Raw genomic sequence first — 276,933 nt, forward strand, 5'->3', positions numbered from 1 at the left:
TCTGACGCCATGAATACATAATCCCAAGTGCGTCTGCAGAGCTGGTAATTAGCGGGATAATTTGTAAAATAGCGCGCTATTTTGCAATTAATCCCAAGTTGACTTGGGATTGCAATCTCGAGATTAATCCTACAAATTAGAGCGATAATTGCGTCTCCATAACAAATAACCTCGAGATTGTTCAGATCAGGATAATTTGCCAGATCAGAAATAGCGCGCTTATTTGAAAACTCGGGCTGGTAAAGACAGCCCTATTGTGTTCAACATGGCTAGATCCCCTACTGCCTGCAACACCAGTAAATTCATAACATCATTCATGATAACTAATGATCCAGTAAATAAATAATATACAAATAACATTCGGAATACTTTTGTTTTATGATAAAAACAGGGAACCATGTCAAAATTTGACCTTCAATATTTTTCAATTTTTGTCCTCATTGACAACTAGTGTATATATATTTCAAATGATTCCATAACTTGATACAATGTGCATTTCAAGTAAGAATGACAACCAATATCTGTATAGTCTAACTAAAAGCTAATGAAAATTAGTGATTCAGAACCCCATTTTGGCTTTCCATACTCCAGTCGATTGTAATATCATTTGCAACTTTACAAAGTATTTATTTTGATACAAAATTTCTAATTTAACACACAAAATAGGAGGGAAAAGAACCAAATGTTTGACTTAATAAAGAGATAGCAATACGATATTGTGCGTGTAACAAGGAAAACATGATTTTGTCAGAATGATTATTCAATATTCAAAATTTACACAATCAACATTAACTCTAAAAGGACTGGGGGGCATGATCCCCCCCCCCCCCAGTCCTCGATAGATCTCAAATAGCCCAGTCCTTTTAGGGTTATTAACAATCCAACTATACATTACACTCATGATGAAATGAATAATCTAAACAAATTAAGCATGTTGTCAGATATATGTATGTAAACGTGCCTGATATTTCTGAATACTTCATAGTTGAAAGCATTTTCATACTACTACTAATAACAATGAAAGTTCTATATAAACATGATCTGGTGAGCAAGACAAGAGAAAGAAAATAATTTTCCTCCATCAGAACGGGTTAGCTGCATGTATACGAATGTTATGAAATTACACAAGGTGTTTTCTTTTTCTTTTGATTTATGTTTGATTTTGTCTCTAATTGTTTTAATCACTCATTACTGTTTGTATATACATACCATGATTTTGTTGATTCAATAAGTAAATGAAAAATGATATTCCACTTTATATAGTGCTTAATATATCGGTACGTCTCTGGTTTACAGATATCATCTGGCAATCGGAGCGTATAGCTTACCCGCGAACATAGCATGCCCTTTCTCCACTCCCTTTGAGTGGGGATTGGCACTGGGTTAGTGATTGGTAGTCAGGCGGCCCTCTATGTTAGCATTGGGAAAGAGAGCTTCCATATGTCAAAGTCAAATCTGGACTTTGCCATATAGCTGTGGTGAGATTCAAACACACAACCCTCTGATTAAGAGGCGAGAGTCAGAACCGCTACACCACAACACTTACACGGTTCTAATCAAAATAGGAACCAAGTGGGTTACCACCTCTCTCTGATCGCATGATTGAGACAAAAATTGGCAAGTATATCACCCATGATGTAATTTCCAATATTGGATAATTAATAGTACCAAATCATTCAAATTTATGTTTTATCAATCATCCTAATCAGAGCATAAATCATAATTTGGCCTTAAATCTTTCAATATAGCTCCAAAACTGATCAATTTTGGTCTGGACACACTTTGTAGGATACTTAGTAAATATATATTGAAATAAAGTTGTTCTTTTTTTTTCTTAGGTATTTTAGAATTTGTTCAATTTCTTATATATTTCTTTGTTATTTTGCTTAGTTTTTTTTGTGTTTTTAACGGATATTGTTAGCAACACCATTTCAGTGGTACATAACATGAAATAAATTACAATTAGTAAAAAGTAAAAATAATGATGGATCTATGAACTTTGGCTACATAAACAATTTGCAATGGATTTGTACAACAAATCACATTTTTTAGCAATTTGGGATCTGACTTCTGAATCACATACCCAGACATCGCGAATTTGATCTTAAAAATTGTGCGAGACTTGAACAGAAAAAAAATAATGAAATATCGTGACATGATATTTTTCACATCAAAGATTTATTTTTTAAAATGTTGAAGGTGGGGGGGACTAGAAAAGCAACATGTACAAGAATATGATAGTGTTATCAAACATTGGCAGCTTTTATTATTTAGATGAAAAGATCCTGACATCCTACTTTGTCTTCTGCTCATCTTTAAGCAACTCAGCTAGTCGTCGTATACCCTAAGGGAGACAGAATAAAAAATAATGAAATAGAATTGAAATTAAATTGAGACAAAAGACAAACAATTGATTGTCATAAATGTGTAAAACAGTAAATGATAATTCATGGAATTTGTAAAGCAATATTGCTATGGTTCAAATTGTAATAAAATAAATACTGACAAAAAGAATCAGAATTTACATTATGAGAGTAATGTCTCATTCAGAAACCCTTCTAATAATTTTTTAGTAGTGAAGCAATGGTGTTCAAGTCGGTAACATATTTTCCTTTAACCTTATCTGGGGGGGGGGCCTCGTTGAGGGGTCGAAGGCCAAGATTTCAAGGGAGCCTGGGAGCCCCCCCCCGGCCACATGAACTCCCAAAATACCCCAGCCTAATAATAATAATAGCCAATTTTTATAAAGCGCTTTTCCCAGAATGGCCCAAAGCGCGTTACAGCATATTATTACCCCGGTCATTGGATTCATTTCAATCAAGCACGAAAAGCCTAGATAGGGTTAATGTGGTGTAGCATGATCAGTCTTACGGGGGGAGGGGGGTTCTCATTAGTGAGTTTTTGCAGTCACGACAGAGACAGATTCTACAACATAGAAATCTATAGTCCAAAGCCCTTCATGACAAGGTAGTCTTTGTCAAAACTCAGTGAATCAAATCAGCAGTGTCGTCCTAGACTCTGGACAAATGACAATTTTTCTTCAGCTCAAAATCTTACAAGGATCAGCTGTCCCGGTTCACCTATTGTCAACAAAGAACTCTCAGCTGTTCGTGTATATTGTCAAACCATTTTTAAACTCTGAACTTAAACCTAAAAGTAATCATAAACTACCATATTCTTTTGAAATCCCATGTTATAACATAATGTAATTGTCACTGACCAAATATCCGGGGAGCGTTTCCTGAAGAAAATCAGTCATTGATTTTTCACTAACAAATGTTATCAAGCTACTGAAATCCTTGCATCTGATTGGCTGAGGGTTCAGTAAAAAAAATTAACATCAACATTTTAACTTTGCTCTTCAACCGACTTTAGTCAGTGAAAATCTCTCACTAAAGTCTTCATGAAATACTTTCCAGGGCCCCGTAACACAAAGATTAGTGAGTAATTGCTAATTTGAAAGAACAATTCTGATTGGTTCTTAGACATTCTGCTGAGCAAAATGTGCATGCAACAATGATCTTGATAGGCCATTTCCGGGCCCCAGCTAGGTCAGCTCAAGTTGATCCCTTTCTCTTACCTCTTCCATGTTATCATCAGAACAGACAGAGAAACATGCCCTGATGAATGGAGATGGTTTGGTCTTATCAGGATAGAAGGCTATACCAGGGACAAACAAGACTTCTTTCTCCATGGCTTTCTTAGAGATGAGGTCATAGGAATCATTGACACCAATCAGTTCCATCCAAACAAACATCCCCCCATTCGGAACATTCCACTTGGCAAGACCTAAGAGATCATTCAATGAGTAAACATGCTGCAATTTTAGCCCGTGTGTCAAAACAGCTCAGTAAGAGTTTTACTATTCATAAACAGTAAGGCAAATTGAACTCTTTTGTTCATAAATGAGCTTTGATCACATGTATATGCATCAACTTTCAATCATTTCAAGTTCTGGATACAAGCAAATTTCAATTCAATCTCATTTATTCTACAAATCAGAACTTGACCCTACAATAATAGCACAAATCAATCCCCCAAACAATGAATGAAAAATGAATCAACAGACATACTCAACAAAGTACAGAATATCAACAAAATTACTACACATTGATAAAAAAAAGAAAAAGGGACCAAGGCCCAAGGCCTATTAATTGTTTGTCCTTTTTTATAGGTCCATAGCTGTTTGCAAACAGGTGGTAAAATATGCTTCCTGGCACTGCAAACTTTAATTTAAAAATTTTTAGTCCAAATTCAACAATCGTGTTTTAAAGAAAAGTCTTTGAATGGCTGACTTGTATTTTGAAAAGTCCTTCTCTTTAATTCTTTTTGTCCTATTCCCAAACCTGAAATCTGTTTTTTGATTTTTCATTAAAATTTTGAAAATCATACCAAAAATCATCATCCCTACAAGTTTCAAAAAATCCTATTTCTAGGACAAAAAAACTTTTTTCAGTGTCATTTCCCCCTTTCAAAATCCTATTAAATCAGGATAATATCCTTCTAATTGGCTTACTCCAATCAATCACACAGTAGACAGTGGTTTATTTGGTTTCATTCATGTTCAATATTTCATACAATGCACAGCCCCATCTAGTGACTTCACTCAACTTCAAGGGGAAGTAAAAGAATAAATAAATAAAATAACAAGGAAATGAAAACTCAGAGAAGCAGACAGTTGAAACTTTGAACAAAATCTAAATCTGTATGAGGGTTTCATATTGAGTGCTATTGTAATGTTCCACTCTTCTATTTGCTCCAATTCAGGAAATGACTAAAGTTTCATTATTTTCCAAAGTTTTACTAATTCAATTATATTCAATCAAAAAATGGTCTTTATTGATGATCAAACATGTTAGTAACAATCACACATGAAAAAACAGCCAAGCTGGAAAATTCACGTTTACAAGTTTGTGCTGGCACAATAAATTACATAGTTAGTAAAATGCATTTAAAAGGGTATACATTTAAAAAGCTAATGCAATTTAGATAAAGCATAAAAGGCAATTAATGAAAGCAATATGATAATGGCTGACTATAAGGAGAGGAGACTGGCAATTTATTTTAATGACAAAAGTGACTGTATGGTGGGGTGGGGGTGACCACTGTCCATTTCCTTTCCTAGTTGACACAATCATCTTTTGTTGAGGACATGGACTATTTTTAAATCTTGTTCTTATTTGAAATTGTTGATTTTATTGTTGTTTTTATGATGAAAAGATATGTTTGTATGTTTTTTCGAGGTAGCCATGTCTTACACAGAGGATGAATTAAAAGTGATTTTGCACACTTTACAGTGCCAGTCTTCTCTCCTCAAGTGTTGGTAAATTTACAACTCATATTTTGCTTTTATGAGGACATATAAGAGTAGTATGGGACAATCTATTTTTATAATTTTGCCCTGTGAATAAGTGCTCTTGACAGAAAATGGTGAATTCCTGACAATTAAGAGAAAGTTGTCCTTACCACAATTCACAGTCTACTCAACAGATTACTAATTTGATATTTACAAAAGTACTTTCAGATATACCACAAATAGATTTAACTTTCTTATTTTTATATGATTTAGTTCAAAAAGTCATTAATAGGATTCTCTTATTTTCTCCTTTCACACAAGTCATTTCATTACCAAGGTTGGACCCTTAGTGATGCCACTGACCATGAATTATTCATTCAACTAAACCATAAATGATTCATGAGCTTTCCCAGAACTAAACCATGAATTAGTCATCAGCTTTCCCAGATCTAAAGACAAATTATTCATCAGTTTTCTCAGAAATAAACCGTGAATTTTTCATCAGTTTTCTCCAGAACTCAACCATGAATTGTTCATCAGCTTTCCCAGAACTAAAGATGAATTATTCATCAGCTTTCCCAGAACTAAAGATGAATTATTCATCAGTTTTCCCAGAAATAAACCATGAATTATTTGTCAGCTTTCCCAGAACTATACCATGCATTATTCATCAGCTTCATCAAACTAGAACATCAATAGGTGGTTTCAAACCGCCTCGATCACAAGAATCCCTGTTAAATTACGAGAACTTTTTAAGGCTAAAAAATACCCGTTAATTATTCCTGCATTCACACCGCCCCGAAGCACATCCTTCGGGATAAGTTCCCGAAGTTACGAGCATGCGCAGTGTGGTCTGATAAGCAGGCAAGGCGGGAGATTCAAAATCACTAGCCCAGCAGCCACCCACGCCGCCGCGCCCAACGACACGCTGGGATAAAAGTTCCCGTAATTTGCTTTCACATTGCCAAAATACCTGCGACCTTGGAAAAATCCCCACGAAAGTTCTCGTAATTTCGCCAAGTACCTACTATTTAGCGAGTATTTTCTTTCGGGGAAATTACGCGTAGTTTGCTTTCACATTACCAAAATACCTGGTATTTTCTGATCGGGTAAATTTCCCGATCAGAGAATACCTGGAACTGGCGAACTTCGAGGCGGTCTGAAACCGCCTATTTATTCCTCATGTAGAATTTAAACCAACAAACCTTTCAAGTGCTTGTCCATTGCTGCAAGTAGGATATCTCTTCTCTCTTTGTAGAAGGCTACTACTTTCCCTACATGGCTTAATAGTCCATCAATACCCCAGTGATTCAATAACTTATACAAGGTGAGCTGTATAAACGAGAGAGAGAGAGAGAGATTGATTTACATCTTGGTCAATTATGGGATGTCAAGTTAGGTGTTGATATGGTGGCTCAGTGGTAGAGCACCAGCCTCATAAATGGGAGGTCATTGGTTCAATCCCCAGCCAAGTCATACTAAAGACTGAGAAAATGGGACCTTCTGCCTTCTTGTCAGGCGCTTCACAAATTAGAATGGAGAAGGATAATTATAACATTATAGTATAGAGGGCCAGCTGGGAGAACTTTTAAAAAAGCTGAAGTAGCTACCTACACTGGGCAAATACAAATAATTATCATAATAGGTAGTGTAGGCTAACTTTTGACCCCATTCAGGGCAAAAAATTGAACTAAATACCGTGTTTACACACGACTCTGCTCGAGTGTCGAAACCTTAAGCAGGGTTGAACGCTGCAAAGAGGGCAACTGTGATCGCATTTATACTGAAACAAAAAAGGTGAGTTTGACACGTCCCGTGTATCACGGATGGATGTAGTATAGACGTCACAAATATATGCCGTGTTTGACCTAGGCCATGCGGGTTCGACACAGCTTTCTGTTTATATACACACACAAAAAAGTCTGACTTTGCTCGCGGGTTGAAAACAACGATTTAGGCGGATCAAAAAAGCCATGTTCAACACGGCTCACAGACCACACTGATCATGTTTACACGGCATAAAATTTGTGTGTCAAACTCCCAAGCCGAGTCACTGTGTAAACTCGGTGTGAGTGGGCTTGGCACCAATATCATCATAATATCCAAGTCCTTTGGAAGCGCATAGGGACATTATGACATAATGTGATATGTGCTATACAAGAACTGCAAGAGAATTATTATTAGGTGTTAAGATATTGTGATTGGATTCATTGGGTGCTATTTTGTAAACCCATATTATTTGGTGCTGGACCAAGGTTTCCAATCATTAAACTAAAACTAAACTAGACATCATCCACTATGTTAATAACGATAGATAATTGCATGATGCAAAAATAAATATATCTAAAGACTGATGTTAATGATAGCGAATGAGATATGATGAACTTGAACATACTTGTAATAATATGCTTAAGTGCACTTGTAAAATGAAAACAAAGAACAAGATTTTATAAAAGCCTCTCAAACCAAACATACATACAGATCGTGGAAACAAAAATATATAGGTATGCGTTATTCTGAATTGCAGATATTTTGTTTAAAATCCCATGCTATTGAATAAGTTGTGATGTGATCCAATGGTTCCATGACATTTTCTCTGGCGACAATTGCACTACTGAAAAATCCATACACTAATTAAACGTCCAATTTCAACCCCGGATTAAAACTATACCTTTTACTAAACCTAACATTAAAACCCTATTTCACCCCCAACCCTTTCCCTATATCTTAGTCGAAATAAAGCACAGAGCAATTGTCGCCAAAGCAAATGCCATGTCACCAATCCAATAACTCCAGGAAATCCAGGATAAAGGTTTGTGACCTTTATAGATCATAAAGAATAGTTTTGCTCACCAATTAAGTCTATGGAGTCACAATGCATCAATAAATATTTTGAGGGCAAGTGTAACAATTGTTTGTTGACAATAAAACCGGCAGTCAAATTGACCTTTTGCAAAAGGTTATATGTAAATAAACAATAAAGTGATCATTAGAATACAAATACTCACAAAACAATTGTTTGTATCTAACTTTGGAGCTCAAGCAGGCCATTTTTCTGAAATTTGCTCTCAATACCCCCCCTCTTTTTTGAGAAATTTCATTCCTTTATCTGTGATAATCTTAAATATTCAGCCCTTTTTCTTGTTGATAGGGCAAGAATGTAGTTCAAGAGACCTGTAAGCTATGAAAAGGAAAATGAGGATAGATAAAATCACAGATACGAACTATCAATGCTCCATTTCGAAATTTGGGAGACTTAACTCTATATGAATTAAACCAAATGTTCACTGGAAAATGGCTAGTTTTATATTCACCATCAGCCTTTCTTACACTTGCATATTGAAATCATGTGTTCCCTCTAAAAGGAGCACTCAACCTGCTTGACTGATTATATGCCATAACACATGTTGTCCATCAATGTGCATACTCTGTCTCTAATGGGTTAAAATTTACTCTCTGCACGACTATTTGAAGGACATATCAAAAAAGAAATGAGATTCCATTATATCCAAATGTACAATAAATTCATCTGTATCAGACTCTGAGCTTCAAAGAAGTACTTGTAGATATGCTGACAGTGCACTACATATAGTTACTTTATCACATTCATGTGCACTCATAGCAACTAAGTAAACAAATTATCTTGAACTCACTAGATCTTGTACCAGATGATGTACACATACCACAAGTGGCTACTGTGTACATTAACATATGTTCATTTCAAATCCAAACAGCATTAACAATGATAGTGTTTATACTGGCAAAGTTTAAAAATCAACTAATGTATAATGATGATGATAATACGCAATAGATATGCTGCTGGACAGCTGCTCTTTAAAACACAAGCATTAATTCATCTCACATTAAGTTATACATCAACAGATGAAGTTTATTATTGAATGAATGAATGAATGAATAAATCAATTATAAATGAATATTTGACCAAATGGAACATTAAATAAATCAATAAATGAATGAAAACAAATAAGTTAAATAAACAATAATTAATGAAGGAGAAACTGAGTAAAAAGTTAATAAATAATTCCCAGCTTAAGCAAACTATACATAAATAATGAACTAAACTGTACAAAGAAAGCCCCCCCCCCCCTCCCTTGATGATCGCTAATATTTGTTCAACCACTTTGAGTTGAAAAGTCACACTACTAAATGTGTGCACTGAAACTTCTCAGCATTCTTTTTTTCTGTGAAAATGTTGAATATAAGCCATATCATGCTTCTATGAGCACAGTGAATATGCAAAGTATTCAAACTTGCATGACTAAGGTAACTTCAACTAATTGAAGATTGAACAAATCTGGATTTCCAGATTTCACCCCCAACCGGTGAAACAAATATCATCTTTGTCATGGAGGGGAGATTTTTTGTGTGCAAGGTTTATAACAAATATTGTATTTGACTTACTTGAGTAAGTACACTAGTATGAAGGACAGAAGCCTGCATATGCATGATGATACGTGTTACTATCGCCTGAGGACCAGTACATACACCTACACGAAGACTGTCATAATAAGAACAAAAGTTTAGTTTTATTATTATACATATTAAAGAAGACATTTATTCCCACATGATAAACACATTTACTAACTCTGAAGGCTTATTCATAGGGGCTCTATCAAAACCAGCATTTTATATTTACATGTAAAGACAGTGCATTATCTTTGAAATCTATGATGAATATTTTATAATAATGAAAATAATTATAATAATAATAACAGTATATTTACCCAGGGTAGCCACTTCAGTTCCGAAAACTGTTCTCCCAGCAGGCCCTGCTATTATTATTACTCGGCTAAGCTAGGCTACCAATTCAGGTGCACACAGCTTTTTGAGGAGTTATTTTTATAATCTTATCACTCTACTGAGTAATACATTTTACATTTAATCATGTATTCATATTCATTTTTATTTCAATATTTGAATCATTAAAACAGTTATTGGTATTTGATGTTATACATTATACTTTACACTTATACAGGGTGGGTTATCTCAACAAACCTAATGACATCATATCTTGTATCTCTTACATAACATCACACCTTTGCATCAGGGGTTTTGTTAACCTTATTTCAATATATTACTAAACTTGTGTCAAAGAAAAAAATCTGCTGACCTCGTGTTTCCTTAACCCTATCTAGGCCGGGGTATTTTGGGAGTTCATATGGCCGGGGGGAGGGGGGGGCCTAAGATCTCGGCCGTCAACCGCACAATCGCGCCGAAAATTGGCACGCGGGTTGCCTGGGACATAATCTACAAGATTGTATAGTAATTTATTTCATGCAAATCACTATTAAGTGATTATGCTAATTTATGCATAATTAGTGTGCGAAATCATACTTTTTCCTCTAATTCCCTAAATAAAGCTCCAAATGTACTAATTTTTGGTATAGAAACTTTTTGTGGTGTTCTTAGCAAGTGTACATGAAAAAAATTGCGATATCAAATCATTTTCTTATGTATTATATTGTTTTTTGCAATTTCTTATGTATTTCTATGTTTTTTTACCTTTGGTTTTCCACTGTTTCTTCAATGAAATTTGTTTGGGACTCTTCTGTGATCATAAAAAGCATCAAATAAATACATTTAGACCAGCAAAACTAAAAATAATCATACATTTATGAATTTTGGTTGAAAACACAATTTGCATTGACTTTGTACACGAAATCACGTTTTTGAGCAATTTTTGGTCTGACATGCACTTACATAATGTTGCATAATTTCGGAACCATGTACCCAGGTGACGCAAAATTGGTCTCAAAAGTTGTGCAAGACTTGAAAGTAAAAAGTCAGCGAGCAGCGGGGTCAGAAAATTTTGCGCAGCAAAAATATCGAACGATTCGTTGAGGGGGGCCTCAGAGACCCCCCCCGGCCTAGATAGGGTTAATATTAGAACAGGTAACCTTACCCTTAGCAGCTTTATCACCATGAAAACTTTCAGTAACCATGCTAATTTCAATGCAAAGCAGCCATTAGATAATGTGCAGCTATGATGAGATTAAGTTCCCAAATTATGAATCAATAACTCATTTATTAAGAAGCATATTGAGCTTAAAAACATGTGGCAAAACATAACAAAAGATTGATTATTTCACATATGTATGCTTATTGATTTGAGTTTTCTAATCCAATCTTCAGCTGGTTTAAAGAGTTACCTGGGGCATCACTTCATGAAGCTTGTCGGTACTGACAAATAAATATTCTCTGCCAGTTACCATGGTAACAATGAGAGACCATTCAGACCAAAGATTTAGCATCACAATAAAGGTCCTTTAAACTCACCCTGCAGAAATGATTTTGGCAAAAGAATCAAATCTTAGAACCCTCCCGTCATCGTCCATGGAAAGAAAACTTGGACTCCTCTCCTGCCAAGAGAAGAGTAAGACAGGAGTAGTTTGAATGCAGTGGAGTTGCTGTGGTTCAGTGGGAAAGACACCTGACCAGACTCCTGAAAGTCCGGGGTTCGATCCCTGGCCAAGTCCCCTTTACCCATTCGCAAGGAGTTTAATTGTCATTGCTCTTTTATCCTACATTCAAGTAAATGAATATTGCTAAGGCGAGCACATAGTAGAACCGTACCGCCTGCAACACAGAAAATTGAGTTACTGGTCAAGCAAGAAAAGTGGAAGGTGGCGACTTCATCTTTGATTTTTTGACCTCAAAATCAATAGAGTTCCTGGGATCAATGCTAGTACCATACACACCAAATTATATAAGCCTAGGTTAAGTTAAACTGAAGTTATCACATTTACAAGGACTGCAGAAGGATAAGATGAAAATATGTCACTGTATCCTTGACCTTTTGACCTCAAAATCAATAGGCTTCCTGGGGCCCATTTCTCAACACCATCATAAGTTTAGCTTCTTGACTAAATCGGAGATAGTGAGCTACTTGTCCACAAACCGTTTCGCAAAGCCCTCTTTGCCAAGCTCGGGTACAACAACCTCAATAAATATTTATGACAACTCCGAACCTGTCATAACTTCTTTCTTAAGGACGTAGTGGCATCACGTGGGTAGACTATGACATGCAAAAGTGCCTAAAATTTGAAAATTACAATCTTACGTAATCAATCATAGAGTTTGAAATTACATCAGAAAAAAGTGGGATAATGCATTCAATAATTGCAATACAAAGAAACTATAAAACTGTTGGTAAAACGCCACAAAACCATTCATTTTGAAATAGTAAAATAATCTGATAAAGATTCTACCACGTCAGGCCATCCATAACTCCTGTTTGTCGTTTTCAGACCCCTATTAACATTTGGATAAATTCTGTCTCTAATTTATGCATAGTTTTTTTTTAATTTGGTATCAAAGATTCAAAAAGTTTATGTTAAACTGTATTTTAATGACTTTTGGACTAAAAAAAGACCGCATAGTTATCATTATTTTACAAAGAAAACTGTTCTGGTTTACTTTCGTAAACTATTCAAATTGGATATCCCGGGGTACCCATTTCAATGTCCACATGTGATTTTTCAGTCATGAAATGAACTATTCATAATTTAATTTTCTCAGCAATTAAATGCTCCAGTCTCATGGTCTAAGTATGAATGATGCATTATTTACCTGTGCTATTATTTTGAAAAGATTCATTTCCCAATTCATCACAATATTTGCAAATTTGTCATAATTTTCTTTTTGAAAACTATGCCATTTTGTGACTAAGGCTACGTCTCATCTGCTCATTTTACCGATAATATCGATATCAAGGTTTTCTAGTTAGAAAGCCTTTCATGAAACAGGTTTTATAAGATTTGAACTTACACCATGGTTGGTGGATAAAGATATGACTAACTTGTCCAGGTGTTGAGAAACGGGCTCCTGGGATACATGCTAGTATCATACACACCAAATTATATGAGCCTAGGATAAGTTAAACTAAAGTTATCGCATTTACAAGGACTTCAGAAGGGTAAATTGAAAGCATGTCACTCTGACTTTGACTTTTGACCTTTTGACCTCAAAATCAATAGGCTTCCTGGGGTCCATAATAGTACCATATATATCAAATTATAGAAGCCTAGATTAAGTCAAACTGAAGTTATTGCATTTACAAGTAGAGATAATGGACAGACAGACTGACGGACGGACAACGATACCATAATATGTCCCATAGAATATAGGGCATAAAAAAAATGATGCAAGGGAAACAAATATTGGATGATTTCAAGTACGGTGTTGAAATCTGGTGGTGGTGTTGTGAGAACACTAACACCAGCAACAACACCTTACTTGAAACCATGATGGTGTTGGGATTGACCTCGGAAAATATTATTTATTTCCGGCAGTTTGTGTTGAGCGCTGGTGTTGAATTTCGTCTGCTGAACCGAGCATCACAGCTTAGGGATTGGAAAAATTGTGATTTCAAGTTTGGTGTTGGTGATGGTGTTGTTGATTTAAAGTCCAAGAACAGATGGTGAACAAGATGAAATATGCCCTTAAAATTTGATTTTTACAGTTAAGATTGGTGTAAATCATTAAAGCCTTCAACAATTTAATGGAAAATAATGTTTACTCTTTCGAATTCTTAAAAGTTATTTTAGCCTTTGCATTCTGTACAATGAGTTTTTACTGTAATACCTCCTGACTTCACTTTCGTCATTGAAAAAAAATCTTGCGTAAAGTTGAGATAATCAGCAGCGCAGCACAGAGGCGCAACTTCATAGGCTATCGGTAACATGATCGATATCATTCCTCTGAACCCAGCTTGGTTCAGCAGCTTTTTCACACTCTCAACACCAACACTGAATCACCCTTCGTGATGTTTACAGACAGGTAGTCATTCCTTACAGCCACAGGTGATCAATATAAAAGCAGGGCCCATTGCACAAATTTACTATTTTAGTAACTTTGCCATCCAATGGTAATCCTGAAATCGTTGAATTGGCTGTTGAGCATTATCATCAAGGTAGTTACCATTGAATGGCAAAATAACTTTGATTTAATTTACTGTAAATATAATCTGGATGATATGATGTACAAACGCCTGGTGTGGTTATCCTGTACATTTTTGGCAGCAATGACATACGTACCTCCCCAAATTGCAAGAAATAGTAGGCATCATCTTCAAGGATTAGTAGATCATACTTTCTGGCCAGCTCATAAATTCTTTTTCTCCTTTCCAGTGTGACACAGCTACCAGTGGGATTGTCTCCATTAGGAACCAAATAAAGCACCCTTGGTATATCGGACCTAACATCAGGAGATGAGGTAGAAACATTTGGTGTTACAAAAGCAGACACATACAGACACAGTGTTTTTATTTACACTCCACATAGGATGAAACCAATTTTATTTTATGGCATGCATAAAAGTATAAAGTAAATGTCATCTTTTTCAAAAGTCACACTAACAATTTTATTTTTCTTTTGTGAGGACACATGACAATTTGACATCTATGTCACATTTTAATCGGTTGGAAACTCAGCCTGCATATAAATATGGGCTGGACTGTATATGGAAAACATGTGCTATAACAAGATCGTTCAGTCTCCAATGGATTTATTATACCCCTGAGTGTAAAGGCTCTTAGGAGAAAACTGGTAGACTCTGATGTGCATGACATATGGTAGATTTGTCTGTAACTTGTCACCATCTACTGACCAGCTGCCAATTTAAGATGGAAATATCAAGTGATCCCATCTTTCAAACAGCCATTACTTTCTCCTCCCTTGTTAAATTATTGTTTATTCTTTTAAACTTTAACAACTATGTTTTCATTATTTACCTTCTTTCACAAATATGATTTAATTACAGACGTTAGTTTCCCTTAATAAAGGGGCGGTTACACCAAGTAGGTGTTTCATAAAGCTGTTCGTAAGTTACAAACGACTTAAAGCACGACTAGTGATCCTTTCTTGTGCTACGTGATATATCCCTATGTAGCTGACTTATGTATAAGAACATGTTCCAGTCGTTCTTAAAGTTGTGTGTAACTTTACGAACAGCTTTATAAAACACCCACCTGAATGTTTTAGCAAGCATATGCCAACACATGCAGGCCATGGCAAGCAACTTTCTCTTAACATACCATTTCTTGACTTGGTATCAAGAATTGCCTTTTTTTTAACACAAATGATTCTTCATATAAAGTATATGAATTATTGATATTTTGTGTTGTTCACAAAATGCAATATTTATGATATAAAGAATGGAATGATTAATATCAAGAAAGGGGATTAAAGGAGAAACATGGTGGTTATACAATCTGTCTGCACAAGATGGCCGCAAATCCAGGTATGATGGCCCCAGAAGTTTAATTTACTAATGTTTGTTCAACCATTTTATACGCCCTCTGTCAAAAATAACTTAAAGAAAGAATCTAAAACCTAATACCAAATCATGATCACACAGGTTAAATAAGTTCAAATAATGACTGATCTTTGAACATCTATAGGTAAACTTGATTCCGATTTGTTGCTGCATGGTTTGAGCCCTATATTGATGACATGAAACAGAAGACTTGTTTATTCAAAACTGTTGCTCATTTATGCTTGAAATCGTAGCATTGTATGTCTAGTAGTAAGGGCAGTGGGTTCATGATTGTGGGATTGAGTTTGAATCCCAGCTCAGCCATTATCTCCACTGTTAGAAAATTTATCCTTAAAATAAAAGAAGTTCCTGCAGCAGAGTCTCGAGAACACCAGAAATCTTAGCGAATTGCGTAATCTTACAGGAAATTGGTATTTGGTGTATGGAAACTTACAAATTTCCTTGAATAAAACACCCTTTTTCCCCTTTTTAAACAGACCTGTTCTGTTGAATTGCAGAAAAGTTCCTGTTTAATGAATTTACAGAATGATTCTGTTATTGCTTTCTGCATAATCTTCTGTTTATTTTCTGTAAAATCACATTTTTTTTAACAGTGCATTATCTCCACTTTTAACCAAATAGGCCAAAAAGTAATGTCTGCCATCTAGGTCAGCCACTAAAACTTATTAACTTAGATGTACATGTAAAATATTTCCTATGTACCAAAACAATTTATAGATATGCGTTAACACGGCAGAAAGTTTCACTGCTGAGTTCTTATGAGAGTTATTTCAACAGAAACAGAAAAAAGCAACAAGCCTTAATTAATCACCATCTTAAAAAAAATCATTATTTAACTATCTCTTATACAAATATGCTAAAATTTATTATTACTAACTTGGTTTTAGTGTCAAGCCAGTTTAATGACCGATTCTGTAGAAAATCTTTGTCATCAATGCTCACATACAGAAAAAAAAGACATAAATTAAAAGATCTCTAGAATATCATTTCATTTTCCTTAATCAGTATCATATTACATAATTACACCAATAACCTCCAACAAACTAACCTTGCCATAGAAACTGGATATTCTTTTCTCAGAAGTACATATTTCCTCATTGCTACAAATTAATTATCAATCTGAAATATGACAACCTAGCTCTCAGATTACCTACCAGTACATAAAATTCTCATTATCATGATTTTTGTAAAATATTAATGTATCTCTCAGAATTCTTATTATAGTGATTTGATGACATATATTAATACCTCTGTAGTTTCTATCAGCACTTCATAACACAGTAACCTCAACTTGAACAATGAAAACAATCACATGATACCGAGTCAAAAAGTTTTACTTTTTTTACAGAATGAATATTGGTATGACACTGATTCTTTGTCTGTTCTTAATTTTTGTTAATATATAATTTTTTCTTTGTTCTGATGAGCTATATTCACATCTTAGCTTTGTAGATTAAGTGTAGTGGATGAGCGGAGAAGTATGATTTGACATTGGACGTTGAGCTCCGATATTTGAATTCCACTGCTCATGGTACAAATACAACATTGACAGTGACATCTTTTGGCAAGACATTTTTCTTCAATTGCCACTCTCCATCCAGGACTCAATGAGTACCTGACGTGGTTGAGTATTGGTCATTTTCATAGCATGACTTTGACAAGGGTAATATCGAAGTGCTACGAGTTTCATAATGTGATGAATGCAAAGATGGGTTATTACTTTCATTCATTATATATTACCGTACTTCATATTTTCTAGTTTCATGTAAAGAATTATGAATCACGAGTGAAATCCAAATAGTCGTAGCTATTGAAAATATTGATGAAGCTGGTTACACTTCGTAATTCCGAAGGTTCGTAATTCCGAAACACGGAAATTGCCTATACCTCAATGCTCTAATCCGAAAACGTAAAAGGGTTCGTTAATCCGAACATTTGTGGTATTATTCCAAAGGTTCAATAATCCGAAAACGAAATAAGGTTCGATGTTCTGAAGGTTCGTTAATCCGAAAATGAAATAAGGTTCGTTAGTCCGAAAACGAAATAAGGTTCGTTGTTCAGAAGGTTCGTTAGTCCGAAAACTAAATAAGGTTAGCTAATCATTTAGTTTTCAGACTAGCGAACCTTCGAAATTACGAACCTCATTTCGTTTTCGGACTAACAAAACTTCGGAATTACGAACCTTCGAAATATGAACCTTCGGAATATACGAACCTTCGGAATAACGAAGCTTCGGAATTACGAATGTATGCGGATGAAGCTTGCTTTGGCCGATATGATATTGATTTGACAGTCCCATTTATTTTCTCCTTTCTTCACTGCTATGTTTCTTAAACTACCCCTCCACCCCCCCCCCCCCCATTTTCAACCATTTTCAAACATTTCTCATCTAATCTGCAATTTTCGTGTTTTACTAAATAATTTATTCCCCTCTTTCTCTCTGTTTTCTTACCCCTCTTTCTTGCTATCTTCTGGATCCCATCTTGATAGAAGCTGTTCTAGATGATCTGGATTCAAACCTTCACCGTCTACATTAACAGGGATAATGTCTGCCCCAAGTGGTTCCATCTGCATTTGAACACAACACGTGAAATAATTATGTGAATGTTATCTTCTCTTCTTCTTAGAATATGAATTGAGGGTTTTATTAGTTGTAGTTTGATCAATTACCATTTGTGAAAAAAAATTATAATAGGTAGTATGGTCCAACAACTTCTAATGCACAACCTATGCACATATCTAAGCATTTTGCAGATTCTGCACGTACTGTGCCCTATATCATGGTATTTAATAGTGACTTTTGCTTATATATTTTTTGACAAAAAAGAGAAATTATGCAATCACTGAAATCATTAAATTGGAAATATGAAAGAAATAACAAATTCATTGATTTTCATGTAAATAATGAATTTTGAACTTTGAAACATGATCTCTTCCAATCTCTCATTATTCCAAATACACAAACTTTAAAAGAAGAAAAGGGAAACAATGACAAAATATACTCTGTTGCAATTTTCAAGAATAATAACACCTGATCAAATATACAATTAGTATACTTAAAAAAAATCAATTGGCATGGTGGGATAAGAAACTAAAAAAAAATCACCTTTTATAGACTGTTAGTAATTAAATGGTAACCAAAATGTATAACTCTCAAGATTTGGCCTAAAACATAGTAAGCTTTCATAGTAGACAGAGGCACATTTAAAAAAAGTTGCAATAAAAAAACAAATATAAAAATTAATTGCAACCTGATTTTCAACATATTAATAACAATTATTTGGGACTTGTGATTGACTAGTTGAATTGAAAGCAACTCTTGATGCAAAGGGCCGAAGAAGAAGTGCATCACAAGGTATCACTATATAAATGTAAAATTGCAGTACGTTTACAATCTGTAGAAATCTACAAGTATGGATGCAAAAGTAGACTTGTTTGTATATTTTCACTTTCATTTTTTTTATATCAAGATCACAGACATAACATATTCCAATCCAATCCAACATGAATTTGATAAGAAAATCACTGGATATCTGATTCCATGCCATCTCAAAAACAAATTAGATCAAAAGCCGTCAAAGACAAGACAAAGACAAGAGCAATCACTCATCTTCTTTCCATTTCTCTATCCTAAGTGGTGACCACAATGTCCTTAAACTCTCAAGTCTAATTATAACATTAATCAAAACACTTATGAGCTTTCACATGCAACAGAAATGCATTACAATGGCCAATTAGCCAATCCAGAGGGTGGCACGACATAATGCTCCTGCGACATTTGGTCTGGTCTTAATATCTCAGAGGGCATGGGATTAGAGCTGGGATTGTAATAGTGTTTTTGGTTCATAATAAAAGTTTTGGAGGCTTAGTTTACGCTTTGGATTAATGTACAGATTATCTATCAGAGCAATCGTCACCGGAGCTTATGTCATGGAACTGTCTAGATCTATACATTCTGAGCATGGATATATGGTCATTTGTATTGCTCCCTCCTGATATAGCCATTGTGTGTAAGCATGTAAAGCTAGCATGGGGCCAGTTTTATAACTGATTCACACCTATTGTAACTTTGCCAATATTGTAATGTATCAGCAGCCAATCACAATCAAAGTTTCAATGATAGTTTACAACAATAGCAAAGTTACAATAGTTACAAGTCTTTGAGAAACAAGACCCTGCATATTGGAAACATCCACAAGGGTAATATCATTACAAACAATTTTGAAATTCAAACATTAACTTTGATAGGTCAAAACTCACTTTGTCTATAAAAATATCAGCTGGTCTAAAACCACTTTGTCTATAAACCCACTCTGTTTATTACCACTTGGTCTAAACCCATTTTGTATGAAGTATTACTTGGTCTAAATATAATATGTCTAATCACCACTTTGTCTAATCCAACTTCATCTAAATTACCATTTGATCTCATCCGGTTAGCTGCACATGTATGACTAGATCAGTGTAATAAATTCAAACTATCTTTATAGTTTAAATTGAAAGCGTGCTTCACATACCGTCATTCAAATAACATCATACAGACTTAATTTTCCAAATATTGTTAAAGAGTCTCGTCTGAACAGACTCATTAGAAACCATCAAAGTTGTTACACTTGGCAAGATCTTCATTGACAAGAGAGGCATTAACCACAAATAATGTTAAAATATAAGCTTACCTTCCTTGACAAAATGATAAAATCAAATAACAGGCAGTGAAACTGAGCAGTTTCTCTTTCAGTAGAAATACATATGCATCCAGGCAATAAATATTTTATTACTCCAATTTATCAATTAAAACAACTTATAGTATATTTTACATAAATACAATACATAGTATTACCCAATGTTTAAGATTTAATTTAATTAATTCAAAGCAGAAAATGAAATATGAGGATACGTCTTATGAATATGTTGGAAGCATGGCATCAAATATAGAATTTGTATCCTACTCAATGATATTTCATTACTCCAATTCTTCATAAAGACAGAAATAAATATAAATACTTTAGAAAGAACAGTATATTTGATATAAACATAAAGTCAATGATTCCTTACCGGTATTTCTTTTTAACCTCTATTTCCAGGATATTCAATGTTGTACTTTAATGATGCTTTCATGTGTACCAATCAAAGTTGAATTTCATGGTAGTTGGATTCTAAGATTCAAGCATAGACTGTACAATAACATTTATAAATTATTTGTTAGCTTGCACAGTACAGATATATTTTTGGCTTGATTTACAACTACAATTACATCAACTACATGTACTATGTCTTAGTCGTCTACTTCAACTAGTACTAGTAATAATAATAAATAATAATATTCCGCATGTATATACCGCTTAACACATCGGAACGATGTCTCTAAGCACTTTACAGATATATCATTACCCCAGTCATCGGATCCTTGCATGCCCGCATACAATGTTCACACCTTCTCCACTCCCTTTTGAGCATTCCAACAAGAGTTCCAAAACTCAATTGCTAGGCATACTACATAGGCTTTCGCATCCTACCTGGTACCCATTTAACACCTGGGTGGAGAGAGGCAAATTGTGGATTGACGTCTAGGACGCTAGGCCATGGTAGGATTCGAACACACGACCCTCCGATTACAAAGCGAGAGTCAGAACCGCTACACCACGGCGCTTAGTAGTAGTAGTAGTAGTACTACTACTACTGCTATTACTACTAATACTACTACTACTACTTCTACTACTACTACTACTACTACTACTTCTACTACTACTACTACTACTACTACTACTACTACTACTACTACTACTACTACTACTACTTCTACTACTACTTCTACTACTACTACTACTACTACTACTACTACTACTACTACTACTACTACTACTAACTACTACTGCTGCTGCTACTACTACTACTACTAATACTACGACTACTACTACTACTACTACTACTGCTACTATTGCTACTACTGCTACTACTTCTACTACTGCAACAACTTTCCTATACCACTACTTCTAACAATAGCTACAACTACTCAGGCCTTAGCTCATATATTTCCAGAGCAAGTTAGGTAAGTTTTTTTATTACAGCACAAATAGAAAAAGAAAAGACAAAAAAAAAATACCCAAGAGGCATTGAGAACAGTCACTCATAAAAGGCATCCATGGCCATGAATTTTAATTGTCTCTAATTAATTCAAGCTCTGACTATTACTTCTACTAAATCATATCAAATGCTTACCATTGCTATAGCACCAGAATACAAAGGTACACCAGCCAACACCTTATCCCCTCTTGATATAAGTGCTTCACATGCCTGTATATAAAGAAAATATACATGTATTACAGTCACTCAGAAATTAATGGCTTGGCTCTAATTAACCACTTATCTTCTAAACATTTCTTTATACTCTTTTCAGCATTTTTAAAAGAAGAAATTATTTATCTCTACAGCAGGACTGCTCTATAGCAATACAGGGTTTCTCAGAATACTCAACCGTCATAAAACCGTATCACAATTTACAGCATTATAAACAATAATGAACTTTTGTATGTGAATTATTACTTTGTGTACATCTTTGCAAAATGATCAAAAAGGACCAAAAAAAGCAAGAAGGAAGAAGAAACAATAAAGAATAACGGGTGAATTCCTTTATACCATTCAGCACAAATAACTCTTAATTGCACAATAACCTTTTAAATGCACTTCTTTCAACAATTAACGTCACAAAAGAAAAATAAAGTACAGTAAATCTATTAAAGGTGATTGTCAGCAGGGGCAAAACACCGAGTATGTGTCTCATTATGACATCACATGACTGTGAAATTACAAGTGTTTATGGAATTTTAAGTACACATTTTATGGCATGAGTGTGATCTTACCGAAGACTGTTTCATGAAGCATATTGTCAGTGATTTTTCACTGACAAATTACCATTGAGCCAATCAGGTGCAAGGAATTCAGTAGCTTATAACAATTTAGTCAGTGAAAATTAATGACCATTCATTTCATGACAGGCTTCCCAGGGGCCTCTTACATAACATTTATTATAATAAGAAATTTGCATTAACAGTTTAAATGTACTGTAATACTTCGATCTGATTGGTTGATCGTAGATTTGTTACAAATATTGATACAATACGCTATTCATGAAACAGGATCCAGATGTTTTAAGCCCAGCTCTCATACAAGTTGATATACGTGTACATACCATACAGAGCCCATGTTGGCTTCCTGCTGTAATAGCCATTTCAAGTTTACTGCCATCTGTTCTACTTTGTGTTGGAGGATTGTGCATTTTAACTTGGAGGGCCATCAGCCAGTCACGGAGGTCACCATAGCTGTATTAATGAATATTCATCATATATTAAGTTTATTACATTCATCTTCTGGTTTCAACTGTTAACATTACAATAATAATTTAGGGGCTACACTCACTCACTCACTCAATCACTCACTCATAGTAGACCGGCCAAAATGATTTTTTATACTTTGGAAGGCAAAATTTGTTAATGCTTGCTAATGCTTGGCATTCCAGCTAAAATCGCACTTTTGAGTGAAAGTGTCATTTTTAGCGTAAATTCTGAATGTAAAAAATCACGCATTTTGATATTTTGACGGATTATTATATTTTTAATTATCTTTGATATGTAATTCTTTTTATTTAGAGTTTCAAATTATAAGTCTCATAAATATGCATTTTAAATTTGAATATTACACACATACACAGTGAAACATAAAACTGCAATTTCCTCAAAATAAAACTATTAATAGTTTGAGGTTTTTTACGCAACTTAAATTCTTTGATTTAAATTCGTTTACCCATCGAATGTATAGTAAATGTCCTAATGCCACAAATATTAAAAGAATTTTCATGTAAGATGGAAGATATCTCATTTTATGTTATCCGAAAGTAGACAATATACATTTTACCAGGCGCGCATTTTGAAAAAGAAAAAGAGAAGAAAAAAATTATACTTCATCTTAATTCAAACCAATGACTGGTCTAAAGTATGATTAAATTAAGATCATAGTGTATATGCTCAACACTCGTCTAGATTAAACCTACTTTATGAACATTATCATTATTATTACTACTATTATCTTCATTATTATTATTATAAAGTGTATATGCTAGATGTAGTAAGCCACAACACTTGTCTAGATCAAACCTACTTTGTGAATTCTATCCTAATAACCTTTTCATTAAAAATGAAAAGATTAATATCATGTAGTCAGAAAGAACATCACAAAAGGAATGGAATGTTGTATTTATCACAACTCAAGTAAAAGGCAGTAATTTACTATTAACTATTAATTAACTGTTGCCAGTTTCAGTTGTATACTTTTATTTCATGTTTCTTTTTATATTCTTATACTGACCTGGATGGAGGTAAAGGGGTGTGGGAAGGAAGACCTGTGGGTCATGGTAATTCAGTTAACTTTTTCCAAACCCATGCAGCCCCTTCATCTCTATTCCAAGCCATTTGTATTATGTCACATAATTTATGATCCATTGTTTATGTAATTTGAATTGTATAATTCATGTATTTTGAAATGCCGAATAAATAATAAAAAATAATGACTGTATTTTAATATTAATCAATCCCAACATAATAAAACAGAAACAGAAAGTGTCACTCAATCATACCTCAAGTTATTTTTTTCATTTACCAAGAATATATTGTAATTATTCATCAGGTAAATAATAAATGATTTTAAAGATATGAAACCAACCTACCCTGAAGTGACACCATACTGTTGTGCTACTTTCATTTCTTCAGATGACATTTGAAGTTCAGTACCATCCCTAAAAGAGAGTATGAAAGGCAAGTAACCAATCAGCAAGTATCAATAATAGGTTTTTTTCTGTTAATCTCAATATTTTAAAGCCATTGACTACACATGTAGAATCCTCTAATTCACATAGACTTTGTACACGGGCCACTTTTTTAATTGTATTTGAATCACTGACAATAATTACCCAGATTCTAGACACAAACCAAGAGAATGCTGATACTGTATTACTTAAATTGGAATAGTATACCAAAAGACGATACCCACCACACTCCTTTAAGGGAATAAATAATAAAATAAACAAAGACTTTGATATCTTTTCACTTTGGATAACAAGTACATCTGTACCAAAACACATTGAGAATGTAGTTCAATACAATTTTGAAAGTATGTGATACAGTGTAAATTCAGATGTTTATTAAAAGAAGAGAAACAGAGCAAGCATTCAAAATGGTGAAAGTGTGTTATGTCCAGAATTGATTATCATTTATTTCAAGTGCATATTGTTAGTAGATAAAATTATTTAGTAATTATACATCTGTTGTTTGAGTTGGGGTTTTGATCACTTCATGAAAAGCCTTCTTTGATTCTTTTTTTTTTTGAACGTCAGTCTGATATCTTAAAAATATCTCTAATAAACTATTTCTAATAACTTCTAGAAGTAAAGTAAAAAGTTGAAAAACTGATTTTTTATTTTGGAATAGAATTTTCCTATTTCTCGATTCACATAATCACTGCATATCATAATCTTAGAAATTATATCAAATGAAAAAGATGATAACTAACTTAAGTGTAATGCTTGACTTCTCAAAGGGAAACATGTCCACGTTAGGTATACCTGCTGCAAGCGAGATCAAGGTAGGAGGCCCCGTCATCAACAATTCAGCTGCATCAGCAAGCAGGAAGAAAAGGTGTAAATTGATTAAAGCTTTATGTTATACTTGACAAAAGTTAAATGTCTGGATGTAGAAGTTTTAGGATACACCATGCAGGAAAAATAGTCAAGAAAGGACTGCTTTTTAATATTTTGTTGAAGATTGGCATAAGTTCTGAATAAGAAATTTCATTAAAGCGATTCTTCTATGGACATATCAAACAGTTATTTTCAGAACTTTTACCCAAAGATAACTAACAATCCTCTTCAGGGACACCTTGCCTACATGCTGCGTCCATTCTTCTTCATCCAGTTTTTCCAGCATGCAAACCTATGAAGCCCGTGAAATAATTACGTCAATTTCATTTTATATACTACTGCACATCCATTGCCAGCTGGTCTACAACCCCTTTGTCTATAGTTCTTTCCCTTAGGTCTCATCCCATGTACATGGTCTCATGTTTGTCTATAAATCATTTGGTCCAATTGCCACTTACCGGTAACCCATTAACCAATTCATCATTTACCAATCATTTACCAATCATTTACATCAATTAGTCTACAGATGAACTGTATATAAATCTAATTTTTATTTGACAAAGCACCTGAAATAGATGAAGAGGAAATAAGACCATCAGGGTATCAGACCAAATGACTTATACCACATACATGTATAAGACCAAGTGGTTGTTGAACCAAATGGATTACTGGTACACCTAATTGATGGCAGACTATTAGCAATGACAATCTGGGAATTAGACCATTTGCTATTAGCCCAAGCGATACAAATCCATACATTTATACTCAGAAAACTGCTCTTTATTCAGAATGCATTTTGTATATAAAGTTATAGAGCGCAGAAACTATTCTATAATGTATTCTATTGCGATTAAAACTCCCGGCGTTTTGAAATGACGTTTGAAAATGCAGATTCTGTCTACGCAATGGAAGCATAAACACACCCTAATTCTTACTAACACCCATGCTGATGTGTATTATTATGTTGGATTGGAATTGACTATAATACTTATGCAGATCTTGTGTTTTACTAATATTCATGGGCCTTTTCACAAATGAATCTTGAATCATCATTGTCATGCTGATTGCAATCCGTCTTTAGGATCATCGGACCTTTCACATGCTTGTACTCGAAAACTGTGATTTGAATTCAAATTTTTGCATTTTTCTCCTTTATGCTGTGATTGAGTTCCTATCTTAAATCATTTATAATTGAATACTCCTATCTACTTATTGTTATGTTTGTAATCAAGTCTGACCTGGCTTTAGGATCTAACTAACCTTTGATATAATTCCAACCAAGCAACTCCCCAAAAGAATGTTTAAAATATAACAAGGCAAACAAAAAGTTTATCACTCACACTTATCATGACTCAAAATTAGTGGCGAGGTAAAATTGAAATGGGGGGGGCACAGGGAAAAAGAGGTGATTTCCAAACTATCTTGACCCTTTCTATATTACCAGTAATCACATTCATGATTATACTTGTGTACTTACTCAAGACATGAATTGGAGAAGGCTTTCGCGATCCAGCGATTGGGTTCAAAAATCTTTCAAAATCCTTGGTAGCAGACATTTTCATAAAAATTAGGTCTATTACAACAGAGCATAAACAGTGCCTTCTAGTGTTCAATCCAATCTGATCTATTTTTTACATTTTGTTTTCGAATTGGACCCTTTCAGTTGTGAAAGAGTTCTATAAGGACATGAAAAAAAAACTCCTGTAGACAATAGAAAAATATTTGCATTTCAGGGTACAAAGTCAAATTGATTCCATTAAAGGGTGTTGCAATTCAATGATCATTATTAAAGGTCTTATTACAATACAGGTATTTCATTAATACAATACAGGGTATTAATATGAGAATTTTTTTTCACTGGTCAGGTAGTCAATGGCTGCAGTCAATGATTATGGTCTTGATGTAACCAGGGACGGATCCAGGATTTTCAAAAGGGAAGGCACATTTTCCCAAGAAGAAAAAAAAGAAAGTAAAAGGTTTTCAACAAAAAAAATAAGAACATTTCTCCCACAATTTTTTTTTTTTAAATAGGGGTCTTCTCTTTCAAAAGGGGGGGGGTAGGGCTGACTCCCCCCCCCCCTGGATCCGCCAGTGGATGTAACCATTGACCATGAAAGCTGGTTTGTTTTCAGGCTTATTCATTGAAAGGGGCCTAATTAAGGCAAGAAAATTGTTTGCTTATCTATTTATTTTTCATTTTTATTATTTTGGGGGGCTACTTTTCACAAATGAATGAACCTAATTACTGGTAAGCATTGTCTATATCTGCTATATTGGATAAAGTTTTAACATTGCAGTGAATTTACAGGACTCTTTTTCAATATACATGTTTTGTTTTTTGCATATTTGGGGGGCATTATTGCCCTGAACCCACCCATCCCCCCCCCCCTCCCATATTATTTTACCCTGGTCCTGACAAAAGAAGTCTTGTCTGCTGTAAATAATTGAGAGCAAATTTTACTCATTGGTGAAGACCACTTTTTGTGCAGAGTGCAGACCAGAAATGAAAGAATTAATCAGGACCAATTATGGTCCTGATGTAACCAGGCAGTTACCATGTCAATTGGCACTCTTTAGGACCCATTGATTTAAAGGGTACATACAAAATATTTGTAGTCTGATGTGAATTACTGAAAGTAAATTTTACTATTAGATGTGGGCTATTTTAAGTGAGAACTATAGTGCGTATCAAAAAAAAGTTTACACTTAGAAAAAATCCTGTAAAATTATACATTTGTAATAAACTGAAATTTTTTCTATATTTTTACTTTGGTATAATTCCATTTAAGCAAATGATGATATAACTGTCGAAAAATATTTCCGCTTGAGTGAGCACCACTTACTTTTGAAAAGTTAGTGAAAAATGATTTGCGCAGAACTTGGAAATAGTTATGCGAATAAAACTAGACTTTAATCATGAAGAACAGGTGGAATTTAGCTAGTAAAATTGATTTGATGATATCTTTTACCTTTTTTAACTTGTTTCCTTGCCCAAAACACTTCGAAGAGTGCATTGCGCCCCACCCCACTCCCCCACACACCGAGGCCATCGTGACGATATTTGCTTTACACTGAGCTGTGATTTACATGAAATGGCTTAGGTTTGATTTTCATTTTGTTAATCATTGTCAAGCTTGGAAAAAGTGTGGAGAAACAAGTTCTAAATTAAAAATGAAATGTAAACCCACTTTAATGACACAAACTTAGTGAAAAAATGCTGGAGATGTCTGATATAAACTTTTGTTCAGATTCAGTTATGTCCTCAGATCCAGCTGTCACAATAAAGGGTAAAGGTTGTGCTTACTAAGTGTTGAAATTTCAATTTGGGTGGCAAAATTGCTACAAAATGCTTGAATGTATCCGTTTTATATCAATTTACCAAAAGTGCAAGGGAAATGTGGGAGAAATGTTTCGCAGGGTAAGTTTGATTTCGTCCTTTCCCCTTGACGCAGCGTGAAAACGAGCATTTCTGCGCAAACAGATTTCTGCGAGCTTTACAAAAATGGACAGTGCTCACTCAAGTGTAACATTCTGTCAAAACTTTTACTTTCATTAGATAGATGAGACCCAAACCCAGATTATATGTGAAAAAATTACCCACATGTTGTATATTTTTTAATTCCCAGGACTTTTTCAAAGTGTAAACTTTTTTTTGATACGCACTGTATAGTTACAATAATTACCGGTAATGAAAAATGTGTATATCACTATATGGCACTGAAAAAGAAAACCACAATCTTGGTTAGGAGTACTTGACTCGTATGATGCTGGTCGTTCACTTCTCTCCATTATTTTTCTCTATATCCTAATTGCATGTTGAAAGTTGCTTGTAAATACATGTAACACACACTAAAGATACTAGTATGCAGCAAAATTATATGTAGCATGTTTATTTCTCATAACAGAATTGCTTCACCATATAGTCTACTACCAAATGTTTCGTTAATTCTGATTTATATCTAAAATTATCTCATAAGTTTTACACATTGTAATATAAGAGCAATGGAAGAAACACAAATACTCAAGCACGACCCAATGTCTTGTCAAAATATTTATTTGAATATCTAATATTATTTAATTCTCATGGTGAATGTATATATACTTACATAATTTATTTTATATCTTATAGGATATTCATGTCCTTATTTAGTTTCCATCATCATTGAGATTACTTTGTCTTTTTCTATGTTCTTCATATCACTCTCCTCTTCTTCACCCCTGTCTCTTTTTTTTCTACCTCACTCAATTTTTTCTTCTATTTTTGTAGTTCTTTCCCCCTTTCTCTCTCTCCATCTCTCCCTCTTCCCCTGTGCTTATCCCCTGTGCTCTCTTCCCCAATCTTCCATTTAAGTGATACTGTCATTATATCTTATAAATAGACATAAGTTTTAAAATACTGTATAATTACATTTTTGTTTATTTGCCTTGTTATATCATACTTCATATTTTTTTTGTAAACTGACCCATCCATGTGCTGCTGGTCAATTTTAATGGGCAGTATTACATGTATACCAATAAATAAAAAAAATACTAAATTCAAGTGATGTCCTGTCAAAATCCCAGATCTTTATCTTGAGAAAATAAAACAATTACATGTATGCCGTCAAAGAGAAGACCTTTTTCGCTGCTGGATACAGTGTTATGGTAGCCAACTGTGTCTTCTTTTTAAATATTTCTCTTTATTGAATGTAATGCTTTGTTGCCCTAACTCTTTTTTTTTTTGGGGGGGGGGCAAGAACAGGATTTCTAGCAATGTTGAATGTTCAGTGATTGTAATTGACTGTGGCACCTGTACTGCATATCTCAATATTTGTAAAGTCACAATCTTGCATAAATGATTGTATTTTTACATGACTGTTAAGTAAGGTATGTACTAGGCTGAGCCTAGCATTGAAAGGGGAGAGCTGAAACCAGCCCCTGACCCCACTACAACCACCATCATTTTGAAGAAGAGGATGAGTTAGATAACCTTGCTTCTTTCTTTCAGGCTTATTGGAGGAGACCTATCATGCTTGCTGGAAACAAATCTTTATCTCTGGACACATAGTTCCCTGTGATGAGAAAGCTGCTCTAATATGGACTTTCTCCAATCTGCATACACAATCATGAGGTACGAATCTATTCATTACAATATAAAACAATTTTTCTTCAGAAAGTTCTAGAGTATGTTTACTATTAGCCAAACAAAAGAGCACAGATACAAGCTGCTTCCCTGAATGTGTACCAGTGTGTTGGCTCAGTTGGTAGAGCGTCTTTCTCATAACGGGTAACCCGGCTGCATCAGAACAAAAGACAATAAAAGATGGGAGTTGCTGCTACCCTGTTTGGCGTTCAACAATACACGGGATGGACCCTTGTTGATCTGGCGCTGCACATCGGCTGACAGGCCAACGATCAATTGAGCAAAGAAAATTTTCTGAGTATTTCATATCACATCTGCTTTGAAGAAAACTCGAACCTGCAACCACATGAAGCATGGTGCATTGTGGCCCAGTGGATTAGTCTTGGGACTTTGAAACAGAGGGTTGTGGGTTCAAAACCCAGCCATGGCTTAATTTCCTTCAACAAGATATTTATCCACAATGCACCCAGATTAGATAAATGGGTACCAGCAGGAAGTTATTCCTCAAAAAATGTGTGGACTGGAATTGGTAGCTCACCGAGCTTAGCCGGGGTAATGAAGGAGCGCCTTGAGCACCTACATGTATCAAGGTGGATACGTTTCCTTTAATACAAATAACCTATATCTATGAACGTGAAATGTTGGGGTAGAAAAGAAGAAAAATAAAACAAATTTGAAGGTCTTTTAGAATATAGATTTCTTTGACAAAATCTTCAGTCTCTGTACCGTACTGGTTGTTCCATTGACCTACATTGCCATTCGCTAAAATTATCTAGTACACAGACTGAAGTTATGCCATTACTATTAGATGCCAATAGCATTGAGACAGCATTGAAAAGCAGGGGTACTTGATCAAATCACTTTTACATATTCAGATCTATTAGTAATTACTTTGCAAAAAATGACTCCATTAGCATCCTTTTTACTGCTATTAAAACTAAAAGGATAAAATTTCTGACATTTTACTATATAATCCCCATGAATGGACCATTCAACCAACTACATGTATCGGGTTATTTAACATAATACTTACAAAGTTTACGAATTGGAGATGGTTTGCGAGAATTGGAGACCTCGTTGAAATATCGATGATGGTCTATCGCGTTGACGCTGATTGATGATGTCGACGCCAAACGACAGTGATGTTGCGGCAGCTTCAACTGTGGCTGTGCCTGTAGCTGTAGACAGTGTAGTCCCACTCCTTTCGGTGCATGTAACCGGCAAAAAAACGAAAGTGTTTTGCTGGTCATCGATGGGATAAATGTTAAGTGATTGGGATTCATGTCGGTAAATATATACTTCAAAATACGAACAAAAATGATGAACAACTTTACACAGACTGACTGGAGAACAAATGATTCCTTCTGCAAAACTTATCTAACGTTATTTAGATAGTGTTTCAAGCATCAACCCTTCACTCCCGCTTCAGTGCAATGCAAGCACTGATCTCTCCTCCCAGGCCAGGAGATCGACAAAAACAATAACATTCGTAGTTTCAATTCAGACAAAATAGTATTTTAATTATTTTGATGGTAAATAAAATAAGATATTTATTCGTCTTTCTTTCTGAAAATACATTTTTTCTTACAAGTGGGATTTCACATTATACAAATGCAAATCAATTTATTATGAAACATTGTTACAGTAGAAAAAGAAACACAGCAAATAAATAATTACGTATTGAACAAAAGACAAGGGGAACCCCTAATAATTCTGGCGCAAATATTCACTCCTGAATGACACGCGCCGTATAAGCTAAAACAACAACAACAACATAATATTCACTACTGAATGATACGCGCCGTATAAGCTAAAACAACAACAACAACAAAAGCAGGGCTTGTAAGGCTAGGGTGTCCTTTGTTTCACGTACATGATTTAGTGTGTAAATGTAATATCTTTAAAACTTAAAAAAAACTAAATAACAATAAAACTAAAAACTTAACGAATCAATGACGAAAACACGCAAAAAAAGAACATTGCTTGAATGTACGATCATTAAGTCTAATAAACTAACAACAATATAATTAAGTGATATATGATGGAAGAAGAAATAAGTAAAATAACGTAAAAAAAAGAAAATCGTAAGAATCAATGATAATAGTAGAGTAAAAATAAAACATGACAAAGTTAAAAGAAACACAAGATAAGAATACATAAGGAAAAACGATGGGCTGACCCTTTGCAGAAGAATCCAGTAAGACAAGATATAAGATGAATAGATATTGATATATCATAACATTCTCCAGTCATATATACACTTTTTATAGGCCCCAAAGTATGTAATAGCATATCTTAACCTAGAGCAACTCACAAATAACAATTAAGAAGATAAGCTTTAAGTACACGCTGAAAAGTACAAATGCTTACCGATTTTTTTTTTGGTATTTGCATTGAGAGAGTTCCAGAACCGGGGGGCCGTTTCATAAAGCTGTTCGTAAGATAAGAGCGACTTTAAGAACGACTGGTGAACCTTTCTTACGCGCTTAACCATCGCCAATGTATATACCATTTACCACAAGAAAGGATCACCAGTCGTTCTTAAAGTCGCTCTTAACTTACGAACAGCTTTATGAAACACCCACCGGGTCCAAAACTTGGGTCCATTATACTTACAAGTGTCCTTAAAGCAAGGTTTGTACGTAATTTGGATAAGTGGAATGCAGAAGCATTTCGTATGTCATATATATATATATATATATATATATATATATATACATATATATATATATATATATATATATAGTGGGAATCCACTTATCAAGGTCAATATAATTATGTGGAGTAATGAATGCATCGTTCGAGTTTGATATCATATGGAGGAAAAGCAAAAGAAGTTGTTCGATTTTTTTTCTAACTAAAAGATATATCAAGTTCCGCTATTCAAAAGGGGGGGGGCTGACTATGCAAAAGTCATAATCATATAGTAATTTTTACGTTTTTATACACGGTTTTGAAAAAAAGTGGGGGCTAAAGCACCCACCCCCCCCCCCCCCCCCCCTTCCGCGGCCCGTGCTAAGTAAGACCTTTTTTCTTCTTGAGCTAAAAGAAATAATGTGTTCTTATCAAAGATTTAGAGTATCATGAATGTGATAATCATGTTGGTGAGTGATACTGTAAGGACCAGTAGGACAGGCCTAATGACTTTCCATGAAGAGCCACATCTACACTTGTGGAGCAGAAATTTAGATATTGGCAATTTCATATCAAGAATTACAAAAGGAAAAGATGTGCTTGAAAAATCATTACCCCACTCGTTTTTGCGCAACGTTGTTCTTTGGGCATGTTAGGGAACTAGCTAAACTTCAGAATGCAGTATTTTTAACAACTTCCAGTTAATTTCCTTGTTTGTTTTGACCCATTCATTCAAATGGGCTCCATTTTCTTTGATGATTTGTGCACTTGCTACAAGCTGTGCTTTCAGAGTTGTCACCTTTAATATAATAGTTTTATGACCGTCTTAATGTGAATAATGATTAGCCTTTAAAGTATATTGGATTGAACTGAATTGAATTGAAAATGAAAATGATTTATATTTACAGCCTTGCCGGGGATGGTAACAGACTTATTTTAGTACGGATCAGACAGAAGAAAATTACGAAAGGGCAGTGTTTTAGAGAGTAGCTAATATTAATCAAGTTCTGTATTTTAGGGCATAAAATTCAAATATCGATTTGCCATTGAACTTGGCCATTGACACAAAGGTTAAAAAAGTAACATTCTCGATGATTTCCTCCAGATTTTTTTTTTTAATAATCCAATTTGGATGTGGGGTATAGAGATTGACAATTGAGTACACGTACAGGTTCGGATGTAATTAGGTATTTTTTTATCAACATGATCAACATGCACAGGCGGGTCCAGGGGGCCGAAGCCGAAAAAAAAATTAAAAAAAGAAAAGAGGGAAAAGGGAAAATGGGAAGGAGAAACGAAAATTGAAAAGTGAATAAATTAGGGTGAAGAGAAAACATAGGAAATAGAAACTCTTTCAGGTAACTGTTTAAACAATATCTATCGCCCTTTTCAATATAGCATTGCCTGATTCATGCGAGTATTCTTGGGGTGCATTCGGGGCCCGGGCCCCCGGGTAGGCGAAAGGGGGGGCAAAAAAGAAGAAGAAAAGAGAGAAAAAGAAAAGGGGAGAAAAAAGGAGGGAAAGAAAAAGAGAAAAAGAGAAAAGGGGGAAAGAAAGGGAGAAGAAAAAAGAAGAATAGAGAAGGGGTCGCTGAATTGATGTTATTGGCGGAGCCAAAAAAAGGAAAGAAAGAAAGAAAAAAGGGAAGGAAAAGAAAGGAGGAAAAAAGAAGAGGGGAAGACGAGTAAATAAAATACGATGAGATGAAGACTTGGAGAAAAAAAAAGAATCTTTCATGTCACTGTATAAACTTTTCGCTCGCGCTTCGCGCTCGCATTGCCTGTTATATGATTCACATATCAGTGGCGGATCCAGAGGGGGGCGCCCCGGGCGCGCGCCCCCCCCCCCCCCTATTTTCGCCGGATTTTTTTTTTGTTTTTTGGATGGTTATATTTACTGGATTGGTACAATGTAGTCAATTTCAAGGGCTAGATCTAGTCAAAACTATATTTTAACTTACGCTCATGGCCTTTGTGTTCGCACAAATGCACCTCTGTCATACTGTATTGCAATGTGTAAATTCCGGAATTCCAGGGCGCGCAAGACGATTGGTTGGAAAGTTGCACCACTTGTAATCGGGAGTTGCAGTGCAGTGACCAGTGTGAAGATGTTGGATTGGATATAATTTTTTCCTGAAATTTTGTGTTTTTTGTAACATGCGTTTGTCCGTCTTTATGGCAAATACATGTAAATTGTAAGTAACAGATCGCGAGAGAAAGTGTCAATGATGCGAATGATAATGTCTATCCCCGAGATTATTCTTCACTCAAAGATGAAGCCCTATATCGGGCGCCACGTGCGCAGCATTATCATTCTGCCTTGGTCATGTACGTTTTCACTGAAATGTATAGGTCAGACATATTTGTATTTAATGTAAACTAACTTGTACACTTTCTTATGGAAGCTTAAAAGTGCCACCGAGATGTTGAGATAATTATCTCATCATGTTGACATCTTGTAGAAGAGATGATGAGATGACAAGATCCCGGATCTCATCATGTTGACATCTTGTAGAAGAGATGATGAGATGACAAGATCCCGTATCTCATCATGTCAACATCTTTTAGAAGAGATGATGAGATGACAAGATCCCGGATCTCATCATGTCAACATCTTTTAGAAGAGATGATGAGATGACAAGATCCCGGATCTCATCATGTCAACATCTTTTAGAAGAGATGATGAGATGACAAGATCTTGGATCTCGTCATGTCTACATCTTTAAGAAGAGATGATGAGATGACAAGATCCCGGAACTCATCATGTCAACATCTTTTAGAAGAGATGATGAGATGACAAGATCTTGGATCTCGTCATGTCTACATCTTTAAGAAGAGATGTTGAGATGACAAGATCCCGGGATCTCGTCATGTCGTCATCTTTTAGTAGAGATGATGAGATGACAAGATCTCGGATCTCGTCATGTCGACATCTTGTAGAAGAGATGATTAGATGACATGATCATGGATCGAAGATCTTGTCATCTGACCATTTCTTCTAAAAGATGTCGACATGACGAGATCTGATATCTTGTCATCTCATCATCTCTACTAAAAGATGACGACATGACGAGATCCGGGATCTTGTCATCTCAACATCTCTTCTAAAAGATGTCAACATGATGAGATCCGGGATCTTGTCATCTCATCATCTCTTCCAAAAGATGTTGACATGATGAGATCCGGGATCTTGTCATCTCAACATCTCTTCTAAAAGATGTCAACATGATGAGATCCTGGATCTTGTCATCTCATCATCTCTTCCAAAAGATGTTGACATGATGAGATCCGGGATCTTGTCATCTCAACATCTCTTCTTAAAGATGTCAACATGATGAGTACCGGGATCTTGTCATCTCATCATCTCTTCCAAAAGATGTTGACATGATGAGATCCGGGATCTTGTCATCTCATCATCTCTTCTACAAGATGTCAACATGATGAGATCCGGGATCCTGTCATCTCATCATCTCTTCTTAAAGATGTCGACATGATGAGATCTGGGATCTCGTCATCTTATCCTTTGCTATCAAGATGTCGACTTCCCGAGATAATTATCTCAACATCTCGGTGGCACTTTTAAGCTTCCATACTTTCTGGTAGATTCAGAGGCATATTATCCAGGGCGCCCCAACTAAGTTTCGCCGAAGCAATCATTCCAACGAATTATCAAGGAGCAAAATTGTATATTCTCAATCACCAGTCGACCCCACTCCGCGTTTGCTGTGTATAGGCAGCTATATGTCAGCGTAAGGAGCGAAGATTTTATGTGACGGGGGGGTGGGGGTTGGGGGGAGAATAAAAATACTTTCGTGCTGGGGAAAAACGTCCCGAGGACACATTGTGTATTGTTAAAAAGTAGAAATTGTGACATTAACCCCCCCTTACCCCATTTTTAATGTTTGATAATCTATAGGTTTGCTGATTACAATATATCTTTTAAAGGGGAATGAAACCTTTGGAACAAATAGGCTTGTGTAGAAACAGAAAAATCAAAGAATAAGAATAAAGAAAGTTTGAGAAAAATCGGACAAATAATGAGAAAGTTATGAGCATTTGAATATTGCAATCACTAATGCTATGGAGATCCTCCCATTGGCAATACAAGGATGTGTGATGTCACTGATGAACAACTTTCCCTTTGGTGGACAATAAAATACCCTCAAAATGTCTCTTTTTGCTTTTTCTTACGATGATACAAACTCTTTATCCATTATGTATTCTTAAAAAATATGTATTACATGCCCTCATGTAGAAAGAACACATGATCTATGGATATATAGATGTGATAAAAGAGGCAATTCAAGTGAAATATATACTAAAGTAATGGGGAGAGTTGTTCATCAGTGACATCACACATCTTTGTCGCATTGCCAATTTGCTATCTCCATAGCAATAGTGATCGCAATATTCAAATGCTCATAACTTTCTCATTATTTGTCCGATTTTTCTCAAACTTTTGTTGATCTGTTTCTTTGATTTTTCTGTTTTCACACAAGCTATCTTGTTCCAATGGTTTCATTCTCCTTTAAAAAAAATTGCCAGCAAAATCGAAAACGTAAACAATAAAAATGATGAGAATCCCCTTAAGAAGCATTATATTACTTTGAGGTTGTGCAGAATGACTGGATTATTGAAGATGATTTGAAAATATTACGAGGGAAAAGGTTGATTACCAGAAGATGATGTCGTTTTTTTCTGTAGTTTGTAACAATTTACTGTGCATTTTGGGGGAAAAAGAACCAAATTTTATGCATGTTGCCATACGACTAAACAATTCTCGTTTGAAACACACAATGTAAATACACAAATTACAATAAACAGAATGGATTATTCGGAACTTATCGATTACAAGTCTCAGTTTCGTATCATTTAAATTTGACGTTTCAATCACACGATGCAAGCAAGTGAAGAGCCTTTGCCAAATGTATGTTTTGAATGACCGCTTATACGGTGTGTGACTGGAAACCAGCTCCTAAATGAGTCAGTATGTGTCTTTTATTCATGAAGTTACAGTGATTTAAGTGTGCATTTTTCTTCTAAAGGTGCTCTCAAAATACGACTTTTGGACATGATTTTTTGAAAAAGTCCTTGCCGTGGGAGGGGGGTATCCCCCCTCCCACACCCTCCCCCCGCTCGGTCGCTTCGCTCCCTCGCCGCTGGCGCCCCCCCTATTTCAAAATCCTGGATCCGCCCCTGCATATGTTGTTCACCATGGAGCTTAAGTATCAAGTTTGGAAGTCAATATATAAAACATATTTCTCCTCGGAAATCGAACTATCATTATTTTGTGTGATTTACAAATTGATTTTTAAAAAGTGCTCTGTAAAAATGTCAGTTTTATGGTCTGAATAATAACATTTTCTGCTCGCGCTTTGTGCACGTATTATCAATGTAGGAAGATACCCTCTATCTCATCCTTTTCATGATTTACAAAACATGAATACTAAGAGTGTCCCGTTCTAGGTCTAAATCTCGAATTTCACGATTTCAAGATTACAAAAATTGATTAAAATTTTCCATTCTTTATGTAGAAATGTCAAAAAATTTCAGCTCGCGCTCGCATCATTTGATTGTTGAAATATGTAACGTCTTCATGGCTAATTGTAAGCAGTCTTTAATAGGTAGGCCTACCTTTTCGATCAGTTCAAAACGTGTATCAAACATTTCTGCTCGCGCTTCGCGTTCGTAATAATTATTTAGTTGCAGGCCTATCTTTTTTAGGATAAAAACTATGCCCAGAATGTTCAAATTTTAGGAAAAAATACATACAATTAAAAAAAATTGATCGCGCTTCGCGCTCGCATTATAAAATAAGGATTATGATATTATATATTTATGTTGATTTACAGAATAAAGCTAAGAAGTGACTTTTAGGACTACCCCCTTCAAAGAAACAAACAAAAAATCATCTTAGAACGGCCGATCGGGGAAAATATGGCTGAAAAAAATTCTGCCCCCCCCTATTGGCGAAGGCTGGATCAGCCCCTGCTATATAGGGGGCGCCGAATTGAAGGGGCGCTGAATTGATCTTTAACCTGGGGGGTCGCCGATTCTACTAAGGGGTTCCGAAGAGGAGTTTTATATAGGGGCGCCGAATCTATGTTCGACCGGGGGGAGGGTCGCCGAATTAATGTCGACCTAGGGGCAACGAATTGAAGTTCGACATAGGGGCACCGATTTGATGTTCTACCTATCGGTGCCGAATCGATGTTTGACATAGGGGGGCACCGAATAGATGTTCAACCGATCTGGCGCCAAATTGATGTTCGACCTACGGGCGCCGAATTAGTGTTCGACATAGGGGGAGAGCCAAATCGATGTCTGACCTAGGGAGCGCCGAACTGATGTTTTTCTTAGGGGAGCCCAATTGATGTTTGACATAGGGGGCGACGAATTGATGTTTAACCGGGGGCGCCGAATTGATGTTCGATCTAGGGGCGCCGAATTGATGTCCAACATAGTGGTGCCGAATCGATGTTTAAATAGGTGCGCCGAATTGATGTTTGGCGTAGGGGGCGCCAAATTCATATTCGACCAGGGGGTGGAAACTCCGCTTCTGCATCCGGTCAGAATTGAAGAAAATTTTGGAGGGTCAAAAGTGCACACTGCTCCCATTTTACATGTACAAGCCTATGGACACCGCCACTGCTTTGGTACACCAGCGAAATGGAGGCGTGGTCATTAAACGTCCTTCGCGCATAGCGTAAAAATATGTAAATGAGCATTTGGTCACTAATTAGCATAATGCGCGACCTGATTTAATATCGTTTGTGATTATAACATCATTACACTCATTCATTCTTAAGTGCATGTAATCTTATTTTTATTGATCTATTTGTTCTTGCCTGTCACGATTATTACTGCACCTTTGATTTATTTTAGCTGCAAGTTGCCAGGATCTTTGCGAAAGCAATAACTGGAAACTTTATGGGAGGGAATTTAATTGAGCTTGATTTGCCCTCTTAAATTCATATAATTTTCTTTCTACTAATTACATTCACTATCATACAGAAGAAGATCCCAAAGAAAATGTTGCCATAATATTTTTTTCCCTTAAATCGTGTAAGTGTTCCTCGGTTGACAATAATGGTTGAATGTAATTACGATGGCATCTGTTTATGTTTCTGAAGCCCTTATTTGAAGAGCTCACTTTCAAAAAGGGGTTAGGTCCATTTTTTCATCAAATTTGATTCTTTTTTTGTCGCAATGTATAGATTTTTAGTAGCTCTATAAGATGATACCAAAGAAAATTTGAAATTCACATGAAAACGTGAATAAAAGTGGCAAAGAAAAATCACTTTTTAAATCAAAATTGATTGGATTCATTTCAGTATAGTTGCAAAAGGGTTTAGGTCCAAAATGATGTTTTACAGAATATATAGAAAAAATTGAAAACAGGTAGATTTCTTTTACACCCGGCCAATTTTATGTTCACATGATGGGCGAGTACATGACAATTTAGTTGAGTAATGCAATAGGTGAGAATAAAAAACATGGATTTTCTCGGAATGGTAAAAAGTGGACCTAACCCCTTTTGCAACCAAACTCTTTATTTATATTTCTATCTTTTCTTTTTATTTTTAATTACAGAAAAAAAGAACCTTTATTTCATAATTTTGAAAAATAATAAGAACAAATCAAATACTTTTACATAATTATTGTAGTCCCCAATATAGGTCCTATTATGAACAGCAGTCGGGAGCACTTAATTCTAAATGGCGACTTCTATGACATTATCATATCAATAACCATGTCCTATATAGGTACAATATTTTAGGGGATTCACAAAATTATCTAGGCAGGAGAGCAAACCGATCGTAAGCTATAGTATATTTATTTTTTATTTTCAACTGGAAATGAATCTGGTATAATTTTTATATGGAAAGAAAAATACATTTTATATACAGGTTCCAAATTTTGTAGAAATAATTCCCCTCCCCGTATACCCATCATGAACAGTAAGGTCTTATAATTGCTTCTTCTAAAACAAACAACTTTCTCTAACTGCCCCCATCTCCTGCCCCTTCTCTCGATCTCTTTCTCTTTCTCTCTCAGAAACTGACACACACAAATATATGCATAAACTGGCAAATAATTCTCCTGTCATTTTACATACTTTCCCACTCTTATCCTTATTTCTCTTGAAGAATATTTTGATTAACTGCTGTTTGCTCTCATGATGTCACAGTAGTATCACATTTGAGTACAAGGTGCAACATCTTGTGCCATTTGTGCATAAAAAATTTTGGTAGCAATATATCATCACAAATTGGTGATTAATAAATGAAAATGACCAAGATCAGATAATTTAATTCAAAATTAACATGTTTATTAAGAAATCCATTTTCTGAAACACTGAAAATAACATGACAACTAGAGTCTACAAGCATTAAATTAGATTTAAAAAAATAAAGGATTTAGTACATTTTCTACACTTAAGTCAAAATATACAATATTTATTAAAATTTCACTCAAAAGATGTTGATGAGCCTAATAATTAATATGAGGGATGCATCCAAGATTTCATAAAAAGAGCATAAAAATCTGAGATATTCTGTTTATTCTTTCCACACAAGTTTGTCACTCAAAAAAGGGTAAATTCCTTCCAAATTTGTGCGGACAAGAAATATTCTACTAATGTGAGAGCACTCCACATAAAAAAAAGGGGGGGGGCATAATTCAAGAATCTCCCTAAACAGCTCCTTTCCAAGTCAGTGAATCACTAACAAAATTTGATATTGTCTACTGCAGAGGAAACCCATTTCAAAACTTTGAGTAAGATAGCAATAAATGCAATTTAATATCCCTACATAATTATTGAGCCATTATATGACGACTTGCAATTATGGTAACTTTGTCCAAGCCCATTGCAGCTACCATAAAGACCTTGATTTTTTGCTCAGCCCTGTTACCATGGTAATTGTCATAGTGACAAGATTACAATAGTAATAACTTGTTTATGGAATGAGTGATACTAAAATTATTTTTTAATCCTCTGATCACCTGTATTAACATTTATCTACGCATGATTTTTATTTCAAAATATAAATTTTTGTCTTGTATACAATAGTCCTTTAAACTGGAAATTATATTTAATTTCACAAAAACTTCTAAGAACTAGTAGAAATTTTAATTAATAAAAGGTGATACATTTGCCCTTCGAAAAAAAAAATTTCTTTCTTGTATTTTGAGTGAAATTTTGTATACTTTAATGTCATTGCCCGCTGATGAACCTGAACTCTTTTCTACAGATGTGCAGTTTAAAGATCATTCAGTGCTTTGTTGATATATCTATTCAAATTAATTTGAAGTAACTACTTATTAGCTTGGCCTTCATATATATTCCATCTTGGTACTTGTTGTGATACCAGTACTTAAACATCTTGGGCAGTGGGAAACCTGCATTGTAAGAAATGGAGAAAGAACAAAATGAGCTGCTGATGTAAATTATTTTTACTCATCTAGTCCAGTTTTATTAAGAAGATTTAAACTCTATTTAATACTTTTGTCACTTTTGTCCTACATCCAGATAAATTGATATATCAATATAACTATTTACAGTATGTTTTGATAATAAAGAGTCCAAATTAATTCAAATAGTTATCAGATGATAACTGTTAATATGTTTTTTATGTACATGTACATAGAAGGTATGGTCGGTGAAAATGGAAATACTGGTGAATCTGAATTCAAGCAAATATTAACTATCAATGGAGCTTTAATTGTACATGATATCTTATCTTGATTCAGCTTAATTAGCCATACCCCCTCCCCCCAAAAGAGGGAATATTTATTTATTTAGATTTATACTTTAGCTTAGATACAGCCTGTATTATTATCAAAACAACAAGCATATACCTTGGAATTTTCCAATTCAGATATCCTGTTCCTCATTAGAGTGAAACCCACACTTGCTGATCTGCATGGCTCTCAATTTTGTACCTCTGACTGGGTGTGAACTGCTAAAATCTTGGTCCTATTGGATCTGCAATAAACATTTTTTTTTTAAGTTTGAGAGTACGGTATTAGAGATAAATAAACTAACCCCAATAACTACTCTTCTTAAACAATATTTAAAAAAATTATCAAGCTGCCCATATCATTGGCCTAGATGAATACTCCAAAATTCATTATCTGGTCGGTCCAAAAACTTCAATCTCTCTCTATCATAAAGTTTCACAGAGAAGCATACCAGGTACCCGACTGTTTATTAAAGTAAAATGATTCCAACCAATATTGCCCCAGCTGTATAGCTGAATCAGGACCTGGTCTATACTGGTCCTGTATATAACTAAAGAATCACAACACATTTGAATGAAGTAAACACTAAGAACTTTTCAGAATACCACCCCAGGCCAGGCCCAGGGCATCCTGTTCAAATGGAAACTTGATTTGCGTCTAAGACATTTCATTCAAATCTAACACTAAATCAATTGGATTTCATTCATGATACTCTGAAGTAAAAAGTTTTTGAATAAAAGAAGCTGCTGAGAATTATACTTATTCATATAAAGATGAAATAGCGTGACGGACTAGACCTAAACTTCAACTTTCAAGCTTGAACTTAAGTTTGGGCCTAGACTAGTCCGTCCCCGCTATTTTCATACCCCATGACTACATCGACAATCTCGCTAGCCGGCTAGCACCGGCGATATCAAGACCGGATCCCGCTCTGACCAAAATCGAGTTTCTCGTTACTAAAACAGGAGGTCTGAAACAAGTCCACATCTACCCCTGATAATTGACAATAAAACTGAAATACAGGTTTACTTTTTGCCTACATGAAGCATTCCGATGAAGGTCTAGATCTACGAAAAATGGTAAGTTAGGCATATTTTTTTAGAAACTCAAATGACAGATGATTTATTTGGAAGTCAGGCAAAAGACATGGGAGTGACTGTATGGAAATGGTGGTTTACGTAGTAAAGTAATACGGGATGGGCCCCGAACCCCGGCAAACACATCACCATTGCAAGTGAGATCAAAACATGAAAATTAACTTAACTTACTTTTATTCTCATGGAATGTCAGTAGATTATTATTGATGTTCCCTCCAAGATTTTCTGCTCCAATGAAGTTCACTCAAAAATCACGATTTCGAACATCAATTCTATAAACAGATGATTAGTCGAGCTATTTCGTTGTAGAAACTGGAAATTCGCACAATCCAAAAGAACAACACTTCGCACAGATCTCGTGGGGAATTGTGGGAAGGAAAAACGTGTTTAATTCATAAGATATGAATAAAACATTAGCGTCTTAGCCAATCATGGAAGTGTATTTTGCGTAATTTGACGTCATTTCATGAATTAAACATTGACCCTCCAAAATCAACCTTCAAATTGTCCGCCGGCAGCCATGTTGGCTGTGTACAAAACCTATGGGAGAAAAGAACGCGCGAAAAGAGTTTCCTCTCTAGCTCCCTTCGGGAGCTTACGTATACGTAAGATCGTATCTCTGTGTATTCGACCATTGGGTATAGCCAATTTAATGTATGACCGCGGGCGCCAAAATCATGTTTCACACTTGCGCTTGAATCAAATGTATAGTAAGATGCTCATCCTGTTCATGGTTACCGAAACTGCTTAAAAAGTCCAAATTTTAGGTCAGAGTATCAAATTTTTTTATCTCGCTCTTCGTGTTTGCATTGATCGATCCAGTTCATGGTTAGATAAGTACTTAGAATGTCCGATTTTGGATGGAAATCTCAACAATTTTACGCTCGCGCTTTGCGCTCGCATAACATGTTGATACCCATCCTGTTTATGATTACCAATACTGTAATGCTTAGAACGTCCAAATGTTAGGTCAGAATATCAGAAAAATTCAGCTCGCGCTTCGCGCTTGCACAATTATTTAGAAAGATACCAATCCTGATCATGGTTACAAAATGCGCTTATAAATGTCCAGTTTTGGGTAGGAAATAAAAAAAATCAGTGCTTGCTTTACGCTAGCATGATGTTGAGATAGATACCCGTTCCCTTCTTGATTACCAAAAGTACTGACAGACTTTCCAAATTTGAGATCAGAACATCACAAATTTTCAGCTCGCGTGTCGCACTCGCATCAATTATACAGATATAAGTATGCCCATCATGTTCACGTTTACAAAAAGTGCTTAGAATATCCGATCGGGAAACATATAGATGAAAGTATTTTTCAACCCCCTCCCTATTAGCGAAAGCTGGATCCGCCCCTGGTAAAGAAACGTAGGCTTCCGCGCTCACATAAGATTAGTAGGGCCTACTCTGATGAGAAGTTGAACCCTATAGTGCTTAAAATTATATGCTTTCAGGGGGCCGTTTCATAAAGCTGAAAAGCTTAAGAACGACTGGCGATCCTTTCTTTTTAGAGCGTAAGAAAGGATCACCAGTCGTTCTTAAAGTCACTCTTAATTTTACGAACAGCTTTATGAAACACCAACCTGGTCAAATTTATTCTCTTCAAAGAGTGGTATGACAACATTATTCATGGATATTTTTTTTCATGAGCACATTAAAAAAGTGGTATTCAATCGCATTTTTTTTCACATGATTATGTAATAAGATCTTTCAACGTGTACTTAAGGCACGTTTGTTTGCCTGGTGGCAGTGGCGTAACTACAGGGGGGCATGTGCCCCCCCCCCTTAGCTGCCCCCCCCCCCAAAAAAAAAAAAAGAAATTAGATGAATATAATAGTCCTTAAAATGTCCTGATTGGGGTCAATATATACACAAATTTCAACTCGCGCTTCGCACTCGCATTGTGTGTTTAGTGAGACAAATACGTATCATGATTTACAAAAAATTGTTTATAATGTCCAATTTTTGGGTCTTGATATAAAAAATTTCGTGCTTCGCGATCGCATTATTTTGATCAGTGAGATACTTATTCTTTTAATGGCACATCCTTAAAAAAATAATGTCTCTATCAGGTCGGCATACTTGGCAATCGAGCTTGCTTCGCGCGCCCACTATATAGGTGACTCAACAAATTTTACTGGTCATCCCCCCCTCCCATGCCGTGACCCAAGGTACACCACTGCCTAAGGGAGGGGAGGCACCATTTTCCAAAATTTCACAGGGGCGCCAAAATTAGGTGGGGGGCCCCCGGGGTGCGAAATCCTGGATTCGCGCCTGTGATCAAAGAGATCCATATCTTGTTTAAGAAGATGAAATATCCACTTTTCAAAGCAATCTACACAATAAATACTTCAGCTAGCACATCGAGCTTGCATTATTTTCTTAATCATTTTTAAAAGTGTTTGAAATATCCCGTTTTCAGATCCGAAAATCATCAATATTCAGCTCGCCCTGGGCGCTCGCATTATCTATTTTTGAGAAGTGCCTTTACTCTTCATTAATTCTTACAAAAAAATCCTCCTTTCCAGGTCTAATTGCCAATAGCAGCGCTCTCCCTTTGACTAATGAGATACGTATCCCTTTCATGATTTCTTATATACAGTCACTAACAGTAGCGTACCTAGGATTTCCCACGTGGGGGGGGGGGGGATCGTCCGCCAAAAAAATTGACAAGGAAAATAAAAGGTCTTCAACCAATAAAGGATTTCGTACCAGAAAAAAATTGACAAGCAAAAAAAAAGGACCTAAACAATACAGGATATAAAGGACATTTTGCGCCAGAAAAAAAATTGACCCCCCCCCCCAAAAAAAAAAGTCTTCAACTTCAAACGATGGGGCCAACGGTGACTCGTCAGGGGCGGGGGCAGGGATACGTCCCTTGCAAGGGTTGGAACTCGTCAGGGTGGCCAGTCTGCCCCCCCCCCCCATAGGTACGCTAGTGGTCACTAATGTGCCTTTTCATACATTCAGTATTTCATAAATTTCGCTTCTCACTCATATCAGTTGTTTAGTTAAAAATGCCTACACATCCTGTTTGTTAAAAAGGGAAAAGATGAATGAAAACCGATAATACAAAGAGAGAGGAAAGGCAGAAAAAATGTCATGGCAAATAAAACGCATTGGCGCTTTGGCGTGCATATTTAAAATAGCCCTCGCCATTTTCTCTCTGAAAAACGCGATCAGGATATAATGTATATTTCCTTTTACTGATTGACACTCCCGTTTACTCTACTCTGTTTAAACTCTAACCCTTCCTTTCCGGAACCCCTTTTTTCTCCAGTTTCTCCTTTCCCTTTCCTTTCTACGTATATCGCTCACTGCTTTCTTTCTTCATGTTTCTTAGCAAACCACCTTTTACCATGTTTACTTTCCTGTTTAGATGGATATTTTCATTCATTTCATTTATATACCATCATGTAAATCAAGTTAATTAAATCATAACAAGTCAAAGTTTAAAAAAAAAAGATAAAATAAAGTCATTAAATCGACTTAAAACAGTCATGATCGTAAAATTTTATATGAATAGATTAAAAATATGTTAAAGGATAAATATATGATACATGATTTGTGAAAATGGTGGATCCTACTCGAAGCAGAGCTTGTGCTTTGTGGATTCCTCACTTTGAACTCAGAGATAACTTTGAATGTATCTCTATGATTTTGGTCAAAATAACCATCGCAGAAGGACATTCTGTGCCTATATTATTTAGCACCTGAGTTGAAAGCGCTAAATGTACATTTAACGTCTAGTCCACCTGGATGGAGAGTTGCAAATATAATGTCCCGCCAACGTGAGTATCTATAATTTGAAATGAATAAAATATATATACATAAATAACAAAAGAAGGCTATACTAATCGACACGGGGAATAAGCAGTCTAAAATAACCATAGACAGGTGCGATATGATAGACATTATTAGAAAGTGTGAGGAGCTATGCCCTTCATGATTATTTATATCTTTAATCTAATTTTCTATCTTGAGTGCAAAGTACATTGACCATCAGGAAGAACAATGAAATGATAAGAAATCAATAAATATATGAATGAAAATATGGATAGGACATCTGGCTCAAATCGAATGAGAGCAGATGGATAACGCTATGTAGAGAGATAAACAGGATATATGCTTAAAATATCAGAGATGGCCGAAAAACAAGATACAAAGTTGATTGCGTGCGTGGCATTTTGATGACCCTAACTTGATGACCTAGATGGATATACAGGCCTATACATCATGGACACCAACCTTGATATGAAAAAGGCGATTTATTGTTGGGGGTGGGGTGGTCTATGGTCACTGTTAATTTCATATTTAATCATTTGTTGTTGGTGGTGTTGTTGTTGCCATTTCCAGTATTTCCATTCTTGTTATCACCAACATCATCTTTATTATTATTATTATTTGGTGTTAATATTATCATTGTTATCAATTATTATAACTGTTATTATCATCAGTATAATTATTATTACCATATCATCTTCATCATCATCATCACCACCATCACCATTATCATCATCATCATCTTCATCATCACCATCATCATCACCATCATTATCATTGCTAATGTCGTTGTTTCGTAATTATATAGCCAACAATATATATACACTTTTATCATTTCTCCGTTTTTAGACATATGCTCACTTTTTACAACTTTGTATAATTTCTTAACTAAGTAATACAATGATGGATTATTATCTTATATAAATACATTGTACAAAGTTCATGTAGTACAACAGTGTCATAAAAAATATGAATCATACAGAGTACATCAGCTTTAAAAATAAGTTCATGTACCAATAATGATAATGACAGTAACAATAATTAGAATGATGATATACATATTGATGAACAGTTCATCAATATGTTATTATCATCATTCTAATTATTGTTACTGTCATTATCATTATTGGTACTAGTAATATTTTTATCGTCATTATTATCATCATCACTTTTTATCATCATCATTATTTAGTATTTCACGCAATAATCACTGACCATTTAGCATCATCATTATCATTATGTTTATGTTCGATGCCAACATCGTCATCATATGCATGGCCATCTCCTTTTAAAGTTATCATTCATCATAATTAGAATCTAAGAATAAAACCTGGGGTTGTTTTTTTTTAAGTCTGATGTTTTTTAATCATGATTCCTTCTCATTAGCAGTTATATCAAACCATAGGGGAAATAATAAACTGTCCGTCGTTAATAAATGTACTTTGAGTTATATCAAAATGACCGGAGGTCTGTTCCATACGACGCCGAGAGGCCGGGCTCTGTGACGCCGGTCCTTTACCCGGCAATTAACAAAGAAAATAATATTCCCAGGAATATTCATCATTAAAGATTGGATCCAAGTGTTGCAGTATTTCATTCATATAAGCAGTTAAAAAAATCATTAAGTCGATATTTTCACACTGACAGATTAGTTCATTATATAAAAAAGAGAGAATAATGACGATGGCAAGCCTGGAGTTAAATACAGAGTAAATTTGTCCACTCATTGGGCTTTCACCATGGATGATAAACTTACTTCTTCATCCATCCAGTGTTCAATAAGATTACGTCGTACTGTATGTGTATATCGTTGTAATCGTTGTAATAATGTCATATTTAGATAGGTCTATACCCATTGCCATATTAAGCCTGGAACGAGTAATGACTATGATGACGAAAGACTGAAAGTGAAGAGGTGGGTAAATTACACTCTAACAAAAAGTTTACCCAATGTTGGGTAAAATGGGAAAATGCATGCTTGTTTGGTAAAAAAGATATCAAATATTTTGTAAATTTCACGCAATGATGCATTTAAATCTTCAACAAACCTACATTTTGCCCAATATTGGGGGGGGGGAGTAATTACAAAGCAAACATGCATGTTCCCTTTTACCCAATACTGTATTGGGTAAGTTTTTACTCTATGTTTCCAGAGTGTAAATATATATAGTCCTACCCGGGGCAATGATGTATATGGAACAACAATAGGGCAATAATAATGATGATAATAATAATAATAATAACAATAATAACGGTATAACCAGGGTATAGCCACTTCAGTTCCGAAAACCCTGCTATTATCATTACCCCGGCTAAGCTATATAGGCTACCTATTCAGGTGAACACAGCTTTTTGGTGAATTACTTCATGTCGGTACCTATTTACCTCACCTGGGTCGAGTGCAGCACACGCTTGAGAAAAAAAATAATTAGGAGGAATGCTTAACACATACAGGAAAACGTGTTGAAACCAGTTCAATGAAGAAATTTGTGAAATGGAAGAAAATAAATGTTTACATGAAATGAAATGAAAAAATAGGAGAAATTAACATTTTATTATACATAATGCTAATCATCTGATTTCAAAATGGACTAAAATTCTCATGCAGGTTCCCTGATATTTCACTATTTTAAAATTGTCTTTAATTTCAAATCGTTGAATTCTTTAATTTAGATGAAAGATTATGCCATGTCTGATTTTTATGTTGAGTCTTGTGATATAATTTTCTTTATGTTTAATAGCTATATTATTAAGAAATATGTAAAATAAAACAAATTCTAATACAAGACAGTCTTTGCCTGTATACGCGTGTCAGGATGGTAGTCAATGCAGAAGGCATGGGATTGTAAGAGTTGGGTAGAGTAAATTACTAACTAAAATCAATAGGAGAAAGACCGAGGAAGTGATAGCTTACCTTCCCCCACACCATGGACCTATTCGTAATAGGTCCATGCCCACACCAACCCATCGACGGCGTCCCTCCCCGCGCCCCTCGATCGGTGTGCCATCAGATATATCAGACACTCGCTAATGAGCCAAAGGTTTATTTTACCATGGACCTACTAGTACTACCACCATGTTTTTACCCAGGGCAGCCTCTTCAGCCGGACTGATCTTCCAGGGCTTCCAGTATACACCCTGCACCCATGCCTTGCATTCTATCTAACTCGCCACCCTTCTTCCATTTTCAAATATCTTGAGTATAGGCCTGTGACTCCATGGAAGCATTTTCATCATTATATTTAGCCCGATAGTGCTTTTGATTGCCTGAAAAGCATTGTTATGGCCACTGTCTGATAACACAGGATCAGATAAAACGTCCTACATCCTTTCATTAAACGCTTGTTCTCCTGGAGATCGAACCTGGGGATTGAACACACGACTTTCCACTCCTCATGATAAGGGCGCCTTACCACTGAGCCGCCATGGCATGTATTTCCAAGTTCATTATTATTTTTGTTCTAAGACATAAGATGTACATCGTTTCTGATACAGATCTTTATATACACTGTTAAAAAAAACGTGATTTTACAGAAAATAAACAGAAGATTTTGTAGAAAGCAATAACAGATTCATTCTGTAAATTCATAAAACAAGAATTTTTCTGCAACTTAACAGAACAGGTCTATTTAAAAAGGGGAAAAGGGTGTTTTATTCAAGGAAATTTGTAAGATTCCATACATCAAGTACCAATTTCCTGTAAGATTACGCAATTCGGTAAGATCTTATAGTATTCTCGAGACTCTGCTGCAGGAACTTCTTTTATTTTTTTCTAACAGTGTATTGCATAAGACAAACTTCACTAGTTGGGTTTCTCTACATGAGTTATATTGAATTCAAATCTGGTCTCAATCGAAACCAACGAAAGTTTATTTTGATCTTAATATATCTGACCTCCTATTTCCCTTTCATTGCTCAAGAGTTCAGTGTACTTCAAACCAAGTCGTGCAATCAAATCTTGATGTACTGTGTTAATTTCAATATGTTTTTTTTTATATTGAATCTAATAGGGCCTATCTGATGCAATAGGCGTTTATTGTCTCAAGCTATACTCCTAAATGTTATCATCGCCTAAATTATGATTTAAAAAAAATCATATAATATAAAAAATGAGGAAATGCAATTCTGCCTAAAGCTTTCAAAAGCCTATAAGCAGAAGTGACGATACAACCGAGTTTACATCCTCAGCATGTTTATAAAATAAACTCCTAAAAAAGAGCAAAGAATAATATCATCTTTCATTCTAGGATCGAGAAAATACTCAGATAACAACTCTTGGTTTCTTGATAAGACAAAAGTACATGATAAAATTCGATGAAGATTTAACCACTTGCAGGTTTTGCATTATATTTCCTTGAATTAACGTGAACAAAAGTCGTTGTGGGGGTAAATTAGCAAAAACGAATCAAAAAGAGGAAGAGGATATAAGGGAAAATGAAAAAAAAAGAATAAGATGAAGAGGATGAAGCATAAATTTACTCAGTATAGTATGGTCATGCATGAAACAAAGGGGGCTTAATTATTTCAGTGATTATCATGATTGTCTCCCCACTCAAGCATCTCTTCAAAATATGAAAATACAGTGCGATAAGCCAAAAAAAAATAATAATATGCAATAATGAATTATGAAATATCAATGATAAAAATTATTTCGTTTCTGAATTTCGGTTATCATGATGGTCAATTATAATTTCTTTTGATTTGCCGTAAATTACATCAGTTCTCATTTTAAAAAGACATAGATTTCATCAAATTTGGTAAGAAAATTATTAAAATAATGATCATATAGTAATAATAACAATTTTACGATCAACGAAAATATTTGACTATGCCGAAAATTATTAGGAGATCGTTAATTCTAATCCAAATAAAGGTAAACTTCAAAAGAAACTTCTCCGAAAACAATATCCACATGAAACACTGGATTTGCAACGAGAAAATCCTGAATTGGGATGCCCGAAAAAACAGTTTATTTCAAGTCATCTCGTCAACCTTTTTCAGCTTTCTTTTTAGTTATACTCAATCAACCTCCTGCCGAATTCCATCGCGGGGAATGACTGGGAGAGATGGCACACATCGACATGAAAAGGCAAATCAGAACGGGCATATTCTAATGGAATCTAATTCAGACTAAAATCAGTCCATTCAGGATTTCGATCAAATCCCTACAATCACAATTTAAGTGTAATAACGATGAACCTTTTGAATGGCCATCCCAAAGTTTGTCATTCTTATTCGTTCCGTTTTTCCTCTTCTATTGAGAGAATTTTCTTGAGAATAAAGGCAGAATGATTGAACGAAGACGCCACTAACGAAAAGTAATGCGCGCCAAAAAAGCGAGCGATGATCGTATGTAAGAGAAGATGGGTACCGATATTTATTGAACGTAAGAGGGTTGTGATTATCTTCCGTTTGAGTAATAGCGATTTAATAGGAAATAATGGCTGTATGATACCCGTGCGAGCTCGCAAGCGGACGAATGCCAATTTAGAATACCAACCCCCTGGGAATCTTCCTTCCAGACCATTAAGAGTTCCTAAATTATTTGGGACGGTAACCATTGTCAATGCTAAAAGATGTTTGGAGGATGACTTTGCCACGCGTCTTTCACAATAGACATCACTTCTACCACAGGCAAAGAAAGGTGATCTTGAAATGGACATAAATAATCTTGTCTTTAGTGTGTAATTAAGTATCGCCAACATATGAGATAAGGTTAACTTTAGATTAGGAGAACAACATTTGTACAGCTTCGTTCTTTATAATATATACAGTTTAAGATAAAGGGGTGCATTGCAGTTTCTTTGGGGGCATGTTCAAAGTTCGTCTTTCGCAATCCTTTTCTCAAACACAGTTTGGTAATATGGTAAATATGATCATTCTGGTAGTCATGGTTACTGCCTCGCGGGGATGAAGATCTGCTAATGGAGACAGATAATCATAATCAAACAAAAATGGGTAAAGGTAAAAACTTGAATGTTCTCTAAATGCTGGGATAAAGATGAAGGAAATCATAACATAACGACGATGCAATTCTAATTTTGCAAAAAGCTCCACCGACGGTGGATAGATATTGGGATGTTTGTTGCTTGGCTATAGGACTCCACCGAGTCTGGCTCTATCTGCCCAATTCAAGGGTAAATTCGATCCAATTGTCATATATTAGTTACATGAATGGAGCTCGCAAAGGAAAGACGGGGATTTGTTTTCTTTGCTTTTGAAAATATGAAAGCCTGACAGACTGAGAATAAAACAGACATCACAATACGGTTATGCATATCGAGATGCGAGGACGTCTGTTATAGAGAAATAAACCAGTTGTCTTTATATACATTGAGTGAAAAGCTTCGGTCCAAAGGAAAAAGTTATGATGAAACATTGAAAGGCAAAGAAAAATGGCATTGTGTATTCTTCAATATATTATATGTAGGTTAAGAAAATACAACAATGCCGTGACCACTACGAATCAACTCTTGTTCTTTCCTAATTGAACATGATGAGCTGTTTCCTTAAAAACTATTGGAAAAGGCAATAATGATGATTGTCTGTGAAAGTCTGATAAAACTAAGCACCTCGACAATTCCGTTTTTTCAAACACGAACACAGATTTTGATTTGGATTACTTGAAAAACATTAAGATTTTGAATACATACTTGTCGTGATGAAGCAGACATACAGCTTGGTATTAAGTTCAACATTCTTATGATTGTGGCTTATAATATCGGAAAGTGTTTGTTTACTGATTATACATGTACTTGTTTTTATATAGAAAGGGAGGTCAATCGAAAAAAGGACTTCAATATTCGTTGATCTCTGTATTTTGGCGCCTATCTTCATTTCTTTGTCCACTAGAAAACAACTAATTACCCTGTGCTATACAATAAAAGGGGAAAAAAATAGATATATCATTTTCTTCAAACAAGCAAGATCCTTCCTGGTCCAAGCAACCTTTTCCTTCACCATCATAAGTCGAATTTCCTGTACAATTTTAAAGAAAAGAGACTCGACCAATGTCATCCAGGAAATGGCTGCGCTTATCTAAAGCGAATTTCTTTGGACAGAAGAGTCTCTCTCTCCCTCTCTCATTTCCAAAATTCCCAGGTATGCCTTTGTGTTTGAAAACCAACCAACGCCAATGCTCTTTTGCTCAGGACATCCTCATATATCCCAGTGACCCACGCTCATCTGTGATTGGCTAAAAATCACTCAATGAACTCCAAATCCAGGGAAAGAGAGATACGATGATCATACATGAGCGTGCATGCTTGTTGAGCTACGCCCATCTTACGTGACGTCATATCACAGTTGTCTCAATTGAAATCGAACCTCTTTTCCAGATCTGTCATTGACGAGTGAAAGAGGAGTTCCAACCTTAGTTTTGGATCGTGAAGTATTTATTTCTGATCAGGAAAGAAAACTAACGGCTGTCTTTCGATGATGCTAGTCATTTTGCAAGACATATGGTGTGGTGCTTCATTTGGGAATGTGCATCGCAGTTGCAACACCATTTTCATCAAAAATGATATTCGTTGAAAATGAGGATTCCAACTCTTTAGCATTGTAGTTTTTCTCAAAGTTTGTCCGAAAATACTACAATCGCTTTATAGCATGAGATTGACAGGAGTTATTGGTCACATCCTCACCCGCAGTGCTACCAGAACGATTTATGGAGGAACGGGAAAATTACTAATTAAAAAAGGACAATTTTGTTGGTAATTGGACATATGGCGGGAATTTCTTTGTAAAGGTGGTATCGATATCAACATTTATTGTGCCATGTCGTCTGCCCCAATGTTCCCTCTCTCATGGAGTGTTAATGAGTAAATTGAGAAGTGATTCGTGCTCTTGTATCATAACATTTATATATCAACTTCGGAGGATATCTCTTCTGTAGAAGGTCCTATGGTAATTCAGTTTCTCGGCAACGATTGAGAGGATTACTTGAAAATCAACCTATACTCAAAGGATCTCAAGGGTACAATTGTTATCATATTCACTGAGTGACTAACGAGGCTGTCAGTGTCTTAACATCATCGCTGTGTTACAAAAATAAACCAGAACTTAGAATTGCTATATCAATTTCGGCTAAATTGATTTCTCTTAATGACGGTGAAGAAAAAATTTAGAGCATCGGGGATTATAAATCTTAATAACCTGATGTCACAACAACCATTAGTAGGCGTCTTATTACTAGTATTTCGAAAGGTATATCGTCTGCTTCATTGAGGATTGCATAGAGATTTGATAAAGCGATAACTGATCTTGAAGGCGGTGGAGTGCATTAGATTCGAAATGATAAATACAGTTGAACAAATCTTACAATGCGTATGGTATAAATACATGTACTAACAATCTGACATTATCTTCTACTCTTGGTTCGTCGGCGTTGATAACTAGAATACAAACCAGTTGGATATCTTTACTAATTGGTGTATTTAGTCTTTACTGTTGACCTCGATCTGAAACAATACAAGTTGAAGAGAAACACGATATTATGTCATAACATTATGTACCTTACTTGGTAAATTTGGATTGAACATATTGCATTAAAATTCGTGAGGAGTAAAAAAGGATCAGTTCTGTTATTCAATGTGTTGATGATATACTAAAGTGATAGTTCCTGGATACTACTTGAACTGCAAATAATAACTGATGCAACAAATCTTTATGTCGTCCGAAGAGCATTTGGTTCTCAGGAAAGAGAATATTTTGCACAACACCTTCACAATGTCTGAGGGGGGCGTTTGTCCACCTGGGGTGGGTGTCTATGATATTCGCAATTATTCAGTTGCAGAGGCAGACACGTTTCTCTATCAACCAGGTGAAGTTGTTCTCATCACGATCGTCATGCCAATAATCTGGGCCATCGGAGCTATCTCCAACATCGCCTTCATCTTCGTCGTCGCCCGCATCCGTCGCATGCGTACCGTTACCAATTATTATCTCCTCAATCTTGCCTTGGCTGATATCATGTTTTTATGTTTTGCAGTCGGAGATAAGGTAGGTCGGTATGCTGCGTCTCCGATCTACAACGACCAGTACGGCTTGAAGACAGTAGGATGCGTCCTTCTCAACTACTTCGTACAACTCTCCTATTATGCATCCATCTTTTTAGTAACCCTGGTAACGCTTGAGAAGTACTATGCTGTGTGTCGACCGGTTCAGCATCGGCTCATCAGTGGACGAAAACGAACAATCCGGACCGTAGCGGCGGCATGGTTGTTAGCCACTGCCTTCGCGCTCAGCCTTATTCCTGGATGGTTTAAGTGGACCCCTCTCTGCTTCTTGTGGCCTGATGACGAAAAGTACGAGTCCTTGCCAAATCTGTCCGGCTACTGCCTACCAATATCTGACATTTTCTTATCAATAGGGAACGGCCTGCAGACCATCCCGTTTTTCGTCGTCATGATCCTTAACTTCCTCATGTACGGACTTATAATACGCGCTGTCAACACGCGCGTAGCGGTACGCGAAAATCAACTCGCGTCAACAGCTGTGCGTAGTATTCAGATGCGTAATCAAGTGGTACGCATGCTCATCGTAAACGGCGTCATCTTCTTCATTTGTCTGGCTCCATACCAGTGCTCATCTTTCGCTATGATGATTACATCAGCCACTGAGAATTACGTTTTATCCGGGGATCAGGTAGAGAAAGTTATGTGGACAGGTAGAATCCTCTCCTATGTCAACTCTGCCATCAATCCATTCGTGTACACCTTCGTCAACCCAAGGTACCGGCACGCATTCTTCGAAGCTTTCGCTTTCTGTCCGTCCATTAAACGACACCTGGTGAAGAAAGCTAAGATGGAAGAAAATGGATCGAGTAACATCAGCATGGACCAATCTGCAACCATCAAGCGAACACAAAGCCGCAAAGAGTCAACTGCTACAACAGATTCTCAGATCTCACAGATTGACACTGCGCCGGTTGTTGCACACGACGTTGCCATCTGATTTTTTGTAGACATTGGTTATTTTTTGTATAAACTTGATAAAATTGTTAAATTTTATAATTTCGAAACAAGTATATATATATCATACGAGAGTATGTTCGTCGTAATGGGGCTGGTGTATGACTCGTTTTACTTGCACTATTAAAAAAAGCAAACAGACAAACAACAACAATAACAAAACACACCCATCTCAATCGATTGAAACGTGAAGCTACTAACGGATTGTTAAAAGATGCCGCTCTTTACAAACAGCATGATTCCTTGAGCATGTTGAGGGTACTATGAAACCGAATGGCAATTGTGATTGTCAGAGAATCAATGAAAAATTGCTTATAAAACTAGTTCACGTTTGTAATTGATGTATCTCTATGTGTTTCATTCATGTTTAAAATTGTATACTTTGCTACATGTAAATAAGTTTCTTGTTTCAATAGGTTTCTTGTTTTAATGTCAAGTTGACTTATCTTTATATTGCCATGGTGGGTTTTGGGACTCGGCCATCATCGGTGAAAATCACACAAAGTCTCAATGAAAGTTCTTCACAAAGATCATAGAGAATTCATTATGGTAATAAGCCCATATGATAATTTCCTACATCCAAAACGCATGAAAAACAAGGAAGTTGTTGAATTTAAAAATGTTTCATTTCAGTGACACAGTTCTAAGCAAATAATAAATTTGAGCTGAATACGCCGATGATGTCATGATCTTACATTCGTTTTTCACATTTAATTACAAAGAATTTGACTCTTTCATTATTTTCCTTGTAACATAATAAGTTGCAGTGATGACGATCTTACTCATTCGAAAATGGTCAACCCCATATTTGAGGGAAAATTTTAACATTTATGAAAAGTAAAAACTATAGAGATCATGAGCTTTCAAAGTGCAAAGCACAAATAAATAATTTCCATAGCCCGTTGTGCGTATAAACCTGTCAACATGGCAAGTTTTTAGCGTTAACACGCATGCATGTTTAAAGTAATTTTCGACATAATGTACATGAAAAGATTCTAAATCATGATAACAATAATTTTGATTAATTTATCATCGTGTGTATCTAATCTCCCGAAGGCCATGAGAACTTCCCTGTCAATAATTGTAAAATTTGCACACAATTATGGTAAAATGATACAACTATATTCCATTCGATGTAGCTGATATTAGACATATTTTAGAAGCATTAGGAATTTTAATTTATAAGTGAAATTTATCAAATGTAACTGGATTTTTTTGAATGGTTGCATAAGTTTATGTTTCCTTGTTCGAATATAGGTGGTGAAGTCATGAATGAAGTAAAATATTTTTAATTTGATGGTCAGTTTATGGCATCAATGTAAATACCGGGGATTTTAAATAAATCCAGCTGGACTGTAAATTTAGGGACCAAATCGACTTTGAGATTTAGTTTTAATCCTAAATATAAGTTTTCAAATTTCAAAGGATTCATATTTAAACTCCTTGGAATTCGAAAGATAATCTTTCAGGATTAAAAGTAAATCCCAAGTTCGATTTGTCCCTCATCATAGTCTGACTTGATTTATTTAAAATCCCTGAAATTTATGCTGCCTTGTTCTGTCTCAGTCATGTCAATGATGACTTGTCAGTCACAAGATTTCAGTTGAGGAGTCTTGGTGCATATAAAATGAGATAAAAATTAGACAGTTTATATCTAATCCTAAATGTTTATTAGTTTAGGAGAAAACTTTGTAATTCTTGTTAAGACTATTTTAGCTTCCACTACTTCATGTTCATCCATGAAATTATGAAATAAGCGGGATGAAAATTTTGCAAAAATAATTGCAATTAAAATTCATAATTTGCCACAAAAATGATTGCCTTGAATATCTGGCAGATTTTTTCTCAAATGTGGCACATCATTTCAAATATAGAGGTGCATTATTACTGCACGTTTGTGATTGAAATCATTGAACAACCAACGATTGATAATTCAAGTAGTATTCATTACCGTCCACTAAATCATTAGAAAATGTCTCATTGAGGTTTACCGTATGGTATCGCTTTAGCGTTATAGATAAAACGAAATTCTAAAACATTACACATTGAAAGTGTATATGGCACTTAAGATATAATTCTTTAAATAGCCAATTAAACCACTTCCACTTCCACTGTTAACAATGTCCAAAGCAAACGATCATTCTGATTTCTGAGAGATATATTTAAAAAGTTGTTTCCCGTTGACGGATACGCTTCATAATGGGATCTATGTGGTTAACGATTTCGATGATAACAACAGAACTGACAATGAAATCAAATTTTTACACTTCCTTTTTTTTTGTTCCATATTATAAAATAAAATATCATTTTTTGATGTCCAGTGTCGACTCAAAAGAAAAACACGTGTTTAATTAGAGAGTGACAAAGAATGACCACATTTTCAAATGATCTTTCAGCTATTTAACGAAAGTCACGTGTTAATCTCTCAATGAAAAGAGTAGCTTATTTATAGTGAGTACCAATTCGTCACTTTGGATTTTAAATGCCACTTTTCCCTGTCCTTGATATATGTCTCTCTCAAAAAAAGAGGAAGAAAAGTTTCCAAAGTCCTATTATCAACGTCTTTCGCAGTTCAAGATATTATCTTAATGCCATATGCACGCAACACAAATCCAAAGTCTGATTTAATGCTACGGGTAGTTTATGGTTAATGAATTAACTGACCTATCTAATATTAACAAAACTAACTTCTAAAAAGTATATTCATTGTTTTGGAAATGACATCCGTCATGACAATGTTATTCAGTTTAGTGTAGTAGGTTTCACGGTACACCATGCATCTTTCTTGGGCATGTTGGGCAAGGGATGGTCCAGAAAGGGACCACAGAACACTGGCCAAAGAAAGATACATGGCGTACCGTGAAACCTACTACATTATATTTCTTCGCCATGGAAACCTTCAGAAGGTACGATTTTTTCAATCTGTACTATTTCATTGAGATTCTTTGAAAATGGCTTGTGAATTGTTTTACGTCACATTATGATTGTTATTTCAAATTCGCCTATAATATTTCCATACTTTGTTTTAGTCTCGGCCCCAGTTTATGTTCGTTCTCCAAAAATAAAGAATAAGGGTAAAGGGGTGCTTGATAATTCGAGGCATTTATGAATTATCTATCTACTTACATTCAAAACTTATCAAAATTCCTGATTTCAAAATAGCACCTTGAGATTTTAAACTCCATCAAAATATAATCATGATGTTATTTATTTTCCTGTTTGTAATATTCTGTTCAATTCATTTTCATCGAGATTCAAAGAATATCGATTGTATTCCATTTTACATTTTCTTGCTATTATTGTCGGTTCTTCTTCGCCTATAATTACGTGTATTTGTAAATTTTTTAAAGCATGTAAAGTATAGTATCTTCATTTGTCATTAACCTCTGTCTTCTGTATATTTTCCTCTGATAAATTAACAAATTACCCAGTATGGGAAGAAAAAAAGGAAAAATAAATATTTCATAATAATATATCTTCCTTGCAAAATCTGCACATCAAGCCCCCCCCCCCCTAAAGAAAATGACTTCAAATCTATTTCATCCACTGTGTGCGAATATTGCTTTTTGTTGACCCCCTCTTTTCCATAATACTCATAATACTCTATTTCATTTCTTTTCAAGTCCGTATTGTAACCACCGGTTATGTTATGGTTTGATTTATATCAATTTGTATTGTTTGAATGGAAAGAAAAAAAATTTAGGAGGGGACAACGAAAATTTTTTTGACAAGCAAAAAAAAAAGAAAAAAGAAAAAAAAAAGGTCGTCAACAACAAATTTAGGGGGGACCGTCCCCCCCTCCTCAAATTAAGGGGGGACACGTCCCCCCCCCCCCCGCTTCCGCCGCCTATGGGTACTGGATTTTGAATCTGCATATACCACTGAACTAATTATTCTGCTGAATCTATTCCTTTTACTAAAAGTTTGACCTTTGCATTATGTACTGAATTGCGATCAAACAAGATCACTTTTTGTAGGAGATTTGTCAGGTCACTGACTAAATGAAGCTATCACACCTCTCCTCTTGTGTTTATTTGAATGGGTGGTTGACAAAATTAAATTAAATTTTTCCCGGTTTAGTTCTCAGAAAGAAGCGGAGATAAAGATGTCACTCAATCGACTGATAAGGAAATAGGAAATGCCTTGAAAACCATTTAAAATGTGAAGGTACTCTAACATCCTCTTGGATTTTCATAACTATCATTAATTTGCAACTATTTGATTGTTGTGTATATGATGACCAATTTTCTTTATATAGTGTGTCAATTAAATCTTGTAAATACATCTTTGAAGTATAATAAAATTGTTTTGTTCATTATACATTTTTCTGTGTAACATTGTGTTTTAACATTAAAGTCGCAGAATAATCATTAGCCCACTTTTTGTAACATGCTAAGAAATAATGATTGCTTCTCTGCAGCATTGCAAGGCCGTACGCAATATTTTTTCATGGGGGAGGACGCGTAAATGATTTTGAAGAAACTCGGAAACGAGTGAGCGAAGCGACCTAGCTTGCCATTGGGGGGGGGGGCTTTACATTTTAAAAGTGAAATTTAGGATTTTGTGCCCACTTTGGGTGAATCTTGTGTTAATCTTCGTAAAAATATGTAGGTTTTCAAAATGTCTACCCCCCGCTGCGTACGGCCATACTGCATTGAGCGTCATCATTAATATATATTCTGCTTTTACGCATCCTGTAAAGAAAAGCCAAATTGACAGAGAGCTGATTAATAAATGCTCCCTTCGTCTTTACCTAACATTAAAGTTTTTAATATTGACGCACTTCAGCATCACGGCATCGATCGACATTGAAAGCGATACAGCGGGCAGAATATAAAGTATCTCTCTAATGAGGGCATGAATGAAATCACAAATTGATGGCAATTTTCACGTTCTTGTACTTAATAGTAATAACAGCAATAATAATAATAGATAGAATTTGTATAGCACATTTTCCATCTTAATTAGATGCTCAAGGCGCCCCATAGCAAATTACAGAGAAAAAGTTTGCCCGTCCCTCCCCGCACCGCACTCACGGGTCCTCGGCCCCCTTTTTTTGTGATATCCATAGGGAATTGCTGCTAACCCAAGGTTCGACTCTATTCAAATATGACCCATTAACTGTAAAGATTGAATAGAATTTAATGCACCACGATTGAAGTGACCTGATTTCGAGTTCAATTTTATTTCAATGAAGTCAAATTTGGTTAAGAAATGACAGGTCGTCAGCTGCATGGGAGTGTTCTCCATCAAAGTCAAACCGCCCATTCACACGGTAAAAAATCGTAATTTGAATGATGATCCAGTGAAAAATAATTCTAATGACGAATTTTTAGCTCGTGTGAAACCAAACTATATCACGAACGCTAATAACAACAACGAATTCAAATTCTACTCCGGAGGTGAATTCCAATTAAGTATCACTCAAATTACGGCATTAATTTTACGTCTGAACGGGTTGTCCTGCAAAACAACTTTTGAGGGGCGGAGCTTACGTGACCTTTCAAGCACTTCCGTATTAATTATAATACGATTGTCATGCACTCGTCGTAGTTTCTTGTTGCGATGCAGTGCTTTGATTGGGTTTGATTGACAAGTCACCATTGACACAATACCGCCTTCGCTCAGGAATTTGAATTCAAATCATATAGTTTTCGAGTGAACTTGTGAAAAGTAAAATGATTCTAAAGACGAATTGCAATCATCATCACAATGGTGATTCAAGATTCTCGTGTGAAGACACCCAAAGTCACTTCTGGTTACATGATAGTCTATTCTCATTTGATGCAAAAAAATATCAAACTAGCACATCAATGATGTGGAGCTCGTCCGGCATCTCGCAACACAATTTAACACAATTTTAATTTCAGCCCAGTTGACACTGTAGTGAATTATATTGGTGACATAAAATGAGGATATAGAATTGAAATTAATGAAGAAATGACATAGAAGCATTTTTTGTGATCTATGAATAAATTTCATATGAATTAAGTATTAATTATTATCTGGTCAAGTTTCTTAACTCTGTGTAGAACCTTGGTGAACGTAATGTAGCTCTCAGATGGAACAAAAATAACCAAACTCAATCAACAAAGAAGTAAGCAATTTTTGTGAGTTTTGAAAATATATGAATAAATAGCAGATTCAATGAGTTTCAAAATTCTATGTTTAAATCTTGTATCACCACCTCGAGCTATTATATAAAGCAAACAAAACTGAAATTGATCAACAAATGAAGAAGAAAAAACATTTTTTGTGATTTATGAATAAATTTTACATAAATTAGAACAAATAATTTTCCAGACAAAATTTCAAAATTTTGTGTACAAGTTTGGTGAACCTCATGCAGCTCTACCAGATGGAAGAAAAAAAATCAAAATCTGTCAACAAATAAAGAAAAAGAGGAATTTTCTATGATTTATGAATACATTTTGCATAAATTAGCATAAATAAATTTCTACTGAAAATTTTCAAAATTCTGTGTAGAAGTTTGGTGGGCCTCATGAAGTTCTACCGGGTGGAAGAAAAAATATCAAAATCTGTCAACAAATAAAGAAGAAGAGGCATTTTCTGTGATTTCTGAATAAATTTCGCATAAATTAGCATCATAAGTAATTTTCTACTGAAAATTTCAAACTTCTGTGTAGAAGATTGGAACCTCATGAAGTTCTACCAGATGGAAGCAAAAAAATCAAAATCGGTCAACAAATAAAGAAGAAGTAGCATTTTTGTGAATTTTGAAAAATGCGCATAAATTAGCATATTTAATGAATTTGAAAATTCTGTGTAGAAGTTTTGAATGCCCCACCTAGTGCTATCATATAAAGCAAACAGAATTGAAATCGGACTTGAAATGGCGAAGTAGTAGCATTTTGAAATTATGGACAGACGACGGACGACAGCAGTGGCGTAGCTACGGGGGGGCCTGGGGGGGGCACGTGCCCTCCCTGAGATTTGGTGTGCCCCCCCAGGTGCCCCCCCCCCAGAAAAAATTTGCAAAGCAAAAAAAAAGAAAGAAAAAGGGAGAAAGAAGAAAAGAAAAAGGAGAAGAAGAAGACAGAAGAAAAAAAAGAAGAGGAAAATAAGAAGAGGAAGACTTGCAATTAAAAAAACAAATCATGTTACTATACAAAATTTTTGCTTGCGCTTCGCGCTAGAATTGCCTGTTCGATGAGATTCATATCTTGTTCAATAGGCTGATATGAACAAGTTTTGAAGACAATATACAAAACATATTTTAGCTCGGACATCGAGCTTTCATTATTTTTTTTTCAATTCCAAATTTAATTGGTCTGTAAAATGTCCGTTTTATGGTCTACATATCAGCATTTTAAGCTCACGCTGCGTGGTCATATTGTTTAATTTGCCAAGTTCATATTGTCTACGTGTATTCCATAATATTCCATTAAACAAATGTATTCAGAATGCCCAGATTGATTTTAGGTCAAAATCTAAAACAAGCTCGATAGCCTGCATGTTCTTTATTTAAAATGTACTTAAATTATCCAGTTTCACATCAGAATATCATTAACTGTCTGCTCATGATTCACGATCGCATTATTAATGATAATTTTAGGTCTAAAATCTCAATTTTCTTCCTCTCGCGCTTCGCGCTCGCATCAATTGTTTAGTTACATACCTATCCCATTTATCAATACAAAAATTAGAATGACCAATTTCTAGGTCGGAATGTAAAAAAAATTTGCTCGCGCTTCGCGCTCGCATTATTGAAATATATTGGCGTTCGCAGTAACCATCTAGTTACATATACGAATCTTGTTCAGGATCACACATTACATTGCCCAGAAAATTAAATTTTCAGGAAAAAATACATGAAAGTAAAAAAAAATCGCTCGCGCTTCGCGCTCGCACTTTTCATAAGGCTTATGAGATTATTTCATGTTTATGTTGTTTTATAAGAATAAAAGTAAGAAATGACTGATCGGGGAAAATATAGGTGAAGATAATTTCGGGCCCCGTCCCCTATTGGCGAAAGTCGGATCCGCCCTTGTGACACATACACACACACCGGAAAAATGGCCGGTGCCCCCCCCCCCTGAAAAAGCAAGGACCCCCAGTGCCCCCCCGGGAAAAAAATCCTAGCTACGCCACTGGACGACAGACGACGGACGCCACGCCACGGCATAAGCTCATCTTGCCCTTCGGGCCGGATGAGCTAAAAATGAGTCAAATTCAAATCTGAATGACTTTTCTCCCTTTCACAATGTAAAAAAGTCGTAATTTGAATGATGATTCCAGTGAAAAATAAGGCTAATGACGATTTTTTTTTTGCACATGTGAAACAAAACTCGAACACGAGGAATCACGAACGCTAATCACAATCACGAATTCAAATTCTATTCCAGAGGTGAATTCCAGTTAAAGGGATCGTCAAGGCTGAGATATTTATATCTCAATAAATAGAGTACAATTCACAAAGCAAAATGCTGAAAATTTTATCAAAATCGGATAACAAAAAAGAAAGTTATTGAATTTTAAATATTTACATTATTCCAGTCATGGGTGTCGATCGGTATTCTTGGTTGGGGGGGATGATTGACACAAATGTTCTTGTGGATGGGGATCTTTCAACATATACCCCCACTAAAATCACAAGTTAGGACATTTGGGAGTGGTTGATATGCATGGTGTTCTTGGAAATTCCTTCATTGTTGTAGTGTACTATACTTGTATAATTTTTTTGAAAATTCAATTTGTGTTACAAGTAAGCCTATTCTAAACTCATACCGAGAAAACAGGACAAAAATTGACTGGACCATGTACATAGTGATCTGTTTATTGAGCATGATGTATACACAGGGGCGTCGATCCATTTTTCAGATGGGGGGGTGGCAAAATTATGAATCAACGTTCCAAAGGCGCTCGATCACAAAAAACGAACAAACTCACCCACACACCCCCACACACATAGGCATATATATATATATATATAACTCATGAGAAAGAGACACATATCTCACCTTCACCAACAATGCGAGCGCGAAGCGCGAGCTAAATTTTTTTAGTATGTCATGAAAACAGGAAAAATGTACCTGTTTAGGTTTGTTTGTAGTAACTCATGAGCAGGGTCGATACATGTATCTCACTAGAGAGCGAGCTAAAATTTCTTTATATTCTGACCTGAAAGCTTGATATTCTAAGCATTTTTGGCACCAATGATTAAGATGGGTATCTAGAAGAACAATAGATGCGCGAGCTGAAAATTTTGATCTGGAAAAAAAGACACTTTAATGGAAGATATATATCCAACAAAAGATTTTTGCAAATCAAAGTTCTTTTGAGGTTTAGAATTGAAAACGGGACATTCTATTCACCTATATAATCATGATAAGTATGGGTTTTTGGTACATGATGCGAGCGCGAAGCGCGAGCTGAAAATTTTTATATTCCAATCTAAAAAACCGACATTTTGAGCACGATTTTAAATCAAAATCGAGTTGGTATCTCAATCTCGCTTGCTGATTTCAGTGTAGCATTACAATATTATTTTATTTTTAGTTGCACATGCGGAATTATGGGGGGGGGGCAAAACGATATGTTTGCCCCCCAATATTTTATTGGTGGGGCGATCGCCCCCTTCCCCCCCCCCCCAGGATCGACGCCTCTGTGTATACAACTTCTCTCTTAAATCTAACCTGACTGGCAATATTTTTATTCTTCTTAATGCATGATGATAAAATGCAGATTCGGACCAATTAAGACTAGCACAAATTCAACCTGTGTGGCTTCTCGTGCGCCATCGGGCTTACCGTCATTCCTTAGAGATTTATCTTGCCACCCTTTTAATCCCGTTTATTTTTCCACCCTTTTGAATTAATGATTTATTTAAATTAATTTATTCACCACTGGTGGGATGGAACACCCTATCAACAAAAGTTGATTTTCGTTGGGGTCCATTTAGGTCATGTGCTAAAAATATCAGATACATAAACATTTCATTCTTTTTCATCTTGATTCTCCACCCATCTGTTTAATAGTCCTGAATAATAACAATATACACAAATTTCTAGGGAAACAAACTAATTGATGGCATACTATAATCACTTTGTAATTGTATATTCTCCTGTAAATTGATTGTAAACTTTTTTTGTTGAAATGCCGAATAAAATAATAATAATAATAATCATGATCAAACTTTTCATTTTTTCATCATCATTATTAATTTTTCTACCCTAAATTATTGGGGGGGATGATAATACAGGCCATCCCCCCCACTTGAAATATTGGGGGGGATATATCCCCCCCCCGTGATCGACACCCATGACCAGTGAAACAGTTCTAGGCATGTCTTTATGAATATTCATTAGGTTTCACGTGTGAAAGGCCCTATACAGTGCGTCCCACAAAAAACGAAACCGAGATTTAACGAAGATTTATCATAACTTAATCATAAGTACAATAGACAAATGAATTACCACTTTAAAGTTTAGAATCTCCTCTTTCATCTGGAATTACTTATATTATTTCTCATTCACACATGACTGGGCAAAAACAATTTGAAAAGGGACTACCAAAAAGTCACTTGGCGGGCCGTATCTAGGTTTAAAAAGAAAACCACATTTAAAAAAAAGTTTGATATCTGCTCTTTAATTTGATACCTCAATTACAGAAAATGGTCAAGAAATAACAAAGTTCTGGTTATTTGAAATAAGGCTTGAATTTCAATAATTTCATAAAATGAAGAGGTTTTACAGGCTTGCGTTCAAACTCACTCGACACTCCGTTTTGTTGACGATCAGCCATGCATTTAGTCTTTTGTTACCGTGCGATTATACAAGCATTGTTTCGAGGGATCGTAACTTTTTTACTTCTTGACCATTTTCTGTGATTAAGGTATCAAAGAAAAGAGCAGATATTGAACTTTTTAGTCATGTGATTTTCTTGTTGAAATTCAAATACCCCCGCCAAATGAGTTTTTGGCATCCTTTCTTCGAATTGTTTTTGCTCACTCATGCGTGAATGAGGAATAATCTAAGTAATACCAGATGAAAGAAGAGATTCTAAGCTTTACATTGATAGGTCATTTGTCTATTTTATTTATGATTAAGTTATGATAAATCATCCCTAAATCTCGGTCTCGTTTTTTTCTGGGACGCACTGTATATGACTAACTCTGTTAGCATCATTTCCAGTCAAAAAATCTTGCAGGAAATAGACAGTAATCTTAAAGGGGAAGTTCACCCTGAAGAAAACTTTGTTGTAAAAATAGCAGAAAAATAATAAAAAAATATTGATGAAGGTTTGAGGAAAATCCGTTAAAAATTAAGAAAGTTATTAGAGTTCAAAGTTTTGTATTTGTGACGTCATGAACGAGCAGCTGCCCCATATGTTGTGTAATATAAAATTCATGAATTTCCAATTTTGTATGGTTCCTGATGACTTAATTTTGTTTTCTATTCATGATCGGGTGTGAAATGATTTGTCTATTGATATACAAAAGGTACAGTGAAAACCATCTTCAATTTTCTGAGAAAATGACATTTAATTGATTTTTTACCATTCGCTATATAGGAATGCGGCTTGCATGCGACGTCACAAATCAAGTAATTGAAATTCTAATAATTTTTTAATTCTTTGATTAATTTTTCTCAAACCTTCAGCAGTATTTTAATCATTTTTTTCTACTATTTTTACAATAAACTTTTTGTCAGGGTGAACTTTACTGATTTAGGGGGAAATTTTGCATAGCGCCTGAGTCTCCTGAAAAACTAAATAAACATGATAAATGATGATAATCAACTCTCCACTCATAATGCGCTGGTAGTATTGAGTGAATCGTGTTAATTTCCTCCTCATCATGAAGTATAGGCCATTGTACCAATAGATTTATATATAAAAATATACAAAGGGTATTTTGATATATAGTTCATTTCTCAGTAATCACACAGTAATCCCACACTAATCTTGGGTGTCTGGAAAGCGAAGACCGAAGACCGAAGACCGGGGACACGTATCACACTCGTGTGAAAGCGTTTGTAGTTCACGCACGAAGCGTGTACAAAGCAGTGCAAAGTGTGTACAAAACACGTGCGCGGGTTAGAATGGACTTTGGACCTTGCCCCCTACACATGTTCTCCCATTGACATAACGCATGTCCCCGGTCTTCGATCTTCGTTTTCCAGACCTGTTGTTGGGTGTCTGGAAAACGAAGACAGAAGACCGGGGCCATCGCATCCGTCTAGCTAAAATAAACCATTATTATATTCAGATCAAATTCAGGAATATTCTGATATTGGATATGTAATGAATTATGATTGGTTAATGATTAATTGTATGGATATCGTAATGTGAATGATAATTGATTGAGCAATATATCGCGCTCAGCTCAGCTGGCATGAAAATTTTATACCATTGACATAACGCATGTCCCCGGTCTTCGATCTTCGTTTTCCAGACCTGTTGTTGGGTGTCTGGAAAACGAAGACAGAAGACCGGGGCCATCGCATCCGTCTAGCTAAAATAAACCATTATTATATTCAGATCAAATTCAGGAATATTCTGATATTGGATATGTAATGAATTATGATTGGTTAATGATTAATTGTATGGATATCGTAATGTGAATGATAATTGATTGAGCAATATATCGCGCTCAGCTCAGCTGGCATGAAAATTTTATACCATTGACATAACGCATGTCCCCGGTCTTCGATCTTCGTTTTCCAGACCTGTTGTTGGGTGTCTGGAAAACGAAGACAGAAGACCGGGGCCATCGCATCCGTCTAGCTAAAATAAACCATTACTATATTCAGATCAAATTCAGGAATATTCTGATATTGGATATGTAATGAATTATGATTGGTTAATGATTAATTGTATGGATATCGTAATGTGAATGATAATTGATTGAGCAATATATCGCGCTCAGCTCAGCTGGCATGAAAATTTTATACCATTGACATAACGCATGTCCCCGGTCTTCGATCTTCGTTTTCCAGACCTGTTGTTGGGTGTCTGGAAAACGAAGACAGAAGACCGGGGCCATCGCATCCGTCTAGCTAAAATAAACCATTATTATATTCAGATCAAATTCAGGAATATTCTGATATTGGATATGTAATGAATTATGATTGGTTAATGATTAATTGTATGGATATCGTAATGTGAATGATAATTGATTGAGCAATATATCGCGCTCAGCTCAGCTGGCATGAAAATTTTATACCATTGACATAACGCATGTCCCCGGTCTTCGATCTTCGTTTTCCAGACCTGTTGTTGGGTGTCTGGAAAACGAAGACAGAAGACCGGGGCCATCGCATCCGTCTAGCTAAAATAAACCATTATTATATTCAGATCAAATTCAGGAATATTCTGATATTGGATATGTAATGAATTATGATTGGTTAATGATTAATTGTATGGATATCGTAATGTGAATGATAATTGATTGAGCAATATATCGCGCTCAGCTCAGCTGGCATGAAAATTTTATACCATTGACATAACGCATGTCCCCGGTCTTCGATCTTCGTTTTCCAGACCTGTTGTTGGGTGTCTGGAAAACGAAGACAGAAGACCGGGGCCATCGCATCCGTCTAGCTAAAATAAACCATTATTATATTCAGATCAAATTCAGGAATATTCTGATATTGGATATGTAATGAATTATGATTGGTTAATGATTAATTGTATGGATATCGTAATGTGAATGATAATTGATTGAGCAATATATCGCGCTCAGCTCAGCTGGCATGAAAATTTTATACCATTGACATAACGCATGTCCCCGGTCTTCGATCTTCGTTTTCCAGACCTGTTGTTGGGTGTCTGGAAAACGAAGACAGAAGACCGGGCCATCGCATCCGTCTAGCTAAAATAAACCATTATTATATTCAGATCAAATTCAGGAATATTCTGATATTGGATATGTAATGAATTATGATTGGTTAATGATTAATTGTATGGATATCGTAATGTGAATGATAATTGATTGAGCAATATATCGCGCTCAGCTCAGCTGGCATGAAAATTTTATACCATTGACATAACGCATGTCCCCGGTCTTCGATCTTCGTTTTCCAGACCTGTTGTTGGGTGTCTGGAAAACGAAGACAGAAGACCGGGGCCATCGCATCCGTCTAGCTAAAATAAACCATTATTATATTCAGATCAAATTCAGGAATATTCTGATATTGGATATGTAATGAATTATGATTGGTATAATGATTAATTGTATGGATATCGTAATCTGAATGATAATTGATTGAGCAATATATCGCGCTCAGCTCAGCTGGCATTAAAATTTTATACCATGGACATAACGCATGTCCCCGGTCTTCGATCTTCGTTTTCCAGACCTGTTGTTGGGTGTCTGGAAAACGAAGACAGAAGACCGGGGCCATCGCATCCGTCTAGCTAAAATAAACCATTATTATATTCAGATCAAATTCAGGAATATTCTGATATTGGATATGTAATCAGTTATAATTGGCTGATAAGTTAATGATTAATTGTATGGATCGTGATGCATGATAATTGATTGAGCAATTATATCGCGCTCAGCTCAGCTGGCATTAAAATTTTACTACCATTGGCATAACGCATGTCCCCGGTCTTCGATCTTCGTTTTCCAGACCTGTTGTTGGGTGTCTGGAAAACGAAGACAGAAGACCGGGGATCGCATCGATCCGTCTTGCTAAAATAAACCATTATTTTATTCAGATCAAATTCAGGAATATTCTGATATTGGATATGTAATCAGTTACGATTGGTTGATAAGTTAATGATTAATTGTATGGATATCGTGATGTGAATGATAATTGATTGAGCAATATATCGCGCTCAGCTCAGCTGGCATTAAAAATTTTACTACCATTGACATAACGCATGTCCCCGGTCTTCGATCTTCGTTTTCCAGACGTGTTGTTGGGTGTCTGGAAAACGAAGACCAGGGATTTTGTCTAGGTAATTACCACTTATAGCGTGCTACGGACACGTTTTCGTGCAATTGTACTTCGTTTTCTTCAAGTCGACTTATAAAAAGTTATATGTCGCCATGACGAGATATGATATCTTATAAAAGGTCATATAGCCTATGTGGACATGGCATGATTAAGTTTCTCGCCAAGTCGATGGCACTTAAACGTGTAAAAGGGATGGTCCGGGCTGAAAATATTTATATTTTAATACATACAGTAGAATTCACTGAGCAATGTGCCGAAAATTTTATCAAAATCGGATAGCAAGTAATATTAAGTCATTGAAATTTAAAGTTTAGCAATATATAGTGAAAACAGTCGTCTTGAATATTCATTAGGCGGGCTGATATTGTCACATCTCCACTTTCCGTTTTCCTATGTTATTAAATATGATCATAATTTTTACATTATTTCATACTTGTGCAAATAATATGTCTCCCTTATAATGAAATAAGTTGCAGCAATGAATATTTGATGCACTAAATCAGTTGCCAATCCAATTTTTTTAGTTCTTGGATGAAAAAAATTGAATAAACCTAATTTCACATACTAAAATACAAAAGAACAAGTGGAGATGTGACATCATCAGCCAACCTAATGAATATTAATGACGACTGTTTCCACAAAATATTGCTAAATTTTAAAATTCAATAACTTTGTTTATATCCGATTTTGATGAAATTTTCGGTATTGTACTCAGTGAATTCTACTCTATTCATTAAGCTAAACATACTTTCAGCCTGGACCATCCCATTAAAAACTCCGTATAAAATAAACCTAATTGTAATAGAAAGCAATGTCATCGACCTAAGACAGGTGGCAAGCGCGCCCTTGGAGAATGTTTTCCATACGGTCGGCGAACATGAAACACTAGTGTGTCGCTTGCTTACTACTTTGCGGTTAAACCCGAGACGTTCCCACGCGTACATTTCGAGACAGCAACATTCAGTACGCGTTTGGAAGAAAATTACCCTGTTTACACGTGCATCGGCTTTTGGTTCAGAACCAAAAGCCGATGCAGAATTGGCTTTTGGTCTATCTTGCACCGCAGAATCGGCTTACCCTCTCTGGGAATCGACGGGCAGACGACATTTGGATCTCTTAGTCTCGCCTTCACCTCTTGTGGGCGAGACAAACAATGAGAGAGAGAAAGAGAATAAAGAAACAAGAGGAGAAAGGAAAAGGACGTAGAGTGAACAAATCTAATCATCCTGAAATAGGGCCTACTATTAAACAAGTGAGAAAGGGGTTAGAAATAAAGAGATGGCAAAGTGAAATGGAAATTTTAGGCGGGAAAGGGATGGAAAAGAGGTCAAAATAAACGGGATGTGAAAATGCTAACATGAAATCTGAATAGAAAACAGAAAAATAGGGGAAAAGAAAGAAATTAAGAACACAACAGCTAGTGGCTGTGTCAGGGCGGGGGGCTCCCCCCCCCCCTGAGATTTGCTGTGAAAAAAAATTGGCAGAGCAAAAAAAAGAGAGAAAGAAGAAAAGATAAAAGGAAAAGAAGAAGAAAAGATAAGTGGAAAATAAGAGGAGGAAGACGAGTGAATGAAATAATGTGAGGGGAAGACTTCCCAAAAAAAATCTTCAATGTTACTATAAAAAAAATCTTTGCTTTTGCTTCGCGCCAGAATTGCCTTTTCGATGAGATTCGTATCTTGCTCAATACATGTAGGCTGATATGGAGCAAGTTTTGAATTTATTATACAAAACATAATTAGCTCGGACATCGAGCTTTCAATATTTTTTTCATTCACAAATTTAAGTGCTCTGTAAAATGTCCGTTTTATTGTCTACATATCAGCATTTTTTCTAAAGCTCACGCTGCGTGGTCACATTGTTTGATTTGCCAAGTTCCTATTGTCTATAATGTTTCATTAAAGAATGTATTCAGAAAGCCCAGATTCTAGGTCTAAATCTAAAACATGCGCGATAGCCTGCATGTTCTTTATTTAAAATCTATTTGAATTATCCAGTTTCACATCATAATATCAATAATTGTCTGCTCGCGCCTCACGATCGCATTAGTAATGATACCCAATTAACTATATCTTATTTATTATTTACAAAATATGAATAGTGTCCCGCTTTTAGGTCTGAAATCTCTTTTTTTTCCTCTCGCGCTTCGCGCTCGCATCCATTGTTTCGTTACATACCTATCCCTTTTATTGATACAAAAAAGTAATTACCATTCTTTTAGGTCGGAATGTTAAAAAAATGCTTTATTGAAATATATACCGTCTTCGTGGGTACCTATAAACAGTCCTTAACAGGTCCCTTTTCGATAATGCTAGGACAGTTAATAACAATTTCTGCTCGCGCTTTGCGCTTGCAGTAATTATCTAGTTACATACGCATCTTGTTCAGGTTCACAAACATTGCCCAGAATAGTCAATTTTCAGGTTAAAATATATACATGCAATTCTAAAAATTTTCAGCTCGCGCTTCGCGCTCACATATATGGAGCTTAAAATATCAAGATTTGAAGTTAATATACAAAACATATTTTATCTCGGATATCGAGCTTTCATTATTTTTTCAATTTACAAATTGATTTTTTCTTGAAAGTGCTATGTAGGTCTAAATATTAATATTTTCAGCTCACGCTGCTCAGTCGCATTATTTGATTTGCATAGGTCTACTTCTATATATATTTTTACGTACCGTCCTTAAAATGCATCTTAAACGAATGGTTTACTATCATGATTGCCAATTTGTTTAGAAAAAACACTGTTTTTGATTATGTCATATTCTTTACAATTGTTTACAATTTAGTAATTTTGGTACTTAATTTCCTTCTTTAATGTTGCTTTCATCCAAGAGTAAAACACAAAAAACACCTTGTAATTTTACCATTTAGGGCCTAAATGGTAAAATTACAAGGTGTTCTTGTTTGTATTATCTTTGCATAAAGTTTTTGAGCTTGCTGGAATGTGCACCAATCGTTTCATAATTTTTAGCTTCTTATTAGTTGAATTGTTTTAAAATAACAGGATTATAAGTCCTACTTGACAGTGTTAGTGTTGATAGATGCGTTATCGACTTTCAATATATTTTTACCTATAAAGGTGTCTTTTTACGTTTTATCTATTTGCCTGATTTCTTTCCTGAAATTGAACCCAAAATAAATATTTAAAAAATCAGATCAGTTGAAATCGGAGATATTCAACATTTGTGATTATTATGACTAATCGTGTTCAATTGATCTATGAAAACTTAGTATGAGGGCCAGTTTACACATTTTCTGATGAATATACGCATAGCCAAACGGGAGATTTCGGGTGCAAGACCCCCCCCCCCCATTTTTCATGATGCAGAAGGCGCCGCTAAACAAAAAAAAACCGAAGAAAGAAGAAAGTGAGAGAAAAGGAAAAAGAGCAATATCAAAGAGAAATAAAAATTATCAAGGTAAGATAATGTAGAAAATATTTCGAAAAACCTGTGCCACCGACCAAAACTTAAAAAGGGTCCCGCTTCTAACATTGATGCTGGAGAGAAGGGATGACTTTATGGGGGGAAATTGTCCGGGGGATAATTGTCCTCGATGGTTTTTGTCCGGGGGTTAATTGTCCTCGAGGATAATTGTCAGGGGGGTAAGTGTCCTCGGGGGGCTTATTGTCCGGGGTAGTTGTTCGGGGGGTAGTTGTCCGGGGGAATTGTCCGAGGGTGATTGTCCAGGGGGTAGTTGTCCGGGGGGTAGTTGTCCGGGGGGTAATTGTCCGGGGGTAATTGTCCTCGGGGGTAATTGTCCGCGGGGTAGTTGTCCGGGGGTAATTGTCCGGGGGGTAATTTTCCTAGAACCATTCACACAAATAACCATAACTTATCCGCAGCCAATCATAGCAGATGACGTATCCAAGATCAAAATATTCTTGAACTGGTGCTGAATATTATAGGCCTATCTTAGCTAGACAAAATTATACGCGATCCCCGGTCTTCTGTCTTCGTTTTCCAGACACCCAACAACAGGTCTGGAAAACGAAGATCGAAGACCGGGGACATGCGTTATGTCAATGGTATAAAATTTTAATGCCAGCTGAGCTGAGCGCGATATATTGCTCAATCAATTATCATTCACATTACGATATCCATACAATTAATCATTAACCAATCATAATTCATTACATATCCAATATCAGAATATTCCTGAATTTGATCTGAATATAATAATGGTTTATTTTAGCTAGACGGATGCGATGGCCCCGGTCTTCTGTCTTCGTTTTCCAGACACCCAACAACAGGTCTGGAAAACGAAGATCGAAGACCGGGACATGCGTTATGTCAATGGTATAAAATTTTCATGCCAGCTGAGCTGAGCGCGATATATTGCTCAATCAATTATCATTCACATTACGATATCCATACAATTAATCATTAACCAATCATAATTCATTACATATCCAATATCAGAATATTCCTGAATTTGATCTGAATATAATAATGGTTTATTTTAGCTAGACGGATGCGATGGCCCCGGTCTTCTGTCTTCGTTTTCCAGACACCCAACAACAGGTCTGGAAAACGAAGATCGAAGACCGGGGACATGCGTTATGTCAATGGTATAAAATTTTAATGCCAGCTGAGCTGAGCGCGATATATTGCTCAATCAATTATCATTCACATTACGATATCCATACAATTAATCATTAACCAATCATAATTCATTACATATCCAATATCAGAATATTCCTGAATTTGATCTGAATATAATAATGGTTTATTTTAGCTAGACGGATGCGATGGCCCCGGTCTTCTGTCTTCGTTTTCCAGACACCCAACAACAGGTCTGGAAAACGAAGATCGAAGACCGGGGACATGCGTTATGTCAATGGTATAAAATTTTCATGCCAGCTGAGCTGAGCGCGATATATTGCTCAATCAATTATCATTCACATTACGATATCCATACAATTAATCATTAACCAATCATAATTCATTACATATCCAATATCAGAATATTCCTGAATTTGATCTGAATATAATAATGGTTTATTTTAGCTAGACGGATGCGATGGCCCCGGTCTTCTGTCTTCGTTTTCCAGACACCCAACAACAGGTCTGGAAAACGAAGATCGAAGACCGGGGACATGCGTTATGTCAATGGTATAAAATTTTCATGCCAGCTGAGCTGAGCGCGATATATTGCTCAATCAATTATCATTCACATTACGATATCCATACAATTAATCATTAACCAATCATAATTCATTACATATCCAATATCAGAATATTCCTGAATTTGATCTGAATATAATAATGGTTTATTTTAGCTAGACGGATGCGATGGCCCCGGTCTTCTGTCTTCGTTTTCCAGACACCCAACAACAGGTCTGGAAAACGAAGATCGAAGACCGGGACATGCGTTATGTCAATGGTATAAAATTTTCATGCCAGCTGAGCTGAGCGCGATATATTGCTCAATCAATTATCATTCACATTACGATATCCATACAATTAATCATTAACCAATCATAATTCATTACATATCCAATATCAGAATATTCCTGAATTTGATCTGAATATAGTAATGGTTTATTTTAGCTAGACGGATGCGATGGCCCCGGTCTTCTGTCTTCGTTTTCCAGACACCCAACAACAGGTCTGGAAAACGAAGATCGAAGACCGGGGACATGCGTTATGTCAATGGTATAAAATTTTCATGCCAGCTGAGCTGAGCGCGATATATTGCTCAATCAATTATCATTCACATTACGATATCCATACAATTAATCATTAACCAATCATAATTCATTACATATCCAATATCAGAATATTCCTGAATTTGATCTGAATATAATAATGGTTTATTTTAGCTAGACGGATGCGATGGCCCCGGTCTTCTGTCTTCGTTTTCCAGACACCCAACAACAGGTCTGGAAAACGAAGATCGAAGACCGGGGACATGCGTTATGTCAATGGTATAAAATTTTCATGCCAGCTGAGCTGAGCGCGATATATTGCTCAATCAATTATCATTCACATTACGATATCCATACAATTAATCATTAACCAATCATAATTCATTACATATCCAATATCAGAATATTCCTGAATTTGATCTGAATATAATAATGGTTTATTTTAGCTAGACGGATGCGATGGCCCCGGTCTTCTGTCTTCGTTTTCCAGACACCCAACAACAGGTCTGGAAAACGAAGATCGAAGACCGGGGACATGCGTTATGTCAATAGTATAAAATTTTCATGCCAGCTGAGCTGAGCGCGATATATTGCTCAATCAATTATCATTCACATTACGATATCCATACAATTAATCATTAACCAATCATAATTCATTACATATCCAATATCAGAATATTCCTGAATTTGATCTGAATATAATAATGGTTTATTTTAGCTAGACGGATGCGATGGCCCCGGTCTTCTGTCTTCGTTTTCCAGACACCCAACAACAGGTCTGGAAAACGAAGATCGAAGACCGGGGACATGCGTTATGTCAATGGGAGAACATGTGTAGGGGGCAAGGTCCAAAGTCCATTCTAACCCGCGCACGTGTTTTGTACACACTTTGCACTGCTTTGTACACGCTTCGTGCGTGAACTACAAACGCTTTCACACGAGTGTGATACGTGTCCCCGGTCTTCGGTCTTCGGTCTTCGTTTTCCAGACACCCCAGTAATCTTAAGGATTTCGGAGAAAATTTTGCATAGCGCCGAAGTCTCCTGAAATATTAAATAAATGATGATAAAAGCAACTCTGCGTAATGCGCTGGTAGTATTGAGTGATTCGTTTTAATTTCCTCCTCACCATGAAATATAGGCCAACTACATGTACCGATAGATTTATTTAAAAAATATGTACAAAGGGTATTCTATTGTACAGTTCATTTCTCAGTTTCGAAAGAATTAAAAGTTTATTCCATTAATTTCCAGTGCCTTTAGTTATGTTTTGAAAATATCGATTTAACAATAATCGCGAAATCGATTATGAAACTCTCCCAATGACCAATGTTTAGAATCTTAATTTCATATCGAGGAAACCAATGGTGAATAAATTTGTAATCCATCATCTAAAGAAAAGTCTACAGAAATCAGTATCTGTCATTTTCTCTGCATGAAGTTTTATTTTTAGCATAGATTGGGCTAAATAACTGTGAAATTGATATAATGAAATACAAGTACGTAAGAATGTCATTCTACAGTGCGTATCAAAAAAAAGTTTACACTTTGAAAAAATCCTGTAAAATTATACATTTGTAATATTCTGAAGATTTTTCCACATTTTAACTTTAATACAGATCCAATTAAACAAATGACGATATAACTGTCGAAAAATAGTTCCGCTTGAGTGAGCACCACTTACTTTTGAAAAGTTGGTGAAAAATGATTTGCGCAGAACTTTGAAATAGTTATGCGAATAAGAGTAGACATTAATCACGAAGAACACGTTGAATTTAGCTAGTAAAATTGATTTGACGATATCTTTTACATTTTTAGCTTGTTTCCTTGCCCGAAACACTTCGAAGAGTGCATTGCCCCCACCCAACTCCTTCAAACACAGAGGCCATCGTGACGATATTTGCCATACACTGAGCTGTGATTTACATGAAATGGCTTAGGCTTGATTTTCATTTTGTTAATCATTGTCAAGCTTGGAAAAAGTGTGGAGAAACAATAATTAAATGAAAATGAAATGTGAACCCACTTTAAATGATGAAAACTTAGTGAAAAAATGCTGGAGATGTCTGATATAAACTTTTATTCAGATTTAGTTATGTCCTCAGATCCAGTTGGCACAAAAAGGGTAGAGGTTTTGCTTACTAAGTGTTTAAATTTCAATTTTGGTGGCAAAAAATGTTACAAAATGCTTGAATGTATCCATTTATTACAATTGACAAAAAGTGCATTGGGAAACGTATGAGAAATGTTTCGCAGGGTAAGTTTGATTTCGCCATTTCCCCTTGACACAGCGTGAAAACGAGCATTTCTGCGCAAAGAGATTTCTGCGAGATTTACAAAAATGGACAGTGCTCACTCAAGTGTAACATTCTGTCAAAACTTTTACTTTCATTGGATAGATGAGACCCAAACCAAAGATTATATGTGAAAAAAATACCCACATGTTGTATATTTTTTAATTCCCAGGGATTTTTCAAAGTGTAAACTTTTTTTTGATACGCACTGTATAACTTAGTTGAAATATACGATACTATTGTTTACAAGTTGATTAAATTCCAGATAAAACTTGGGTATGCTTTGATAGACTGACAAATTAATAATTGAGTGTCTTACCCAGTGTCGGTATTTATCCTTATAAAGTGGTAAACATCACAGATTTAGTGTTGAAAAAAGGCCTCAATTATTAATCGAAGTTGAATAACAACTTAAAAATAAAAGTCAATAGCCTATAATAAATGAACCAATTCCGTTGTTACAATAAGACTAGTATTAAGCATTTTATCTGACCTATTATAAATATCAATGTTGTTTTTTTTAACGGAGAAATAATCATATCAAAAATATCAATAGATTTATTTGTGGCTTAAAACTCATAGTTTAATTATTGTTAACGCAGTCAAGCTTTTATTTTTATAACAAATGCGGATACATCAGTGCATTTTCTGAAAATTATAATTTCAATTGATAAAGTAAATCTTAGCTGTTCATTTACCATCTTTTGTGCAATAAAATCATAGATAAAGATGCACATAAAACAAAATTTACTCATGCACAGAGCTTTTCATGAACTTACATATTGATATGCATATACTTAAAATGCTCCATATTTTTTCAGCATTTTTTTTCTTGAAATAATTATAATAAACACTCCTTATTTATAAACGAATTAAAAGACCATTCCACCCAAAACAGAAAGTTGATTTATTTATAAATAAAAATAAACAAACGTGAATTATGTAAACTGAAAGTATAGAGATAATTGAAAAATGAATATCAAATACATTTCATAACTAAGATCTATGTTCTAAGGTGAAGCCTTAAAATATAAACTTATTATTCAAACAAATATTTAAATCGAATATGAATCAGATATATACAGTGGATGTTACGATATCACAAATTCTATTCTTTCAATATCAAATTCATCTTAAACTCATTTCCATCGAGAGGCAGATTTTTATGCAAGTTAATACTCCTATTTACATGTACTTAGGGAAGTTTGCCCTGACGCAAAGTTGGCTTTAGAATCAAAACAACCATAAAGAATAAAATTGAATAAAACTTTGCTGAAGATTTTGGGAAATCCATCAAATGTGAACGGAGTTATGATTTTTTTTATTCAAATTTACGACGTCACATGCAAATAGATCCCTGCATGTATTATCTGATATAAATTCCATCATGTGCAATTTTCTAATAAAAATTGAACATGATTTACTTCACGTGCATTAATTCATTCATTCATTCAGAGACGCCATCTCGTATACCAGGGGGGCATTTTATAAAGCTGTTTGTAACTTAAGAGCGACTGATGATCCTTTCTTGTACCCTTAACCATCGCTAATGAATATACCATTTTCCACAAAAAAGATCACCAGTCGTTCTTTAAGTCGTTCTTAACTTACGAACAGCTTTATGAAACACCCACATGGATGTATATTGCCGTATGAAGCAATATTGGTCGCATATGCAACGTCACCAATATAAATTATGAATATACTGGAACACGGTGACACACAGTGTGTTCACATAGTGGACGATGTGAAAATATTATCCACACTGTTAAAATACTCAAATATAACAGTGTGAAGATATTTTCACATTGTGGACACCTTGACAGTGTGACTGTTTAGTATTACAGCGTGTTCACAGTCGATCGACTATGTGAATATTTGATTCACACCGTTGATACGTTCATATATGCGTAATATACAGCACATGAATAACCATGGCATGATTTAACAGTGTGAAGGTAATTTTACATGGTGTTCCACACTGTGAACACACCGTGGTAGACAATGAGTTCTTTCTAATAGGGATTCTGTGATGGATTTCAATCAAACATCTTTAATATTTTCTACATTTTTATGATTTTGTGAAAACACCTTTATCGTCATTTTCAACTTTCCCTTTGCAGTTTTTCTCACAATTTGTGATCCGATTTGGGAAAGGACCATTAAACCTAGCCACACATGATGATATACCACGTGTGTTTTTTTTGGCCTATATAAGAACGATGTCTCAATTCTACATCATTTCATTTTATTTCCATTCTAACATTTACAATGTTTTTCCATACACCTTGCTTTACATAAGCAATAAAACAAAGAAAATATATATGTACTTTATAATCAAGATAATCATAGGTTGCGATGAAGGAGACTGCTGAAAAGCAGAGCTTGTAGAGTGCAGCCTCCTGTTAAAATACTCGTAGAAAGTATATAGCTGGGGTATATAGACCAAAAAACACGTACAAGAGGATGACATATTTAGAATAAATCCAATTAAATATATATTTACTAAATCCATTTATGTGTATAGGCGCTTTCCAATATCTGGTAATTGGTGATGATTTTGAATTAATGTACGTGCTTTCCTTGGGATCATCCTATAGCAATGAGGTCCAGTTGAAAGCCAAACTAGGTCGGGTGATAGATAGTTCCCACTCATAGGCGGCGGAAGCGGGGTGGACGGGAGGGGGGGGGGTCCTGTCCCTCCTAAATTTGAGATGGGGGACGGTCCCCCTACATTTTTGTTGATAACCTTTTTGCATGTCAAAAAAAATTAGTGGTCCCCCATAAAATTTTAGTTGATAACCTTTTTTTTTGCTTGTAGATTTTGTTTCATGCGTCCCCCTAAATTCAAGTGGACCCCTCCCCCCTAATTATTTTGGTTCCGCCGCCAATGTACCCTCTACTAGTATTTGCGCCACGATTGCTATACGGTGGTCTTATCGTGGAGTAATCATAATGATTGTAAGATCAGTCTTAGAATCAGTCCTTTTAATCGTAAAAAAAATTGAATGAGTAAAAAAAAATCGCGCTCAATCGTGGCCTTTGTAACGGATCGTACGACAGTGGGAAAGAGGATATTATTTGCACAGGGATTTAAACACACGACCCTCGGATATACAGTTGAAAAGCAGAGCAAATTTCAGGTTCAGAGCTACCTCCAAAATGTTTGATTAATATTTTGATAATGAGACAGAAATGATAAAAAAAATTACATCTCCATGAGCCTTCTTGTCTGAAAAAAAGGAAAATCGGCTCATAATCGTTGACGTTACAGCAGTCGTACGATTGTATACGATAAGAAACCAAATTTTGCCTTTATTTAGGATAAAGAATTCAGAATTCAGTGTAGTTTTGTTCAGAAGCTATTAAAATCAGACATAATCATTTTAATGCAATCAAAGAGGCAAGCTTATTATGACCATGGAGCTAAAAATCCTTATCTGGAACGAACAACTCAATTTCTGAAGTGGAAATGTACATCAATTTCGTTTATATACACACAGGTAACTCAAGCTAGCACAAACACGATTAAAGATAATTTGTATAATGATCCGAGGTTTAAAATAACACATGTCAAAGCTTGTACATTGAAATAAACACCTATATACGAGTATATACATGTAGAAATACAGTACATTGAGTTTAGATGAAACTTGTTGTGATGATTGAAAGGGTCTAATGATCGGGAAATTTACGAGGGAAGAGATGTGATAAGGGGAGATAGAGAGAAAGAAAAGGAGAGAGTGAACGAAAAAAGAAAGAAAGAAAGAAAGAAAGAAAGAGAGAGAGAGAGAGAAAGAGAGAGAGAGAGAAAGAAAGAAAGAAAGAAAGAAAGAAAGAAAGGAAGAGAGAAAGAGGGAAAGACAAAAACAATATAGTCCCAGAAGCAACCAATGTGCCCTATAAATTAGCACTAATTTCGATATGGCTCTTATACAATGAAGTAAACATAAATACAAATGCTAAATTTCAAACACTATATCGACCAGCTGATGATGAGAAATTAAAGGATATACAAATACTTGAGCATTTATGTATAAAAATGGATGAAAAATAGTTGAGATGAAATATATTAGTCATTCTTATTTACATTATACTTTACAGCAGTTTTTGGTAGAAACGCGAAGCCGCCGCACAAGATACACTCCAGCGGGATTAACTAAAATCGGTACTAATTGGTAACTACCTTATATTTGATTTGTGTATTCACAGCTGCAATTAATTTGTTATATTAATTTGTATGATATTTTCTATATTTACAATATAGAAAATATCATCAAAAATAATATAACAAATTAATCGCAGCTGTATATGTATGGATTTTATTTGAAGTGAATGAATAATAAAGATTACTACAAAACAAAAAAGTATACCATGAAAATCTTGATTTTGATTGGGTGTTAACGGGAACGATTTCTTTCACTGAGTTGTACCGACTCACAACAGGAGAGGACATCCCGGAAATAATGGGCCCATGACTTGAAGGAAAAGAAAACTTGGGTCGAAGGGGGAGCAAGAGCATATTCAGCTCTAGAGTGATTATATCCAAGCAACCACACTCAAAACACAAATCAGTCAAAAATGACTGGTTAATAGGGTCAGCTGGGAGCAACTGTTATTCTAGTCAAATGTGACTGTTTTCTAGTCGTATTTTACTAGAACATGGTTATTTCTGACTAGAATATATGTCAGAAATGTGATTATCAGTGATTTCCATATCAGTTGCTCCCAGCTGACTACTTGTCTAGTCAATTTGACTGATTTGTTTTTAGAGTGTGCAGCGGCCACGGGTCTGGCAATAAGATGTATTTGGAAGTTATGATAATCATCGAGATAAACTATTATGATTTTGGAAAAAAGTCAACGCCATCAACTTTATATCCAGTGGCGGATCCAGGATTTTTCGAAGGGGGGGGGGTACATTTTCCCGAGGGAAAAAAAAGTCTTCACTTTCAAAAGGGAGCATGTGCCCCCCCCCCTGGATCCCCCAGTGTTAAGATCATAATCTTTGTGAATTCACCCCACCATTTGTTTTGAAACAACCAAGAGGTTATCCCGTTTTGATCATTCAGGGTTATATTATTTTTGTGCTTAGAGAGATATCATTGGGATATTAATCACATCTCTAAATTTATATAATTTTCAGTTATTTATATAATACACTATCAACATAGTAAGCAGTTTAAAGTAGCACATCGTATATAGGCGTATAAGAATGGAGTAATATAGCGTTAAAAGAAGTGATAATTTAGCTGTGATTAATGATAATTGTGATAATGGTGATAATAACAATGACAATAATAGAAATAATAATAATAACAATGATAATAACAATAACAACAACAACAATAATAGTAATAATAAAATAAAAATAATAATTGTAACAATATAACTATCATAACTGCTTCCCAAACCAACAAAAGCACTGCTACGCCCCAATCGACTATCCCGTGTCTTCCTTACTAAATGGTAAACCCTTAATATACTTCTTGGCTGTCTTGGCACCTGCAGTATCACCTGCAACATCAATCCCCCTCCCCCTATAATATAATGATATTGATATGTAAAGTTCAAATAAATATAAATGGGTTTCTAATGTTCTTTAATTTGCTTAATAATTGTTTAATGTAACAGTGTAAAAGAGCCACGCAAAGACCAAATCCGATGCTATCGCCTGCGCCCATTGTACCACCCAGCATGCTGCAAAATAAAGGTTGTTCCATATGTGGTCTGACCGGAGTAACTGCCGTTTCATTAATATTTTTGTCCGGCAAGTTGTCAGCTCTGGTAACTTTCCATGATTTTGATTGGCTGATAAGCGCTGTTGCTATGGTTACCGTCGGATAAAACAGGACTTGTGGGATAACACATCCGATAAGTCCTTTATCCCCTGGAGATATTATATCCTCGTTGCGCTAGGTGTATCTTGCGCGGCAACCTATATACCCGTAACAAATTTTGCACCATCTTTATTAATGAACTTTAGTAACAGCTTCAGCCTCTTTGGATATAGGGAGGCCAGGATCTTGGTGTCCATTCTTGAAAGATGACGCGCAATCATAAGAAGGTAGATGCGATATCCGACATCATCGTTTGCCCTAGATTTATATAGTTATAATGAAGGGCCCTGGAAAAGGAGCTTATTATGACAATATTCAGGCATGCGCCCTTCTTTCAAGAATGGACCCATGAACCTAGCCATATTGCATCATAATCAACAAACTGACAGGGTTAAATCATATCAATACTTGTTCTCCTAGGCAACGCGTCGATGTTTCTCAAGACGTCTCCCCGAGGCACGGCGAGCCAACCCTTGACCGGTTCACGTCCTCGGGCAAAGCCGACCGTCGCATCGCCACCTTTGACTATCCCTCTTTTCATGAGGAAATAACACGTGACGTATGTCGTCACAAAAGACACGACACAACTGGCTGCTATGATTCCGATGACAATGAGGATATCGGTCGCCGAAAACTTCGATGACGACTGGTGACCAATCGCAGTCGCAGCCAATGACGTCGTAGGTGTCGGTGTAGACGATGATAACACGGGCAGAAACGAATTCAGCTTTTTGGTGGAAATCGACCCTGTTGATTGCAGAATTGCAATTGTCGACATGAGTACATCGACCTTCCCAGCCCCAGCAGCCGCTGTAGATGAAGGATGATGTGCTTCAGGATTCAAGAAATGAGCTGTTGCAGTATCTGTCGATATCTTGTCCAATAAGGACAAATTATCTAGAAGATAATAATTTTTAGGAAAAGAAAATGTTTGTTTATATGGAATACATTCGAGAGAATGGTTTAGATAACATGAAGACGCAATAAAAGAAGCAAAATGCGAACGGACTTAGGATGGTTGAAATAGTGATATCCTGGAATAACAAAGTGCCGATATTATACGCACAGTTAACGCCACAGTCAGCAGACCTCCTCCTCAACATGACTTGCAATAAGGTTCATTCAAAAAATGATAATGTGGATTGTACGTCTTAAGAAAATCACCTAAGACTTATTCCCTATCTAATCCACTCACGTAAAAAATAATAAATTGATTAAATAACCAATAAAAAAATCTTCACACATTTTCCTATTATATCATCATGTATAGGCCTATACAATAATTTTAGTTGGCCCCTATCCCCTGAAAAAAATATATATCTGAAAATTGTCTGGTAAAGAAATCGTAACTTTCACTACCTGTCATCCCATCGCTATTGTCCTTGGTGATTATTGATGGGTTTATCCTCCTGGCTCTAATGAATGAGTCTTCTCTACACTGGTAGTTCCCGCTTCCTTCATGCTGTGTGCATTCATAAACCCTATCACCGCCAGTATCAGGGCAAAGCGAACACTGTTTGCACCGTTGGGATACAGTATCGAAGTAATAACCTTAATATAAGAAAGAAAACAAAGTCCAGGAATTATCATTTTAAATTCACCATTGGGACATAAAACGCAGTTGAGAAAATTAAAGAAGTCCCCACCTTTCAAAAATATTTTTCTTGCCCCCCCCCAAAAAAAAAGGGTCTACAATAAATTCACAAGCTCAACTTTTCATTGGACTCTATTTTTTCCAGCTAAACATTGAAAATTTACAATTTTTTCACATTTTATATTCATCCATTCTAATTTCAAATATATAATTTAAGTGTCTTATGTTGTGTATACCCTACTCAAATCGTTTATTTCATTATAAATGTACAGACTTTTGTTTACCCCTTTTGTTAAATAGGAACAATTTATAAATGATTTATAAATTTCGATGATTTCAGGATTGCTTTTCTAAGTAGTTGACGATAGAGGGCGAAAGTCTTTCAATACCTTGGACCAGCATTAAGCTGCAAAATACAAACAGTACCAATGTCATTTAATCAATAAATAATTTTTCGAGTTGGTCACCAACAGCGACGTGTTAGGAAGGATATGAACAGTGGCGTATCGTGAATCAAAGCACTGGGAGAGGGGGAGGCACGAACAAATATTTTGGGTCGTTTTCGCGCGCTCAATGATTTACAATGACTTGAAAAGAGACATTTAAGGAAAGTTTGTAGGAATTCATGGAGGCCATACATATGTCACTGATCAAATGATGCGATCAAGCACAAATCGCGAGTTATTTTTTTACATTCTGACCTGAAAATATTACATTCTAATGATATCACGTGTCTCAATAAATAAAAAATGCGAGCACGAAGCGCGGGCTGATTTGTTGTGTCTATGCATTAACCACAAGAGAGAACTTTTTTTTAAAATAAAAGGACCTTACGAAAAGGGAACATTTTTAAGTACTTTTAACTGTAATCTTGAAAAGGATTTGGACATTAGTGATTAAATAATGCAAAAAAACTCGCAGCGCGAGAAGAAATGTTTGTTTGTTATTGACTTGAAAAGCGCAATTTAATCCTCTAGAACAGGAATTATGTATCTCATTAAATGATTGTGCCTGGAGGAGTAAACACATAATATTATGCCCTCGGCAAATAATTTGTATTAAACTCTGAAATAATGTATTTCCCTTTTCCATTATGTCTATCTTTCTTTCCCACACTTTCTCTCCCTTTCCCCCGGTTTGTTAATGTTTCTTGCCAGCCGATGGGGGGGGGGGCACGTGCCCCCTGTAGTTGCGCCAAGGTACCGGATAGGGCATAGGAATGTACCCGCTTAGTACAAGCTCGTTTTAACCTAATGTGAAGACAACGTGTTTCAACAAAGACCTCTCAGCTATTCATTGTGATTTGACGGTCATTTTCAGTGATTTGCTATGTTCAAGAATCCAACCCAGTTGCAATCGCGAAAACTCGATAATTATATGCCCATCAGACTCTCCATTATACCTTCAAGGCACTGAATACAAAGAGCGCCATCTCATCATCTCTCCCATAGATAAATTTCTGACCAGAATTTGAATATCAAGGGGGCACGTCCCGCCTTATTGCCGCAAGTAGTGTTGGTAAAATGTCCCCTGATTTATTGATTTATATATATCTCTTTTTCTTTCCATAAGGATACTGATTTTTAAATACAGGTTTTCACATTTTACTCCTCTTTGAATGATCAAGACTTCCTTCCCCTCACGTACATGATGTAATTGTATGCAACAGTAAATAAAGGGAAAGGTAATAAGATTGATGTAGAGAGAATTTCTCTCTATTTGGATTATAAAAAAAAATAATAAATAAAAAAAATAGTTGCCAAAATTGAGCAATACGAAGGTTCTAGTTACTCATTATGAAACATGGATATCTCCGTGGAATACTATCATAAAAAGAGGGCTGCCACTTTGGCCCCACTGAATCCCTTTACGATACATTTTTGTTATCAAACTTTGAAGTAAATGTTTAGTTATTATCACAAGAACAAGAAGAAATGAGATACAATTGGAGCCCAGAGTTCCTTACCTGTGCTGCATTTCGTCCTACACAAGGTATCTTTCATTGGTGTACAAGGATCGCTTAGCTGATGTATGCCACATACTTTACATGGCTTGCACACAGATAAAGACGTCCAACCATTGGAGTATGTATCTATTATGATGGCAAATATAATGATGAAAAATTATTATGGTGTATGGTTAATCAAAACGACAAATAAAAAGAACCAAGGACCCGTATATTTAGGAAAACAGACTGCAAGGTTTGAGGTTTGGCAAATAAGGGTTATACTAAATTTGTCAAAGTATTCGTTTAAGATTATCATGTAAGACTTAGTGCCTTCCAAAACTTTTTAAACTATCCTTTCTGTTTAAACAAAGAGGGGGTCTTACTATTAGAGACGTAGTTTTGATATTGATCTCAACATTCCCAATGGGGATGACCGCCATGACATCAGGATTAGTTTAATAGAAAGGGATTAATGAGAGAACTACATTGATGAAGTTATGACGAAAGTCCTTCAAAGGATATAACCGTTATATCAATTTGACAAAGTGTCATGATTTTGTGACGTCACAATGGTAACTTCCAATTATCCATTTTTTATGGCTCATGAAGAGCAAAAGTAATATTTTTAAACATAGTAGCGTGTGTGAAATAATGTGTCTGATACGGTATATATTTGATTCACACTCATCACTTTCTATGAAAATGGCAATTTATTAAATTTTTATCACCTGACATAAATTATATATATATATATCTCATTTTCTATTATTTTTCATACAGACTTGAATGTCAATACATTTTTATCAATTTTTCTCTTTGCTATATCTTGCAAATGTACTTAATGTTTGCTAAAGATGGTTTCACTGGAATGATAATTCCACATTTGTCAAATATAGGATAAACCAGAAGAACATACTCGTAGGGCATACAGCACACATGGTATCATCCGTAGCATTACAGCTACTAATCTGGTAATAACCCGGTTGACATCGAGAGCAAGGAATGCACGGATTCACACTGTTTGTCATCAGCGATGATGCGTAGTATCCAGGTTCACACATTGCTAAAGCCTAAGATAGGATAGTTGTAGGAGAGATTAAGAATTACATTCAATTCTTATTCCATTTCCATTCAAAACATAATACAAAGTAATATAAAGTAATACAAATCAAGTACAATTTTACAGACGAGCATTCTTACTTTGTAAAACACACACAAAAAAAGTTTGACATTGAGCATAAATGGAAATGAGGGGAGTCCACTAAAATGCAAAGCTTGTTAATTACAAGCTACATTATTAATCACAATAAAGTTATTTTGCGTTTCATATGCCGTTTAATGTATAAACGTTTTTTTTTAATTAAGGTATGAGATACAAATTGAGAAAAATGTACATAATATTATATACATTCCTCTTCCTCAAATATCATATAGTGAGGATAAAATGTTATCAATCGTGTCAATGGCCTTATAAAAGTCTATTGCATTTATCATTATTTTCAATAAAAGTTTCATTAAAAGTAAGCAAGTTATGACAAGATGAATTCTTTTAGTACACCTGATTCAGCAATATTATTCAAAATTTCACAGTCAGGAAAGTGATAAAAGGGAGAATAAATAAGTTTCGCTATAAATTTTTGCAAATGATGATCGTAGAAATCGGTTGGTAGTAATGATAGATGACGAGGATACTCTCAGCAACAGAAACAAAACTTTGGTTACATATTCCATGAAATGAAGATGATGGGAAAATAAGGGGAAGCGAGTAAGTTTATTCTACGTTATACTGGTACGTGAGAAATACGAAAGTGAGAAATATTTTATTGCTGTTTCAATCTCTGTTAAGTGATTCGTTCTGCGTTTCACTTGTTAATTAAATAAATATTAATGAATTCGAATACTGTTTTTTTCTCTTTTATACCATCCAAAATTCATTTCATGTTTGACATTGGCTATATCAATAATCAATCATGAATGGTTGCATACGTTACCCCCAGAAGGGAATTCCCCTAATGATTCCCAACACGTTCTATTCAACATGAATAGAGAAACGATTGAAAATAATGTCTAATACATGTCATTTGCATTCACCATGACACAGTATACGTTTACATCCCACATGTAACTCTCAGAGTAGTTTAAAACAGTGTTCTATAATCATGGCTAAAGGAATACATCATCAACTTAACTTTAGGTATAAATTGATGAATTTCATTAAAATTTAATGCTATTGATTTTATGTATACTGGGGCACTTGCCTATAGATAAGAATCGGGGCGCTAGACCCACTCTGCCCCCCCCCCCCCGCGCAAAAAAAATTCCATGACCAAAAAATAACAAGTGGAACGCCTCTGGCAATCTAACCTGCATTATGCGATTCAACATAGCAGTAGTGCTGACTTTGAAAACTACTATAAAATAATTATTCACAAAACCATTCATATAATGATACAATACTATACGTTCATTGACCCTAAATGACATTTTACCTTGGTCATGTGACTAAAAACTCGCACAGGATGTTCAGTGATACTTAATTATTCTTGTGTCTAAGTTATGTGAATCAGATCCATAAACTTAATTCAAAAACTTAATTTTCGGTTAACATTTGATGTTGCCGCCGCCGCCGCCGTCGGAAAAGCGGCGCCTCCACAATGAGTATAAAAAAAATGGGACAGTTCTGAAGTCTAAAAAAATTGTTTCAAATTATTATATCTATATTTTGATGTTAATAGATGCTCTGAGATGTTACCATTGACAGGGGCGTCGATCCGGGGGGGGGGCATCGCCCCCCCAATGAAAATATTGGGGGACAAACATATCGTTTTGCCCCCCAAATAATCCCGCATGTGCAAGAAAATAAAATAAGATTGTAATGTTACAAATAAATCAGCAAACGAGATTGAGATACACAACTTGTTCTTTGTCTAAAATCGTGCTCAAAATGTCAGATCGCGCTCGCATCATTTCTGTAGCAAAACCCATACTTTTCATGATCAAATAGGTGAATAGAATGTCCCGTTTTTAGTTCGATTTGAAATAATCTTTTGTTGGATATATATCTTGTTCTTTATTAAAAACGTCCATTAAACTTTTTTTTCAGATCGAAATATCAAAATTGTCAACTCGCGCTTCGCGCTCGCATCTATTTTTTTTTTAGATACCCATCTTAATCATTGGTACCAAAAATGCTTAGAATATCACGCTTTCAGGTCAGAATATAAAGAAATTTTAAGCTCGCGCTTCGCGCTCGCATTAATTTGTTGGTGAGATATGTGTCTCTATCTCACGAGTTTTATATATATATATAATGTAGGCATATGTGTGTATGTGTGACAGTTTGATTGTTTTGTGCGATCGAGCGCCTTTGGAAAGCTGATTCATGATTTTGCCCCCCCCCCCATCTGAAAAATGGATCGACGCCCCTGATCATTGAAATGCTATTTAAAAAATAAATTTTGTTCATGCTTGAGCGAACATGGGACGTTTTTGTCGGGGGTTCAAAAAGAGGCTTGCGCCAAAATGGCAGAAATGAGAAATTTGATTAGACTTTTGGTTATCAGCAGACTTCCTCTTAATCTTTTCATTGTCTTTGCCATAATAATTTCGAATTATGCTGCCAAATTTCATTTACAAATTTATCTATTTACCTGAATTATTTTGTTTTTCATTTAAACTTCTTTTACCTTTGAATTTTCCTTCATAAGTAAGAAAAGAAGACTTTTTGTCAACCCAAGTAAGAAGATTTGCATTATTAATTGGGAGAATTTGTAATTATTCAAATCCTTTTATTATGTGAAACAAATTATGCTATGGTACCTATAAAAGACATGAATCCTATTTTCAAGGGGTTATGGAAATTTTCACCAAGTTTATGTGCTTGACAGGACAAACAGGAAAGGATACATGTCTTTCAACGGCAATGGTGTATTGAGTCATTTTTTGAAGGAGCAAGATATGGCAGATCGGGTAAAATGTATTATAAAGTTGTGAAGCAATCAATGAAAAAAATCCACTTTTTAAAAATAAAATATAAAAATTTGTGATTTTGACATAATATTCAGAAAATAATATCATATTTCGCTTTCTATGTTTTCTGTTATTTTCCCTTTCACTTTTTTTTTCTTGGTCATGATTTTTTTGGGGGGAGCACCCCAAGCCCCCACCCATCAGTATGCCACTGTTCAAAGGAAACACCTTTGTAGCACACAATCAAAGGATTTGAAGAAAAAGAACACGCTCTCCCATACTTCGGTTGAAAAAAAGTTATTGCCTAAAGAAGGAATATTCAAAGCTAAAAGAGAACATATTAAAAAGGAACAACATAACTATTCAAGCAAATAAGTATATTTGGAAATGAATTTTGACCGCATAATTCGAAAATTATGGCAAAGGTAATGAAAAGTTTAAGAGGAAGTCTGCTGATTAGCAAGAAGTCCAACCATTATTTTTATGCCTTTTTTGCGCAAGTCTCCTTTTTAACCCTTGACAAAAATATTCCGTGTTCGCTCAAGCATGAGCGAAACAAAATTATTTTAATGGCATTTGAAGGATAAGACTTCAGAGCACCTATTGACACCAAAATATAGAGATCATGATTTGAAACAAAAATTTTATAGACTTTTCAAATCTGTCCCGTTTTTTGGATACGCACTGTATAGTCTCACTCTGCTATGCAGGTGAGACAACAAATGAAAATATGGGGGGCGGAGAAAGGGACAAGGATTAAATGAAAATAGGATATGATTTCCAAGTATCATGGCAAAATCTATCACAAAATTAGATTTGCATTTTTAAAAGGTAAACTTGGTAAAGACAGCTAAGAAATTTCGCCCCATATAATATGCCATGTTGTTTCTCCTCATTTTTTTCAGGGGGGTGGGGGAGTGGGTTCATTACGCCATAGATAGCAAAATGAGGTACCAGTTTGTAAATTGGGCCGGGCTGCCTGGCACAATTTTTAAACGTATACTTTGGTATTTATTTTCCATATCACATTGTTAAAAACAATACAAGGTGAATTTATGTACATAATAAAATCAAAAGTATAGTGAGATGGCTTGATAAACCCACCAAGCTTTGTTAATATAACAAAACTGTTCTTCCCTGATGGGGTCCAGAGAATATGTAACAACAGTTACTGTACATAACATGATATAACAACAATTACTGTACATGACATGAAATAGAATTATACAACAGTTACTGTACATAACATGATATAACAACAATTACTGTACATAACATGATATAACAACAGTTACTGTACATAACATGATATAACAACAGTTACTGTACATAACATGATATAACAACAATTACTGTACATAACATGATATAACAACAGTTACTGTACATAACATGATATAACAACAGTTACTGTACATAACATGATATAACAACAATTACTGTACATAACATGATATAACAACAGTTACTGTACATAACATGATATAACAACAGTTACTGTACATAACATGATATAACAACAATTACTGTACATAACATGATATAACAACAGTTACTGTACATAACATAACAACAGTTACTGTACATAACATGATATAACAACAACTACTGTACATGACATAAAATAGAATTATACATAAGACATAATTGAGCTAAACAATAATGAAAAACAACAAAAAGTATACATCTATACCCTAACGCGACCCCCCCCCCCCACCCACCAATTTGTCGCTAGTATTTCTTTTAAAGGTCAGTGCAAGACTGAATTATCTGATTTAAATTTTTATAAAAAGTAAATAGGCTATTTTATAATTTTATTGTAGATGGTAGATCATTATATTCTCGTGATCTTCTATACAAGAACGTTCTTCGACAGCATTCACTCTTGGGTTTGGGAATTTTAAAACTTCCTTGCGATCGGAGAGAATACGAATAATTGCAATATTGGAAAGACTCTTCTAAATAAGGTGGGGCTATAAGTTATGAAGGGATTTGTATATTATTATGGTTAAATGTGATTTACGCCTTGATTTGAGAGTCTTCCATCCTAATTTTATATGAATATCATTGTTTGAAACGTGATTAAACCCCAGATTAAACAAATTTATTTTTAAAACTAGAATTTAATTCGTCATGCGGACGAATTAGGTGATCTGTCATGATTGTTCATTCAGAGTCGGCTAATGTATAAAATGAATAATTTAGATATGATTGATAATCTTGATTCTAGACATCCTAAGAATAAATTTTGACCATTGCTCAAAGTGATTATTAATGTTTCCCATAGACTTTACACGTAAGCAATTTTGAGAATTACAATTCCAATATTGCAAGTGAAAAACGGGCATGATCCCGGCATCTGATCAAAAAGTGGAGTGCACATTACCGAAAGCACAGAATCTCAGCTATAACATATTAAAAGCTCCGGCAAAACTGACAAGAAGAAATGGAGATATGGCTCACGAAATAGAGGAATGTCGAATCTAGTTTTGAGAAAAAGTCATGTCCCATAGAGATTACACACAAAATACATGTGATATGAAAAAAACAATTATAATCTGTTTTATCTTGCAAAATTTTAACTTTCATACCTTTTAATTATCATAAAGGATCATGTAAGAGGTGGCAAAAAGAAAAAAAAAATGAAAAAAAAATCATCTTTTCTACCCCAGGAATCGAACCTCCGCCGCGCCCTCGAGAAAGCAAGTCAAATGCGTTATCCATTGAGCCACGATATTCCCCATAGAGATTACACGTAAGCAATTTTGAAAATTACAATTCCAATTTTGCAAGTGAAATACGGGCATGATCCCGGCATCTGATCAAAAAATGAAGGGCACACGTCCGATAGCCCAGAATCTCAGCTACAACATGTCTAAAGCTCAAGGAAAGCTGACAAGAAAAAATGGAGATATGGCTCACGAAATAGAGGAATGTCGAATCTAGTTTTGGGAAAAAGTCATGTCCCATAGAGATTACACGCAAAATGAGGACAAATGACATGCCTCTTTTCATCGCTGTTTTACGCAATGATGCGTTTATCAAAACGAATATCCATGTTAACTGAGGAGAAAGAGTACCTTCTAAACTAAGACATATCGAAATCTGGGCGAAAAATGATCTATATTCGAGAAGTTACAGCCAAATTTGCATAAATTTGATGACGTCATTTTTGAATAAATGAAATTTTTAGTTTGGGCGCCTATTTGATGACGTCACGAGATAATTTAGGGACAATGGTGACATAATATCAAATCTACAACTCATAATCTATCGATATATGAAAAAAAAATTGGGGGTCAACGGACTATTTAAAGAGCTACAGTGAATTTGCAATAGGCATGTTTTTGCCCATATATGGCCTATAGTGAGAGCTCGCGCGCACACGTGCTGCAAAGTTTAACGGGTGTTAATTTCGTTATTAATGGTTGTAGAAGGTTGATCAAGGTATCAAATTGCTCAGAATTTTATTAGCAATGCAATGATATTAAAAGAAACGGTTTTTCTGCGTTGTGTTAAGGTGTAACGCGCGGAAACGCGCGCGCATATGTGCGCGCGCGCAAATTTTCGAAATGCTTAAAATGACCTGAAACGTACCCAAAAAATTTTATAGGTCATTTGGACGATTTTTTTACCTTTGACGCGCGCGTACGCGCGCGTCATGACCTCTACATGACCTTTGATGACATTGACATTTGATCCTTGACATGAAGTTAATGTCATGTAAATATTGTTAATTTTTGATAATTGATAATGAAGATATGATCAAATGAAGAATTTTACAAAATGGCGCGTAGATGACGTCATCATGACCATATGACCTTGAAAAGCTTATTTTGCCGTCTCTATGATAGATTCTATATATGACGAAAAAATCAGCAAAATTGATTCAGCCAATTTCGAGAAAAGTTGGCGACAAAAAATAGGTACAATGAATAAAGATAGGAAGAAAGAAATAAAGAAAATTCTGACGAAATCAATAGGTGATCTGTCATAGACAGACCACCTAATGAGACGTCCGGCCCAATTTTGTAATTTTTACAAACAACTTCACTGCATAAGGCTTCACTGCATAAAATGGGGAATCCCACGTTGTATTGAAATATAAACGATTGGAGAGGAGATGAGCAGCTGGGCGGAGCTTGATGTGCAAGAGTGCACGTGCGTGAGAGGGAGAGAGGGGGAGGGGGAGAAAGGGGGAGGGAGAAGGGGGGGGGGGTTAGAGGGAGACGGATAGAAAATGGGAGGGCCCGGTGGGAGCTAGGCTGGATTGAGTATGGGGAGCCTGATGAACATCTTGCACAATGAAAACGCTGTTTATGATTTTATACAATGCTGTTTACTACATGAACCTTACAGTATTTGTTTAAACAATCATGTTTAATTTATTGAAGATTAGATATTGAAAATTAAACTTTGTTGCTTAAGATTTAAACTCTTGTTTGAACTGTTTAAACAATTACTGTAAAGTTCATATAGTAAACAGCGTTGTATATATTATTTTTTTTTTTACTGTGTGGGGAGGTGGAGCTAAAGTTTAGAAAGTCACCTATCGGGTACAAATTTCGTTTTGCTTGCCAGTATCGCAACTCCTCCATGTCTTCTGCCTCAGCGGGAGCATGGCGCTAACACTGATAGCTCCATGAGCGAGCGGGATTGATGAAGTCCGTTCATTTATGTACAAGAGTGTGCTCGTCCCATAGAGTTATATAAACCTAAAACTCTATGGCTCGTCCATTCATTCATGTACCAAGTCCATGCGCCTGCGCACTTAAGTTTTTTTAGCTAAACTTATGAATAATTCATGCACCATAGCGTTCCCAAGTACGGAAACAATGTTCGCGAGCGGGAGGGTGCTCGTGGGGGGTTGACAAAGAAGAAAAGGCGGGGAATTCCACGTTTTATGTTAATTCCATTGACTCCATCCGGTGCACCTTCACTGAAAGATGTTTCTTCATTAGGCGCCAAAGTAGTAGCAATATTTGTAATTTTAAGCATCGCCGAACTTTCTATAGCTTTTCAGTAAGAAATATGAAAATATTAAAAATCTACATGATAAAAGAAATAGCTACACTCTAGCTCTCAAAGATTTACATAATATGAAATTAAAAATCTATATAATCTAAGAAATGGCTACACTCTAGCTTTCAAAGATTTAAGATAGGCATGAAAAATAATTGCTTTTACTCTAATTCAAATCAAATCAATCAATTCAGTGTGAAGAGAGCCATAATATAATTCTCACTATGTCTGTCTGAATAATAAAATAATAATAATAATTTCGCTTTATATATACATACAAGAAGACAAAATCAATAGTTTATCACTCTCCTCTTTAAACAGTAGTAAATGGACTTTTAAATGGCCCAATTTCTCAGCAAAAATCGAGAAAGAGGTGTTCTTTTAAATCCATTTTCGAATGATAACGGTTGTTGAAGAAAGAAACATCTTTATTTTGATAGACAACACGATGCACAATAAGAATTAAATTTTACAGGGCCTCAGTTTGAGATAAAAAAGCAAAGACGTAATCACTTTGTAAGATAATTCTATCATTTAGGAGCTAATATTATTTTATTATTTTCCATTTATTTATTCCATCTTCATATTCCACAAATCATTAATGAAGATTTTTTTCATTTATAATCATTTCAATTGAAAAAAAATACATCATGTTCATGAAATATGCAATTTTAACACGAACAATTACATTAAAAAAAGTGGACCGGTATACTGAAAAGCAAAGTTTGTAAGATGTAGACACCCTATATATATACAATGAGAATAACGATTAAAACAAAGCAAGTCAGCAAAGTTCCATAGAAATTAACATTTTATAACACATATGTATTTACACAGAGTACAAAATTAATTGCGTATAAGCACTATACATGCATGGATACAAAGTTCAAAATTCACACGAGATATTTGATTAAATCTGTAAGAATTACGAAAGATTTTTTAAGAGTGATTTACATCGGTTTACATTATTTGCCCGGTTTACTGTGAAAAAGACCCGGAGAAAAAGACAGTTTGCTAGAAATTTTGGCTTTTTAGGTTGTAAGTCGTTTTACCGTCAAGTATTATACGAATGCAATTTATTGTTTCTTCTAAATTTATTTTGTATACTAATTTTACCTAAAAAGTAAATAAAGAGTTAATGCCATGTAAGGGAAATTATGATGTAGAAAGAATGATTTTTTTTATGTACCCTTTTGTGACCCCCTTTATTTCAGTACTCCTCTTACTTTAATGATCGGTCAAAATATGAGAAAAATTCAAACCATAATTATTACTTTGTACACTATTACGAAACATTTTACACGTGTCTGCAATGAATTGATACATGAGAACACGGCCGCAGAATGAAAGATAAATGAAATGAATCTCCTTGGTTGCGGTTTCTACGATCATTGTGAGGGGTGTTGGCTAATTTCATGCTAAATTCCCCCGCAATCTTTGAACCGGGATGCATGGTGGTGATAATTTCAGTATCATTTTCAAAATATGGTAGTTCAAACGTAACGAAGTGTGTATGATTAATATGTATATGTTGTATACATAATACATATATATATATATATATATACATACATATATATATATATTCATATATATATATATATATATATATGTGTGTTTGTGTGCGTGTGATTGTGTGTGTGTGTGACACATTATACATGTACAACAGCTTTGGCAACTCTCTGTAATTAAGTATGTTTAATTACATATATAATCATATATATATATATATATATATATATATGTATATATATATATATATATATATATATATATATATATATATATATATATATATATATATATATATATATATATATATATATATATATATATATATATATATATATATATAAAACAAACTACAACTTTCTTTTAATTCCGTCGACCATCAGTATTTCTTTCATCAAAACATTGATGTAGATGAAAGGGCCGGGCCGGAGCGGGCCGGAGCATGTCAAACATTCAAACAGAGAGAAATCCCCGGTAAGAAAGGGGAATCAGCCATCAAATATCCCTTAAAGACTATAATCGTCCAATTCTTTAAAAAAAAAGGGGTTTTGAATTAGCTGTTCCTCCCCCGCCTCTTCCACATCGGCTAAAACAATTCAGTCCTCATCATGTCTATGACACTTCCACATCCTCGTACAACGCGCCCCTCCATAATACAGACATTAATATTTATTGAAAAACTACTTGGTATCACTATAAGGATCCTCTTTCACTTTCATCAACAAAATGAAAATAATCAGTTAAAACCGAGTCTGACATTGAGTCGAAAAGTAGCATATAGGCCTGAGCATCATAATTACTAGTTGTACCTAGAAAATAGTGTCAAAAGTGGGACAAATTTTCTGAGAAATAGAAAAAAAAAGGAGAGGGAAAAGGTCACCATTTCCAGAAACACTTTCCCGTCACAAGATTTTTGACAACCAGAAAAAAAATAGGTGTAGAAACAAAAATTAGTTAAGGGGCACTGTGCCCCTGCTCCCCCGTTACCATGGTTACACCACTTACAAAAATGTATATTTTCTGAGCTATAAAGGCAACTGTAAAATATATTCAAAATAGGAGAAATCACTGAAGCAACTGCAGATAAGAAAAACTGTATATAAATTCATTTTTATAGGGAAAATATGAGAATTATTTGTACTTTTTCCAAAGCATTTGTCGTTTTAGTGCAAATGGTATATTACAAAGCAGTGAAAGCACATGTTTATAGGGACTATACGAATAACAAGTATCAAATAAAAATAAATTTGTATATATACCCCCCCCCCCAAAAAAAAGGGTCTAAGTACGGTTGACATAATTATTTGCTAATCAGATTTTAGGGATGAAGTGGATCCAAATCAAATAAGGAGTCTTGTAAAGACAATATAGATAAACAATGAAAAAAAATTATATTACATAAATGTTAATTAATCGATTTGGTGCCCCTTACAGTGAGGTGAAAATACTAAAGGTAGTATTTTTTTCACTTCTCTTACCATCTTCTGCGCTGGTGTCATTGCACAATTTAAGAGAACCATCATCATCAAACTGAAAACTAAAACCAGCATCATTTGATGACGACACAATATTGTGAAAATGAGATGTGAGCTAGCTTGCTACGTCTGTCCAAAACACAGATTTAGAAAAATCATCAGAGGCACAAAGTATATCCAACTGCGCGAGCGAATTATAGAAAGCCAGTCCGATGAGGCACTGAAACGATTGAAATAACCATGGAGCATAAAATGTCTTCTAGATACGCACTTCCGATGGATGAACGCTTTATTGGTTGGTCCCTTGAAACATTGGAAAAACCAAGTATATCGTTTTGAATTCTAAGGTATCTGTTTACATTATTACTGCCCAGGCCAGTGTAGAATCTACGACTATATCCTTGCATACATAATAGTGTAAAAGCTATTTTTAGACACGGGTTTTCCCAGCCAGCTATTTTGCATACTGTAGTGATAAGGGGTCTTGGGGAATTCCAACGTTGAAACAATATGCAAGGACCTTATCAATAGCCTTTTTATTCAGGCGTATTTAAACGAAAACATCAGAATAGGCCTATATCTGCACCTCCCTGACCAGCCACGGTTCATTACACACAGACAAACAAACCCCCCCCCCCAAAAAAAAAAAAAAAAACGAAACTGGCAAAACGAGATGTGCGCATGACAAGTGATATAGCCAGACGTTGATCGTTACGACCAGTTCGGTTTGGGTGCTCAGGTAATTCTGAGGGGCATCTGTAGGCCTATTATTATGCAATGACATATTAACCCATTTGGGTCGTTGCGTAATCCATTGAAATGCTTAAGTCGTTCTGTGGGAGCAGGCATGAAATAGGCCCCGAATGGGAAGAGAGAATGAATAACAGTATGAAAATAGAGGCCTACATTGTAACTATAGTAGGTAGTACCCTTAAAGTTCGTTTGAGATTAATGTGACGTAAAAAGTTTTAGTTGGCCAATATAACAAGACTATATGGTGGCCCTTAAGGGACATCGCAAACAGACCAAATCGCGAATATTTACGACGAAATTCACGACGTCGCCAATTTCGTCATCAATTTGAAATATTCACGACGAAATTGGCGACGAAATTCACGACATCGTGAATTTCGTCGCCAATTCTGCCCCGAATTATTCACGACGTCGCCAATTTGAATACCGACGACGAAATTCACGACATCGTGAATTTCGTCGTGAATATTCGCGATTTGGTCAATTTGCGATTTCCCTTCAGGGCCACCATACTAGACCCCCATAAATACATCCAGGCACTGCCATTTGTTTATATGCCATTTTGATTAGAGTTACGGCAAACTGTACCATAATCATCCCTTTTTCATATTAGAAGGATGCACATGAAAAATATTTCACATATGTATAAATAATTATTGGTAATAATTTTATTATGTGAGAAGTGAGATTTTTATTAATAGAGTAAATGGCGACAATAGTCAAATATGACTAATCGCCACTCAAACCAATATAAGAAGAAGAAGAAGCCACCGAGAGAGGCTATATAAGTAAATATTTTCCCAATTACATGGGGACGTTTTTAGCGGCGAGATTCACAATTCGCTGTAATTGCCGCATGCAACCGAGTTTTTAAAATCATATGGGTTCAGTATATACCCCTTCCCTATATTTAATAAAATCTCATTTTTAACGCAAGAGCCTAGATGAACCAATATTATTTGAGGTTTGCGAGTCGACTACCGGTTGAAAAACAAATTTGACCTTCGGGAAATTTGGAACGAGATCCAGTCTGTTCATACTTGAACAATGATGGGGCACATATTGACCCATTGCGCAATAACCATGTATTTAGGGTTTACGGTAGTCGACTGGAGTTAAAACTCAACAATAACTTTCTTCGCAGGGGTTGATAAATAAGGATGCAAACGACATATCGCAATAACCTTTCCAATACACTTATATTAAAATAATTATCAACACGATGATTATGTTTTATCACTTAAAGGGAGGGTGTGTAATCTTTGACGCCCTTCGCACGATTAATATTCTTTGGATCTAATTTTGATATTTGCAAAACAATCTTTTGTAACGAAATATAAGTTATCATCCCGACCATCACCCCCAACACCACCATTATCGTCATCATCATCACCACCACAACCATCATCATCTTCATCATCATCATCATCATCACAACTACCATTATTGCGTCATTTTCACAATTTTTTTTCTGTCTTACCCACACGACTAATTTGAAGAAAGTCAGGGGAGATCATGGGGTGGTTTTCCTCGGATTGTCATCGTTAATTCCCGGATGCAATCTTGTGGGGGGGAGGGATACCACGTACCATACCACGCCATAGTAAAGGCCGGGGAATGCTCAGTTTCTTTGAAAAATATTTCGTAAGATATGGTGGTTAATACAGACAAAATGAAAGAGAGGGGAGAGAGGTTTGGGGACGTGATCAAAGAAGCAGTAAAGCAGTCCCAGATCTTTGTTTTTTATTTTTATTTTTTTTATTGAGTAGTTTTTATTGACAACTTCAATTCATATACAAAATAAAATATATATAACAAATAGAACTTTGATGTCTTTACAGATACCTAGACAACTCATAAATTTGACATAATTTTTTCAAGAATGTTACATTAAAACACAATGTCAGATATCTTCCAATACAGAATTATAAATAACATTGATGATAATTATATGCATCAAGAAGAAACTTCTACAGAAAATTCCAACATATTGATTTTTTTTGTTCAAATCGATAATCGATTTATTTGGTAAATGCTATGCCTTCTGATTATATGTGTAAAATGAGCAGTGGCAAATAGGGCCTTTACAAAAAAATATATGAAAATGTGCCTTAATTCAGCTTATTCATGCAGGCCAGATCTGATGCTACCTTGTGGCTTGAAACTTTCCTGGGGGCGTCTATAGGGGGCTATTTTGAAAAAAAAGAAGAGATCAATATCATGGGGAGAAGAAGGGGTTTTGGCCATTAAAGAGGAATTAAGTTCACCCTGACGTAAAGTTTATTTTTGAAATAGCATAAAAACATTGGTAAAGGTTTAAGGAAAATCCATCAAAGATAAGAAAGTCATTAGAATTAATATTTTTAGATTTGCAACGTCATATACGAGCAGCTGCCCCATATGGAATATGTAATATAAAATACATTAATTTCATTTTTGATAGTTCGTGATGACTTATTTTTAATTTCAGCACTTATTTTATTTGTCTTTTTTGGAGCAGGTGTGAAATAACGATTTTATTGACGTACTGAAAGGTTAAACAAAAATCATTGTCAATTTTGTGAAAAAATATACATTTCATTGATTATATTTTTACTATACGATATGTACGAAAGCTGCTCGCATATGAAGTCACAAATCAAATAATTTAAATTGTAATAGCTTCTTTTGCATTATTTGATGGATTTTCCTCGCACCAAGTTTTTTTTTATTATTTTCTCCGGCTTTAGTATTTTTAGTATTTTTATTATTTTCTCTACTATTTTTACAATGATTATTTTGTCAGGTCAGAATGAACTTCCACTTCAAGGCCAGATATATGACCTCGTGTTTTGCATGTTCATGAATATTTGATTTTGAAATTATTATTATTCAAGTGTGACGAACAAGCGCAGCGAGCGATGAAAATACGCATCTTTTTCGTGGTCGAAACATTAATTCATAATCAAATAACACGTTCCGAGGATGTATAAGACATTATCTTTTTATATCACGAAGGCCCCATCCCAATTACCATCTAAGTAGGCCGCCTACAGGCCTACTACACTGTTAAAACATTTATCCTTAAAGGACAAGTCCACCCCAACAAAAAACTTGATTTGAATAAAAAGAGAAAAATTCAACAAGCATAACACTGAAAATTTCCTCAAAATCGGATGTAAAATAAGAAAGTTATGGCATTTTAAAGTTTCGCTTATTTTCAACAAAATAGTTATATGAACGAGCCAGCTACATCCAAATGAGAGAGTTGATGACATCACTCACTATTTCTTTTGTATTTTATTATATGAATTATGAAATATTTTTATTTTCTCGTCATTGTCATGTGAAATGAAGTTTCATTCCTCCCTGAACACGTGGAATTCCATTATTTTAACATTTTGTGCTTCAGGCAATGAGGTCCTAATCATCAAATTCGTAAAAATTGAAATATTGTATAATTCAAACAATAAAAAACGTCATCGACTCTCTCATTTGGATGTAACTGGCTCGTTCATATAACTATTTTGTTGAAAATAAGCGAAACTTTGAAATGTCATAACTTTCTTATTTTACATCCGATTTTGATGAAATTTTCAGCATTGTGCTTGTCTGATTTTTCTCTATTGATTTAAATCAACATTTTTCTGAGGTGGAATTGACCTTTAAAATAAAAGAGGTTAATTCATGCGACAGAGTCTCGATCGAGAACACCTGTAATCTTACCAGATTGCGTAATCTTATAGGAAATTGGTATTTGGTGTATGGAACCTTACAAATTTCCTTTAATAAAACACCCTTTTCCCTTTTTATACAGACCTGTTCTGTTAAATTGCAGAAAAATTCCTGTTTTATGAATTTACAGAATGATTCTGTTATTTCTTTCTGCAAAATCTTTTCCCCCTGTAAAATCAAGGTTTTTTAACAGTTTATTTCAGTCTGGGGAATGATGAGATATGCTCCTGTAACATATTGTTCCAGTCTTAATATAGGGTTAGCATTATGACTGTAAAAGAGTTTTTGGTTCAGAATAAAGTATAGATAATGATCAGGGTTTATTTAGATTTGGAGGTTAGGATTTATGTTGGGCTTATAAAATGCATAGGGTTAGCATTAGGACTGTAAAAGAGTTTTGGTTCAGAATAATGTAAAGATAAGGATGAGGGTTTATTTAGCGTTGGATGAATACCATGGGACCTGGGGAATACCAGTTCTATCAAGTCTGGGAATACCATGCTGACCATAATATTGGCAATATTGATATAAATCATGTGCGCGCCAGAGAGTACAGATTCGTAGAATCCTTAGAGGAACGAGAAAGAGGATGAGAGAGCAGGAGGAAGGGGGAGGGGTGAAGATTATAATATATCATCTGATTATTTGTTTTTTATTTGATTTTATTTAATTTCTGCATTCAAATCAGTAGGCCTATTTCAGAATTTCAAAACATACAATAGACAAAAGTAATATTTAACAAAATTTAAATAATAGTAATATATATCAGCAGTGAAAATAAATATCAACAAGATGTAGTTTATAAGAATAATAATTTTTGAAGGAATGCAGGAGACCGCCATCGTGAGCGTTTAAGCTTGATGATGATGACGACAGGGTCATGTCCATGGAGGATTATTCTATCGTTACTGGGTGTGCTGAGCATTGTCACAGCACCCCAGTATGATAGGCTCCGTGGACAGGTCCGTGGATGACGGCCTTGTAAAATTGACATCATTGCTGTTATCTTTAAGACGACTACGAGCATTATCATTATTGACGTCGTCGCTGTCGTCATCATCATCACCATCATCTATGTTTAAAAATCTTATGCTTGAAATCGAGCTGTATATAACTAAATGTAAATCATCAGCTAGCCGTGCATGGATGTAAAATAATTGCCATATTTCTGAGACAAGGTCTCATGGGGAATACCAACGAACTATACCGTGGAAAGGTTTGTTCAAAATATGTTCTTTTTAATCATCCATGACCATGCGTATAATCCAATCTCTGCGTATACTCCCTATAATTTCATATTTACGTTTTTTTAACATTTGCGTTCTGTTCGAGAGATCAGCTAGCGTCATACAAGCCTCGCTTCTCAGCTGGTCTTATTTTTCATTCATTTTCTTTTTCCAAAGCATACATAGACAACCATTTATATACTTTAATTACTTTCTAGAAGGTTTTGATTTATCAATGATATTTGTTAATTGTTTATTGTTTTTTATTGTTACTTCAGAAAGTGAGTGTAAGCTTAATCATTGTTTTGTATTTAGATTTTATATGTAATTTTTCTTGGACTTATATTTTGTATTTATTTTGTACGTTAAAAAAGTGAATATATGAAATGAAATATAGATAAATTCAGTTCTAAGGCATCTTTTGTCAAAGGGGAAGGGTGCATTTTATACGATTAAATAGGGGAGAGACAATGAGGGAGGTCTGTAAGTTTATGACACTCAATCATGATCTTAGACAACATTCTTCTGCGCCGAAAATCCAAATATTGCAAAGGCACGGTGCTGAATGCGTTGCCGAATTTACTGATTTAAGAGTAAGTTCACTGAAAGAAATTTTATTTCAACAGATTGCCGAAAATTTGAGAAAAATTCATCAGAGAATAAAAGGTTAATGCAATTTCAATTATTTGATTGATTGGCGTCATATGCGAGCTTTTCTGCTTATCGAATGGTAAAAATCAATGAAAGTAATTTTCTCAGGAAATATAATTTTTTTTTACTGTACCTTTTAGTGTATCAATAGACAAATATTTCACGTCCGTTCCTTAAAAGAAAACAAAAATAAGTCATTACCACTAAAGCATCCTATATCACATAACATATGGGGTAGCTGATCTTTTTAGAATTCACAAATCCAAAACTAAGAATTCGTATAACTTTCCCCTTATAGGTTTAAGATCAATTTGGACCCAAGATTAAAATAATTTTGGCACCCCCCCCTTAGTATGAGAATCAATCTTGCGCCCCGACTTATAATTTTTTTCTTTTCCCCTCTCTTCTTCTGTCTTTCTCTTTCTTTTCTCCTTCCATCCCTTTTTTTCTTATCCTTTTTCTATCTCTCTTTTCATTTTCTCTTCTCCACTTTTTTATTATATAATTCCCTTTTTTCGGCTTCCTTCTCCTTTTTTCCCCCGACCAGGTGCCATGGTCCCAAGGCCCCAGGGAAAGCCCAATTATCAAAAGTTTGGCACCTTTGGTGCAGACGCATCAAACACTTCTGTAACCGACACTGAACATATAATTTTCAAATAACCTGTCTTCTTTTCACCAACAAGTTGGCTTCCACTGCGAAAACTCCGGTGTTGATTTAACACCAGCCCGGAATCCATGTCCACACCAGAGAAGTATTGTAACAACTCCAGTTTGGAATCAAACCGACGCTGTTCTAAAACATAATTGGTGTTGTATAAACATCTATCTGGTCTTAGACTAATACCAAAATCGGTGTTAACACTCATCTGGTGTGGACATATACAGATTCTGACTGGTGTTAAATCAACAACGGGTTTTTTGCAATGTGCCGAGTTTCAACAACTCGTCATCTTGTCCTTGATGAAGTCGACTCGACGAGATTCTGAATATTGTCTTTTTAACTCCTCATCCTAATATTATAAGACGACTTGACAAGATTGAGGATCTCCAATTTTCTTCTTACCCTTTCGTCCATATTTACTCTTTTTCTCGTCTTCTTGAGGCACGTCTAAGCTTCGGTAGGTTGCTCATTTTGCACGGGTTGGGCATTTGTGAAATTAGTGAAACTTCGAATAACTTACTTTACATCTGATCTTGACAAAATAAGTGTTATGTTCTTTTGATTTTATCTATTCATGATGATCAAATTACTTATGATTGACTTGACCTTAAGTACAATGTTATGATGAGTGTTTGAGAGTTTTCTTTAGTGACACAACGGGAAATACCATATTGTTAGTATAAAGGATGTGTCTTTTCAGAACAGGGAGCATTAACTTTTAATCTTCGCGAGGGGCAGCATCTCCTGTCCAGGACCTGTGTATATTTCCTTAGACTGATAAGTCTGTCTGTTTCCGATGAGCTTTTAAAGGTCACGTCCAAATGAAATTGAGAAAATCAAACTAGCATAATGCTGAAAATTTCATCAAAATCTAATGCAAAATAAGAAAGTTATGACAATTTAAGTTTTCGCTTACGATTTCGCTTTTCACAAAACAGTGATGTGCACAAATGAGACAGGCCAGGGACGGATCCAGGATATTCTAAAGGGGGGTGGGCACATTTTCCCCGAGTAAAAAAATGACAAAAAGGGGGTCGGGGTGGGCACGGGCCAGCTTTGCCCCCTGGATCCGCCAATGAGACAGTCGATGATATCCCTCACTAATTCACCACTCAATACAACAACACTAATTTTGTTACTAAGTAGCAAAACAAGTGATCCACCCTCTCTGTGTCTCTCTTTTAAATTTTTTTTGTTTGTTATAGGCTTTTTCATTCTCTGTATTATTCATGGTTATCTCAAAATGTATGTTTTTAAGACTATTTTGTTGTTTTATTACACACAGATAAAGAGAAATCACACGTTGATCAGTTTGCTCCCTCTTAAGGTGCAAATTTTAAATGTTGACAAAACGAAAAACCAATGGTTGAAAATACTTCCTCCAAGACATTTAGTCTTAATTTTAAGAGAGAGAACCGTACCAACGAGATTGTGATATGAAAAATATCAGATATGATTATCCGAATTCAGCAGCGTTGTCACTAAAGATAGGTCACAGGTGGATCTCTCTCTAGCATCAGGATGTGATGAGACACTCATCAAAGGCTTTGACACACATCCTTGTGCTTGAATCAATTGATAATAATGCTTATATATATTATTATGTCTTCTTACCTATGATGCTTTATCTTGCAGAATGCTTTCCAGATATGATCACTTGTTCTATTCTATTTATTTCATTCTTCAAAACTTTCTCTACAACTCTATAAATACTTGTACCATATAGTACACATTTTCTTTAAATTTAGTTATAACCTATTTTGTAACCTGTTACCTTATGTAAGGCCCCACACTAACTTTTTTTCTTGGTGGCCCGATCTGTCCACCAAATCATTCATTTCACATTGTTGATGGTCCTTAAAGTATAACAATATTAGAAAACATTACACGCTACCAAAACTTTGGTAGACCAACCGAACCACCAAGTGTGGGCTTTTGCAGAATTTGGTGACCATACTCATTTTTGGTTGCCCCAGGCCAATGCTAATGTCGAGCCCTGCCATATGTGTGTGTTTATATTTACAAAATGTAACTTATATTCTGTAGTGCAATATGCCTCCATCATGTATAATGAATAATTCATTATTATCATTATTTCACTATTTACAAATGTAGCTTCATTATCTCACTATGAATTTATGATTCCATTGTAACCTATGTTTACATCAGTCTCCCTATTGCTTTAACAAGGAAATATTGGCAGTAAACCTTACTAATTGTGAATCTTTAACATCAAGTAATCCAACAAACAAGAATATGAGAAAGCACTCAATTAAATTATAATTCATAGATTTATTATCATTCATGTCCACATTTCACTTCTTAAAAAACATCACACAAGTTTCAACTGCTCAGTAGAGCTGAGTGAACAGAGTGGAAAGCCTTATTAATGCATATATCGCAATACTTGGACATGATAACATAGGGTAGGACATCTCCTATTCATACACTGACCTGGGGAGTGTTTCATCAACATTTTTGTCCGACAAGTAGTCAGGTCTAACAACTTTCCTTGATTTTGATTGGCTGAGAGGCACTGTTACTATGGAAACCGTCGAATAAATCGTCTGACAAGTCATTTCATGAAACACTCCCCATTTTTATCAATATAGGCCCCACCCCTATCTCATCCAATTTACCTTTTTCATCATTTATGACATCCAGGTTTGGAGGGGTGTTTAAAACTTTTTATTTATTTTTTGCACCGCTTGAAAGCGGTCCCCAGGCCACATGCCACTTTGCTCCCTAGACGTGCCAACGAATGGAATATAAATGGAAAGGTAAATTCATAAATATCATTCCTTACATAAAGGGAGAGAAGGGGAATGGGGCTGATTTGGTAGGCGGTAGAACCACTAGACTGGTACCATCAGTCATGCAGAATATAACAGATATCTGAGGAAAGGGGGGGGGGGGCAGGAGACAATAAACACTGTCTTTTATCCAAGTGTTCTCAATAACTCTGAAAGTTCCAAAATTGTGTTAAGTCAGGTCCATCATTATGCATTTCAGAGAAATAAAAAGCATTTTGAAAAATTATATTCCCACAATCTTAAAAAAAAAATACTGGATCAAAGCACTATGCTTAGACTAAGAAATGTAAGTGCATTCATAACTTCAGAGTTCAGACTGTACACAAACTTGTCTTTCCATTGAAGATCAGCTACCACTTCCAGGTCAGTAAATTTATAGAAAGTATGATGAAGCATCCATCCATCCCTTCTTTCAATCCAGTATTCCTTCAAAGACCTCCATATCCGTTCCTGATTTCTTTAGATGAAAGACGGCAGATGCCACATCTATACACTGCTCTGTTTCTTTGATATGTCCAGATTCAATTTAATTTCATCATAAGAGTTATTTTGGTTGCAGAGCAACAAGGGATTGAATAGTCTCGTTGACTTGCTTGGAGTTAAATCCTGTCACATCAGTACTCGCCTCACGTCCAAACTCTGTTCATGAGAATACCCACAAAAAAAAAATGGTAAAGAGACATGGATCATCATTTGCCAAATTATTTCCAAGATGCATAGAGCATGCATGATATGCATCCAGAAATCAAAGTGACATGTAACCATGACATGAATATTCCACAACAAGCCAAGCTAAAAAAATACACACAGGATTTCAAAAGGTTTCATGTTAGCTGGGAATGACCTACTTAGGCTACAGTTGTTGAAACATATTTTTTTGTGTGTGAATACAGGCCACTGCATTCGAGAAGTAACCCAAACAATTTCATTATGATAAGATTCTGTAAGGGATCTCAATTAATGGCAGATGATCCCGGAGGGGCCACTTACATTGACCAGTGGATACCATGCGCGACCCAAAAAACACGTAAAAAGGATGTCCTTTTCACGATAGGGCACGTTACGTACGTAACGTGATAAGGGTGTCAAAAACACAAAAACTGGAATGCCTCTGGCCGTCTCACCTGCATCACGCGGTTCAATATAGCAGCAGTGCTGACTTTGAATACTACTCTAACTCGCACAAGATGTTCAGTGATACATGGTTACTCTTATGTCCACTTTTTATGAACTAGACCAATAAACTTACAGAGATATGATGGTTATTCAACAAAAAACCCCAACTTGGCCAAAGTTCAATGACCTTACATGACCTTTGACCTTGATCATGTGACCTGAAACTCGCACAGGATATTCAGTGATACCTGATTACTCTTATGTACAAGTTTCATGAATCAGATCCATAAACTTTCAAAGTTATGATGGTAATTCAACAGATACACCCAATTCGGCCAAAGTTCATTGACCTTTGACCTTGTTCATGTGACCTGAAACGCGCACAGGATGTTCAGTGATACTTGATTACTCTAATGTCTAAGTTTAATGAACTAGACCAATAAACTTTCAAAGTTATGATGGTAATTCAACAGATACCCCCGATTCGGCAAAAGTTCATTGACCCTAAATGACCTTTGACCTTAATCATGAGACCTGAAACTTGCACAAAATTTTCAGTGATGCTTGATTACTATTGTGTCCAAGTTTCATGAATCAGATCCATAAACTTTCAAAGTTATGATGGGAATTCAACAGATATCCCCAATTCGGCCAAAGTTCATTGACCCTAAATGACCTTTGACCTTGGTCATGTGACGTGAAACTCATGTAGGATGTTCAGTGATACTTGATTAACCTAATGTCCAAGTTTCATGAATTAGGTCCATATATTTTCTAAGTTATGATGACATTTCAAAAACTTAACCTCAGGTTAAGATTTGATGTTGACGCCGCCGCCGCCGTCGGAAAAGCGGCGCCTATAGTCTCACTTTGCTTCGCAGGTGAGACAAAAATAATGAAAACAGGGTATCTATTTTGCTAGGAAAATTATGTGTTTAGGGTCCAAGTTTGGGATGATAAAACAAAATTAAATTGTTTTATAAAGGATGTCCGTTTTGCCCCAACACTACGTGTTTAGAGTCCTATTTTCGCGAGGTGTAGAAGATGGGATCGTACTAAACCAAATAAGTTAAAGCCGACGACCGAAGGATCCGTAACAATAAAACATTCCTGTACTTGTTTAGGGGTTCATTTCAGGGAATATTTGCCAAAAGTATTGTTTTGTTTCCAATACTTGTTAAGGTTAGGGTTTCACACGCCAATACTTGTTAAGGGGTGTATTTTCAGAATATGGAAATTACGTGTTAAGGGTGCTTTTCGAGATCCCATGGTCGCGCATGGTATCCACTCGTGAATGGAAGTGGCCCCCCCCCGGGCAGATGATGCAGATCGATGAATATTTTTTAATCAATCAGAAAATATCACATATTTTATTTGAAACTAATTTTCAAAACTATTGTACTTAAAGGAACATTCCACCCCAACAAAAAGATGATTTGAATAAACAGAGATAAATCAAACAAGCAAACACTGAAGATTTCATCAAAATTGGATGTAAAATAAGAAAGTTATGACAATTTTAAATTTCGCCTCATTTCACAAAATAGTTACATGTACATGTATGCACGTCTTGGTCGGTCTGCAAATGAGAAAACTGATGACATTTCTCACTATTTGTTTTGTATTTTATAATATAAAATACAACAAAATTCTAATTTTCCTCTCATTATCATGTGAAACAAAGTTTAATTCCTCCATAAACATGTGTAATTATTATTGTTTAACATTTCAAGATTCAGTCAAGTTGTTCCTTCTTGCCAAATCTGTAAAAATTTAAATGTTGTCTCATTCAAACAATAAAAACAAAATAAATAGTGAGGGACATCATCGAGTCTCTCATTTGCATGTGACTAGATTGTGCACATACATGTACTATTAAAAATCAATGTCATAACTATCCTATTTTACATCCAATTTTGATAAAATTTTCAGCATTATGCTTGTCTTATTGATTAAAATCAACATTTTTCTGAGGTGGACTTTTCATCTGAGATCCAATAAACAGTACTCATGCATTCCATTTGAAAACAAATCAAAATAAATTTGGAAGTACACCAACAAGTCTAGCCCGTCTTTTTCTTTGATGTTTTTTTTTCTTCAGGCAAGCACCATAATGAATATAAAATGAAAATATATCATAAGATTACTACCATTCGTTTGCCATTTGTTATTGATACACATCTGAAGAAAAATATGACAAGTAGCGTTTCATTAAATATCTTGTCAGATATTTTCACTGACAAGTGATTACTTTGAGAATAAAATCAGTGTATCTGATCAATCAAGAGCAAATTTTTTCAGTGGAAATATCTGAATACTTCATGGATCAAACATCAATTACCGTATCTTGCATAGACCGTAGGCTGAACCCCACTGCATTCTCTGATCAGGATGGGGAAACGGGGATTGGCCTTCTTCACTTCTACATACTGTGTCTTCACCCATTCCCTGAGATGAATAAGCAATATATAACAAAGTTTAAAAGTTAAAGATTTACAAGCTTAAATTAAATAAAAAATGAAATGCCATCTTTTCAATGATTCATTTTCCTTCTCTCTCTTTTTTCTTTTCCTTATTTTGCTCTTTTAATCCCCTTTCTCTGATTTTGAATTTTCATTGTCCCTTCTTCCTCTCATCTCATGATTTGGTCTCATTTCTCCCACCTTCTTCTCCCCCTTTAATACTTCTATGTCAGTTTTTGTCTTCCTTTTCATCTCCTTCCTATAATTGCTTCTTAATTTTTTTCGCATACATTCGTAATTCCGAAGGCTCAATTATTCTGAAGGTTCATATTTCCGAAGGTTCGTCAATCCGAAAACGAAATAAGGTTCGTAATTCCAAAAACGAAATGAAGTTCGTAATTCCGAAGGTTCGTCATTCCAAAAACGAAATGAGGTTCGTTAATCCGAAAATTAAATAAGGTTCGTATTTACGAAAATAAAATTAATTCATTTTGGTAACAAAAACGGTGTCGTCATTACAAAATGCACGTTATTATGCCATAATAGTAATAAAGATCGATGATACATGTCTATGTTGTGGCCAAAGCATGTATTGCATTATTACAGGCCCGGATCAAGCATAGGCTTAATTTCGATTTTATCTGAGCAATTTTACTGCCTAAGCAAATGGTTTAAGGATGCAGGGGATTAAGTTTGTTGGTCGCGTGTGAGTAACCTCCAGAAAATAGGATTTTTATGCAAAGGAATGTAATTTTTAATGAAAAAAAACACTACTAATGATGATCATAATAATCTAAACGATGATCATTAAAAATAGTAATAAAGAATATAAATTTTAATAAAGAAAAAAAAGGAAAATGCTATTTTTCCAAAATGGAAAATTCCCTATGAAAAAAGAAAATGTGCCGTTTTCGAGAGAAAATACTTTTTTAAAGTATACATTTTAGATTAGTTTTCAGGCTGGAATATTACAATTTTTCAACTCCCGCTTCACACTCTCAATTATTCTATTGGTGTAATATGTATCTTGAAAAGGTCACTAAATGCTTTCTTTAACAGGTTCCTTTGCATGTAATATTATGCAATGTAACGCAATATAATTTATTAGGCTCTTCATAATCCTTGTATTACGTTAAGAAATAAATGTTAAGCGCTTATAAACTACTGTAATATGCGCTATATAAATGTACATTAATTATTTATTATTTACTATTCCTTTTCTGGTCAGTATTAGCCAGGAGGCTTCTAGAGATTAAAAATCATTTACTAACGTAAGCTTACTCTCATACGAAGCAAGGTCTTCCTGGTCATAGACCCACACAACGTTACCCGACGCACGCGTCTGTAACGTTGGTGAAGAACAATAGGAAGCAAGATGGCGGCGTAAACATCGGGCAATTCTCTTCTGTCTTTTCACAATATTTTTCTCATTTTTTTTTTATGAATTCTTGTTAAAAAAATAACGAGAGTGTAGAAATGTCGGACATGAAGTTTTATCCCACGTACATGATTTAGGGCTAGATCTTTTAGAAGGAAAGTAGAAATCTCGGGGGTGAAAGTTTCAGGTTTTGGCTTCCGTCGTGTGGGATAATGACCAGGAAGACCTGGCTTCATATGAGAGTAAGCTTACGTTAGTAAATGATTTTTACTCTCTACAAGCCTCCTGGCTAGTCAGTATTAAGCTCGCATTTTGCCCTTGTGTAAATTCATTAGTTAGATGCACATCTTTTTGAAGGACAAGTCCACCCCCATAAGTTGTTTTGAATAAAAAGAGAAAAATCCAACAAACATAACACTATGAAATTTCATCAAATCGGATGTAAAATAGGAAACTTATGAAAGTTTTAAGTTTCGCTTAATTTCAGAAAAAAAGTTGCACATCCTGGTCAGTATGCATATGCAAATGAGGGAACTGATGACATCACTCACTCACTATTTCTTTGGTATTTTATTATATTAAATATTCAATTTTTTCTCATAATTTTCCTGAGAAACAAAGTTTTATTTCTATTTTTATCTCTGAACTTGTGAAAATACCATTGTTTAACATTTTATGGTTCAGCCAAGTTGGTTGGTTATTATGATGGTGGGCCCCAAGTCTGCGCACCTAACAATTTGAGTTGAGATTTAACATGAATTTCTTATTTCACAAAATCTTTTGGTTAAGTGTTTCTTATGTTATTAAGAGTAAGTGTACCAAATTTCTCATAAAAAACGAAAGAAAAGAAAAGATTTTCTTGAAAAAACCTCGGGCAGTCATTTTCAGATTGAAAAAAAATGGTACCCCATATCTGCGCACTCATTCACTTTTGCACACGATTCTGGGATTTTGATGAGAAAGGCTGCATTTTGAGGCCTTCACATGAAATGCCCTGAATTCATTATTTTTCCACCATTTTGAGTAAGATTTTTTTATGAATACCTGTCTATGTATTGCATGTGTAAAGTTCGTGCTCGTTGCGTATCTTCTTTTACTAGAATCAGGGTTGGCATATTTCCCGCTTCGGAGGCTTATTTCCCGGACGCCGGGAAATAAGCGGTATTTACCGGTATTTACCGCTTTTTTCCGGTATTTACCACTTTTCACCGGGAAATACCGGGAAATATAATTTTCCACTCACTTTTCTATAGGGATTGTCAAATTTTGAACATAAAAACAAAGGTGGTGAATATGGTTACTCTGGTGTGTACCATTTGTTTGAGTGTGTGTTTATGTTTGTGTTTAGGTGTTATCTATGTCTGTTATCATGAAATAATAATAATCAACATTTATAAAGCGCTTAATACGCATTGTTTCTAAGTGCTGGATACATAGACAAAAAATTACAAGTAACAAAATACAGAAATTACAAGTAACAAAATACAGAAATGCTGGAAAAAATACAATAAAATACTAAAAAGATCCCTAATATACATCTAATTTAGATATGATGTTCTTCATTAAGTCAGTCAATAATTACCATATTCATGAATACCTACATGTACATGCATTAATGAGCATACACTTGTATTAGCATATGAACAAAATGCCATGAAACATTCCGCATACATTCGTAATTCTGAAGCTTCGTTATTCCGAAGGTTAGTATTTCCGTAGGTTCGTAAATTTTCCGAAGGTTCCTAAGTCTGAAAACAAAATGAGGTTCGCAATTCCGAAGGTTCGTTAGTCCGAAAACAAAGTGAGGTTCGTAATTCCGAAGGTTCATTAATCCGAAAACGAAATGAGGTTCGGAATTCCGAAGGTTCGTTAGTCCGAAAACGTGATAATTAACGAACCTTATTTCGTTTTCTGACTAACGAACCTTCGGAACAGCGAACCTTATTTCGTTTTCGGATTAACGAACCTTCGGAACAACGAACCTTATTTCGTTTTCGGACTAACGAACCTTCGGAACATCGAACCTTATTTTGTTTTCGCATTATCGACCCTTCGGAATAACAAACCTTCGGAATAACGAACTTTTGTAATAACGCCACAAATGTTCGGATTAATAAACCCTTTTACGTTTTCGGATTAACAAACATCAAGGTATAGGCAATTTACGTGTTTCGGAATTAAAAACCTTCGGAATTACGAAGTGTAACCAAACATTCAGTAGCTAAAGTATGTCAATTACCGTATGTTATATTCATTTTATATTTCTTAAAGGAAACAACTTTTGACACCTCTTTCCACTTTTGTGTACAGTTGTATAAGTTATGCTTTTTAATTTTTGTGTTTGCTTTCTTTGTTAAACTTCTTTTAAATGTTATATTAAAAGAATTGCAACATTAAAAATGGCACAATCCGAGTTGTGTAACTTTTTAGGCTACAAAAAGATCTTTTTCTGTAAGCAATATCAAAATTCAAAACCAACAACCATTAGTACACACTGAAACATGTACACACTAAAACTCCTTACATACAGTAGAATACTGAGCTTTATTCACACTTAAAAACAAAAATCATATTGTAATGAGGTACAATGGCATGTAACAAGTTAAACCCAGGGAGAAATATTTGTTTATGTACGTATGTGTGGACTTAGATCCTATGTGTGTTTGGATGTACATGTATGCAGTATGGATTTTATCTGTAAAAAAGTGTGTTTCTACTGAGTTTTGTGATTCTAATTATTTCAGAACACTATTTCCATTTGTTCAGGTTAAAAACAACTAAAATTATTGAAAAAAAAGAATTAGAAATCATATTTCCCGTTTTTTACATATTTACCGGACGCCCATCTTATTTACCGGACGGTATTTACCGGTATTTACCACCGGTAATTACCGCTACCGGTATTTACCGCCCAACCCTGACTAGAATCGCGCAGATACTCGGGTGCACAGACTTGGGAGACCGCGCAGACATGGGGGAACTGACCATACTGTCAATACTGTAAAATATAGAAATATTGTATAATTCAAACAATAAAAACATGAGACATGAGAGAAATAGTGAGGATCATCATCGATTCTCTCATTTGCATGTGATTAAATTGTGCATATAACTACAGAGCTACCAAGTCTCACGCATTATGTGTGAGACTCTATGGAAGCAGGAGACCGTCAAAAACATGGATATACGTCGTGTCGTAATTCAATTTACCACACGACGTAAATAATTGCGTCGTGTAGCAATTCGAATTACTACACGACGTAAATAATTACGTAGTGTAGTAAATAATTACTACACGACGTAATTTCGAATTACTGCTCAACGATTTAACGTCATGATGTTAAATGAATTAGTGTAGTGACGTTAAATCAACCAATGAGGCTGTTCTCACTACATTCCTAAAACTAGTTTACCGGTACTGGAAACTAGTTTAACGCGTAGTGAGAACGGTCAAAGCGGTCTTGGAAGCGATCTTCCAAACCAGTTTGGAAAACCACCTCGCGATGTAGTTTTCAAGATCGCTTTGCCTCGTTAAACTGGTTTTAGCGTAAGTGAGGACACAACCGTTCTTCGGGAAGCGATCTTCGCACATTTTGAGCACGCTACTCCACACGACAGGTGTAGAATGCCTATGCTGCGGTTTTTAATTTCGAGCGAAACGTGTCACCCCACTGGGAGCGTTTCCATAGCAACAAGAGCACTTTACGTGAAGTGATTTTGAAAACCACTTTCGTGTGATCAAGTGGGAACGCTAGCAAAGCGATCTTCCAAACTGGTTTCCTGAATCGGTTTCCAGAAAACTAGTTTTAGAATGCGTAATGAGAACTAACTTCCTGTACAATACTCTGTTGTCTCAGCTCTTCGCATTGCGCTCATATAACGAACGGTCTCATTGGTTGATTTAACGTCACTACACTAATTCATTTAACGTCATGACGTTAAATCGTTGAGCAGTAATTCGGAATTACGTCGTGCAGTAATTATTTACTCCACAACGTAATTATTTAGGTAGTGTAGTAATTGGAATTACTACAAGACCTTAATTATTTGATGTAGCGACACTTATTCATTTAACGTCATGACATTAAATCGTCGGGCAGTAATTCGGAATTGCGTCGTGCAGTAATTCGAATTACTACACTACGTAATTATTTACGTCGTGTAGTAATTTGAATTGCTACACGACGTAATTCTTTACGTCGTGTAGTAAATTGAATTACGACATGACGTATATCCGTGTTTTTGACGGTTTCCAGCTTCCATAAGACTCAAGCATTTTGGACTCTAGACCAAAAGCTTCAGTCTCTGTATTTTGGTTGTTCCGCTGAACTGCGTTGGCTCCACTCACCATACATAGACTGAAGTGGTTGGGGGTCCGTGGCTACAGACAACGTATAGTGAACTAGCGTTTTATAGATCGCGATTTAAAACTGTTTTTTGAGCGAAATTTAAGTAATTGCATACCTTGGACCGGATTTATTGAAAAAAAAATCCACTGGATGATTGAGAAATCTGTCATCTAAGCCATTTTCTCCTGACCTGACGGTTTATCTTGCAAGTTGCCATCTTGAATGACGTCATTATCGTTAATGTCTCGATATATCGCGATTATAACTATTATGGTTTGTCTTCGTGAGTGTATCGTATCGTATTATTGCCTTGTAGGTGTGCTGGTGGAATGCAATATCGATATCACATTCGTACATTGTTGACGCCCTCTCCGTTCGTTTGTAAATATTTCATAGTTTGGCTGCCATTTTGACCTGTTTTCCTGTGTCGTACCCAACTAAACATTGGTAAAGTATAATTTTTATGCATTTTCATCTATATCGTTCAAAGAATGTAAAATAATTACCTATTTTGAATTTGTATTTCACATATCCTTAGATTGTAACCTCAATGTGTTATAGAACCTCAAACTTTGGACTCTGGTCGGACAAAGGTGCTGGTGTTATAACAAATGAGAGCCCACACGGACACTTTACCGTCGGTGAATGGGGATTACAGTAAAATGTCAGAAAATTGTTGAATAAATCCCCAGAAACGATGGTTATTCCTGTCCATTTGGACTCTTGTTCATCCCCTCAAATCTCTGTCTCAAGCTCACGCAACTATCACAGCTTATCCCCATAATAAAGGCCATATACATTGTATAGTGACGTATTGTATTACCGGACACTATCATATTTCCGGACGCGCATATAACTGCGTAGGAAATCAATTTCGTACCGTAAGACTTCCGCAGTTCAATATCACAGATCAATTCAAAGAACGAGAATGCAAAAACAAGGCGAAAATATAATTTTTACCTTATTTTTCTCTAAAAATGACAGAAAATGCTTGAAATAACATATAACACAGTTTTGGCATTAACAATTGATCCCAATTGATCTATTTTCTGATGGAAATACGGACCTGATTTGCCGAATTTCAATCTCGTACGCTCCATCGATTAAATCGTCGACGGCTAGTTCTCAATGTACCGGGTATACCCCGGCCGTGCGCGAGGTTTACCGTGATGGAGAGCCGTCATGATCGACAGCGCATCGATAGAACTTGATGACCGAGTCTTACGATATGAACGAGCATTAACACTTGGAAGTGCAATATCGAACGCGCAATTAAAAAAAAAGGAAATTAGTTAGCAAACGCAAATTTATAACAAAGATCTGCTCAGAATCGTTATAAGAAAGCATACAAAAACTTAGAATTTACTCATGAGATGATTAATCCCGAAAAAATCACACCAATTCTTTCTTACATCATTATAATCAAGAATATTTTTTACCCGTCCGGCGCGCGTCCGGAATTACAATATAATTTGTCACGCACGAAAATAATTGTTTTTCGCGGAGGGGTATGCGGCAAGTGCGGTGCAAAGAAAACGGTTGGAAAATATAAAATAATTTCATCATATTCATAATTTTCGGAATATTTGGAATAGCAAGTGATAATTTTTCTTGATTGTATTTCCTCTAGTTGTCATTTTTAAAGCACTGAAATGAAAGTGTCCGGCAATAGGATACACTGCCATACACAATTGCTGTGATCTCACTCAGATTCACAGAAAATCTCATGCATAGCTGGTCTTTGAACTTGGCATCTCTGTAACTATTTTGTGACTTGAACTTTTGAAGTTGATGCCGTGCCTGCAGTGCTGTCAGCCTGTCACTGTGACTGTGTCAGTGCAGAGTCATCATTCATTCATGGCTGTGTGACTGTGAGTGTGAGTGTGTCTGTGCTGTGGTCAGTGACAGTGGTGAGGTAAATTCAAGTCTTGAATCAAGAGCTAATAATTAAAGTATTTTTTAAATCTCACCTAACGCCTTCACTTGCATTTGAACGTTGGCAAAGATGAATTCTAAGCTCCTTTAGATGTTGAGGAAACCTCCGTGCAACAGAAGCCATGATTTCACCAGATTTGAGCCTTTAAATTATTCTCCACTAGCAATGCCAATGACTGTTCTCCCTATAAATGAATGTAGTCTATAGTCGAGTCGTCCGGTCGAATTTCAGCAAGTTCAGAATCGGACAGTGACAATTTTGACACAAGGCTGAAATTTGTGGGTTTTTTTTAAGAATATGCAAACGCTCTTGAAATATCCATATATGATATGTTAATTTTCGTAAATAATTTATTTAGAAATGAAAATTATCACCCTTTTATACAACACTAGGATCATATGATTTATTTTCACTTTATACTATTGTTACAACAAATCATTGTGTATCAATTCAGACTAGTTTGATTAAGTTACATTCCCATCATACACTTCGTGCAGTGGCAGTTATGGCTGACAACGGTTGAATCTTTGTAGAAAATTTAACTGGGAAATTGAATTTGTAAGAGGTAAATATTACATGCCGAGTGTTATTAGCGGTATTGGTAATTTTAATTTGGTTTCATAAAATTCCTTAGATGTTAAATTTACAATTATACGTTTCACTTTGATTTTAATACCGTACTCGTCTCAAATAATCTAACCCAATTTTTGCAGTTCATTGATTAGCAGCGGTATTGTTATGCACAGTGCGCCGGAGTGTTCCCGATAAAAACCTCTCTGTCCCGCTGATCTGAACGAATAGTGTGCCGCGCCGCGGATAAAGTGTCACTCTATCCATGACCATGGCATGGCATTCCAGCATCGTGGACCCAGGTCCCAGCCCAGTCAAGACCAAGGACAAGGTTACCAGATTTCACAAAGTACGGGGCAAGCCAAAGCTAGACAGCAATAACCGTCGTTTCTGGGGATTTATTCAACAATTTCTGACATTTTACTACAATCCCCATTTACCGACGGCAATGTGTCAGTACGAGCCTTCATGTGTAATCTGGTCCGACAATTCGGCAGACGGGTTTTGTCCAGATTTATTACTTCTTTTAGATTCTAAATGACATTATATTATCTTGGACGAAGGTCCACTATATTCGTTAGACTCTAATCTTTCTATTGATATCATATACAGTTTATAATATTTTGAAAATATACGTTACCGATGAGTTTTTCCCCGGGTTATTCCTTATTTTTTGACCGATCTGCCGGAGAGGAAAATATGGCAGCCGTCAACGAGTTGTGCTTTTATCAAGGCGTTCCGATTAAATTTTCGATATCTTGGCCAATCAATGCGAGCGACAAGTTCCGAACGCACGCACATCGATATGTCCAAGCGCAGCGCAAAGCAGCGGCACAAATCGCGTTAGGTAGCGACTGGTAAATACGTCTGTAATGATGATGACGTCATCCAAGATGGCAACTTACCTTGACCAACGAAAGGATCGAAGATGACGATGTTTCGATCATCATTTCAAAAGAACTAGCGGTAACTGAGGTCTAAGGTACGATATTTCTGAATTTTAAACATTTTTTCGTAAATATGGATGTGATTTTTTTTCGTAATATGACATTTTATGTACAAAAAAACGATCGGAAAATCGGGTTCCCGCTGTTCGATCTAACGTTACTGCTAAAATACGTTGTCTGTACGTCCGGGCCTCCAAGCTTTTCAGTCTATGTATTGGTGAGTGAGCCAACGCAGTTCAGCAGAACAACCAAAATACAGAGACTGAAGCTTTTGGTCTAAGACAAAGCATGCTAGCTGCACGAGTACGAGCGGATCGACCGAGCCAGGGACTTAAGTTAAGATCAACAAGATGGAAGAAGGCTACAGCCTACACATGCAGCTGCAGTGCAGTGTTACTGTAGATTTGTAGTGTTAGACTTGTAAAAAATAGGGGCTTATTGGAAGGGAGGAAGAATGAAAGAATAAAGGAGAGAAAGAAAATATTTTTATACTATAAAATTGTAGGAAAGAAGAGAGATGAACTGAGAAGAAAGAAAAAAATGAAGGAGAAATGAAGGAAAAAAGAAATATTTGAAATACAATTAGAATAAAAGAGAAAAAAAGTTTCCTTCATTCTTCGAATAAAGAATTAAACAAGAAAGGGAAGATGAACAAATGTGTGAAAGAAAAAAATAAATGAGAAGGGAACAGAAAGAAAGAAAGAATGAAGGAAAATGTTTTATTCAGAAAATGAAAAATTAAACAATTGTGAAGAAAGAAGAAAACTGGAAGGTTGGAAGGAAGAAAGGGTATGAGGAAAAAGAATTAGCAGGAAAAAATAAAGATTGAAAGACAAGATGAAAGAGTGGGGGGAAATAGTGAAGGGAGGATGAAAAATAATATGTGGAGGAAAGAATGAAGGAAATAAAAAAGGAAACTTAATAAAGATGGAAAGTAAGAGAAAGAAGGAAGGAAAGAAAAATAAACAGAGATAAAGAGAAAGGATCAGGAAAGAAGGATATGAAATAAAGATATTGATGGAACAAAAACGGCAAGCAGGTTGGATAGAAGCAGCGTTGGAATTACATGGGGGCAACGGGCGATTTCGCCCCCATGACAGCCCAAATCGCCCCTAAAAATTCTCAAAACACAATGCTTTGGGGGACTATTTAAGAATCGCCCCAATAAAATACCGACAATGTAAAAAATACTTCACACAATTACGTTCTCCGGCGGTGGAGCAAGCGCATCTTTTATGTCGCCCTTGGCAGCTAAGTTGAACAGTCGATGCCATATCCGAGCCTTCCGCAACACCGGAAGCTTCGCGATTGTAAATAAACGCGCAATGCAATATGGGATGCAGACTATGCATAGTCTTTAGCAAGGGCTTTTTAGAATTGTTGACGCACTTGCCACATGGCTTATGTATATGTACGCGTGCACGATCAGACTGCACAGCTGGTAACAAGACCACATGCATCTTACGATACATGCACAGAATTGTAAGCGATGAGCTGGTGATTGTGACAGCTCTGATTATCGACAACGTCGAGTCAGAATGCGAGATGGATAAGCAGCGAAGCCGTACATATCTTACATGTCATTTATTGTAATTTAAATATCTGGAAAACTAAAATCAAGTAACATTCAATTTACGATAAGCACAGTTTCAAATTGCCAAGTGCGTCTCCTTTTCAATACCACTGTTTTCTCCACTGTACTTCACCATGTGCAATTTCTAATGCATACATTTCCCATTTGGGATATCACAATTCTGTGTTATATTAATTCGAATTGCTCAGGAAATAAATCCGTTTACAGCACATCCTCACAGTCGCTGACTTTGCTTGTCAAAACGGAGCCTTAATAATCCAAAGTCACTTCGCTTATAGTTGTGAATTATAGCTTTTTAATTTCTTTCTTGAAGAGGGGTAAATATCAGACAATAAATCATCAAACAAGGCTCAATCTGAAAAAAAAAATAGGAAGCCTTGCACTTGAGTGTGGTACTGGCATGTGTTAGCTAGCCAGTTTGAGCTCATGTTCTGTGCCAGAGCTCTGGGTGAGAATTCTATCAGTAATGGCCTAAGTGATGGTGATTTTCTGTTTCAGATAAGAGTTTAGATTTCATGTTAATTTTTTAAAACTGTCAAAAAAACTTTATGATTTCTTCATTGTGATGAATATTTAAGTTATTAATGAATACATTTTTACCGAATTTAGACTCTCCCAGAATGAAAGGCATTTTCTGTGGAGATCTGCGTTTTCAAAATAACTTGTGAAAAACTTAGGTACAGTACATGAACCTATGTACATAGCCTGTGCCACTTGCTATGTGCTGGAATTTGAATTGAGTTAGAATAGATATTGATTTCATTTCTTTATCATAATTTATATGCAATCCAAGTGCACCTCACAGTCACAATGAATCACACACAAACACTCACCCACACCCATGATTCTAACCATGAAAAAAAAAACTTAATTCTTTTTTCTAAATTTATTATTTGATCTGAATTTTCTCTTTCTCCATCTCTCTCTCTCTCTTATATGTTTGTTTTATTCATTAATTCAATTTTTTTTTTGGGGGGGGTTCATTGTCTTGGATGGGATCACTGTTGATTATTGTAAGGCCTGTAGGGCATTCCCCCACCACCGGGAGCTAAAAAAAATGTTCTGAGCTTTTAGGCGTCACAGTGAGTCTCGGAATGTCAAAAGGTAATTGCTGATATGCGATAAGAAAAAAAGTAGCCCAATGAATTAGAAAATAGCCCCAAGATATTCAGTGGTAGCCCCAATGTAAAAAAGAAAGTAGCCCCTAAAAAAAAAATAATTCCTACCCTGGATAGAAGGATGAAGAAAGGATAGAAAAGAAAGAAAAATGATAGAAAGAAAGAGGGAAAAAAAATTCAAACTTCAAGCTAACGAAATCATTCATCTAACAAAACTCTTAATGTTATTTGCGGTTTTAAATATGTTTTTTAATAAAAAAATAAAATGTTTTAGAAATGAATAAAATTTCAAAGTGAAACATTGTCAAATTTACAAATTAGATGAAAGAACGCTGAAAGAACGCTGCATCACACACAGGCATCTCTACCATCCGATTACAAGTACGCACCGGTCACAACAAGACTCAAACGAGAGCTAAAACATCTAGTTCAAGCTATAAAACTGAATAACTTCCGATTATATCACCATTCACCAAATCAGTAATCTGAGAATCCATAATATAATTGTAAAAATTTCACGCTGATTTTGTGGTTATTTTGGTGGAAAAACTGTTTATCATGTGAGATTGTTTGCACCATTGAGAATCTGCTCCCATCCTATACATGCCGAGCTAATAGCCCGTTTGCAGTGTATTGAGTTAGCAAGAAAATTACAGCAGAAGTCTACAGGATTGTTGTCTTTTCTTCATTTGTTGGTTTTTGATGAAAATTCTTCACTTTAAAATGTATTAACTATATTTTGTTCAATATTCTGAAATACTGGAAAAAATACGCGTCCCAGGAAGGTTTTGTACCGGGACAAAGGAGCAAGATACGGGAAGTCTGGTCACCCTGGTCAAGACTCGAGTCAGAAGAATCTCGGGACCGAGGGCAGGGCTAATCCATACATTTACATTTATTTTTCACTTGTCAATTGTTTGCACTTTCAGTTTCATTAATTCAGTTTGACTTTCCGGCATCCATGATCATCTCTAATTAGGTATGTCATGTGACAATGAAATAAAAATCATGGAATTACGTGTACATTGTAACCTAGTCGCGTAATGAAGCAATGTTAACCGACAACTCTAAAATCCATACCGTAAACATGTACGTGGTGCGAGGTTTGTACATAGCGTACTAACCTCGCAATATGTGTGAGTGACAGGGAAGTGAAGTTGCGCGACAGCCGACGTAAGTCACTGTTTATTCCCTTTTAAGTTTATTTTTTCCCATTTTGGTGCATTTTAGGTCAAAACAAAATAATAATCTTTATTTCTGCACAGTTCTTTTTATATATTTTTATGAAATAAAGACAAATATTGATGAGCTCCGTCGGGGGGAATTTGCATTTTCAACCCCCGAATGGTGGCTGCAAGATAGCAAGCCGTCTGTGTACGAGGAGAAATTTTAAAAAGAAAATGTTAAAAAAAACTCCTTGAAGCAGAGGGCTGCCAGCTGTCTAGTCTACTCATGCTGGTCTATCAACCTCTTCAAATGACATGACATTAAATTTTAAATTCAGTTTAAAAAATTAGTAGATTCCAATGGCATTCAATTACAGTCATGACAATCACATCATCAGTCCATCAAATGTCATGATGTTGACGAAGGTACCCCCCTAGAGTCTAGACTGCCAGACATTTTTTTTTCAATTTGAAAAAAAAAAAGAGAAAACTTTAAGCCATCTGTATGGACAGTGATTTTCTGTTTCTAAAAAATGACTCTTCGGTATCAGAAAATCTTAAAATTCTTTTAGGAAATTCCTAATGGAATTAGGTATCGCATTTGTGTACGGTGACAAAAAAAGCCAGGCCGAGCTGCGAATCAGCCTCCAGAGCTGGACCAAATGTACAGCCGCTTTTGGCCCCGCACGTATTGTGGCCTTTGAGCATTTTCAGTAAATTTTCATTGTAAACAGGGTCAGACACTTACTGGTAATTTTAACACTACATGTAGGCTGGTTTTGTGTGATATGTTCGCGACATGAAAAAATAGGTCCTTTTTTATTTAAATCTATTTAACCTGGACATACTTAATCCATTGTCCATAAATGTATACATTTCCTGATAGGAACTTAAGTGTGGATTCTAAAAATGTACTTAAAACTATGGGATAGGATATACAAGGCTCGACATTAGCAGTGGCCCGGGGCAACCAAAAATGAGAGTCGGTTTCTGTAAAAAAATTCTGGAAAAGCTCACAATGGGTGGTCCAGTCGCACTACCAAAGTTTTGATAAATTGTAATGTTTTAGGGCCATCAAGTTTGTTTTTTGGGCCTCCAAGAATATGAAATCGATGATTTTATTGGACTGATCAGGCCACCAAGAAAAAACTTAGTGTGGAGCCTTGGGGTAAAGGCATTAGAAGTTTAGGAGCCAAATATACCAACAACAAAAAAATCTTCACCAAAAATACCGAACTTTGAGTTTTGTTCACAATTTCTTTTCAAATTCATAAAGACCTCAAATCTGCTTTCATACTTTCTCTCTTCAAACTTATCGTGACTCTCAATCGTTGCCTTAATGCTTAAATCACAACTGTTAATTTCAAACTGTTGAATTCCACCATACACTAGTACAGAGTGAGAGGCTGAAGCTGTTTTGTTTTCTTCTGTAATTTGTCAGCTCCAGGTTCATTTTCCTATCTTTTTACAGTATCTCCTCCAGTTTAACCCCAACCGCCACATCATGGAGAATTACATAAAGAAGAAACAGATAGGTGAGGGATCCTTTGGCAAGGCTTTGTTGGTGAAAAGTAAGGCTGATGGCAAGGAGTATGTTATCAAAGAAATCAATATTTCCAAGGCAAGTAATAGTATTGTTATAGTATCATATAACTGCCATCTATCACAAGTATTATACCCCCATCCTTCCGAATATCTTTCTCTCTCTTCTTCAAGCCCTTTCTATCCCATCTCTTTCTCTTTCCCATTCTTTCCTCTGCTCTTACCATTCTTTCTCCCTCATTCTCCTCCCTTGTTTGTCTCTCTATCTCTTTCTTTCTTTTTTTTTCTTCCTTTCTCACCTTCTGTCTCATTTGTCTCAATATTACCTTTTCTGTTCAGAATTTTCCCTCCTTTCTCAGACTTTGGTTTCATCATTTCCAGACATCAGTAAATGATGTTAATAATTCAAAAAATGGAAAACTGTAAACAATTAATATGGTGACATTACATAATCTATAATTTCTTTCCCCCTTTACAAGTATTTCTTTCCTCCTTTTAATGCCACTGTAGATGAAAAGGAAGGAAAGAGAGGAATCTAAGAAAGAAGTTTCTGTTTTGAGGAAGATGAAACATCCCAACATTGTGTCTTATGCTGAGTCTTTTGAAGGTGAGTGCTGTAGCACAATCAACATTGTGCTGGAAAGTTTATGAATGAATTTTGTCAATTTCAGGGGGAGTATTTCTTGGTCACTAACAGGATGCATCATTAATTTGTGAATATGATTAGCTGGGCATGTGTGGGCTTTTAAAATGGCATCCGCGTCTAGCAGAAGTGCTCTGTAACCGTGCATGTTATGTGTGCTATAGGAAATGAATTCAATGACTAGGATAGTAATAATCACATTCAGCACTATATAAATCCTGATTTTACTATCATATCAATTAAAAGCAGCAGACTTATTCCATACTTGCACCTGGACTCGCACAGAAGGCATGACACCCATATTGAGGAGTTCATGTGTCTTCTTTTTCCTCTCCTGGAAAGTTGCTGTGGGTGTGTTTGGTTTCAATAGAGGTGTGTTGATCACTGATATGATAATTCATTCATGTCTGGAGAGGCAAAGACAGATAATTACCTTCACCATGGAAAATGTATTACCATGACATGTCTTGAACCATTGATCCTCATATTAAATTCTAAATTCTGTATGAAACTGGTTGATAGATGCAAGAGGGGCATTACACAAAAGGACTTGTCAGAAATTTTATCCGACGAGCTGTGATTTATCCGACAGTTACCATAGAAACTGTTCCTGTCAGCCAATCAAACTCTAGGAAAGATGTCAGATCTGACAACTTGCCAGACAAAACTGTTGATGAAACACTCTGCAGTTGGAAAATTCAGGGAATTACAATAAAAATTGTTCAAGTCTATGAATCATTTGGCCTTAAAGTTTTACTGTTTTAAAGGCAAGGCCTCTTCTACAAGGAAAGTTTCTTTATTTCAATACAAATGGGCAATTCCATAAAATGAATAAGCCTTTTGTACATCTGACACCCATTTTTTTCAAGTCTTACTTCATTTCATAATCTTAACAAGTCATGGTCATTTGAGAGCATTACAGACTGTCAAAAGAACAAGAAATCAGAGACAGAAAATTTCATGAAAGTCCCACATATTACATATTACGTATAGGGGGTCGGACATACACATTTTATGGAATTGTCCAAATGGAAGCAATTTAAAAAGCAATATGAATTATTTAGGCCTAATAATAATCCTGACTTTGATGGCCTGGGATGAATTCAAGCCCTGAATCATGTCTTTTGTTTGTATCCCTACAGAGAAAGGTAACCTGTACATTGTTATGGATTACTGTGATGGAGGTGACCTTTATCAAGCCATCAATAGACGACGAGGCGTGTTGTTTCCTGAAGATGAAGTCATGGATTGGTTTGTTCAGATCTGTCTGGCTCTCAAACATGTTCATGACAGAAAGATTCTTCATAGGGATATCAAATCACAGGTAAAAAATAAATAATTAGAAGTGAGTGTTGCACCTTACTGGCAGACTCCTTCTGGTGCTCTGTTCTTACATGTACCTCCGCCAAACAAAGTTTGAAGGATAGTGTATGGTCGGGTGGTTGGGCGGGCGGTCGGTCCGTTGCAAATCTTGCATATCGAACTACTTAATCTTTAACCAATTCTTAGAAACTTGGAACACATTTTGGTGTGGGGTATAAATGTGCAAGACACATTTTTTGTGTGTTTAAGAAATTGTGTTGCCATGGTAACGGTATATTATGGCAAAAATGTAAAAATCTTGCAGTTCAAACTACTTTTTAAAAAGTTTTTAACCAATTCTCTTGAAATTTGGCACATGAATTGGTCTTGAGGTAAAGATGTGCAAAACATTTTGTGTGTCAGAAATCCTGTTGCCATGGTAACAGCTTATTTTAAAGTGAAAATTGTGTTGAAATCTTGCGTTTTGAATTACTTAATCAATTTTAAACTAATTCTCATGAAATTTGGCTCACACATAAGTTTCGAGGTCAAGATGTGTGAGACACATATTTTGTGTGTGTTGGAAAATGTGTTCGGCACCATGGTAACAACATTATATATTCCCCAAATTAGGTAAAAATCTTGTTCATACTACTTCATCAGTTTTCAACCAATTCTCATGAAATTTGGCTCACACATTGGTCTTGAGGTGAAGATGTGCAAAACACATTTTTCCATGTGTCAGTAATTGTGTTGCCAAGATAGCAACATATATGTCAAAATTCATGATAGCTCACACATTGGTCATGTGGTAGAAATAGGCAAGAAATATTTTTCCATGTGTTGGTAACTGTTGCCATGGTAACAGTATACGGCAGGTGTATTATTCACATTCGGTGATACATGTAGTTGTAGTTTTCATGAGCTTTTGCTTGTTTAGGCAAATCCACTAGTTATGATTATGATTGTCAATATTTCCAATGTTTTTGTTTATTTTATATGTAGTGTCTTGAGTAATGCTTCATTAGAAATTGCACATTAGAAAAACTTACAAATCAAAGATCTTTTTTTTTGTAGGGATTAATCATATCACAGATTTGTCTTTCTCTCAAAATATCATGAAGATTCGTCATATAGAGTGGGATCAAATCACGCATAAAAAAACATTTTCCATTTAATTACTACCCCTAGGGTTCTTTAATTTGTGTATGTTAGGGTCTTTTCTACTGAGCTTACTAAGCTACATTTATTGTGGCTCAATATTTGAAAAGTGGAAGGCACCAACCAGTGCTGAACATAGTAGTGAAAATACAGTCCGGTCTCTCTTAACTGGCCTCCCGCTTATCCAGATCTCTCTTTTATCCAGGAGCACACTCGCCAAGATTTTTTTTTCAGTCTAGTGTTTGGGGAAACATGAGATTTCAATCTAAAATCAAAATTCCTTCGCACACTCACTTTGATTACAACAACATATGTCTCGCTAGCTAGCACTAGGCCTCAATACGGACAGCGCCATCTATCACGTTTGAGCCTACAGTCTAACAATGGCTGACTTTGCAAAGCTGCGATGCCCGCCGCAATGATCCGATTATCGAACTTAGTTTCATTGAGTCATTTTCTTTCTTTCGAGGTATGCTTGATGTATTCCTCAATCATTTAATCAGGTGAATTATCCAAGAGTTTTTTCACCAATTGATTTCGTTTCCATAAAAAAAGCCTTTTATTTACACTGACACTGCAGTTAATCCTGTCTGTGTAAGCCCACTACTATTATAATAGATGACGTGTTGCAACCATTGGGGAGGCGCAGCTGTGTGTATTTGAAATAGGGTCTCCCAAATCCGAATAAATTCCTTATCTGGATTGGTGCTGGTCCCAACGTGTCCGGATATGAGAGGTCAGACTATACTGCTAGTTCACACAAAGATGGGTAATATTTATTCATCTTAAATGTTTTGAACTTGCTAATTAAAGAAAAGTGCCTTTAAGGATATTGACACAACATTTTGGATATTGATAATATCATAACAGAATATTTGCTTTGGAGTTAATCTGTGTAATTTCAACAGGAATGTTTATGAGAAGATTTTTACTGGTATCTTGGTTTATGTATTTTTTTCTTCATTGAAATGTAGAATATTTTCTTGACACGGAAAGGCATTATCAAAATGGGTGACTTTGGCATTGCAAGAGTTTTGAATAAGTAAGTATCTCCACTCTCCTACTTTGTTTTTATTTTTAGAAAGGGGCACATGTGAAATAATGATGCTTTGTGAATGAAAGATATCCAAGATGTAGTTGTATCTTCTTCTATAATTTCATTCACTAATCATGAACTTATTTACAATCAATTTTTCCTGACAAATTTACACTATTTAACAGTGCTCTCTATGTGTATGTAATGTTTTGTGTATCTTTTTAATTGCTGAATAAATAATTACTGTCTAGTTTGGCACTATGACTTGTCCCCCTTCTTTGCTCTCTGACTCCCGCCCCTTCTCTTTTTGTTATGTGGGTCTTCTTCCCTGTATTTCTTTTCTATCTTCTCATCTCTCTGTATCTCTCTCTCTCTCTCTTTCAGTACAATGGAATTGGCAAGGACATGTATAGGCACACCATATTATCTCTCTCCTGAGATATGTGAAAATAAACCATATAATAACAAAAGGTAAGTAAAAATCATTCTTATTGATTTGGGTTTGGCATCAATTGTTTAAAATCATCTGTAAAAGTGATTTTTTTAAATTGTTTAAAAACTTGTAACATCATTATCATCATTACAAGTATTTCAAATATAACTGGTCTCATAAAACAACGTAACATAGGGGGGGGTTGTTAAAAAAATGCAGACACAATGTATTTTGTCTTTATATGAGTTATCTTACTCATTCATGTACAACAATCCAACCTTCCCCCTCCCGTGTGCTGATTAATTCGCTTCAAAATGATGTTGAATAGTTACGATCATTGAAGTGTGTCTAATACTGCTTGTGAATTATTCTTTTTTTCAGTGATATATGGGCCCTCGGCTGTGTACTCTATGAGACGCTAACACTGAAACATGCTGTAAGTTGTTTTTTTTTTTAACAAAGACACTAACCATTTGTTCTTGCAGTCATTATTACTTGTGATCCTATTGTAACTACTAAGTGTTGCTGTCATAATGTATTGAATATCAACAAGTTTATACTTTTAAGTTATGAAACTTCAGTAAAATGTTTGAGTAGTTTTATGATTTCCACATTTTTATTATGATGGGTATTGTAATAGTGAAATATAATTGAGTATCTGTATATAAAAATGTCCCAAGTGCAATGTTTGGCGAAATTGAGTTAAATGTGGGAAATGGTTCCTTATACAATGACTCATCTTGTGTATAAATGATAAATCTGAAATCATCTCAGAAACGCCTTAAATTAAGGAGGAAAATCTGGTATGAGTGTAAGAAAAGCCCAAGTCCAGGACATGGGCTTTCCTTACATTCATATCATAGCACCCTCTCTCATTACTTCTACTACTTACGACAGAAGTCTACCATGTATATGAATGTAAGAATGACCCAAATTCATATGATTCTAAAAATGACCCAAGTCTACCATACAAAAAGCCCCACCCATAAATAACGGGAATATTAATGTTCGTTAAAAAATGTTCACTTAAATTTGTTTTATGATGTTCTCTGATGTCCTTTGGCCAAATAAACTTTAATTGCCCAAATTAAAAAAATTTCATTTTTTTTCTATTTTCTCGAAATGACCTCCTATGGACTTGGGCCTTTTTTATATTCATATACTCAATTATTTGTAATAAGTTTTCATAGGAATAATATTCACAAATCAAAGTTTTTAAGTGTGAAGGTATTTGAAATCCCGGGGGGGGGGGGGGCACTTCCATTGACGAGTGGATACCATGCGTGACCATGGGGTTTTGAAAAGCACCATAAAGAAGTATTTTCCATGTCTGAAAATGCACCCCTTTACAAGTATTGGCATGTGTAACCCTTCCCTTAACAAGTATTGGAAACAAAACAGTACCCTTTACAAGTATTTTCTTAATTGACCTTCTAAACAGGTACAATATCTTAATTGTTTGGATGTGATCACGGACGTCAGCTTTACCTTTATTTTCATTGGGCTTAGTATCACACCTCGCTCAAATCGGACCCTAAACACTTAGTGTTGGGGCAAAAGTACATCCTTTAGTTTATAAAGTATTTTGGCCTTTTTACCTTTTTATACCCTCGCAAATTGGACCGTAAACATGTAGATTTCCTTGCAAAATATATACCCTTTTTTCATAATTTCAGTGTTTTTGACACCCTTGTTACATTACGTACGTAACGTGCCCTATATTGGAAAAGAGATCCTTCTTTACATTTTTTTTTTGGGGGGGTCACGCATGGTATCCACTTGTCAATGGAAGTGGCCCCCCCCCCCTGGGGTTGGAATCACAATTTCCAATGATTACAGATTTGTCCAATACTCCTGACAGTTAACCCTTGTAATAGGGCAGCTACTGAATATTCATGTCAATGGTTTTGATGATGATCAAGGGGCATCATCAGGATATTTTGATGGGGAGGGAGCAAGATGGCATGGCATTAAAAGTGACATTTTTGTTCTCACTTGAATAGCATGGATAGTTACACATCCTAGATTTCTGTTTTTTATAATCTTTCCTATATATATTTTTTTTGTATCCTCTTTTCCCCCATTACTTGAAAAATCATAAAAGGGGGATGGTCGCCCTGCCTGTAGCGCTGCCCCCGATGATGAGATAATTATCTCTTTTTTTACATTCAGTTTGAAGCAGGAAACATGAAGAACCTAGTCCTGAAGATAATCCGTGGATCCTATCCTCCTGTATCACCACGCTATAGCTATGAGATCAGGAATCTAGTGGCACAACTATTCAAGAGAAACCCTAGGTAAGCAGGCCAGTGGGATGTAGAAACATGATTAAGTCCTGAAGTTTATATGAGGATCTTTTCCTCAAAGTTCTGTGATGTGTGGCCTGGCTGCGTGTTGATGTGAATGTCCTCCTTGGTTTAACTTGCAATGGCGTAAGTTGAAAAAGATTGAATGAAAATGCAATTTTATGGTGTTTTTAGAAAAACAATGCAATAATTATTACATTACCTGTGTTCTCTACAATTCACAGGGAATGTCTAAAAGCTTTTATCTTGATTGTCTTTTGATGCAATCTCTACCATACAGGTAAATTCAAGTCATGATAACAGTCACAAAATGGATTGTTTTAGCAGAATATAATAGGTAGTTGGCTCAGCCAAAGCGTCTGCCTGTCGAATCAAAGATGGTGGGTTTGAGTCCACCCTGGGCGGATGAATGAAGCCAGTGCGTTGTTTGTAAACGCCTCTCCCATGTTTCATAGATGCAGGCTATGTTACAGGGGAAAACACTCCATCCCTCATAGGTTGTTAATTGGAGGATCCGTGTAGAGGAGAGTCGCCACCTTTGCACGTTAAGAACCCACTCCACTTTTCGTATAAGAGTAGGGGGAAACCCTGGTGTAGTGGTCCATCTGCACTCCCCCAATCAGTTGTATCGGTCACAGTGATTTGGTCGCTTTTCGCCTCCCAGGCATAGGTGATGCCAAACAAATAATAATGAAATGTTTGATAAAAATAAGGACTTGGTTTGAATGACTACAAATAAACGAGTTATTGCTTAGTAGTCAGCAATATGAGCAATGTATAGTGATGATCATAAATGGTAAATGGTAATAATTTTTTTTTACCTGATTGCTAAGAAAGCATGAAAGCTTTGATAGTAATCATCGTAATGAAGTTATGAGACCTTGACTTGACTTTCAAGAATTTCCCTTGAAATGATTTGTCATCCGAATTTCGATTTAGACATCACCTTTTTTTTCTTACAATACAGGGACAGGCCTTCTATAAACTCAGTTTTGAAGAAACCCTTTGTTCAAAGGAGGATAGAGAAATTCTTAACTGATGCAGTAAGTCAAATTTCATGTTGAAATGCTCCTTTGAAATATTTTGTACACTTTGATTTGATTTTTTTTCCAAAGTCAGAATGATATAGTTATTATGCATGTACTTTGATGTATAATGTAATTGTCTTTCACTTCTTTCTTGAAGTGGGTTGACTTCATAGTGCTTCATTAGTAGTGAGATTCATGCAAGATAATGGGTATGCATATAGCCCTATAGAAAGCAACCTAAGTGCCAAGTTCTTTTGGTGTAAAGAAAGGCTGCTCAAACAATTTTCAGAGATCATTATTCCATTTCTTTTATGAAACCCTGGATCCACCCCAGGTAGTAATTACCTTGAAGAGGATATAGATTTTTTTTGTTAAAGATTGTTATTCCCTAATATTGTTTGTACACCTGTTTGTTTGGTAAAGGGTTGCATTCTCAAAACCTAGTTGTTTCAAGTCAGCCTTCAATATTCTTGAGATTCATTAAATGATTGTTCAATTTATTTGTTTTTCATCCCATTTTTGTTTTCTTTTGTTCCCCCACTATTTCTCTTCCACTTGCTTTATTTTTCTTTTCTTATCTGGGTTTCCCTCTCTCTATGTTTCTCTCTATCATCTCATGTTTAATCTACTACTAGGAATTGAATGATGAGTTCAGTCATACAATCCTTCATCGTAATGCTCGTCCAGCTGCTAGGGGTGTCGGAGCTCCTGTATTCCAGAAGCCTATCTCTAGGCCACCAATCAATGCAGCTGGTATGTATTGCATATATTTCTTTCATTTTGGACTTTCAACTTGAAATGGGGCAATTCCCTAAAATAATCGGCCTTCTTGTACATCTTTCCACCATTTTTTCTCCATTCCTACTTCACTTTATAAACTGCTCAAATCATCATTTCAGAGTGACCATTACAACCTTCCGTAAGAACTAGAAAACAAAGACTGACCATTCAAAATATTTTACAGGTCTTTTCACTGATATAAATGTCTTGGATTACCATAATATTATGTTAATTTTCTTCTTCCTGCAGCTAAGAAACCACCCGTACCCAAACCCATTAGTAATCCGGCAGCTAAGTATGGGCCTTCAGTAGCTGTTAAGAGACCGCCAAGTGCCGGAATTAGGTGAGCATCAATGGCCAGAATTCATAAAAGTTGTTGTGAAAGCCATTGGTTGAACCTATGATTTGCGCAAATTTCCTATACAAATTATGCTTATTTACCGCATATGATAAGATGTCCAATAATGATGCACGCTTTTGTCAAATTGTGCCAAGTTTACGCCTGTTGTCCTGACAACAGGCGTTGATTTGCCACACTAACAAAAGCATGCAGCAGTATTTAAATAATATATGCGGTAAATTAAGCGTAATTTATGTAGGGAATGTTCATAAACCATGGGTTCAACCGTTGGTTTTCAAAATCATGTTTGTAAATTTAGGCATTTGGAACTAAACTCTGTTTAATAGTGGAGCCTTTGTATCAGTGTTATCCCTCTGACCTTCCTTGTTTCATACTACCCCTCTGCTCACCAACCTTCCTCCTCCTTCACCCCCCCCCCTCCTTCCCCTCCAGTCTGTAATCTTTCACAGTTAAATTTCTTCCATCCCAATTGGAATTAGAGAACTGTACCCATTACCATTACAATTGATTCAATTTGTTTTTTGTTTTCCTTTTCACTCCAGAAAATCATCTGAGGACAGGAAAGATGGAGGAGCAAAGGTAGAAAAAAATCTAGATTCTTATTTACTGATACAGTTCATTAATCACAAACTTCCGGTATATAGCTTTAAAGTCATTATAAAAAAATATTAGTTCAAGGTAGCATCAATCTGTTTTTTTTTTTTTGATAAATGTTTTTCCAGTTAGTTCACTTCAAATAAACATTGATTTTTCTTCCATTTGGCATATGATAAACAATATTTTGTTCAAAATAAAGTGTAAAGGAACAAAGGAAACCTGGTGCATGGTAAATTACAACTCATATAAAAGGGATGGTCCAGACTGCAAATATGTCTAAATAAGTAGAGTAAAATTCAAAGAGCAAAATACTGAAAATTTTATCAAATCGGATAACAAATAAAGTTATTGAATTCTAGAGATTTGCATTATTCCACTGAAACAGTTGTAGGCATGTCTTCATGAACATTCATTAGGTGGGCTGATGGTGTCACATCCCCACTTTCCTTTTCCTTATGTTATTACATGAAATCATATTCATTTCATTTTTTCATTAATATGTAAATGAAGTGTCTCCATTATTATGAAATAAGTTGCAGCTAGAAATAACTAATGCATTCAAACAGTGGTCAATCCAATTGTTCTAGTTCTTGGTAGGAAAATTTTGAATAAACCTAAGTTGGGATATGACATCATCAGCCCACCTAATGAATTGTCACAAAGGCATGCCTAGTACTGTTTCACCAGAATGATGCAAATCTTTAAAATTCATTAACTTTGTTGTTTGTAATTAAATTTTTATCAAATTTTCAGCATTTGGCTCTCTGAATTTTATTCTATCTATTGCGATATAAATATCTTCAACCCAGAGCATCCCTTAAAGAGTTTTCCTTGTGATAAGTTGGACAAGGCTTGCGATACCCTTTGATAAGCTATTAAATCATATTCATGAAGCAACAGTGCTTTTACTATTTGTTCTCAGCCAATCAGATGCAAAGATTTCAGTAGCTTATAACATTTGAGTTCTCTCAAAGTAGAAATATGTAGGAGCATAAATCAACCAAACATCTGTTATTCTCTTGAGAATCTCCTCAAAAGGCCTCATTTTCCTCTCTCTCTTACCCCAAGCCATAATGTTAATTGCTTGCTGATTTGTATTACTCCATCAGAATGGCAATATTTATTTCAAAATGTATTCATTTTTATTTTTCTTGAAGGATTTGGAGCAGAAGAAAAGAGAATTGAGAGAAAAGGAGAATGAAAGACGGCTCAAGGTTTGTATTTCTTCAAGTTTCTCTTTCACTATCTCACAAATTCTGGCCTTTGTCAGAAGTACATGTACAGATGTGGTAGCAATTGTCCTTAGTACAAATAATTTAAAAGACTTTGAAAAGTATATAATTTTCAACAAGGTTTACTCTAAAACCATGGAATTTAAGTTTTTCACATCAGGTTCAATGGTATTTCAATAAATTGTAAACTTTAGACTCAAGCAAAATTGGTCAAAGTATGAAGAATGAAGAATATTTTCACAATTGCATCAATTATAAGAAACAGGAAAAAGAAGAGAAAGACTTTAGAATTTCAATTAAAAAGAAATAACGTCAATTTAAATTATGTCAAATACGTAGTACTATTACTGACTGTGTGGGCAGATGTTCTTGTGTCAAATCTTCAAGATCATATTTTACTCAAGCTCCATCATGATGGGATGTAATATTCTGTACAATTCATTTTGAATGAAAAATAGCATGAGAATGTTCTGGGTTAATTAAGAAAAATGAAAACATCGCCAGGAGAGGATGTTGAAAATTTAGACCAGTTATTAATAATAATCCAATAAGAAGCGAAAAATTGTCATATTCATGATTTTTAAAAAAAATTTTTTTTAGGAAAAACAAGTAAGACAACAACGTGAAGAATTGAATGATAAACGAAGGGTAAGTAATACAATATGGTTGCTTATATTTATTTTATTTCTAAATAAATCTGAAGTATATCAGAACATTAAGATTTTCTAGCAACAAATTATTGCAGTGTGAAAAAGTTATGCCTATGTCCAGCTGTTAAAGAGAATTCAACAGGTTATTCTCAAATGCCAATGTTTTCTTTGACTTTTCATTTTATCAAACTATTGCCCCTGTATAATATATTGCATAGATGTTTTGTTTGTTGTGAAATGTGATATAATTTAAGTATGCCATATTAAAAAATGTAGCATAAGCAACTCTGATGAGATAAAACAAATACCACAATATTTGTCTTGTAAATCATATTGCTTAATTCATGCTCGCATAAATGATGTCATAGAAATCGTGAAGAATAATACTCTACGATGAGTGAAAGACAGTGAGATAGTCTTCCTACACTCAAAGTGAGAATGGGTTTGGAATTTATTATATATATACATTATTTTATATCAGATGGCGAATATCAACAAAGCTCGTGAAGCAGGCTGGAAGAACACCCTTCTTAGTAGCAGTGGTAGTAGTAATGGAGGAGGTGGTTATGGAGGAGGAGGAGGAGGTATCAGGCCTTCTGAAAATGAGGTAGGTCCACATTAATCTCATATACACCTTTAGATGCTGAAAGCTAGCTTAACCCTATCTTAACTGGGCTATTTCAGACCAGTATATACGGGGAGGGTCAATTTGACACCCCCTCAGATCCGGTCGATGATCGCGCGATTACCGCGAAAATATGCACACGCGTAGAGCCGTAAACTACAAGACTGATGGTAAAATTTTTTTAAAATTAATTCTTTATATTTTTAATTAATTATCCAAATAAGCGTATGAAATTTGCCCTAAATTTTGTTTTTTGTGTATGTTTTTGCCTTGAACTCAATTTATATAGCTAGTAGAATGCTAATTTTTGGTTGGAGTATCAATTATTACATTTCTAACAAATATATACAAAAGATTGAAAATATGATTAATTTCTTATGTATTTATTGTTTTTTAAATTCTGATGTATTTCTTTGTTTTTTCAAACTTTGTTTTTTTATTGTTTTTTCCAATGAACTTTGTAACTTTGTCGGGTACTCTTCTGCAATCTTAAATAGCATAGAATAAATCCATTTAAACCAACAAAAATAAAAATAATCATACATCTATGATTTTTGGTTGAAAAACACAATTTGCATTGACTTTGTACACAGAATCACGTTTTTGAGCAATTTCGGGTCTGACATGCACTTACAAAATGTTGCGTAATTTCAGAACCGCGTCCCCGGGCATCACAATTTTGGTCTCAAAAGATGCGCAAGACTTGAAAGTAAGTCTGTGTGCAGCGCGATCAAAACACTGTGCGACAGCGTAGTGATAAAATTTGTCAAGGGGGTTCAAATTTACCCCCCCCCCCCAGTTTAATAAGGGTTAAGCTCCAGGAAATATCAAATTGAATTTAGGTTTTTGAGCTCCAGTTTCTAGTGATTTACACATCATTTTTACGAGATGGTCGACAGTCTTTCACATTTTTGTTAATTATCTGATTGGTGGAAAATTTGTGTGTAATTTTGTGTTTGTGGAAGTTGGTTTTTTTCTACCATTAAGCTGTAATTTTGCTTTATTACATTAGCCTATTATAATGAAATTATACTGAATGTCCTTAAGGTGAGGAAGTTTTTTTTTTTCATTATTTGTGATTTGCTGCATTTCTGGTGAAGGTAAATGTGATGATGAATAGAATAAATGCTGTCAAATCATATTCATTTATCATGGCAACATTGATTTTTTTACAGTTTGAAGAACCACCAAAGAAAGAAGCTAAGTATGAGAAGCCATCGGTTCATGAAGGAGCTAAACCAGAGCGAGGTAACTATGATCACTATCACCAATACCTTGCCAACCTACGTCAACAAGCCAATGGGGCAGCCGTCGGTCAAGGTGGTGCTGCCATGTTCAGAGAGGAACGAGCTAAGAGACAACAGGAGGAAGAGGCCCTCAGGAGGCAGATCAGGGAGAGGCCGGCATCTGCTAGTGCCGCCAAAGCCGCCAAGAGAGGAGAAAATGCATGGTATGATAATCTGAAAGTCATTAATGAACAGCTAAATGTTTTGAAAAATATTAAGAAAGATTTGACTTTCCTTAGTTGTGATAGATCAATACGGATGGAAAACTCTTTGATTTGAGCACACTTCTCACTTTCATCAGAGGTTTTTATCCAATTATCATTTCACATTTTTTTGTACTATATCCATTGTAAATGCCCCCTCAATTAGTTCTTTGATTGATTGAAAATTAGAGTCAATTAATTTCTCACTTTGTCTAACAAGTATCACTTTATGGTATTAAGTCAATCTTGTAATACCGGGTAATTGTTTGACTCGTGTGAATGGTTTTTGTGTGTAATTGATTGCACTGTTTGTATTACTCTCTTCATCTACAAATGTAATGTACTTCCCCCCCCCCCCCCGCTTATTTCTTAACCATGCTTTAGTGAAGTTGTACTGTTCATATCTAATTAAGTAGTCAACCATTAGATGTATATTTTTTTCTATAATCATTCAGGCAAGCTGGTGTAGAAGCAGCTGAGAGAGCTAAGATGGTTCATGATTTCTTACTAAGGAAGAGAGAAGCAGCAGCTAACAAAGCCAGAGTAGCAGTTCAACTAGGATGGGGAGCAGTAAGTACTATTCCAAATCATTGCATTCATTTACACAATGATAGCAAAAACATGTAAAGACTTTCCCCCAAAAATTGTATCATTGCTACATATTACTATGCTGAGTAGTTATAAAAGGGCAAGGTTTTAGTTAGTCATTCATATCTCAAAGTTTCTTGTCATTTTCATTGTTTACTTTTGCATTGAAAAAATGATAAACTCATGTCATATTTATGGTAGAAATGTTAATTTTCATAAACAACCCAAATCGCAGGATAAAAAAAATCTTGTGTTATGGAATTGCACAATGCTATGTATAAAACAGGCACACAAACCCTTAAAATATTTGAAGAAGAAAAACATTACCCATGTGGAAATGCCTGTGTTTACTTTGCTTACACACAAGAAATTTTCCCTTTTCATTTTCATCAATATGATATTGTGTTTGCTTACTCTTTATATGTGTTTTGTTTTGTGTAATAGCAGCCAGTAGCAGGAGCGGGAGATGCTAGGAATGAACCTCTTCTACCGTACGGTGGACAGAAAGGAAGGAATAAAGATGAACAGGTTAGTTTGTCATTATATAACTTATATTTTGTTATGATGGTAATGATAGTTTTCACAAAATAATAATGATTATAATTATAATATTAGTATTTATGATGATAGTATTAATGATAATGATAATAGTAATCATTATAATACTAACAATAATGTTGACAAAGATGACAATAATAGCTGTGAATTTGTTTTATGATTTAATGATGGTGATACTTCTACTACTAAGTACTAACAATATTATACTACTGCTGTTTGTAATAATAATTGTGATAATTGAATTAATAATGAATAGGATATTAAAGGGGGAATAGAAAAATAGTCCTGTCTAGAAGTTATAATAATGGATGGTTATATACAAAGTGCACTTGTGCAGTGAACAAATCTGTGCTTATAGCTTGTGATGACACTAAACATAAAGATTCACTCAATTATCATGAAATTTCCTACTGCCCGTACCAGTGTACATATTAGTATAGAAATGGCAAATGTAGTTTTATAGCTTGTTAGATACAATGATTATGTCATAAAATGTTGTCTCATTTCATACAATATAATAATATGATTTTATTTTTAATTTCTAACTTTGAAAATGAGTAATCTTTAGATTAACCAAACTATACAGGTTTCTGTGTGGTACACTTTCTATTCTGAGTCAATAATGTGTTTCACATACGAAACCAAACTGGATTTTTTTATGCATTCAAATATTTGGGGGTGGCACCTTTAGCACAATATTTTGATTTGTACTTTTATATGATTTAATTCCTCTCCATTTGATTTTTTTTTCTTCAAATAGGCATATTTAGAACAGCTGAATGCAATCAGGATGCAAAACTACAAAGAAAGAATTAATGTCAGAAATAAGGTCAAAGAAGAAGTAAGTATACTTAAAGATACATAAGAAAACGTTATGTTGCAAATAAGTTTGATGTTGAAACATTATGTGTAAATACAATTCAAGGAAGATAAGAAAAGTGGTCTTTTAGAGGATGTATGTACAAGCAGGTTTCTTTTGTAACAATTTCCAAGGAAAAAGAAAGTAAAGAGAATAACAACGCTTTACATGTATAGCTTTAGAAGCTATTAGAAGCTTTAAGATTTGATAATAGATGGATATTCAAGGAAAATTTAAAATAGAATATTTATGGACAAATTATTGCTGAAGGAAGAAGGCAAATGTGATTTAACTGGGTGGTTTTATCTTGGAAAGAAATTGGTGTAATTGTGAATGGGTAGCCTTTCTAATGCTAGTTTGATTTTACCATCATTGAATTAATCTCCAAAGTTATAACTAGAGTTTACTGATACAGTGACTTTGTGATGTACAGAGAGCTAGTCATCATTTTGTTAGAATTAACTAGCTGGGATCAACCAAACGGAATCACTTTCTGCAGTGTATCTCATTTATTTGAGTTTATTTTTTAACAATTTATTATTTTCTTCATTCTCAGAATGATCCACAGATCAGCGCAGAAGCTAGAAGGAAAAAAATTGAGGCACTGAAGGTAAGAAATGTCTTTACTTTTGAAATCTTTATTCTGTCTTTTATGGAGTTGTCAATCCGATATCATTCATTTACATTTGGATATTTAATTGTATTGTCACCATTAGAAATAGCATTATTAGTAGTTATTCAGTTTGATTTGATTTGATTTGAAATTACTTACATTAAAATATTAAACCTGATTTTTTTGTCTTCTCTAATGCTACGGTCTCAAATACCTTTACGATCGCCATAAGAACGATTTTTATACATAACAATACATGGCATGAAATCATTCGTAAAGTAATCAAAGGTATTTGTGACCATAGCATAAATAAAAAAGAATGAAAATGTTAGTTTTAATATGATTTTATGATAGGCACAAGCTGACCAGCGAGCAGCAAAGCTTAAAGAACAGCTTGAAAAACAGAGAAGAGAAGCTTATGAGAAGGAGAAGAGAGCATGGGATGATCATGTAAGTCTTTTCATTTAAAACTCTTTTACTGGTACGGTCACAAATTCCTTTACAGGCACCATACTTGGCAGTAAATGGTATGAAATCATTCATAAGGTATTTGTGACTGTAGCATAACATAATAGCATGTTTGAATATGTTGATACCTTGGAATTTTGATATTTGTGAAAATTCGATTCTGTGACTATCCACAACATTTGGATTTATATTTTGACTTGAATTAAATTTTAGTTTTATAGCTAAATTTAGAAATGCAGTCACTGCTAACTTGGGAAAGGAAGTTTTCCCTATCTGTCCGGACATTTAGATAGTTTTACATGTGATTTTGCAACTCTCAGCTGATGATATGAGGGAATCCAAAGCATAAATGTTTTATTGTTCATGTTGTTAAAAAAAGAATGCAAAATGCTCTTATTTGTTGCAAGAAATTGTTCAACATTTCACTGGTGTAGTTGAACATTGAAGTATTTATTTGACATGATATTCTTCATATTAATGCTAGGAACTTAAAGGGGAATGAAACCTTTGGAACAAGTAGGCTTATGTCGAAACATAAAAATCAAAGAATAAGAACAAAGAAAGTTTGAAAAAAATCTGACAAATAATGAGAAAGTTATGAGCATTTGAATATTGCAATCACTAATGCTATGGAGATCCTCTCATTGGCAATGCAACAAGGATGTGTGATGTTACATGTGAACAACTTTCCCTTTGATGGACTATAAAATACCCCCAAAATGTCTCTTTTTTACTTTTTCTTATGGTCATACAAATTCTTTATCCATGATGTATTCTATGAAAATCTGTATTACATGCCCTCCTATAGAAAGAACACATTATCTTCTAATAGATGTGATAAAAGAGGCATTTTAACTGAAATACATACTAAGGTAATGGGGAGAGTTGTTCACAAGTGACATCACACATCTTTTATCGCATTGCCAATAGGAGGATCTCCATAGCATTGGTGATCGCAATATTCAAATGCTCATTAACTTTCTCATTATTTGTCCGATTTTTCTCAAACTTTCGTTGATCTGTTTCTTTGATTTTTCTGTTTTCACACGAGCTATCTTGTTCCATAAGTTTCATTCTCCTTTAACTTCAAGGCCTTGTCACATCAAATCAATTTTCAGTACTCTTGTTCCAGACCATATTGATTAACTCATTGAGCAAATGCATTATACCTGTTCTGGTAATTGTTTTGCTGTATACAGACATAGTTAATAATTTGTGTGATCATGTATATAGAAATGATTGATTCCACTATTATATGAACTATAATCCTAGACCAGAGCCAAGAATTCATTTGATGAGTAGGGGCCAGGAGCCCTAATTCTGATTGCGAATTCAGGGCCCCTGGTGCCTACCCCCATACCAGATAAAATAATTCTGTATGCTATTTTCATTATTACATGTATACTTGTAAATGAATTCTTCAACTGATCAAATATATTATTAGTGTTAATAGAGTCATTTGAATCTGAGAATCTTAAGCCATGTAAAATGTAAAATAATATATCTTCTTTCCATTATTTTATTTACCGTAATTTGTAGCTTGCCAAGAAGAGAGTGACAGATAAGCCTGCTGCTGCTCCAAGTAAACCTGTTCAGGGACCAGCAGTACCAGGTTAGTTTACACTATCTCTTATCTCTTCTTACATTACCAAATGAGGAGTTGTGTTCAGTCTATCATATATTCTAATGTATGCAAGAGACATGTATGTCAAATAAAATGGATAAAGAATAATAGAACTTGACAAATTAGGAATATGTTAAGTCTATAACATACTACTCAACACCTCTGTGTGAAAAAAACATGTAAGAGTCTAGCGCAGTAGAAACATGTAGCATAGGGTCATATGTGCAGTCCATGACTTAGTTAGCAATTCTGACTGATATGTCTGATGAAATATTATGAGAAAATGTACAGCCATAAAGGCATACAAACAAGTGACTTTGTTTTAAAAAGAATCAACAAATAGTGTTTAAAAGGAGTAATATATAAAGGTAACAAGCAGAGAAGAACTGGAGGGTTCATAAGGGGCAAAGGATAGTATTGCCCTAACATGATCAGTGGGAAAGCTTCTTCTTGTCTGAAATAGAGCATTAAATATGCAGACAACAGACCGTGACACCTTAACTCGTCAATAATTCAAAACATTGTCGAGGCCACTTTACTGATCGGGGGGTTAGTGTGTCTTGTGAGAAAGGGGCCATACATCAACCTAAATATGACTTATTGATGTTTCATGTAGACACCTTACTGACTTTAAACATCCTTTAAGAGACTGAAGGCTGTTGAACTTGATCAGAAAATGTCAGGCAATACCCAGCAGCAAGTAGGAAACAAAAGGGCAGGCAGAATACTTCTTGATCGATTCTCATGATGTGAATGTAATGTGATACCTTTTGTTTACCTTGTGCAGTTGTGCCTCTTACCGCTGTGCTGAGAGAAGTAGGTGTAGATGTTACCCAACCAGAACAGGTATGCTTTGGCATAGTTGAAGTATTAAGTGTGCATGTGTGTGTTTGGGGTTTCTGCATCAATCACATGTATCAATCACATTTATGTCTTGGGAGCAACTTTTAATGTCATCCTCTGAAAGAGACAGCCCAGGCCTTTCAGTATGAATCTGATAGCAGATGCCTCAATTATTGCAGATCAACAATTTCCATTATGATAAAGTGAAAGATCTATGCTTCAGAAAATTGAAGCTTCCAAATAATTTGTAGTGTTATTGGGTCAAAATCACATTTTCCATAGGCCAACTACATTCAGCATGACAACAAGAACACTGCATTCTAATCAGACTAAGTACTGAACCAGAATCCATGTTTCCTTACTGATTAGTCTCTTCAATTAGCTTTTTTTCAACTGCATTTTTTTTTTTTTTTTTTTTTTCAGGAAATGCCACTTGAAAAGGAAGAAAACAGGTGAGCTTTTACTTTTTATGTGATATTAGTGAGAAAGAGAAACAAAGAGAGAAACAGAGAGCAGAAAAGGGAGACTGGAGGATTTCTTTCTTTCAAGAGATTATTAAAGAGAAATTCCAGTAGTTGCAGTAAACACTGGTTTCATGAGAAAGTCTGTAAAACAAGGCTTAATTGTCAGTATATCATCGAGGATCTAGATCTGGTACAGTTACATTAAGTGAACTTTGTGAAATCTTGAAATCTACGCTGAAAAATGTTCACACCGAAGATTCCCAACACAGATAAGCGCACGTGGGACAATGTATAATTATTGCTTAGACTAGCGTCGGGCCCGACGCTCTACCCGAATCCTGTGCTTATTTGCTGATTTCTCAGCAATTACACAATTTCTTCCAGAATCCTTTGGCACATGCGTTTTATTTATACAAACAGACACTTTGGTGGTCGCTTCATTGGATTCTGTAAGAACTCATTTTGATATCGTTACCAAAACTAGCATTTACCTTTAAAACTCACTTACATATTCATCTACCATAATAAAATTCTCATATTAAAGTTTTTTTTCTTGTTTTGTGCCGTATTGTACACAAAAACATCAGCTTTCAAATGGCATAAAATACCTGTCAACTCATTTCTTTTGAAATAGAAATGATCATGCTCAGACAACCCCTCATTTGAGAAAGAGAGATAAAAATATTCAAAAAGTAACAGGAAATTCTTAATTCATGGAGGGGTTTAACTAACACATACCTTGGACTTTTTGTAGGTCATGCTGAGGTTGTTTTGTTTATGCTGTTATAAGCAAAATTAGTCCAAATAAAATCAAACCCTGTAAATGTTTCTCAATAGGGTACCAGTAATTCCAGCAGCATCTGAAGCAAATCAAGCCCCTGCTGCTCCCAGGAAGCAATGGGCTGGTGGAGCTACCAAAGCAGCAGTCTTAGCCAACATGCCTCTTGAAGTCACAGCTTCTAATATGCAAGGTAATGGGTGATTTCAAATTCAGTGTTGACCTTTTGGTGTTGGTGTTAGGTCATGTTTTACACAAGTATAACACCAAACATAAAATGAAGATGGTCTTGAAAAGTCACTCACTAGCCGTTGAGGTGTCGATGATGTGATCTGGATCAGTTTTACAAACTCAGAATAGGTTTTGGAGCTAGGGGAAGCAATCCAAATTGTGCTTTCAACACCAACGCCAACACCAGACTTGAAATTACCCAATGTTATCACTTGTTAAGAATAACATGCATGTACACATTTATTTAGCACTGCTATTTAAGGGTATTCTCTTCTGAGGTCCATAGTTATTTTCACTATCCCCTACCTTTAACCAGCTGCTACATATAGTGTAAAAAGCATGCAAGGAATATATCCTGCTGAGATTTATTTGTAAATTAATGCTGCAGTGGTTTTATTTCTGCATAATTTTACAGACACTGAGTCATTCCATCACCCAGGTGGTATTTTTTCTTCTTCATGAATATTTTGTTTTAGTGAAGTTGACAAGTCTGTCAAGAGTGAACAAAATATCTTGTATATTTGATATTATCTTGAGATATTCTAATTTTCAGCTGTGAGCAAGTCAGCAGGTAAACTATAAAGGGCAAATTTTATTATTTGAGGTAGATGATGCATTTTGTTGTTGCTGTGTTATGTTGTTGCTGTGTTATTATGAAATTTCCTTTTTTTATCACGTACCTTTATGACAGCCACTAGTGGAGGTGATATGTTACAGCCATCATCAGTGTCTGCATCCAATGTAGAAGCCAATAGGAAGAAGTGGGGTGCTCCAGGTAATACTGTAGTCAATGCTCTTCAGATGGCTGAAATCAAGGCAGGAACTATGACCATGGCAGCGGTCAATCCAAAAGGTATGAATAGACATTGTGCAAAGTTCTTTGGCCCAAAATCACAAAGAAAGTTTTGAAGTTATGTTCTGTGGCAAGTACCAACTTGAAGGTAACAAGGCTCATCAGCCAATCACAATAAAGGTTTACATCATAGTTACATTATGGCAAAGAAACCATAGTTGCAAATATTTATGAAACAGACTCATATTCATAGACCGGGAATGTGCATAGAAGCGTTATTAAAACAGGTTTTTCTGTACAGATATGTAAGTCATTAATAAAATAATTATCATACAGTTCGACCTCTGTTATCCGGCCTCCCCTTATCCGGACGCACACTTGCCAAGATTTTTATCTTTTTTAGAAAATTCAATCTAGTACGTGAGGAAATGAGATTGCAATCTAAACTCAATCCTATACGCAAACTCACTTTGATTACATATATTTTCCAATATAGTCTACAGAAAACAACATTATTTTACATAAAAATATCTCACCCAAATCACTGAAAGAACTTAGGCAGGATAATTTCCAGGAAATCGGGGCGCAGTGCAAACATTTCATCATGTTCTCTTTTTGTTTCCCAGGGAAAAACAACACGTTTAGCTAGCTAACGCTAGGCCTCAATACGGACAGCGCCATCTATTTTGTTTGAGCCTAAAGTCAGTATAGCAATGGCTGACATTGCGAAGCTGCGATAGCCGCCGCGATGATCTATTTGTAAAACTTAGTTTCATTGAGTCATTCATTCTCTTTCTTTAAGGTATGCTCCATTTATACCTCAATCATTTGAGCAGGTAAATTATCCTACAGTTTTGGCCATCGTTCGATTTCATGTCCGTAAAAATACCGCCTATAATTTCACTGACACTGCAGTGAATACTGTCTGTAAGCCCACTACAATGGATAACGTGTAGCTACCGCCGTTGCCATTGCGGGGATCGAGGCAGCAGCTGCATGTATGTAATTTTTGGTCTCCCAGATCCGGATAAATCCCTTCTCCGGATTGGTGCTGGTCCCAATGTGTCCGGATAAGAGAGGTCGGACTGTATAGCTGCTTTAAATAGGAGAGATTTTGATGAGTTTGTTTGTTCAAACTTTTGTTTTTCCAGGAGAAACTCAATTATTGCAAGCACCTGGAATGTACGATAGAGGGAGCCCTATGGGTGTGACTGTCATTAAGGATCAACCTATGAGCCCTAGGGAGAAGATACCCGTAGTCCAAGACAACACATGTGTCGTTGATGGGAAACAGTCAGGTGACCACGAAGAAGCAGGTAAGGATGTCATGTGATTGTTGCTATTGCATCTTCAAACTCTGGAGACTCAAAGTAATCAAACATTAGGAACCATAGGATTACCTTGCTTAATCAAATTTTTGTTATACACAGGGACTGTTTCATAAAGCTGGTCATTAAGATATGCATAATACCTTGGTCACATTTGCTCTATGGTGGCCGCACGATGAGTCAAATTTTTTGTACCAGCTATACATAGATGGTTTGGATAAAAATGAATAAAACGGCTGTATTCTTAGGTGGTACGTCAGATACATGCTGTATGTAGCACAAGAAAGTCATGCGTATCTTTAATACAAACAGTTTTATGAATGACCCCAGGTTCTTAGAGACAATAGAGAGGAGAGTTTTGTGAACTGTCTCAGCAGGAGGTTCTATTATTGACTGATATAAGCTATTGAATATCTTGCTTCTGATTGGCTTAACATATATTTGTCATGGCAGAATGGTATATTGAATGCTCCCTAAAGAACCCAGTTGCAAGTAAAACATTGTGTTGAACTTTAAAACACTAGCCTGTGATATAAGATTCAGTACTATATTCAATGATTTCCTCTTAAAATCTTTGATTTTTTTTCAAGGAGAAATCATTTCTCTTACAGTTATATAGGTATTTTCATCTGATCATTACCAAAAGGACCTTTCTAAGTGGAGTGATGATGAATTAGTAATGAATAGTCTCTTTATCACAAACATCACACTCAAATTCACCTGATAAATCACTCTCAAACTTCTTTCTTTATTCAGCTGATCTTGAAACTATTGATGCAAAGAACAAGGAAGATGATACCAAATCCTCAGATGGTAGTAAACAGACTCCTCCATCTCCATCAAAACCAGCATGGAATAATGCAGCATCATCACCTAGCAACAAAACACAAATAGGTAAACAAATTAGTTTATTACACTCCACACCCTCAAATACTCAATAGAGTGTGGCATTCTGGGATTCCCCTATCTGTATAGGTATTACGTTGGTTTCCTTTCAATTTTTTCTCAAACGCTATCACATTTTTATTACATCTGCAAGAAAGTACTCATCATCCACATGAAAAATATCAACAGTGTAGTTGCAGTGATTTTTCATTCATCTATCCATCACATATAGCTTTTCAATTAATGATTTAAGTCAATACCAGAATGCAGGTCATGTTTTAATGAAAACAATTTTTTTAAATATATGAAATGCTTGATTTCTACGATGTGTGGTATGGAGGTTATTGTTCCATAAATATTATTTAGCTATTTTTCTTAATTGCATCACTTCGCATAAATTTCATATATGAACAAACAATGAAATTTGATTAAACTTCTCAATGCAGATGCTGCACCTAAAACACAAGGTTCTCCAAACCAGAAGGATCAACCGCCCACTTCTGCAACAAAGGACAGCCCCAAATCAAACTCATCCCCGCCAAGGCCCGCCCCTGATGCTGAGGCCCCTCCTACACCAGAGAAAGCCACGCCTCCCAAGAGCCCAAGGCCTAGTACCTCACCTCCTTCAGTAAAAACTGCCTCTCCTCCTGCCATCATACCATCATCATCATCCTCACCATCAGGAGTGAAGAGTCCAATTAAAACAGATGAGGAGAAAAAAGAAAAGATGGAAACTGGAGAGAAAAACCCACAGGAAAAGAAAGGTAGGTAGCTTACACATGGAATTCAAAATTATGTGAAAATCATGTTTTCATTCATGATATGCATGTCAATTCTTAATACTTATTCATGATATGCATGTCAATTCTTAATATTTTGTACACACACTTGATTTATCCTGTTTCACACAAGAAAGTCTTAACTGAAAACTTGTGTGTAGTATATCAAAAAGGTATATATATTCCATACTAATTCAAATTATAATCAGATAAAAGAAATTGTGTATTCATAATTGATGCTCAAATCAAGGATAGTCCTTGATACGGATATTTCAAAAACATACTTCAGTGAACATAGAAGGGAGTCATCAATACAACCTTGTCAGCAATGGAGGAATACCAATGGTACAATGTCAATGGTTTACTGGAAATGTCTCTTGATTGTATTATGGGGTATAATTCAGGTTCAACGCTAATATCCTTTGGCAAGACAATTATCTACATTTACCACACTCAACCCAGGTAAAGTAAGGTACTTTAAAAGAATTCATTGATATGCTAGATTAATATATTAGCAGCTATGTTATTATATAAAAAAATGAGATTATTCATTAAAGCACAAGGAAGGTTGATTCTGATGATTTTGAGTGTTATATAAGAACCAAGTAGTGATTTTCTTGTATATCTTAATTTATGCTTATTATTTCATTCAATTGTCTTTGATAAGGTGGAATTGATGCTGTTGAACTGGAAGAAGAAGAAGATGTGGATGATCAAGAAAGCAGTGAAAAGTAAGTTTAATTCTTACTCCAATCTCTGTCAAGTTTTTTTCCAAAACGAATTATGAATGCTAATTTTATTTACCCTATAAAATAGACCCAACCATTAATAAATCATCATCCCCTCCTAGTGTTCACCAAGTGGGTATGTAAATTTGGTAGCAAATCATTTTATGTCTTAGTGAACAAAATTAATGTACGAATCATGTCGTCATAAGTCCCTTTAGAACAAATTGTCTAATATGACCCGATTTTGGAATAAAATTAAGTAGAATTTGATGCTAATATTGAAACATATAATTACTTACTGCACTCTGTTATTTTCTAAATTATCAGGGGAATACCTTTGTGCAAATTTGTGACTATGATATCATCTTTATTAGAATAAAAATGAATTTAATATTTAGTCGTAATGACATCATCGCAATCATGTGATTAGATACAATTTGAAACTAATTTGGCCTTTACTTAAAAATAAAAGGCTTGCAATCATCCAAAATAGATATATTAGTATTCTTTCAGTTCATTTGAGCTTCAAATAGAAAGATACTTTTCATTCATATTTTCAGAAAATGAGCAAATTAGGATTTGTTCCAAAATCTGATTGTGAACCAGTCGTAAGGTGTGCAATGGCCTTTAATAGGGAATGTAATACCTGTAATAATATTTTACATAGAAACAGAATTGTTATTAGTTTTCTATCAATGTAAATAGCTGTCAATGAAATTAGGATACTAGAAGTTAATTTTATGGATGATAGTTGTGAAAATATATTTTTGGTATATACTGTATATTTCAATTTTTTCATAATCTTTAAACTTTTTTTTAGGGGGGGGGAAGGATGAGTTAAAACAGTTAAATGTTTGTTAGAACAATTAATGGGCCCACTTGAAGTAGTCATGTAAATGTTGTCCCTCAATCATAGGGAATTGGTTTGTATATCTTGTAGATCTGCCAAGAAGAGTGTGGTTGCTGGCTTGTCTACATGCTACTTTGATACAGAACCCAAGGTAAATAAAGGCTTTACACTCATTCGAGATGGGGTTAATCTTGTAATTTTATCAGACACCATTGACATAATGGTGTAAATGCAAAGTAACCAAAACCCCCACACCACAGTGTATTTTTGCCATAGTGATCAATATAAGTTCACTGCCACTATTGTTTGTGCAGAATGGTGGGCTGACCCAAAATATTTTGTCTAATCCGGTGAGATCTGCCACTGCCGGTGTATAAAAATCAAAGTAATTTTCATTGTCCTGAACTTTTGAAATGAAATGAGGAATACATTCACAAAATTGAATAACTTTATGTCTCTTTTTCTTCACAAAAGTGTATGATTTGCAATGAATAAGATTGAATCTTAAACTGATGTGTGTTTGTAGCAAAGTCCAATGTTAAAAGGTGATATGAATATACAGCACCAGAAATAATACTCCCATAAGTCATAGTATTCAGTTTCATATTCTTTACTTTAATTATAAATAATCTTCAGGAACTACCACACTCCTAGGGAGCGTTTCATCAATATTTTCATCCGACAAGTTGTCAGATCTGACATCTTTCCATGATTTTGATTGGCTGAGAGGCACTATTCCTATTGTAACTGTCAGATAAAATGGGACTTGTCAGATAAAACGTCCGACAAGTCCTTTCATGAAACGCCCCCCAGGTAAATGTATTTGTAGCGAGTGTAAATGAAGTTCTCACTATGTTATTGTGATTGTTAGCTGTTGCGGACGTGTTCTGATCCGGACCTAAGACAGCTGTTCCGTACGACCATGGCCCTGAATCCATTCTTTGAAGCAGATCAGAACCTTGTCGCTCAGAGTGTTGATACTGCCCTCAGCAAGCGGGAGGACGATGACCAAGATGTCATGATCGATGATGACCTGGATGATGATGATGAGGAAGATGACGATGAGGAACTTATTCGACAACTCCAAAACTTGACGGCCAGGAATGAGGAGGACGATGAGGAGGACGACGAGGAGGATGATGAAGAGGAAGATGGAGAAGATGACATGTACGTATGACTCAGACTGTGTTATATAGATCTACATAACATGTTCTTCTTCAAATTTTAGTCAGATTGTTTTGAAGAAGTTTTTCAGTTTAGGGTGACAGCAGACTTTTGTGGGATGGTTAGGTTCTTGTAGAATGTTTAAATCTGCTCTAATTTTGCAACAATATTAATATGCGCTTCTGTTTAGGGAGCATCAAAAAAAGAAGACTTCACCCAGGGGGAGACTTGGCCCATATCATATATGCATGTTGGAGTCTACGGAAAACATGTTTTAGCAAATTCATTAAGTCTCCAACAGGCTAATTCAAATTCACACATGATTAGCAAGATTTAAATGATACAGTAGTTTGTCATATAATGCAGATAGATAGGGTCTATAGGATTTGACTATCGAGTCCAGCTTAACCCTAAATAGACTGGGCTATTTCGACGCCTAAGAAGACGGGGGGGGGGCTGATTCAGCCCCTCCCTTATGATCTCGGCCGTCGATCGTGCGATCGCGACAAAAATTGGCACACCCATTACCCATGGCAATATCTACAAAACTATAATATCAAATTCTGCAAAAATCTCATGTCTCATTATGCTAATTTATGCATAAAATCATAAGTTTGCTCTAATTAATAAAATAATGCCTCTGAAATGCTAATTTTTGTTTCACATACTCTAGATAAGCATCTGATCAAATTGATTTTAAAAAATTCCAAAATCACATTTATTTTCTTATGTATTCTATTGTTTTCTAAATTTCTTTGTTTTCCGACTTTTTGTTTTTTATTGTTTTTTCAATGGAAATTGTCGGGGACTTTATTTTGACCATATAAGAGATCAAATTAATTGATTTTAAGTAGAAAAGGAAAACTAATGATACATTAATTAATTTTGGCTAAGAACACTTTTTGCATTGGATTTGTACACAAATTCACGTTTTTGAGTAGTTTTGGGTCTGCATGCACTTACGAAATGTTGCGTAATTTTGGAACCGCGTACCCGGGGGTCACAATTTTGGTCTCAATAGTTGCGCGAGACTTGAAAGTAAAAAGTCAGGGAGCGACGCGGTCAAAAACTTTTCCACGGCGGATTTATTGCGAAAAATGTCAAGGGGGGCTGAATCAGCCCCCCCAGTCTTTTTAGGGTTAACCCTCTGTGTTTATCCTCCACCTCCTGCTCTTTTAAAGTATAAACCAGAATGTCCCCTGTCTCTGGTTTTCTCACAAACAGTGAACAAGTACTTGATGAAGATGAAGAAGAATACCATAGTCTGGTTGAGTCTATGAGAAGTGTCTTGGAATCAAATGGTAAGAAAACATTTCCATTGCAGAGTTTGATGAAATTGATGAAAAATAATTTTTTAGTATCATGTTAAAGTTCATACCACTTCTTTCATGGAGTGATGAAAACATCCTTACATTGTTTCAATTAAGAATTTATCAATAAGCAATCATCAATTCATTTCAATTCAATCTTTATTTCGCAAAATAGGATAAAAATACAAAGAAACATCAAATGATGTGATTAGATAATAAAATAAATTGCGTGGCTTTCCATGAAGGTTATAAGAAACCTGTAAGGCTTGATCGCCAAATAAGGCTGGATCATCGTATGTAACTCTTTGGATGGAGTACTAGTATTTAAAAAAGAGAATATTAGAGATACAGTTATGGTTCATTAGTGATTTAAAAAGCAACAGAGATTGGCATGTTACAGTGATTGGAAACTATTACAGTTTTGAAACTGTCCTAAAGTAATTGGGAAACACGTATTATACACCTAGATATTAGTGTCTACCATAAGATGATTGAGTCAAGAAAATAATAAGAAATTAACAATAAGTAATAATACTCTATTATATGCAGGAGAGAAAAAAAGGATGTGTAGATAGGCTAGTTAGCAATAGCACTTGGGAAATGGACATGTTTACTGATGTAAAAATGATCTGAGCAAGAGTTATCTGGTGACTTCTCAGTAAAATAATTCAAATGATCAGAGGTAAAACTTACTCTTGTAAGGCGCAATACAACAGTGCGCATGTTGCACAAATGGAAGTCTCATCAATCTGCATGTGAGGGATTTTTCCATTGGTACCTTCACACAAATCGTAGTGTTTACTTTTAGATATCTTTGCTAATTCAGAAACAATTTGCTCAAATTACAGCCACCCTTGTTTCAAATTTGAAATAATAGTGTAGTATTGATTAAATTCCATGTAATGATAATGCATTATGGTCCTTATCTTCACCAAGATGTTTCAGATACACCTGGAAAGAAACGGATACAAGATAAAAAGGAAGGAAAGAGCCCTGGAGCAGAATCAAATGACTCCTCCCCATCTTCGCCATCAGGGAGCAAAGACGATGACGATGAAGAAGAAGAGGAAGATGACGATGATAAGGAGACTTCTGGCAAGAGCAAACCAATTAATGAGGACTGGGACTCTGGTATGAAATCAATTTATTATTATATGAGTTGTAGAGTGGATTCACAGAGCCATTGATTAGGATAGTTTGGCCAATGCTGTTTGAAGAATGTGCACAATATTGACCCATATTTTCAAAAGAGGTTTCAATTTTTACCTTGGTACAAAACCATGGTTTATAAAGATTCCTTGTATTATCGCACATCAATCAGGTGCCCTGTGCCAAAAGCATGCATTTATTATTGGACTTTTTTTAGAGAACGCGATAAAATAAGCATAATTATGTACACAAATCTGCAGAGTCCATGGTTATTTGCCATGGTACAATTGAAACCTCTTCTGAGAATACGGGCCATTGTGTGTGTCTTGGTTCAGGTTGGATGCTATGACAGATACCACTTACTCAGACAAATAATTGTGTTGAAGTTGGCCAACCTGCTTTAGCAACCACCCACCTATAAAGACCACAATTGGCATTTTCCTTTGATAATCATCTCCATGGAAACATTAATACACAAACCTGCCCATAGAGACCACCTTCTTATAAGGACAGTTTTTCTTGTATTACTTGGATTCTCTATATAGACAGGTTTGACTCTTGTTTGTTCTGCTGATTCACAATAGAGTGGGTAAACATACTGAGTTGGTTCATCATGGATATTTATGTGTGTTAATTTATCTGCAGATGTTCTGATGAGAGGGTTACCACATGGCTTCTCAAAATGTCCTCCTGTATGTATAATCAATGGAAAGATTGGCCTAGTGAAACATCTTACCAAACAGAGGTGCATTCCGATATGTCACTCTCCTCATTCACCATTGATACATACACATGACAATCTACTGTTCATGATCATCAATTCACCATGATGCATAATGGGAAAAAATTTAACAAATATGTCACCTGTGGCTTAGTAATTAATCACTGAGAATGATTTTTTTATTTGTGTGTGGGAAAAGTTTTGACGTTTTTTTTTTATTTTAGATATGATTATTTGTATGTTTTTGTAATCCCAGGTGAAGGAAGTGAAGGAGAAGAGACTGGTATGTCAGCTGAAGAGAGAGAAAGTATATACAGCCGATTAGAAGAATCTAGACTACAGTTAGAGAAAGAACTTGGATGTGAGACATTCCTCAAAGCATATAAATCAATACAGGTCAGTGTATCATTCATCTTTTATTCTAGCATTATATATTTATATCTAGCTTTGACAGAGGTGCATAGTCATGAAACTACATACAAGACTATTTGATTACTTTATTTATCCTAATGAAGTGCAGTGTACTTTCTTTCTAGATAAACTTTTGAATTGAATTCGGAAGATAATGTCTATTGTATAATAGAAAAATGTAATCAAATTGAAAGTTGGTAAGTAAACCTTCCTCATTAATCTAATGTTTTGACTTTAAGTGATATCAATGGAGGGAAAATGGGAGTATTGATTAATCTGTTAAATACTGGAATTATTTATTTTTATAGACATCCTGTCATGGTAGGCCATTATGTCAATTTCATGTTTCTTTAATTTTGTTTTTCAATCAATACCTTTATTTTCCAGGCCATGCATGAAGATGAAGATGAGAATATTGAAGAAGGAACTAAGCGTGTTAATACCATCCTAGGAGAGGGCAAAGGTCAAGTATACACAAAGATCCTCCAGCTAGTGATGGCTGATGGAGCATACACGGAAGGTAAGATTAGTGGTTGACATTATTCGGGATTTAATTTGGTTTTTTTTTTCCTATTTGGGTTGATTTTGTTGAATGGGTTTACTCCCATTTGTCAGTTTCAAATTTACCAGAGTTACTCTTTTATCTCTTATATTTGATTCTTTCTTTCTATCAAATTTCTTTTCCGTCCATCTACCCCCCATCTTCCATTTCTTTCCTTCTTTTCTTTCTTTCCTTCCTTTCTCTCGTCCTTCCTTTGATCCCTCCATCCCTAATCTCCTTCCATTCCTTCTTACCTTGTTTCCCATTATCATACCATTTTACCCTCCTATTTCCTCCCTTCCATCCATCTATCCATCCTTTCATCTTTTCTTTCTCTTTCCTCTTGCTTTCCCTCCTTTCATTATTCTTTTTGACCCCTCCCAACCTTCCCTGTATTTGTTCTCATTTTCTTTCTCTTTCTTTCCACCTCACTTTTCCTTCCTTCCATTCCTTCAATCTTTCCCTGCAACCCCTTCCATTCTTGTTCTCCATTCCTTACCTGAATCTCTTCAGTATTCTATCCATCCATCTCTATTCTCGGTATTGTAACACAAAGGTTTGCAATTAATTCCAAACTTGAAATGATCAATCAAAGAAATTCAAAACCGACCAGTAACAAATCAGAATTGCCTTTTAAACTTTGTGATTAATTGCAAATGTGTTACAAGAGACCTGAGCCCCCTCTTACAAAGAGTTACGATTGATCCAATCCATCAGTGTCATTATTTTTTCTACATAAAATTTTCAAAATGTCCTTTGTAAACAAAGGCCAACACACCAAATTGTCAAAACAATGAATTTATGTAATTAACGTCATATCTAGAAAATATTTCATTCATTCAAACATTCATGCATTTTAGATGTTGACGTTGCTGGTCGTCCAGAGTTGTAATTGATCGGATCAATCGCAACTCTGTAAGATGGGGCCCCTGGGCCCTGCCAAACAAAGAGTTACGATTGATCCAATCAACCCCAACTATGAAAAGCCAGCAACGTCAATATCTAAAACATGGGTTTGTTCAAAATGTGTTTTTTTAGATATCATACATTCATAATTTTCTTGACAATTCAGTGTGCTTCCCCTTGTTTACAAAGGACATTGTGCAAATAACCTGAAGAAAAAAATATGACGTTGATGGATTTCCATATACTTGAGGTTGATCGGATCAATTGTAACGGGCTCAAATCTCATTTTTCCTTATCTTTCAGACACCTATATGTACGCTTATGCCTATTTCAGGCATCCATATTATTAATTTTGTTTTTCACTACTTGTTACTTGTGTATGTTTTGTGAAGTGAGATTCCACCTGCTGTATGTACAAAAACAATACAATATTCTGTGATCTACTACTAATTATCCCTTGGTTAATCTACATAATGTCTAGGAACCTGGATTAAACTGCTGAATGCTCTTGTGTGTCATTTTTTAACCTCTACACTGTGTGAAAGTGTTTTGTTTTGTGTGTGTTTGTGTGAAAATGAGATATGTTCGATTTTACAGATAATTGTGAACATCAATCAAAAGCAATCTATGCCTGGAGCATCACCATCCATGTTTTTTTCTCTTTGCCAAACCTTTTTTATCTCACAGAAATGTGATTTGGAATTATTTTGTTCGAAAACTGAGAACAACTGGTCTATTATGATATTGTAAATACATTTCATAGTGTAATATCTGGGAATGCATGCTGGAAAGATGACATTAAACATTAATTTATAGTTGCTTCACATAACCTTTTAATTTACAATATGTTTAAATGATTTGAAGTCAATGTTCATTTTATATATTTTTTTCTTATTTAAACTAACTTCCATTTATTGAATCTTTTTATATTTATAGATCATGATTAACTCCTCTTGATTGAGATGCAACTCATCTGAATTAAGTGCATGTAAATATTTTTTTTTCTATTTTAAGGAGCAACTAATCGTATCATTGTATTATTTCCCATTTTGTTCCCTTTTTTGTTTGTTTTTATGGCATGAAAAATAGCATTAAAGAGCCAGAAAAAATAATCATTGCTCTGCATGTGACTGTAATCAGAAGCTAGTTACTCTTCTTCATCATCATCATCATCAACCCGCAATCCTGCTCACTTGTCATCTGTAAACCATCAAACCCTACATGATCAACATCCATCCTTCAGTTTAATTAAATGAATCATTTTATAAACTTGTTATTTGTTTCAAAGTAAATGAACATTCAAATAAGATAATCTAGACTTTTATTAGCTGAGTAGCATGGTTTGTAAGAAGAAAGACAAACTGATTTTGTAATATGTAGCTATGGTTATAAATTATATCAAATCACTATTTGCCCTTTAAAGAATGGAAATTATGGAATGGTTCAATAAACTCCCAGATTTGTGAATGTTTCATTCTATAGACACATTGTACAGGTAGTAATGACATTTTACAAGTCAGTTAATGAATAGATTTATGATAGACATCTTACACATTTGATTTGAGTAGATCAACCAGGATATTCGAGATCATTGGCTACAGTAAATATGAATCTTTAGAATTACATTACAAGATATAAAATGTAAAGCATGTGTATTGCTGTAAATGAGCATGTAGTTATGAACTGTAATATAAATGTATGCTTATCATTGGTGTATAAGAGCAATATTGTTGCATCTTGTGAAAATGGTATCTCGTGGAAATGTGAATTGAACTGAATTTTATAGCACTTGCAATGCAGAAATTTTCCGGAACTTCTATGAATCGCCTAAAGAGACATAAGATGCTTTTATTTTTTTATAACTCGTTCTCATGACTTGCTATCTCTTTCCATTAATTTACTAAGACTTATATCTTGTCTCATTCTCTAGCATACTTTGCAGTTATCAAGTTATATGTTGTGAGAATGAATAGAAAGTCATGGGAACAGACCAGTACGTTGTGTGAACGAGTTTTGATAAATTAAAAAAAAATCCTGTTTCATTTAGGGGTTCTGTATGCTTCTCTGTTGGTATCATGAATACAATGCTGCTGATAATAATGTATCCTTGTTTTAGCGGATATGAGTATTAATGGTGAAATTACATTTCATGCTATCATAATTCATGTTGTAATATACTTGTAAAATTTATGAATAATGAAAATATGATTAATTCAGTAATTGAAATTAGTACATGTATTTGATAAAAAATATGATGCACTAGTTTATTGCACGGGAGCACTAATTATAGTAGAAATGTGTGGGGTCTTTTGTTGGTGGTGGTGGTGTTTAAAATTGGTCAATATTGAGCATTTTTTTTGTGGTTGAATAAGCATACTAATCCCTGCTTTGGTTCATTGAATACTAATTTTATATTTGTAACTAACAGAAAAATATTGATTTGTACATTTAATATGATTGTGTACGCAGGTGGAATCATGGCCTGTTGATCTAATGAAACATTATCAATCATTAACTACATCAGACATCTGAGCAATGTAAATTTTACACCTTCTTGCTCCATTCTATTTTGTCACATACATTGCTGACTAATAAAAATGTAAGGGATTTTTGTGTAAAATAGGCATTCATGAATGAAACTGCGTAGTGGGAATCATATTTTTGCAACAAGACAAATGATTATTTTTTACTACAGTCCGATCTCTCTTATCCGGACACGTTGGGACCAGCACCAATCCGGATAAGGGATTTATCCGGATCTGGGAGACCCAATATTAAATACACGCAGCTGCCTCTGCAATGGTAGCTGCATGTAATCTATTGTAGTGGGCATACAGACAGTATTCACTGCAGTGTCAATGCAAATTATTGGCGGTATTTTTACAGAAATGAAATCGATTGATGGCCAAAACTCTGGGATAATTTACCTGCTGAAATGATTGAGGTATACATCGAGCATACCTCGAAAGAAAGAGAATGGCTCGATGGTACTAACTGTAGGCTCAAACATGATAGATGGCGCTGCCCATATTGAGGCCTAGCACTAGCTAGCGAGACATGTGTTATTTTTTCCGGAAAAAAAAAGAGTTCTCTAACATGACAAAATGGTTGCACTGCGCCCTGATTTACTGGAAAATTATCCTGTCTAAGTTCTTTGGTGATTTGGGTAAGATATTATAAAAAACAATGTGGGTGTAGGTAGACCTTATTGGAAAATGTATGTAATCAAAGTGAACTTTGAGTTTAGATTGAAGTCTCATATCCCCACGTACTAGATTGAAAAAAAGAAACAAAATCTTGGCAAGTATGCGTCTGGATAATAGAGAGATCTGGATAATGGGAGGCCAGATGAGAGAGGTCAGACTGTATTGCATTTAGTTCACCCAGTCTTCACATTTGCTCTAGATGTCTGGGGTTGTTAATGTTAATGATTTAAATGGGGGAGGGAGATGCAGTGCTGCCCTCACTAGAATTCTAGGTGTGGCATTAGATTATCTCCCTTCAGGCTAATCTGTACTATGTATATACAATTATACATGTATATGTACTGAGATGCTTGATAATAGGATTAGTAGTGTACATGTATAGTTCGCATTTATTTACTAAGCATATCTTCATAATCAATTTTTTTTTCTATCATGACTTTTGTAAATTGTCAATTTATTGATTATCAAATATTTCTCTTTCTCAACAGATAATGATGAATGAAGATGAGAAAATCCAGATATATTGAAGAAAAAGACCCATGAAGAGAGAAATGAATAAATTTGAAGAAATACTTTAGCAGTTTGCCTTGTATATCTTGTAAATGGACAAAAGTGTCAGGTGACTTATGATATGATAGTATTGTCAGGTATCCATGATAGTATTGTCAGGTGGTTATGTATTGGTAATAGATGTCAGGTGATATTTCAATGTCATGTGACCCTATGAAAGAATTAGTGTCAGGTGACTACATACAGAAAGTGGATATCAGGTGGCATGCCAGTGTCAGGTGATGTATTAAAGTTGGTCAATTTTATTGTGCCAGAGGAGTGAAAGAATTCATTGATGATGTTGTAGTTTATGAATAATAATAGAATGGATTTATAGTGTGCCAAATCCACTCTGCAGATTTTCCAAGGCACAGTGAAAGAAAGAAGAGAAACAGAGAAAAAAACGTATGATTATGCAGTACAGTGCAGTCTTTATTCTCAATGGAAATTCTGTACTGAATCGATGTATACAAGTGTTGGTATGATATTATTTGCTTAGGAAGAAGTTTTCTTCATCAGTAATAAGATGGATGAAATATAGAAAAATTATCTCAATTTAACTAGTAAATTCCATTAAGAATTAATGGATTACTTATTGTTTCATATGATAGGTGTGAATAATAATTATGAAGATTTGTATATGTTTGCCTTGTAGGAATGGAAATAATAGTTGTGGATTGTATGCATACATAGAAGAGTTTTAAAAATTCATGAGGGCTTTCTTTATGTATGTCAGATTTTTTTTGCCAGTGTATTGTTGGGTGTTGGTTGGAAAATGGTATGTATTTGCAGAGGTTTAGAGATACATGTGTACTGCAACAAAAATTGCAACATTGGTAGCAATATTTATTAGATGTGTCATTGTTATTTTAACATAAGAAATTTGTAGAGTTGAGATGAAGAACTTAGATTCTGTGTGGATAAGACCTTGCAACTCCATACTTGGGGTAGATTAGCTCTTTTTAAAATATAATTTTGTAGGTAAGAATAGCGATTTTGCTCCAGGCTTCAAAATTGTCATGCAGGGAATTTGGGGAGTTCGCACTTGATAGCTTGGTTGGTCTCATCCCATATTACATAGTTCTACTTGTCTAATACCATTTCGGTTTTGCTTTAAATGCTACTTAATATTTCATTGTATTCCAATAAGACTGTTTGTTTCTTTAGATATCAACTTTTTTTCCATTACAACACATAGTCTATCTGATTACATCTACAAAAAGACCAATTGATCAAAATTACTCTTACCTCAACTTGGTTTCAGACCAAGTTATGATTTGAAGAATTCAAAATTAAGACCAAAATCCTACTGGTACAAATCTATCATTTATTGGTGTAAGAAAATATTTTGGAATTATACCAGCTGGCGTTTCCCAATGGCTAAAAACCATTTTTTTTTTCAACTTCATCATGTGTACTACTATAGTTGCATTGCAAAATCTAATTCCACAAAAGCATTTTATGCAGATTGAATAGATGATTTATATATTGTAATATATTTGTGTGTGGATGCATAATGCATTAGTATGTGTACATGTTTGAGATGAACATTCATTGTCATCTTAAATGTACATATTTTGGACGTGTGCTGGTCCAAAATCTATATCTTTTTGTGTGTATATTGTGCAACATATTTTCTCCGTCCTTGCTATTCAATTCTTTATAGTATTCTTTTTTTTGCATTCCATTTTGTCATGTTGAAGTACTTGCTCATTAATTAAACAACATTGATTAAGATTAAGCAAAGAATACTGCTTATAAACCAAAGTGATGTTGGACATGATAGATTAAAATCTTGCTTTACATGGCCCATGAACCTTATATTAACATACATGGATGTGGCCAAAGGCATTGTAGAAAGTACCTTTTTTCTACTTCTTAAAGAGACTTATGAAACAGTACTTAATTAATTACCCATATCATGCATTACTATATATTTTATTTGCCTATTAAGACTTTCAGAGATTTGATCTCCACCGACTTATCGTCAGCAGCATTTAAAAAAAAAACATGAACAAACTGACATGATTAAAGAGTAGTTAAGATGAATCTGTGTGTAGAATTCAAATAACTCTTTGGATCATGAAAATTAGTTTGACTACGAGAAAATGACTTTAGCTTAAATAGGCTGGGCTTATTTAATACCTGACAAATTTTGGGGGGCTGATTCAGAGCTCCCACACCCTTTCCCATATCCTATCCAAAGATTATTGAACAGGAAAAAAAATCCAAGTTATGATTTACAGAAAAATCAAGAGGAAGCATCCTCATTTTAGATTTTATGTATTCTGTCGTGAAAATTTTGTTCATTTCCGCCTCCAATTCATTCATTGTATGTGACATTGTGAGTAATATCAGAAATAGTAAATAAGATGTTGAACTGGCAAAAGTGATCTATTCATGCATGTCAGGTACATACAAATCTTGGATTTCTGCAATATTTTTCTCTTTTTAATTCGTGGGCCCAACTCTCACAAGTTTATAGATGGTGATCCTTGTGTCTCGTGAATTCATTTGAAACATGGTGATAATTACCAGGTGGGTGTTTCATAAAGCTGTTCATAAGTTAAGAGCGACTTTAAGAACGACTGGTGATGCTTTCTTGTGGTAAATGACATACAACCAAAATGTTCATTGGCGATGGTTTGCGCATAAGAAAGGATCACCAGTCGTTCTTAAAGTCGCTCTTAACTTAAGAACAGCTTTATGAAACACCCACCAGGTATTAAAGCCCCAAAAATATGACATGGGACAAAACTTACCATTAAACTGTGCAATCAATGATATCAGAAGCCTGTTGCATAAAACTTTTTACCTGAGAAAACTCTGGTAAAAACTGAAAACTAAGGTTAGTCTGATTTCCGCCATTGACTTTAGCACAGGGCAAAAACTCCGGTAAAAACAACCCGAGTTTTCTCAGGTAAAAAGTTTTATGCCACGGGCCCCTGATATGGAAACCATGGTTTTGATTGGTTGAGCACCATGCCATGGTATTTAACATTGGTGGTAAAGTATCAATGGTAGATTTTGTGCTATGGGACTGTATTCATAGTCATTTCTGGCATGTATGTTCCTCATTCAGCTAGTACAATGCAGCTATGGAATTCTAGATTAGTAAATGTATTCCTTATTATGTATTATCACATCATCCAGCTGTATTCAGATAGTAGTATTCTTGATAGTATTCAATATTCCACTTTGAAAGTTTTTAGTCATGGAGATTTGTAAAGTTGATCTCATACCTCACTTTAGAAATAAATTTTAGGTCTTGCAAAGTCTCAAGTAAAATAATGTATGTTTAATGAAAGAAAAAATACATGAGAGGTCACAAGTCTAATGAATTTGTCATATTCTGCTATTTCTAGGTGACGAAAATGTTTAAGCTTTTTAAAATTAATGCTTTATATGAAACCCAGTAAAGTGACGTTTTTGAGAAAAAAAATGAAACTTTGAAAGACTGCCGTATTGTTACTTAATAGAGAAGTGTGTAGATTAGTATTGAAATGAGAAATTTTAATGACAGAAAACTGACTCTCAAATACTTGCATGTCAAACTTGTTGATTGTGAAATGTAGGTTATTTGATACAGACCGTTATTTTCCCAATACATGTAGTATCATATACAGACCTCAAAATTATTCAGGACCCTTTTTGTCTTTTGAGCTAGATGTCTGAATAAATGGACCTCCTTATCCTGAATTATATGCGGCTAAGTAACATGTAACATATATCATCTGAAAACAAAACTTCCACTGGGGCTCAGGGTAAAATTGTCAATGAAATTCCCAGAAGGGAGAATGAAAAGAGTAATATTTTGGAGCAAATTTTAGCCTGTTAGCCCAAAGTAACCCTGTAATTTGTTTTTTCTTTTTGAAGTGGGAAATTGAGGAGTCTTTAAAAAAGACCCTAGTACTCACAGGTTTATAAAAGCTCAACCAGATAATGGTTTTGTGTTCATTCCAAATAATGTACTTAGTCGTATGCCCGTTCTCAGAAATTTGCAAACTAGTTATATATCTCTAAAGCTTGACCTTCTGTGATCAGATATTCTTTCCCAAGTGATTCCTGTTATGGGAATACTGTGTAACTGAATATGGAAATGTCCATCTTTGATAATCAAGTGTTCCCTTGGAAAGTGTACTTACCAAAGGTTCAATGTTGCCCCCATCTCTGTCTCTCTCTATGCATCCATTAGATGGTCTTTAATAAATATGAATACATGTATCCATAAGAAGAGAATATTTGCCTGTTTTGATTTATCATATTTGGGGGGTGTTTCACAAAAAGTATGACAAGTTGCATGCATTATAAATGGCATCACCGCATTGGTCAGATCATTTGAAGAGGATACACTACTGTGTATTAATAACATTGCAGCATTGCGCCTTACATACCATGTGCGTGTCAGCGCTAAGCTTTAAAGGGATGGTCCAGGTTGAAAATATTTATATCTTAATACATAGAGTAGAATTCACTGAGCAAAATGCCGAAAATTTCATCAAAATCGGATAACAAATAATAAAGTTGTTGAAGTTTAAAGTTTAGCAATATTTTGTGAAAACAGTCGTCATGAATAGTCATTAGGTGGGCTGATGATGTCACATCTCCACTTTCCGTTTTTTAATGTTATTACATAAAATCATTTTTTTTTTTTCATTATTTCATACTTGTGTGAATATGTCTCCCTTATAATGAAATAAGTTGCAGCAATAAATATCTAATGCACTAAATCAGTTGTCAATCAAATTTTTCTCGTTCTGGGAGGAAAAAAAATGAATAAACCCAATTTCATGTAATAAAATACAAAAGAACAAGTGGAGATGTGACATCATTATCTTACCTAATGAACATTCATGACAACTATTTTCACAAAATATTGCTAAACTTTAAAATTCAATAACTTTGTTATTTGTTATCCGATTTTGATGAAAATTTCGGCATTTTGCTCAGTGAATTCTACTCTATTCAGCTAAACATTCTTTCAGCCCGGACAAGTCTCACTAAAAAATTCTGAAGTCGGTTTAACTTAGACCATGGTCTAACTCTGTGCTAAAATTATGGGAAGCCAAACGTTTCAAAATTTTGTTTACGGTGAATGCTTCTCATGTTAAATGTGCTCTTCACTACTTATTTAAGACTTGTGAAAAATTGTCCTACTTATCCTTCCCAGGCAGTTGATGATGTTTTGGTAGTCAAATGAGCTGATACATAAATCTCTAACAGTAGAGGTTCAATGTAACTGGCTTTCCATAATTAAACCACAACTTTAAACCAGAGTCGAAATTAAACCCGACTTCAGAATAGGGGCCTTTGTGAGAAATACCCCTATGGTGTAGCAGAGTTGGACTTTGAGCTGATGTTTTTCAACAGGACGGGGGCAGGGGCAAAATTATTTTGAGTAATGGCTGTGAATGAAGAAACTTATTTGTCCTCAACCTTTTGTGTTTACCCTTCTACCGAGCTTGTTTGGCACTTCTACAGGGTTTATGCAACACCCATCAGTGAATATCTATTTCCCATGTGAACTTAACCTCCTATAATTGTTTCATTAAAGGGGAATCCAACCCAAATAAAACTTGTTTTTATAAGGAAAAGAAAAATCAGACAAGTTGATAGTTTGAACAATATTGGACAAACAACAAGAAAGTTATGAATTTTTAAAAGTTGTAAATATTGGTAATCACTATACCCATGGAGACTTCAAATTGGCCGTATATGGGATGTCATAGTGATGTAAGGCAAGGACTACTCTTCCATGTACTCCAATACATATTATGGCTAAACTGTCATTTTTCCCAAAAGTTTTATTTCAAATTATATTTTTCTTTCATGAGGACATACTACAATATACTACCTGGGCTATATTTAGATTACTGCCCCAGGGTGATGGGTACTTGGGAGAAAACCACTAATCCCTGATAATAAAGTACATGGCCTATGGGAAAGTTGTCCTTGCCCCTTGTCATAATTTACTGACACAGTTGCCAATTTGAAATCTACACACTATTAGTGATCTCAATTTTAAAGCAGCTATAACTTTCTCATTGCTTGTCCGATTTCTTTCAAACTTTCACCATTCTGTTTGATTTATTTTTCTCCTTCCCAACATAACATTTTATGGCCAAGGCTGGGTTCCCCTTTAAGAAAAATCCCTCGCCCTATAGCTTTTGTTTGTAAGGTAAAAATTTGAAAAGATTTTTAAAAATAAAACAATACCCAGGAATTTTCTATAAAAACCTCTCTTTTGGTTAATATATCCAAAATTCTGTCTTAAAATTAAAAATAACTGCATATTTTTATTATTCAACAATTTCTCGTAAAAACTATTTTTCTAAAGCATGAGAATGCCTGAAAATTATGGATTATTTTTGTTTGTAACTTTCTGACATTCAGTCATAAAATTTGTAAGATCAGTGTTTAAAGGGCCTGAAATAACACTACATATTAAGGTTGCTGAATGTAAAGTTTACAGGTCAAGTCCACCCCAGAAAAATGTTGATTTGAATAGAGAAAAATCAAACTAGAACAACCCTGAAAATTTCATCAAAATCAGATGTAAAATAATAAAGTTATGACATGTTGAAGTTTCGCTTATTTTTCACAAAACTGTGGATTTTGCACAATTAGGTGACTCAGTCGATGATGTCCATCACTCACTATTTCTTTTTTCTATTGTTTGAATTATACAATTTTCCATTTTTTACAGATTTGACAATAAGGACCAACTTGACTGAACCATATAGTATAAAACAATGCTATCTACACATGTTCAGGGAGGAATTAATCATTGTTTCACTTGATAATGAGAAAATTAGAATATTTCATATAATAAAATACAAAAGAAATAGTGAGTGGATGACATCAGTCTCATTTGCATACCGACCAGGATGTGAATAGAACTGTTTTGTGAAATTAAGCAAAACTTTAAATGTCATAACTTTCTTAATTTACATCCGATTTTGATGAAATTTTCAGGGTTTTTTTCCTTCAGTTTTCTCTTTTTATTCAAATCAACTTTTTGTTGGGGTGGACTTGTCCTTTAAATGTTCACAAAGACTGGAATGTCAAATAATACTTCCATATCAATTCACATCATTGAACCTTCACTAAAGAAACTGGCTTGAAAGAATATGTCCACAAAATAACGATCAATTATGATAAAATCTAACTAGAAATACAGCAGAAATTCATCAAAATCAGATGTGAATTACAAATGTTACAAAATCTTTGGCCTACAAAGGCGGGTAACATAAACTGATGGATCCAAACCACATATATCCACATTTTCACCAATAGACTAAATTTCACACCGTGGTGTTAAAACTTGCATTCACAATTGAAGTTTGAAGCTACATCATTTGTCTAGTCAGTTGATGCCAAGAATTTAACCAGCAGATGTAAAACGTTTGAACGCATAACTTATAAACCAGCCATTGTGAAACACAAAAATTAACATCCAGATACTAAATTCAGCCCAAAGATTGGTTTGACACTGTTTCGCATTAATTCACCTTTGTAATTTACAATTAAGAGAACTGATTTTTATATTTTTTGTATAAATTTTCTATTTCAAGTTTGGCATTGGTCATGTCATGTCAAACTTACTGCCCTATTTGGGCAAGTTATATAATCAAAGCAATTTACAATATCAGCTAACTTATTTGTAACTAATATGTGTTGTGATTAATGTAACAATGTCAGACAAAAGGTTCCACATCTGATTTTGATGACAATTTCATTTAGCCTGAATACCATAATTTTCCTTTTTTCTTTACTATTGAAATATGATATTATGGGTGGTCTTGAGCAATATTAGTTGGAGCCTGTCAGGGATGAAAAGGGACAGATAAAAAGGCTATTACTGAGAAGCCTAAAACCTTAAGAGATAAAAGAACATTGCTGCAGATTATATATCTGAATAATACACATATTTCCACACAGAGTAGTCATTTGTCTGTCTTAAAAACATGTTTATTCATTGTTTTAAAGAAGATTCAATCATCTTGCTATCAAAATAATGCTTTATAATTGACTTCTTTCTTTATTTAAAATTGCTATTAACATCATTGACGTTCACATTTGCAAAGATACACTTTCCACTCTCTGTAGTTAATAACCATCATAATATAAATGTGGATGTATATATTTTTGTGAAATTCAAGGAAATTCAAGTAATAATAAAAAGGAAACATTTCAGAATGAATTTCAAGTCCAAAGCACTTGTATTAACAATGGCTCAGAGACATAATCTGCCACAAGTTTGTGTTCAGACTAAACGGGGTTTTTTTAACGGTTTTGCATAGCTGGACTTCCGATTGAAACAGACCTCACATAATTTCTAATTTACATATAAAGACGTGAGAATGCTGTCCGAGTCCTACGTTTAAAGTACATTTCAGTTTGATGAAAAGAAGTGTCATAACTTTGATAAAACAAGAATTGTGATATGGATGGCTTCCTACAGAAAATATATGATAGTACAAACAAGTTGAAAATTACCAATGCAATATGTCTAAGAGATGTCTGTGCACATGGAATCCAGAAAAAGGGGGGAAAAGTTGCCCAGGGATTACCGTTACCATGAATACAACATAACATAATGAACCAAATGAAAGACGTCATTGACAAAAGAACTTCCTTTCAAATTTGAAAAGTGCAGACATTTATTTAGAATATTACGCATATGATATATAAGTAGGAAATACACTTTAGGTGTCATTCTTTTGTACAAACATTTGAAATCGTGGGGTTCTTCAAATTAGTTACAACCTTCAAATAGAACATTCAGCATGATTCTCTTATTTTTTTTCAAACAATTTTTATACAAAAAAACAGGACAGAAATTCCACTATGACACAGTAATGTAGACCATTTCTTTTAAAAATGGGAGGAAAATAAAGACCATTCACAATACCTACACCTATTTATACTAAAATTGTACAGCACATAGATATGTCACAGTCATAGTGGATAGAGTCAAGGAAATACATCTTTAGTCATGTCACTGGTACTGAAATGCACCATGTTATATTAAATTTTTTTACTGTATACAAAAATGACTATGAAACAATGAAAAATAAGAAAGTTTTCATATTTGAGTGAGTGGCATTATTCCTCTCTTTCTTACAATAATAATAATAATAATATAGAGCTGTACAAATAGAAATTTCCTTAACTTTCTCTTTTTATAGCAATGATACAAGACTTGTTTTAGATTTCATAAGAAACTGCAAGGAATGAAATTGAAATATAAAATAAAATTATCATAAAAATTACACTTTGGAAAACAATACTTATTCTGCACCAAAATCTACAGTTATATCCCCATCAGATGAAGCTAATCATCGACTGCTTGTAACCCTTAAGACGGGAAGTCTATGTAAAAAAAAAAGTCTCTGCTTTATTACATTTTATATTCATCTCCTTTGTACAAAGATTGTTCATTTCATATTTGGCCTTGTGATTTAAATAGTAACACACACAACGAATACTCCACCATGACAATCACAACATCTCTACAAACTTTGACAATTGGTCCTGAGGATCGAGTGGTGTCATGTCGGATTCCTCCTGTAGACCTGGTGCTGCTCCGCCCACTGTAGCGGGACTCTGCAGCGAGTTCTTATTGCTATGGCCCATGGCCGTTGGGTTTTGTGACAACACAGGGGTCTGATCCATCTGAATGTCTGTTGTCCCACCCACAGGGTGAGGAGAGTTTATTGCTCCTACTGGCCTTGGAGAAGGCTGAGCAGAATGAGTTCTTGGTGAAGGAGAGGGTTGTGACTGAGGTCTCGGTGACTGGTTAGGATTGGGTGACCGAACCTGTGCCAGGGCATTGGAATTTGTCTGTGGTGACCTGACCTGGGCTAAGGGATTATTGGCATTGGTCTGCGGCGACCGGACCTGGGCAAGGGGGTTGTTCGTTGTCTGAGGAGAACGGACCTGCGACAGAACCTGCTGTGGCGAGCGGTTGGACATAATGCCTTGCTGCTGAACCTGACCTTGAAGCATGTACTGCATGGCAGGATCACCCTGTGAGATGCCTTGTTGTTGCTGTTGCTGTTGTTGCTGCTGCTGTTGCTGCTGTTGGAGCTGCTGCATGGTCTGTGGCATCATGTTTCGCCTTTGCTGCATGGCAGAAGGGTGTTGACTGTACTGTGCTGGATGGCCAGTTGGCATTTGTTGGAAGGGTTTGCCAGGGTTCTGCGGTTGGATCTGCTGTTGAATATAACCCTGCTGAAACCTTGGTCTTTGCCGTTGTTGCATCCACGTTTGATTCATCATCTGAAAAATTTTGAAAAGGAAATCATCATTAAAAAGTGGACTTTAGAATGAAATCACTAAATAAATGCAAAATATACAGGATCCTATTGGGATGAGGGTGCAAAGCATATTTCAAGGGTACCTTAAAAATACCCACTCAGGTCTGTATGCTCTCAATACTTCTGAATTGGAAAGTTTGCAATAATTTTTTTATCATGATGGTACTAAGGAAATCTCTATCAGACAAGTTGTGCACAGGATATAAGGTTGACTGAACAAATAATTTGCCAAGCCATTCAACTCTTTTATAAACAAGAGCTAAAAAAGCTACACTTTGGTCAAACACTATGCACTACATAATAAGATGTGCATAGCTTGAGCAGTCCTTACCAGACGGTAATGTAGTTGATTCTACACACATACTACTTGGCTGATATTGCGTGTTGAATCAACAAGCTCCAAATTTACACTGATGCATCTGTTTGCCAAACACCAGGGGCTATTTCATATATGACTTCTGATTGTAGTAACCTTGCAAATAAGGTAATAACAGTGGAAACCTCAAATTTGATTGGTGCCTGAGTCCTTCCACCATAGTCATTACCAAAATAGCAAATATACCATAATCATATTTTCTTTCTTAGATTTCTTTTTTTTAATACCTTTCCAGCCAAGACAATGAAGCTTAATCTTTGACTTATGTTATATCCTTTACTGCTTTAATAATAAAATGCTAGTTAAACAAGGTTTGCATTGTGAAAAACTACCCGAGGACAAGGCATGTGGGTAAAGATGTAAGTAGTTTTGAAGAAGACTTAATTAATTTAGAGAATGAACAGTATATTGGAGGACAATTTACATGGTGTTCCCATAAACCTCATCCAAGTCTAAACTTCTTCGTACCTGTTGTGCAGGTTGCTGCTGCATATTTGGTTGAGTCATCTGTTGCTGTGGTACAGGCTGACCAGCAGCCTGCATGTTACCCTGCTGCAGCTGCCCATGTTGCTGCTGCTGCTGCTGTTGTTGCATCCGCTGCTGATGCTCCGACCGTTGCTTGATGAAGGCAGCCATCAGTTGGGGGTTGGACTTCAGGATAGACAGAACCTGCTTCTGTTGCTGAGGAGAATGTGGCGACTTCAGTGTCTGCAGCAATTGCTGCAATGCCTGCTGTGGCACATTATTCCTTTGCGGAGGTATCTGCTGCTGACCTTGAGGTGGTACCTGAGTCATGTGATTTTGCTGAGGCTGGGATGCATTATGTATGACCATGCCTTGTGCATGTTGCTGCATGACAGGCACTTGGCCTTGAATATGTCCTGCCTGATCCATAGGGGGCCTCCACTGACCAATTTGATTCATTGCAGTTACACCACCAACACCACCACCAGGAGGCATTGAAACAGATTTTTGTAATTGTCCACCATGTTGTTGCTGCTGTGGTGGCTGTTGCTGCATCATTGGCTGACTCATGACAGTTTTCAGATTGGGGTTTCCTCGCTGAGCAGTTGGTGGTGAAATAGTCCTTGGCTGTGCAATTTGATTAATTGGATTCCTAGTTGCATCAACTTGTTGTTGCACAATTTTCACAGCATCGAGAGCACCCTGAGGAGGTGGTGGCACTGCAGGAATGTTTGGTTGTTGTGGAGGAGCAGCTATTGCTGCCTGTTGCTGTCCAGGGGGTAAGGCCGCTTGTTGTTGCTGCTGTTGCATCGAAGATACTGCCGTTTGTTGTGGTGCTGCTTGCACTGCAGGCTGAGAAGGAGGCGGTGCTCCCCGCGTCATAGCCGATATCCTACGCCGAAGGAGCTGGGCCTGCTGCAGTCTCTGCTGAAGCTGTTGCTGCCGTAACTTGTGCTTGATATTGATACAGAATGGCACAGTACACTTTTGTTCCTGACAGTGCTTGGCATGTAAACAACACAGAGTAATAAGCTGCTTGCAGATCGGACATTCTCCATTTGTCTTCTTCTTGCAGCCTCTCGTGTGCTGGATAACTCTCTTCATCTTCTGACAGCTCTGTAAGCAGCAGTTGGCATCTCTGCACTGGTTGGCATGGACTAGTGACTGGATGCATCGCTGTATGGAGAGATGACGAGCTTCCTGAGGATTCCTCACTGCATTGGAGCCAGGTTCCACATCCAATTCTAGTCCCCACTTCTCCATCTTGTGCTCATGTTTGATCTTCTCATAGCATACTGCACACAGATCATAATCCTGGATGATTGGATAGAAAATAATAACTTTGATTAGAGTATTCAAAAACAAGTGTTGTTCTCTTAAATAACTCTAGCGAGTACAACTTCTTTAATTGTTATGAATAACTTACGTAAATGTATAAATCAAATTGATGGTAACTATCACATTCAAAAAACTATGAATGAAAATAAAATCAAATTTATTTTACAAAAGTGAGATTTACTTATCCTTGTAAGAAATTGAAAAAAGAACTCACAAAAAACAGTAAATAGTACAGGAGGCCACAATTCACTGATCAATTTATTTCAATTCGTTGCATGAGCCAAGAACGAAAAAAAAAGGGATATCCAAATATCTTGAACAAAGCAGCCAGGGTTTTTCACTTACCTCACACACAGTACAGTGATATCTGGTCTCCACATGGTGCTTGCACTCGTTACAGGTGTAGACAAACCTATCTTGACCCTGGTTATGAAGCTCACACAGCATACAGAGGGAAGAGAACTTTGCTCGACGTAAGGAAGAGAACTCATAATGCCTCTCTCTTGCCATGGTAAGGAAGGCATCACGTCCGTCCATCAGATCACAGGTAACCAGTGGGTCCGGGTCATGGATCTTCTCACTGTGTGCTCGCTTGAGCTTGATGACAAAGAATACCTAATCAAGGAAACACAAACACCAAATTTATTCAAACTCTGCCTCTGTTCATCTGATCACACGTCAAAAACTATTTGTGCTTCACTAGAAGCTTCAACTGTAATTCTAGCCCTCCCCCCGAAACTGTTAAAAAGTCGGGATCAAAATATGCACTCACCTCTCTGTGTTTCTCCATGGTAGCATACAACTTTTGTGAAAGATCATTGCCTTGCTGAGGAAAGTTGGTCTTCTTGTTGTTCTTGCGGGTACTGCTGCTTTTGCTCTTGTTCGTCTTTTTGCACTTTTTCTGAGACTTCTTGCTGCCATTTGGACCAACCTGGGTCTGCTATATAAGCAGATACGACAAAGATTCATTCAGTAATGACTAGACTATTGAGACTGTGCACATGACTTTGAAATGGGATATTAACTGAAGCAAATCATGAACAGTTTAAAAAGGAAAATTGACATCCCAAAAAAACAAATTGGCAAGAAAATATTACATATAGTAAAAGTAGGTTATTGTTTCAATATCGAGTGGAAAGATAAAACATGCTGACGAACTCAAAGTTTCCTTGGAATGGTTAAAAGTGGAAAATAACATGGCAACATTGCTAAAAAAATAATCAAAAGGGAGGTTTCCACTGAAGTAAATGGTAACGTTACCGTCAATAAAAAGTTTTGTATGACAAGCTTCACACAATATTTTTCTTCAGATTGGCTGAAAGGCAAGTTGCACTCAATTTTCCCAGAGTTTCGTTCAAAAGATAATTTTCTGCAACATATGTTAAAACAATTTTATCAAAATGTACATGTGAGAATTGTAGAGATATATCTTTTAATGAGTAGGTAAATCATGGTGCTTAGGATTGAGGGTTTTACCTCTTCACTGGCACTCTGTGCAGCAGCAGCCTTCTCAGCAGCCTTCAACCTTTCCTCTTCCTCCTGATCTAACTCCTTGATACTCTCTTCAAGAACATTAGGCCAGAAATCACCCTCAAAGTAAGGAAGCTCAGTGGCACACGTCAACCCATCCTCCATAGCTGCACTCAAGATGTCCTGAAACAAAAAGAATATAGGTAGATATGGGTCAAATCTCATAAGACCATAACATATAATCCACTTGTGGATGCTTGAACCACTTCTGTGAAAATGGGACTCGGTACTTTGGTTTAGACAAGGATATTCTCCAATAAAAAGCAACACAGCTATTCACAAATATGAAATCTAATAATGTTGCAAGAAATTTATCAATATCAAGTCACATCTATGTCCAAAATTGAATATCAAGTCTGGCTATTAATTTAGAATATACAAGTTACAACTAAATTGATTCATAAAACATTACAGTCAAATATCAATTGTAAATTCACACTGGCAATCAATTGGAAATGAGTTTCTTGCATCATTTTCTTTGATTAGGAATAGGACCCCAATGAGACTTACATTGTAGATATGGATGACACCATCAGCTAGGGCTTTGTCCAACATTTTCCTATACCAGTCCTGTAATCTCTTTGGCTTAGGAATCTTCTGCTCTACAGGATGACAATGGAAGATATAATCATCTCCTTCACTCGGTGGACAAGCCCAGATGTGGGCAAACTCATACCTGCACAAACACAGATGTAGGCAACAAAATTATATAGTATCATAAGTTTCAGATAGCGTTTACATAATCTTTGGCAACATTGCCACATATTTCATGTTTATTATATCTTGAAACAGAATTAACCCTAATTCTCCCGGGGGAGGGGGGCATAATGCCCCCCCCAACAATTTTCGCGATATATCTGCTGCGCAAAATTTTTTGACCTCGCCGCTCACTGACTTCTTACTTTCAAGTCTCGCGCAAATTTTGAGTTCAAATTTGTGACGCCCGGGTACGCGATTACGACATTATGTACATGCATGTCAGACCTAAATTGCTTAAAAATGTGATTTCATGTACAAATCCAATGAAAATTGTGTATTTAGCCAAAATTCATAAATGTGTCATTATTTCTACTTTTACTGATTAAACTTAATTCTGCCTTGTTTATGATCAGAATTAAGTCTGGAACGATTTCCATCAAAAAAAAAAGAAATACATAAGAAATCGGTCTTGGAACCAAAATTTTTTTCAATTCAAAATTGTTAGGAATGCTATAAAGCATATTTTCACCCAAAAATGGCATTCTAGGAGCTTTATTTAGTGAATCAGAGCAATAAGTATGATTTCATGAATAAATTAGCAAAATTAATTCATATAAGATAAAAATATATGAATTCAGTGAAATTTACCAATGCAACTGCGTAGATTACATCATTCTCTACCATCATGCAAATTTTCGTTGTGATCGCGCAATCCGCGGCCAAGATCTTAAAGAGGGGGCCATAATGCCCCCCCCCCCCGGAATTGACAAGAATCAAAATACCCCAGGAGATTTAGGATTAAAGGGCATAAAGAAAGATAACATTTATATTAATATTTCTAGGAAGTTGGGATAGTGGACAAAGATAAAATGATAATGCATTTGCTACCTCTAATCAAGTTCATATATTTTAGAACAAAAAAAATGATACACATGATTTATTTAGTGCACCTTAATGCACCTTTGTGCATCTTAATCAGATGCTCATCTATTGTAAAGAATATGGACATCAAATTGAATTCCTCCCCCCCTTTGAAAACAAAAAGAAAAGAACGGATGGATGGATGCATGTGTGAATCTCTTATATTGGACAGGCAAATCTTACCCTAGACATCCAGTGTATTCAAGGTAACCAATAAGTATTTCATGATAGACAGCGGTCCTGAAAGCCCTAGGTTGGAAGAAATGGACACTGTCCAGGTAGGATATATACACTCGCCTAAAAGAGATAAAGAGATACAAGAATTAAATGATAATCAAAACATATGCTATCAAAATATATATGTTTGATATGATTGATGGCATGATATGATGTGAAAAAATATTCTTTGGTATATCAGTGGTTTGGTAATTAGGAAATCTAAAACTAATCACCAGCAGCACTTTGGTGAAGAATCATTTATGCTTTTTTAAGAAGTCATAATAACTTGAAGATCAAGTAAAGTTCTGGTGGTGACACTGATTTATAGAAGAGAATGTTTTCAAATGATTGGGAAACATAATGCCTTCTTTGAATTTGTGCATGCTGTAGAATTTTAGTATCATCAATATGATAAATAAATAATAATCTCTATTCTGTTGAGAATTATATACACTTGCACCGAAATATATGTACGGGAATACAAAGAAATCTCTAGCCCAAGCATTTCATTTTATTAACGGGGGTCATGTTATGAGAGTAAGGGCGGCTGAAAGGAAATCTCTTTGTTATCTTTACTACAAGATAACAATTTGAAAGTTGTCAATCATATTTTCTCAACTGAACTTTCTTGATGGCTCTCAAATTAATATACCTACCCCTGGTTTGGCTTGGGGCTATCTGAGCCATATTCTTGCACATGCATCCCAAAGAAGCACACCTCTACCCCATCAATCTCCTCAAAGGCAAAGAGTGCTTTTGACCTGTATGGAAAGGTATCAGGAAGATCATCTCCGTATCTGCAAAGGGAAAGAAAAGAAGAGATCAAAGCATAAACCATCGTCAATGAAAAATCAGGTACACATTTTAACTTGAAAAGATTAAATACATGCTGCTGGGAAATTAACTATCCGGATAAAGTGAAGTACACAAAATGCTGAAAAAACAAGGTTACTTGACTGCTCCATTCAATACAGTGTGCTATTTATTATTTTACCATGGAATACCATAATTGGTAGTCCATTAAGAAACAGGACCAAGAAGAAGACATGTGGACTTACCTTGACTTCATTCCTGGCTTGACCTCTACAACCTTCTCTGTACATGACATGACTCTAATGACCACTTCACCAGCACCAGCGTTGCGATCTCTAAGAAACTTGTTGACCCTGTTCTCAAGGTGAGTTCCCAGCTTTGAAGGTTGCAACTCTGAAAGAATCAAATTATCATCATGAATTAGGGGAAGAGTAACAACTACAGTTGAATTTATTAGAAATCTGAAGAGGCAATCCAAATATGATTAAAAGCATAAATGGCACAGCTGTGATATCTATGTCAATCTGGTGGATTTAACTTTTAACAGAGGAAATGTCTCAAAGCTTATCCCACAATTTATTACAGACCTTGCTGCAGTTTACAACTCTATTTAAGAAAGGTACAAATTTTGTTCATGTCTTATATCTAAAATTATGGAAAGATGGGCAGACTGTAATGGTCTCGAAAGGAAAAAAATATGAAAGAGGAGTATTTAAAGAAAAGTTAGGATGTTTTTTTTTCAGTAATTATTTTAATTTAATCTTGAAAATAGAAAATAAAAAATATTAAACTTACTATTTCCCTAAGCTAAGTATATACAAGTATCGTCAGTTCAACTTTAATACATTAATATTCAATTTCATAAGATAATAATTAAACTGGTTTGGCTACTCACTCTTTGCTGTGAACTTGTTTTCTTTCTTCTTGATATTTTTCTGTTTCCGACATCCATCACAGATGAAGCCGTCGGTCCAGATGACATCGACATGGAGGACACAAATTTGATGCAACTTACGACCGCACTCAAGGCAGTTGTACATCCTGATAATGAAAAACAATACATGAGCAAAATGTTACTAGTAACAACAATCTACAAGTTAAAATAAACCAGTTTACAAGAAAAACACAATATCATAACAGATTATGGGATAAATCTCCTTTAAAGATGGGTTCTGGGGATTTTTTAAAGTTTTTTTTAAATATGACCCTAACCCTACATCAATATTTTTCCATGAAATTTTAAGACAACTGCTATTGACACTGGTAGTAGAACACATGCTTATATCACCTTCTCATGATCCTAAATAGCTCCAGCATTTCTTTGATTACTGTAAAATCATCAATGACTGAAAAAATAAGACACCAAACCTGCAGTATAATAATACAACTTCTTTATTTTTTATGCCAAAGTTCATTTACAAATGAGAAAATTGTTGTAGTTACATCTATTGTATCACTTGCTCTTGCTGTATATTTGTATGAAATGAATGAAGATAAATATACTTACGGTTCAGGTTCAAGAATGTCATTCTTCTTCCTGCAAAATGTCTTCTTCTCGATTGTCCTATATTGGTAAATAAGTAAATAATGTAATTTTTAAAAAGCTTATCAGGCTCTCCCGTGTTCAATTTCTTATCACAATCACCATCATCTATTTCAGTCAGCATTTTCTGAGGGGTTATTTCTGTCTGGAGCTCCTTATTCAGATAACTTTATTGCTTCCTTTTCTAACATATCTTTCCATGTCATCTTTGGTCTTCTTTTTCCTCTTATATCATTCATATATTGATTATCATAAGCAGCTTCCAGTCATCAACTATTTCATATCTAATTATATAGCAGTATTAAATTTAAAGGACAAGTCCACCCCAACAAAAACATGATTTGAATAAAAAGAGAAAAATTCAACAAGCATAACACTGAAAATTTCATCAAAATCGGATGTAAAATAAGAAAGTTATGGCATTTGAAAGTTTCGCTTCATTTCACAAAAACAGTTGTATGAACGAGCCAGCAACATCCAAATGAGAGAGTCGATGTCATTCACTCACTATTTCTTTTGTTTTTTATTGTTTGAAATATGAAATATTTTGATTTTCTCGTCATTGTCATGTACAATGAAGTTTCATTCCTCCCTGAACACGTGGAAATCCATCATTTTAACATTTTGTGCTTCAGGCAAGGAGGTCCTAATCATCAAATTCGTAAAAATTGAAATATTGTATAATTCAAACAATTAAAAACAAAAAATATAGTGAGTGACATCATCGACTCTCTCATTTGGATGTAACTGGCTCGTTCATATAACTATTTTGTTAAAAACAAGCGAAACTTTGAAATGTCATAACTTTCTTATTTTACATCCGATTTTGATGAAATTTCAGCATTGTGCTTGTCTGATTTTTCTCTATTGATTCAAATCAACATATTTCTGAGGTGGACATGACCTTTAATGTTACATATTCATAAAATTCTCGTTTCATCCAAACTGTGAACAGTGGCTGTGATATTTATACATGAGAAGTGAGTTTGCAAGAAAAAACAGGAAAAGGTTCAGGCTTTACTTTTTCTTTAGACTAATCCTTGATACACATCTATATTAAAAAGAAATTCAAAAATATTCATTCAGTGATGAGGAACTTTTGAAAAAAGCTTACGTTTGTGATTGTGTAGGGTCCTCTCCAAGGACAACGGTGTCACCCTGAATGTCATTGAAGCACTTCTCACAGAAATGATACCTGTTGGAAACAAGGCCAACACTTCTGTAATTTGAAGTAATGTTAGGCCAAGTACACCGACACAAAGACACAATAGGGATAGTGGTAGAATGTGAAAGATGGAAGAGTAAGATGGGTGAGATGTTATGTGGTTAGATTAGACTACGAAAAATGAAAGAAAGTGATGATTAAAAGAACTCGGCATGGAATCAGTGGAATTTTATAATTAACCTACAATGAACACAATACTATTTTCTAATTTCAAAAGACTAAAAAGTGTGCAAAGATTGACAGGAATGATAGAACACAAATATTTGCAAAATAATCTTATGCATCTTAACTCTTTACTTAAATACACTATGTTCCAAAGTACTATGTGAATATAGGGAATTGAATATGAAGTGCACATGTGTATTTCACTCCAACTGGTATGTAAATGAACGATGGAATATTCTTAGCTTAAACTTTCAAATACAAAAAAAAAATTCTCTTGATGTAAATAATTCAAAGACCACATCTACAAGTACACTAATATATATGAATGTGACTGCTAATGTTTGTTGGATTAATTATGCTGCAGCTTTTTATTTTTGTACAAACATTTACATAAGTTATACTGGAGTCACTTCCTTTAGCTGTGCATTGTTACTAATACTTTGACAGAACGATTCAAAAAAAATATTTAAATGACAAGTATACTTCCCCATATTTTTACTTCAGATATAAGAAATCTTTAAAAAGTTTGATTTGGCTCTTTACAATGTTTACAAAGCTATGCATAAACCCGTTTCACAGTTTTATGGCTCTATCACAGTAAGTGTAAAACTTAGAAATATAATCACCTGTTCTGATATGTCCAGTAATGTGCATCTCTAGGTATAGTACACAGCTGCTTTCCATAACAGCACAACACTTGAGGATGGAATACATGCTAGGGGAAATAAAAATGAAGTATAAGATATAAGTATTGGGAAAATTCATGTAATGGAAGTGGTACCCTTCTTGTACATTCAATATGGCAATGAATGAAAGGCATTAGCAATGGCGAATGAATGAAAAACATTTGAAGTTTTTAGTTGTTACCTGGACATTTCCTCTTTTAATGTATCACTTACATCATCTAATTTGTTTAAAATATGAACTGAATAAGCGATATGCTATAAAATTATAATACGTAAAGATAAAGCCCTGACAATCCACATTATAAGTATCATAAGAATATGCAACTGTTACTGCCAAGTTTTTTCTTCATGAATTGTAACAAGCATATCACATTAGTTACAGACTTAAATGACACTTTTTCATCACAGCTATCAATAGTATCATTCCTTTTGAAACATATTTCATACATAGAACTCAAAATATTATCAACTAAAGCTAATTACCAATATCCTTGATGCATTGCTGTCTCACACAAAGGAAGTTGATTAAGAAACTGATATCCACTTATCTTTTTCTATCATAATTTATGCAGCCTCCTGTTTATAATTACATTAACTGTCAAATATTTATTGCTTGTGTATTCACTTGCCAGGCTTGATCCATCTTTCAGGTAAAAGTCCTGGACTAGTAATAATTACCTTTCTACCACAGCAATAGCCCAGCTCCTGCATGACTGGGTCAATCTCCTGCTCAAAGACTTCAGCCAGTTTGGTACAGTACTTGTAGACCCTCGATGTCTTGCGATTATAGAGCCATGCATTGTCGAACATCAGCCAAACATCATCTACAAACTGCCACGGGTCAATGTACTGGCCCGTGTCCAGCTTGTTCTTGATGGTCTGTAGGTCCATAGGTGTCTTCACGATGTCATAGTAATCCTGTAAGTGGGATTTTTTTTGCCGCATGCAATTACCCAACTTAAAGATATACACATACATTCATATACACATTTCGGGTAAAAAGAAAGAGCTACTTGGGTCAAAATATCAATGCCAGCTCAGTCCATAGACTTGAATTGGCTGTACATTGAAAATCGTTTTAAAAAATTTTTACAGTTATTTTTTTATTTCTCAAAGACTTCAGAACTTGGTAACAGAAAAATGATGCAAAGCAAATGTCACAGAACCGGATGCCAGGCACTTATCACTGCAAGATACTTATTCAGTTTCCACATTCTTTTTATCCGTTAGAAGAGGTCCTTAAGAGTTCAACAATGACGAGTCGGTATCTCATATAATCAGACAGGTGAGTGTTAAGTTCTCTGAACATAAGATCTTCCCCTATAAAAATGGTTAATTGTTTTAACAGAAAATACATATTCACTCATCTTGAATCAGTGACTCCTGCAGCAAGTGCGCTGCCTTTAATTTCTCTGAAGGCTTAGCATGAGTGTGATGGTAGTTACAGGCATTTCAATTCAGAATGAGGATTTATATTGAAGTTAGGGATAGGTGTGGTTTGAAGTTAGGTTGTTTTTTTGCAACGTACCAACCCTTCTTTCTTCTGTGGATCTATATACCTTTGAAACAGAAGACTAAACAAGGTAGTAAATACTTACAGGAATCTGCAGCTTGAGAGGATCAACTGGCTGTTGGAAGGGTAATGATTCTGGGTTTTGGCGATATAACTTTTCAAGTGTTGGCATGAGGGCCTGCCTCAATTCATCAGGTTTGAATGCTATAAGGAGAAACACAATGAACAGCAGTTTTAGGTACAATTCAATATTATTTTTTACTGATATTCTCATGACTTTCTTTTTCACATATAAAACTAGGAGCTTTTTCAAGTTAGCAATAGTAATATATTGAGATGAAAATAACTTTAATTCACAGAGAAATTCCAAGTCCACCTGTACTGGTTTTAGAGTAATAAATCTTTTGCTAACAATTGATTCTTACACTAAAATGGCAATGTTACTAATATTCAACATTTCACAATGCAAATAAATGACACATCACAACTTACTCTTCATTGCCTTTGGTTTTTTCGACTCATTCTTAACCAATTGCGTTGACATGGCACCGTCCTTGTGGCTAGACGTGGATGCCTTGGTGTCATTTGTACTGTTAACTGATGCTGTAGCACCACTGGAACTTGTGGTTGTACTGTTGCTTGTTGTGGGTTTTGAGGAAGGGGTTGCTGACGCTGCAGTGACCTCCGCCTTGCCATCATGGTCCATTGGCTCAGACTTGATGACGGGCTCTGTCTTGATGTTAATATTGCTAGGTTTGTCACCATAGCTGCATGGCTTCTGAGGGATTGCTGTTGCTACAGCCGTTGATGACTCTTGTTTGATGAGACCCATGGACGGTTTACTCTTTAATCCTGGTGTCTCCAGGGGTTCCTGTTTGATAATCTTCTCTGCCACTGATGCCGGGTTGTTGCTGGGAAGTTGCTTTCCTCCAATCTAAACACAATGAAACACACAATCACATTACTCTTGTCACATATCACCAGAATGAAGAAAGTACAATTTCAAATAAATGTGTACTCCTGAGACACGTAAGCATCAAAAGTTTGTTTTTTGCAATGAAAATTAATGAATCTTCAAAAAAAAAAACACTTCATTGAATATGCCCACATGTTATGTATCACTATGTGAACCAACTATGGCCATATACATTTTTAAAATTATCCTCCTACAGCAAATAATAAATTGCCATGACATTTATGTTTTCACTTTGTAGATGTCAATCACATGGAAATGAAATGAGAAACATAGGGAATAAAGTTGAATGAAAATAATGGTAACTATACCTGAGGCTTAACATCTTCACCGTGATCAGTATGGTTTGAGAGTGGACCAGATAAGCTTGCCTGAGGTGTAGGCTGACTAGAAGACACTGAACTGACTGATGGCAATGACGACTGGAGGGCAAAGAATATAAACAAAAAAAAGATATCAACATCTATCCACAGAGGTTGTCTCCAGTAATACACTTCATCTTAGGGTATAATGATTCAGAACTTTATAAATCTTTTTTTCATGCCTGAATTATCACTCCTAATGTTAAACCTGAAAATACTGGGGGGGGGGCGGCTGATTCAGCCCGAAATTACGCAACATTTCGTAAGTGCATGCAGACCCAAAATTACTCAAAAACGTGAATTGTGTACAAATCCAATGCAAATAGTTTTTTAGCCAAAATTCATAAATGTATCAATATTTTTCCTTTTACTGCTTAAAATCAATTTATTTTATCTTTTTTATGGTCAAAATAAAGTCCCCGACAATTTCCATTGAAAAAACAATAAAATAAAAAAACAAAAAGTCGAAAACAAAGAAATACATAACAAATTTAGAAAACAATAGAATACATAAGAAAATAAATGTGATGTTGACATTTTTTTCATCAATTTGATCAGATGCCTATCTAGAGTATGTGAAACAAAAATTAGCATTTTAGGGGCATTATTTTATTAGAGCAAGGTTATGATTTTACGCATAAATTAGCACAATTAATGAGCAATGAGATTTTTTTCGCAGAATTTGATATTATAGTTTTGCAGATAATGCCATGGGTAATGCGCGTGCCAATTTCCGTCGCGATCGCGCGATCGACGGCCGAGATCATAAGTGGGGCTGAATCAGCCCCCCCAGTCTTCTTAGGCGTCGAAATAGCCCAGTCTATTTAGGGTTAAATGTTTCATTCTAAAATTATATTGCAGACCAATTAATTAATTAATAAGATGGAAATGTGGACTCACAGCAATTGGTGATGTGTTGTTCTGAGTTGGTATTTGTTGCTGCTGGGTGGGTTGCTGTGCCTGAGATGTGATAGCACCAACACTCTGTGGCTGTGTCATAGCTGCACTGGCTGGAGCCTTGCTGACAGCATTCGCCATTGACTGTGGTGGCCCAGGGATTGGAGGGAAGTTACGGAACGGATTTGGGTTGGGTTGTGGGGGCTGCTGCTGCTGTTGAGGCTGGTTGGCAAGTTGCTGCGTTTGAGGTTGCTGTGGTTGCTGACCAGGGTGCAATGGTGCTTGCATTGTTGATTGTTGGCCAGATTGTTGCTGTGGGTTGACAGTAGTTTGCCCAGGTCCAACTGCATTTACCATATTTGGCAAATTCCCAGGAACATTAGTGTTCATTGCAAGATCTGCAATTAACAGAATCCATATTTTCTAAATGATTGATTCTTATTTTTGGTGTTTAAATAAACATTTTTAAAAATTACAAGAATTCTAACAATTTTAAACTAATCCTCATTTCTTTCTTATTTCAAATACTATAAATAATGAAAGAAATAACTAAAGACTAGATAAGCCATCGATTTCCAGGTTTCTAACTATTCAGTGCTTTTACCAAGATTTAAAGTGATTGGTTAACATTGGTTTGACTTTTAAAAAATCTGAGCTAGAAGGTCACACTTGTCACCTGTGTCTGTGATATGTTACAAAAATGAAACCCAGAAAAAATTGCATTCAAAAATAATTTAGTGCTTCAAAAATTGAAATATAAAGTGACCGGAAACACCATCTTAATTTCATCCCATACACTTATGTGTACTATTTAGGCGTCTCTAAGACGCCTATTTACAAAATCGGGGTTTTCCTTGCAGTTTTAGCTTTTCATTCTCAATAATGGTTGTTTTCAGGGTTTATTAGTTCTAATACATGCACTTGTACACATGTTTCGTCTCCGTTTGAGAATTTTTTAATGCTCACAAAGTTAAACAATACCTTTAAACTGAATTTACACATGTGCAGGTTTGTTGTAACAAACACATCATAGAAACAAAATTTTTGACTGGATTGCATTTTGAAGTGTTATCAAATAACCATACGATGACAAAACATTCATTAAATTGACTTGATAGGCATTTCTTTAAGCCAATTTTGAACTAGAATGAAAACTAAACTTAATATCAAATAAAAACACAAACAGTTGCCTGATTCAAATCCTTCTTTAGTCATTTGACAGGAGTAAACTTTATAAATAATGGAAATATGAGTAAATCTTCACCAATTCAATTCATCCAATGAATTCCAGAATCTTTTTAACACACTGCAAATGTTAGCAACATGAAATGGGTGGGAAAGGGTGTACATGTACACAACATTCATATGTACATGTACACAACATTCATATGTACATGTCCTTTCACAAACTACTCAGTACCATTTCTCTTCAATTACTAAATACGACACACACACATACACAACCACAAATACAGCCAGAGGAATGAATATTGATGTCGCCAACTGCACTCAGTCTGCCTTACTAACTAAAATGATCCTTACAATTGTGTGAAATATGTACTTGAAATAATAACCAGAAAATTCTGAAAGCCATGCCAGGATGTATTTAAATAAAGAATTTATTTGATTCCTCATGAACAAACAAAATCAGAAACTCTACTTACAGTGCAGAATTAACAAGGGAAAAGGTGGAGATCAACTGTGTGTGTTTATTAAGTGTTGTTTTGGCAACAAGAATGTGCATGTACACATACACTGCATGCTATTTTTGTAGTATTTGGTTATATGTCAAAAAAAGATACTTGGAACTGAATAGCGTGAACTGCAAAATTTGGAAAGTGAACAATTAACAGGTCACTTATACTACTAAAAACAAATGTGATGTGTTAGGCACAAATTTCTTTTTAATCGAAATGCTCCAGGTACACACAAAAAAAATTATAAAATGAAGTAATAAAACAAGAAACACAAATAAATGAAGATCATGCAAGAAAATAATAAAAAATCAATAGCAAAGACTAATTCCAAAGCACTGGAAATGGATTGAAATTATATTTGTTTCATTCAATGAGGTTGGATCACCAATGAAATTACCATATAGGACCAATACCACAGTGATTGCTGTCTCAATGAATACAGAACAAGCAGACTTTCCAATGAAACACTTCAGTGTTAGCATCACATGCAAAACAAATTAGTCAACATTTCAAGTTGATTGGGGTTAGAACATGTCAGAACAATTTACATGCAAAAGAGAAAAGTTTCCCGAGGGGACCAGTAATATTCTCACCACGTTTGGGGCCATTTGGAGTCACTCCACTCAAATCTTGCAGGACGGTAGAGATGTACTCACTCTGTGTAAGACCAGTGAGAGCACCACGACTGGCTCCTTGACCTGTCCCAAGCTGGCCTGGTAGCAGCTGTCCACCTGGACCCACTGAGCCAGGCAAACGATTGCCATGCTGCTCAGCTACCCTCTTCTGACGCTTTTCTTCCAATTCCTTCTGAATTTTATAGATCTTCTCAGCCAGAAGATGATAATATTCCTCCTGTTGCATGCATGTTGAAATGAAAGATAAAATTATTGAACAATATGCCCTATCATTCCACACTGATTACATAACTATAACTCTAAATATAGCTGGGGTGTCATTACTCACTACTGATCTTTAGTTTGAATACCTACTACAAAACTTTGACACAAGTATTAACATGTCATTATATGCACCACCCCCCCCCCCCACACACACACAGACACACACACTTATCCTCCATAAAAAAAATCCATCAGAAATGTAAAAATAAAAATTATACTTTCATATTTCACTTATGAAAAGAAAGATAACTTCTCAAATTGTGAGCTCTTTATATATATATCAAGGAAATAAATAGAACTAAACTTACCCTACTGCCTGCTTGTTCATACATGTCCTTCTCCACTTTGCGGGCATAAGCAACCAGGTTCCCCATGCGCTTATCCCTCATGGCTGCTTGATCAGGGGAGGGAAATATTGCTTGCACCCTGAAAAACAGGAAACGAGAACTACTATTCTAAGCATCATTTCTTGGGGAAAATATAATATTTTAGCCACGTATATAAGCAATACTTTCTATACAAACAGATTAAAAATCAAACTGCATATCCTCACTATCTATTTTGCAGCAGTTCTAATTTTGCAAGTATTCTACTACACACTGTTCACAGGCATTTTGTTTATCAATATTTTATTTTTTTATCGGTAGAAGTGAAAATAATGATACATTAATAAATTTATTGGATTCGTACATGAAATCACGTTTTTGAGCTATTTTGGGTCTGATATTAACAAAATGTTTGTGTGAATTAGAAACAAAATGACTGGCCGTCACATACTTCGCCTCAAAAGCTCGTCTTTTTAGAGTTAAATAAACTTGATAATTTATTCATGGAGCAAATGGTGACATATCTGTTCCTGCAACAATTGCTAAAGGCTTTATTTCATCTAAGATAGGGTTAGGGTTGTAATAGGGTTTTATGTTAGGTTTAGGATAGGGTAGGTTAGTGTTAAAATCCAGGGTTGGAGTTGACCATTCTATTAGTGCTTGGAATTTACAGCAGAGCAATTCTTGCTAGAGCAAATGTCATGGAACCGGAGCAAATATTTATCAAATTACACGCCAAAACAGTCATTGACTGAACCATTGATGTTTGTTTTTGTTGTCATTGTACACCAAAAACAAGAGTATACCTAACCTATAATGAAAGAATCAAGTAATTACTGCAAGAAATGAAGAGTAAATCTTTTAATCATTTAATTTTCTGACAAAACCTGCCCTTCAATCCCTGTATTTAAAAAGTTGCTTACAATTTATGGACTAGGTGGGCTCTGAGATCCTGTGTGACAAATGCATGCCATGGTTGGTTGGCTTGGGACTGGATTGCAGCTGGGAGCCCAGAAGCTGAAGACACATTAATCTCTTGATTCCGGATGCTTTTAATAATGTTGGAGGTGTTCAAACTTGCCGAATCCAGGGCTACTGCTATGCTGCTACTAGGTGCAACCATGGTGTTGGTAGGTCCTGCGTTGCTCAAGGAGTTCATGCCTTGGAAACTGCTAGCTGGCGGAGCATTGCTGCTCGTTGGCAATGCAGCAGCCTGCTGTGCTGGTTGCTGGGCCGGCTGCTGGGGTGTCCGCTGTGGTTGTGTCTGACCAGGCTGTGCATTTGGTTGAGGTTGTTGTGCTTGCCCTTGTTGCTGCTGCTGCTGCTGTACAACCTGCTGTGTAACCTGTGTTGGTGCCTGTTGTGCTGGAGGCTGTTGCTGTGCTGACAACTGCTGCTGTTGCTGCTGTTCTAATCCTGCAGTAGTAAGAGGTTGATTCAAGACAGGACGTGGAATATTTCCTGCTGCACCTGATGCCTGTGGGATATTCTGCTGGTTCAACAGGTTTCCAGCAGATTCTCCTAAAAATTCAAAGGGAAAAAATATGAAAATATTGGTTTGTTTCAAATACCAACACAGAGCATATAAAATACATTCCGAAATCATATCAGCAGGTTAAAACTGATCATTTGCCTTCTTAAAAACTATGACAGTACATGTCCTCTTTTCAACAACACTTAAAAACCTTAAATTAAACCATTACAAGTCATTTCACAATTAATTTGCATTTGCATTGATTACCTGATATTCCTTGCATTCTTGGAGCTTTAATGGGGATGCCTAGACTTTCAAATGCACGTGCCATAGAGTTGTGATCAACAGAGACTGGTGCAAGATTCTGCAGAAACTGACTTGCTGTAGCTGTTGGAAGCGAACAAAAAAAAAACAATGCAATAAGTTTGGACAACTCCTATTACACTTTTTACAGTTGATGTTTCAAACTAACATATTTATACCAGTGACATCATATACACTCAGAGCACTCTTAGTTCAATAGGACTGTCCAAGATTTTTTCATGGTTTTCAAGGCCAAACCTGTCCCAGATTCCATGGAAGAATCATTGAGCCCTCTATCACCATGGTAACTTCTACTTCTATGTTGCGTTTTGGAAAATGGCCTATCAACCTTACAATTACAACATCAAGATTGTTATGTATTTGTGTGATCATGATGCAAAAGACTGAGAAAATACTTAATAGCTACAAACCTTTTTAACTTTATTTGATAAATTAACTGAATCAACACAAATTCACATAAGAACAAATAAAAACAACCTTTTAGCTAGATTAGATTATCACCTGCAGACAGTAAAAATGTATGCCACAGCTAAAGCCTGAATAGAATCAAATTTTCTAAACTTTCATATAATCATCTCTGTAACCTTGAGTTTTGTGACCCAAGGGTAGGCATAAGAAAAGTAAAACATAGAATTCTTTCAATGAAAACTCCAAATACTTTTTTTTTAAAGATAAATCAACCTTAAAAATTAAAAACAAACCTCTATAAAGTCCACTAGCATGTGTGATATGCCGATTAAGTGTACATCACATCTGTTTGCAAATCTGAATTGTCTTTAATTGACAATGGGAACAAATACCAATACCACACATTTTTCATCTAGATGATTTCATTCCTGCCATAGCAATGTACTTACAATTTTGCTGTTTACGATCTGAAGCATTCTTCAGTGGGAGACAAACAGGACAGTCGTTCCTTGTGCAATTTTTCCAATGAGAAATAATCTGCCTAGAAGAAGCACAGTGGGCAACTGCAAGAGATGAAATAAATCAAACTTAGTTACTAGAGTTAAAGATAAATGAATGTAGTTTAGAAAACACTGATTTTTATAAGTCTATAAAACTAACATCAGCCTTGGCCATACAATGTTGTGTTGGGAAGGAGAAAATAAATTAAACAGAATGGTGAAAGTTTAAAAAAAAATCGGACAAGCAATAAGAAAGTTATAGCTGCTTTAAAATTGAGATCACTAATACTATGTAGATTTCAAATTGGCAATTGGGTACCGGTAAGTAACTTATGACAAGGGGCAAGGAGAACTTTCCCATAGGCCATGTACTTTATTATCAGGGACTTGTGGTTTTATTGTAAGTACCCATTTCCCTGGGGCAGTAATCAAAATATAACCCAGGTAGTATATTGTTTTATGTCCTCATGAAAGAAATAATATTTTAAATAAAACTTTTGGGGAAAAATGACATTTTAGCCATAATATGTATTGGAGTACATGGAAGAGTAGTCCCTGCCTTACATCACTATGACATCCCATATGCGGCCAATTTGAAATCTCCATGGGTATAGTGATTACCAATATTTACAACTTTTACAAATTCATAACTTTCTTGTTGATTATCCAATTTTGTTCAAACTTTCATCAACTTGTCTGATTTTTTTTCCTTATAAAAACAAGTTTTTATTTGAGTAGGATTCCCCTTTAATTGTCACTATATCATCATGGATCTACATGCAGATCTGGGCCCCAATGCATAAAACTTACTATTATGCTAACTTTGCCATCCAATAATGGTAACGCTGATCACCAAACAATCAAAATCAAGGATTCCAGATAATGGTAACTTTTTTTAACAGGGCCTTGGTACCTTTACATAAATTGAACTTGAAATCATGGAATATAATGTGAAATATGATGACACTGAATATCACCAGCACAGAAAAGCACTTGTGGTGCAGTATATCATTATTGCTTGGGAAAGACCCAACATCTGAGCAAATTACATATTTCATCCAGAATCATGAGATACCCATTTTATTAATACAGAGACTTGTGTAGTCATTTCATTCAATTCTGTACAACCTCACTTCAAAATTGTGACGTTTATCTTTAACTAAAATGAACAGTTACGCAAATTTAATAACATTTGTATGTAAATTTAATAACATCTGTAAAGCTTATTCAATAATGCCACATTTTCACACAAATTAACCGTCAAAAACATTTTCAGCTATAGATAATACACAGATCTTTTTCAATTACATGCATATCAATTCTGCCCAAAAGCGAAAGGCCCCAAGGACTTCAACTGGTAGCCAATCTAACAAGTATCAAGCACAACTTAACTTTGATTTACTTGTTAAAAACACTGCAATGAACACAATTAGTAAAGGATCCCTGTATACCTTGGCAAGACTTTCCGGCTTGGCAGTTAGTAATATGATTGAGGACATTCTTCATGGTTCGGCAGTGTGGTAGAGCACAGGGCTTCACTTCTCCGTTTGCCGCAGTTTCCCGTCTCTGACACTTATGTGCGTGCAAGAGTAGTACCAGTTGCCTTTGAATGAGTTTGCGTTTGCCTGGGTCTGCTGCTGAAGCCTGGGAGCCACCAGCAGCTGTACCTACACCAACTCCTGCAAGTGACTGTTGAGCACTTAATGACTGTGGTGGCTGTTGCTGCTGGAAATTTACAAATACACGTATAAAGTAAACAACACACATAAGGAACAAAATCACCAAAGATCATTCTTCTTACTAATTAAAACGGAGATGATTATCTTCTTTGTACATGTATGTTGCCCTATAGTAAACAAGACATACATGAAACATAAGCCCATATGAGTGAATTAATTACACATCTACCACCACCATGAGATCATTAAATGCAATTTAAAAAAAAAGAAAGCAAGAGAGAAGTATTAAGGGAATAGTACATGAGAAAAAAATGAATTTCAAATATTGTAAATGCTACTCAAAAGTATAAAATGTATAACATGCAGGATAGTGCATATGACACAGTATAGGCTATGAGACGGTTAGGAAGGCTACAATTGCAACAAAGCAGCTTACCACATTCACTCCAGCTTGAGCATTCATGTTAACATTGCTTACAGCACCAACACCATGATTCCCTGCAATATTGTCACTTCTGTTTGCATCTTGAATACTAGCCCCAGCATTGTTTGCTGCAATGTTCACATTTCCTGATGATATGGTCCGCTGCAATGTTCCTGGCACATTCATACTTCCCCTAAAGTTGCCACCAGCAATCATATTTGGGTGCATCATGTTCGTGTTCCCACCCATATTTCCAGGCAAGTTAGTGATCACATTCCTGACCATGTTGGGAGCAGCTCCAGCGATATTAGGGTTCATATTTACGGCAGGTGAGCCCATGTTGTTGGGATTGATGTTCATATTGCCAGGCATATTGAGTCCATCCACCATATTCCCTAATGCATAAGTGCTGGTCGTGGTGGGCACGAAGGAGGACAATGCATTCATGTTGGGTGTGGGTGTAGGCATAGTGTTCATGGAAGAGGAGAATCCATGGAAAGGGTTGTTGGTGTTTGGCTGGGTCATGTGCTGTACATTTGCCATACCACCCACCTGCAGGCAAGCAAGCAAGCATTAAATAAAGAGTTACAACTTCCACCATGAATAAGATGTAAACAGGTTTACAGAAGATTAAGACAATGGCAAAAAACTACTAAGATTAATAAGAGAATAACAAAACCATATTCAGAAAATATGCATTTAGAGAATCTTGGAAACCACTTGACCATGCAATATTCTGCTAAAAAATTGAGATGCTAAGATGAAATAGAATAAAAGCTTGATTCAAAAGACCAATTCATGTGAATCCGATTCCTTTGGAAATCAAATGGGATCATAAGAGTAACCTTATCCAGCAAGAATCAATACATTCATAAATTTTTTTAATTAAACTACATATCGAATTGGATGATTTAGCAAATCAGTTGGTACAAAGTGAAAAGGATCAAATTGCTTTGGCATTACCTCTCAGATTCCAGTGATTCTAGAAATGCTTTGAAAAAATTACAAAAAATGTTTGGATCACCCCCTGTGGTAACTTCCCACTGAAAAAACCATGCCAATCATTTCGGTTCTTTGCAACTCTGTGCGCTTTACAAAAAGTCTTGATTCAATTACTTTTTTTATTTTCATTTTAATATAAACTGCTTTCCTTCAATAAAGGTTGAAATAATGCAGAACTTGTTCTTTATGAGCAAATTCTGATGGGTAGGGGGAGGGTACATGTACATGACAAGCATCGATTCATGTGATCAAATAATCCTGATAAAAAACCAAGATAATTTGAGGTTCAATTATTATATCCATATGGCCAATAAAAAACATTCAAACACAACATCATGCGCCTACATTCAGCTACTTATAGACCCAAATATAAAATGATTGCCAGGGATGGGGGTTACAGAGATGATACAAGCCACACTTTGTACGTGTAAAAAAAAACCCTTCACCAAAGATTAGTGTAATTCACATTGAAAATGCAATACCTCATACAATTTATGCACAATACATGCAATTTGTAATTTGCTATCAATCTAATTGCATTTATGACACCAGTTTCTGATCAAGCGGTATCAGAGTAAATAAAGAATTGAACAAAAAATAAATTCCATGAAAGTTAACTTTTACTTAATTGAATACTACATACATCTGTCATTAAATATACTTTATATTGAAGGTAGTAAGGTATTAAGTAAAATTTTATACCAACCTTTGCTGCCCTTGCTTTTGCCATCGCTGGATCCATTCCACTTATCATATTTGGTTGTCCAACATTGACCACAGAACTATTGCCCATTGCATTGTTGTTGGCCATTTGCTGCAACGCTATTGAATTGGCTACAGGATTGTTATTCCGAACCATGGAATTGTTCATACCCATGGCCATTCCATCTCCACCTTGAAATGGTCCATTCATCATGTTTGGCCGATTGCCCATCATCCCATGACCAGGTCCCATGTTTGAGGCAACATTTGCATTGCCCATACTGTTAATGGGCATAGCCCCAGTACTGGGATTGAACTGACCAATAGTGTTAGCTGCACTAGCGTTATTTGTCCGTGTGTTGGCAATTCCAGAAGTTGCACCAACAGTCTGATTCACGGCTGGGGAAGGAGCTAGACCTTGCCCTGCTGCTTGCTTTGCAATGCTATTTGGCACAGGACTATTAGTAAAGGAACGGGAGATGTTGACTAGGTTGGAGTTGGAAACTCCACCCTGCATTTGACTCTGCTGCATTCCTGATGACACTGCAACAGCTTTTCCCATAACACTCCCAGGCTGACTGACCTGGGCACTTACTCCTGTGCGGGGTGGAGACTGCAGCAACTTGGTAAGCTGTGTGTTCTTTTTCATTGGGTCATTATGTGTGTCAGTGGTGACTGGCATCGATGACACAACAGTTACTGACGTACTGCCACTACTAGCTCCTCCAACACTTGTCAGACTGGCACTGGCTGAGGAGAAGGATACTGGAGTCTCATTGGTATTGTGACTTCTCACATGAAGATCATCAGCCAGAGGTGGAACATCAATGTCAAGAAGCTTGGTTAATTCTGTAATAAAGGGAAAGAAAGAAATGTACTTTGTAGTTCAGCAACATCCAAACGGAATAGCATGGCACATGTACTGTAAGTCTGATTTCAAACATTTCATATACTACGAAATGTGTTCATTATTAATTTATTAAGTAAAGAATCACCATAAGATCAAACATATTCGTGAAAACTGCAGCAAAATTTATTTTGTAAAACTATGTACATGTAGTTCCAACATGCCTTACTCTCGACATGACAAACCTAGCAAAAATTGGATACCACGTAAAGACTCAAGAAGTCGAAGTAACCCATTCTCTTGACTGCAAACATGATGCATACATGTACATGTATGTAATATGATGTATGTATGGTCCATTACTCCACTTTCATGCTCTGTGAAGCATTAACAAACATACTTCCAACAGCTCCAAGTACATTGAAGATGAATTCTGGAACCGGTTTCATAAAAAGAAATGGAAACTTTGCATTTACATGTATGACTTAAGCAACTAATGTGGTAACAGGGCTCTGAAGCAATTCACATTCTAAGTTTCCCTGGTAGTTACCATAGTTAGAATAATTTAAGCAGCGATAATTTTACCACTGATGTTAATCTTAATGAACACATCACTCAATAGCCAACAAATGTTTTCAATGAAAAAAATACAATAACAAGCTAACATCAATAGTATACTTTACAAGCAACAGACTGAAGTTGAAGGTCTGAGACTGTTTCCATGTATTAAATTTTCTTGGACCTGTAATAAAATGATTTTGCATATTTTTTTCTTTTGGGGGGAGGGGGTGGGAGGCTAGTCAGTCTGGTCCCTGATTAAAATATTCTTCATGTAAATACTATACAAATATAAGGTGGCATCACAAAAATATTTCACTTTGAAATAGCAGAAATCACTTTCCCATTCAAATGAATCCTTGAGTCAATTGCACTTTTCTATCCAACCCTGTCACACCTTAATGCACTGGATTGGAAGGATTCTTCTGAGTTCTATGCTGTCAAGTTTGGCACACTTGCTTCTTTATACCTTTATACCACATCTACTGAAAAATACAGTTCTTCCTATAGTCAAGTTTCCAGGTCCACCTTGTTGTCTTCCTAACTTGGATAAATTAAGAAACTAAGTCTGTGCAGTTTATGCAATGTGCTGTGCCAATGCATTGAAATGAAAGAGGCACTATTCCCATGCATGAACATAATGCCACACAGACCAGAACTTGTCTAGCTTTGTCTTAAAGCCAATGATTGTTGATGCTATGACTACCTCAGCGGGCAAAGAGTTCCAGTCATTTACCACTCTGACACCAATGACCTGCTTGATTTTGTTGAGTGGAAATGAAATCAAATTTCGTGTAAAGGCCACCACACACCTTACGACCCAACTGGTCTGCGACTGGCTTGCGGCTGAGTGAGTAGAGACGAATCGCACAGTAGTCATAAGCCTCGACACCGCACACGTTGCGATCCAACTAGAATGCTCTCTACAACTCACGCATGCATTTTGCTTTTTGTCATAGCAACTGAGAAAAAGCACTTACTACTGCGTATGCGCATTGTTTATCATATTTGCATCGTGCAACTCTGCTTTCTGATTGGCTGGAAGTTGGATTGAGCCAGTTATAAAGGATTCGACATGTCAAATCCTTACGATTTTCCATGCAACTTGTCTCTGACCGGTCTGGGACTATCAAGCTGACAAGAGCTGTGACGTCACATCTCCCCTTACTCAGTCGCAAGCCAGTCGCAGACCAGTCGGGTCGTAAGGTGTGTAGTGGCTTTAACTTGTCTCAATATTTTTCAAACACCTTGTACAGTGTACATGAAAATTGACATGAAAATTCACTTTATCCAAGACTTAAAAACAATACTTGTAGTAATAGTGCAGTGAAAGAGTTGTAAGCTCAGGGGACCATTCAATAAAGATGTTCATACTGAAATTATGTATGACTTGAAACTTGACTAGGAAGGTTTTCCATAACTAAAAATTCAATAAATTTGTGACACAAGCAAATACATGTAAGCTCAAAGTACAAGCTATGAACATGAAGTCAATTGCAGCCGGGGTCCAGGGCCCACTTAAAACCCATGGAAGCTCTGAGCTACTGGATTCTCCCTGGTGCAATTAAACCTTTTTTCTTAACAATTCCTGCTTGATTCAAGACTCAAGAAAATCAATATACAAATTCTTGTCTTTTTGACAGTTTTTCAGATGCTCAAGAAGACTGCTAAATAAAGAAATAGGCAGACCTGTATAGTTAACTAGCACTAGACCATCAGTAAAATAAAGTACAGTTCTCAACACCAAGTGTCTACCGAGGAGACTACTAGGGCGTGAAACAGGCCCAAAACGAACAACAACAACAAAAATAAAGTCAGAAACTCATTGAACAAAATGACATTTGGCTGCAGACAAAAAAACTGTATTTGAATTTTATGTACTAGTATTTTGAAATAGGGAAAGTTTGAGGAATGGCCTACGCTCAACCAAAGTGCCAACAGGAGTAACATCTTCGAGAAGAAGATTTTTTGATCTTCTCGAAAAGTCAACAACAAGGGGTTCATGACTGCATTACTACATGCACATACTATTACAGTAATTATTTCAAATCTGAATTTACCAATTACTTTGTATTAAGACTCTAGCAGAAATCATTGTTTAAAAAAAAATCCCTTCCTCTTGTTCACCTACATGTATGAGACAGGCTGCAAAGCTCATTTCAAGATTATTAAAGAGGAAAGAACTTGATTTTCTTTATTTCTTTATCTCCAGATATTCAGAGAAAGGTCTGCTAGTGTCTGCTATTAAAAACCTACATTGTAGAGCTTGTCAACCTTGTACATATTAAGTTACAAATACATCATCAGATCATCCTGAGTTCAATATCTGTTTTGTTTATTATGCTCTACACACCTAATTTTCAAGTATAAAAAGGCAATGCACAATTGTCCAATGAAACATTGCACTGCAGCCTTCATTGCAGTATCTATATAACACTGGAAATTTCACAAGTGAAATCTCTAAATGTCACACACTGCCAAAGAAATAATTACTTCTAATAGACTGCTAGCAACAGCTACATGTACAGTACATGTATTTGGTCCCACACATACAGGTATTTGCATGGAGATTTTACATGAACTTATCTATATCACAGAAATGCAAAGTAAGGACAGGTGGCTAAATTTTCTGAACAAGATACCAACAGCAAAAGCAAATCTGTAAAGGGTGAGGCAATGCTTGCGAGACATTTCCAGCTATAAAAATGATACTACTTAACGTGATTTAATTACTCTAGGGGACAATGGGATCTAAGTAAGGTTGGAAAAAGCTGCCATTTACATGTACATGTAGTCAGACTTTCAAGCATGATTGTACAAAGTCCAGATATTCATTCAAAATTTTTACCTTAGATATGATATCTACCCTGAACACTGCAATACACAATAACTAATTTCATTTTAAAAAGTTCATAATTAAAAAGATAAACAAAAATCAAACCACTAGGACTCCAGGGCCCATATTCTGAAATCGGGTTTAACATAAACTCAGGTTTATTTAAAGTTGTGGTTTAAGTATGGGAAGCCTAAAGTATCAAAATTTTTAAAGGAAACCAAAACCCAAGAAGAGAAGCAATCTTATTGGAAAGAGTAAAATGAGAGGAACAATTTAAAAAAAGTTTCATCAAAATCGGTTATAAAATAAGCAAGTTATGGCTGATTAAAAAGTCTTGTTGTACTTATTATGTGGATCCCCAAATTGGCAAACATGTTTAAAAATGGCTGATTTTGTGGACAACTCTCCATTTGTTTTGTACACATATTTTCCCCTTTATTTTACATATGTCACATTTTCTCCTCCTGACCTTGACATATATGGTGTGAATTATATTTTCCAATGACATATGTTGTGCTCAGAAGGAGGCAAGATGCGATTTGAAAGATGAGGAAAATCTGAAAATTTGTGTACAAAACAAATGGAGAGTTGTCCACAAAATCAGCCATTTTGAAGCACGTTTGCCAATTTGAGGATGCCCATAGAAAGTAAAACAAGAGTTTTCAAACTCCCATAACTTGCTTATTTCATAACCGATTTTGATGAAACTTTTTTTAAATTGTTCATCTCATTTTACTCTTTCCAATAAGATTACTTCTCTTCTTGGGTTTGGTTTCCTTTAAGTTGTATGTTTCTTATGTAGACTTACTGTGCTCTTTCCTGATTCATCGATGGTGAAGACAATCATCTATTTATACTTCCTTCACAATTATGGATGATTTGAGAGCCGAATGAGCTGAAAGTATGATATCTCTACTGTTAGTGATTATGTAACAATTGGCTGTCCATACTTACATTGTAAACCAGAACTTTAAACCTGAGTTTAAGTTTAACCCGACTTCAGAATACGGGCCTAGGAGTGGATTCGATCTTTCGCGAAAAATCTACAATGACAGTCATGACAGTGCATGGTAAAAGGCAGAACATTAATACCTCGCAATAAATAGGCACACTTCCAAATGTCTGACTTGCGGCTTCGATTCAATGGATAAGAATCAACTGTAGATGAGCACATTTACACACTTGCAAAAAATTTAAGAGAAAAAGCTCATGAAGCAAAGCTAAAATGTCTGAAATTTCAAGGAAAAGTGGCTCAGTTCCAATAAAATTTTACATTAATTGTCAATAGGAACATCTTTGAAAGATAACCCAAAAAAATCTGACCTAATAAATCATAATTCACATACAATTTTGATTGTTGACTTCTAGATCATTCATGTAGCTTTCAAAATTTATTGACGCTGACGAACATGACAGAGATTTCCATCTTTTTCTTCGTCTTACTCCGCTGATCTACAATGTACATCTGGTTGCTGCATTAATGAATAACAGTTATATATAAGAGCACCAAGTCTGAGTTTAATAGAAATCGGCAGCACAGTAACCATGATTAAAAAGAAAGAACGCCATCATGGCTGCCACCTGCCAGACTATTCACTCTCAGAATCAGGCATAGGTTTTAGTTTACGTTCGACAACTTGCGTTAGAACAGGTTCTAGGCCTAAATGATAGCGTACTACATGTACCTAGATCCTACGTGTTAGAATATATTATAACAAGCTTTTTCCTCCAATCAGTGACAGAGACATCTATATCAGCTGTCTCAGTGTCTGCATTGCATTGGACACAAGTCATATCACACCACTCACTACATGCTGCACTGGTGGCGATGCAATAAAATCTCTTCTTCAATCAAGGTTTTTGAAAGCCCGAGAAGAGAACAACTTGCATAAAACCTGACAAATTAAATTGACAAGATAAACTATGATACAAGAATTTATCAAAATGAACTGAGTTTTTTCCAACTGCTTTACGGTAAATGAAAACAAAGACATTGCTTATCATGCTAGCTAGGGTCAGGATGTTGTAATTTTGATTTTACCTGATTCACCACGTTCGTTGGAAGCGTTCGCTGGCGACGCTAATTTTAGCCTTTTCGATGGCGGCCCATCGACGATTTGGTCCGCCATTCTGAAATTGTAATGTAGAAATTCGATATTTGAATCCTTATAATAGATACTCAGTAATAGAAAATCTTCAAAAATATGTTCCTATCGGACCATCTACTCGCCAACAACAATCTCATCTTGGATGTAGAGTTCAACCAGGGCATCGCGATGTCTCTGATGATGAATCTTTACAGCGCACATCTTTACACAGTATGATGCGGGCGTACAAAGCTTGATCTCCGAGAAAAAATCGTCAAATTGAGAGACCAACAGTCACATTATGCTACAATTTAAGACGATCTAACCAACGTCTATGGAAAATCAAAATACTAGCTAAACTCCTCAGATCGCCTAGTGGAAAAAGGTTTCCGATATGAGGCGTAAAAATCCGGGGGAAAATGCTGTTTTCGCCCGGTAGGGCATTCACAAAATGGCGGCTGTTGATGAAAACCTTTTACGCTTGTCAGAAAACCGAACAAGGGAAGCTTCCGGAAAAATCCGAATCCGAAAGATAATTTAGTCACGTTCTTCTCGTTAGCATATCAAAAGAGTGCGTCGAATATTGCTTGCGATTGGTCAATCTTATACTGACGTAGTTATGATTGACAAGTGCAAATGAATCGGCAAGTAACGGGATATTTCGGATGATTTCGTAATTCAGGTGACGAATTCAGTGGACAGAGTGTAAGATTCTTTAAATACCCAGTGGTCTTAGCGCGCTTGCAGCGATCATATCAGTGTGTCTACCGTGTGTGTACCGTAAATGTAAGATCTATCATAGCTGATGCTAATCGGTGGAGGAAAAAAAACCCAGGCCAGTTTTGTCGTAGGTGCAATTATATCTTTACAACTACTCTAGTAACACAATTTCACATTTTTCTACAATGTTTATAGTAATTTCAAAAACAGTTGAAGTACTTTTATGCTGCATTTTTTTATTTGACATTCACTTGCAGTTTTCCTTCCTCCATAATTACCGGTATATAAGTGTAAACCAAACCAAATTGATTGGTAGTTAGAATCTTGAATGAAAAGTCGCAGGGCCCATTCATCAGGAAGCATAGTGCAATTAATTATTTATCATCCACATCTCTCAAATACTAGTTATAAAACTATGTGAGACTCAAATTTACACACATAAACTTTTCATAAGTTGTTTTTATACGTAAATATTGAAGAAGGGGCTATGGCGAAGCATAGGCCTACATAAATATAAACATGTATTTGTCACGTTCAGTCAGAATAAAGAGGCATATATGATGGCATTGAACAACTTAAGATACTTTATCGACAACTCCCCAAACTTAAATAAATGAATAGGTAAAATTAAAAAAAATAATAATAATGATAATCACAGGCGACAATGGGCAACAGTGCATTAATGGGAACAAACGCGAAAGACTGAGGATTTCGTAGTTTAGAATGAAAATAATCCTTTTCGAAAGTCGGTTTTGGCATAAAATTATGGCAGGCACATAGCCCGTAGGAAGTCAGTTTCATAGGGGCTTATAACTCATGTCATAAAGTCATTTCTCAATTCTTAAGTCTGGTTGTACTATGACCAGACGTGTCATTGATCAAGTTAGACCAGGATTGATTTGATAGCACTTGATTGGTTAAGAAAGAAACTTTCGCGAAGCGTGCGCCAAGTAAGACGCTATAACATAAGGAGGTGGGGGACTCCCCGAAATCCGATTCAAACGTTTACCACACGTGCACATGCGCGCCATCGTTGCTGCCTGACCAGGCACGTCAATAGCGTGGAATTCTCTTTTGTGAACCGGGTTCATGGGTTTATTGTGTGTAAGCGAGAATGAAGGAGGTGAACGAAGGGGTCATTATATTACATCTCAATTATTTATGAAGTTAATGGCAATAAAATTCCACGAGGAAAGTCCTCGCCAAAAAAAGTCTTGAAAATCGAAATAATATGGGACCAAAATATTTTGACAGATATTACAGAAATACGGTCATCCAACAGACAAAATGAATTTTAGAAAGGCAGACAAAATAACCCGTATCGTTTTCAGAGTAATGAATTTGTTAATGTCATACTATAAAACGGTATATGATAGAAACATAAATATCACACGCTGGTAGGAGTTCACTGACAAGGCAGAACTCGCATTTGGAGGTGATATTGACAATATATACAGTTAAACTAAAATCGGCATGTATACCGAAAGAATAAAAACTTGACATCTCACAAATCGCCAATGTAAAGAAAAAATGTCATGAGCCACTAGCGTACCTACGGGGGGGGGGCAGTCTGCCCCTGACGAGTCACAACCCATGCAAAGGACGTATCCCTGCCCCCCCCTGACGAGCTTGAAAGACCTTTTTTTGCCCCCCCCCCCCTGACGTGCTTGAATACCTTTATTGCCCCTTGACGAGCTTCAAGACCTTTTTTTCTTTTCTTTTCTTTTTTTGCTTGTCACTTTTTTCTCTGGTACAATATCCTTTATTTGTGATTGAAGACCTTTTTTTCAAAATTTGTGGAAAATCATGGGTACGCCAATGTCATGAGTGCATTATCACCCATATACAGTCAGAAAGAGTAGCCTATCTGCTCCGAAATAAATTTAAACCATATTTCAGTGTGTTTAATGTCTTGACGCTTGAATAATCAGAAGGTATTCTTTGCAGTGATGTAAATTTTGACTTGCGCTAAAGTAAGGCATTACTGCAATTTTAATGAATCCTGATGCCAATGATGCCGGCAATGATGTAATGCATAATCCAACATGACTTAGTAAACATTGTTGCTAAATCAATTGTTAGTAAAATTAACTTTTATTACTGAAAATGTGTTTAGAAATGGATTATAATGGAATTACCCTTGTATGATTGTCTGGATTAATATTGTATCATCATTGCAAAGAATACCTCCTGCTAAAAGATTGCCAGGGCGATACTGAATCATGCGTTTGAGATGTACGACAAAGGCAACCCCGGTGAAATATATTTTTGTTGAATATTATGCCTACGTCAAAATATATAGGAGCCCTGTCCCTTCTACTACTACTTCTACTACTACTACTACTACTACTACTACTACTACTACTACTACTACTGCTGCTGCTGCTGCTGCTGCTACTACTACTACTACTACTACTGCTACTACTACTACTACTATACTACTACTACTACTACTACTACTACTACTACTACTACTACTACTACTACTACTACTACTACTGCTGCTGCTGCTACTACTACTACTACTACTACTGCTGCTGCTGCTACTGCTACTACTACTACTACTACTACTACTACTACTACTACAACTACTACTGGTACTGCTACTGCTGCTGCTCCCTGCTGCTACTGCTGCTGCTACTAATACTATTACAATTTACTACTGCTGCTTCAACTATTGCTTTCCACACCTTTTTTTTCAATATGATATGCCCAATTTGTAGGGGGTCTATCCTTTCCAATCCAACATATAGAGAAAGAGACAGTGATAATGAAAATAAAATTTAAAAAATGAACGAAACATATACTATTACTAATACTTCTCATTTTAAGATCTACATTATGTAGTATTTTGGCCTGAAAAAATATATATTTTTGAGGTCATTACCTGTTAAAAGGAAACATCATGTACGAATTCACTCGCCAGCCCGTTCCCTCTGGTTTCTCACTGTCTTGTCTGAATAGAAATTTACCTGTTTCTGATGGCTCAAACAAACGAGCGACGACATTATAAGTATACAGGGAATGGGCGGAGCCTATATATTTCGGGATCTGCATGCACCGGGGTTCCCCCGTTTCATTGCGCATGAACTCAATAGGCCACGCCCCCTTCAAGCATCAAAGCAAACTTTCCACACGCAGTGCTGTGTATTGCCTTTTCTCATTTATCTTGATATCTGGTAACAACTTTGCTCCTTTCACAATAAAAATGACATGGTTATCAAATATGGCAACATTTATTTGTCAAATTCTATGTCATACTTACAATAAATCGTCGTCTTTTTTAAAACAAATTTTCTAATTCATTGTATCTGTCTACTATTTTAGTTACAGGCCAATATAATTGCACGAATAAAAATGCTGCAAAAGAAACCCTCTTTTTATCCCAACTCCATGTACAGTATAATGACATTGTCATATATTAGTCTGCAGGCACAGACCCTGATTGGAACTTTGATCAACAAGTGTGCCTCCACGCAAAGACTAGCACATACAAAACTTGCTGTTCCAATACCTGAGCGAGAGAGCCTTCAGTACACAAGGCATGAGTAGGCTGCACATTCAGACCCTTATTTCGAGTGAAGGGTTTGCCCAGCAGACTAGTCATATATCAGGGCGCGTTCATGTTTAACGGTCTTTGGGTCTTTTGATCCATGTCCAAACTTTCCTTGCATTTGATTTTGTCAAAAGACAATGCAAACACCTAAACCACAAACAAGTAACTTTCTGAAATATGTGGAAACAACCGATATTTCCCGTGCTGGTGGTAGGGTTCCGTGCAATTAGAGAAATTTCTCTTCTTTTTGATAATTGATATTTTATCTGTATTGTACTTTTCTATTGTTTAAATATCTCATTTTATTTCATACTTCTTTAGTTTAATGTACATGTAATTCGGTTACATTTCGATCACTCTATATATCGAAGATGTATTGTTAACTTTCCTCCCTCTCTATTTATTTATTTATTCATTCATTCATTTATTTATTTATTTTTGCTGTTGGTGAGCATTTTCCCCCTTGGCTACGACCCTGTATTACCATAAATTATGACTGTTATACCCTTTGTTTAATGACATTTTACCACAAAGCGCCAGTAAAATCAATTCATGGGGAGAATTTCATGAAAGGACATTTCATTTAATTATTGTTTGATCTTCAACTGTATTTCATTGCTATTTATTTATTGTTATTATTCATATTTTCATCGTCTTTTCGCCAAAATTCGTCCGTGACAATATTTGGGCCATAAATAACATCATATTGAAATCAATGATTGTTGTCAATAAAGATAAAAATAATCATTCATTTATGAATTTTAGCTGAAAACACATTGACTTTGCACATGAGTCATGTTATTTATAAATATTTGGTCTGAAATGTACTTACATAATTTCGTAACCGGGCGTCACAAAATTTGGTGTTGAACTAGGAGCGACTTGTACGAACTCTTTGAAAGTGTTGCCGCTTAGTTATCAAAACTTAAGAACATGTGCCATTGCGGGTCCAGCTTTTCATCATGATAACAAAAATGCTCCCCTTGGAAAATTCGCCCCTGTCATTCGCCATACAAGTCCAGTAGAAAAAAAATCAGACCTGGAAAGGCTGTGAACTACAATTTTTTTTTCAATTCGTGTTCTAATTGGGTATTGAACATGTTGAAGTAAATTCAGCTTGGTTGCCACCTTGTTAAACCAGACAGAAATCATAAAATGGTATCATCCATCTTAGAGTTCCTGTGATGAGGAATAGATTCATGACAATAGTTTTATTTTTTAAGGTGCACAATTATCGTTATAAACTTATATGCGGGGCGGATCCAGTTTCCGCCTATAGGGGGCCCGATTTTTTTCACCCATATTTTCCCCGATCGGCAGCTCAAAGATGATTTTAATTTGTGTCTTTAAATGGGTTGTCCTAGCGGCGTAATGAGCCGACAATTTTGAGGGGGCCCGATATGGGGTATGATGTAAAATTGATAAGGGTTGCGAGCGAGCGAAGCAAGCGAGCAAACATTTTGACATTTTTATTACAAATATTCCAATTTGTGATAGATTTTAACATAAAATTTGGAAAATAATTTCACAATCTTACCTTCTCCTTTTCTCTTTTTTTTCTTGGTCGTGATTTTTTTTAGGACGGGGAAAAACGCACATGCCCTAACAGTCATTTCTTCGCTCTATTCTTATAAACAACATAAATGTGTAATAATCTCAACAATTTGAAATTTCATGTACTTTGTCCTGAAAATTGAACATTCTTCACAATGTTTGTGAACCTGAACAAGATGCGAATGTAACAAGTTAATTACTGCGAGCGCGAAGCGCGAGCAGAAATGTTGAATATGCGTTCTGGCCTGGTCAGAAAATATTAAGGATGTTTTGCAGTTAGCCATTAAGACGATACATATTTCAACGATTATATGATGCAAGCGCGGAGCGCGAGCTTAAAAATTTTCACATTCCGAACTAATAAAAATTGACGTTCTAATCACTTTTCGTAATCATGAACGGAATCGGTATATAACCAAACAATTTTTGATGCGCGTTGTGGCGTGCGCCTGTAATCCAAGCTGTGGGGAAGTTACAAATTGATGCAGAGGTTCGAGGTTCGAGACCTGGGGCCCGTAACACAAAGCTTAGCAATGATCGTAGAACATTTTTCTACGATTGATTCCATAGACTACAATGTACAATCAATCGAAATAATCAAGCGTACGATTAATCGCTAATCTTTGTGTTACGGGACCCTGGTCACGTCTTTCGGATGGTGACGTTAAAGGTCGGTCCCAGTCGTAAATAAGCATATCTGATTGATGCACGTCTGACAAAAACTCAAATACACACACACGCGAGCGGACAAATTAGAGATTTCAAACCTAAAAACAGGACACTCTATTCACGTTTTAATTTTTTTTATTGTATATCTATCTGCATATGAATTTGTACTCGTCTTTTTAATCAGATGTGGAAATGAATTTTAATTGAATGTGTTTGTGTATCATGAAAAAGGATGGGTAATTTGGTGTCTTTCTACATTAATAATGCGAGCGCAAAGCGCGAGCAGAAATCTTTTGATGTTCTAATCTGAAACTTTAGCACGTTTTGAGTAAAAATCAAGCTGCGTATCTCAATAAACATGCGTTCGCGTGTTTTAGAGCTAGACAGAATCTGGGCATTCTGAATACATTTAAATTTTTTCTCATGAAAATCAATAATGCGAGCGCACAGCGCGAGCTGCAAATGTTGATATTCCGACCATAAAACGGACATTTTACAGAACACTTAAATCATATAATTGGTAAATCAAACAAAATAATGGAAGCTCGATGTCCGAGTTAAAATATGCTTTGTATATTGACTTCAAAACTTCATACATATCAGCCTATTGAGCAAGATGTATCTCATCGAGCAGGCAATGCGAGCGCGAGGTGCGAGCGACAATTTAATATAGTGACATGAAATATAAAAAAGGTATATATATATATGTATTCCAAGTCTTCCCCTCATCTTATCTTATTCACTCGTCTTCCTCCTCTCATTATTCCTCTTCTTTTTTTCCTCCCTTCTTTCCCCTTCTTTTTTTCTCCCCCCTTTTTTTTGTTCCGCCAAGGGCCCGGGCCCCTGGGCCCCCTGGAACCGCCAATGTATATGTGCACTGAAAAAGATATTGGGTGAAATTTAACCATGTAGTCAAATAATGCGCTAAATTACATTTGTGCAATACATATCTAATTGTAACTGCAATATCTAGAAAACAATACAGCTCGTGTATATGGTTTCTTATGATGAGGAATTCATTTATGACATCAGGTTTCCATTTTAATCAATGTATTGTAATTAACAAAAATTATGTGCTAATTAACATATAGGTGCAATACATATATATATTTCTCTGTCACTGTATTGAGATAAAGTTAGGATCCCAATCCCACCCATATATACCCAATGGAGGCGGAAGCATCAAAATTTAGAGGGGAGGGGGGGTGACGGAAAAAATATATTCACCCACATTTTTCTCAGTCGGCTGCTAAAAGTAAAAGCTTTTTTGGGGGGGTAGTCCCCACTAAAGTTTTAATTACATCTAAGTTTTTTTTTCTGTCAAACATTCTTACAAACAAGATGAGATATCTAGTCAGGCAGGCGTGTGTCCAGAATTTGCATCTCATGGGCCCGATTTGAATTTGCTGCCCCTGTGCATTGCTTTACGAAAATGTCCCCCCCCCAAAAAAAAAAAAATATCATAAATTATGAACAGGATGGATAACTGAGCAAACGTTTTATACGAGCGCGAAGAGCGAGCTTAAAAATATTGATATTTTGACACAAAACTGACATGACTGGACATTCTATGCACTTTTTTTAAAGCGATGAACATAATATACCTATCTCACTAAATTTGCCTGCAAAAATGATATGAGCGCGTAGCGCTAGTTGAACATTTTTGCAGTATTTTTTTGTAAGCATGAACAGAATACAATGGATAATCAAGTCGCGAGCAAAATAATTTGTGCATATTTGTTTTAAGTGGGATATTCAAAGCTCCATGTTATCCTCGTAAGCAGGCAATCTCCCTGACAGGGAATGCGAGCGAAACTTTCATTTTTATGTAATGACTCAAAATTTTCATTTTCCAATTATTCTCCTCCGCTTATTATTTCATTTTTATCTGATTTTTTTTTAATTTTCTTGTTATTCTTATCTTGCTCTTATTTTTCTCTTTGTCATCCTTTTTCCATTTTTCTTTCTTCTTCGCATATATAGCGCAAAGCGCGCGGCGGGTATAGGGTCCAAGGCGCAAAGCTCCTGTCAGCCTTTAAATTTTGATATTTCCAAAGGGCATTTTGTAAAAAAAAAACACTTATTTGTATGAAATCAACATCCTGTTTATTGAAATTGGGTTCTAATAATGGAGATATTTTACCTAAATCTCCTTCATATTGCTTATCATTTTTTTCTGAACAAAATCGCATTAGGAGCGAGCTTAAATTTGTGTATATTGATTGGCAAAGTAAAAACTGCAATTTTTCGCTATTCTATGAAAGGTTTCAATATTTCTTGTTTCAGCTGTTCAGTATACATGTTATTTTATCCTTTTCCTTTTTCTTTTCTTTTTTTTTCTTTTCTCTTTTTCTTCTTTCTTCCTCCATTTCTTAATTTCTTCCTTCCTTTCTTTTTTTGTTTAGTGGGTACGTGTCCCCCCCGCTTCCGCCGCCTGTGGGAAATGCAGGACCAAAGACATGGTCGTATAGAAGCCATATAGAAGATATCTTACATGGATTTATATTTTCAGGCTTTCTTTATAAACAAAAGTCGATTTATTGAACACAATTCTGCGCAACTAGTGCATTTTTCCTTATTATGCTCATTACAACTATAATTATTGATTAAACAATAAAAACTATGATGAATTCCTAGTCTTGGGAAACATTAGAAAAGCTGTTTTATCTTGCACATTAGCGCACATTATTGCCTACTTTTATTAAAAGGGGAATATAATGAAATAAATGAATTCCTCGTCATTGAAAACCTTGAGAAAATCGATTTTTTTTTTATTTGGGCAATAATTGAAGTATATTTGGCCAAAAGACATCAGAGAGCATCATAAAACAAGGTTAAGTGTACATTGTTTTTACGAAAATTAATATTTTCATGTTACTTGTGGGCGTGCCTTTTGTCTGGTGGACTTGGGTCGTTTTTAGAATCATAATGGACTTGGGTCATTCTTACACGTATGAAAAATGATAGACTTCTGAAGTAAGTAGTAGAAGTAATGAGAGAGGGCGCTATGATATGAATGCAAGAAAAGGATTGGGCTATTCTTACACTCATACCAGATTTTCCTCATTTATTTAAGGCATTTCCGAGATGATTTCAGATTTATCATTTATACACAAGATGAGTCACTGCATAAGGAACTATTTCCCACATTTTACTCAATTTAGCAAAATATTGGACTTCAGCCGCTTTTATATTCAGATACTCATGCATTCATATTTTTCACATACTAGTAGATGTTTATTAGTGCGTTATACTAATTAAGATATTGTCATCGGTTAAAGGGAAATTAAGTGTAATAACTTAGTTTTTCAACAAAGAAAACATTAGAAGAGCTTTATTATCTATTTTTCAGGCCTTTGTAGACAGAACTTTGACAAAGAAATCAATATATTACACATATACAGTACAGAGTATATTAATTAGCTAACTATGCTAATTATAACAATTACATTGGTCTAAATGTAAAACTAGTATAAAATGAATTCCTCATGATAGAAAACCCTAGAAAGGCTGTATTTGGGGGATTTTCTGGAGAAACATTCACAAATATGTATATCTTATTCTTATGCTAATTAGCTCATTATGCTAATTACGATGACAATAACGGCGTACCTTAAAAATTAAAACTATTGTCATGAATCTATTCCTCATTACAGGAACTCTTAGAAAAATGATACATGTTTTCAGTCTTTCTGGGGAGTGTTTCATGAAAGGACTTGTCGGACGTTTTATCCGACAAGTCCCATTTTATCCGACAGTTACCATAGGAACAGTGCCTCTCAGCAAATCAAATCAAAATCATGGAAAGATGTCAGATGAAAATATTGATGAAACGCTCCCCTGGTTTAAAGGTAGAAGCATACTATATATTGTATATATGCTAATTAGACTAATTTAAAAAAAATGATTGAGGTTGCCAAGGTGGCAACCAAGATGAATTTATTTCAATACCCATCTAGAATACAAATCAACAACAAAAAATTGTACTTAAAGGACACCCCCCCAAAAAAAAATATTTGAATAAAAAGAAAAAAATCCAACAAACAAAAGAAATAGTGAGTGATGGATATCATTGACTGACTCATTTGCATGTCACTGAGAAGTGCATATCACTGTTTTGTGAAAAAAAGAGAAATTTTAAAATGCCATAACTTTCTTATTTTACATCCAATTTTGATGAAATTTTCAGTGTTGTGCTAGTTTGATTTTTCTCTATTAAAAGTCAACATTTAGCTGGGGTGGACTTGACCTTTAACAACTCTTCCTGGGGCCCGTTCCATAAAGAGTTTCAACTGTTGTAACTTAGGCAGCCATTATGGCAACTACCATGTTATATTTGATTTTGATTGGCTGCTGAGCCCTGTTGCCATGGTTGCCAAAGTTGGCAAAGTTACAACCTTTGTAACTCTTTTATATGAGACCATGGGGGTCAACCACCTTCCCAATAGATTCAAATGATTGCCAACAGGTGATATGCAAATGAATCCTTTTTTAATTAAGTGAAACTTCAAACTGTCAGATAACTGTCATACTGTATTTCACATCAAATTTTGATAAAATTTTTTCATACACTCGCTAAATATTTATTCGATTAACCATAGAGCTATTTTATTCGGGTAGACATAGCCTAAAAGAGTGTCGAGATCCCACATTTGTTTTCTTCCATTTTCAATTTGCAGTCATGTTCATACTATTGATAATCACTCAAGACAATACAATAATTCATTATCTACCACATCTATTCAAACTCATTTTTTTTTAAAGGGAAATAAATCCTAGGGGGAAATTGTGTCTCTATGACTTTCAGTTTTGCATTTTTAATTTCATTTTAACCTATTCTACATTCTTTACTTTATCATTATAAGCCGACATTATATTCTTTGCTAGATTTGACTCTTTTTTTTTGTCCAAATCAACCAATATATTCTGTGTTTTATGTGGTTCAGATGGAAACCATTCTTGTAACAAATTGATCTTTTCATTTTGCATCAAATAAAATCAATAATAAAACAAATTGCAAGTGATTGCAAATGAGTTAACTGTAAAACTCTGTCATTAATGTAAACTGATGTGGTTAGAATGTTCATCATGCTCATATCAATTAGCTTTCTTAAACCAGGTGGGTGTTTCATAAAGCTGTTCGTAAGTTAAGAGCGACTTTAAGAACGACTGGTGAACCTTTCTTACGCACTAAACCATCGTCAATGGTGTATACCATTTACCAAAAGAAAGGATCACCAGTCGTTCTTAAAGTCGCTCTTATCTTACGAACAGCTTTGGTAACAAGGCTCAGGTTTCCATTGTGATTAATAGCAAAATTACCATTATCAGAAATCTTTAGAAAATGGAATCCATGTTCAAATGTATTCATGTATTTAAATAACTTCAGACATTAATTTCAACCCCAACAAAGGACAAAACGGTCTACAAACAGAGCTGCAATTATATTGCATTCTTTATTTGTATCTTATCATGTAATAGTCAATATCGATCTACCATTGATTAGTATGGATACTCAGCAAATAAAAATTCATATTTCACAGCAATGACAAACAAAAACTCAATCAAGATCAGCAAACTTCAAACCAAAATAATAATAAAAAAATTTATACATCCATGATCTACATTTACATTCCAATTAAAAGCACATAATTATGCAATATCATCTGCCAATTATTTATTATTTAGTAGTATTTATATCTATATTACAAACTGCACTTTTTGTACAATATTATATCGATAGCATAAAGTATTATATCGGTACTGTTTACATGTACTTTAGACACACAGGACGCCATCATCTGGCCAGATATACATGTTAAATGGCCAGCTATTTTTTTTTATCAATATGCTAAATAGTTCAACTTAAAATCTCTTTACAAAATTGATACTTTTCACAACAAAGTGCTTTTAAAAAAGCACTGGACTCTGTGTAAAACCAAATACAATGATTTAATGTTAGAACAGTGTAGGAATCAGTTATTTATAGGATATATATATATGTGTCTGTAGGCACCATTTACATGATACTCTACAATAAAATATGATGACAAAATTTTTCTTCATTTTGTCACATCAAATGTTTAAATTTCTCTTTTGTGAATTTATCATAGAACATATTTAAACAACACACACACATTGTAGACATGTACTCACCTTCATCTCTCTCTCCCCCTCTCTCTCTCAATCTTATCCCCTCTCTCCCTATATCTCTTACTTTCTGTCTCTGTCCACCCCCTCTCTTTCCATTTTCTCTCACTCTCTCTCCTCAGTGTTTTTAATAACTGAACTGTTGCAGTGCAAATCTATTTTACTCTTAACATCACCTCATTCACCCCTAAACAAAAACATTCTTATATGTAATCCCTGGGAAAATTCAGGTATTCCTTCTTCAAAAATCATTCACATGTACAAGATAGTATTTGCAGTGTACATATATTACAGGAAACATGAAATCTAAATCAAATTAGTTAGTATTCCATTTACACAATTCCATTTCAATTTTATAATGTACATTGAAACAAGCTGATGATTAAAAATAGCATTAATGACAATGATTTGATTAAAAATGACAATATCTGGGCAGCTTTAAAACGTAAGGTCTCAACATATATCCCTTTCAATAGTTATACCATAGAGCTATTAACAGATGGTTATACAAATTGAGTGAAGAGAGGTGAAATTCAATTAAGCTGAGGTAAGTTTATAAATCATTTTTCCTTTCCGACAAGTATGTTATGTCAATTTGTTGCATGACCTGCAAAACGATACTCCTACTAATATTAGCGTAAGTGAAAAAAAATCACCAAGAATCTGTATGAATATGTAATTTAGCAGCATTATGAAAGATTTTACAAGAGCATAAAAAGAACTATGTTTACAAGACTACCAACTCTAGCAATTCAAGAACTTGGGTAATCATCACTAAAAATCAATTGAACACCTGGAAGGAGAGCATCTGATGTAGATAAATGTCTCACCAAAATATCAATCGAAGAAACTCCATACTTTATCCAGCCCTACAGTCACTTTACAAGTTTGAAACATTTAAAAAATATTTAACTCCCCAAGTCAGTTGAGCTTAAAGGACAAGTCCACTCCAACAAAAAGCTGCGTTGAATAGAAAGGAAAATCAGACAAGCATAACGCTAAAAATTTCATCAAAATCCGATCTAAAATAAGAAACTAATGATATTTTTAGGTTTTGCTTAATTTCACAAAACAGTTATGCACAACTGGTCGGTATGCAAATGAGGGGACCGATGACATCACTCACTATTTCTTTTGTATTTTATTATGTGAAATATGAAATATTTTAATTTTCTCCTCATTGCCATATGAAAAAAATCCTCTCTGAACATGTGGGATTCCACTGTTTTAACATTTTGTGTGTTCAAACAAGAGGGTCCTATTTGTCATATTCATAAAAATTGAAATATTGTATAATTCAAACAATAAAAAACAAAAGAAATAGTGAGTGACATCATCGACTCTCTCATTTCCATAGCACTGAATTGTGCATATAACTGTTTTGTGAAAAATTAGCACAACTTTAAAATGTTACATCTGATTTTGATGAAGTTTTCAGCGTTATTCTTCTTGATTTTTATCTATTTATTCAAATAAACTTTTTTGGGGGTGGACTTGACCTTTAAATTAACATAACTGCCAATTGAATAGATATAGCAGTTTTTCACCTTAATAACACTATCATAACATAGACATATGTTTACAGTATATGGTACATAACATAGCATTTAACAAATCATATTTTTTATTCATCCATGAAGTTTTAAAAAGTATACTATAACTCACAACAGGTAATTTGCATGCCACAAACTGTAAAAAATGTGGTAATTTCAGTATTTTTGTGCATTGCTCAGAAATTATTTCTTAATAAATGAAACTTTCAGTAAGACTTCATCCTATTTCATTTTTATTCTTCAAAAATCATACAAAAATAAACAATATTTGTGTCACTACTTATCTAAATGGTCATTTATTACCACTCTTTTTCTGATGCTCTGCACTGAAGCATTTCAGTTTTGAGAGTACACAACTGCAAACATTTTCACTTTCTGTATAAAGGCTGCTGCTGAAAGCAAAACTGAGATTATGAACATAAGAAAGAATGTGTTGCATCAGACATCACCTCTATTATCATTATTTCAAGATGTATATATATATTAACAAGTGTAAATATATGAGCTAGTGTAAAAATGGTTTGATGTGATATGGAAAGTTAACAAAAGATACATACCATACTGACAACCATGAATAGTCTACATGTTTACATGTCGTCTTGCATCTAATTGAAATTCTTTACAATAAAATATGTGTTTTTGTGTGTGCTCTCATTTGCCTAACCATATCTAAAATTTCATAGACAAGGGAGAATACACAACATAGAGATAGATAACACTGTTGAGGTGACATAATTCTGGTATCCACATTCAAGATATAAAGATTCATAATCGTATTTTCATCAGGAAGTACTCCAACTCGAACCCAATGTCGATGTCAGAAGGAGGTTGTTATAGAAAAGGGTTCTAGCTCATAAATTCCAGCAACCAACTCGAAGAAGGGGAAGAAAAATTTTTTTTTTTATCTCAACCCAAATGGCTGAAAATGACTGCCAAATCAATGCTGCGAACGTAATGACTGCGCATGCGCGGGAGGGATCTCCTGTAATTTTTCCAGGAGAATTATGAAATAAATATTATTATTGTCATTATTATCATCATTATTATTATTGTTATCAAGAAGAACATATGTACAAAGTACCTAAACAATAGTTCTAATATACTCAAGACATAGCCTAAGGTGTTATCATAAATGTTCACCTTGTCTAATATTGCCTTCTGTTCATTTTAACACTTTTCTTTGAGATCTGCAAGACTAAGGGCTTCATTGTATCATATACTCATACAACGTTTTCCTAGATTTAGTAGTACCAAACATTTTTTCCTGTTTTTCTATGGACTAGGTAATGACCCAAACACCAGGTTGGGATCATAGATTTGCCAATTATGTTCAATGACTTTCCAGAGAAAGGGACTTGGAACATTTTCCATGACTTGTCAATCTTAGAGAGTGTGGTAACAAATGATTTTCAATCAACTGAACGATTTTTGCAATAGATAAATTTCAACTGTAGCAAATCAGTTTACACACCTTGTTGCAAGAAGTATATCAGCAATCGTTTGCAAACTTACATATGATTGATGGATTTAGAAAGCTCAAATAGATTTAGCAATAGATGGTCATGAAAGCTTGGAGAAAATCCCCACTAGTGCCTGAAGTATGAGCATCACTATCCAAATATTAAACATGTCGGTCACTGACACCAATCAAGTACCAAAATGATAACGTCACCCAAAACTCCCCCTTTTTTTTTTACACTTTTCATAGCATATTTTCGGCAGAGCATGATGAAATACCTCTACAACCTAAATTTGGTTTGGAAGTAGTCAATGGGTGCCCAAGATATGACCTCATGAATACATGATTTATCACATTGAAGTCAATCCAGTACTGCCTGGTTCATAACATTTAGATCCAGGCTAATGATAAATTGATTTTAATGGGGCTAACTATTCATGAGGTAACGTCTTGGGCCCGATGAACCGATTCAAACCAAATTAGGGTTGTGGAGGTACATGTATTTTATCATGCTCTTCCTATATATGTCTTCAAAAAATTCTGAAATGCAAAATATGGAAAATTTACTATCATGTCTTTCCATATGCAATTGACCATTTCTCTATTTTTTCTTGTTTCTGGAAAAACTACATTTCCTGACTCTCCAAAATTTTCCTAACCTGCATGAACTCTGCAAAGCTTAGGACAGGAAAAGGATGGAAGTTGTACTGAAAGAGCTAAAAAGACTTGTTTCTAGCCAAAACAACAGATTAAGAACCACTTCCTGGGGCCCTGTTACAAAGAGCTTCACAATCAATTGCATTATTTGAAAGTGGGTATCTTCAACAATATGCACATATAAAAATGATCATTACATTGTGTTACCACAAACAATTTCAGTGATTATTTGACAAGAAATTTTATTGTAAAGAATAACAAAGAAAGACAAATACCCATGCAATAAACATAAATTCACTGGGAGTCATTTTTTTTTACACTTAGCAAATATTTCATGTTATGTTTCAAAATGTTGTTGGGCGCAATAGCAAAATGAGGTTGCTTTGCTCCTGACAAGGTAACAAAGAAATGTCACAGTGAACTCTGAATATTCCATGGTCTATTTTCTCATTTCTTTTCTACTTGTCAGCAGGTAAAGGAAATTTATGTTGATTTTATAGTGGTGCTGTTTATGAGCAATAACCATAAACAGGGAAAAAAGTTGCGATAAAAATATAAAAACGCCAAGTTTTCATGGAATTGGTTCATTGAAAAGGGAAGGGGGAGTAGTTCCCTAATGGCTAAAATCAATCTTTAGACCCTGCAGATTAATCAAATATCATGAAATTGATATTAGTAAACTTAGACATTAATTCAATTTGCTAGTGAATCTCGCATGGTGTTTTGGGATGCTGCACCAGTCAAATGTTTATACAGCAAACTGAAAACTAAGCTTCTCATTACTTGTTGTCAAAAGAAGAAATGTTGACTGATACATAAATCACCTCTACGGTGGAAACTAAAACATATGTAAAAATTCACTCAATTTGTATTTTGACCACGGACAAATATTTCAGAAAAAAAGTTTGAAACAAACATAAATTCTCTATTCTAGACCAACAAAGTTCTGTCACAATATATAGATTTATTTTCAATACATATCTTTCCTATGGATTCCAAAATGTATGAACTTATCACACCCAAACCTTGTCCAATCCCATGCTATTCAGTCACAACAACCCAAATCTTAACCAACCTAATTTTGACCAACCCATTCTTTTAAGTCCCCCACATAAGCAATTCTTGATACCACCCCCTTCCTTATCAGCCCATTCTCGACTAAGATGAGTCATCCTATTGTAACAAATGTTTTATTGCAACATTTTTTATCACAAGTGAAATACATTATGCCCATGGATTTTCAGGACAAAATTTTCAATCATACATTGTAAAATCTCTGTTTTCTGAATTATGTAATATTTGTATCATATCAATTGTCAAATAAATAATGATTAAAACCTACAGCTAATTCAATCTTTATCAAATCCCTCTACTATGCAGACCCTTAACTAATCTATTCTTTTCTAAGCTACTCTATTGAGACCCCCAATTAATGTAATCTTTTCCAAACCACTAAATTAAGACCCCTAATACAATATTTAACAAACCAATCTATCAAGACTATTACTTATCAAACCATGAACTCCCCTCCAATCAATTGAGACTTTTCACTTACATCAATCTTGACTTTGTCCCTTCCATCCATACTAATCATGTTTTCAAAGCAGGTGTGGATACTACATCATGTCAAAAACTTTATGGGAATAGGGTCTCAATATAAAAATGAATCCATAAACATTGATAAAGAGAGGAAAAATATTATTTTGATCTCTACGTTTCCATTTTAGACTTTCCTTTCCATCATGTTTTCATCACAGAAAACAAATACAAGCAATCTATGGTTTTAGTCATAATGGTAATCAAATTTATCAAGTGAAAAAAAAGAAAAAATCATGTGGCAATGTTAATATAGCTAAACCCTGTTTCAGAACGGTTTCATCATCATAATTCCAGACATGTGTGAACTCAGTGGTCATTCTCTTCATCGTTGATATGTACACAAGAGGCTGTGTTCAGCAGTACAGATGTTTAATCGTTGTTCTATGGATTCAGTTGTAGTTCTATCTGGAGTCCATCACAGATCAAGAGTCTGCAAGACTGGTTGCTTGAACTTGAACTGAAGATAGAAAAAGGAGAAAAAGATAAGAAAAAAATATAGATAAAGGACGTTACAAGTGGAAGGAAGTCAATTAATAACATATCAAACCTCAAGGCAATCAAACAAACAGATTACAGTAGAATTAATTAAAGATGAATTCCAGTTCTGGGAACAATCTCAAAATGACTTTTTACAGAATCTAATATAATGACCACCCTAGTGTCTGTTTGTATGAATAAAAAATATGTGCCAAAGGATTCTGGAAGAAATTGTGTAATTGCTGAGAAATAAGCGCGGATTCGGTCACGTCTGTAGGGTCTTTATTCCAGCAATAATAATACACTGTCCCACGGGTGCCTATCTGTGTTGGCGATCTTCAGTTTGATCATATTTCAGCTTAGATTTTATGATTCCACAAAGTTCAGTTTACGTAACTGTACCAGATCTAGATCCACGATGATATAGTCATACTTAACCTTGGTCTTACAGACTTTATCACGAAATTAGTGTTTTACTGCAACTACCATCATATAGCTTTAAAATTAAGAATTTTTGAAGGTAGGAGTTTTGAGAAGCAAAAGATTTCTGTTTCATAAAGACTTACATAACAATGTCAGTATTGTAACTACCATGGAAAGTTTTATTGTGATTGGCTGCTATTACCATGGTAATTGTTACAGAGATGCTAACTGATAGCTAAAAAAAATCCTGAAAACCCAGGCCGGGGTCCAGGGGCCCGCCCAGGGCCCCTGGCGGGGTCAAGGGCGAAGCCCCCTGAAGCTGGAACGTTTTCTTATTCTTTAGAGGGCTGAAATCATTAATCTACAGTAGTACATAACAAATAATTAATGACATAATAAACTTCATATCATAGGCAAGAAAGGTGCTCAAAAAAAAAAAAAATCATGTAACCCGTACTCATTACGGTACGGGTTAACCTGCTGCGGGTTAATATGCTGCGGCCAATGGGTGCGACTCGGGACGGGTGTATGTTATAATGTAGCAGCTGGGGTGCCCTTTTTCACTCACTGTACTCATCAACAAGACAATCCTATACTATTGAAAATCCATAAATCACAATTTCTATCAAAATGATGGATAGTTCACGTATATGAATTGATGAATACGCACCAGAGAACACATATTTCATGGTAGCAAATAGGTTTTCAGCTGAAATCCCGCGGCAGACAACCAATCACTCACGCAGCAGCAGGCAATTGCAGCCACACCGGGCCGTGCTTCGAGCGGTTCTACCGGGCGATCACCCGACTGGGATAGCGCTGACACCCGTATCCCTGCAGGGTATAGGGCGCGCGGCGTTTGCAACTGCTACAATGTATTGCTCGCGCGTACCGTGCAAGTACAGTACCAGCTAAACTTCATGCTGCGCACAACGCTAATAATTTTCCGTCTGCGCAAATTGGCCATCCAAAATTGAAATTGCGCTCTCCGTAGCGAACTCCGTGACAAGATTTGGAGGGGAAATTTTTACGGATTTCACTTTGACAATCGATTTTTTTTTCCGGAATATTTTTCAGCAAAGGAAAAAATCCGGAATTCCGGAAAAATCCGGAAAATTAGCAACTCTGTTGTTATCATGTCTAAGTTACCATAGTTACTTTTTATGAAATGGTACCCCAAATTATTATTACAGTCACAACTCTTATTTCATCAAATATATCTGTAAAAAAACACCATAGATTTTGTTATCCCATATCCAAATAAAGCAGACAAGTTCATTTGAAACGCAAGTCCCTACAAATTGTGGCACCTAACATATTTCTATTGATTTTATACCATACTTTACGTTAGTTTTATTGTACTGCTTGTATATTCTCTTTTGTAATGATATTGATCAGTTAATCATGGAACTTACAAAGTAATTTCTGAATATTACACAAAGTCCTAAAGTTCTTGAAACAACTTTGGGTAATGCACTTGTTCTCATTTACTAGACTTAAGCTCTCTCTTAGAGTGAACATACAAATGTCAAGTCTGTGGTTTCTTTCATTTCTAACATGCATCCACATTTCCCTAATCCCAGAGAAAATGACCCTAATAATAAAAGTGAAACTGAAATTAAACCTACATTTTGTCCTTTTTAATTCAACGTTGTAACTTCTTTCCAAAGATCTAATGTCTCTCTGAGAGCCTCCAAAGAATCAAGAAATTGGAAGGTTTGTTTCTTGTCCCAAAACAATGAACAGGACATATGCTTAAATTTGGTGCAATTTGATGACCCTTTCATCAAAATTTTATTGAGTTCTAATCTTCTTTTTTTCATCTTTGCACAATAATGGGAGAGTAAGTGTTCTTCAATAGATATAACTTCTGAAGATTTCCATGGCGAAGAAGAATAGTGTAGTAGGTTTCACGGTACACCATGTATCTTTCTTGGGCAAGTCTTGGTCCTGAAAAGGACCATCCAATCTCGACAAGTGTGTTCTTGTCGTCCTCGGTAGAATGAGAATGACAAGAACACACTTGTCAAAACGTCAAGATTGGGTGGTCCTTTTCTGGACCAACACTTGCCCAAGAAAGATACACAGAGTACCGTGAAACCTTCTACACTGTTCTTCAATAGACTTGTAAACTTTAATCTCCCTTTTCTCAAAGAAAACAATCTATGGTATAGTGAATGCTACCCCCTTTGATAAATGATCTCCTATTGGTACTGAGCTGTGCAGAATTTTAGAGCTTAAGAAAGACCTCTGTCAGATGGGACTTTCATAAAATTTTGCTTCTGGTGACTTTTTATGGTAGACCTTAATGGTCATATAATGCAATAATCTTGGTCTTGTGTAATATGATGAAAAAAATGTAGTTATTTAAACTTGATAACTTCTTTGTGCAGAATTTTATGAAAATAAATTGTACCCTACAAATTTCTGCACATACAATGCCCCGAAAGCCCAGTCAACATAAAATAAGTGTATAGGCCTCCGGTTGATATCAATGCAAGATATGACAATTAAGTAGTGATGACTGAAAGTAAATTGCAGAAAATAGTTTGAAAGATTTACATCAATTTGAACAGTTTGTACCTTTATTTATTGGGTCTCCGACAGAGGAACGGGTCTTTTTTTCACTAAAAGATAGGTCGTCATGTCTCCTTTGCCCCGGACTTTCACTTCTCCTCGCTTCTCAAATTCATAATATGGTTGTAGCACTTTCATGGAGTGTTCTGTAACCTGGATATGACCAGGCATACCCGTTGAGTCCATACGGCTAGCTACATTGACAGTATCACCCCAGATGTCATAAAGGAGCTTGGTTGTACCAATAACACCAGAGGTTAATTTCCCATGATTATATCCTATCCTCAAGATGAAGTTAAATGCACCAATTGTCATGCTCAGGACATCCTCATTAAATTTTTGTATTTGCAACATCATCTCATCAGCAAAGTCCATGAGAGTGACTAGTGTCTGTACATCGTTTGGCTTTTCGCTCGGACGAAGTCCGCATGCAGCCATGTAAGTGGAACCTATCGTCTTGATTTTCTCCACTTCCTTATATTTAGGATCATTGAGGAGATTGTCAAAGTCACTGATAAGTTCATGTAAAACTCGGATGCATTCTTTGCCTCCCTCGTATGCCTCCTCATAGAAGTCATTGAAGTTGACGATACTGCAGAAGATTACGGCGACATTGTCGTGGTTCTGGGAGAACTTGGAGGTGGTCCTGAGCTGCTCGGTGACAAACTGTGGCACGATGTGATGCAGCAATTTCTCTGCTTCTTCCTGGAGACTCTTCATCTTTTCATGATCAACCAGAGCCTGGTAGTTGGAGTAGTAGTTGAGGCGGAAGCCAATCTCATACTCACGATTTAAGACAAAGATGAGAATGAGCAGGAGGATGATGACAAGGATGACTTCTTCAGGGTTGACATAATGGTGGGAATTCATTTCACAGAGATCTGTCAGCATGGTGGGTGTAGCATCAACCAGATCATAGGGTGTAGGTGTAGTACCATCAAAAGATTCCATGTCAACTATAAAGGGACAATTCCTGCATATAAAGAGCAGGACCAGCAGAATGGTACCACTTGCCAACGCAAGAAGGAGCTTCATCCACAGGTTCAGCTGGACAAAATTGCAGAAATGCAGGAGTGACACCACCAGAAGGAAACAGAAGAAGAGCCGGTTCTCGCCAAAGCAGCCATCATTGTCACAGGAATAGTTGGTGAAGACGGCGATGACTGGACAGCAAAGGAGCAGCGCCCCCAGGATGTGACGTCGGTACCAGTTGTGGAACAGAGCAGCTATGTACTCGGCCAGGATGATGCCAACGTTCCTGCAGAATGCTTCTCGTACCATAGCCAAGAGGATGATAACCTGCAGGATGGAGATGATGGGGAATAAGACGGCCCAAGGTATAGGGATGTTGAACACCAGGAAACAAGAAATGCCAACCAGGATAAAAGTGGCAAATGCAATGCAGACATCAAGTAGGGTATTGTAGCGGGTGGTAGAGATTGTCTCTGATGAATGACGACGTTCGTTGCGCTTATCATCATTCCCATCAACTTGGCGGTCAGGTTGCATGTAATCAGGAGTGAACTGAGAGTGGTACTTGTCCTCAACCTCTCTGTCAAGAAACCTGAGAGAAGTCACAAAAGAAAAAAGCTTCTATCACTACATGAATACAATGAAAGTACATTCATTGAAAGGCTCTGGCACTGTTTATAATAGATTTTCTATATCATCAGAGTATGTTTGCAAATGACTTGTTTTTACTGGATAAGGAATTGAATATTAATTAAAAAGCTGGAAGGAGCTCATCAAATAGTTTTTCAATTGTCTTCGGTTTTTAATTTCAAATAATGATAATTTCATTTTAATAAAGTTTTTGGAAAACTTGACACAGACATTGTCCTTTGCCTTTCTGATTTTATTAAAACCATCTTGATTATCATTCATCATTGATTGAAAGGGTATCTAAGGTATTTAAAGATACCCCATATTGTCCCCGGCATGTCAACAGAGTGGTCTGAATTGCCCTACAACTCTAATCAGCTTTTGAATGATAATACCAATAAACTTTGCATCGATTGAAATGACTGTTGAAATACGAATGTCAGTTTACAAAGATCCAAAGAGTAATTCATGAAATGCTTGTCAGTGAATTTCACTGACCAATTTGTTCTCAGCCAATCAGAAGCAAGGATAAGCACTAGCTTCTAACAATAGTCAATAAAAATCACCAACTCTTTGTTTCATGAAATACTACCCAGATAGCAACCATAGCTGATGGTATACAACATAATTGAGAAGCTGAATTACCCCAATAATACAAATTCCAGTCATGTGTAGTTTGTTTTAATGAACAGCTTTATGATACACCTTCAGCATGTCTATAACGTATTTACCTGAGAGAGAACTGACTGATGGGTGGTTTTTCAAAGTAGTCCATCTGACCATCTTCCTTGAGGAACTTGGTGAGTTGGTTCTCTGTGTTAGGTTCTTCATTATGATGCATAATGATGGATGCATTGAGAGTGAGGGGGTTTGCTTCCATCGCCCCACCCTGAGGGGTTTCCGCACCTGAGCCCGGTTGACTGATGACCCCGCCATTCTCTGGCTTACTGTCTCCTCCCTAGTGAGGAAAAACAGAAGCAAATTATCAAGTCATCCACTGGATCTATGTTCATTAATTATCATTACAGCTTTACAGGTGTTGGCAGCAACAATTAAGTTGATCTGAAACTGCTTATTGAAGTGTAAATTTATCAACTTTGAAGTGACAGATGAATGTATATTGGTTTATTTCTGAAATCATATCAATTTGTAACCAGCTTTTGATATACACAAGGAAAAATTTGGCCCTGCCTTGTAATTCTTGGTACCCGGTTTAATGATTCGATGTGTTTATAGATCTTACATATCAACGATGACATATCAGCAGCTGCAACTTTCTCAGTATTTTCCATATCTTGTATTTCTCAAATAGTGAAGATCATTTAACGTTCTTTCACAAACTTGCTACTGAATTTGGTTCCACTATATTGTACCTAGGCATATTGGGTTAGTTCTTTTTTATATCAATTTGATTCAATTCAAGGATTCAAGATGAATTTAATCAATTATTGCAGCTTGAAAGCTGAATGGCCATTGAATTCACAGTGGAGAAAAAACAAACATATAAACTGTACATAATTTCAAATACAATAAAAATATAAAAATATTCAATTTTTGACATTAATTCAAATTTACAACAATAATTCAAGTTTACAATCTTCAAATCCAATTATCGATATATCTTTTGCTTTGAAATAGAAATAAAATCTATTCCTTACCGCTTGATTTTCCGCATGGTTCAACACAGCATCCTTGCCTTCCTCCACAGTCTCTGATCCTTCCCCAACAGACTTTTCTGGACTACCCCCACTGCCGCTAGCACCGTTGATATTAGAGGACAGCAATGGTTTCCTGCTCTGTAAGTCCTGCTTGGCCTCGCTTCCCTCACCACGCTCACTGTCTGTGTCTTCTGTCACGTTGGCTGCACTCCCGGATGCTGCGTCAAGTGAGGCTGAGGACATGTTGCCATGGTACTTGGTCGCAGGGCTCGCAGAAGCATTGCGACCAGCGATAAAGTAAGTTTTCATACCTACAGCAAAAAGAAGAAGAAAAAATTGTTGTTTTATACATGTACATACACATATACAGGTATATGCATTGGCGGCGGAAGCCAAAAATTTTAGGGGGGACCACCACAATTTTTGGACAAGCAAAAAAAAAATTAAGGGGGGACACAGGAAAAAAAATTGACAAGCAAAAAAAAAAAAAAAAAAGGTCATCAGCTAAAAATTTAGGAAGGATCAACTCAGATTTAGGGGGGGGGGACACGTCCCCCCCGCTTCCGCCGCCTATGGGTATATGTAACTTAGTGCAAACATGTGAAAAGGGGGAAATATGATGAGAATCAACTCTTCATGGAAAGATTCAGGGTGCCAGAAGGTTGTAGCAAACAAAAGTTTGGATGGTCTGTCATGTCACTGCTAACCCACAGTATTCTGCCTCTCCAATATATTACATGTATAGTCTGTTAAGGCACTACTGAAGATTAAAAAAATACTTAAAAAAAAAGATACAGAAATATATATGCATATATTGAATGAATGTAACCAGTCTTTGTGCATATCAGATAGTGCCAAAAGCAGATGGTAGGAGTGCAAAGTCAGACCTGAAGAGCTCTTTGTGAAATGACTTGTCAGATGTTTCATCTAACAAAGTATGTTTTATCCAACAGTAACCATAGCAACAGTGAGACAAAGATGCTTCTCAAGTTCTCAGTCATTCAAAATCAAGGAAAGTTGTTCCATGAAAGATGTTGATGAGATACTATGTAGGTGCTCATTTCACCACACAATTATCATAACTTTGCCCTTATTAAAACTACAATGATTTTTACTGGCTGATGATCTGAGCACACAGGCCACAGAGTCATCGGCACAGAAGGCAAGACCAATACATAAATGTAAAATAGACGAGGGAAAAAATCAGTCATGCCAGTACATCACTCAATTTCTTAGTGTCATGACTCATGAGCAAATCACTGAAAGAAAACCCAAATAGAGAGAAAAAAATCACACATTGCACATGCAAATCTGAGGTGGTATCCAACTATCAGAGTACTCTTGATTCTCATAAACACATCCAACTAGTATCAACTGGGTATCAGGTCTACTGCCCTCTACAGCTCAACAGACAAACAGTCAACATCACTTCACTTGATCCATATTGAAAGAGATATCTGCCAAGGTGGACACCAGACAGTAGTTTGATATTTACTTCAAGTCTCTGTCACCGACTTTGATGACTGATGAACGTGTCAGTTTGTTTATTTGCCCACCTCGCCCATTTCATAAAACAATTCATGGATACACCTCATTAAATCATGAATTGAAAAAAATGATTTACAAAAAAATTACCCCTTTTTGGTAATTTTGGTAATTAAACTGTTGAAAAATTTAAATGTTTAAAGTTCAATGGAGGTTAACACAGATTAATCAAACATCAAAACCAAATGGAGGAAACAGAAACGCTTATTTGGAAAGAGACAATCCGTTGACATACAGAATAGAAAGTGACAGAAGACCTTGCCCTTTCAATGCATTCTCATTTTCCAATCTCTTATGATAGAAAATGGGAGCATATCACATGGAAAACAATACCTCATTAAATCATTTAGCCACAAGATTACAGTAGAAGCAATTCACCCATTATTTTTACCCCAAGATTTATATCTTATTCACAGTCACTTTCCTAGCCCAATTAAGCATGGACCAGTATAGATCAACTGTGAATGCATAAAATGATCCTTTGAACCAATGCAGAATATCAGCTTGAGAAGAGGTCTTTCAGGGGGCCTCCGTAACATTGAAACTGTCATATAGCTGATAATAACGATTGATCATCCACAATAACAATCAATTGTGAAAATTAGCAAAAAGAACACTAAGCTTTGTTAGACTTACGATTGATCCAATCAACGTAATTCTATGGAAATCCATCAGTGCCATTATTTTTTTCTACAGGAAATTTGCACAATGTCCTTCGTAAATACAGTGAAGCACAGTGAATTTTCAAGGAAACAATGAATGCTTGAATATACATCATAGTTAGAAAATATTTTGAACAAACATGATAAATAGATGTTGACGTTGCTGGCCATCCATAGTTGTGACTGATTGGACAGTCCCAGGGCCCTGTCTTCCAAAGACTTACTACTGCTGAGTGCTCTGACCAACCTCAACTATATGGAAATCCATCAATATCATAATTTTTTGTACAGGAAATTACACAATGTGTTTTGTAAATAACAAACAACACTGAATTTAGATAAGAAGAAAACACTAGTATAAAAACATACATCATATCTAGAAAATATTTTGAACAAACAAGCACTTTAGATGTTGACGTTGCTGGCTTGCTATAGTTGACGTTGATCAGATAAATCGCAACTCTTTGTAAGATGGGGGCCCAGTACTGACCGCACAGAAACATTGTTAGCGCTAACAGAGGCTCTGTTACAACCGGTAATGTGGCAGCGATGCCTACTGTTACAACAATGCATTTACTTACACATTGAAATAAAGTTTTTACTTCACAAACAGACAGATATGACGGGGCTTACCATTAGCGCTCTGTTAGGCTAACTACGTTTTTGTGCGGTCGGCACAGGTGGGTGTTTCATAAAGCTGTTCATAAAGTTATGAGCGACTATACTACGAACAACTGGTGATCCTTTCGAGGTAAATTATCTGCACTAAATTTTCATAGGTGTATATTTAGCTCCTAAGAAAGGACCCCAATTCGCGCTTAAAGTGGCTTCACTGGCTTGTAACTTACAAACAGCTTTATGAAACACCAACCAGCTTAGAATTGTGAACAAAGCTGTCCCAGGAACCAAGCTCCATCCATAGGTTCTTGTGAGATTTGGGGATATCTTTTTTTCTGTATCAAAGAGTAAGATGCATACAAATGCATATGTTTTTGAATTGTGCATGAGAACTTGACTTCACACCTATAAATACTTGAAATATTCTCATTACACCAAGAGTGATCCGTCTCACATCAGCACTGTGCATGAGATCGAAGCATAGCTCTCTATCAATTTACTAGTTTGGTTTCATCCAGAATTGAGAATGTGAACGGGGTCTCACAACCTCAGCCTGACAAGATCAAAACAAACCACTTTAGTTTTCAAGAGAAGTTTGCATTTATGAGCAGTGTGTCATCGGAATTCAAAACCATAATTCTTAGTTTAAGGGAAACCTGATAATCCTTCATAATTGGCTGAGATACATGGACCAATGCCAGAAACAAGTCTTTTGGGTTCTTTCATACTAGCTTAATCAGGAAAAATCCCCAATAATTTGCCAGTGTGAAATCCCAGTTCTTGTAATATAGGGTCTATGTATTAAACAAGTGGAACGCCTCTGGCAGTCTCGCCTGCATTACGTAATGAGATATAGCAGCAGTGCTTTCTTTGAAAATAGCTAATGAACATTATTCACAGAAGAAAACACTAATAAGATCATAAAATATTATGCCCATTGACCCAAAATGACCTTTGACATGTGCAAAACAATCATTTATACTTGATTATCCTAATGTCGATGTTTCATGAGCTACAAAGTTCGTTGACTGCATGTGACCTTTGACCTTAATCATGTGACCTGAAACTCAGGCAGGATCTTCAGTGATACACTATTACCCTTATGTCTACGTTTTATGAACTAGGTCCTTATACTTTCGAAGTTATAACATCATTTCAAAAACTTAACCTTGGTTAAGATTTCGATATTGATTCCCCCAACATGGTCTAAGTTTATTAACCCTAAATGACCTTTGACCTTAGTCACGTGACACGAAGCTCAGACAGGATGTTCAGTAATACCTGATTACCCTTAAGTCCAAGTTTCATGAACTACATGTAGGTCCAAATACTATCTAAGTTATGATGACATTTCAGAAACTTAACCTTGGTTAAGATTTCAATGATGACGATGCTGCCACCGTCGGAAAAGCGGCGCCTATAGTCTTGCTCTGCTATGCAGGCGAGACAAAAAGGTAAATACCCCCCAAAATAAATAGTAGGTGCTTTTCAGTTTTTTTTTAACTTTCAAGGAGATTTGTCCAAGGCTCATGAGTTTTGTAGTGTGAACATAACTTTAGATGGGATATAAGAATATTGCACAACCTTTACATAGAGTTTTGTTGCAGGCCTGGACCTATCAGAACTATATCTGGTTCAGGTGAGATATGAATGCACAAAATACTTATCAGGTATCACTTATCCCACTTTAAGAGACCCAGATGAAGAACAGATACACTTAAAATATACTTAATGTTAAGCGGGTCATCCCAAAGGAAATTTTTCTTTCATTTGTGTATTAAAAAAATCGATGTTTTAGTATTGTTCGATATATATTTTTATCATAAACAAAATCCACATTAAAAATGGGGGGGGGGGAGTTAAAGAAATGTTTATAAAACTCAAGATGTTAAAGTCTTCACACTGTGTGATATATAAATAGATGTGCTGAAAAGGATTATGGTAAGACAATCCTTGGTTATGCTGGCATATTAGAGACAACATGCAGACATATCTGTTCAGCCAGCACTGATTCCATATCTCAATAAACACTTCTTTCAAAAGCTATTTTAGAATTTGACACCCAGGGATGTGCGACAGGGAAAATAATAATGCTTTTTTAAATTAAAGGCAGCACCTTTATTGCCGGTCGATGACTTGAGGGGGCCTTTCAATATGGTGGGAGAGGTGAACGTAACTTAATTTGAGGCGGAGATATTGTCACTTCCTTCCTCCTTCTTCGTCCCATCTCTTTTTTTTTCATTCCATCCAACATCATCTCATAAAATCTACCATTTTATTTTCATTCTCGAGAGCACTCACTATCTGTCTCGCTCCCTCTTATTTCGTTGTAACATCACTCTTTCTCTCAGCTCTTTCTTTCTTCTTTACTGCCATTCCTGCTTCTCTTATGTCTGTATCAAATCGATAATGCATCTTTCTTTCACTCACTATTTCACCTTCAGTCTAAATTTTTTCTTATTTTTTTAACTCTCTCTCCTCCGAAGCAGGTTTTATGCCCTTCCCTCAATCCCCCATCCCTTCAAATAATATTTCATTCCATCTGCATTTCTTGTCAAAAGATTTCACCCATTTTGCAAATCTCTTTCCCATTTCCATCCCTTCATTTTCTGTCTTCTTTCTTTTATTTTTAATTTCAATTTAATTGTTCTCTGTACTCTGGGATGCCCCTCATCTTCTTAATAGCATTGTCTTTCTCTTTCTTACTCTCTCCGATTCTCCATATCTCTCCATCTGTCTGTCTGTCTGTCTGTCTCTCTCTCTCTCAGACTAGAGTTTTTTCTCTATCCAAGCTCTAGGTCTCTCCCGTAACCTTTTCATTCCAATTTCTACCAGCGCTGCTACAGGGATGTGGAGCTAATATTATTAGAATTCTAATTTATCTTTGTTTATGGAAGACAATTTATTAGATTTTCAAAGCATCTTTCGGGAAAAGCTGCCATTCTATGTCACTCTCCCGCAGGCCTCTCATTTGTTTTCCCAGTTTCACGGAGCAAGGAGCAAAAATTAGAATGAGGAAAAACAGGCTAATAATGCCCTGATTGATGAAAATATTCATTGAATGCTTATGTTTTTATATTAATGAAAATAGAAGGCTGGGAATTATGTAAAAGAGACTATTTACAATATGCATTTTCGGTAAGGTAAAAAAAAAGGGAGTGGGGAGTACATAGTAGACCCCTGTTACATCTGAAAGTTTCCTACCCTAGATCCGACCGAGTCCACTTGCAACCTTGACTGGATTATTGGTGGATTAGCTTCGTGAACGGACCGAGTCCGAAATGTGGTCTGTTTACATCACAGCGTTCATTCCCTCCCCCATCAGTACGGTTTCGAGCGGTATCCGATTGCTGACACCAAAGGGTGCTCTTGATTTCTAGGCTATGAATAATTTGAGCGCGAATTGAAGTTATTCACATCAGTCATTGGCTGCTAGCTCGCCATTTGGTTACGATCGGATAGCGTACGTTGTTATTTCTAGATATTTAAAACCCCGAAAAGTACAGATCCTTGAATACAATATGAAGAATATTAATGTAGGTGTATTCCCTGATTCGGGAAAACCGTAATAATTTCTTCGGGAAAGGGCAATCAGAGTGAGGTTTGAGGAAAGGAATTGGCAGAGAATAAGGAAGAACGAAGGGGCTGGGGAGGGGATAGCGTGAGCTATGACGTAATTTGACAGCTGGCGAACAGACCGAGATAGGTTCGAAAGCTTGTGTGCGTTTACATCTACGAATCGGTGGTCCGGGGCCGGCCCGATACCTACCCGAGACTACCTCTGGATGTGGTCTCGGGTAGCTTCGCTAAAAGGTGGCCCGAGGTAGGTTTGGGATGTTTACATCTGATTTCTTTCCGACCTGAGGTAGGCCCCGGGCCGACAGGAGGTAGGGAATCTTTCAGATGTAACAGGGGTCGTAGAAATACAAGCATGAAGTGATTTCAGACAACTCTTTCCATAAATGTAAAGGGCTTTTAGAATTTTGCAATATGAATAATCTTCTAACTGGAATTTATGGTAATGTGACATTTAGAAGTAATACCCCCTGTATCCTGTGGTGTATGGATTTGTGACAATGCATACAATGCAATTTAATGTAATATACAATGCACAGTCACAGAAAACCATTCTTTTTAGTATGAGGTATCAAGTAAAGACCATTGGTCAGCTAGGTTGTAAAAAATATTGGTCATTTTCACAGCCAGCATATGTTTTTATACAATACATGGTACTGTATACTGGTAACCATACTTTAACCAGGGAAGACTTCCTTGGTTTAACAAATATTACATGAGTACATCAGAAGAAAGTGTGAAAATTACATAATTTTTATTGAAAATTTTCACAAATTGACCATAGGTGTGCACAAAATCTTTCACTTTAGAAAATGCATAAGTGCCCCCTTGACAAGCTTGGCTGTTCCCCTTCATCACGTTACAGTTTCTTCAGAATATTTTATACATCTTGCCCCCCCCCGCAAAAATTTCTACATGGCAGTGTCGTTTACATTGTTTGTCCTCAATCCATGACCCCTGATCCAATTTAAAAACAATCACATTCAATTTTCTTTGGGTGTCCTAAAATTCATTTTTTGCACAAACACAAACCATTTGAAAAGGAAAACAATTACTGCATACGGGCTTGAAATGTTCAAATTGATGGAATAATATTGAAATACATGGTATCATGTAATTCCTTTTCCTGACATATACCTATGGGGGTGGGGTAAAATAATTATCAAGCTTGTTGGTGGTATCAATGCATCTGGAGGTGATATCATTCTTAATGCCTGAACAACTCCAAATCATGGGATGGTCATTCGAGCCACATGAATGTCAAAGTCATTAGCATTACTGTTTTAGAACTTGATGAAGCAAAAATGAGTCTGGGACCGACGTGCTTTACAGCAGCCAAGATGAATGAACGATAACGACATCCTCAAATTATACCAGCAATGTATCAAATAACCTTTTCCTTGTTCAAGAGGATATCTAGAATTGTAGAACTGGGCGTGGCTGAATGTGACCGAGAGATTACCTGATCTAAATCAACTGAAATCAGTGCTGAAGTTCGATAAACAGTGACAGTCAAGAAGAGAAAATTATGTCAGTGTTTGTATAGTTGTTCCGTGTATCAAAAGATTTCTGGTGATACGTTCATTTACAGGAATCATCTTTCTGTGTAGCCTACAAGTTATTCACTCCTCCTGCAAATAACCTTTAGTTCAAAAAGTAACTATATACGGTTATCTTGCACTCATTTACACTTGTTATGAATGTATAGAAAATGTAATATCCATGATGTTGGTAAATGTAGGTAATGCAAATAAAGTTGGAAGGAACGCCAGTCAAGAGTTTTTTTCTTGAATGAGTTCCAAGTATAAAAGTCATGTTGTCTCTTGACTTTTTAGAAGTGTGAAGGATATAGGATTGCCCAGCTGCAAAAAAAAAATACATTCAAACGTCTGTTTTAAATATAAATTCACGTTTAAAACTCTTATGAAACAATTCATTAAAAAAAATCCTTTATGAGAAAAAAAGATTTTTGTAAAGCAAAGACTTCTTAACATGTTGAAATGTCCTCATGAATTACTTTCCACATCTGCCTGCCTAAATAGTACTGTCGTTTATTCAGTTTCATAGCGCAAAGGTAGCTTTCTGTCTATACCCCCCCCCCTCTATTTATACTGCATTGTGCAACCTCATCCAAACAGTAAGTTTCACCTAGTTCTCGCCTGCCTTCTTTCGAGAGCTACCCTTCTGGTTGTAACATGAATCCTGAAATGAGATCTTTATTCGGGAACCATCAGGTTCGGTAAGATGTGCGTAATGATCATCTGCATTGTCTGCACCATGCACAGATTGTAACACTATACTTGATGCCACACATCTGCATGGCTAGGGTGAGGTGACAAGCCATATTAGATGCTTTGTAACGAGTTAAATCACTTAGTCTGTTACATGTCGAATTTGTCAAATGTTGAAAAAAAAAATGTGATGGAACTTTACAATTCCTGTTTGTTTGGTTAAAAAGGGAAGTCCGTAAAAAATCAGTGTCAACTTTGTCAATATTGATGAGAAGAAATCATTTGTTAGAACTTCACTGCCCTGATTTTGCGAAAAAGGGAAGCTGGCTGAACCAAATGCATCTTACAATGATGGCAATATAATGACCACTGATGCCTTGCCTGACATATCTCATCAATGTTAGGTTATGTCACTTGCTTTCTGTCTTCCAAAGCACTGCAATTTACAAAATCTCCTGTTTGCTTGATGACAAAATAAAATGGCATACCAATCTTTATTTTATAATCTGGTCTCAATAAAAGAATTAAAGGGGAAGAACTTTGATGTCAAGTTAACAAAGTATTTGTGTGAAAGGGGATGAACTTAAAAAAAAAATAGAATGATGAAAGTATGAAAGAAATAGTACAAAGAATAAGAACATTTGGGGTATTTAAACAAGAGGTCCCTAAGATTATGTACATCTCAAATTAGCAACTTGACAAGTAAATTGTGACAAGTGGAAAGGATAATCTCCCATTCACTGGATACTTAATGGTTTATCATCACAAATTTGTCTTTGATTTTTATTTTTCCTTTTATTGTTTTCAAACATTTCATTTGGGTTGGAATCCCTGCTAAAGCTCTTTCATCACTATCAACGCAACCTTACAATTTTACTGGAATAGAAATATTTTCTGTTCAACTAGGACAGAAATGACGGGCATCTTGCAATGCTGATGGGAATGTGACAATATGGAAATGTCATCATAATTTCCAGGGTCTTAATCATTTAACACAACTTGCTATGCCTGACATCTCATCAATGTCTGCCCAGCCCAAACCAACCCACCATGGACCAAACAAGCTGATACTACATTCACATTTTCTTTTTTTTTTTTTAGCTCAGAAACACAAACTTAATGAATACTTGCATTTCATACCATTTTTTTGGGAGGGGGGTTCAAAATGACTATCGCAAAGTTTCAGCTTTTTCTCGGAAGAGCACAATAGAGGCCCGAATTCAAGACGGTGGGTTAACTTAGTAACCCAGGCATGGACTTAAGTTAGAAAATGGGGGCTTGATTTAGCCAAGTAAGATTTTTTTAAAATGGGTCAACTTTAAGCATTTTCATAACCACCCAACAAAAAAAGTATTTGCATTAATGAGCATGCTTTATAAATTTGCAAGAATATTTTTTATACTAATAATAATATATTCAATTGACTCTCAACTGAAAAACTCATTTGAATGCAGTCTTAGGGTGTGTTCAATGTCGAGTTTCAAATTTAAACAGCAACATGAATCATGATTAAAACTCAAAATTACAAAACACAGAACACAAACACGATAACAGCGGTTAACTGTTCAGTGTATAAATAAAGCTGCTTAAATGTTGATTGTCTACATTTCTCACTTTCGTTAGCGCAGCTTTATTGCACAGTTTGACCCATCACAACAAAAGTCCATTTGGAACCTGCTTGAGTAGGCTTCCACTGCAAGAACAAATTAAGGGTGTGTTTATGCTTCCATTGCGAGGACAGAATCAGCGATTTCAAACGTCGATTCAAAACGCCGATCGTAAACGTGGTTCTGGGAGTGCTGTTTATGCTTAACTTTTCAGAGCAAATCACGATCTCCAGCTGGCTTCGCATCGTAAAGCGAGGTCAAATTGGGCGCGCCTTTTTTCAAAAGTTTTTTTCCGATTGTTGTTATTACGTGGAGATAAGCATGGAGCAATACGACTGTATTGCCCGCGGATTTTCATCTCACCGGAATCATGTACCAAATGACGTCATTTAAACACGTTTACGATCGCGGTTGTGTTTATGCTTCCCCAGAAAACCTGATTCTGGTCAAACGACGTTTACAAACGCACCTTTTTGTGAGTTTATGATCGGCGTTTTGAAACAGCGGTTAAATGAAAGTAAGCATGGACGTAACCGTGTTTTGGACTAACCACGTTTGGAAACACTGATTCTGGCCTGACAAGTGGAAGCATAAACACGGCCTCAGACATTTCAAAACTCAATCGTGTTCAATGTCAGTTCGCGATGCTGGAGCAGACCTGCCAACCTCTGGGAATGAAAAATTGTATTCTGTCATAAAAAAAACCTGCACTTTTCCCCAAAAAAGTGTATTAAAATGTGTGGCGCACTCGCTCATCGTGGCGCTCAAGCTGCATGAAAGCTAAAATGTGCACTGCTCTTGCAGATGGAAAAAAAACATTGAAACATGTGTTTATCTCACCCTGGTTTTAACAAAATGATAAAAAAAAACAAGTTACCTGAAATTACATTGATCTAATAACCATATTTGTGTACGTTTTATGAAATAGAGACATATAGAGATGATTTTTCTCAATAAATTCTTTTTAAACAAAATTGTATTTTTAGAAGAAAAAACATACTGGTTGGCAGGTCTGCCGAAGGTAGTAAAAATCTAAAATGTATACAAATGCATCTTTTTCGACATTTAAATTTTCACCCGAATCGTGGATTGAAAGACATTTACTTTTACGACCAGGAACAGTGGACATTGAACACACCCTTTGTTTCTCATTATCTCCATGTTTTGTAATCACGTTTTCAATCATGATTCATGTTGCCATTTAAAGTTTGAAACAGACCATGAACACACCCTTTAGACTACTTGCAAACTGAACCTTCATGCCCAGAGTCCTATTACCTAAATCTTTAGAGAGGGATTAGATGGTAGAGCCATCCCATTTATTTTTCCTATTAAGAGGTGGTATATGACAAGGTGATGATTTGCATCGGTGTCCAAACTGGCACGTTGTTGTATTAGGAGAGAAAGCCAAACCTTAGTAACATATCTTTTTGAGGAAAAGAAAGATTAAATGCAAACTTGAAAGTCAATAATATCCTACCACAAACAAGAAGTATGAAGCAAGCTGTCAATATTTGATAGAGTCGTCATATGCACATGTACATGGCACTGTTGGTAGTATCTAGAGAGATGTCATTCATAGATGTCATTCAAGCAATAATTACAATTATTGTAATGATCACAAGATTGATTTGGAACATTATAACAAAACACCAATCAGAGTTTGCATGGATAAACGAATGTGCCAAATAATTGAGGAAAAAAGTAATAAGCAAAATAAGGGGGTAATAGCCTACTAGGTCATGTAATTAGCATTGACTATGTATATTTGTCCAAGACATCCATACGTAAGTCAGTGTTTCCACAGCTCAAAAATAAATCTCCCGAAACTGAATCACAAATTTCCTGAAATTCACAGATATATCCTGGAATTTTCAAGTTGATTTTAAACGAAAATCGGGCAATAACACAGCGAGCCTAAATTCGGTCTAGGTGGCCAAAATCAAGGATTTTAGCATTTTTTTTTGTTCACGCCCTCTTTAAAAAAGGAACAAAATTACAAATGCGAGCGCGGAGCGCGAGCGGAAAATTTTGAGCTACATATGGCTGTAAAACATTATTAAAATGTAACCTGAATATCATGAATATTGATAGTTTCTACGTTTAATTATAATTTTCATATTTTCCGAAATTTCCTGGAATAATTTCATTTCCCGAACTTTTCCTGGAAAAACCCAAAATTTCCTGAAATTTCCCGAATTTCGGGAAGAGTGGAAACACTGACGTAAGTAGTGCTTGTAAGCTTATTTATGTTGGTGAAATATCGCTTCTCACCCTTTTCAGCTACATATAGGCCTACATTACTTCATTTCTGCTTAAGTCAAAACTACAGGCCTATATAATGATGAAAATATTATTCATCTAGTGTTTACAAAATTCTCTCAAGATCACTACTTAAATTTTGGCTTGATGAAGATGTAGATGGAAGCCCCGCTCATTGCATCCTTGCATGGTGTGGACATAGTATCTGTAAAGCCAGTGTCATTTGAATTCCGAGTGTAACCTTTACATCTCTCACTGTAGTGACAGCTAAAAGCGCACTCTAAAAGACAAACACTGCTTTGCATACACAGTCAAATGCGTTCACACTTGTATTTCAGACGCACAACTGGGTGTTCCACCTGTATTTTCGGCTAGTCCAATCTGTTCTGGGACCTGTTTTAATAAGTCCAAAGAACAAACACAACACTGACTTTTGACCAATGAAACATGCATATTAGGAACTTGGGCTTGATTTTTAAGTTATGTTTAATTAAACAACTCTTTTTGAAACAGGCCCCTGGTAATGGTAATCTTTAAAGATAAATCCTTGAAATATATGATCATTGAAGTAAAAGTATAGGCCTACTGTAATTGCTTTAATTTACATCCTGTAAATGATAGTGACAGGTTCCTTCACTGGACTTATAATGAGAGGTCAAGCAATGAAAATTGACAAACTTAGCCTAAATCATTTAATCAATCAATCACAAAAAAAATGAAGTGGCCGAGAAGTTCATTGCTAAATTGTTTCATTTTTAACGCCTAACATGTAATCAATCACAATAGAGTTTTTTGGTGATTGATTGCAAACATTTATGTTGAGGGAGCCATAAGGAAAGATTCAGAAGTGCCTAATACACGTACCAAATGCTATGAGGGTTGTAATTTTGCAGGATTGTTGTCAAACTAGAATTTGGTGAATGCGTCCAAGACTACATCAAGATGTTGTGACAATCACCAAAATACGCTTGATAAAGGGCTCCTTGACTTACATTAATCAATCACAATGAGACTAGAAGCTATGGTGGATACGATAACACCAAATCCTAATTATCCTCCAAAAACATAGGTGAATGCTGGCATCATACTGAAGAGGAACTCTGTGATTATACCGATCTGCATGCGACTGTATACCTGTGTCATCTGCATTTCAAATGAATGCATGCATATGGTATGGATGGGACTGTTTGTTATCCATTGCCAATCGAGTCGCTATTGGGTAAATAAGATGATGAGAATTCTGAACAGGTAGTGCTGTCCATTTGCAGACACTTGCTGGTGACTGCAAGGTTCATGCAATTTTATTGTTATATGATTGGAAACAATTTAAAATAAGTTTGCAGAATCATCGCTACCGAAATATAATTGAACCGAGACCTTAATCATGTTAATTGCATAGTATTTTTGCAAACTGGCTTCAAATGTTAACTAATAAATATGCACTGAAGTTGAACTCTATTCTACAAAAATGGAATAAGAATAAGAAAACATTATACTGTGCAGCATTCAGTATGATGCACAAAAACAAATGGATGTTGACCCCCCCCAAAAAAAAAAATAACACTCACAATTTCACACTCCTCCAAAGATGGCATTCCAGATAAGTGTTTCGTATTGTGATTCTTGGCAAACTCCTACAACCATTAAACCATTGATTGGTAAGGTCTACGAACATTGAAAAATCTCAAGAGCATAAAAACATGGAAAATGTCTCAAAAAGGAAAAAAAAACTGAATATTGCATTATGCTACTTCCATCAGACCCTTCTTCTACATGTATAGATGCAAATTGTCAAACGAAACAGGCATTTTCAAAATCACATTTCTACTTTATACTAAAGTAATAGTAACGAAAAGGCAGAGATTTCCTGAAGACATAAATCAGTAGGAATCATGTGCACGACTACCAAGGGAGCTCTTCCAATGATTAATGGGCTAATTTAGCTCCAAGCCGACTGTCTGGGGATCCCTACAACTCACATTCGCATTTGCTTTCTTGATATATGCTCTTTATACCCATCCACGCCATAGGGCTGATCATGGCTCAAATGCCATGTATATAGAGTACTACAAGCAGGTTGTGCTACAATCTTGGTGATCTTTCCCAGGGTAGCCACCAGTTTGGTAAATACAATTATCACACATAGGGTGTGTTCAATGTCGATTTTCAAATTCAAACAGCAACATGAATCATGATTGATAGAAATCATCGAACACAAACACGATCAGCGGTGCACTGTTCAGTGTCGAAAATATAAAGCCGTTTATATGTTAATCGCCTTTCGTTTGACTCATCACAAGAAAGGTCAGTTCTGGCACCTTTTAGTGCAAGGCTTCCTCTGCGAGAGCAAATTTAAAGACGTTTCAAAACCCAATTGTGTTCAATGTCGCATTCGCAATGCTCAAGGTCGTAAAATTAGAACTGATCCCGTTTTACACACGCATCTTTTTCGACTCATGAATCATGATTTGAAAGACATTTACTTTCACGATCAAGAAAATAGGACATTGAACCCCCCTGTTCCTCATTATATCTACGTTTTGTAATCATGTTTTCAATCATGATCCATGTTGCTGTTTAAATTTGGAAACCAACATTGAACACACCCTTATTCTTTCACAGTATAGGGTGAAGTGTGGTGCTGACAAAATTTTCATGCTCTTCTTTTTACTGATGATGGTATTTGTACATAGGAATTTTCTCTAACCCTTTGGATCGAGGCTGACCTCAGATATACGCAGGCAGGAAAATGTGTTATAACATAATCAGACAGTCTCCAATTGATTAAAGAAGGAATCAAATGTAGACACTGAAGAATTGTAAAGCTGCCTACAATCATTGATCACAATTTCAGAAATCAAAATTTCATATTTTAAACCACACCCGTGAAACTGCAACATATTCCCATCTTTTCACTCCATTCTAGCTAAACCAAGTTTAAATTCATTTATTACTTTTCTGTTTAAATATATAAGCTTGGGAATCTTGCACTTCTTATAATATAAAAGACTATGGGAATGAAAGAATAACAGACCTATTTTTGTTTGACAACCTTAAAGGGGAATGAAACCTTTGGAACAAGTAGGCTTGTCTCGAATCAGAAAAATCAAAGAATAAAAACAAAGAAAGTTTGAGAAAAATCAACAAATAATGAGAAAGTTATGAGCATTTTCATATTGCAATCACTAATGCTATGAAGATCATCTCATTGGCATTGCGACAAGGATATCACATGTGAACAACATTCCCTTTGACGGACTATAATATACCCTCAAAATGTCTCTTTTTGCTTTTTCTTATGATGATGCAAACTCTTTATCCATGATGTATTCTTTAAAGAACTGTATTACATGCCCTCCTATAAAAAGAACACATTATCTACTAAATAGATGTGATAAAAGAGGCAATTTAAGTGAAATATATACTAAAGTAATGGGGAGAGTTGTTCACAAGTGACATCACACATCTTTGTCACATTGCCAATTTGACGATCTCCATAGCATTAGTGATCGCAATATTCAAATGCTCATATTTTTCCCTTTTATATGTCCGATTTTTCTCAAACTTTCGTTGATCTGTTTCTTCGATTTTTCTGTTTTCACACAAGCTATCTTGTTCCAAAGGTTTCATTCTCCTTTAATGATATTGATTGGGGCAATATGATATCAATAAGCTATAAACACAGTCAAGAATAGAATCAAGGAGGGGGGTAAAAACTTAAGACTTGCTTCAACTTGACATATGAAGTCAGGAAACGCAGGTGAAGCAACTGCTGTTTTCCGCCCAACTGCGCGGAGTAAAATGAAAAATGCAGCCAGGCCTCCTGTATCTTATCAAGAGCTCATCATACAGAGTACTGCTGTTATCTTGCTTCACTGGTCATGCGAGCTTTCAAATGCTATAAATATTTTTCCAGTCATTTGGTGATTCAACCCTCCTTTTGTCACTTCTCGTTACATCAGCCATTATCGCAAGACACCTTTCCATCTGAAGGTGAATTACCCTTCTCTGAATCATTAGACATATTGTTGCTTTTAGTTGTTAACCCTCCTACAGACACACCTTTTTACCTCAGGTCTAAATTTGAGCCATCTTCATGGTGGTTCTGTTCCTAAGAAACTTAAAAATGAAGTATATAAACAAATAACCAATTGTATCAGGGTGTGTTTATGCTTCCATTGCGAGGACGGGATCAGCGTTTTCAAACGTTTCAAAATGCTGATCGTCAACGTGGTTCTGGGAGTGCTGTTCATGCTTAACTTTTCAGAGGCAAAATCATGAACTCCGTCTGGCTTCGCATCGTAATTTTCGTTGAACAGGAAAGCGAGGTTAAGTTGGGCGCGCCCTTTTTCAAAAGTTTTTTTTATTCCGAGTGTTGTTATGGGGAAGATACGTCGATATTTTAGTCATTGAATTGGGCTTCTTGACATAGCCATATAATTTCCACCATGGTGAGGATAATAGTGAGAAAAAATAAAGAATATTAAAGCATACGTAATAACATAATAAAACATCTATGCTACTGGGGTATCTGGCGATGTCTCTTCATACTCGTGTTCCAGGTGGTTTTTTTGGTAAATCCCTCAACATTCATCGTGATGACAAATTGGAAGAGTAATACTAGTGATAGTACTTCATGTAAATCAATTATCAATTTATCACACATGCAAATGTAACAAAGGAGATGAGGTAATTCCGTGGGGGTAACATGCGACCATGGAGCAATGCGACTGTATTTGCCCGTGGATTTTCATCTCACCGGAAACGGTACCAAATGACGTCATTTAAACACGTTACGATCATGGTTCTGTTTATACCTCCCCAGAAAGCCTGATTCTGGTCAAACGACGTTTACAAACGCACCTTTTTGTGAGTTTACGATCTGTGTTTTGAAACGCTGTTTAAATGAAAGTAAGCATGGACGCAACCGTGTTTTGGACTAATCACGTATGGAAACGCTGATTCTGGCCTGAAAAGTGGAAGCATTAACACGGCCTAAGATTATCCGAGGTCTTCCTTCTCATCATGGAACTACATGATTCCATAAACAAAAATGATCGATCCAAACCTATAATCATCATCTGGTGCACAAGAAGCCTTACATTAGCACAATCTCATTTTTGAAATAATACCTTCAAGCACCTTTCTATCATCAATTTACACCAAGGAGATTCAAAAAGTATAATGATGGGTGGTCTCATTAAGCTCTTCAGTCTTCAAATCCTTAAATACCCTTTTTACACAGGCTAAAATTTCCTTAACCCCGTACTATAGGTGGGGCTAAATGGCAATTTAGCCCAACCTATAGTACGGGGTTAAGCTTAGCCCACTTTCTTTTTACACAGCATTTTTGCAAAGTGGGCTTGCAAAAAAGCAGGGTTATTCCACCAATTGCGGTGCTAAGAGCAATAGTACGGGGTTAAGATCGCATGTGTAAAACTAAAGTGGGCTAAGCTTAACCCCGTACTATAGGTGGGGCTAAATGGCAATTTGGACCCACCTATAGTACGGGGTTAAGGAAATTGTAGCGTGTGTAAAAAGTGTACGAGTGAAGTACTTGTACTACGAATGATCGAAAAAAAAACACTAGTCCGGGGTTAGCAAATTTGTGTGTGAAAAGCAAGCATTCCTTATCCGGGTTAGCAATAACAATATGGCATGTGTGAAAAGGAAAAAAATTAGTACAGGGTTAAGGATAGTACAGGGTTAGTGATAGTCCGGGGTTAAGAAAGTAAAAAGGGCAATAGTTATTCACCAAGTACCTGATCTGGGGTCTGTTGCAGAAAGAGTTGCGTTTAAACGCAAGTCAAAAAATCAATCGCAAGTCCCAAATGCGCGCTGTTGATTGGTTGAAAATCAAGTTGCGCATGATTTTTAAAGTTGTGCATGATTTTTAAAGTTGTGATTGATTGCAACTCTTTCTGCAACGGGACCCTGACCTACTCCCAATCCTCACCGCACTGCCCAAGAACTCACTCAATACCTCATCTATAAATCATGATCATTGGAAACTAGGGATTTCCCCCTTTGACGCTCCTGACCTACTGCCATCAGATAAATATCAACTGAAAGGAAATCCTGGTACCCAAGTCTATATAACTTTCCTCCTCAGCACACAGTGCATGCTATCTCATCTCTTACCTGCTCTAAAGCTTTTCTGACAGTGATGTTTGTATGTGTGATTGCATTTTGACAGGCGTGTATCAAACAGATATGATTATTCACATCTGGTGCCGACATAGTCATCATCCGAAAGATATAACCAGGGTTTGAACCTCAAACCTCTGCATCAATTTGTAACTTTCCCCCAATTTAGCTTGGATTACAGGCGCACGCCACAACATACAGTGATTTTATAATGTGAAAGAAACTCTGAATAATGCTCTGGATAGGAATTCCCAGGAATATTTTGTCATCTGACCAGCATATAAAGGTTGTAAGGATTGATGTGTAGGCCTATGTCAGGCAGAAGGGTGTTAACTCTTGTGCTTATGCCCTTAAAGGGGAAGTTCACCCTGAAGAAAAGTTTGTTGTAAAAATAGCAGAAAAAATATGATCGGGTGTGAAATGATTTGTATATTGATATACAAAAACTACAGTAAAAACCATTTTCATTTTTCTGAGAAAATGAGATTTCATTAATTTTTTACCATTCGCTATGTAGGAATGCTGCTCGCATATGACGTCACAAATCAGATAATTAAAATTCTAGTAATTGTTTAATTCTTTGAATTTTTCTCAAACCTTCGGCAATATTTTTTATTATTTTTTTCTGCTATTTTTACAACAGACTTTTTGTCAGGGTGAACTTCCCCTTTAATGCCCCTTATGCCAGCCACATAGGCATTGAAAATTACGACACACACATATACCTATACTACCCTTCCCACCATTCTTCCATTGGTTACCAAGTAGTCATCAATATATGATTAAGAGGCTGCATTTTGACATCTTAGAAATATCCAGCAACATACGCTGACTAAGGTGGGACCTAACCATCAGCTTTTAACCTTATTCTCACACATCATGTCAAAACATATTATCACAGTTAGCAAACTGAACAAAATTCACCGTTTTAATTGTAGCCATTTTACAAAAGGGCTACAAAACAGCAAGTTGCTCACTGCATGTCCATCGTATTATCAATGCAGAGGATGGCATTATCGATGACGACACTCCCTTTTGTGGAAACTTTTTACATTGTTAGAAGCCGTAATTATGAAAAGTGCTTCATCAATTTCCATGCAGAAGACCAATATTATAAATATGAAATGAAAGATGATGTCTTCCTAGTTATTTTTACTTCCAATATAATTCTTATCAGATTCTCTGACAACACATCGTCAAGTGGTGAGCCAGAATTGCAATGCAGAGGCACTGCTTTGTCAACCGAAAGAGGTTTTAAAGAAAGGAATATCATTGTATACTAGATGGCAATGAATAAAAAGGTATTTGAACCATCTTTAAAGGTCATACAGTCGGAATCTAAGCACTCTCTTCCCCTTCTCTCTCTCTCTCTCTCCTGAAGTCACTATCTTTTCTTTTCTCATCACCAGGCACCCACCAGAAAAATAAAGCACAGTGGGATGTGCTGGCCAAGATGCTCTTTCTTCAACGCCTCTCTTCATTCTCCCTTCTCGGTCGCTTCCTGGAGGATTGAAATACCTCCACAGTCAAACATATGGCACTATTAGTATCTCTGGATATTCGCCATGCCGATGAATTTGCATTCTCACCGAGGTGCTGTACATTGTCATTATGATGCGGGATGAGCATGCGTATGTATACCAGAGATGGTAAATGCATCAATACATTATCCAATGGTATTCACGATCAAAGGAATCCCCTGTTTTGGTTTACAGTGGATATTGAAATTGAATATTTTTGTTTACCTGATGCAATCTCATTATTGAGTGGAATAGGATAGCATCAAAGTCAAACAAAAATAAATGATATCATGGTGCTCATGTGCATACATACAGTATCCATAAAACTAACAACTAAAGATAACCAACAAGTTCATCATTGCCACCAATATTGTATATTCGTCAATGGATTAACATATGTATTCATTCAAGTACTCAAGTTTTGTAACATTTTGCTTTGATAAATTATCATATCTTTTTTAGTGCTTATATGTTCATCCCAATCGCGATCTGAATAAAAAAAAGAACTGATACGATCGGGATTGGGGAACATTTTTTCTCAGTAGATCTGCATTTTCAATCATGATTCATGTTGCTGTTTAAATTTCAGAATCAAGATTGAAAACACCCAATATTTACTAGCAGAATGTAGGCTTATGTCTCTTAATCCTATTCACTTTTAATTAGAACAGTAAAGAATCAATTTATTTCTGTGTATCCAAGTCCTATAATTGAACAGTTTAATATCAAATATGAATAGAAATATACATAATGACACTAATATGGCTAGTCCCATAAATAGAAATACATGTCATTTCTATCAGTGAAATTGTATTCAGCGTTCACCATTAATCAATAATTCACGCGCCAGTAGATAGTTTGGCTATACACCAGAATTTGAATTAATGAAAGGCTGATGAGATCTGGTACCAATCAATCAAGGGAAGATAATTCAATGTGAAAGCATTGTTCTAAATATGGATACCAGGGACTCGTCCTTCCCATTCCTACATTCAGATTCAATTAATTTCAAATCAGGAACATTCATAGTACAGCATAGTTCACTAGTATCCCTGCATGTAGTACATTACCTTTATCAGTAGGAAAAACAAGATGTAAGAAATTTTATTTTTTCATTCAAAAGTTAAAAGAAATGTGGCCTAAGTAGAATACCTGATAATGTAAGAATTGTCAGTGACTTGATCAGGCTTAAATCCCTTGTATCGGATAGTGAAATGATTGCACAGCTAAATCCATTTTGTAAAACATTTTCTGGGGAAATCACAATTTATGGAATTTATACATGACATGAAGAGGAACTGCTGGAAAAAAGGTAAGCTGGGGTCTCCTGTTTATATTCACCTACAATATGTATACCAGAAATAAAATAAAGGAAGGGTACCGATACGATCAATCTGATCCATCTACATGCATGTACTGTATAGGCACTTAAGGAAAAACCATGAATCTCGACTCTCGTAAAACAAATTTCATCCATGAACTGAGAAAGCAACAGAAAGAGTAAAACATTAATGACCAGTCCCATACATAGCAATCAACGTCCTTTCTGCATACCTAGCCCATGCCTAATTTAATTCACTGATTGGGTAACTCCAAGGCTCATAATGAAAAAAAAAAATTCCCAGGCCAAGAGCAGGGCTGACAAAGACACCTGCCCCTTCTTCCTGTCGCTCCTCAATCCTATGCTTTTCCAACCCACTTTAAGGTTATTCTCTTGGTTCTGCCCGTCATCAAGCAACAAGCAACATGGACATGAATTGCCATGTCCAGAGTCCAGACACATGTTGCATCTAGTCATCTAGAATTTTCAAATGGCAGAAGTTCACCTAGCAGCCCCATGAATTTTGGACGATCAATGCCGATTATTGATCGAGCTGCAGAATAACGCCCACCGGCGGCGCACACAAACAACCTACATTGCACGTTGACTTGGTTACTGGCTGCCACGTTCATTTCCAAAGCTCGGAACCTTGGGAGATTTAAATTAAAAAAGGAAAGATGACAGTGTTTGGGTAGTGCCATATGTGTTTCTCAGCCAACTGGAAGACATCAACTCGGTGTTTTCGGAGAACAGATTTAAAGAGTGAAAATAGGCATGATTTTTTTTTTGCATTTCCAGGATGTAGTATAAAATGAATACAGACCTCTTCTACCAAAACTATAAGCCAAATACAGACGACACCAATTACACTACACTGCGAAAGTGAATATAAGCAAGAATAAAACAAAAAACAATCATATCTCTCAAGTTAAACAGTCTTACTAACTCTTCCAGCACATCCTTTTAGAAATGCCCCACCCCAACTCCATTGAAACACAAAACAAAACATATTGCAAAAGTAGTTGGCATCTTTAATAAAGCTAGTCCAAAATTATGATTGATTTCAGGAGTGTCCAACAAAACAGTTATCATTAAATGATTAAGTAATGGACAAGGTAAGATACTATACATGTACAAGCAATTTGAACCAAGCATGAGGTATGGACGGCACTGATGTTGCTCAGCTGCTTGAGTTTAAAAAAAAATGACTGAAACTAGTATTGACTTTACTCTTCATAGGAAAATAAAAACTGAGTGGGTGAAAGAGAGATAGAGGGGGGGGGGAGCTAGGGAATCATGATATAATGGGTGTGCAATCGTAGGGAAAACTATGATCCTTTTTTTCATTCTCAATTCCAACATCTAATCCTTCCAAGCTGATAATACCATTCAAGCAACCATCATTACCACAAACTGAGAGAAAAGATTAAAATGATGCATTATGCACCAGCTTCGCGGGATCAGGTTTCAATTCAACTCAAAATGAAATTCAGAATTTCAGGTTTGTTCAGGGAATTCTACACAGAATTTCATTGCATTTGCCCACTAGCAAGGCCACAGCCTATCTTGTCCAAATTGAGATAGGAGCTTCTACACCTCCCTGAGCAGGAAAAATACCTGTTAATTTCACATTAGTTATGTAGCTGATGTGAATGTTATCCTAAAATGAGGATCCCTCTCATAGGTACATATATAAAAACAAACAAACTAAAATAATTTTGCAAGAAAGTATGCAATCAATTAGAATGTTTATTCTTCTTCATGAAAAATGCAAACAATTTTTTTTAACATCACATTACATGCATTTTCCTGATTTGGGAGGTGTGAAAACACTGCTGGATTCATAAGAAAATAGCTCTGAGAAAACAAACAGAATATTAATAACATTCTGAAGGACTGGTCACTAACTCACTACACAACATTATATTGAGCTCAAACCTTCAGCAACATTTGAGTTGCTTTGCATTTTATTGTATTAAATAAGGTCATACAAGCAAATCTTGATGCCTCAACAAGTCTGCATTTCTTGTGGCTTTGACTGGCAAACATTGTCTCTCTCATATCCACATTTCTAGAAGCTCTTTCTTTTGCAATTGCTGAGGAGCTCATGAACCAGCTCAGTGGTAAATGGGCTAACTGGCAATTATACCAAATGGTTAGTAGACAAACTAGTTGTACTTTAGATGAATTAGGATTAGACCAAGTGGGATAAAACCAAATGGAGAGTAAAGTGGGTGTAAACCAATTAGGCCTACTGATACTCAACCCTTCTGTCACTCCCAACGCTTCATTACCTTTCACATGTTTCAACCATCCATAACCTCCTTCATATCTTAATAATATGAACATGGAGGTATTAGAACTCGCCTCATGGAGTGTTGTGGCCCAGTGGATTAGTCTTCTGACTTTGAAACAGAGGGCCGTGGGTTCGATTCCCAGCCATAGCGTAATTTCCTTCAGCAAGAAACTTATTCCACACTCTGCTGCACTCAACCCAGGTGAGGTGAATGGGTACCTGGTAGGAAGAAATTCCTTGAATGCTTTGAGCGCCTAGGCAGCCCAGCTAAAGCCGGGGTAATAATAATAGCAGGGCCCACTGGGAGAACAGTTTTCAGATCTGAAGTAGCTTCCCTGGGTAAATATACCTATATTATTATCATTATGTATATATATGAAACATAATTCAAGTCTGATTCCATCTTCTTATGGGGTAGGAACAATAGGGTTGGAGCATGGAGGTCTCCCTACCCCATGGTAAGGTAGCCCTTACTCATACTATAGGCTTCAGGGGCGGATCCAGACTTCGCCAATAGGGGGGGCCCGGAATTTTTTTTCAGCCATATTTTCCCCGATCGGCCACTCGAATATGATATCTGCCGGGATTTTGGGTTTCTTTAAAGGGGTAGTCCTATTAGTCACTTCTTTGCTTTATTCTTATGAATAAACATAAATGTATAATACCATAATCATTATTTATATAATGCGAGCGCGAAGCGCGAGCTATTTTTTTTGGGGAATCTTATGTACTTTTTTCTAAAAGTTTTGAACATTCTGGGCAATCCTGAAAAAAGATAAGTATGCAAGTGAATAATTTTTACAAACGTGAAGCGCGAGCAGAAATGAACTGATGGAAAAGGTACTGTTAAGGACTTGCTTGCAGTTAGCCATGAAGATGTTACATATTTTAAAAAATCAAATAATGCGAGCGCGAAGCGCGAGCTGAAATTTTTTGACATGTTTACCTAAGGAATGGAAATTCTAAGCACTTTTGTAACTTAACATAATAGGTATATAACTAAACGATTGGTGCGAGCGCGAAGCGTGAGCAAAAAATTTCGTGATTTAGACCTACTGAACGAGACACTCTATTCAAGTTTTGTAAATCATGAAAAGGATGAGGAAGTGGGGATCTTGCTTACATTAATAATGCGAGCGCATAGCGCGAGCGGAAAATTTTTATATACGTTTTGAGCTGATCGAAAACGTATTTGTTATGGACTGCTTGAACTTAGCCATGAAGACGTTACATTTTATTTCAACATTCAAATATTGCGAGCGCGAAGCGCGAGCTGAAAATTTTTGACATTTCTACCTGAATAATGGAAATTTTAAGCACTTTTTGTAATCGTGGAAAGGATAAGACACAAACTGAACATTATTGATGCGAGCGCGAAGCGCGAGCGGAAAAAATTCTGGACACTCTATTCATGTTTTGTAAATCATGAAAAGGTTAAGCTATTGGAAATTTTCACACATTAATAATGCGAGCACAAAGCGCGAGCAGACAATTTTTTTATATTGTTATCTGAAACTGGATAATTATTTGAATGGAGAACTAGCTGCGTATCTGAATAAACGTGTGTTTGAGATATTCGACCTAGAATTTGGGTACTCTAAATACCTTTTTTTACCATGAAAATCAATAAAGCGAGCGCAGAGCGCGAGCTAAAAATATATGATATTCAGATCTGAAAAGGGGTCACTTTAAGCTCTGTATTGCAAGCGCTTTGTGGAAAAATTGTGAGGTGAAAAGGGATAACAGTTAAAACGGAGCTGATATTTTCAATTATTGTTGCTTTGAGTTTTGACATAGGACCGGGATATTCTATAAGGACATTATGTCATCATAAGAAAATGATGACTATCTTCCTATTTCTCTTCCTAAGCATGAGAGCGCAAAATCTATTAATATTATGGCCTGAAAACTGGACATTTAAAGCACTTTTGTAATTATGCATAAGATGCATGAGTTTAAAATCTATCAATGCGAGCGCAAATCTCGAGCAAAAATTTATGATTGTCATCAAATGGTGATTTTAAGTAGTTTGTTTTAGAATTAATATTGAGATATACATAACTCACTAATCAAAATGCAAGCGTGCAGCGCTAGCTGATACGTTTTGACAATTTGACCTAAATAGGGATATTTTGAGAACTTCATGGAATACAGGAATATAATAGGTAACTGACAAATCAAATTTTGTGAGCGCGCAGCACAAGCAGAAATTGGTAATATTCAGACCATAAAACAGAAATTTTTACACTTTTAAAAAATCAATTTGTAAATAAAACAAAATAATGAAAGTTCAATTTCCCAGCTGAAATATGTTTTGTATATTGACTTCAGAATTTGATATTTTAAGGTCCATATTGAGCAAGATATCACCTAAAAGGCAATTCGAGCGCAAAGCGCGAGCGAAAATTTTATATCCCGACATGAAAGATTAAAAAAAAATTAATTTCCAAGTCTTCCCCTTATCTTATTTTATTCACTCATCTTCCTCCTGTTATGCTTGCCTTCCTTCTTTTCTCCTCTCTTTTCCCTTTTTCATTTTTCCTCCCCCCCTTTTTTTTCTTTTTTTGCTCCGCCAATAGGGGGGGCCCGGGCCCCTCGGGCCCCCCCCTGGATCCGCCTATGGGCTTGATGAGTTTAGAAACAAGACATGTTTTTACACTGGAAGTTTTGGTACAAGTCTTATCTCTAGTATGACTCATTTTGTTTACCCAGTAAGGACACTCTAAGGTCATGCTTGGTCTCTTGAGCTCACTGTCTGTGAGGTTTTTTTTAGTGGGGGGGTCCATGATAGTCTACAGCTGTGAGACCCTAGTGATAAATATTTGGTTTCAATCTATCTTCAGCTCCTATTATAAAGCTGATATTAATGCTAATTTTTAAACTTCATTGCATAAAATTTACATGTGCTAATAACTTTACTTAAGTCCTTTACCAATATTGTTTTACTTATAAATCCAGACAGATAGCCATTTATTGACTGAATAGGGAGTGGCAGATGTGAACTGTGGACCTTGTTACTTACATTCTGGGGACTTATCCACTGATCCACAATACTAGTATGAGCAAATTGATTTGATTAAAACCCTACATTTTTCCCTGTGAATTTTTTCCCCAACCCTTTATGGAGGGATAAAATGCACATTAATCATAAAAAGTCAAAACCTTTCGTCACAGACAATCATCATCAGATTGCTGGTCTGGATGGGATATGCTATGCTACCAACTGTGCCCAGTCTGGGGGCTTCTATTTATATCCCAGTGTTGACATTTGTTAGCCCAAGGATGGTGTCTGGAATGCATATCATCCAGGGTGAGCTCAGCTCCACCTCATCTCAACCTGCTCTGTTAAAATCATGGTACAGGAAAGTGTAATTCATGTCATTATGCCTGCAAAACAATGAATTTTAGAATGTTTTATAATAGAAGACTTCCAATTTCAGCACCATGCCCACATTTCAATTCATTGCTACATGTAGATCATGTAGGCAGTCATAGGTGTATGTTCTTGAACAGTTATAATGTGGAGAATATGAAATTAAGAAAATATTAATTCAATGATTTTAGGTGAAAAAAAAAGAATATTTTGGTCACTGGTCAGGTGTCTAATCAAATTTGAAAATACCTCTGTTTTCTTTCTTTCCTGCTATACAACAACTTCTCAAGCATGAATTGGGGGTAAGAATGAATTCCCTAGTATATTGTATGTAGCTTTCTGATATTCAATCACTAAACTTCTAAGATATCTTTGCTCAAACTGCCATTTTTAGAAGAAATATATTACAGAGTTTCACATCCAAATTGAATTTTAAATTTTCACAAAGAGTTAACAGATGAAAACAGATTAAACAACCATGCACTGCACTTATTTATGATTGGAGTTTTAGATAGTTCAATATATACATATAGATCTAATTCATAAATTGAAAGTTTACCAACACCTCCAAAGCTTTAGACAGACTTTAAAATATTGGTAGAAATTGTCAAAGGAGAGAGGAATTGCAGGGATATATTCTCAAACTTGATCAAAAGTCTGGTTTTGATTTTGAGTATGAAATAAAAGGAGGGGATGGAGGGGGCGGAGTCCAAAGTGATAAACTTGACCCAATGTATTGATTCATTATTACATTTGGAATTGATTAGTGGAACAAGAGAGCAGACAACAGGTGCGATGAAAGATGGATGGATTTCCTCAGTGGAAGGAAAAAGGGAGAATGATTGGTGTTTAAAGATAGAGTTTGGCTCTGATCATGAGAATGTTATGTGGGGGGGGGGGTAGGAGTTCAAAGTGATTGCACGTTATGTTGTAACAAAAAATATGCTTGCTGTAGGATTTTACAACCTCTAAAATTATTTAAATCAATCATAAAAATTAATCATGGTTGTTTAAACTGTTTAAACAACAACTGTGTATGGTTCATATAGAAAACAACACTGTGTACAATTTTCAAGAGCAGGTTTGCTGTGTACTATTATTGCTGGGATTACTGCCAAATTGTTCTTTATTCTTCCATTATTTCCTTATCAGGGCCACGTCTTACAAAGAGTTACGATTGATCCGATCGACCACAACTGTAAGGAAATATGTCAATTTTTTTGTACAGGAAATTTGCACATTGTCCACAAAGAGAAACACCCTGAAACTTTAAAAAAATTACGAATGTATGAATATACATCATGGTGAGAAAATCTTTTGAACAAGCATGTAGTTTAGATGTTGACAATGCTGGCTTTCCATAGTTGCGGTTGATCGGAATAATGATAGCTCTATGTATTTAGACGAGGCCAAGATCTCCCCCACCCCCTTCTCTATGGATGTCTCTCAACCACTCTCATCTCTGGAAGGGAATGGGGACATCCCTTGGCTAGTGAAATCAAATTAGGCTGATGGATGGCTATATAAGCACTGATGGGACCAATAGGGTGCCCCAATATCTACAATTGACCTTTCGGGGAAACAAGAAGCAAGACCAAAATAAACATGGACACATACATACATAAAATATGATAAGCAATTCCCTGGGATCTGAGCTGTAACTTTTATTATGATACTATATCCTATTTATTGCTCCTCATTTCTTTCACGACTTTTATTTATTTATTTCGTCTTTATAGAGATGCCAAGTTCAAAGATCAGCTATGCGTGAGATTTTCTGTGATTCTGAGTGAGATCACAGACATTGTGTACAATGGTTAACGAGAATATTGAATATTGATTGAAATATTTTTCTCTAACCACTTCTACATGTACCTTGGATCGTTTTAATATCCAAACATATACATGCAATTGATGCAGTCAATATTTGCCCTAGATGACATGTCATTGCTTTTGGGTTACAAAGTCATGTGACTTGTCTGTAATTGGTTACATACAAGGCTATTGATATTAGACTAATTGATACTCTTTTCATAAACCTATCCTCCAATTAGCCGCCTAAGAGTAATGCGGATAATTCAACAAGTGGAATGCCTCTGGCCGTCTCACCTGCATCACGCGGTTCAATATAGCAGCAGTGCTGACTTTGAATACTACTCTAACTCGCACAAGATGTTCAGTGATACATGGTTACTCTTATGTCCACTTTTTATGAACGAGACCAATAAACTTAGAGAGATATGATGGTTATTCAACAAAAAACCCCAACATGGCCAAAGTTCATTGACCATACATGACCTTTGACCTTGATCATGTGACCTGAAACTCGCACAGGATGTTCAGTGATACTTGATTACTCTTATGTACAAGTTTCATGAATAAAATCCATTAACTTTCATAGTTTTGATGGTAATTCAACAGATAAACCCAATTCGGCCAAAGTTCATTGACCTTTGACCTTGGTCATGTGACCTGAAACGCGCACAGGATGTTCAGTGATATTTGATTACTCATATGTCCAAGTTTAATGAACTAGACTAATAAACTTTCAAAGTTATGATGGTAATTCAACAGATACCCCCGATTCGGCCAAAGTTCATTGACCCTAAATGACCTTTGACCTTAATCATGAGACCTGAAACTTGCACAAAATATTCAGTGATGCTTGATTACTATTATGGCCAAGTTTCATGAATCATATCCATAAACTTTCAAAGTTATGATGGGAATTCAACAGATATCCCCAATTCGGCCAAAGTTCATTGACCCTAAATGACCTTTGACCTTGGTCATGTGACGTGAAACTCATGCAGGATATTCAGTGATACTTGATTAACCTTATGTCCAAGTTTCATGAACTAGGTCCATATATTTTCCAAGTTATGATGACATTTCAAAAACTTAACCTCAGGTTAAGATTTCGATGTTGATTCCTCCAACATGGTCTAAGTTCATTGACCCTAAATGACCTTTGACCTTGGTCATGTGACATGAAACTTTAATAGGATGTTCAGTAATACTTGATTAACCTTATGGCCAAGTTTCATGAACTAGGTCCATATACTTTCTAAGTTATGATGTCATTTCAAAAACTTAACCTCAGGTTAAGATTTGATGTTGACGCCGCCGCCGTCGCCGCCGCCGTCGGAAAAGCGGCGCCTATAGTCTCACTCTGCTTCGCAGGTGAGACAATAAAAATTGCGTTCACAAACTCCGAAATTAAGCCGCATTATTTTTACGAGCGCCCGTCCTGAAAAAGGCGGATAATCGTCATGACAACTGGACACGCCCCCTCCGATATGCGGTTGTGTTGGAAAAGGGTGACCTTGTGACCGCACCATGGCAATTATCCGCATTATTTGGAAATGCGTTCATAAACTCAAAATCTTGTCCCGATGCTGCTATTATGCGGATAATAGCAGCATCAAAATAATGCGGATAACTCTGGTCCTCCTCCAATTTTACGACCAAATTATGCTGCTACTAGCGGCAAATTGGGTTTTTTGAAAGGGGTGTGAGATGCAGAGTTCAACTGATTTATAAACTAGTGATTGTTCGGGGTACGTGTTTGAAGAAAAATAAGTACAAATAAAAACTAAGACTGTGGTTTATGTTCAAGAACTGAGAAGTTACTCTGGTTTCATGCATATAAGTAAAAATCTATCACCGTTCGGCATTGAAATTTGTAGTGGACCTTGGCTACCTCTGTGTGTGTTGTAGGCTTCATGAATGTTCCAGAAAAGCAATATCAAATCACTACACATGCATAGACATTCATCACAAAAAATTCACAAGTCTAACTAAAGACCAAATGGCAATTGGATCAAAATGGGTGCAACCCATGTGGACCTAGACTACAAGTATCAGAGATATAGACCAACTGCTTGTAGACCATCTGAACATTAAGTATGGAATCAGACAGAGTATCAAAGTACACACCCCCTGCCCACTCGCCTGTTGGTGAAGATACTACAAACCTGTTGCCATAGCTAGGCTGGTATATACAAACATACATAGGCCTAAATGATTAAGGGGAGTTCCCCATCTATTGAATCAATATGTGATTTATACCTACATGTATATATCAAGAGTCTTGAGATACATGTTGGCCATGTAGATGATCCAATTTATACACCAGACTCAATGTTGCTTTGATGTTTGACACCGTTCTCACTACTGTACTAAAATTAGTATACTGGAAACTAGCTTGAAGTGGAAAATCTTACGTTTAATGAAAACGGTCGAAGAGGACTTGGAAGCAGTCTTTCGAACCGGTTCGGAAAACCACCTTGCGATGTAGTTTTCAAGATCGCTTGGCCTCATTGAACTGGTTTTAGTGTAACTGAGGACACAACCGTTCTTTAGGAAGCGATCTTCACACATTTCGAGCGCGCTTCTCCACACACTGTGTGTAGAATGTCTACCCTGCAGTTTCGAATTCGCTTAAAACATGTTGTTCCTACTGAGAGCGTTTCCAAAGCATCAAGACCACTTTAAGTGAAGTGGTTTTGAAAACCACTTTTGGCTGATCAAATGGGAACGCTAGCAAAGCGATCTTCCAAACTGGTTTCCTGAACCGATTTTCGATAAACTGGTTTTAAAAAGTATAATGAGAACAGTGTCTATGTCTAATTTCAGACTTGGTCCAACAAGTCTAAGAATTGATCAGAAACCCTTAAAATTGCAGAATTCAAATGAAACTCATCCAGAAAACATGTATTGTTATACCTGAACTTCCAATTAACATGGACCCCACCCTTTGAAACACCGTTTTCAATAAATTAAGCTACACCCCAGTCCCCCCCCCCACCAAAAAAAATAAATAAAGTACACATACAGTATATATGTCATTATTCCAAATCATATGAAAGTACATGCCCTAAGCAGTTAGGTTGTAATCAAAATTGTGTTTTACTTTTATTTTGGCATTTTAAAGGAAAATTGATTTTGGTTGGGTGCCACATAAAAGTAAAAATATATTCAATTTTTATTTTTTGATCTCAAACCAATTCAAGACATAATCGGATAAATTTTTCTCAAATCCAACCAATTTGTAAAGATGTGCTCAAAGAACCCTATTCAATGAAAAAAAAATCAAATTTTTCCAAGAGAGTAATAATCAACTTTATATAAAGGGATTGAAATGTTGTGTTCCAAATAGAGAGTCGTAGGTTTAAAGTAAACTTTCCTTCAACAATATTTTTTCTTCTCTCTTTGCAGTATTTAAACTGCTTGAGATGAATAGGTAGGATCGTTTCCTACATTAAGGAGCACTGAAAAACAGCCAAAACTAAAGCCAGGTAATAATAACAGTGCACCTAGAGACAGATAATTTTGAAATACGCTTGGCAGTTGGCGCTATACAAATGTCTATTATTATCATAATCATCATCAACCAATGAATAAATTATCTAAGAAATATGAATTTATTTTACCTGCATTGCTGGTCAACCAAAGTCAATTTCAATAGAAACCTATTAATCAAGTCCAGTTCCATTATATTTCCATTACCATAACGACGCATGTAAATGCACAGTAACGCTTCATCTATCATGAGAACGATAATTTGTTTATGTAGTGGAACCTTTAAAATATTAATACTACAACGAGGATGATAAATCGCATATCAAACGCCAGTTCTGCCATTCCTCAGCATCCTATACAGGTGTACACTGTTCACTGGGAAATCTTCTCCAACATCTTCATCACATATATGACATGACTGACACATGATTATCAAGGTTTGTCCATAACGGAAGAAAAGACAATGAAGAACAATGACCGATCTGCCATCTAAATTGAAGATCCATGACTAAACCAAGAACGGCCAAAGACGTGCCACTGACGGTACAACTCAAAGAGTGATTTTTGTTATTCTACGCCAGAAAAAAATCCTAAAAATGGCCGGCCTCACCATACTGGTGTTTCTCTCTGTTGTATTCATCAGCTTATCTGACTGTCAAGAAGGTTCTGGGGATGGCTCAGGAACAGAATCCATCTTCACTGATGTCACTGGGAATGCCACTGATGTGCTGACTGATGGCCATTCAGATCCTTCAGATATTCAAGCATTTGGTCTTGTTATCACCAATGACTTCACTGAATTCACACTGGATGTTGACAACATCATCACCTACAATGTTACCATAAAGAACGCTGGAGGAACTGACATAACTGCATCTGGCTCCGACCTCTACGACCTCCTCCTCAAGGTGAGTGACAATTCCAATCCATTAGCAAGAGGGGCAACAACCCAGGACATAACCCCTCTGCTGACATCAGCCACTAACATCAATGTTGGGATTGCAGCTGGAGAAACTATTGTCATCGAGAATGTCCACACCATGATCAATGTTTCTTCCCATATGTGCTCAACGTATCAAGGAGGCTATGTCTGTGTCGAGATTTCAAAGGCTTTGGGAGCTTCTTACACTGATGTCAGTGCAACCAATAACTGCTATTGTCTCACATTTGGTGATGTAAGGCAGGGATACACAGGAATGCTAAGATGTTCAGCATTCGTTGGAAGGATCAGCCTTATCGCTCTTGTCATCTCAATGTTGCTGGCATACTTTGCCTATTTGTAGATAATACTGGACTTGCAGAGATAAACTTATGAGCAATATTTGAGCAGAAATTAGGATAGCTTTAATTATCATTTCCATTTGCCAAGTGACGTCCTTTAGTTGAATTTGAAACTTCCTTGTGTGGTAAAAATATGGCAGCTATTTTGATGTTAGTCTGTTCCTCAAGATGTCCATCCATCCACCATCATGAGAGGCAAAATAAGTAAAGTTCTTCATACTACCAATCCAGGTTTGCTAGAGGACTGAATTTCAGTCGGCACAGTTCGCATACAAAATCAATGCATTTCCCTTACCTAAACTACATGTACATGTAGTTGAACCCTCTATGAATCACTACAGGATACAGCATGCAAGATATGTTAGGGATCAAAAGCAACTGTTCCATGGTGTGCTCATTTCAGAAATACTCTGAAATTCTCCAGAAATTAGGAATGGTCAATGGAAAATCAAATAATCTCGCATAGTTAGCTATTATTCTTTTTTTTTTCAAAATTCAAAGAGGTTAAGTTGGCAATTATGTCATCACTTTCTGGTAAATTTCATTTAGCTACTGAAAACTGGATATGTTTGAACACATGTACTAGAGAATTTGTGTTGAATGATTATGTTGTTCTATTCTTAGTAAATACTTAAAGACAAGTCCACCCCAACAAAAACTTGATTTGAATAAAAAGAGAAAAATTCAACAAGCATAACACTGAAAATTTCATCAAAATCGGATGTAAAATAAGAAAGTTATGACATTTTAAAGTTTCGCTTCATTTCACAAAACAGTTATATGCACATCTCGGTTGGTATACAAATGAGGGAACTGATGACATCACTCAGTCACTATTTCTTTTGTATTTTATAATATGAAATATTTTGATTTTCTCGTCATTGCCATGTGAAATGAAGTTTAAAATGAAGTTTCATTCCTCCCTGAACACATGGAATTCCATTATTTTAACATTTTGTGCTAAGGTAAGGAGGTCCTAATCATCAAATTCGTAAAAATTGAAATATTGTATAATTCAAACAATAAAAGACAAAAGAAATAGTGAGTGAGTGACATCATCGACTCTCATTTGGATGTAACTGGCTCGTTCATATAACTATTTTGTTGAAAATAAGCGAAACTTTGAAATGTCATAACTTTCTTATTCTAAATCCGATTTTGATGAATTTTTTTCAGTATTTTTCTTGTCTGATTTTTCTTCAATTTTTCTTTGATTCAAATAAACATTTTTCTGAGGTGGACTTGACCTTTAATTATATCTATTAAAAATAAGACTTTACACCCACAGTAATTTTGACTTGAATACACTTTTGGATTTCATTCCACTTGATGCAGTAGAAAATAGTGAAGTGATCAAAAACTTTTTTTTTCATTAATGCAGAGCTTGGCAGCCTTTTTTCATTAGTCTGGACATGAAGATGCAGTGTGTACTATTCCATGATTTTTATTTGTTATTTTGCTATCACGTACAGCTGCCTGTTTGTGTGACCATGGACCTACTATTTAATAAAACTCGAGATTTCGTTTGGTTCTCTTACTTATCATGTAAAAATTAATGGAATTCAGGTTTTTGCTGTGTACATTGGGTGATTTCAAGTACGGTGCTCAGTGTTGGTGTTGAGAGCGTGAAAAGGCAGCTGAACCAATGTGGTTGAGCCCCAACACCGAGCTGAGTTCAGAAGAGCGATACCGATCGCGTTATCGATATTCTATGATGTCACGCATCTGCGCTGCTGATCATCTCAGAGCGTGATCGGTTCATCATGGACGGACATTTGATAGATTTTGAAAGTTTTGAAGGCTTGTAACAAATTAGGAATAAGATGAACAAGGTTCCTTTGTGTTTTGTAGTGAAGGGTAGGACAAAGTATGCTGAATGATGAAAAAAGTTTGTTGCCATGGTTACCTACAAACATAGGTATCCACTAAATGTGCCATATCACGGACGGACATGATAGAAATGTGGTTTTTAGAATTTTTGTACATTTTTATTGTTTCTATCTAAACAGCTTAACATGGACCAATAATTGTTAATGCAACTAACACTCGGGTATGTTAGCTTCTATGTTCAGCATATTGAATTCTTAACCAATATCAAACTTCTGAGAGAATTGCAAATATTTTCCATCACGGACGGACATCCCGGACGGACACAATCAAAATACATTGGAAGTACCCTGTAAGAAGTTCTTAATACTTTCTTGGGGAAACAAATGCTATTGTATTGATGATTTGTACATATCTTAATATTATCAAACATTATTAGTTGCACAATCAAGTTGCTGCAACTTGATTTAAGATGTATAGCAACTTGTTTTCTATGCTAGACGCACAGTATAATCTAGACATATGATTGCTCATTGTAGGTTCCAAATCAACAGCTAGTTGATCAATGATCATATATTGATACAAGTATTTTTATGATCATGATGATTTTCAGGCATTAATTTTCCAAGAGCAAAGAGGGGTTTTTTAAGGTAAAAAATCTAAATCGAAAAGATCAACAGGTCGCTGATCCTTATGCTTGTTTGTTGGATCAACACTTTTGGGGGACTCTCTTTAAATCCATCTTTTGCACATATCAAAGTGGAGACACCCCATAATATCAACAGCCCTCATGTATTTAGGAACTGACCGAATCCAAAATTGAAATTAATATATCAATCCAAAGCTTATTAAAACTTTTAAACACTGCAGTGCAAGCTTTATGCATTTTCACAGTTTACCAGATATCAGTGATGTAACTTTTCCGGAAATTGCCGGATTTCCGGTATTTTCATGAAATCTCAACTTTTCCGGTTTTCCCTCCCTCGAAAGTTGCCGGAAAACCCGGCCCCTTCGAAATTTCACGATCGGCACGTTCTAAAAAAAGACGATCGATCGCCAATGTGTTTTGGACATGTGCTTTGCTTGCCACGTGAATCGCGACATCTCGGCTACTGAGAAATTCGCTCTGATTACGTTACGGTCAGTATACAGTGTATACTGACCGTAATTACAGTATTCAATGCACAGAACGCTCGCTGTCTGAAATTCTGATGGTCGAGCTGTCGCGAGTTGGCTTGAATGCGGAAGTGAACCCTGGATCGCAATTTCCACACACAAACACATGCACATGTGCCGCACATATTTTGTTTGCCAACCTCTCGTTCGGACTGTGATTTAACTCGGAATTAACAGCTTAAACATTGCTTGGATAATTTTGTTATTGAAGAGATCGGATCAGCATTACATTTTTTTACGGTGCTTAATATTTTTTGTGCAAGAATTCGCGAATTTGTTTGAATTGTAACTTGCAATTTGACAGTACTTTTAAATTCGTTCTCGCTTGAAAATGGATGGTACCGTACATCGTGTAAATCAAGCTTGTCATCTGCAAGAAAGAGTCTATAGAAACCTACACAAAAGGTAATTTTTTTTACAATTTAAACCCTGAAATGGCCTCTCCTGTGGCCCCAAATGTGCAATAATGCTCTGGCTTCGGGGGGCTTCGCCCCCCACCCCCACCGGGGCGTTGCCCCTGGACCCCCGCCGTAAGGCGCGAGAGCTTCGCTCGCTCCGCTTCGCATTTTCAGGTTTTTATACAAAACTCCAGTTACATCCCTGCAGATATTAAGCGATTTGCTTAAAATTAGCTCCATAATGGACTTCAAAAAAAGGTATTCATGTAATTTTCATGTTCTGTTTGAAGCATTGTGAATCCATAGGTTTGTACATGGAAAAAATGATTTTTCTGCTATATCAGATTATGCATTGCATTCTACTTCTCCATCACTTTCTGCAAGCTTGAATTGATGAAATCTACAGCTTTGTACTTGTTCTTGCATTATTTTATTTCCTGCTTTTTTGGCTTATACATGTACATGCAGCTTTCCAACCCTATCTGCATTCCAATAATGTTTAACAATTTTTCCTGACAAAAATATAGCCCCAATAATAGCCCCAAAGATATCACCCAAAAAAATGTGACGAGTTGTAGGTAGTTACTCCATTTGATTTCTGAATAATTCTCAGAGCCACTTCTCACTGCAATTAGAAGCTAAAATTAAATTCATAATCTGCTCAGCAAAGTTTCTCATTTGCATATATGAATCTTTCCACAAGTATTTCACTCGTCCGTCTGTGATGAAATGTCCGTCCGTGATCATTTTTTGATTTATTGTATGCATAAAATGTATGGATTTTAGCTATGTTCAAATAAAATGATATACAGTGTTCAGTGAAATACTTCTACACAATTTTATTTCTGTTTCTATTCTGATAAAGAATAAAAGCTGAATCCATAGACATTATCCTAATAAAAATGATCCCGGACGGACATTTATTTCATCACGGACGGACAGAAATGTTAACATCTACAAGGAAAGTTTACTTCCCATATTTTTTTCCTATTAATTTATGTTTGATGATAGATTAATGTTCAGAGTGCAAGACCATTAAAAAAATTGGAGTAACTTTGAAAACAATAAAACTAGAGTGAATTGAATTTGAGTGAATTAACTTTGTCCGTCCGTGATGAAATTAATGTCCGTCCGTGATCATTTTTGATTGAGTTTATGATATGGATAAAATTTATGGATTTCAGCTATGTTCAAATAAAATGATGTACAGTGTTTAGAGAGATACCTCTACACCTTTTTATTTTTTATTTCTATTCTGATAAAGAATAAAAAAACTTTTCAACTTTTTTTCCATCACGGACGGAAATTTCAAAATGGAAATGTTAACACCTACCAAAAAAAATTACTTCCCAATAATTTTTTTCTACTATATTATGTCTGATAATAGAGTAATGTTCAGAGTGCAAGAACATCCAAACCAAATTAGAGTAACTTTAAAAACAATAAAACTAGAGTGAATTTAATTTGAGTTGAAATGTCCGTCCGTGATGAGAGGTAGCAGCACCCCCATGAATAAAATGGACTATTCCGGTACTTTCGGAATCATCAATCTTCATGAAACTAAGTTTTTTGAAACCTGAGATATCAAAGATTATTTTAAAAGCAAATTTGATAGAAGTACCTAAACAAAATTTTTTCACCTCAATGCGAACCCTTAACCGATCATGCTCCTCAACTTTACGCGAGAAATTCTCGACGACGAAAGTGAAATCGGGAAGAAATTGCAGTGAAATCTTATCATACAGAATGCACAGGTTAAAATCACTGCAATAATCAGAAAGCATAAATATTATTTTTCATTAAAATGTTGTAAAATTCTAATGACTTGCGCTCATCGTAACTATAATAGATAATTTTAAGGGGGTGTTTCATCGTGTTTGCCTCCTGTTCGTGAACTCCAGTTCATCAACACCAACACCGAACTGGAAATTACGATTTTCCCAATCCCTGGGGTTGGTGTTGGTGAATAGGGAAATTGCACGTAGATCGTCAACACCAGCTGTACTGCTGTAATGCTCGGTTCAGCAGACGACATTCAACACCAGAGCTCAACACAAACTGCCGGAAATACGTCATATTTTCCAAGGTCAATCCCAACACCAGTGTGATTTCAAGTACAGTGTTGTAGCTGGTGTTGGTGTTGTCCCAACATCAACACCAGATTTCAACACAGTACTTGAAATCACCCATTATCAGTGACAACAGAATTTCCATTTTTAGATCAAGTAGAAAAGGAATTACAGATTTTCAGAAATGGGAAAGACCATTTGTTGAAACAGAAAATCAGTCTCTACACTGTAAAACCATAAAACTGTGGTGTTAAAACTGACACTAGTTGGTGTTAATAGAGGACCCTACCCTGAGGTGTTAAAATTACACCCTAGAGATTGAACACAACACCAAATGGTGTAAATGTAACAACCAAGGATGCTGTAAGAACACCTATAGGTGCTAAACTAACTCTTTCAATTCAACACCAGTGTAAAATAACTGGTGTAGTCCTCTGTGTGCACCGGTTAACACCACAGTTTTTGCTGTGTACTCTATAATTGTTGTAGGGTCCATAGTGTGACTGAATATACAAAACTAGTGTGAAGTCTTTCTCCACTGAGAGTAAATGATCCAGAAGTCAGGCATAAACCTTTTGTGAATGTTCAATTAGTCACATCACCAAAGGACTACATCACCTTGGTAAAACCTCAAACATCTCTATGGAGGGTCACAGACAATATGATAAAAATATGACATTTATATGGTAAGAAAAAGAGCAGAAATGAAATAAAAGATGGTGAGACGATTGCGTGCTGTCGCTGCACCACCGTCGGGATATAAAATCTACTTTAGCACCTGCATCCAAACCAAGGCATGTATCATTTATTCATGGGCATGTATTATGTGCAAGGGAGATGGATAAAGAGAGAAGCCCACGGGTTGATGCAGCCTACATGGCTGTATGTAGGTATGATGAGCCATCTACCCTTTCTAAACATAACCCTGTGTAAGCTCAAAAGTATGAATAAATTATCGGGGACATATACATGAGCAAAGGACGTGAGAGCAGGAGGGAGTGGGTTACTGGAAGAAAAGAAAATAATAGATGTACATTACAAAGAGGAAAAGATGGAAATCGGAAGGGGAGATAGCAATAGGACTCTCTTAAACTCTGTTAATATTTTCATCACAAAATTTTGAAATCATAACATTTTTGGAAAACATATGACTCTTTCCAACTTGTCAAGCCTGTATTAAGGCCTATAAAATCTACAGATTATTCATATTCAAAGTTGAATTTATATTAAAGGTGAAAGAGTAGGTCCTAAAATCATAAAACAAATGTTGTGTGAAAACTGCAATCTGAAATCAAAATTTACACATCAAAATGTCAAAATTTAACAAATTACAGTCCCCATATTGTTTTTTTTCTCCATGATATAAAACCATTTCTCAAGCGGAGGAAACTTTCAAGACACAATTTAGCTCTTTGATATGCACTGTATATAAACTGCATGTTGATTTATTTTTAAAAATATGAATGAATAAAAAATCATTAACACAGAAAGAAGGGTGCTAAATCTGTCAAACAGTCAAATTCAATAATAAAAAAAATGAATGGCTATACGACGTGGTGATACAGTCACTTCCGACTCGAATAATACAACAATAAACATTGTAAGATCTTTAATCAAAATATTAGAATAAAAATATGAATTGAATAAAAAAGCCACAATAATTCACATTTATCAGTTTAAAGGCTTTACTCATCAATATTGGTTATTAAAGGTTAAGTTCACCCCCAAAAAATGTTGATTTGCATTAATAAAGAAAAATTAAACAGAATTATTGCTTAAAATTTCATTGAAAATGTACATAAAAATAAAGGTATGGTCTCACTCACTATTTCTTTGTTTTATATTGTTAAAAATACAATATTTCATTTTTTACCAATTTACAATAATGACCAACTTGAGTTACTTGACTGAACCAAAAAATGTTAATAAAACAAATGGAGTTCCACATGTTCAGGGAGGAATAAAACTTTGTCACATGATAATGAAGAGAAAATCTAAATATTTTGTATTTCATATAATGAAATACAAAATAAATGAGTGATGTCATCAGTCCACTCATTTGAATACCTACCAGGAAGAGCATATAACTGTTCTGTGAAACTAACCAAAATTTCTTATTTTAAATTTACATCTGATTTTTATGAAATTTTCAGCATTATGCTCATTGGATTTTTCTCTTTTTACTCAATATAACTTTTTTTTGTTGGGGTGGACTTGTCCTTTAAATTGGCAGAATGTTAATGGTAAACATAATAGAGTATTTTTATCAAAGTGGTGCTCAACACTAAACTTCCACATTATGTGTTATTACTGGGAGTGCTCAAGGTATACATGTACTGATGTCCAAAGTACTTCAAAAATAGTTTGTAAAATAATGTGCATAAGTGTAGTCAGCTAATAGGCAAACAATATTTTTCAAGGCTATCTTTCCCTTTTTTTCATTCATCAAAAATTCAAATTTTGCATGACAAGCAGAGCAATTTATCAGGCTCATCGCATAAATTTATTAGGCTTCCTGCATACATAAAAGATCAGGCTTTCTCAGGTAATGGGAACAGGTTCATGATGCCAGCAGGACACACCCAAACATACCAATGGCCATTGAGCGAGTATCAGACCCCATTCTAATTAGTCCTAAAACTATTAACATGTATTACGGGAATGCTCGAAGTGATCCTAGAAGCGATCTTTCAGAACAGTTTGGAAAACTACCTCGCGATGTGTTTTTAAAGACCGCTTGGTCTTGTTAAAACTAGCTTAGCATAGGTGAAGACACAACTGTTCTTCAGGAAGCGATTTTTGGCATGCTACTCCACACACAGTGGATAGAATGCGAATGCTGCAATGCCAAATTTGACACAAACATATGACCCCACAAGAGCGTTTCGATAGCAACAAGACCACTTCATGTGAAGAAGTTCTGAAAACCAGTTCGGAAGATGGTCATGACTTGAGTATGCCAGCACAGACCCCATTGTCATTACCATCCTAAAACTAGTGAAACTAATAGTGGAAACTAGTTTAACATGTCATGGAAACGGTCGAAGCATTCTTCCAAGCTGGTTCAGAAAGCCACATCGCAATGTCGTTTTCAAGATTGCTTTGCTTTATTAAACTTGTCTTAGCGTGAGGACACGCTAGGATTGATCTTAGCACATTTTGAGAGGGCTAATCCACACTGTAGAATGTCTACGCAGCTGTTTCAAATTTCACGCAAAACATGTCACACCATGAGAGCATTCCCATAGCAACAAGACCGCTTCATGTGAAGTAGTTCTAAATACTGATTCAGGTCATGGTCATGAGTAGGCTACACTACCAAGTGATCTTCTAAGTTCAGTAAATTGGTTTTAAAGGGAAACCAATTCAAGACATTATATTGGGAATGGGGTCTGAGATTCCATGCAGAAAGAATAGACCCGGCTACGTCAGGTAATGGAAACGGGGTCTAGATGCCAGTAGGGAAGTTGACAATAGCTTTGATCATGGACCTGATGTCTGCATTAAGGACATCAGGAAACCAGGTGTCATCCTGTTACTAAAATTAACTCTCAAGCACAAACTAGAAATAATACCTGTATAATCTTATCTACAATCTAGTCTGCAAACACAGACCTGATACATACAATGTATCAATCCACACCGAATAACAACTATCGTGTACAGGCACTTGAAATCTATGTGTAGTTTCATGGACGTCGCTTTCATTGGGTTCATTGGCAGCGGAAGGCAAAAATTTTAGGGGGGACCACCAAATTTTTTGACAAGCAAAAAAAAGAAAGGTTATCAACAAAAAAGTTAGGGGAGATCCCCCCCCACCTCATTAGAGGGGGACATGTCCCCCGTTCCCGCCGCCTATGATTGGGCTAATGCTTCTACTACTGTATTATGACTACTTTAATACAGTATACTACAACAAGTACTAATTCTACTTTTGCTACTACTTCTACTACTAAATGAACAAGTAACAACACCCCAAATAAATCTATTAGAATCTCCATACAATACAAAAGGATCTTGGAAGAAATTAATTACCCTAAATTTAGACCAGCTGAACAATGCTATCAGAGCATTCCCAGAATAAGACTGAGACTGACCATGTAGGTGTACATACAATCATACATGTACTTATACTACCACAAAACTTTCACCAACATGTAAATAATTTGAATCTAGCCTATATCGCTACATGTGGTAAAATAAGTAAGGTCTTTTTTTTCAGTAACAGCTTTTGAACGTGGAGCTATTATTTGAAGAAAGGAGAAATCCCCAATTTTTACACATTAAATTCATCAATAGGTGGTTTCAGACCGCCTCGAAGTTCGCCAGTTCCAGGTATTCTCTGATCGGGAAATTTACCCCGATCAGAAAATACCAGGTATTTTGGTAATGTGAAAGCAAACTACGCGTAATTTCCCCGAAAGAAAATACCCGCTAAATAGTAGGTACGAAATTACGAGAACTTTCGTGGGGATTTTTCCAAGGTCGCAGGTATTTTGGCGATGTGAAAGCAAATTACGGGAACTTTTATCCCAGCGTGTCGTTGGGCGCGGCAGCGTGGGTGGCTGCTGGGCTAGTGATTTTGAATCTCCCGCCTTGCCTGCTTATCAGACCACACTGCGCATGCTCGTAACTTCGGGAACTTATCCCGAAGGATGTGTTTCGGGGCGGTGTGAATGCAGGAATAATTAACGGGTATTTTTTAGCCTTAAAAAGTTCTCGTAATTTAACAGGGGATTCTTGTGATCGAGGCGGTTTGAAACCACCTACTGATAAAAGTTTATACCTGCAAACTAGCCTGACCTGGCTTCGGTGTACAAGGTCAAAAAATGTTGGAAATGAGATAAAGAGGCAGGTTTTCCAAAGTTCAGATTTTAATGGTGGATTACAGACCCAAGGCTACAGAGGTGATTCATCTCATGTCAGACATACAAAGCAACATATCAGACAAATTTACCAACGGTATCAAAAGGGCCATCTGCACCATCCAAAGTTTTCAAATTAGTGCGCTATTTTTCTGATCCGTAAAATTATCCCGATGTGAACAATCTCAAGATTATTTGCAATGGAGACACAATTATCACGCTATTTCGTAGGATTAATCTCAAGATTGCAATCCCAAGTCAACTTGGGATTATTTGCAAAATAGCGTGCTATTTTACAAATTATTGCACTAATTCGTAGGTGCAGGCGCACTCGCGGTTATTTATTCACGGCGTCAGACCATAATGCATCGATGCCTCGCTCGAGCAGAAATCGCTCTTCTTGCGATGGTGGAGACGGGATTTCTTGATCTCGCGATAATCGCGAAGAGGGTCGATCGGGCTAAAATCTTGAGATTGAGCAAACTTGGGATGGAGCAGCACCGAGCAGTTCAAAATCTTACAGCTGTTTTCAATCCTATTGCATTTTTAAAAATCACTGATATGGTATACAGTGCACTTTGCAAAATTTTATGAAAATATTTATTCTTATTGGCAGTCAAACCATGGTGTATAGTAAACCATTTAAAGGGATGGTCCGGGCTGAAAATATTTATATCTTAATACATATACCCTTTTTAGACAGGCTAAAATTTCCTTAACCCCGTACTATTGGTGGGGTAAAGGTGGGTCTAAATGGCAATTTAGCCCCACCTATAGTACGGGGTTAAGCTTAGCCCACTTTCGTTTTACACAGCGTTTTTGCAAAGTGGGCTAACCCCAACTATAGTACGGGATTATTTGGCCCTGCAAAAAAGCAGGGTTATCCCACCAATTGCGGTGCTAAGAGCAATAGTACGGGGTTAAGATCGCATGTGTAAAACGAAAGTGGGCTAAGCTTAACCCCGTACTATAGGTGGGGCTAAATGGCAATTTGGCCCTACCTATAGTACGGGGTTAAGGAAATTGTAGCGTGTGTAAAAAGTGTACGAGTGAAGCACTTGTACTACGAATGATCGACAAAAACCACTAGTCCGGGGTTAGCGAGTTTCGTGTGTAAAAAGCAAGCATTCCTTATCCGGGGTTAGTAATAACAATTTGGCATGTGTGAAAAGGAAAAAAAAATAGTACGGGGTTAAGGATAGTACGGGGTTAGCGATAGTCCGGGGTTAAGAAAATCCTGTGTAAAAAGGGCAATAGAGTAGAATTCACTGAGCAAAATGCCGAAAATTTAATTGAAATCGGATAACAAATAACAAAGTTATTGCATTTTAAAGTTTAGCAATATTTTGTGAAAACAGTCGTCACGAATATTCATTAGGTGGGCTGATGATGTCACATCCCCACTTGTTCTTTTGTATTTTATTATATGAAATTAGGTTTATGCAAATTTTTTCCACAAGAACTAGAAAAATTGGATTGACAACTGAATAGTGCATTAGATATTAATTGCTGCAACTTATTTCATTACAAGGAGACGTATTATTCACAGAAGTATGAAATAATGAAAAAAATATGATTTTATGTAATAACATAAGAAAACGGGAAGTGGAGATGTGACATCATCAGCCCACCTAATGAATATTCATGACGACTTTTTTTCACAAAATATTACTAAATCTTAAACTTCAATAACTTTATCATTTGTTATCCAATTTCGATGAAATTTTTGGCATTTTGCTCAGTGAATTCTACTCTATGTATTAAGATGTAAATATTTTCAGCAAATTTATGCAAAGAGGAGGACATTTATGGAAGGGGGGAGCATCTATTCCTGATATCTGCTATCATATTGCTGACATTAGGTGGTTTCAGACCACCTCGAAGTTCGTCAGTTCCAGGTATTTTCTGTTCGGGAAATTTACCCCGATCAGAAAATACCAGGTGAAAGCAAATTAAGCGTAATCTCCCCGAAAGAAAATACCCACTAAATAGTAGGTACTTGTCAAAATTATGAGAATTTTCCAAGGTCACAGGTATTTTGGCAATGCGAAAGCAATTTACCGGAACTTTTAGCCCAGCGTGTAGTTGGGCGCGGGTGCCGTGGGTGGCTGCTGAGCTAGTGATTTGAATCTCATGCCTTGCCTGCTAATCAGACCATACTGCGCATGCCCGTAACTTCAGTAACTATTATCCCGAAGAGTATGTTTCGGGGCGGTGTGAATGAAGGAATAATTAATGGGTATTCTTTAGCCTAAAAATGTTCTCGTAATTTAACAGGGATTCTTTTAATCGGGGCGGTTTGAAACCACCTTTTGTCTTCTGAACTTCACTCACAATAGAGCACATTATTTATACATGTACTAATAATAGCATGGTGTGCTACCTATAAAACATCAGTATATTTCACCCATGAATGGTATTTAAAATACTTTACACATATGAGAACTTCCTTTTCATTTATTAATGTTTTTCATCAAATTTCACTGCAAACATGAAAAACTACTTATGTAGCCAACTGCAGTGTGTAACATG

At 35.7% G+C, this 276,933-nt stretch overlaps 8 protein-coding genes and 1 long non-coding RNA gene across 23 annotated transcripts; 3 read left to right on the top strand and 6 right to left on the bottom strand.

Moving 5' to 3' along the window:
* Nucleotides 1–310: 310 nt before the first annotated feature.
* Nucleotides 311–31,816, bottom strand: LOC121411186 (kynurenine/alpha-aminoadipate aminotransferase, mitochondrial-like). 2 transcript variants are annotated; one of them, XM_041603753.1, is made up of 12 exons: nt 31,436–31,816; nt 25,154–25,253; nt 24,312–24,380; nt 22,782–22,911; nt 21,812–21,886; nt 18,045–18,160; nt 14,353–14,512; nt 11,594–11,676; nt 9,719–9,815; nt 6,502–6,628; nt 3,581–3,789; nt 311–2,344 (listed from the first exon to the last, which is right to left on the bottom strand). In XM_041603753.1, exons 1-12 carry the CDS (start codon nt 31,683–31,685, stop codon nt 2,294–2,296), a joined length of 1,467 nt encoding a protein of 488 aa, XP_041459687.1. In that variant the 5' UTR covers nt 31,686–31,816; the 3' UTR covers nt 311–2,293. The 2 variants fall into 2 exon arrangements, with proteins under 2 accessions (XP_041459687.1, XP_041459697.1); XM_041603763.1 differs by lacking the exon at nt 31,436–31,816 and adding an exon at nt 26,758–26,965.
* Nucleotides 31,817–42,313: 10,497 nt separating this feature from the next.
* On the bottom strand, nt 42,314–44,489 carry LOC121406412. Its single transcript, XR_005968797.1, has 3 exons — nt 44,049–44,489; nt 42,898–43,024; nt 42,314–42,438 (listed from the first exon to the last, which is right to left on the bottom strand). It is a non-coding gene; the product is annotated as an uncharacterized LOC121406412 (long non-coding RNA).
* Nucleotides 44,490–54,747: 10,258 nt separating this feature from the next.
* Nucleotides 54,748–61,123, top strand: LOC121411198 (neuropeptides capa receptor-like). The gene has a single exon (XM_041603775.1). It carries the CDS (start codon nt 56,316–56,318, stop codon nt 57,615–57,617), a length of 1,302 nt encoding a protein of 433 aa, XP_041459709.1. The 5' UTR covers nt 54,748–56,315; the 3' UTR covers nt 57,618–61,123.
* Nucleotides 61,124–85,220: 24,097 nt separating this feature from the next.
* On the bottom strand, nt 85,221–102,255 carry LOC121411204 (tumor necrosis factor receptor superfamily member 16-like). Its single transcript, XM_041603787.1, has 5 exons — nt 101,878–102,255; nt 90,813–90,966; nt 89,915–90,040; nt 87,714–87,905; nt 85,221–87,251 (listed from the first exon to the last, which is right to left on the bottom strand). Exons 1-5 carry the CDS (start codon nt 101,950–101,952, stop codon nt 86,746–86,748), a joined length of 1,053 nt encoding a protein of 350 aa, XP_041459721.1. The 5' UTR covers nt 101,953–102,255; the 3' UTR covers nt 85,221–86,745.
* An 8,896-nt stretch (nt 102,256–111,151) lies between these two features.
* LOC121411214 (NADH dehydrogenase [ubiquinone] 1 alpha subcomplex subunit 2-like) lies at nt 111,152–123,144 on the bottom strand. Its single transcript, XM_041603799.1, has 3 exons — nt 122,968–123,144; nt 115,150–115,256; nt 111,152–112,331 (listed from the first exon to the last, which is right to left on the bottom strand). The coding sequence occupies exons 1-3, from the start codon at nt 123,054–123,056 to the stop codon at nt 112,237–112,239; spliced, it is 291 nt and encodes a 96-aa protein (XP_041459733.1). The 5' UTR covers nt 123,057–123,144; the 3' UTR covers nt 111,152–112,236.
* A 262-nt stretch (nt 123,145–123,406) lies between these two features.
* LOC121411221 (serine/threonine-protein kinase Nek1-like) lies at nt 123,407–167,067 on the top strand. Of its 6 annotated transcripts, XM_041603856.1 has the most exons (39): nt 123,407–123,498; nt 129,800–129,949; nt 130,381–130,477; nt 131,656–131,837; nt 133,951–134,018; nt 134,397–134,483; nt 134,827–134,881; nt 136,618–136,742; nt 137,719–137,794; nt 138,415–138,532; nt 138,809–138,902; nt 139,463–139,499; nt 140,675–140,731; nt 141,350–141,397; nt 141,881–142,006; nt 143,200–143,474; nt 143,969–144,083; nt 144,546–144,629; nt 145,420–145,500; nt 146,075–146,128; nt 146,486–146,581; nt 148,139–148,211; nt 149,011–149,069; nt 149,490–149,518; nt 149,720–149,725; nt 150,368–150,501; nt 151,231–151,392; nt 152,484–152,648; nt 153,417–153,554; nt 153,992–154,309; nt 154,992–155,055; nt 155,993–156,053; nt 156,774–157,069; nt 158,291–158,367; nt 159,313–159,507; nt 160,503–160,642; nt 161,045–161,177; nt 163,041–163,092; nt 165,799–167,067. In XM_041603856.1, the coding sequence occupies exons 2-38, from the start codon at nt 129,833–129,835 to the stop codon at nt 163,049–163,051; spliced, it is 4,053 nt and encodes a 1,350-aa protein (XP_041459790.1). In that variant the 5' UTR covers nt 123,407–123,498; nt 129,800–129,832; the 3' UTR covers nt 163,052–163,092; nt 165,799–167,067. The 6 variants fall into 6 exon arrangements, with proteins under 6 accessions (XP_041459790.1, XP_041459782.1, XP_041459748.1 ...); XM_041603848.1 differs by lacking the exon at nt 163,041–163,092; XM_041603814.1 differs by lacking the exons at nt 163,041–163,092; nt 165,799–167,067 and adding an exon at nt 163,194–165,092.
* A 6,745-nt stretch (nt 167,068–173,812) lies between these two features.
* LOC121411250 (histone lysine acetyltransferase CREBBP-like) lies at nt 173,813–206,147 on the bottom strand. 9 transcript variants are annotated; one of them, XM_041603875.1, is made up of 27 exons: nt 205,624–206,147; nt 199,346–200,190; nt 197,650–198,189; nt 196,986–197,256; nt 195,484–195,597; nt 194,570–194,689; nt 193,752–194,349; nt 192,811–192,949; nt 192,197–192,455; nt 189,910–190,304; nt 188,959–189,069; nt 188,167–188,608; nt 187,760–187,878; nt 186,840–187,118; nt 186,102–186,190; nt 185,200–185,304; nt 184,050–184,106; nt 183,438–183,583; nt 182,788–182,935; nt 182,386–182,526; nt 181,694–181,807; nt 180,401–180,566; nt 179,837–180,013; nt 179,133–179,300; nt 178,706–178,975; nt 177,026–178,336; nt 173,813–176,143 (listed from the first exon to the last, which is right to left on the bottom strand). In XM_041603875.1, the coding sequence occupies exons 1-27, from the start codon at nt 205,709–205,711 to the stop codon at nt 175,364–175,366; spliced, it is 7,992 nt and encodes a 2,663-aa protein (XP_041459809.1). In that variant the 5' UTR covers nt 205,712–206,147; the 3' UTR covers nt 173,813–175,363. The 9 variants fall into 9 exon arrangements, with proteins under 9 accessions (XP_041459809.1, XP_041459870.1, XP_041459862.1 ...); XM_041603936.1 differs by having other exon boundaries at nt 185,200–185,280; nt 186,840–187,079; nt 192,811–192,928; nt 196,986–197,259; XM_041603928.1 differs by having other exon boundaries at nt 186,840–187,079; nt 192,811–192,928; nt 196,986–197,259.
* Nucleotides 206,148–223,542: 17,395 nt separating this feature from the next.
* LOC121411296 (adenylate cyclase type 9-like) lies at nt 223,543–230,667 on the bottom strand. The gene is made up of 4 exons (XM_041603950.1): nt 230,324–230,667; nt 229,397–229,623; nt 227,070–228,627; nt 223,543–224,043 (listed from the first exon to the last, which is right to left on the bottom strand). The coding sequence occupies exons 1-3, from the start codon at nt 230,630–230,632 to the stop codon at nt 227,076–227,078; spliced, it is 2,088 nt and encodes a 695-aa protein (XP_041459884.1). The 5' UTR covers nt 230,633–230,667; the 3' UTR covers nt 223,543–224,043; nt 227,070–227,075.
* A 32,713-nt stretch (nt 230,668–263,380) lies between these two features.
* Nucleotides 263,381–264,391, top strand: LOC121406413. The gene has a single exon (XM_041597439.1). The coding sequence runs from the start codon at nt 263,382–263,384 to the stop codon at nt 264,066–264,068; it is 687 nt and encodes a 228-aa protein (XP_041453373.1). The 5' UTR covers nt 263,381; the 3' UTR covers nt 264,069–264,391.
* The last annotated feature ends 12,542 nt before the right edge of the window (nt 264,392–276,933 follow it).

This window comes from Lytechinus variegatus, chromosome 1, assembly GCF_018143015.1.
Source record: "Lytechinus variegatus isolate NC3 chromosome 1, Lvar_3.0, whole genome shotgun sequence".
NCBI lineage: Eukaryota > Metazoa > Echinodermata > Echinoidea > Temnopleuroida > Toxopneustidae > Lytechinus > Lytechinus variegatus.

Excerpts from the sequence above, each read along its gene's own strand:
- LOC121411186 (XM_041603753.1), bottom strand. The coding sequence starts at position 31,685 with ATGAATCCCAATCACTTAACATTTATCCCATCGATGACCAGCAAAACA. Across the intron at positions 22,912-24,311 it reads CAGTATGGTGTCACTTCAGG|CTATGGTGACCTCCGTGACT; the intron begins GTAGGTTGGTTT and ends TCATTAATACAG. Across the intron at positions 11,677-14,352 it reads ATTTCTTGCAATTTGGGGAG|GAGAGGAGTCCAAGTTTTCT; the intron begins GTACGTATGTCA and ends TTCTCTTGGCAG.
- LOC121411198 (XM_041603775.1), top strand. The coding sequence starts at position 56,316 with ATGCAACAAATCTTTATGTCGTCCGAAGAGCATTTGGTTCTCAGGAAA.
- LOC121411204 (XM_041603787.1), bottom strand. The coding sequence starts at position 101,952 with ATGATGCTGGTTTTAGTTTTCAGTTTGATGATGATGGTTCTCTTAAAT. Across the intron at positions 90,041-90,812 it reads GTGTGCTGTATGCCCTACGA|ATACATACTCCAATGGTTGG; the intron begins GTATGTTCTTCT and ends CCATCATAATAG. Across the intron at positions 87,252-87,713 it reads CAATAGCGATGGGATGACAG|ATAATTTGTCCTTATTGGAC; the intron begins GTAGTGAAAGTT and ends ATTATCTTCTAG.
- LOC121411214 (XM_041603799.1), bottom strand. The coding sequence starts at position 123,056 with ATGGCTTCTGTTGCACGGAGGTTTCCTCAACATCTAAAGGAGCTTAGA. Across the intron at positions 115,257-122,967 it reads AATGCAAGTGAAGGCGTTAG|GGAATGGGTGAAGACACAGT; the intron begins GTGAGATTTAAA and ends TATTCATCTCAG. Across the intron at positions 112,332-115,149 it reads TACGGTCTATGCAAGATACG|AGTTTGGACGTGAGGCGAGT; the intron begins GTAATTGATGTT and ends TCTCATGAACAG.
- LOC121411221 (XM_041603814.1), top strand. The coding sequence starts at position 129,833 with ATGGAGAATTACATAAAGAAGAAACAGATAGGTGAGGGATCCTTTGGC. Across the intron at positions 145,501-146,074 it reads GAAATAAGGTCAAAGAAGAA|AATGATCCACAGATCAGCGC; the intron begins GTAAGTATACTT and ends CTTCATTCTCAG. Across the intron at positions 158,368-159,312 it reads AAGTGTCTTGGAATCAAATG|ATGTTTCAGATACACCTGGA; the intron begins GTAAGAAAACAT and ends ATCTTCACCAAG.
- LOC121411250 (XM_041603867.1), bottom strand. The coding sequence starts at position 205,711 with ATGGCGGACCAAATCGTCGATGGGCCGCCATCGAAAAGGCTAAAATTA. Across the intron at positions 197,260-197,649 it reads CTCAAGCTGGAGTGAATGTG|CAGCAACAGCCACCACAGTC; the intron begins GTAAGCTGCTTT and ends GTAAATTTCCAG. Across the intron at positions 181,808-182,385 it reads AGCCCCAAGCCAAACCAGGG|GCGAGTGTATATATCCTACC; the intron begins GTAGGTATATTA and ends TATCTCTTTTAG.
- LOC121411296 (XM_041603950.1), bottom strand. The coding sequence starts at position 230,632 with ATGAAAACTTACTTTATCGCTGGTCGCAATGCTTCTGCGAGCCCTGCG. Across the intron at positions 229,624-230,323 it reads ACCATGCGGAAAATCAAGCG|GGAGGAGACAGTAAGCCAGA; the intron begins GTAAGGAATAGA and ends TTTCCTCACTAG. Across the intron at positions 228,628-229,396 it reads ATCAGTCAGTTCTCTCTCAG|GTTTCTTGACAGAGAGGTTG; the intron begins GTAAATACGTTA and ends GACTTCTCTCAG.
- LOC121406413 (XM_041597439.1), top strand. The coding sequence starts at position 263,382 with ATGGCCGGCCTCACCATACTGGTGTTTCTCTCTGTTGTATTCATCAGC.